The 222,274-nt window shown below is 46.3% G+C and overlaps 4 protein-coding genes and 2 pseudogenes across 10 annotated transcripts; 3 read left to right on the top strand and 3 right to left on the bottom strand.

The window, feature by feature from the left end:
• The first annotated feature begins 19,022 nt into the window (after positions 1-19,022).
• GSN (gelsolin) lies at positions 19,023-74,592 on the top strand. Of its 6 annotated transcripts, none has more exons than XM_062207644.1 (18): positions 19,023-19,100; positions 32,032-32,103; positions 50,324-50,528; positions 51,115-51,269; positions 56,324-56,485; positions 57,976-58,125; positions 59,816-59,905; positions 61,689-61,821; positions 63,184-63,272; positions 63,372-63,587; positions 66,333-66,466; positions 68,425-68,515; positions 70,445-70,615; positions 71,185-71,359; positions 72,192-72,316; positions 72,510-72,587; positions 73,614-73,674; positions 74,189-74,592. In XM_062207644.1, the coding sequence occupies exons 3-18, from the start codon at positions 50,333-50,335 to the stop codon at positions 74,356-74,358; spliced, it is 2,196 nt and encodes a 731-aa protein (XP_062063628.1). In that variant the 5' UTR covers positions 19,023-19,100; positions 32,032-32,103; positions 50,324-50,332; the 3' UTR covers positions 74,359-74,592. The 6 variants fall into 6 exon arrangements, with proteins under 6 accessions (XP_062063628.1, XP_062063625.1, XP_062063627.1 ...); XM_062207641.1 differs by lacking the exon at positions 32,032-32,103 and adding an exon at positions 48,951-49,021 and having other exon boundaries at positions 19,028-19,100; XM_062207642.1 differs by lacking the exon at positions 32,032-32,103 and adding an exon at positions 48,960-49,021 and having other exon boundaries at positions 19,084-19,100.
• A 3,634-nt stretch (positions 74,593-78,226) lies between these two features.
• STOM (stomatin) lies at positions 78,227-114,048 on the bottom strand. 2 transcript variants are annotated; one of them, XM_062207636.1, is made up of 7 exons: positions 113,898-114,048; positions 97,394-97,500; positions 96,104-96,176; positions 94,846-94,928; positions 88,255-88,458; positions 87,004-87,138; positions 78,227-80,147 (listed from the first exon to the last, which is right to left on the bottom strand). In XM_062207636.1, exons 1-7 carry the CDS (start codon positions 113,956-113,958, stop codon positions 79,953-79,955), a joined length of 858 nt encoding a protein of 285 aa, XP_062063620.1. In that variant the 5' UTR covers positions 113,959-114,048; the 3' UTR covers positions 78,227-79,952. The 2 variants fall into 2 exon arrangements, with proteins under 2 accessions (XP_062063620.1, XP_062063621.1); XM_062207637.1 differs by having other exon boundaries at positions 97,394-97,497.
• Positions 114,049-141,788: 27,740 nt separating this feature from the next.
• LOC133770922 (N-acetyllactosaminide alpha-1,3-galactosyltransferase-like 1) lies at positions 141,789-147,495 on the bottom strand. Its single transcript, XM_062206713.1, has 3 exons — positions 147,481-147,495; positions 143,209-143,369; positions 141,789-142,458 (listed from the first exon to the last, which is right to left on the bottom strand). Exons 1-3 carry the CDS (start codon positions 147,493-147,495, stop codon positions 141,789-141,791), a joined length of 846 nt encoding a protein of 281 aa, XP_062062697.1.
• Positions 147,496-175,925: 28,430 nt separating this feature from the next.
• On the top strand, positions 175,926-179,461 carry LOC133771168 (probable ribosome biogenesis protein RLP24; annotated as a pseudogene).
• A 14,657-nt stretch (positions 179,462-194,118) lies between these two features.
• On the bottom strand, positions 194,119-202,429 carry LOC133770921 (N-acetyllactosaminide alpha-1,3-galactosyltransferase-like). The gene is made up of 3 exons (XM_062206712.1): positions 202,425-202,429; positions 202,205-202,339; positions 194,119-194,809 (listed from the first exon to the last, which is right to left on the bottom strand). Exons 1-3 carry the CDS (start codon positions 202,427-202,429, stop codon positions 194,119-194,121), a joined length of 831 nt encoding a protein of 276 aa, XP_062062696.1.
• Positions 202,430-213,388: 10,959 nt separating this feature from the next.
• Positions 213,389-215,871, top strand: LOC133770920 (tumor suppressor candidate 3-like; annotated as a pseudogene).
• The last annotated feature ends 6,403 nt before the right edge of the window (positions 215,872-222,274 follow it).

Genomic DNA, 222,274 nt, shown 5'->3' with positions numbered 1-222,274 from the left:
AAGCTTTGTTTTCAGGTTCCCCTGGTGCCATCTCCAGGCTGGAGACAGGTCTATAGCAGTCCTTGGTAAAGGAGGATTTGTGTCCTGTCTTTAGGGGAATTGGGGTGAGGGATAGAAAGAGGCTGTTCTCTGTTTCCTGCTTCTTAGTTGCTTTTAGCTCAAAAATAGTTATGTGTTCTGTGGTCAGTGCAGCCCCCGGGGATCCAGGATTGAGCCAGGCTTTTGGGCCCAGGGAAAGGCTGGGCCAACACTCAGGGGGCCATTTACTCCCACACTGGGCACCCCTGCCATACGCTTGTCCCACATCCACCCTGCGCTGTTCATTTCTTACAGCTCCATCCGCCCACCCACTTGGCCTACCAGACACGTGCAACGCGAGAGCCGTGGCCTTCCATCTGTGTGGCTTCTAATTTACCCCTGCCTTCTGCTTTGGTTCCTAGGATTGAGACAACCCTGATTCACACAGATAAGTAACTGCAAATGCAAACTGTTTTGTATCATCACCCTTCCCGCTGTCAGGTTCAAGCTGTTCTTCAATTAAACCAGCCCAGAAGCTTGAGGGGGGAGTAGGAAAGTTTTCATTTGTCACGGATAGTAACCAAAGAGTTGTGGGCCTTCTGTTGCTTTCATCTAAATAGAAAAAAAAGAGCACTGGAGATATGAAAGTGGGTACAAAGAGGACCCCGAATAGAATAGGGTTGCCAAATGTACTCAACTGCTCTGGTGGGATCCTAGTGAACCCCAGTGTTAGCCCACCTGAGTCACAAGATCCTGGTAATGAGTCACTGATAAAACCCAGCCAAAGCAGCCCCACCCTCAACCCCACCCGCTGCAGGTGGACTTGCGGTCTCTTTAGTTCAGACAATGTGTGCCACACCACGGCCAATTCGTAATAACAAATGTTTGCATAGAAATGAACACGGTGCTCCCACGTTGCTTTCTTTATTCGATCCCTGTTACACCTGTGAGTTAGGTGGCACAGATGTCATTCTATAAAAGAGCAGTGTCAAAATGTGCCCATGTCGGTCAGTGACACGCGGGAGTCCAGACAAGCGGTGGGGCTTCGAGCCCTTAGCACTTTCCTCCCTTCCTCACTCCCTTCCTTCCATAAGCATGTGGATTCCTTCTGGAGGCCGGGCCGGAGGCTTGGAACTGGGGATTTGATGATGGTGCGATGTGCTGATTCCTCTGGGAGACACAGCAGGGGACACGGCCATGTGCAGGGGTAACAACAAACCTGATAGACCTGGAAGCATCAGCAGGTCAGGTCAGCAGACAGAGATGGAGGCCGGAACGGCTCCCTGAGCAGAGGGAACAGAATGCAAATGCTTTAGAAGACAGGGAAGCATGGACAGCTCGTGGGGTGCAGATGGATGAGCTCTGGCATGGGGGGAAAAACCAGAGCAGGTGAGGCTGGTGCTGGACTAAGGAGGGCCTTGGAGTCTGGGCCAAGAAGTGTGGAAGGTCACGGGGGCCACGGACAAGTCTTCAGCAAGAAAACACAGGACTGGGGCCGGCGCTGTGGTGCAGCGGGTTAACACCCTGGCCTGAAGCGCCGGCATCCCATGTGGGTGCAGGTTCGAGACCAGGCTGCTCCACTTCCGATCAGGCTCTCTGCTATGGCCTGGGAGGGCAGTGGAAGATGGCCCAGGTCCTTGGGTCCCTGCACCTGCATGGGAGACCAGGAAGAAGTTCCTGGCTCCTGGCTTCGGATCGGCGCAGCTCCAGCTGTTGTGGCCAATTGGGGAGTGAACCAGTGAACCAGCGGATGAAGAACCTCTCTCTCTCTCTCTGTCTCTCTTTCTCTCTCTCTGCCTTTCTTCTTTCTATGTAATTCTGACTTTCAAATAAATAAATCTTAAAAAAAAGAAAGAAAACACAGGATTATTAGATTGCAAGAAGGATTTCTCGCAATCTAAGAGGCTGTTGCGCCGGTGCCGTGGCTCAACAGGCTAATCCTCTGCCTAGAGGAGCCGGCACACCGGGTTCTAGTCCCGGTCGGGGCGCCGGATTCTGTCCCAGTTGCCCCTCTTCCAGGCCAGCTCTCTGCTGTGGCCCGGGAGTGCAGTGGAGGATGACCCAAGTACTTGGGCCCTGCACCCCATGGGAGAACAGGAGAAGCACCTGGCTCCAGGCTTTGGATCAGCGCGGTGCGCCGGCCGCAGCACGCCGGACGCAGCTGCCATTGGAGGGTGAACCAATGGCAAAAAGGAAGACCTTTCTCTCTGTCTCTCTCTCTCACTGTCCACTCTGCCTGTCAAAAATAAAAAAATAAAATAAAAAAAAGAGGCTGTTGCCACAGGCCCACCAGGGTGTGCACTAGCAGGACATGAGGCAATGCAGATGGTGAGGAAGGAGCTTTTGCGCAAACGAGGGAGGCCGTAGAGCACTAAGGGCAGCGGAGGGGCGTGCGAGGTGGCACACAGGGAGATGCAAGAGAAGCGCTATGAATGGGTTCCCAGCGCTTCCTTCCTTCCCACCCGCGAGTCCCGAGTCCATACCATCCTGGTTTGCAGAGGACAGACCTGCATTTATGCCCTCTCTCTCGCCGAAGCTGCCTTCTCAGGAAGGGTCCTTCCTCTCGCCGATTTTAATGGGCAGCTATTGCTTTGTCCCCCGATTCCTCTGGATACAAGCTCAGGATGAGACCCAGCCCTGTGTGTACCCAGGGCTTTGCATCCTGGTCACCAGCGATTGAACCAGGCAGGCACCCGAGGCAGCTGAGCCAACCAGAGACCTCCGGGATCTTGGAATTGGGGCCAAAAATATAGCTGTTGCTGTCTTGAAAAGACAGCAAAACTAGGAAGGGAGTGGGTGTGGCTGTTTTCTGAAGGGAAAAAGCTGAGTTTGGGGGTGAGTGTTTGGCCTAATAGTGGAGACACCTGTGTCCCACATTGTAGCACCTGGATTCAGTTTTCCGCTCAGGCCTCCAATTCCAGCTTCTTGCCAACGCAGACCCTGGGAGGCAGCAACAATGGCTCAGGTGATTGGATTCCTGCCAACCGCTTGGGAGACCTGGATGGCATTCCCGGCTCCCAGCTGCAGCTTGGCTCAGCTCCGCCCCAGCCTCTACAGATATTTGGAGAATGAACCATCGGGTAAGAGCCTGTGTGTCTACCTCTTAAATAAATGAAGTGAATGTGAACTGTGAGCTCAGAGGAAAACAGAGCTGTGAGACGAGGGCTCTGTGTGCTCTTTGCAGCCCTGCAGCCCTGGGTCTACCCTATCTTGGGGCCAGGGTGAGACTCACCCCAGTTCCGTGGGGTTTGAGTGTGCTCTTGCCAATATCACTCTAGCCCAAAGGACTTTTCTGTATCTGTCTACAGATGCCATCACGAAACTCGTATACCAATGGTTTTATCCTTCATGAGTGCTGTGGTGTTTGTGAAATTTACTTTAAATAATTCCCTTGGGGGCCAGTGCTGTGGCATAGCAGGTAGAGCTGCCGCTTGTGACACTGGCTGCTCCACTTCAGATCCAGCTCCTTGCTAACCCACCTGGGAAAGCAGCAGAGATCGGCCCCAGGGCTTGGGCCCTAGAACCCCCGTGGGAGACCCGGGAGAAGCTCCTCCTGGCTCCTGGCTTCAGACCAGCCCAGCTCTGGACACTGTGGCCACCTGGGGAGTGAACCAGCAGATGGAAGATCTTTCTCTGTCTCTCCCTCTCTCTCTGTATTTCTGCCTTTCAAATAAATAAATAATTTTTTTTTTTTACTTTTTTTGACAGGCAGATTGGACAATGAGAGAGAGAGACAGAGAGAAAGGTCTTCCTTTTGCCTTTGGTTCACCCTCCAATGGCCGCTGTGGCTGGCGTGCTGCGGCCAGCGCACTGTGCTGGTCCGAAGCCTGGAGCCAGGTGCTTCTCCTGGTCTCCCATGGGGTGCAGGGCCCAAGCACTTGGGCCATCCTCCACTGCACTCCCGGGCCTGGAAGAGGGGCAACTGGGACAGAATCCGGCGCCCCGACCGGGACTAGAACCCAGTGTGCCAGTGCCGCAGGCAGAGGATTAGCCTATTGAGTCATGGCGCTGGCCTCTTATTTGTTTTTAAAAGCAAACTTCTAATTCCAAATATGAGTACATACAGCTGGTGATCACCTTTCTAAAGATTTATTTATTTGAAAGGTAGAATGACAGAGAGAGGACACACACACACTCGCACAGTGAGAGAGAGAGAAAGAGAGAGACAGGTTTTCCATCTGCTGACTCACTTTTCAAATGGCTGCCATAGCAGGGGCCGGGCTAGGCAAAAGCCAGGAGCCAGAAAATCCATCCTGGTCTCCCCCATAGGTGGCAGGGGCTCAAATACTTGGGCCATCTTCCACTGCTTTTCCAGGTACATTAGCAGAGAGCTGGATTGGAAGCAGAGCAGCCGAGACTCAAACTGGCATTCAGATATGGGGTGATGGTGTTGCAAATGGCAGCTTAACCACTCTAGCACGAAGCCAGCTGGCTGGGAATCATTTTTGAAAGATCCATTTGCAATTATTTTTCAATCATTGGTCAAATTATATTTAAGACAAAGTAATCAATTCTCCCTTGAACTTTTACTGGAAAATATCCCAGTGACGGAAGATAGTGAGCAAATAGAGGTAAATAATTTCTAGTCTGCATCACCCAGAGTTCACAGTCCACTGAGGATGGGTGAGTGCGTGTGCAGAAAGACACAGAAATAATTTGAGTGCGGTTTGAAAACATCTAAAGTAGAGGCATTTATTTGGTGTCACCCTGCCAGGCCTTGAAAGATGCCAGGGAGTCAGTCTCACGGAACACAAGAGCTAATGGGAGTATATGGAAAGAGATGCTGCCAAACCAGGAAGGGGTGATTGACTTCCTACCCTGAAGGCTCAGGGATGGAGCAAAGTGGCTCCGGAGCTGGGCTTAGAGGGAGAAGTAGGATTTCTGCAGCTGGAGAAGATAGACAAGGGCGTTTTCTGTTCAGAAGTCAGCATGAGATGGTCAAGCACGCGCGTGGGGCAGGTGGGAGAAGGCTCCTGGGCCAGAGGTGGGGTGTCGGTTCGGGGGGCTCCTGGGGGCAGAGGGCGGCAGGTCTTGAAGGTGGTTGTGACAGAGGTATTTCCTATTCACCAAATACCCATCTTATTTGTGTGTCCGGATGTTTTCGCTGTCGAAGGCAATCAGGTGACTGGTCTCCCCGCTAGACCGTGTGAGAAATAGCCTCACCTGTCCACTCAGAAGATACACTTGGACTGAGGAAGTGCAGTGAAAGTGAGACTTTATTAATGGTCTTGCAAGATCGGGTGTCTGATAGGTAGGCAGGCATACCTGGTGCAGTGTCATCAAGCCATTTATTCCCTAGTACGCAGGCCCCTCCCCCAGTTCCTCATTGGCTGAATACTAGGGGGATACACTCTTCCCAGCATTTGCTTCAGCCCTATGGGCCACTCCTAACATCCTGTTTGCCTAAGAACTTTCCAGTTGCAGGCAAACAGTTGCTGCCAGCTAACTACTTGTAACTTCCCATACATCTGCAAGCCGTTACGCTGCCTGGATGTCTACTCACAGCTAAACACCTTGCTTTGAAATGGAATCAGATGTTTGCTTCTCACAGGCTGTCTGTAGAAGTCACTTACGTCAGTGCTAGTTGAACGCATGAAAGAGCGAGTGTGAGTTGTCCCTCGGGTTTCCTGCCTTGCTATAATGACCAGGGGGCCACAGGGTCCCAAGTGGGACAGTTCTAAATGGTGGCTCCTCCATTAGTCTAGGCTCACAAGTGATGATGTGGAGCACCTGTGTTGAATGTGCACCACAAGCAAGATATGAACTTGTGTTTCAAGAAGCTACAAGGACTTGGGGGTTAACTTGCTACTATGGTATAACCTAGTCTATCCTGACTAATACAACAGGCTAAGTAAGAAATCTGAGGTTTACCCTGGTGGTTGGTATACATAGGCTGGTCTTAGGTTGAGCTACTAGAACAAAGCATCCTAGCCTGGATGGCTTAGGAACAACAGACATTTAGTTCTGTCAATTCTGGAGCTGGGAGTCAGAGATCAGGATGCCAGCGTGGTTGGGTTCTTGTGAGGGCTTTATTCTGGGTCACACACTGCTGACTTCTTGTACCGTTGCAAAGTAGAAAAAGAGCTAGAGAGTTCCACGGCCTCTCCTTTTTAAAAGAAATGTTTATTTATTCATTTGAAAGGCCAAGCAACAGAGAGATAGAGAGGGAAGACAAAGACAGAGAGAGAGAGAGAGAGAGAGAGAGAGAGAGAGAGGGAGAGGGATCTTTCATCCACTGGTTCACTCCTCCAAATGCCTACAACAGCCAGGGCTGACCCAAGCCACAACCAGGAGCCGAGAACTCCATCCAGGTCTCCCAGGTGGGTGGCAGGGACTCTGTACTTTAGCTATCATCTGCTGCCTCCTAGGCACAGTAGCAGCAAACTTGACCAGAAGTGGAAGCAGAGGTGAAACTCAAAGGCAACTCATAAGGGATGTGGGTGTTGCAAGTGGCAGCTTAACCCACTGAGCCAGTTCTTCTTAGAAGGGCACTAATTCCACTCATGAGGGTTCCACCCTCCTGACTGAATCACCTCCTACTGCCATCACTGGGGTTAGATTTTCTCTTTTTGTTCAATTCTTATTTATGTATTTTACTTCTCTGAAAGGCAGAGAGAGAAAAAGATCCACTGGTTCACCTCCCCCCACCAATGCCTGCGGCAGCCAGAGCTAGGTCTCTCCACCTGGACGGCAGGGGACTCGTCCCAGGGTACTCAATAGCAGGGAGCAAGATCAGAAGTGGAGATTTGGACCAGGCATGAAAGAATCCCAAGGAGTAGCTTAACTGTTTTGTACCACAACGCCCACTCCAAGGTTTCAACACAATAGTTTTGGGGAGCATAAACATTGAGTCCATTGTATGACCTTCAACGGGTTTTAAGCAGGTGAGTAGCATTGTCAGATCTGGGAGACCACCGCCATCCAGATTGTCCCTATCCACTTGGAACAGCAGAGCCACTAACCATTGCCCCATCTCAGGGGGCTTTGCACTTGTTCTGGTTAGCTCCCCTTCTCTGATTACTCTTTCCTCACCAAGCATCAAAGCCTCGAACTTTCTTGTCACCACTCCAATGGGTCCAGGGCCCTGTTCCCTTGCTTTTGGCTTCTGGTCTTTGCTCTGGAGCATTATATAGGTGCTTTCTACCTGGAGAAATGCAACAGGTTCTGTTGATATTGGCTGGCAATCATGAATGAGCAATCGTCCAGCGAGGCAGGCAGCCAGTGAGCTAGCAATGCTACAAGGGTGATGCACTCACCTGCTGCCCGAAGAACAATGTGTGTTGTTGGGTTTGGTGCAGGCAACAACAGAAGGTTCTCTCTCTGGTCAAGGCTGAGTGGTTTGTGACAATGACTCATGTCTCATACTGCTTCTTGGTGCTCCATCAATGTCCCTTAAGGTCCTTTGCAAGTTCCATCCACCTGTCTAAAGACAGCCGTGGGCCCTCCCGCTGTTTGTTGAACTGTCCCCGAGCAGATCCCAGGTCGGCAGAGGCCCTCGGGGGTACTCTTCCATCCACTTTCTCTTCCTTCCCCATCCTCTGGCATTCTTAGAGTTTTGAAAAAAAAAAATCTTCCGTTCTCTTTGTTTGGCTCCTTCCATAGTACTTCTTCCTTTCTCTCTCTGTTCCTCTCTAGCTGCTTTGACGGGAGACGTGACGACTCATTAAACCTAGAGTCTGGATCATTGGCAATTAAAACAAGCCAAAAAGGAGAAAAAGATGACTTTTCTCTTCCTCGAGGACGGGTAGGGGGTTCAGCATTCACAGTGCACAACATGCAAGGCAAAACATGTGTAGAGGTAGGCGAAGAAAAGGAGGCAACTCTAGAACAGTGACACTTTGGTACTAACATTGTTGTAGCCTCCACCACCTGCTACATGCACAACAGCAAGACCCTGCTCCCCATAAACAGGATCATTTGCTTCAAAAGCCTTCAGCCTTACACCACGGATGGGAGCTAGCTCAGCCTGGGCCCCATTCCTACTTAGACGTAAGTTGCTTCTCTTTCCTTTTCTTCCTCTCCAGTTCCCAATTGCCCAAGCTTCTGACTCTCTCTGGGTTCTACTCTGGAGAAGCTAAAGGATTATCTAAGGGGCTGGTGTTGTGGTGCAGCAGATTAAGCCACCACCTGCAGTGCCAGCATCCCATATAGATGCCAGTTCGAGTCCTGGCTGCTCCACTTCTCATCCAGCTCCCTGCTAATGTGCCTGGGAAAGCAGCAGATGATGGCACCAAGTGCTTGGGCCTCTGACCCCATGTGGGAGACCAGGATGAAGCTCCTGGCTCCTGGCTTTGGCCTGGCCCAGCTCTGGCTGTTGCGCCCTTTGCCCATTTGGAGAGTGAACCAATGGATGGAAGCTTCTCTCTCTCTCTCTCTCTCTCTGTCTCTGTCTCTTTCTCTCTTTCTCTACCTTTCAAATAAATAAAATAAATCTTAAAAAAGAGAATTATTTAAAATCAAAGTGATGAGACTCCTCCTCCACTTACAAAGGCTTTAACCTTTTCCCTCCAGTCTGGGCTCTGGGCTCTGGGCTCTGGGCTTTGGCTTGGCCAATCAAAAGATTGTTCAGTTTTTCTCCCCAGCTCAAGAACAATTTTCCCCCACAGACAAACTCCTTTTCAATCCCTTGTAGCAACACACATATGTGGCAATATTTTTGTGTGTCCACACATGTTTTATTTACCTTATGGTTAATCTTTTGAATTGATAAAACACATGCATAAGTTTAGAATGCAAAAGCAACAAAAGGATGTACACAGTGACTGGCGTTGTGAGGCAGCACGCTAAGCTGCCACCTGCCAGGCCAGAATCCCATGTTGGAGTCCTGGCTGCTCTGCTTCTGATCCAGCTCCCTGCTTATGTGCATGGGAAAGCAGCAGAGGATGGCCCAAGTACTTAGACCCCTGCCACCTCTGTGGGAGACCCTGATGGAGCTCTAGGCTTCTGGCTTAGGCCTGGACCAACCCCAGCTGTTGCAACCATTTGGGAGAGTGAATCAGTGGATGGAAGTTTCTCTCTCTCTCTCTCTCTCTCTCTCTCTCTGTCTCTCTCTCTCTCTCTGTCTCTCTCTCTCTCTCTCTCTGCCTGTCACTCTTCCCTTCAAATTAATAAAGCTAAAATCTTTTTTTTAAAGCCTATACACACAAAAATCTCCCTTCGGCCCTCATCTGCCAGCCCACTCAGTACTTCCTCAGGAGTGACAGATAATACTGTCTGCTTGTGTGTCTTTCCAAAGTATTTTATGCAAGAATAAACAAATACATATATCTATTCTCTCTCCTCTTGTTTATTTTTACCAAACAGGCTAGTATTCTATACACATTGCTTTATGCCTTGTTTTTCACTTAGATATAACTTGTGGATACCCCCATTTCACTACATTTTGATTACCATGGAATGGTATTGTGGTGAATGCATGTGTTATGATTTATTCAAATAATTACTGGACATTTAGATGATTTCCAATTTTCTCTATTATAAATAAAGTTTGAATAACCTCATAGATATGCTGTTTCTGTATATATTTGAGTCCATTTATAGAAAAAAAATTCCTGGAGGTAAAATTACTGGATATAACAGAATGAAAAGTATTCCAAATTGCCTTTCTGGGGGCTTGTACCAATGTATGCTCTCAGTGGCTATTAGGAGATTCTGTCTTCCCACACAGTGTTCTACATGGCTGTCTAGAAAAATTCTTCTGGGGCCAGTGGGCCTTGGCTGGAGGGAGGGGACCTGGGGACTCCTGGGAGGGATGGTGTTCTGGCTTCAGTGGGGCTGGGAGAGAGTCACTATCTTTTTTAAAAAAAAGATACATTTTTTATTTATTTGAAAGGTAGTGTTACAGAGAGAGAAGGAGATACAGAGATACAGAGAGAGAAAGGGAGAGAGAGAAAGAGAGAGAATCTTCCCTTCATTAGTTCCCAAATGACCACAATGGCTGGAAGTGGGCCAGGCTGAAGCCAGGAGCCCAGAGCTTCTTCTGGGTCTCCCATGTGGGTACAGAGGCCCAAGAATTTGGGCCATCTTACAATGCTTTCTCAGGCACATTAGCAGATCAGAAGTGGGGCAGCTGGGTCTCGAACCAGGCACCCACGTGTCACAGGTGGAATCTTAACCTGCTACACCACAATGCTGGCCCAGAAATTCACTTTCTTTGGGATCCAAAGAGAAGGTTTTCAGGAGGGAAGGATTTTGAGTTGAGTTTTAAAGAGTCCGGAATTCATCAAAGAGCGTCGGGGTGGGAGGTGGGCTTGGGGGCATATGTGGCTGTGCCGGCTCTTCTGGGGCATTTAATCTGAACAAATCATTGTTGAGGAAGAGAAAAATTATATGCCTCAGGATGTACGTTGTAGAATTACCTACATGAGTAAGAAACAGGAAGCAATTTGGTCAAGGTTAAGTAATCACAACAGATGAATTCTATGGAAAAGAACAAAGTAATAGTCATTATAATAATAATAGCAGCAATTATTTATTAAAAGCTACCACGTGTCAGACACTAGGTTAATTGCTACACATGTAGTTTTTTTTTAAAACCTCTGTATAACACGCTGTAATGTTCAGTGTGCAGACAAGAAACCTAAGGATCAAAGTTTAGAGGAACTTGTCTGAGGAAACGTAACAAGGAGTTTGCAGATCTAGGACTCCAAAGAGGTGTGTGGCCCCCAAAGCCTGTTCTCTCGCCCCGTTCCACTCACTGAGGTCGCCCGAGCTCTGGGGCAGGTGTTCTTGGAGCGAAAGAAATCCCAGGTGAGAAAATTGAGACTCAGGAAGTTAAGAGATTGGTTCAGAGGTAATATAAAGAATACATCGCATCGTGGGAAAACATTTGCCGAAGAATGTGCAAAGGAAAGAAAGCAGTGAGTGTAATTGTTTCATTGTGCTGATGGCAGCCATGTAAAAATAGAAATATCTGTGGGTGTGCTGACTCCCCATGCAGAATATTCTAGGGCAGCCCCGGTTCTGAGTTCCTGACTGTTGACAGTCCCGGGTCAGGTGCTGTGCTCCGATTTTAGGGAACCCGGGGAGATACGGCTGCTTTAATTAAAGCTCAATAATGTTTTGAAGCCATTTGAGTAGTGACTGTATTTTTTTAAAATATGAAACTTGGGAAAATGAAGGTGTGATATCTGATACAATTCTAGAAGATGAAAGAAGCAGACGTTTTGAGAAGGTCGCTTAGCCTTACTAATGAGTGTAAATTGATATCCATGTCTTGCCTATTCAGTAAAAGGCTACTCCAGTCATTGGATTTCTGGGATGATGGCGTTTTTAAAGGTTAGCCAGCAGCGCAAGTGAGCGGAATCAAGAGAGGAGCCTTATTTTGTTTCAAATAATGAACGTAACAGGTACCAATTGTTTGTTTCAGAAAGGTTATTTGGAATTCCTTTATTTGATCATTTATTTATTCTTGCTTTCATGTTAGTCCTCCCTCCCTCCCTCCCTCCCTCCCTCCCTTCCTTCCTTCCTTCCATCCATCTGCCATTTGCTAGGCTCTCGTTGTAGACCAAGTTCTGGGAGCACACAGCGGTACAGGAGCGCTAGAGGGTAAGTTACCTGAAATGAGGCTGGGAGGCTAAAGGCAAGCCAAGTCACACGTGGCTGCCACTGCCGGCTGATGGTGATAGAAAGCCGAGCTTACCAACCCACGGCCGTTGGCACTGGAGGCTCCCGGAGCCTTCCGTAGGCCCACTGAAGCCAGACTGTATCACACGTAGTGTATGTCATGGTTAAGCTGCATACTTTAATAGAGATGTCACAGCTGCTTGCTAAAGATTTAGAGATTTTAGCTACTTTTCCTTTTTGGCTCTAGGGGAAAATGAGTTTGAAAGTTCCCTCGAGGTATTTACCTTGAACTGTCTGAAAGTTGCTTTCTCACCCATAATCCAAGACACTAGGGCATCTGGAGAGAAGAAGGAGGGTGACATGTGACTACAAGCCGAATCCCATCAGCTGTCAGTCTTTTGGGGTCTTTTAATTTCTCCAAATTCCACAGGAGGTAACGCATTGCTCACTTGGTTGTTTCAACTCCAAGGCAGAGCGCAGCATCTGAAAAGCCCATTGTCCCTCGCTGTGATAATATAACTCTCTGTAAATGGTGCGGTCCAGTGTACAAAGTACTGTCCCCTGCTCTGCCCTCCCCCCCGCTGGTGACCTGTGGGGACAGCTGAATGCCTTCTGGTGCGTTGAGGCCAGAAGAGCAGGGCTGGCCTTTCAGAAACAGCTGGGCCGATTCATCCAGAACAAAAGCCAGCTCTTCCTGCTAAATCCCTGGCAGGCACTGGCTGAGAGGCAGCGGGTCCCTGTGCCCCTCTGTCTCCTTGATCCAGCTCCCTCAGGGTCGGCATCCTGCGTGAGCGAGCCATCAAAGGCTCCCCACGGCCCAACCCCATGCCCGGCCCGGCATGCTCCCAGCCCCACGTGGAAGGCTGTGGCTTTGCAGGGAAACCAGGGTTCTCGTCCCAGCTCTGCCTTTTCCCAGCCATGCAGGGGGAACCAGTGACTTCACTTTGCAGAGCCTCAGTCTCTCCATCTGTGAATTGGGAGCCAGAGCAGTTTCAGTCTGAGACATCTGTTGTTGGGTTTGAAGGAGCTAATTAACACCCAGAGCAGGCAGCGTGCATGCTGGGGTCCTCCAGTATCATCTTTTTTTCTGTTTTAATATTTATTTATTTGAAAAGCAGAGTGACAGAGAGAAAGGGAGAGAGAAACAGAGATAGAGATCTTCCATCTGCTGGTTGACTCCCCCAGTGGCTGCAACAGGTAAGTCTGAGCGAAGTGGAAGACAGCAGCCTGGAACTCCATCCAGGTCTCCCACATGAGTGATGGAAATCCAAGTTCTTGGGCCATTTTCTGCTGCTTTCCCAAGTGCGTCAGCAGGGTGGTGGATTGGAAGTGGAGCAACCAGAACTCAAACCAGCACTCTGATACGGGATGCCAGTGTCGCAAGCTCGCTCACCTTAAACACCTCTGTACCTTTCTCTGGATCCCCACGCTGATGCCAGCTCCTGTTTACCAGCACTGTCTCTGCCCCGGATCTTGACACGGGTAATTTCACTGAATTCCCCCATAACTCTCTAAGCGGATGCTGTTACCAGATAAAGAAACCAAGGCACAGAAAACTTGAGTGCCATGAGCTGTCCTCTCCTCTAAGACTGCCGAATACAAAAGTGACATCGCCTCGAAGATTTTTTTGTTGGCCAGCGCCGTGGCTCACTAGGCTAATCCTCCGCCTGCAGCGCCGGCACACCGGGTTCTAGTCCTGGTCGGGGCGCCAGATTCTGTCCCGGTTGCTCCTCTTCCTGTCCAGCTCTCTGCTGTGGCCCGGGAGTGCAGTAGAGGATGACCCAAGTGCTTGGGCCCTGCACCTGCATGGGAGACCAGGAGAAGCACCTGGCTCCTGGCTTCGGATCAGCGCAGTGCGCCGGCCGCAGCGGCCATTGGAGGGTGAACCAACGGCAAAAGAAATACCTTTTTCTCTGTCTCTGTCTCTCTCTCACTGTCCACTCTGCCTGTCAAAAATTAAAAAAAAATTTTTTTTGTTGTCTGTGTATGTAAAGGATTTTTATGAAATGCTTTTTATTTCTAAAACAGGGGCTGGCACTGTGGCGCAGTGGGTTCAGCCTCCACCTGTGACAGCAGCATCACACTGAGCACAGGTACAAGTCCCGGCTGCTCCATTTCTGATCCAGCTCCCTGCTAATGCACCTGGGAAAGCAGCAGAAGGTGGCCCATGTGCTTGGGCCCCTGACACCCACATGGGAGATCCAGATCGAGTTCCTGGCTCCTGGCTTTGGCTTGGCCCAGCCATGGCCATTGTGGCTTTTTAGGGAGTGATCCAGGGGACAGAAGAGTCTCTCTCTCTGTAACTCAGCCTTTCAAATAAATGTCTTTAAAAAAATAGCGCTCTACAACCTCTTTTAAAATAGTTCTACACCATCCATGAGAAGAAACCATGAGTTACTACCAGCGGTTATATGAAGGGTGCAGGCAGGGCACTGACACCAGGCCCTGGCATTGTCAAGATGAACTGAAGTAATCCCTGGCCCTGAATAGGAGGTGTGGAAAAGACCTTGCCTTGCCCTTGGCTTCCTCCCACTTTGGCTGTAGAAGGAATCTGGGTGCGATGATTTGGACAGAGTTGGAATGTGTCCCTTGGTCCTCTGTATGGCCGTGTGAAAGGCAGTGGAACCTTTAAGAGGTGGAGTCTGGTGGCAGTTCCTGGGGGCGTTGCCCTCAGAAGGGTTTAACTGACTCTGTGGAACCTGGTTAGTTCTCCAGAGAGGGTTGCTATGAGACAGCAGGACTGGCTCCTCCCCATTCTCCAGCCCCTCCCTCCCTCCCTCCCTCTCTCTCTCTCTCTCTCTCTTTCTCTCTCTTTTAAGATTTATTTAGTTATTTGAAAGGCAGAGTTACAGAGAGGCAGAGAGAGAGAGAGAGGGAGACAGAGAGAGAGGGAGAGGTCTTTCATCTGCTGGTTCACTCCCCAGATGGCTGCTATGACTGGAGCTGCACAGATCCGAAGCCAGGAGCCAGGAGCTTCTTCCTGGTCTCCGACATGGGCACAGGGGCCCAAAGACTTGGGCCATCTTCTACTGCTTTCCCAGGCCATAGCAGAGAGCTGGATCAGAAGTGGAGCAGCCGGGACTTGAACCGGCGCTCATATGGGATGGCGGCACTGCAGGCAGTGACCTTACCTGCTACACCACCAAGCCGGCCCCCAGCATCCTTTCTCATCTGAGATCCCGCCTCTGGCATGAGCTCCTGCCAGGGTGCCACCTGCCATGAGGCCCTCACCAGAGCCAGTGCCTTGCCATTGGGCCTTTCAACCTCCAAAACTCTGAGCTGGATTAACCTCTTTTCTCAGCAAATGATCCAGCCTCGGGTATTTCACTGTAGCAAGGGACACTTGGCTTTAGAGACAGAGCTGGGTTCAAATCCCAGTTCTCATTCACCCCATGATGGAAGAGTACGTGGGTCACTTAACATTTCTGAGCCTGTTTTGTTTTAGTTGTAATATTGAAGGTAGCAATCGCCTCGCTTAGAGGGAGGTGTGAGGCTTCATTGAAGTAGTAAAGTGGGCAGTTCTGGTGGGCACTCAAGCTGCAGTAGTTATAATTACACTTTAGTTGCCATGGTCACAGGGCCAGCTGTGCGTAGCAGGGACGGGCCAGGCAGAAGGAGGAAAAGCATCTAGCACTTTGGGTCTTTCCTTGAAAAATCTACCCTGGGAGACTGGCTGGCTGGGAGAATCTCTGCTGCATAGCAGGTTAGAGGTGGTCTCTGAGGCTCAGGCTGAGCAGCGTCTGACCCCTGGCGGGGCGTGGTGACAACATCATGTGTGCTAGGAACCCACCCATGAGCTGCGGGTCTTAGGACTGGGCTGACTGTATGATGGAACTCAGGTTTTAGGTGCTTTTTAAAATCATGTGGCAAACACATTCCTGCCCAGGGCTTTCAGAAAATGTTTGGGTTGTCAGCATTTGGAATTCTCCTGGTGTGTCCTAGTCACCGTTTGACCAAACTCATGTCATTCACAATGAATTCACTCAATTAAATCTTGCTAAGCATCTATTCTGTGCCAGGCCTTATTTGACCCAGAAAATCGAGCCAACCACACCTTCTCCTGCCAGTGGGCTCTCGTTCTAACGAGGTGATGTCCACGTAGATGATCTGAATGCAGGGGGCTGAACAAGGGGTACCGAGCAGTGGTGTGCTGGCAACCTTCAACAACAGGCTGTCCGGGGAGGGGAACTGGAGCCGCAGTTCGAAGCCTTTGCTGATTTCCTTGGTGTAATTATTCCCCCCACGGCTGATTTCAGACTGCTGGCTCGGCGTCACCGAACCGTGGAGTTGGGATGTGTGGGTTGCACATGGTGCAAGAACACACAATTAGAATATTTCCACCAGCCCCATAAACAGCTAAAATGGCCTTACGAGCAGAAACAGTAGTCAAACACAGGAATTAGGAAGTGCTTTTGCGAATTGATTACCTTCATTGTTAACTTCTTTAATTACGGAAGTTTATAGGAGTTGTCATCGAAGGCGGTGGTTAACAGCTGGCTGTCAGAATTCCTGGGGTTTTAACAACCCGCGCCTGTGCGCCAGTGCGAGCAGAGATGAAAGACTGGGTGAGCTTATTAGCACTATCTGCATTGCCTCTAGGACTCAGGCCCACTTGGGGCTGACCGAGGCCTCGCTTGCTTGCTCGCTCTAGTGTTTCATGGGTGCATGCTCTAGGGTCTCCCAGGAGCGCTCCCGCGTGTCAGCCGTCACATGTAATCCCCATCTCGGGCTCTGCTAGAATGCACCTGATGCTCGCAAATCCTTGTCCTATTAGTTTATTTCTTCTGAAGCTTGCTCCAGGAGAAGTCTGCAGCCGAAAGAGCCCCACTGAGCCGGGAATCTTCCCCGGCCAGCCTTGCCCTCTCCTCTCGGGGTGTCCCATTCCCTCTGGCTTTCTCTGTGAATGTGATGGAGGATGGCCGCCTCAGAAAGACAGCCAGAGCCTCAGACAGCACCGGTAAACCAACCACGACTGTCACACCCCAAGTTCTAATTCCAAACTGCAGTGGTCCAGCTCGGTTCTGGTGTCCACGCCTCACGCTCTGGGAAGAGGGGTAGAGTACAAACGTGGGTGCCCACTGGGGGCCCCGTGGGTGCAGATAGGGGCTCCTGGGGAGGGAGCAGGCCCCCTCAATTGTCTACCGCATGTGGCCTTTGCTTCTTCCCATCTCACTCCGGGAGGAGGGGTCTTCGGGAGTAAGGTTGGGTCATCAGAGGAGACCCCTGGCAGCAAGGCGGAGGTCCTCTGAGGCGAGGATCCAGGGCCAGCGGCACTTGCTGATGCCTGCATCCGCTGGGGACAGAACCGAGCGTGTCCAGAAGGAAGGGGGATGGGACGCTTCTAGGTGCCCATGTGAGGCTGCCTGGACTCTGAAAGGCAGGCTGGGATACATCCTGACTGGCTAGGACATACATTCCAGCTAGGACAGTCTCTAGTTCCTCAGAGACGCAGGTTCAGGGGTCCCGCCCCCTTGTCTGAGAGGAGTTGCTGGGTTGCAAATGATCTGGCAGATAATTCCAGGGCATGCATGTGCTGGGGCCTGTAATCAAAGCACCCAGAGCCAAACCGCCGGCCTTTCTGCCGCTCTCCCCGCCGCTCTCCCCGCTGCTCTCCCCGCCAGCCCTGTAGCGGGCCACAGGCAGCCTCGGGCAACAGCAGAGCACACAGCTCGAAGGTGTGAACCTCCCTGGGGTGTGGACACCTTGCTTCAGCTCTCCGAGAAAGTGGAACTGAGCAGTTTCTCAAGCCAGGAAGGAGGTGCGCTGTGACACAGGACATTGGGCAATGGAGTGGGGCCCAGGACTCAGGCATGGAGGACCCGGTGGTACACTGCTCCTGGGGTGACCTCAGAGAGCTCCAGAACCCTTCCTGTGGCTTGGCCTTGTCACGATAACGCGTACCTTAGGAGGCGAAGGTGAGGAGGTGAGAATAGAAGTCGGTAACACAGGCACAGCCCAGGGCATGGCATGGGGCATTCGAGAAATGGTTCCCATGACCATTGGGCTTGTACAAAGAGGTGGGAGGAGGCAGGGCTGGGTTGGGATTCCCCAGGCCTTGTGGCTTCTCTGGCTCCGACTCAATGGAAAAACCAGGAAGCGAGTGTGGTGCTCTTGGCTTCTCTTGCTGTGATGCCAGCCCCTGGCAGTTACTGCCTTTGTGTTGGGGCCGTGCTCGGCTGCACATGAGGCTGCTGCCTGCACCTAGGCCGGGCATGCCCACCTCGGTTATCCGGCCGAGGTGTGAATCTTCCCAAACTGAGGTCACAGAGCCACTGCAAGAGGGACGCCTGGGACCCACACTTGCACGAGGGTGGCTGGGAGGTTGTCCCCTGCCCAGCTCTCCTAAAGGACTCTCAGATGCATGTGACATGCTGCTGAGCTAGACAAATATTTCATTGTTTAAGAGAGACTTTGCCAGGACTGGCATTGTGGCAATAGAGGGTAAAGCCACTGCCTGCGATGCCGGCAGCTCTTATGGTGCCTGTTCATGTCCTGGCTGCTCCCCTTCCCATTCAGCTCCCTGCTAATGGACTGGGAAAAGCAGCGAAAGATGGCCCACGTGTTTGGGTCCCTGCCACCCAGGGGGAGACCTGGATGACGCTCCTGGCTCTGGGCTTAGGGCTGGCCCAACCCTGGCCTCTGAGGCCATTTGGGGAATGGAAGGAAGATCTCTTTCTCTCCCTCTCTTTCAAATAAATAAATAAATCTTCAAAAAAGAGAGACCTTGCACTCATTTCTCTGACCAATGTGTCGCCTGCGACACCCCTCAGAGCATTCGTTTATGGGGAACCCACAGCACCTGCTCTTGTACTGAGTCACTACATCGTCCCCACCACCCCGGGAAGAGGCAACTAATTGTGTCCACTTCACAGACGAGGAAACTGAGTCTTGGGTACGATAAGTCGCTTGCCCAAAGTTACAGGGTGTGAAAAACAGCAGGAGGTCCAACCAGGCCTTCTGACTCCAAAGCGCCTGCCTGATGCCCTTGGCCTTTCTGCTTGCTCCATGCTGAACGAGGCTGGGGTCTGTCTTCTTTATTCTCTTTGATGGGTCCAGCCGCCTTGCACATCCACCCTGCTTTTGCGGGGAGCCCATATCACCATCTGAGGTCATGGCGTGCTGACGTCCGGCACCCACGTCTGAAATCCTCCCCAGTGGGTGCAGGTCCAGCGTTGCCTGCGACCCAGTCCAGCCTTCGCCCACCCTAGGCGCCCTCACGTCGTCCCTCCGCGCTCCGGGGCTCAGTTTCCTCCTGTGCAAGCCGGGGCGCTGGATGCCAGGCTGCGCGGAGCAGCGAAGGGCGGTGCACAGCGACACGCCGGCACCGGCCAGCCGCGAGCCCGGAGCCAGAGTCGCCGTCCGCGCCGCTGCCCACGGGAGGGGCCGGCGCTCCTCCCCCAACCCCGCCCCGAGGGCGGCCCCCGGCCGCTCGCGCAGCAGCGCCCCCGCCCCGACGCCCGGAACCAGCTGAGCACAGCTGGACCCAGCAGCCGCCGTCGCCAGCGCCGCAGCCGCAGGTAGGGGCGCCCGGGGGTCGCGGGCTGATCTGAGTGCTTCCCTGCGCGCCCGGCCTGGGGGGCCGCCGCTGAGGAAGGGGCTTCCTCGCCCGCCTGGCCCGTCTCGCCGGGGACCGAGGAGAGTGGGTCGGGGGTGTGGCAAGAGGAGAGGGGCCTAGGTGCCGAAGGAGGCCCCCTGAGGCCGCCTTGACCCCGCCCCCGCGGGTGCGCGGCGTGGGCCCGGGTCAGCCTGCACGCAGGGTGTCCGCCCCGCAGGCGGCTCGGGGCGCTGGCTGCGCTGGGAGCTTCCCCGCGGGACACCTTTCCCGCCGCCTCCGGGGATGAGCAGCTGTGGGCTCCTTCCCCTTTGTGGGCCCGGCGCTGTGGCGAGTTCCTCCCGGTGCCGGCCGCCTCCTCCCGGCCCCGCGCTGCGCATTCCCTTCCCTGACTCACGCGGAAACTTCTTTCCGAGCTCAAGTCCGATTGCAACCTCCCTCCCCCCTGGGCGCCCAGCTCTGCCCGCTCGCCCGCCCCCACCTGAGACAGCCGCTTCCCCCTGGTGCAGGGCAGGCTGCTCCTCTGGGCTGCCCAGGGGGGCGGCCCCAATCTCTGGGAGGCTGGGACTGGGTCTGGGGGCGGACAGGAGACCTTGGCTTCCTTTGTAGCCCCTCCTCTGTCCATCGCGGCCTCACACCCTCGCGGGGGCAGACGGGGGTCTTTAAAATCCCCCAGAATACATTTTGGCTGCCCTAGGTTGGTCAAGCGGGCTTTGAGAAGGCGGGGCCTTTGGGGAGGCGCCCTAGGCTTCAGTTTGGCCTCGGGGACTCTATGCACACTTAATCCTGCACGTCCTGTTCTCCCAGGGCCGCAGTGCTGACCGGGCCACAGGACCTGGTGCTGCTGGGCGGTGGTAGTGACCACAGCTTACCGGAGTCCACCACACCCGCCTTGCACAGCTGAACTACTCTAGGGCCTGAGAGCAGGACGGGGCCCGGTTCCAGTCTGCACTGTACCCACTTTTCCTTAATGGGATTTTTGAGTCTGTCTGGGGTGTTGCATTGGCTGAGGGACCAAGCCCCGCCCTGACCCCAGACAGACATCCGGGTGTGCTGGTTGGTGCTGGCTGGTGTCTCTCCCAGCATAGTAAGGGCCTGGAGCGCAGGGGAAGGTGGGAGGGGGCCGTGGGCACCCATCGCCTTTGAACTGCCTTTCCCTTTCTGGGGCCTCGCTATTTATAAATGCCAGGAAAATTGTAAACAGCTGGGGCCGCTTTTGTTGGCCCGTGAGTGAGCTGCACAGCAGCAAAGGTTTCCCTCTGAATCAGGGAAGGGAACTTCACTCTAGAACTTTCCATAGTCTTCTCATGATGGACTGACATGACCCTAGGGAGGCAGCAGCTGCAGGTTTGCCTCTCGTGGCATTTCCCTCCCTCCGTGTTCTGTGCCTTGGCCCATGAGGGACCCGAGTCCTGGAGGAGGAAAAAGCTCTCTGTCCTTAAGACACTTCCCGTTGAAAGTGACACAACCGTGGCAGACTGAGAGTTACTGTAAGAGGGGTGACTAGTGCCTTTGAAATGAGCAACAGTTTACCAGGAGGAAAAGGGATTGGGGGAAGAGTCACCCTGACAACCAGGAACAGCGTGTGCAAAGGCACTGAGGTTTTCTGAGCAGTGCTGGGAGCTGAAGCTGTAAATAAACAAGGAACTGGATTGCAAACTACGGTCTGAAGACAAGGAGAACCTGAGAAAGGCTGGTGACCAAAGCAGTGAGGATGACAACATTACCTGTTGGCTGATGCAGGGGATGGATCGGCAGGGGCAGAACTGGAGGCAGAGAGACCCCGAGGAGGTTGTTGCATGGTCCAAGTGAAAGAGAGGGCAGATCTGATCCGGAGCGGTGGCGGATCCGGAAGCCCCGCTGAAGGTCTCACTTCCAGCCGCTTGTACATTTCATCTAAAAGCAAACAAGAGCTTATAGCTACTGGATACAGCTGCTGAGTTGTTTTGAGTTCTTCAGTGGTGTCATTTTTGCCCCATTTCTTTTGTATTAGTTTTAAAACCAAAAAAAGTTTGTTAAAGTTTCCAAGATTGGGAAGCGTATAGAGACACCCCTCAGCCCACCAAATTCTTTCCCCATAGGGAGCCATGTGAAGAGCAGCGTGCACTTCCATCCCCCGTTACAGCAAGGGCCGTGGGCTGAATGCCTGCCCGCTCCTTGGCCACCCAGGGCCAGTAGGGCCGCTTCTCCCTAGGCATAATGGGAGGTGAGGTCTCCCGTGGCAGGTTACCAGGTCACAGGGAGCCTTCCTGCTTGGCTTCGTAGTTCTTTGCTTCGATCGCCTCTGTCCGCAGTCTCTGAGTGTGTGGACAGCCGGGCCTCGGTATCTGCAGGTTCTGCGTCTGCAGATACAACCAGAAGTACACGTATTTTAAAAATGGCATCCGTGCTGAACGTAGGCAGCCCGTTCTCGTCATTACGCCCAAGCAGAGCTGTGCGACGGTATTTGCGTGGTGCTCACTTCGTGTTAGGTATTCTAAGTGATCTGGGGATGACTTCAGCTCGGCCACAAGATGTGTGTAGGTTCTGTGCACCTACTCTGTTGCTTTGTGGAAGGGACCTGAGCATCCCGTATCTGCAGGCAGTGGGGGCCGGCACTCTGCTTATCAGAGGCCACAGGTGTGAGAGAAGTCAGGGGCACCGACTTAGGAGTAGAGCCCATGTCTTGGCTCTTCTGTGTCCGCCTCTACAAATCCCTGTCTCGCTCCCCTTCGACAGATGAGAAAGCGGAGGTGTAGAGAGGCCGCATGACTCACCGCGGGTCATGTGGCTCTTAGGTGATGGTGTCGGGATTCCGGACGTCTGACCACAGAGCTGCAGCTGTTGATAAATGCACTAAGTTTCCCATAGAGAGCGCTGGCCCTGATGTGCTGAGCAGGGCGGGAGGGAGGGGGCGGAGTTTTGTTGTGGCTGGTAGGAGCGAGGGGGGCTCAGCTCTGCAGCAGGGAGGCTGGGAGGGGTCTCCCAAGGCTGTGCCTGAACTCAAACTTCACAATGCATGGGATCCTACTGCGTAGAGCAGGCGCCCCTGTGTTCGGGAAATCAAGGCTCCAGGACACAGGACTTGGGGGGCGAGGTCATTTGATGAGTTGGGAGCCCAGCCAGCGTCCTCCCTTCTTTTCACCGTTGGAGCCCACGCTCTGGAAATCTAACCTCTTCCCCCCCGTGGTTATTCCTGGAAAAAATGCCAGCAGATGCAGGGAAAAGCAGGTCCCGGGGGTTATGCATTTTTGGGGGGAGTGTGGAGGGGGAAGAGGCCGGGGTTTGGGCAGCAGGGAGATGCTAAGTAAAAATATCTCCTGTCTTTCAACTGAGTGAGCCTGTGTCATATTTCAGCCTCATGTGGTTTGTGAAGTTGGAGACCACAGGCAGGCTGGGTTCCTGCAGCCGGCCGGCTTCCCCTCCCCCAGCCCTCTGCTGCCATGCGCCTGCTGTCCCTGCCCCGCTGGGGACCACATAGCAATGTGAGGATATGGCAGAGAAGAGCCGTGGGTGTGCTGGGCAAGGCTGGGCAGCGAGGGCCTGGGCTGGAGCCCTGGTCTTGCCGCTGACACAGGGCTGCGAGACTCGGGCTCATGTATTCTGCACCATGGGCAGGCAGCATGGTGACAGCCGTGCCCAGTGCTGTTGGCCTCCGAGTCAGAGGCCTTTGTGCGCAGCCCACGCATGCATCTGCTTGCCTGCCACACAGAGCCAGCCCACAGCAGTCATCCGTGTTCAAGCTGAGCTCCTGTTCTTGGGTTTCGTCTTTTCGGACCGAATGGATTGTCCTGTTTTGCAGACAGGGTTGCTGTGGCCTAGGGTTCTCTAAGTGTGCTGTCCCCTATTCTACATTGTCACACAAGCAGTGACAATGGCCGCTGTGTGCATCACACACACTGTGGGCTTCCCTTTCACTTTCACTGTCTTTTTTTTTTTTTTTAACTTTTATTTATTTTCATCAACTCGAAAGGCAGAGAGATTTTTCATCTTCTGGTTGGCTCCCCAAATGGCCACCACAGCCAGGGCTGGCCCACACCAAAGCCAGGAGCTCCATCCCAGCCTTCCGCAAGGGTGACAGAGACCCACACACTTGGGCCATCTTCCACTGCCTGCCCAGGTGCATGACCAGGGAGCTGGATCAGAAGCGGAAGTGCCGGAGCTAGGACTGGCACTCTGATGTGGGCTGCGGGCGTCTGGAGCAGTTGCCTAACCCGCTGAGCCACAACACTTGCCCCTCACTGCCTTTTCCATCGTTTAGCAGCCCTGTGCGGGGGAGATGCTGACTCTGTTTTATGCATGAGGAATCAGGCTGAGCCTGGAGATGAGCCTCTGCACCTCCTGCATTCAATCCAGACACTAAGAGATGAGACCAGCTTTCTTCCTGGTCTATAAAGTATCCCTGAAACCCCTTCTTCCCCAGAGGATCCAGAAAGGCTTGAGCTGCAGAGCCTCGCAGGGAGCCCAGTGAAGGGGCGGTGCCAGTGGGAAGGGTGAGCTGCTTAAGCAAACAGTCTGGTTGTTCTGCAGCCTCAACAAGGACCGTCATCTGGGACTGCCTTACTGACCAGCCAGGGGTCGTGCCATGCGCTTGAGCGTGCCCGGTGGGGCGTGGCTCTTGGTTTCCTGCTGCAGCAGCTGTGGCTGGGCTGGCCTCTTGGTGGCTACTCAGTAAATACAAGTGAAGTCTTTGGGAGTGGCTGCTGGTATGGATGGCACGTGTGCTTTCTTCGCCTCTCCTCTGCGCTCCCCTTCCCCCTCCCCTGTATTATATTAAATGCTTATAATAGAAAGTAAAAAAAGAAAAAAGTCTAAAAAACCAAAATCAACCCACAATTCTGCTGACCTGAGATAACCATGCTAACTTTTGGATTCATTTCCTTCCTGATGTTTTTCAATCTATTTTTATTTTTACCATTCCATGGATAATTTTCTATTCTGGCTTTTTGCTTTTCCTCCACGTTCTAACATAAATACTGGCTTGTGTTTTTAAGGATTCTTTTAAAATGTATTTTCTAAAGCAGTTAAGTTTTTTAAAGATTTTATTAGAGAGAGCCGTACATACAGAGAGAGCTGCCAGGCACTGGTTCACTCCCTCAAATGCCTGCAATGGCCAGGACTACATGGGAAGGCAGGAATTCAGGTCTCCCATGTGGGTGGCAGAGACCCAGATACTTCATTCGTCATCACTGCCTCTCGGGGTGCGCATTAGCAGGAAGCTGGAATCAGGAGCAGAGCTGGGACTTGAACCCAAGCACCCTGATATGGGATGCGGGCATCCCAGCCTAATGTCTTAACCACTAGGCTAAATGCCTGCTCCTATTTAAAGAGTGGTTTTTTAAAGATTTATTTATTTATTTGAAAGGCAGAGTTACATAGAGAGGCAGAGAGAGAGAGAGAGAGAGAGAGAGAGAGAGAGAGAGAGAGAGTTCTATGCATTGGTTCACCTGCCAATGGCCTAGGGCTGGGCCCGGCTGAAGTCAGGGCCAGGAGCTTCTTCCGGGTCTCCTATGTGGGTGTTGGGGCCCAAACACGTGGGCCACCTTCCACTGCGTTCCCAGGCCATAACAGAGAGCTGGATTGGAAGTAGAGCAGCTGGGACCCATATGGGATGCTGGCACTACAGGCAGTGGCTTAGCCTCCTTTGCCATAGCACTGGTCCCTTAAAAGAGGTTTTGAATGCATATGTATTCTAGTTAAACTTTTTCACTCCAATCACACAAAGAATGAAAGAAGTGAAATAATGCATTTTATTTGCAAAAAATAAGTTCCACTTTTTAAATGATGGCAGTGGTACATGCTGACATGACTTTTCATCACTCTCTTCTGTCTTTGGTTTGCATATACCATATTCTCTTACTCTTGTCTTATTAAAGTTGCAACACTGCAGTGAACATCCTAGTACATAGTTTTTGCTCTTCCTTCATTTTTTTCTCTAGAGGAGAGCCCTGGATTTCCCAGTCAAAAAACGATACATTTAACAGCTTTTCCAGAAATTGGTCATCAGAAGTCCAGCTGTCCTGTTCCAGGGTGCAGGGGCCATTTCCCTGCAACATTGAACTTCATTCCTTTGCTCTGCAAGTACTTTTGCACAGTCCAACAGTAAAGGATGAGGAATTAAGATCCCAGGCCGAAGACCAGAGAGCACTTGGAGTTTCTGCTTTGTCCTTGCCCTAAGACCATGAGCCGACCCCCTGGCCGAGCTTCCCTTTCACTCATGCATGCTTGGCAAGTGTAAGCACGCAGGTCTGCATCTCCTCTGATATAAACTGCCCCTGGGGAGGCCAGAGCTGCGGTGTAGCTGGTAAAGACGCCACCTGTGATGCCCGCATCCCATATGGGTGCCGGTTCACGACCCGGCTGCTCCACTTCCAATCCAGCTGTCTGCTAATGCACCTGAGAAAGCCCAAGGAGTTGGATCCCTGGAGACCGGAAGAAGCTCCTGGCTCCTGGCTTCAGCCTGGCCTAGTGCCAGCTGTTGCAGCCGTTTTGGGAGTGAATCAGCGGATGGAAGCTCTCTCTCGCTGTCTCTTCCTCTCTTTGTAACCCTGCCTTTCAAATAAATAAATAAATCTTTAAAACAAAACAAAAAAACAAACACCCCCCCCCCCAAATAAAACCGCAAAACCTGCTCTGGGAAGTGAGCAGGCAGGGACAGATCCTGGGCATGTTCAGACTCCTAGAGGGCCTGGCCTGTATGCTTCAGGGCAGGAAGTGGTAGACCAGTTGAACTGTATCATTCAAGAAGAGGCTGCTTTTGTGTGCTAGCTTGGAGCCCTGTGGCTCTCACACTCCAGTGGTCTTTTTAAAAAGGCCCTAAAATGCGTGTTTGCAGACACTTCCGCTTGCATCTTGACTGGTGCGATGTCACAGTCGGCAAGAAAAGAGGACCTAGAGCATCTCAAACCCACTGAGCACCCAGGTCACCCAGGGGATTTGTGAAGATGCAGATTCTGGTTCAGTAGGACCTGGGTCTCTGCATTTTTTGAAAGATTTATTTATTTTTTTTGAAGGGCAGAGTGATGGGGGAAGAGAGAGAGAGAGAGTCTTCCATCTGCTGGTCCATTCCCCAAATGGCCACAATGGCTATTGCTGATCCAGTCCAAAGCCAGAAGCCTGGAACTCCATCCAGGTCTCGCACTTGGGTTGTAGGGGCCCAAGTACCTGGGCCATCTTCTGCTGCTTTCCCAGGCGCATTAGCAGGAAGCTGGGTCTGAAGCTGAGCAACTGGGACTTACTTGAACTGGTGTTCTGGTATGAGATGCTGGCATTGCAGGTGGTAGCTTAATCCACCGAGTCACAATGCCAGTGCAAGTCTCTGCATTTTTAAAAATTTTTATTCATTTGAAGGTAGAGCTACAGACAGAGAGAGGGACAGAGAGAAAAATCTATCCATCTGCTGGTTCACTCCCCAGATAGCCACAATAGCCGGAGCTGGGCTGACCTGAAGCCAGGAGCTTCTTTGTGGTCTCCTACAGGAGTGTAGGGGCCCCAAGCACTTGGGCCATCTTATACTGCTTTCCCAGGCCACAGCAGAGAGCAGATTAGTAGAAGAGCAGCTGGGACTCGAACTAGCACCCATGTGGGATGCCGGTGCCGCAGGTAGAGGCTATAGCACCAACCCCTAGTCTCTGCATTTTTAACGAACTTCCCAGGTGCTGCTGGTGGCGCTGGCCCAGGGATCTCTAATCTCTAATTAAGAAGTGAGGGACTTAAGAAGTAAGCCCTCGGTAAGGGTTAAAGGTCAGTAAAAGCAATGGGAGCCAGGCTAGAGCCATCTTCCAATGTCTCATCTTCGAGGTTCTCCTGACTATTTAAAGTTTTGTTCCCTTTGCTCTCCCCACGCGGGGTCAGGCTGTCTCGTCCACAGCTCTGAGTGCCTGGAATGTGAACAGCTCTTGAAACACTGTGCTGCCTGACTGCGGAGCGAGGTATGGCTCTTTAGATGTGACTCAGTAGAAAGCCATCCGTCCAAAGGGGAGCCATGTAGCCGAGGGCTGGAGCGCTTGGCTTTGGTGGGCACTTCCACCAGAAGCTTTTGTACTTAAGATTATAAACACGATTCTCTGTGGGCCTGCAGGCTGCAGACTGCATCCCCTTGTCTGTTTTTAATATGCCTCTGAGCTAAGATGGGTTTTAAATTTTAAAGAGCATTATTAAAAAAAAAAAAAAAGAAAAGAAAAGAAAAAAGAAAAACCAAGCAGACAAGGAAGGATCTGGAACAGTGAGGGCAGGTGGCCTGCAAAGTCCGAGATGCTTCCTGTCTGCCCCCCCCCCCCTTTTTTGAGAGAGAGATTTATTTATTTATTTGAGAACAGAGTTATAGACAGAGGGAGGGAGAGACAGAAAGAAAGGTCTTACATCCGCTGGTTCCCTCCCCAAATGGCTGCAATGGCAGGAGCTGGGCTGATCTGAAACCAGGAGCCAGGAGCTTCTTCTTGGTCTCCCATATGGGTGCAGGGACCCAAGGACTTGGGCCATCTTCTGCTGCTTTCCCAGGCTATAGCAGAGAGCTGGATCGGAAGTGGAGCAGCAGGGACTCGAACCAGTGCCCATATGGGATGCCAGGGCCACGGGTGGAGGATTAACCTACTGCACCACAGCGCTGGCCCCACTGTCTGGTCCTTTCTAGAAAACAATTATTGACCCCTGATCTTGATTGACCAAAGCTTTAAGTTTTTTTCCCAGTGAGCGAGAGGTCTGGCTTCACAGCCTGAGCATTACTGAGACCAAGGTCTAGGGGAGGCAGCCTGACTCGGGGGGCGGGGGGCGGCGGGGGGGAGGAAGGCACATGCGTCTTAGCTGTGTGTCTGTTGGCGTGTTGCTGCTCCTCTCTGAACTTGGGTCCTTGCTTCGAAAAACAGGAACGATGATACCTGCCTGGCAAAGTTATTGTGAGGGTGAGACAGTGCTTGTAGGGTTGGTAGGTTGTTATTGGAGGCGGCCCTTAGACCCCTTAAGGGGTCGCTGAACACCATGTTTCGAAGACCTCCCACTGCGCTGGGGGCAAAGAGAAAACCCTGCTCCAGGCTCGGTCCATTCTGCCCAGGGCAGAAAGCTGCTGTTGCGTCGCCTGGACAGGTGGGGTGTGCTGGAAGCTCGCACACCTTCTCTAGCGGCAAGCTCTCTACCCGAAGACTGGCCTTTCGGCCGGGGGACAGCTCTGGTAGGAGGCACCACTGCTCCGCCATGTCCCCGAGGATATCACTCAGCAGACAGGAAGTGAGCAAGAGCGCTGGGCTGGGACCCTGAGTGCTGGAAGGAAACCGGTCTCTGGCTGCATCTGGGGTGCGTGGGCAGGGGACTGGACGCAGTGGAGTGTGGTCCTCATTTTGAAGCCACTGCAGCTTTCAGATCTGGAGGACAGACTGGTGGGGAGTTAGCTGGGGCTAATTCTGAACCCAGACAAAGTTTGGCGACTCTGGGGCCTCCAGTGTCCCCATCTGGGAAAGGGTGTAATGCTTGTCTTGCCCATAGATGGCAGCATCTGTTCTCTTGGCGGGCAGTGTGTGTGTGTGTGTGTGTATGTGTATGTTACACACATTGCATGCAGGTGATCCACTACACTGTTTCTTCTTTTGGTGAATTTTTTTTTAAAGATATTTATTTATCTGAAAGGCAGAGAGACACAGAGAGAGAAGGAGAGACACAAGAGAGAACTTCTTTTCATTGGTTCACTCCCCAATGCCCACAACAACCAGGTCTGGGCCAGGCTGAAGCCAGGAGCCATTAACTCCACCTGAATCTCCCACACAGGTGGCAGGAATCAATCCAAGGACTTGAGCCATCCTCTGCTGCTTTCCCAGGTACATTAGCAGGGAGCTGGACAGGAAGCAGACTAGCTGGGACTCGAACCCAGGCACCCCGATACGCGATGCGTGCATCCCTGGCAGCGGTTTCGTGCACAATGCCCCCCCTTGGGGAATCATAAGTGGGAGAGGCCCCAGCCCAGGCTCTCAGGCTCTGAGTCTGTGGGGGAGGCTGACTTGGCATAGACCATTACGATACCGTGTGACAGGGAAGGTCAGGGGCCAGAGGGACACAGAGGAGAGTCTGTGTGGAGGTGACACAGGGGACTCAGGATCAGTGGGCAATTGCAGCTGGCTGGAGCCCGGCTCGTAGGTAGGAGACAGGAAGTGTGGGGAACTGAGACTCTTGGGGTCCCTGGCAGCGGAACATGAAGTTTGGACATTGAGAAGCTTGTTGAGGATCTTGGGCTTTGTCGGGGGGCACCGGGGAGTCTGAGAGGGGAGTCATGTGTGGGCTTGCCCTAAGGAGCCCGCATCCCAGTTGGGAGCAAGAGGAAGCAGAGGACCGGGACTTTGCATGGCCTCCTAGTGGGTTGCCTGCTTCCTCTCGCCTCCTTTGTAGTCAGGGTGGGGAAGAGGGTGTCTTTGGGAGCCCTCAGGGGTTGACCTGGCAGGACCTGGTGATGCATGGGACATGCGAATGACAGTGGCGGGTGGGGGATGGGGTGCAGTGAGGAGGGCTATGCCCTGGCCCATAGTGTGGGTCGGTGGATGGTGGTGCTGCTGGCTGACATGGGGAGCACTGGGGCAGAGCAGTTGCATCTGCACCCAAAGGTGGCCCCTCAAGTGAGCCTGAGGACGTGGCTTGGGCGGCATGGAGGGCAGGGGTCTGGATTGGAAAGTGGGGAGGTCATCAGTCCATTGCGGAAGTAACAAGACCCAGCACTACTTTGACCCATCCCTGGGAACCATGACGCTTCTGAGGGGTCTTCAAGAAAGACCTTGGCCTTGGACCCCAGATGAACTCCTGCCCTTTGACCCCTCCATTTTTGGGTGCCATGACTCCAGATCCGCTGCTGTGCACCTGCAGCAGTCACGGGGCAGAGGTCACCAGGAACCTCTGGGCCATTTGCTGGCAGCCTGCACACAGTGCTCATTTGTGTCGGTGATCCCAGACCCTCCACTGCCCTCCGGAATTTGGGGTCTCGGACTCTCCTGCGGCCTTGGAGAAGCTGGCTTGGGCAGAGACTCGTTCCAGTCTGGACAAGGGCCAACTTGCTCAGCTGCAGATCTACGTGTAGATGCCCCACATGTGGATGACTGGGTCGCTGCAGGGTGAGGAAGGGTGCAGACCCAGGGGTCTAAAAGGCAGGGTCTGGAGGGCCGAGCTGTGGGATGCTCCTCTGTATGTAGCAGCCCACTGGTCCTGCTGTTTGCCAGGCCAAAGCTTCCGAGGTGAAGAGGACAGAGCCCTTGCCTGCAGGCTCACAGCATGTAGGAGGGAGACCCATCACCCAACACTGATGGCGCAGGCGCACTCAGTCTGATGAGCGATGGAACTAGAGCAGTGCAGAGCTTGGGCACACAGCAGGGAAGGCGGCGCATCAACACCTTGGGTCCCCAAGTGGCTCGGGCCCAGGAGTAGAGGGATACTTCATAGAAGGAATATTTATAGAAACAATACTTAGGAATTTAACCATTAATAATCAGAGTAAACATGTAAAACCCTTTGCCATTCTTTGGAAAGACTTATTTATTTGGGGACTGGCATCGTGGCATGGTGGGTAAAGTTGCCGCCTGTGATGCCGGCATCCTATACGGGCGCTGGTTTGTGTCCCAGCTGCTCTGCTTCTAATCTGGCTCCCTGCTACTGGCCTGGGAAAAGCAGCAGAAAATGGTCTAAGTGCTTGGGCCCCTGATACCCACATGAGAGACCTAGTACAAGCTCCTAACTCCTGGCTTTGGCCTGGCCCAGCCCTGGCTGTGTGGCCATCTGGGGAGTGAATCAGTGGATGGAAAATTTCTCTATATCTCTCTCTCTCTGTCTTTCCCTCTCTTTCTTTGTTCCTCTGCCTTTCAAATAAATACATAAATAAGTCATTAAAAAATAAATATTTATTTATTTGAAAGGCAGAGATAGAGAGAGAGAGAGACAGAGAGAGAGAGAAATCTTCCATCTGCTGATTCACTCCCCAGATGGCCATATGGCTGGAGCTGGGTCAGGCCAAAGCCAGAAGAAACCCAGAGCTCTATCCAGGACTCCCATGTGGGTGCAGGGATCCAAACACTTAAGCCTTCTTCTGCTGCTTTTCCAGGCCATTAGCAGAGAGGAAGAGCGGAAGTGGTGCAACTGGAACTCGAACTGGTGCTCATATGGGATGCCGGCACTGCAGATGATGGCTTAACACACTGTACCACCACGCCAGCCCCATGTGCAATGCTTTATCTCATTTAATACTCACAGTGCCTGGATGACGTGGGTTCTAATAGTTTCCCCCTTGAACATAGAAGGAAACAGACTGGGAGGAATGAGTGAGTTTGCTCAAATTACCCAGTTAAGGGAGGGGCTCCAGGGTCCAGAACCACAGCCCTGGGGTTGACTGTCAGGTGCACTCAGCCATGCAGTGGGCTGCCTTACGTGCTACTGGGATTTTAGGTTGGATTCATAGAGGCATGGTGTCTAGAATGATGGAGGTGATTGGCGTGCTTGCCCTGGCCTGGGTGGAGCTTGTCTGAATGTCTGATTCTGGGTCCTGTGCTGTCAGTGGGGTCAGGGTTCGTCTGGAGCAGACCAGGGAAGGGGCTGTGGGAAGCAGATGCCCTGATGTCAGTAACAGCTGGAGAAAGGGGCATTCACAGCTTGTGGAAGACATGAGAGGCCTTGGATCACCGGCTTCTGGGCCCTAAGAAGCCACTGGGAAGTAGAGGGACAGAGGGCAGAGCCAGGGCCAGCAGGTACAAGGCACAAGGGGAGGGAGATGCGAACACACCCTAGGGGGAATTCTGTTACCAGCCCTGGTGGGAGGTGAGGGCCCCATTGCTGGAGGCATGCAAGTGGGGCTTGTGTGACCCCTGCTGGTGGGGGCAGGAGTTGAACCGGATGACCTGTAAACCACCCCCCCCCCCACCTCCTACTTGCACTGAGAGGCCTGGGCCTTTTGTTTGCAGGTGGTACAGAGTACTCCCTTGGTCACAGCGCCTCCCCAGGGAGCAGCTGGCCTCACTTCGCAGCCCTGTGAGGTAGGTACCGCATCCCAGGCACACACTGCTCTCCTTGGCCCAGCCCTGGCTGCCCAGGGGAGTCTAGAGGGGACTCCAACTGTGGTAGCTGCCTCCTCCCCACCCCTGCACTGGGAGCCACAGTCGATTCTAGGGGAGCCCCTGAGGTTCTCCTGATAAGGCTCAGAGCACCTTTCTTTTACCTCATTTGCTTTTCACTCTTGAGAGGGTGGCCAGGTGAGGCCAGGACCCCTGGCTGTCACCTCAGCTGTGCTGCTTGTCGCCACGTGACTTTGGTGGTGGTGGGGGTTGCCCGCCCTCCCAGGCCTCTGGATAAAGGCAGATTCCCCACGAGGAGCAGGTGCAGGGTTTCTCCCTGTAGGCTTCGGAGAGGGGAGAGAAGCTGAGGTGTGGCTGCCAAGTCCCCAGAGGTCTTGTTGACTGTAGTGGAGCACCTGAGAAGGGTGAGTCACAGGGGAAGGTGGCTGAGTCATAGCCCCCAGGGGCAGCTGGCGGGGTGGGGCCCCTGACTATCAGATTCACAGGTGACCTGCTCCAGGAGGCTGAGAGATCCGGTTCATAGCCCAGCGCAGGCCTCAGTTTCTTCATCTGTAAGATGGGTGCATTCGTCTCCCCAGCCCCAGTTAGATGGTTGCCGTGAGGCCCCAGTGAGCTTGTAGATGCAGAAGGGCTTAGTGTGCTAAGAACCAGGAAGGAGCCTACCAGGGGGCATCCCCAGCTCCCAGGAACAGAAGTGGATTTCTAATAGCAGTTGTGCAAAGACTCTGGAAAACTCCCCTCTGGCTCATGACGTCACTCCGGGTTGCGGAAAGGAGAAGGGGTGGTGTGTACACAGCATGTCCTTGTCCCCGGAGGCTCAGCTGGCTTTTAGGTGGTGGCCCCAGCCGGCCATGGTTGGAACTGTTCCTCTTTCCCAGAGGGCCTTTGGTGGTCTCCAGGCGCTTGTCCTCAAGGCCTGCTGGGCCCAGACAGAGGACTTGCCCTATGTCTGCTGCTGTGGAGAACACTGCTGGCCTCCTAGGAGGAGCTGTGGGCCAAGTCTGGGTTCCAGTCACCTCTGTTTGTCAGCAAACAGGGTTAGGCTCTGTGGATGCTTTTCCTAACAGTGACACAGGGACCTGGTCATCTGCTTGCCCCACTTCTGCAGGCCAGGCAGGGCGAGGCTGGCTGAGGCCCAGCTGAGCGCCCATCTGCCCCGAGGTTGCCTGTGTATCCCCTTCACTCCACTGCCCCCTGCAGTGTGCCTGCCTCACACCACAGCCATGACCTTGGGTCCCACTGGGGAGGCACCAGTGATCAAAGCCGGGCACCCACTCTCAGAAACTCCCTCCTCTTTGCTCTGTTTGGTTTATTTCCTACCCCCCCGACCTTAATCTGGGCTTGGTTTTGGTTTCTAAAATTTTTACTTTTCATTTTATCTGGAAGACTCAGAGACAGAGAGAGGGGCAAACAGGGAGCTGGTTCACCCCTGACATACCCACAACAGCTGGGAATGGGCCAGGCTGAAGACAAGAGCCTGGGACTCCATCTGGGTCTCCCACATGAGTGGCAGGACCCAAGGACTTGAGCCATCATCTGTTGCCTTCCAGAGTGTGCATGAGCCGAGCTGGGATTGGAAGCCGAGCTGGGATTTAAACCCTAAGCACTTTTGATATAGCATGAAGGTGTCCCAAGCGGAGTCTGAACCTTTATGCCAAATGCCTTCCCCAGGGCTCTGTGTTTCTACTTCAGATATTCACCAGGATTCTGACAGTCTTCCTGTCTTGAGTGACAGATAAAGGTTCATTCATTCATTCGGCAGATCCATTGTCAAGTGCCCTCAACTGGGCACTGGAGAATTGGCAAAGAACAAGACTTTCCCCATTCCTCGTGGGTCGTGTGATCTGACAGCTGGTCATACACGGCACACGTAATCCTGCCTTTGGTTAGGGAGGAAACCATGAGTGATGGGAGCGTGTGGGATTAGGTGGGGGCGGGGCTCTTGCAGGGACCTAAAGCAGCAGGCAGCTGGGTGAGCAGGAAGGGGAGGGCCTGGGCACGGCCCTGGGCCAGGACAGTGTGGGGCTGAGAGGAGGCAGGGAGGCCAGCGGGTGGGGACCAGGGACAACTAGGGCGCACAGGTCAGTGAGTCTGGATTTTGTGCCTGGCCACTGGGAGCACGGGAAGTCTCTGGGCCTAGGAGAGACGTGCAGCATCCCTGAAGGGCCATCTCAGGGAGCCCCGGGGGTGCAGTTTTTGGTTCTTCCACACCGGGGTGTCCTGGCGCTGTGCTTTCCTGCAAGGCGTGGCTTGGGCACTTTCCCAGGCTTCTCTCGCTCTGTGCATTGCTTCACTTTCCCTGCGGCCCCTTGCTGGGCTTCTGCACTGGCTAGGGGAGGTGGGGCAGATGCTACCCCGCCCACGCAGGTGATGGCCTGGGAACCTGGGAGGGCTTCTTCTCCCAGTGAGAAAGGGGCATTGGGCGCTCCAGGCGAGTGGGCCTCGTGTGCAAAGGCTTGGCCACACGGAGCAGCCTGCTGTGCCTAGGGCCGAGAGGGCAGAGGATGGGGCCAGAGGCAGGCAGTGGCAGGACACGGCAGGGAGAGCAGGGTTGGGAAAGGTTTTGAGTGCCGGGTCTCGATTCTCTGGGTGCCTGGGAGCCATGGACGGGTCTTGAGCTGAGGAGCACCTTGACCAATGGGATTTCAGGACAACCAGTTGGCGCCAGGCGGAGGGGTCGATTCTGGAAGCGGTTGGAGAATGAGCATCATGCTTGACAGTGACAGCGTCCAACCTTGTCACCCGACCCCCACCCAAACCTCCCGCAGCCACACACCCACAGCAGAATCCTCTGTGCTCCTTTCTGTCCGTGGCCATGTCCAGTAATTCCCCTGTTGGCAGGTCAGCCTGAGCTGGAGTCAGGGCTGCATCACTGTAGCCCCGGGGCGTGGCTCAAGGCTGCGCCCAGAGGCCAGCAGGGCTGAGCCTGAAGCAGCACCCTGGCCCTGACTTTCTGTGTGCCCCTCCACAAACCTTGTGACACCCGTCTGCCTCAGTTTTCTTGTCTGTGAAATGGGGGTAATAGTAGGGTTGTTGAGGATTCAATGATGGGGAAGTAAAGTCTTCAGGGTGTACAGTGGTAGGTAGATTTTATTTGAAAGGCAGAGTTACAGAGAGGGAGGGAGGGAGGGAGAGAGAGAGAGAGAGAGAGAGAGACGTCTTCCATCCGTTGGTTCACTTCTCAAATGGCCACAACAGCTGGAGCTGCACAGATCCCAAGCCCGGAGCTTCTTCCAGGTCTCTCACGCAGGTGCAGGGGCCCAAGGACTTGGGCCATCCTCTATTGCTTCCCCAGGCCACAGCAGAGAGCTGGATTGGAAGTGGAGTAGCTAGGACTCGAACCGATGCCCATATGGGATGCCGGCACTGCAGGTGGTGGCTTTACCCGCTATGCCACAGCGCCGGCCCCAGGGCGTCCTTCTCTTGGGCCATAAATCTGAACTCAGAACCAGAAACCCCAGCAGCCCCGAAGGAGGCCTCTGTGGGATGCCGAGGAGCCTGGAAGTGGCGTTACCTCTGGTGCCTGGCACAGGAGTGGGGCACGGAGGGCTGCACAGGGTCTTGTTTTTCTTTTTCTGGCATCAGCACAAGGCTGGTACAACATGCTGGGCTGGGCTCCTGAAAATACTGAACAAAGAACAGCAACAAAATCGAAAAGAGATCACAGGCCTTAGGCGTCACCCACCAGCACCTTCGTTTTATGGCCCAGGGATCCGGGGTCCAGGGAGGATCAATAAAATGCTGATAATTTTTAAAAAATTCCAAGCTGCCCAGGGAGCAGTGACATTGGGGTGGGCATTAGGGGACACAGGTCTCACCTAGGCAACCCAGAGTCATCCTGGCTAGACGGGCCCCAAGGGCATTGTGTCTAACCTTCCCAGCTTCTGTTTGGGGAAACCAAGGCTCAAAAGGAAGCAGTAGCTCACCCAGAGGTGGGGAGCAGAAAAGGGGCCATGGGGCCTGTCCCCAATAAATCAGCAGTAGGTGGGCGGGGCTCCTCCCCCCAGGCCCTCTGCCTCCTGCCTGAGAAGTGAAGGGCCTGACTGCTTTGCTGGGGGAGGTCTGCTCTGTGACCGTGGACGTGGGGCTGGCGCAGATGTTTTAGTCCGGCTTTGTGGTCCTGTTTATGGGCTGATGTGATTAGGGTGGTGTCCTGCCTTCCTGCTGCCCAGCCCAGCAGCAGTGGAGGAAGAAGCTCCCCCGGGGTTCTGGTGCCTGGGTGAGTTTCGAGGGAACCGAGAAGGGCCTCAGGCCAATGGCCTGTCCATCCCAGCCACCAGCAGGGCCTCTGCAGAGAGGAAGCTCTGAGCCCTGTGCTTAATAATCGCCCCCACCTCAGATCCACCCAGGGCTCCCAGGCAGCCAGGCCCCTCCCACCCCAACACAGCCATTGTCTCAGGTCCATCCACGCCTCCCCCAGCCGGGACTGTCCCTGTGCCGGCCTCACAGCGGGGCCTTTGCTCCTGCTGTCCCCTCGGCCTGGCTTGCCATTCCGTGAGACAGATCTCTGTTCGTTGTTTCTCTCTGCTCAAATGTACCCGCTCTGGGCCTCCATCAGGCCAGGGTACTCCCTGCTCTGCCTCCCACTGCCCACAGCCACCTAGCCATTCCCCGTGTTTCTGGGTGTGTGCCCGTCAGGGCAGGCGTAAGGCGGAGGAAGAAAGAAAGGGGACAAGCATGTGTGATGGCACCTTGCTAGGGACAGACCCCCCCCCCCACATACACACCTGTCTGATGAGATCTACCTGCATGCCACTCGATGCGGCAGGTGTTTTTTAACGGTGTATGGGAGTGACAGCTCCTAGGGTCAGATAGTCCTGGATTCAAACCCTGCTCTGCTTCCTAACTGGGGGGAACCCCTCTGAGCCTCAGTGTCCTCGTCTTTAAAATGGGATGATGCCAGCCACAGATTCTGGGGAGAATTCAACAAGACGGTGCTTACGAAGTACTTGTATCATGTTGCCCTGTCCAGGATGAGCTCCTGTGTGCAGCAGGAGGAGGGGCCTGAGGTCAGAGCAAGCACTCTCAGTGTCCAGGCCACTTCCCACCCCCCTACGACTGTGGCAAGAGGAGAGACCAGACCAGGGCCTGGGAATCCTGGCCTCCGGCTCTGCCCTGTATTCCTGTGCCCTCCCTCTCTCGGTCTCTTGGGCCTCTTCTGTTCCCCAGATCAGGGGAAGCTTTGTTTGGGGATTGTTTTTCCTAAGAAGGTTCCTCTGTGGAGCCACTGGATGACTCAGAGCCCTGAGTCATGGGAGGCTGAGGGCGTGGGAGGGTTAGGAAGGGGGAGGAGGGGGAGGAGGGGGGAAGAGGGGCAGGAAAGGGGCCCCAGTTCCAGCCCTGGCTCTTCCACTGCTTGATCAACACCGTCTGAAGCAGCCCCTCTCCTGCCTGGCCCCAGTTTCCTGCCAAGGAGGATATTGGGCTCGGGTGGGTGGTTCCCCGCGGTGGCTGAGCTTGCAGGGCCCCAGCCCAGTCTTACGGGGCGTGGAGGCTGGGGCGTGGGGCCTGGGAATCAATACCTTTCCTGTGCTCCCCAGGTCAGACTACTGCACACCTGGTCTGCAGAGGCGTGAGGCATGTGGGAGCCACCCGCTGGTGTCCACCGGCCCAAGGGACCCTGGGCTGGGCCTCCCAGGGGTGGCTCAGCCTCTGCTGGGGCACTTGCACTGCTGGGGGCGTGGATGGGAGGGGCATGGCACTTCAAGTACATTTTCACATAATTTGCATATTTTCATGGAGCCAAGGATTTCTGGTCAATTAACAGACTTATGTGAGCATCGCCAGGGTCCTGCTCGCTGGTGCCTGCTTGCCTTTGTGTTTCTTTGAATGCCCAGGCTGTGTTCAGCTCCCTGCTTCACCCATCCTGCTCCTGCAACCCCGTGCCAGTCATTGTCCCTCTCTGAGCCCGAGGGATCGTTATACCTTCCTCGTAGGTGATTGTTTGAGTTTCATGAATGTGCGCCGAGTTCCTAATGGTCCATGGTCCCCAGCAGCAGGGGTTATGGGAGCCTGGCACACGGTACCCGGGACACAGGGCAGCCAGCCAGGCACAGTGGTAATAGTTCCACCTAACATTTTAATGCTGTGCCAGGCACCAGGTTAGAGCCCCTGAAGTGTATGGTCTGTTGTTAAAGCCCCCGACAGCCCTGTTGGGTGTTACTATGATTCCATTTTACAGCTGAAGAAACTGAGGCACTGAGACCGGAAGGGACTTTTACAAGGTGCTATAGGTAACAGCTGGGAGGACTGGGCATTGGCCCCAGAGCCTGCCTGCCTTAACCTTTTCTTGTGTGGCCTTGAAGAAGTTTATGGAAAATACGTATTCTGAAAAAAACTACATGTGGGTTTTGCACCAAGGCAAACTCACTTTTCAATTCAGTCTTCTTCAGGCTTTTTGAAGCCCCTCACCCTGCGTTGTCCCCTGCCTCCCTCCTCATGAATCACAGAGCAAGGGACACAGTCCATGGACTCAGGACAGGCCCCAGGCCGACGCTTTCCAGGGATAGGACCTGGGCTGATGGACATGGGCTTGGCAAGAGTGTGCACACACTGGGCAAGGTACAGGGAACACAGGGCCTGGTGTGCGGCGCAGTCCCATGGTCTAAGTGACCCTGGCCTGGCCTGCAGAGCGTGGGACGAGAGATTTGGCCGTCACGCTGGCTGCCGGGCCCGAGAGCCTCTTCCCTGTGGACTTCCTCACAAGCCCAGCCAGCGGCTGCCAGAGCCGGTTCTGTCCTCCTCACACACGCCTGCCTGTGTTTTTCCTCTCTTTCTCCCTGTCTCTTCAGATGCCAAAGAGTGGGAGTGCCCCCGAGGACCGGTGGCTCCCTGGGTACCCCCCCCATCCCACCAAGTCAGACAGGGGTTAAGGCGTGGGGCCAAGTCCACGGCTCGGGAAGGGCCGCTCTCAGAGCCAGCCAGCCAGCACCTGCGGGGGCTGGAGCCCGGTAATTTTCCTCTAAGCTGGCCTTGCAGGGCAGCATCTAGGGCTTAGGAGGGGGAGTGAGCGCCCGCACCGCTGTGGAGGCTGGGGAAGCCGATTGCTAACAGCTGCGGAGCAGTGGCGGTGATGGTGCAACAGAGGGGCCGTGGATTGCAGGCAAACGTTTCTTGAGCCCTGCTGGCACCTGGCACTCTCCACCTTATCCTGACGCATCTGCGCAAGAGCCCAGGTGCCCTGATGGGGAGACCAACACTAGGAGAGGCCAGGCGCTGGCTCGCCTGGAGAGGCAGTGCCAAGGCTGGCCCCCAGCGCTCCTGGAGGCAGGAAACTGAAAATCAGAAGAAGCAGGATTGGAGGGTGCAGACCATGTTGCGGGAGTTGTGAGCCATCAGGGTACAAGAGGACACCTTTGTGTCAGATCAGAGAGGGCCGAGCATGGGAGTCCCGGCTTCTTTCCGTCTGCCGTGGGAGCCATGGAAGGGCCCTGCACCAGGGATGATGCCATCTCTAGGGCTAATGGGCTATGTGTGGAGAGAGCTTAAGGTAGCAAGGAAGCACGTGCGGTGATTCCAGGGAACAGGTGAGGGGCGGCATGGGGAGCGAGGCTGAGGTGAGTGTAAGGTGTGGATGGGCTGGATTGAGCCTCTCTGTTCTGGTCCCAGCCTTATGCATTGTCATGGCGGGGCGACCTGGGGTGGGTCCTGCCTCCAAGGGTGTCTCAGAGGGTTCTCAGCTCTCAGGGGGACAGGCACCTGGAGGAAGATCCTGGTGATTGGGCAGGTGCCTGGATGGAGATGAGGCAGGAAGCAGGCCCTGGGTTGTATGTGCTGGATCTTGTTGCAATCTCCCAGCTGCTTCTGATCATTCTCTGAGCTGGGGAAGGAAGAAGAGCATTCCAGTACTGTGCCTCCATTCAGGTTAAAGGGCCGAGCGCACTTTTGGGAAAGCCAGCCAGAGGAGTGGGTGCTTGGCGCGGTAGTTACCATGCTGTATGGGATGCCCACACCCCATGCTGGAGTGCCTGGGGTTGAGTACCAGCTCTGCTTCTGAATTCAGCTTCCTGTGACACATACCCTGGGAGGTAAAAGATGATGGCTCGAGTAATTGAGTCCATGCCACCTGTGTGGGAGACGTGGATGGAGTTCCCAGCGCCTGGAGCTGGATGGCCCAGACCTGGCTGCTGTGGGCATTTGGGAGCTGAATCAGTAGATGGAATATTGATATTCTCTCTCTCTCTCTCTCTCTCTCTCTCTCTCTCCCCCCTCCCTCTCCCTCTCCCTCTCTCCCTCTCTCTGTTGTGTGCGTGCATTTGTGTCTGCCTTTTAAATAATAAATAATTTAAACAACCTATCAGAATTAAAATTAGTAGCAGTAAAAACACCTGAATCTGATAATTCTATTGTAGTTAAAAATTCAAGATAAATTCTAAGGTCTCTAAATATGTTATAGTATCTGGGATTTTTCTTTTCCTTTTTAAATGTTACTGTGTATATTTAAGGAACACAACATGCTGTTATGAGATACATATAGATAATAAACAGTATTTCTGTAGTGAAGCAAATTAACATATCCATCATCTCACATGGCTATCCCCCCTTCTTTTATGGTTTTCATGGCCAGAGTGGCTAAAATGTAAATTAGCAGTCCCCTAAATACAGAACAACCTTATTAGCTGTAAGTGGTCCTCACACCGGACACTAGAACTCGAGGTTTCTTTATGCTGCTTAGTACCCTCTGCCCTACATCTGCCCGCTGGAGTTTTTCTGGAACCAGATTTTACTGGGACCAGGTTCTGGCAAGCCTGGGAGAGACTCGGCCTGAGGACACTGACGCTCAGAGAGGTTGAGTCGTGTGCCTCGCGTCACCCAGCCTGTGATTGGAAGGCCTGGCATCCCGAGCCCTCCTTCTTTTGGGTGGGGCAGAGAGGAGGGGGAGTTATGGTAAGGAGCAAGGCTGGCCCTTGGTGGGGGGCATGAGGGCCTCTCCTGAGGCGCTTCCCAGCCCTGGCACAGCCTCTACCCCAGGTCTCCGGGCTTGGCTGTAACCCCAGCTCTCCCTTGCTTTGGATGTGAAGACAGAGGTCGAGGCCAAGGGTGGGTGCCGGGGCCAGGAAGGGTTATATGTGTGTAAGAGCTGGGCTCATGCTGAGGGGTTCACCTTTGGATGCTATGGTTACACCTGCTGTGTGCCAAACACAGTGTTAGGAGCTCCTTCAACCAAAGGCATGGTAGGAGTTGTCAGCTTACTCTACAGAGAGGGCAACTGTGTGCTGCAGAAGGAGCCACTGCTCCAAGTTCAAGGGCAGTGTGGATTTGGGCTCTGTCCCGATTCATCCCTGGACTTTGCTGTGTATTCCCTTGGTCAGAAGGTTACCCGCCCTTTGCCTTCTGGGTCGCTCTTGGTATCTCGAGTTCAGGGGGATTCAGCACACGCTCCTGGATTCTGTTGTCTGTGCCCCTTCCCTGCACTTGTGCCCCTTGTGTCCTTCTTGGGGGAGTTCTGCCTACAGGATGCAAACTGGCATCCAGGGCCTGGGCTCACACTTCCTGCCAGCACAGAGGGCAGCGTGGCTGTGGTTGGCTGTGAGAGGCCAGGGGACCGAGAAGGGCTATGTGGGGTGCCTGCAGTAGGAGAGATGTGGCACCATCCTCAGATGGCCTGCAGCGTTGTTCCCACTGGGATGATGATTGGCCTGGCAGCTTCCACCATCCCGGGTGGAACCCAGGGAGAGATGAACCTGATCCCTGGGCAGGGAGGATGGGACCTTGGCCAGATGCACAAACTGTTGACCTTTTGCCATTTCTTTCAGCATCGTTGAGTCAAAGAGCCTGAGGAGTCCTAGAGATGGGCAGGTCCACGGTCACCTGGGTCCTTTTGGCTGGGCTAACTCTGGGCAGCTCATCATCTCTCAGGATGCCGGGAAGGAAACTAGCACTTCCCCCCAATTATTTTATTGTGCAAACTACACTTAGCATAAAATATACCACCCTAAGTTCCTTCTTAAAGAATATATGTATTTGAAAGGCGGAGACAGAGAGAGAGAGAGAGAGAGAGAGATCTATTTCCTGTTCACTGGTTCACTGTCCAAATGCTTGCATGTGACAGCTGGGCTGAGTTGAAGCTAGGAACCTGGAACTCAATCCAGGTCTCCTGTGTGGGTAGCAGGAACCCACCCACTTGAGCCATTCGGTGCTGCCTCCCAGGGTGCGCATTAGTAGGAAGCTGGAGTGGGGATCCGGAGCCAGAAGTGTAACCCAGGCACCCTAATGTGGGACGTGGGCACCTGTAACCGCTAGGCCCTGAATCTGCCGATAATGGCAGCGGCTTCCTGTATACCTGCTGACCTGTAGGAAGCACTGAGTCCCAGGCACCTTTTCCCTTATGAAATCCTCACAGCGTCCCCAGGTGGGGATGCTGGGGCTCTGAGAGCTCAAGGGACTTGCTCAGAGTCCCACAGCAAGTAGTGGAGTAGGGACGGAGACTTCTGGTGGGAGCCCCGCCCACGCCATCCTGGTGGGAGCCCCGCCCACACCATCCCCCACAAGATTGCTCCCTTTGCTGTTCCTTCCCCTCCTGGGGGACAGCCTTCCCTGGGGAGCAGGCAGCCGCCTCGGGGGCTTCTCCCGCCACTTCCGAGACCTGCTGTGTCCCCGCAGTCACCGTGTGCAGTCAGTGTGTGCAGCCAGGACTCTCTGTCCTGTGCTCACTGTGTTGGGCCTGGGCTCCCCCGGGAGTAGGTTGCAGGCTGCTGGAGGACAGGGATGTTTATAGCTCTGTGCAGCGCCAGCCACTGGCCTCCCAGCCTCCGAGGGCCAGCTCTCTCCCCCAGGAAGGGTGGACAGACTGCTCAAATGACCCTGGCAAGAGGAGCCTCAGGCTCGCATCATGGCTAAGTCTGGCTGCTTCCAGGGCATGGGGTCAGGAAGTGGTAGGGCCAGGCCATTTCCAAATGTCCTGTCCTGGCTCTCAGCACGAGGTGGGGTTGGCTCCGGAAGCTGGGGAGAAGCCAGTGGCTTCAGGCCCTGGGATTATTGGCCTCCTGGAAGTGACTGGAGCCAAGCCCCACTGGCCGTCTCCCAGACAGCTGTCCACACCCGGAATGGCCTGGCCAAGGCAGGGCCCCAGCTGGCTCTGACAGGGAGCTCTGGCATGTCGTGGAGACCCAGGCTTTGGCTCTGGCCCAGTTATGGAGAGAGCAGAGTTCTGGATCTGCTTTGCCAGCCACTAGTGCTGTGGCTCTGACAAGCCCTGCCCTTGTTCTTGGTGCCATTGTCTGTAAAGGACAGGACAGACGGGTGACCACTGCTGGTAAAACGTCCTGCTCTGTGCAGTGCACTCCACAAACTCATTCCTATCCCCGCAGCGGTCCCACAGCCGGGCACCCCATCTCTATTTATGGAAGAGTGATCTGAGGTTCAGAGAGGGACAGTGACTTGCTCCAGGTCACACAGCACCATGCTAGACATAAGCCTCTATACAAAGAAACCATGAAGGAAGACAGCAACTTTGTGAGTGAGATCTTGGCCTCCTCGCTGCTCCCTGGACTAGGAACCATGCTTTTCGTTTCATCGATGTGGAAACAGGCTTGCTCACAGGAGCTAAGTCGCCAGATTCCCAAAGCTGTGTTCCTTCAAGTCCACAGAGCTTGTCCAGGTCCTGTCCAGTTTGATGTGGGTTTCATAACTGGCTTCCCTGTTTTCCATCCCAAATCCCAGGCCACAGGGGCGGGCGTTCCCGCGAGATCCCAGGGAACAGCGAAGAGCTGAGAAGCCAGCAAGCGCAGAGAGACACAGAGCAGCAGAGCCGGGGCGGGGAAGAGAACAGGACAGTGGCTTCCCGGCCCGGCCCACGCCTTTGGTGCCTTGTGGCTGTGGGCAGAGGTGAGCCTGAGGCCAGCTCCTCTGGGCTTCGGCCGCTGTCCCGCAAGGCCCACAGGGAAACAGAGACCACCTGCCATCACAGAGGGCAGGAGAGTGGGCCTGTGTGGGGTCCTGGCTCCAACTAGGGGAGGGAGGAGTTGGCTAGGGTGCCATGGGCTCTCGGGCCCCATCCTGTTGCAGACGCCTACGGTGTGCATGGCTCTGGGCAGGGCGTGGGGAGGCTGTCAGTGGTCAGTGGACCTCCGAGGGACTCAAACGTCCTCCTGTAGCCAGTTGGTGGTGAGCTGCATTGTTCTCACCCAAAGCCACTGTGCCAGGGGCGGGTGTTTGGCACAGTGGTTAGGATGCATCCCATGGCTGAACGCCTACATTCCAGTCCTGGAGCTGCCTGGGAGGGGCAGGTCATGGCTCAAGTAGTTGAGTCCCTGCCACCCACACGGGAGATCCAGACGGACTTGCCGGCTCTCAGCTTTGTCCTGACCAAGCCCTGGCTATTGTGGGCATTCGGGCAGCGACCCCGTGGATGTGAGATCTCTGTATGTCTCCCTGCCTTTCAAATAAATGAACCGAATAAAACTTCAACACAAGAAAGAAACTGGGCCAGACCCGAGTGCTGCGTGGCACAGAGTGTGGGGTGCTGTGGTCTCTGTTCGCACGGGGGTCACCGCCTGGGGGTCCTCCCAGCAGGTGTATGGGAGGCATGGTGGGCACAGCTGCCCCAGAGACCCCTGGCTGCCGGCTGAGCTGGGGTATGACTGGTTTAGCAGCTGCAAGGTAGGTGGTGCCAGGATGGACCTTGTGCTCTGCAGCCCACCGACTCATGTCTGAGTCTCAGCAATGCTGAGTGACCCTGAGCAAGTGACTGACCCACTCCAAGTCCCAGTTCCCCTTGCTGGGCCCAGACGTGAGGGTGCAGGTCATGGGTCCTGGGCAGTTGAGAAGGGCTTGTGGAGGTGACCTAGTCCAATGCCCCCATTTTCTGAATGAGATACTCATGTTCTGGATAAGATCGCACAGCCAGTATCGGGGGTGCTTTGGGCCAGGAATGAGGCTTGGAGTCAGGGCACTGGGGCCTGGCCTGTCTTTTGCATTTGGAAATGCTGAGGCCTGGAGAGCGACAGTGACTTGACTAAAGTCTTCCAAGAAGTCAGCGGCAGGGCCAGCCCTGGCTTGCGGGCCTTTTCCTCCCCACCGAGGGGTCTTTCCCTTGCATTTGATTTCCCCCACTCCCCTGGACACATTCCTCCTCTTCTAGGCAGAGTACAGAGTATGACAGTGTTGCTCCTGTCGAAGTCTCCAAAGCAGATGCCCTGCAGCCAGGGACTTCTGGGCTCTGGGCTCTGGGCTCTGGGCTCTGGGCTCTGGGCTCTGGGTTCACCAGCTCTCCAGTGCCAAGGGCCCAGGCTTCAGAGCTGCGGGGCAGGCAAGGTGCAGGGCCTTTGCGATCATTAACCTGTGGCCAGTGTCCCTGGACTGCTGGTCAGTCACCCCTGGGGCCAAGGCCACGCCACAGCAGCCCTCTGTTAATCACCAACTGGGCGGGCTGGGGCCGCACTGCCCTGGAAGTGGCTGCTCAGCTGGGCCTGCTGCTGGCTTGGGGTCATTCTGGGGGGCTCGGAGGACCAGGAAACCGCTTGCTACTTGTTTGGATTTTCCAGACTGTCTAATGAGCAGGTCTCACCTTAAATCTAGTTTAAAACATTGTTTCTGGGTTGATGTTAAATAAATTAAAAAAAAAAAAAAACTATTGGATATGTATTTGTAAACAGTTTCAAACCCTACAATTCTGTGTGTATCCGTGTGTGTTGGAGAGGCAGAGAGAGCCAGCGAGAACACTCCCTTCGCTGATTCACTCAAATGCTCTCAATAGACAGTACTGGGCTGGGCCAAAGCTGGGAGCCAGAAACTCAATACGAATCTCTTACTGGGTGGCAGGACCCAGTTATGTGAGCCGTCACTGCTGATGCCTCCCAGGGTCTGCATAGACAGCCAGAGTCAGGAGCCAGAGCTGGGTGTCAGCACCCAGGAACTCCGACGGGGGACTCGGGCATCTAAAGTCGCTTCTTAAATGCTAAGCTAAATGCTCACCCTGTGGTGGGGTGTTTTTTTTTCCTCTTAATTTTAAGCACATACGCTGAGATACAATGTTACATACCATAACAGGTCCCCCAGTGTTAAGTATACAGTTCTGTAATCATTCGTAGCTTGAGTCAGTTGTGTAATCATTACCCCGATCCACTACTAGGACATTTCCATCGCCCTAAACATTGCCCAGTGCCGATGACAGAGCTATAGCTACATCTTACAGAGTCGGGCAGCTGGGGCAGTGACTAAAATCCTCCCCCACGTTCCGGAGCACAACACCTTAATAGTTCGGCGTCCACATTCTTTGACTTTGTAAGGGTGTAGGCAGAAATGCGTGTCTCTTTCAGAGGAGGAGAGGAGCCAGACTCTAGTCTCTGCTGGGCCGTTTGCTTCTTGCACCTGGAGATCGCTCCCTGCTGATTGAGTGCCTACTGTGTGCCCGACACAGTCTGGTCCGGCTCATTCTTTTTTCACAACTGCATAGTGATCCATTGTGTGGCGACTCCATAATGTATTTAACCAGGACGTTTGGGTTCCTTCCAGTTTTCTTCAAACAATGCTCCAGTGAACACCCTTGCATTTTTGTGTTCGCCTGTGAGTCGTTCTGTAGGAAATGGAACTGTTGTTGCTTTGTGTGCTTTGACTTTGGAGCGTCAGCTCGCTCTGCAGGGACGTGAAGCCACTCGGTGCCATCGAGAGCCATGGGGTTTCTAATCATGCTACAAATGGCAGTGGGGGAGGAGGAGCTGTCTGGTGGCCCACTGTGGGCTCCGTGGGTCCAGGGGTGCACTCTTCCAGGACACAGAGCCCCAAGAGCTCAGCCATCCCTTGGGGGCTCCCTCGTCCCCTGGGATGGCACTCAGATTCTGCAGACCCTGCACTGTAGACACAGCTGCCACCCTGGGCGGCCTCACCTCCTCTCTGCTGTGCACTGGACCCCTCCTGCTCCCTGGATGGGGCCTGTTTGCCTGCCTTTTGCCACGCTGTTCAGACGCCCTTGCTCTTCAGTCTCTGTTCTTCCTGCCCTTCAAGGCCCAGGTCACAGGTCGCTTTCTCCACTCAGTTTTCTTAAAATCCCCCCAGTCCGGATTGTCTTCTCGCTGTGTGTTCCCTTAGCGTGGTGGGAGAAGGCCAACTCCAGCCTGATTAGAAGGAAGCTGGGCTCCAGGAGGAGCTGGGGTGGGTGACCGGGCTGGGTGTGCGGTGCAGGGAGAGGAGCTCCCACCGGCCTCGAAGCCAGGCCAGCTGTGGCCATCCAGGCTGATTTAATCCTTGGCCCCCATTTATGCGCATTTAGTAGATGAGACCTGCAGAAAGAAAGGAACTTAGGTACAGCGGAGGTGGGTACCCATCCCAGGTCTCCAACCATCTTGTTCTGTTTCCTGTCACCGTACTAGGTTGCAAGAGGGAGGGGACAATTTGGAATGCAAAGAACACTTAGATTGGGAGCAGGTGGGTCTGGCTGAGGGGTGGGGAGTGGGATGGGGGGAGCTGGGAAATACACCAAGGGGAGCCGGAAGAGTGCTTCTCCTAAGCCAGTGTGCCTCGTGTGTGTGTGTGTGTGTGTGTGTCCTAACCCAGTGACCATGCCTCTAGTGGGGTGTGTGTATGTGTCCTAACCCAGTGACCATGCCTCTAGTGGGGTGTGTGTGTGTGTCCTAACCCAGTGACCATGCCATTAGTGGTGTATGTGTGTGTGCCCTAACCCAGTGACCAAGCCTCCAGCGGCAGGAGGAAGGGGAGAAGAGACACAATCCTGGCTTCCCCAGGAGGGCTCCGTAGAAGGTGCCTAAAGTGGACAAAACCCTTCTAGAAGCACGAGGGCCTGTTATCTGGACACGAGAAGGCGAGCCCTGCCTGAGTCATCTGCTAAGGAGGCAGATGGGGAGGCCGGTGCCCCTGGGGAGGAGCAGCGTTGTACAAAGTTGGGACCTTATGTTTTGCTCAAAATGAAAAAAAAATGTTTAAATGTTTATTTAAAAAAACAAAAAATGTTTTTGAAAAGCAGGAAAGAAAGGCCACCTTGAGTAAAGTGGAACCGGCAATCCCAGGGGTTCAGAGCCTGGCCCGCCCCTCTCTGAGCCCTGCCTGCCTCTCCTGGCACGGCTGCCCCGGCTGCTGGCCCTGGCAGGCTGCCCGGGACTGGTTCTACCCAGCCCCAGCCCCAGTCACATTGTGACAGCACTGCTTGTAAGCAAGGTGCTTACCCATTGCACGCTCGGTTTGCCCCTCTATGAAATGGGCTGTTGGCAGCACCCACTCTGTAAAGGAGCCATGGCGGCAGCGTGTGTGTCGCCTGGTGTGTTGGTTTGCTGTGTGTTCCTTCGATGTTAGCTTTCTGCTGGAGATACCAGGAGCAGAGCAGGCAGGGGGCTTGCTGAGGTCATTCGGGAGAAAAAGACTGAGCTGTGCTCCCCACAATTCTTTGGTGTGCCCATTTAGCATGCACTTAGCATCTGCAGTAGTCCAAGCTCTGTGCTAAGTTTCCGCCCCGCAGCTGGGGTGCAGGGGCGGCCGCGCCCAGTCGGGTCGGATTCAGTGGGAACCCAGATGTCTCCAAGAACCCTGACAGATCCCCGCCCCGGGCCCGCTGGGGGCCCAGCCCTGCCCCGCGGCCTCCCTGCGGGGCGGTCCGGGCTTGGGCGGGATGGGCGGGCGGCTACTTAAGGGCTGCGATCCCGGGGCCGGGGCTGCGGGTCCTCTGCTGTCGCCGCCGCCATGGCTCCCCACCGCTCCGCGCGCGCGCTGCTCGGCGCGCTGGTCCTGGCGCTGTGCGCCCTGTCGCCGCCGGCCCTCGCGGCCACCGCGTCGCAGAGGGTGGCTCCGGCACGGACGCCCCAGGCGCGGGTGAGTGCCCGGGGGGCCCCGGGGCTCCCGGAGTAACTCTCTATTGTAAGTTCTTGCAGATACAGCGCTAGGAAAAGGGGAGTAATTCAGGTCTAGAATGGAAAAACTGTTTTGTTGCTTTGTAAGTATCTCTTGCTGCTCCAGGGCTCCGCGGAGGGTGGGAGCCTGGGGACCCTGGCTGCGTCCCTCCCTGAAGGTTAACCTCACCTTGGCCGGAATTCTCCTCCCTCCCGCCTTCTGATTTCTTACCCATCTCTGCCACCTGATTTCTCCTTTCCTTGCCTAAGGTCTCCTTCCCACTGCCTGACTACTTCTTCCGTCTCCCCCTCCTCTGATGGCTCCCGCCCTCCCCGGCATCTCCCTCTGTCTTATGTGTCCTTTGGACCATCACAGGTTCTCGCCTCCCTGCTGTCTCCCCTGCCCTGTTGGGCTTCTCCTCTCCCAGTGCTGTTCCACCTCTTGCCTGAATGCCTCTCTCTGTCTCAATCCTCTGACTTCTCACGTTTTGTTGCTCCCAGATCTCCGGCCGAGGTGACCCGTTCCTGCTGACTGCCACCCCCAGCTCCTGCCTAACCCCGCCGGCTGCCGTCTCTAGCCCCCCACCCCCCCAAGCATGTCTCACAGCCTTTGCCCTTCCTGGGGTACCTTGCCTTCAGCAGGCTCCTGCAGACCCCCAGGGGGGTGTCCTCTCTGCCTTTTCCAAGAAATGGAATTTGGGGGTGGGGTGTTGGGGGGCAGGAGGGAGGAGGCAGACAGCGCAGGAGGCCACTTGGGCTCAGCCGTTCAGACCCTTCCTGGGGGGTGTGAAGTGGATGGAGGGGGCACAGGAAATTGTCCCACGTGGGACAGAGGCTGCAGACGTTGAGCTGTCCCCTCCCCTCTTTGGGCCTCTGTGTGCCTATTTGCACAGTAGGGGTGGATAAGGAGCACTCTGAGAGCCCTTTAATCTTAAGAGCCATGGAGGGTGCTGGAAGGGAGCAAGCTAAGCCCCTAGGGACCCTTGGGTTTACCATTGCCATTTGGGGTGGGGGGCTACCCAACAGCCTGGAGCGTGGAGAAGTCCTTGCTCTGCTGTCACCTGGCCTGGGGTCCCTGTCACAGTCCCTGCTCCTGCCCTGCGCCTCAGTTAACATGGCCAGTGACAGTACCAAGGGGAGGGAGAGGGAGGTAGATCCCTCTGTCCTGTGTCCCGGGAGCCGAGTGGGAGGGCTTGCAAGGCACAGGGTTTGGAGCCGAACCACTGGCCCTGCGCTAGCTCACCGGGACAGAGGCTCCTAGGAGGCAGACTCCCCTCGGGTGTGGAAAGAGCAGTGGCTCAAGTCGGACGCTCTTGGTGCTGGAAACCAGCCTCCCTCGCGCCCGGGGTCTGTCCCTGCCGAGCCGAGCCACGGGCCTGCTCAGGCGCCGCCCCGTCTCTCCCCAGCCCAGCAGCATGGTGGTGGAACACCCCGAGTTCCTCAAGGCAGGGAAGCAGCCTGGCCTGCAGATCTGGCGCGTGGAGAAGTTCGACCTGGTGCCCGTGCCGCCCAACCTCTATGGAGACTTCTTCATGGGCGATGCCTACGTCATCCTGAAGACGGTGCAGCTGCGCAATGGGAACCTGCAGTACGACCTGCACTACTGGCTGGGTGAGGCTGCCTGCCCATCCAGCCCCCGCCCCGGACCCTGGCAGGGCAGCTAGCTGTGGTCTGGAGCTTGCTGCTCTTTATTTAATTTGCAAGGCAGAGAGAGACAGACAGAGAGCTTGTCTTGCAGCTGGTTCATTCTGCAGATGTCCACAATGGCTAGGACTGGGCCAGGCTGCAGCCAGGAGCACGGAACTCCATCCGGGTCTCCCATATGGTTGACAGGGCCCCGAGTACCTGAGGCATCACTATTGCCTCCCAGGGTGCACGGTAGCAGGAAGCTAGAGCCAGAAGCAGAGCCAGGACTTGAACTCAGCACTCTGCTTCGGCGTGTGGGCCTCCCAAGTGGCATCTTAATTGCTGTGCCAAAAGCTCGCCCCTGATTATCATCAAGCAGACCCATCCGTGGCTCCTGTCACCCCCTATACCCATTATATGGAGGGGTTAACCGAGGCTCACAAGAGGCAGGGGCTTGCTGGGCTTCCCCAGCTAGCCCAGGGCCGTGCCGGAGCTTCCTCCCTGGGTGGGGTAGGCGGACGCTGGGACCCCTTTCAGGAAGCCTGGCTCATGCTGCCCTGCCGTCGCCTAGGCAACGAGTGCAGCCAGGACGAGAGTGGGGCGGCCGCCATCTTCACCGTGCAGCTGGATGACTACCTGAACGGCCGGGCTGTGCAGCACCGCGAGACCCAGGGCTTCGAGTCGGCCACCTTCCTTGGCTACTTCAAGTCCGGCCTCAAGTACAAGGTGGGTGGGCCCCCACCTTGCTCGGGATGGGTGCGCTGACAGCAGGGCTCACTCAGGTGCACCTGTCTTTCAGCCATGTGGGGTGATTGCAGAGGTCAGAGGTCAGCTTTGGGGTTTGAATCCTGGGCCTTTCTGAGCTGTGTGACCTTGGACACATCACACTTCTCTGAGCTCGTGGCTCCTTACATTAGAGTCAGGAGCAGAAAACTCCCTGTGGCTTCCTCAGGTGGTCCTCCTATCCCACCTCGTCTCCTGACACCCCTTCATTCCTAGGACCCTGGGTTAGGTCTTTGATAGGGCAATCTTTGTCACATCAAGGATCGACCTTGAACTTAAACTCTTCAGAGTCTGGACCAGATGGAGCTCCTTCTCCAAACTCCCAGCTGGCGGGGGCTGAGCAGAGCCAAGCTGGGAGCCCCAGCCGGCTGCGTCCCAAAACCCGCGGGGCTGCCGTGAGCCAGGTGACTTCCTCGGGCCTCCTCTTCCTCTGCAGTTCCCTGAGAGCCAGTTGTACCTGCCCTACGGGGCTGGGGAGAGGATTCGATGAGGGGCAGCTGAGAAATGCCTTGCCTGGGCTTGGCTCCTCGGAAGGGCTGGTCAGGATGCGCGGGGGACCCCGAGCTGTCACAACCAGATGGGCCTTACTGTTAGGTTCCAAATCTCTCGCTTTCCTGGGGAGGATGGGCGACTAAGGCTCAGACAGGTTAAGCAACTGCTCCAGGGCTGCACAGGGGGCTGGTGCCAGACCTCCTGACTCCCAGCATCTTGCCATCAACTGAACATGCCTTTCGCAACCAGGGTTCTGGGGTCAAGTTCAAGCTTGGTGCTGTGTGGCCCTGGAGAGGTCTGGGCCTCACAAGGTCCCCTGTGGCCATGGGGCAGTCACCCTGTCGGCCTGTGTGAGGCAGCTGGGACTGATGGGACAGTGCCAGTGACACTCAGCCAAGGGCAGGGTGTGTCCTGGGAATGGCCGCCCTGGGCTGGGCGGGGCTGGACTGGATTCCTGGATTCTGCCCAGCCCTCTCTCAGCTGCTTTGCCCTCGCCCTGAGCAGCTCTGCCCAATTCCTGCAGGCCCCGCTGGGCCTCTGGACCTGGAGAGGGAGGTAGAAGGACCTGGTCTTTTTGTGGTCTCTGAAACAGGACATGGGAGAACATTTGATGAGGAGGAGAGACTGGGGTTCGGGGCCGTTCTATGCCTCTGGGCATTTGAGCTCATGTTGCCTGTGCCTCCTTGGTTCAGTAAGCCGCGGGCAAGCCCCTATCCCAGCGGCAAGCCGACCAGGGCTGTGCTGGGGCAGGCACTGCACCAGGAGTGTAGAGGCCACCTCATGTGAGCCCCACGGCCCCCCAGGCCTCAGCGCTCCACTCCACTAGGGAGGGGACGTAACCAGGCACCTGACCAGGAAGTGGCCCAGGTTGCCCTCACGTGCTCAGGCCCTGGGCTGGGGGCTGGGGTGCCTGGGTGGAGAAGTTGGGAGGATGAGGCAGGTGCATGCCCAGGGTGGCAGCCGCTCTCTGCGGGGCTCAGGGTTTGGATGGGTGGGTGGATGCTTGCTCAGCTGTCTTGCCTCTGTCACCTGTTTCTTAGGGACTAGCCTGGCAAGCTAACATGGAGACAGATATGAGAATGCCCATACTCACCAGGACAGCTTTACCAGGCACCCTGGTCACAGGCTCCCCTGGGTGACACCTGTTGCCACAGAATCGCACCTAATTCTCCCATGGCCTTTAGGGTGGATATTCCCATATCACAGATGGGGAGGTTGAGGCCCACAGCTGTGGTCAGCATGCCCAGGTCCACGCAGCCGGCAGAAGGTGCTCCTCGGAACACTTTGGGTGTTGGACACTCCTTTGAGTGCTTTACTCACGCCACGCATTTGACCCTGTGGGTGGTTGCTAGTGTGAGTGCCGCTTTATACACGAGAGACCCAAAGCACAGAGGTGCAAAGCAACTTCTCCAAGGTCACACGGAACTGGAGTGGACTGTCCAGGGTTCCCTGGTCTCCAGTCTTAGCTGGGAGGCTGCTCAGGATCTGTGTCTTTAGCAAACCGTCTCTTCCCCTCCAGCCTGCTACTGGTGATTTTCTGGAATGTTCTTGACCATACTCTGAGGAACGCTCTGGAGGGTGGGGTCACAGCCCAGGCCCAGATTTGGCGCCTCAGTCCTGAAAGGCACCGGCCCCGGTGGAACTGTGAGGTCCGAGGCCCGGCCTGTTTACCGCCGACCCCACGTCCTCAGGCCGCCCCCGCACTTGGCCCGGCCGAGGTTCTTGGCCTGGCGCCCTCATCAATTATACATCGCGGAGGAGCAGGGTTTGTTATGCAAGACTTGTTCCCATGAAAGCCTCTTCCTCAGAGCCAATTCTGTCCTGGGAGTGTGAGAAGGGGCAGGGAGGGGTGGGGAGCGCCCACAAAGGCCTGGCCCCTCTTGTTCTCTGACCACACTGCAAGCCCGTTCCCAATCCCTTGAGCTCCCCCCAAGCTCAGCCAAAGCCCTGGAGACCCCCCTGGGGCTGGGTTCTTTACGACCCTGTGTTTGGAGGGAATCTGGGCTGGACAGAGTCCCTGACCCTAAGAACACAATGGGAAGCCCACTGGAAGCCATTGGAACCTTCTGCGTCCTTCTCAGAAAAGGAATTTAGAGGGGCAGAGGGGACAGGCCCCCATCAACACGGTTTCCTAGGGTTTATCAGCAGCGCAACATTTTTCTCCCTGGATCTCTGTGGTCCTTCCCTCCCACAGTTGTTTTCACTGTAGGCATAAGACGAGCTCATTGTAAAATGTCAAATGTTAAAGAAGTGTAGGCTTCAGAACGTGAGAGTATTTCAAGAAGTTCATGGAAAATGAAATTTAGAAATAAGCTTATTTTGGTGCAAAAAAAAAAAAAAGGAAAACCATGCATAGTTGTTTCATAATATACATTCTGCAGGACTTTTTGTTGTAGCATGCATTTCCAAATTTTTTGCAATGAAATAAACCATCTTTTAATTTTATTTTTTTCATAAAGCTTTTCAAGTGCCTTGCATACCAAATGGTGGTTAATTTCTCTTTATCTCTCTGTATGATATATCATCACCTTAATTTGGAAAATGGCTTTTACACAATATGCTCTATTGAAATAATTTGATGCCAGTCTTTCTCACCTAATGACTTAAACTGTAAGAAGCAGCAGTCCATCCTGGGAACTATAGTAAAAAATAGGAAAAGATCTAAAAAAAAAAAAAAAAAAATCCCGCCCCTTGCTTTTGGTTATCCACAGATGTCTTCTAAGAATTTGCGTTTACTTTTCTTTTTTTGTTACTAATTTTTCCAAGTCCAGCTTCCTAATTAGGATCCTCCTGGCCACAGTCATTAGAAATCAAATGTTGCTTTATTTTATAATTTAATATACAGTAAATTTCTGAGAACCGAGATTTGTGATATAGAGCAAAACTTTTCTTTGTAGAAAGATTTTCTATTTTTAAATAACAGAAATAAAAGGCACGCTTGAACAAGCCAGATAGCAGTGTATAAAGAGCTTGGTTCCCCCCATTTCCTTATCTCTGAGGTATCGGTGGACATGGGCGGGGCCCTCCTGGTGCCCTTTGGGGGAGCTGGTCGGATCCACTCCCAGTGTCCCCAGGCTGGGGCTGCCCACACACCCTCAGGACCTGGCCCACAAGACATGGAAGGGAGGAGCTGGGGGAAAAGCCCCCCTCCGCCGCCCACTAGCTAGGGGCCCTGGCACGGGGCTGAGCCTCGGAACCTCAGCATCCTTGCCTGTGGAGGGGGCCAGTGAGTCCCACCCTCCGGGGCTTCGCAGAGTGAGGGCTGCATTGCTTGCTGGTAAGGCAGGTGTGTAGCCGCGGCTGGAGCTCAGGCTGTGGGGGCCACCGTAAGCCTCGCACCTTCCCTCGTGCTCTCCCTCCCCTCTCCCATCTCTGGGCCTCCCAGTCTCTCCGCGCTTCCTTTGCTCTGCCCACTGACCCCCAGCATCGGTGCCTCCAGTGCTCGGACCTCATCCCCCAGCCTAGAACCCCAGCTCACTCCTCCCTGATGCTGGGAAGGTTGCTGTCTTGCCACTCAGTTATGGGTGGCCAAGTCGGGAGCAGAAACCACGACCCCAGGTCCTGCCCTCCCCCACCCCCACCCCCACCCCCGCCGAGGTCATTCATGAAGAGTGGCCAGCCCCCAGTGTCCTTGAAAGGGCCCTGGAAGCAGGGCAGGAGGGTGGGGAGTCAGCCTGTGAGCATTCTGCTCACCCTGTTGAGCCCGAGGGAGCATTTGCAGGGCCCTGTGGTAATTCCAAGAAGAAACACCAGGCAGCGCTGCAGCTACTCGCAAAAGGAAAACACCTTGCTATTATTCCAAAAGCAGTTGGTTTCTGCTTCCCGTCCTGGGTGACCCATTGAGACAGTGGCTCTAAGAAAACCTGATGTTGGCGAAAGAACATAGGTGTACAGATTCAGACACGCCTGGGTTTGAATCCCGGTACCTCCATCTACAGCGTGGGCTGTTGCCTTCACGTATGGACTCTGCTTTTGGCATCTGTGAAATGGGCATAGTGATGACGCTGTCCCGGGCCATGTGTGCACAGTGCCCATGCGAAACCGAAGGAGGCAGGCGCACTCACCGTAGGAAGTGCCGGAGCCTTCCTCACGGCGCCGTGTGCAGCCTGGGAAGTGTATGGGTGCCGTGGGGGTGGGGAGGGAGTAAGGCGCTCTCCCTGCACGTGGCCAGGAACCTTTTCCTCGGGAAATGCTGGTTCTGAGAAAATAAAGTTCGCAGTTCTGGGCCCCGGGCGTCTGTGTTAGTGGAGTGTGAGATTCGAAGGGCTGGGAGCAAGACAGAGTCGTGAGGCGTCTGTCGCTTCTTAGCTGTGTGCTGGGCAAATGACTTACCTTTTCTGACCCTCAGCTTCTTTTCCTGAAATGCCCCAGCCTCAAGCAAGTCCTGTGCTGACCGACTTCCGTGTTGCTGGCATGCCGCCGGTCCACAGGCCGCCTCAATGGCGCCCCCTTCCTGCACCTTCTCCTCTCTCCCTTGCACTAACCCCGTCTCCTTGGGCCCACAGAAAGGCGGTGTGGCATCGGGGTTCAAGCACGTGGTCCCCAACGAGGTGGTGGTGCAGAGACTCCTCCAGGTCAAAGGGCGGCGCGTGGTCCGGGCCACCGAGGTGCCAGTGTCCTGGGACAGCTTCAACAATGGCGACTGCTTCATCCTGGACCTGGGCAATGTGAGTCCTGCCCAGCCTTTTCCCGGGGCCACTCAGGCGTTGTGGCCTGGCCAGGCCTCGCTCTGGGGAGGTGGATATAGCCATGTGAACAGACGCATAGACCCAGGGAGGGAAAGCCGGGGGGGACCAGCTGGCCCCCGGGAATTGTGTGTGCCACAGAGACCCGTGTACCCGCGTGTCTGCTGTGCAGAGACTCCCATGCGTGGGCGCTCCAGCCCATCATGCACATGTGTGTAGACCTTGAGTGTACACCCATCACACAGTGCGCTTGACATGCAGACTCCCCAGCAGCCCGTGTTCACACGTGCGTGTTGTGTACTTTTGTCCACAGAGCCACACATTGGTAAGTGCGTGGCAGATGTGGGCAGAACCGTAAGCTCTTGCCCACCACCAAGCCTGGACACGGGCATCCTACTGAATGCCCAGACATGTAGACTTGTGTGTGTCATTCAAGGAGCCACATATGTGTGTCACACATGTAGTCACATGTTGCCACACATGCACATTGTCTATGGCAACATGTGTGGGAGGCACTTACCCAGGCCCACCTTGTAGAAACGTGTGATGCTTCGTATACACTTGTCCCATAGATCCATGTGAGCGCAAGCCTGCTGGTGGACATAGCTGGACATTCCTCCCCGAACCTCAGACTTCACGGGCATACAGCATGGGAAAATGCCTTACAAACCAGGCCTGTACCGATTTAGTGCATGCTGCCAGTATGAAAGCACACAGAATAGTGTGTGCATCCTGGGAGAACAGCTCTGTGGGTCTCACACGGTGAACACAGCTGTTGACACTGGACGGGGAGACAGAGCAGCCCGGACCCCCGAGGCCTCTGTTGCCCTCGTCTCATGCCTTCGCCCCCCAAGGGCAGCTGTCATCCTGGACTCTTTCATGAGCATGGATTAGTTTTGCCTGTTTCTGAACTTTATGTTCATGGGAGCTGTTCTTCTACCCCTGACTGCATTTGGTAGCTATACGCCCGTGAGGCTCATGCGTATTATTGTGTCTGATGGAGACTGTTCGTTCTCCTTGCTACCTAAGACTCAGCTGTGTGGGTGTTGACCCTCTGTGTCATCGATAGGCGCCTGGGATGACATGGAGTGCTACTGTGAACATTCTCACAGAGGTCTGTTGGTAAACAGATGAGTCGCCCTTGGAATAGGGTTGCGGGTCATAGGGTCTAGGTTTACTGAGGTTTAGTAGCTGTGCCCGGGTGGTTTTCCCAAGCGAGTGTACCAGCGTACTTTCCTACCCGCAGGTGCGCAGCCTAGATGTAGTTGCACCTGTAGAAAGGCGGGTGTGCCCTGACATGCACCCACATGCCCTGGTGCGCATGTGCTTGTATGATTCACGTGTGTGTCCTCTGCCAGCCCTCAGCCGGGCAAGCACAGGACAAGGTGAGCTTGTGTACACCCCACCATCTCCCCTTGCTGTGTCCTCGTATGAAGCCTGGGGTGCTGACTTCCTGAGTCTCTGTCTTACAGGACATCTATCAGTGGTGCGGTTCCAAAAGCAACAAGTTTGAACGACTGAAAGCCACGCAGGTGTCCAAGGGCATCCGGGACAATGAGCGCAGTGGCCGGGCCCAAGTGCACGTGTCGGAGGAGGGCTCCGAGCCTGAGGGCATGCTCCAGGTACCCCAGTGTGCAGGATGGGTGGGCATGGGGTCAGAGTGAGGAGGGCTCCAGGTACCCCCGGGTGCAGGGCGGGGTGGGCATGGGGACAGAGCGAGGAGGGCTCCAGGTACCCCGGTGTGCAGGGCGGGTTGGGCATGGGGTCAGAGTGAGGAGGGCTCCAGGTACCCCGGTGTGCAGGGCAGGGTGGCCATGGGGACACACTGAGGGCTCCCAGCCCAAGGGCATGCTCCAGGTACCCCAGTGTGCAGGATGGGTGGGCATGGGGTCAGAGTGAGGAGGGCTCCAGGTACCCCGGGTGCAGGGCGGGTTGGGCATGGGGTCAGAGTGAGGAAGGCTCCAGGTACCCCGGTGTGCAGGGCGGGGTGGCCATGGGGACACACTGAGGGCTCCCAGCCCAAGGGCATGCTCCAGGTACCCCAGTGTGCAGGATGGGTGGGCATGGGGTCAGAGTGAGGAGGGCTCCAGGTACCCCGGTGTGCAGGGCGGGGTGGGCATGGGGTCAGAGTGAGGAGGGCTCCAGGTACCCCGGGTGCAGGGCGGGGTGGCCATGGGGTCAGAGTGAGGAGGGCTCCAGGTACCCCAGTGTGCAGGGCGGGGTGGCCATGGGGACACACTGAGGGCTCCCAGCCCAAGGGCATGCTCCAGGTACCCCAGTGTGCAGGATGGGTGGGCATGGGGTCAGAGTGAGGAGGGCTCCAGGTACCCCGGGTGCAGGGCGGGTTGGGCATGGGGTCAGAGTGAGGAAGGCTCCAGGTACCCCGGTGTGCAGGGCGGGGTGGCCATGGGGACACACTGAGGGCTCCCAGCCCAAGGGCATGCTCCAGGTACCCCAGTGTGCAGGATGGGTGGGCATGGGGTCAGAGTGAGGAGGGCTCCAGGTACCCCGGTGTGCAGGGCGGGGTGGGCATGGGGTCAGAGTGAGGAGGGCTCCAGGTACCCCGGGTGCAGGGCGGGGTGGCCATGGGGTCAGAGTGAGGAGGGCTCCAGGTACCCCAGTGTGCAGGGCGGGGTGGGCATGGGGTCAGAGTGAGGAGGGCTCCAGGTACCCCGGGTGCAGGGCGGGGTGGCCATGGGGACAGACTGAGGGCGGCTTCCAGCCCAAGGGCATGCTCCAGGTACTCCAGGGTGAGCAGAGGACAGGTTGTTCATGACTTCCATCCACCCAGGAGGCAACTGGAGGAAGCAGTAAGCCCTCCGACCCCTTAAGACCCTTTGTTTTCCCTGCAAGCCTCCATGCTTTGGGGGGTGGGAAGGATCAGCCTCCCTGGCAGCTCCTGGAACTCCCGGAATCCCCGAACCCAGTGCATGCTGGGATGTGGGCGGGCCCCATCCTTCAGCGGGGAGGGCCCTGTCCTCTGAGGGCTCTGACGAGGAGCTCCCAGTGTCCCCTGGGACAGAAAGAGACTGAGCCACCTCCTCTCTCCCGACCGCTCCTGGTAGTTGATGGCCCATTTAGTCACCTGCATGAAGGATTCCCTTGAGGATCTATTGGTAGAGGCAAGGCTCATCGGGTAAAGGAGGCGGCCATGGTCTGCTCCTGCTCGCCTGGGGGCATCAAGTTCCAGTTTTTGGAAGCAGAGGGCGATTTTAGGAGGCGGAGGCGGAGCCCGGGGAGCCCCCGCGGGGCGGGGGGCGGGGAGCCCAGCCCACCGTGGCCATTCTGTCTCCATCTTTCCCTGTCCTGCAGCTGCTGGGCCCCAGGCCCGCTCTGCCCGAAGGCACTGCCGACACAGCCAAGGAGGACGCAGCCAACCGCAAGCTGGCCAAGCTGTACAAGGTGAGCCCCGGGCGCACTGGGCCTGGACACGGGGTCAGGACAGGGAGGCCAGGAGACCCGGCCGCCGCCAGCGCCAGTGCCCTGGGACCTTGAGCAAAGCCTCGCTCTGGACGGAGGGTGGGGTGGGGGCTCTGCTCTCTCACGTCTCTAATGGATGCTCAAGGACTCCCTGGGCGGAGAGTAAGAGAGTCCAGGGAAGTCCAGACACATCCGAGCCTCCTGCGCGCTGACAGGGGGTGGGAGTCCCCAGGGAGACTAGATGGGAAAGCATCTCTAAGTCTGGTGGGCTTTTTACTTTGGAGTAATCTTTAGGTTTATAGAAAAATTGCACAGACAGTATAGAGAGCTCCCATCCACCCTTTACCCAGGCTCTCCTTGACATCTTAACCAGGTAGATTTGGCAAAACTGAGAAACACGTATTGGTTCAATACTAGTAACTAAGCTATAGAATTTATTCCAGCTTCCCCATCTGAAGTTCCAATCCGGGATACCACATTGCGTTTAGTTCTTTTTAAAATAAGTTTTAAAAAATTTTATTTGAAATGCAGAGCAACAGAGAGAGGAGAGAGAGAGAGAGAGAGAGAGAATGAATCTTCCATCCACTGGTTCACTACCCAGATGGCTGTAACAGCCAAGTCTGGGCCAGGCTGAAGACAGGAGCCAGGAACTCCATCTGGATCTCCTTGGGCCATCTTCTGCTGCTTTTCCATCTGCATTAACAGAGAGCTGGATCAGAAGTGGAACAGCCAGGACTTGAACTTGTGCTCCCATATGGGATGTAGGTACAGCAGGCAGCAAGTTAGCCTGCTGTGCCACAATGCTGGACCCTGGCTCTGTTTACTTAAAAAAAAAAAGATTTGTTTTTATTTATTTGAAAGAGTTACAGAGAGAGGTAGAGACAGAGAGAATGACCCTCCATCCGCTGGTTCACTCCCCACATGGCCGCAACGGCCAGAGCTGCGCTGATCTGAAGCCAGGAGCTTCTTCTGGGTCTCCCACGCGGGTGCAGGGGCCCAAGGAGTTGGGCCATCTTCCACTGCTTTCCCAGGCCATAGCAGAGAGCTGGGTCAGAAGAGGAGCAGCCAGGACTAGAACCAGTGCCCATATGGGACACTGGTGCTTCAGGCCAGGGCTTTAACCCGCGGCGCCACAGCGCCGGCCCTCTGTTTACTTTTATTCTACTTCTTACCGAGAGGTTGAATGTCCATCCAGCAAACTCCTCTACCACCCACGGTCCTGCCTTTTCCCCGGCCTTCCCTTCCCCCTGCAGTTTCCATGTTTCACCTGAGTGCAGGCCGGCAGGTGTGGTCTGAAAAAACAGAGAAGGAGGAGCCGGTGTGGTGTCACGTGGGGTTAAGCCATGGCCTGTGGCGCGGCATCCCATATAAGCGCTGGTTTGAGTACCGGCTGCTCCACTTCTGATCCAGCTCCCTGCTGACACTCCTGGGAAAGCAGCAGAGGATGGCCCAAGTGCTTGGGCCCCTGACACCCATGTGGGAGACCTGGAAGAAGCGCCTGGCTCCTGGCTTGAGTCTGGCCCAGCCCTGGCTATTGTGACCATTTGGTTCTCTCTCTGCTTTCTCCTTTCAAAAAACTCCACCTTTCAAGTAAATAAATCTTAAAAGAAAAAAAAAAAAAAAAGAAGGGAGAAGGAGGCCTACACGTACATCAGAGCTTGAGAGCAGAAGCCCGGGTGTGACTGCAGCGTGCAGGCCCAGGTGCTGGTGGGCTGGGGCGGCTGCAGGCACTCACCCGTCTGGCTCCGTCTCCCTCTGCCCTTAGGTCTCCAACGGCGCAGGCACCATGTCCGTCTCCCTCGTGGCTGACGAGAACCCCTTCGCCCAGGGGGCCCTGAAGTCAGAGGACTGCTTCATTCTGGACCACGGCAGTGATGGGAAAATCTACATCTGGAAAGGTACAGGGGGCAGGGCCCCAGCCGGCCTGGAGGACCCTGGGAGGGAACTTCTGCAGCTTTCAGGACCCAGTCCCGGGAGGGAGGAGGCTGTGATGTGTGGGAATCAGGCGTCTGGGGCTCATGCCCTGGCTTTGCGATGGACTCGCTGTGTGATGGTGGGTGCTTTACTCACCCTCTCTGGGCCTCAGATGCCTTCTTGGGCTAAAATTCGTGTTTCCTGAGCATGTGGTCAAATGCATTTCATGGGCCGCAGTGGAGGAAATCAGTCAGCCAGGTTTGCTGATTGTAGGGCGGCTTTTAAGCTGCTACAACAAGACCGGGATCTGGTTTCTGATCGTAAGAGCCATCTCCAAGCCCATGGGACTCCTTGAGGGATGTCTAAGGCACGGGGAGATGCTGGCCCAGGTGTTTCTGGGACGCCCTGGGACGTTCTGAGAGGACCCACAATGTCCCCCGCCACCCCATGCTGTCAGGCGGGCCCCAGGGAAGGGGATGCAGAGTGAGCCTGTGCACCGGCCGCTCTCACTGCTGCGGCTGCCTGGGCCAGCTGACCTGGGGCCTGAGGCCTGCCGCTAGCTGCCCCGGAGCTCTCCTGGCACTGGCAGCTGCTCAGGGCTGGGACAAACTCCAGAGCGGGGAGTGGGGAGGAGCCCTCGCTGTGGAGGAGCCTGGGGGTGCACTGGGGCAGAGTCTGAATCGAAGCTGTCTCGTTCGCTGGGGCACCGCCGTCACGTCTCTTAGCCTGGCCTCCTTGTGTCTGTGGGAACAAGCAAATGATGACTTTTCTCACATAGAGCTGTCATGTGGGTTACATAAAACAATCTTTTTATAGTCGTCCCTCGATATTCACAGGGGTTGTTTACAGGAACCTCACCAGATACCAAGCCCCATGGATGTTCAAGTCCATTGCATCAAATGCTAAGCCTATGGGCTCCAGCAAACCTGAAGTCACCTGTTTACCTGTAATACCTAACACACCGCTCGTACAACACTTCATTCATGAGCATTCATTATACTAGTTAGCGGGTGGCAAATTACAGTTTTGCTTTTTGGAACTTTCTGGAACCTTCTGGAATTTGAGGTTTTTTTAAAAAAATTTTTCCTGAGTATTTTTTTTTTTTTTAATCTGAGTTTAGTTGAATCCACAGCTGTGGAACCTGCAGATACCCAGGCCCGATGATGCAGTTCTGAGCACAAAATCCATGCTCTGGGAGTGTTCCGCCCTGACTCTGGCCTTGGCTGTCCACAGTTTAAACAAAAGCAGGGAGGGGGTTTGACTGCCCCTTTGCCTGGTCATTGGGCATTCGGCACAGCAGGATCCCAGGCTCCTAACCTTCTCTCGCCTTCCCTGGCTGCTGACAGGCAAGCAGGCCAACATGGAGGAGAGGAAGGCAGCCCTCAAAACAGCCTCCGACTTCATCTCCAAGATGAACTACCCCAAGCAGACCCAGGTAGGGCTGGGAGGGACGGCGGGGGGCCGGTGTCCCCACTCCCTGTGCACTGGGTATCTAAGGCTCTGCCACACCCTGCTCTTCCCCTGCACATCCCAGGTCTCGGTCCTCCCTGATGGCGGGGAGACGCCGCTGTTCAAGCAGTTCTTCAAGAACTGGCGAGACCCAGACCAGACGGACGGCCCGGGCCTGGCGTACCTCTCCAGCCACATCGCGCACGTGGAGCGGGTGCCCTTCGATGCGGCCACCCTGCACACCTCCACCGCCATGGCCGCCCAGCACGGCATGGATGATGACGGCACAGGACAGAAACAGGTACTGTGGCCGAGGGGCCTCTGGGCTAGGTGTGTCCAGGCCCCGCCCTGCTCCCTAGCCAGCACCCGGGGTCCCTGCCTGCCTCTTGCTTCCCAGAAAATGTTGCTCTGTGAGTGAGGGTGAACTCCCTTTGTGTACTCAGTTTTTATAACCGGTGTGTCCTGTGCACCTGCTGCGTTCCAGGCCCTGAGCCAAGTGCCTGGTCTCGGGGAGGGGAGGGGACCCCAGCCACAGTGCACTGCTCAGACCTGTGCAGGTGGAGGTGGGAGGGAGCCCAGGAGACGTGAGAACACAGAGAGGCCAGGGGGGTGGGGTGGCCGGGGCAGCCCTCACAGGGACAGGGACTCTGGGATTGCGTGTCAGAGGAGGGGTGGGAGTTCCTGCCCTAGGGGAAGAGTGGAGAGCAGTGGGCATTCCAGACAGGACAGACTGGGTTTGGGGAGGAAGGAGCTGTCCCCAGAGACTGGTGCTGATTGTATCCTTGGGGAGGGACCTTGAGTGCCAGTTCCAAGGGTGCCGACTTGCTCCTGGAACCAGTGAGTACTCCTAGGGTATCTTCATGTTTCTAATGCAGACACATGACAGCCTCAGTTCTGTGCTTTGGGAAGTCACTGTGGAAATGGGCTTGGACAAGGTGTGGGCAATTGGCCCAGTAGTTGAAGCACCACTCGGGACACCCACATCCCCTATCGGAGCTCCTGGGTTCGAGCCCCAGCTCTGCTCCCAATTCCAGCTTCCTGTTAGTGTGCACCCTGGGAGGCAGCTGGTGAAGACTCAAGTCGCTGGGTCTCTGCCGCCCACAAAGGAGACCTGATGGAGCTCCTGGCTCCCGGATATTTGGGAAGTGAGCTAGTGGGGGGGGGAGTTGCTGTCTCTGTCTGCCTCTCAAATAAGATAGCCTAGTAAAAAAATTTTTTTTCAAAAAGGGAAAACAGGTTGGCTGCAGAAGACTGCAGGGAGAGAGCTGTGAGGCAGTCGTTCCAATGGTTGGGGAGACGTGGTTTTGAGACTAAAGTCACAGTGAGGATGGAGACGTAGAGTGGGGTTCAGAGGTGTTCATGCGTGGGCCTCAGGCAAACGTGGATTGTATTCCTACTGCTGACAGTACAAAAGTGTCCTCTTGTTAATGGTTTTGTCTTTGGTATTTTTCTCATTCATCCATGACTTCTTGGGTGGAGAGGATGCAGTGAGAATATTCAGGGTGGTGTGGACCGAGTTCTGGCAGAACGGCTGTGTGGCCCGGGGCAAGTTACTTAACCTCTTTGGCTCTCATTTCCTCACCTGTGGGATGGGGGTAATTTCACTACATCACCTTCAAGGGTTTCCAGGTGTAGAGAACCATGGAGTTCTGTTTCCTGGGACCTGGAGGACTCTGTCTCCACAGCACCACCAGGTGGCGCTGCAGGGCCTCGTGACCACTAGGAAGAAGTGGTGGCACCAGAGCACAGACACCTGCCAGCAGGGGTCATCCTGAGGTCACCCAGCAAGGATCCTGGGGGCACTCTGAAATCTGGGGAATCCAGTAGCGATAGGAGTAACAGTAGAGTAGCTACGGGGCTGTTGTCTCGTGTGAGATACAGTGCTGGGTTTTCATGAATAAACTTATTTGAGCTTTGCAACAATGCTCTGAAGAAGGTATTGTTAGTTTTTTGGTTGTTTTTTTTTTTTTTTAGGATTTATTTATTTTATTTGAAATGCAGAGACAGAGAGAGAGGGAGAGACAGAAAGAGGAGTCTTTCATCTGTTGGTTCACTGTCCAGGTGGCCTCAACGGCTGGTTCTGGGCCAGGCTGAAGCCAAGAGCTAAGAGCGTCTTCCGGGTCTCCCAAGTGGGTGCAGGGGCCCAAGCACTTGGGTCATCTTCCACTGCTTTCCCAGGTGCATACACAGGGGGCTGGATCAAAGGTGGAGCAGCCGGGACTTGAACTGGTGCCCAAATGGGATGCTGGCACTGCAGGCTTTAAGCCGCTATGCCACAGGGCCAGCCACAGTGCTGTTAGTTGTTAAATTTTGTTTATTTGAGAGGCATAGAGAGGCAGAGGCAGAAAGAGTAAGAGCGACAGAGACAGAGTGAGCGAGTTCCTGTCCACTGCTTGACTCCTCAGATGCAACAGCCAGGGCCAGAATGGAGCCAAAGCTCGATCCAGAGCTGCCCTGTGGGTGGCAGGGACCCAGTTACTTGAGCTGTCACTGTGGCCTGCCTCTCCGGGTCTGCATTAGGAGGAAGCCGGGATCGGGAGATGGAGCCCGGGATCAAACCCAGCCACTCTGCTATGAGAGCCGGGCGTCTTAACCTCTAGGCTCGGTGCTTGCTCTGTAGGGGTTATTATATCCCCATCTTCCCGATGTGGAAACTGAGGCTCGGGGAGGTTCCACGCATTGCCAAGGTCATTCCCTGTGTTGCCAAGGTCATTCGCCATAAGGGGGCGGAGCCTTATTTTGAGTCTGGGTCAGCTGTTACCCCTCACCATGCTGCATTCACTGTGAGTTGCTGGAACGTCCCCTTCCAGGGAGAAGAGCAGGTGAGACAGGGCATGGTGTGAGGATCTGGAGCCGGAAACCTGGGATTCAGTCCCAGCCGCACCTGTTTGGTGGCTGTGTGATTTGGGCAGATGTTGTGACTTTAGCCTGGGCCGGTGTAGAGTCACCAGTAACGAGCTTGTCCCGTCCTATGCTGGGCAGGGGTTCCCCAGCTGGGGGCGGGGCAGGGCAGGGCGGGGGTCTGACCGCAGCTTTGCCCTGGCAGATCTGGAGGATTGAAGGCTCCAACAAAGTGCCTGTGGACCCTGCCACGTACGGGCAGTTCTACGGCGGCGACAGCTACATCATCCTGTACAACTACCGCCACGGCGGCCGCCAGGGCCAGATCATCTACAACTGGTGGGTGTCCAGGGGCGGCACGGGGGATGCCGGCTGGGTCTGAGCGTGGCTGCAAGGGGAGAGTGGGCTGGGGTGGGGGCGGGGGTGTCAGCCACATGAGCTGGGCAAGGCTCTCATCCACAGAGCGTCCCCACTCGTTTCTCCAAACAGCTTTTAAGTGATTCTTATCCAAAGGGTACGTGTCCATGGTTAGGAGAGACGAGCCGGGCTGCTCCCACGAGGCCATGCAACCAACGTACGTGCTGGGGTCTCTCCTCCCACACGGTTTTCTGTGTTAAAATTCTTTCAGACACCAGACAATGCATTCATATGGTTCAAAACTCAAAGGAATAAAAGGGTTGAGAAATCTTCTTCCCACCCCTGTCCCCATGTTCTGCATTCAACAAACCCCACCCGCTCTCGTAATTTCTGGTAATATCTTTCCAGTAATTCTTTATGCAAATATTGGCCACTGTAACTACACGCCCATCCTCGCCCTTCCTCACCCAGCAGGCGGCACACTGTGGACGGTGCCCCGGGCCGAATTCTCCCTGGAGCTCAGCCTGCCAAGAGCAGAGTGGCTGTGCTGTGGCTTTGTTAACACATGTGCTGCCAGGGCGGGTCCAGTCCCGGCTTCAGCCCTCGTGGCCTTGCTGTGATAGTAACCTTAAACAGGGATCATTTTGAATGCATAGAGAGGTTCCTGCAGGAGAAGTGCCCAGAGGGGGATTTTCTGGCCATAGAGGAAACCCTGTTTCCCTTGATGGCGTTTTTAGCAGTTTGCGGTGCCACCAGCAACAAGGGAGAATTCCTGCTTCCCTCTTTCTGTAGCTAGTGCACTGTCAGTCAAACCTTTGGGTGTTTGTCAACCCGGTGGTTTAAAAAATGGTGTCCCCGTGTGGTTTAGCTTGTATTCCTCTTCCTGTGTCATCTCAGACATTTTGTGAATTACTGACTGCATTTCTTTTTTTTTTTTTTTTTTTTAACTTTTATTTTGAAATAGTTTTAGGCTTGCTGAAAAGTTGCAGAAATTGTACAGACCGTTCTAGGTCGCTGCTCGGCTGCCCCTCCCTGTTCACACCTTTTGTACCCTGCCACCAGGAAACTAGCGTTGCTGTGACCCTGTGTACTAATCTCTGCACTGCACCTGACCGGACTGCCAGTGCCCCCTGCTGGTCTAGGGTCCAGCCTGGGAGCCCTCACAGCAGTCACTCGCAAGTCTCCCTTTTCTCCTCGAATCTGTAACAGAGCCTCCGTGTTTCCTTTGTTTTCCCGACTTTGCCACTTTCCAAGAGTTCTCATCCGTTGCCTTGTAGACTGCCTCTCAACTCGACAGCCTCAACCTTTCAAAAGCAGCTTAAGTGTGTGTGTGTGTGTGTGTGTGAACATGTACATAGTGAACAAAACTCCCGGGAAGGCTTTTTTAAAAAACTAGCCATGTTGGTTCACGGATGTATCAGATTGTGTGGCTTCCTCAGATAACAGACGTTGGTTATGGGAAATTCGGTGGTAAAGGAAGGGTGGAGTAGAAAGCCCCGCCTCCCCTAACCCTCCCCTCTCAGAGCAACCGCCAGCCACTTTTGTGAACATCTGTGCAGCCCTCTGCTCATATCCACGTGGGGCTGAATCAACCGATGCCTCGGCCCACAGATGGGCTCATGTGGCACTTGTGGTTGGCTCTCTGAGCTGCCTTTCCACCCAGAGAAGTGTCCTGGCCACCATTTTCCACTTCTCAGGTCTGTCCAGCGTGGATGGCACAGCGGTCCCCTGAGGGCCACATTTAGGTTGTGGTTGAACCTGCGTAAGACAGGAGGGTGCAGAGCTGAGTGGGGAGTGTTGGTTCGGTTCCTGGCTCTCTTGCTTTGAGAGTCTCTTTCCTTCTGTGTCTCGGTTTGGTTACCTGTAATGTGGAGATTTGTGGGTTTCTCAGGTCCAGGGCTGTGTGCAGACCTCAGGCTGAGTCCTGCTTCCTCTTCCAGGCAGGGCGCCCAGTCTACCCAGGATGAGGTGGCTGCCTCTGCCATCCTGACTGCCCAGCTGGACGAGGAGCTGGGAGGTACCCCTGTCCAGGTGAGCCAGCCCACTGCTTCTTGGCCTGCAACCTGGGCCTTTTCCCTCAGGTCACTCATCCCTAATTGTCCGTCCACCCATCCATCTGCTTACCCATGCATCCACTGACCCCTCTGTCCACCTACCCATCCGTCCACCCACACATCCATCTACCTACCCATCCATTCACCTACCGACCCACCCCCATCCATCTATCCACCCATCCATCTACCTATACCCATCCATCCGCCCATCAGTCTACCCACCTATCCATCCATCCATCCATCCATCCACCCACCCACCCATCTACCTACCTATACCCATCCATCTACCCATCCATCATCCACCCACCCACCCGTCCATTTGTCCACCCATCCATCCACCCACCCACACATCCATCCTTCCACCCATCCATCCATCCATCCATCCAACAGATCTTTATTTAGGCGGGGCTTCCATGTGCCTGGCACTGTATCAGCAGCCATGGCACACAGACACTGCCTCTGCCTTGATGGGCTTTATGTTCCAGGGAGAGATCGACACTCAGCAAACACACGCACACTCAAGGACGTATCATCCCGTGCCGTGAAGTGTGCAGCCAGTGGAAATGCTCTCCCCAGTGGGAGAGGGTAGTGAGAGAGGCCATGTGGCAGAGCAGTTAAGAGCTTGGCTGTGAGCCAGCCCACGGGATTTGAGTCCTGACTGCCCTCCAGACAACCTTGGGCAACTCACTGAGCCTGCGCGTGCACCCATGTTCTCCACGTGGAGATGCCGGTGGTACCCCTCTCGGGACTGCTGTGAGGACTGAGGTGACGTCTGGAGAGCATCCAGAGCCACACCTGGCCTAGGAGGCCGGGTCCCTTCCACGGGCCTGGAGAGTAGAGACCTCCATCCAGATGGGATCTCACGTCCTCAGTGAAGGCCATCCCTAAGCAGACAGCCGGGGCCTAACGACGTGTAGGAGGCAGCCGGGCCAAAAATGAAGGAAACGAGGGATGAGGGCGTGCAGTCCCGGAGGTGGGGGGGAGCACTGGGTGCTGAAGCGAGGGAGACGGTACCAAGTGTGAGCTGGAAGGAAGTGCACAGGGGCCGCCATCGGCCTCGTTCCTGAGAAGGACAGGAAGTGGCCGAGTGGCGAAGCTGCCATGACAAGGTTGCCCTGGCTACTGTGCGGCACCCTGGAGGGCAGCAGAGCCACACCACGGAGCAGGATGTGGGGGACACAGACAAGAACTCCGCCTTCTCCATCCTCCCCTTGGGAGTGGGCAGGGCGCTCGGTCTGGGTGTGGGGTCAGTGCCCTGACCTAGGAGGCTGTCTGGGTATCCTGAGTGACAGGATGGCTGGCTTAGCTCACTGCACCCCAGCGATGGCCTTGGAAGGGAGTCACATCCTTGGCCTCATTTTACGGAGGAAGGAGCTATGTGGTTGGGGCACGCGTTTGGGTTCTCGCCACCAGGGTGGGGTTGACCTGAGCTCCCAGTGGAGAAGGCACACGCGCAGGTCAGGAGCAGCTGAGATAGAACTGGGCCTCCTGCCTCCCACTTCCGAGCCCCCTGCCCACAGCTTATGTCCGCGGTGCCCTGGCCGTGCAGGAGGGGTCTCTCTAGATCTGAAAGGTTCTTTTGGCTTCTGCGCCCAAGGCTGGCATCACCATTCTGGAAGAGTGTCCGCCGACAGTCCCGGCACTTCCGCTTAAGGGGATGTTTGCAAACAGCGGCTCTCCTGCTCCTAGGAGCAGACGCAGAGTCAGCAAGACTGGGGTGGGGTGGGGGAGAGGGGTCAGAGCAGCCAAGGCAGTGTCTCCCGCCCTCTGGGCACATCGGCCTCAGGCTCCACGCCACACGCAGGCACAAGCGTGCTGGCCTCCTTGTGGGGACAAGCCAGTGCCACTTAGCGCAGGCGCCCCCCCACCCCAGCTTCTCCGCCACACCTTTTTGTCTCCCTGCCAGAGCCGCGTGGTCCAGGGCAAGGAGCCCGCCCACCTCATGAGCCTGTTCGGCGGGAAGCCCATGATCATCTACAAGGGGGGCACCTCCCGCGAGGGCGGCCAGACAACCCCTGCCAGCACGCGCCTCTTCCAGGTCCGGGCCAGCAGCTCCGGCGCCACGCGAGCCGTCGAGGTAACACTCAGGTCCCAGCCCACAGGAGGCGTTGCGCTCGCTGGGCCTCCACGCTTGATGGGCAGATCCAGGCACAGGACGGGGTGTGCTTGGGTGCTGGGTGAAGCAGAACCGGCAGCGGGCTGGTCTGTCTTAGACTTCCCCCCAGGGCCCCTTGGATACCTTCCACAATGGGCAGATCACTACCTTCCATGCAGACTGTTCTAGACAGCCTGGGCACTGTTCCCGATTGCATTGCTGTTGGCTACAGTCCCTTGCATGGTGGAAGGCATGGACTTGGATCCAATTGTCCAGGATGGCCTGAGAAGCCTAGAGGAGAATGGGACTCTAACCTCCTTTGTTCTGGGCACTCAGCCTCTTATAATATAGCCCAGAATTCTAGGATCTTCTTGGCTGGCCACAGCGTGTTAGTGATTCAAGGGGGTCAGTTAAATCCCCTCAGTGGGCGAAGTCTGCACCCCCAGCTCTGACAGGGCAGGTTTCTCTAAGGCCCCGCCCATGAGCTGGGTCTGCCGCAGGCTCTCTTGTGTTCTGTCTGCTTCCCGATTAATCCAGCGCTGCCCTCCCAGGTCATCCCCAAGGCCGGTGCACTGAACTCCAACGACGCCTTTGTCCTGAAAACCCCATCGGCCGCCTACCTGTGGGTAGGTGCAGGAGCCAGTGAGGCAGAGAAGAAGGGGGCCCAGGAGCTGCTCAGGGTGCTGCAGGCCCAACCTGTGCAGGTGGCTGAAGGCAGCGAGCCAGGTAGGAGCTGGGCTGGGGCTGCCGCTCTCTGGGGCCTGCAGCTGTTGGCTTCCCTCCCTGTTGAGCACTGTTGAACACTGAAGAAGTGCCTGGTAGGAATTCGTGGAGATGAGGAGCAGGACTTTTATTATTATTATTATTATTAAAGATTTATTTACTTATTTGAGAGGGGGAATTACAGAGAGAGAGAGAGAGAGAGATCATCCATCCACTGGTTCACTCCCCAAATGGCTGCAGTGGCTGTGGCTGGGCAGGGCTGAAATAGGAGCTTCACCCACAAGCACTTGAGCCATCTTCCACTGCTTTCCCAGGTGCATTAGCAGGGAGCTGGATTGGAAGTGGAGCAGCAGGGACTTGAACTGGTGCTCATATGGGACGCTAGTGCCGCAGGCAGAGGCTTAACCGGCTGCACCACAGTGCCAGCCTCGGAACAGGACTTTCCATTAGAAAGAATTTAAATTGAAGTAGCCACATGTGGACAGCGCAGAACTAGATTAGGTACAGTGGGAAGAATATGGGAGTCAGACAAGATGTGCATCCTGGTGTTACTACTGACTAGCTGTGTGGCCTTGGGTGAGCTGCTGAACCTCTCTGAGCCCCAGCCGCCTCACTGTTGAGTGGGGATAATCACCCCCATCTGGTGGTGCTTGTTGTTAGCCTCAAGCCGGAAGTCGTCCTGGGTGTGTGTCAGCCCTCCAAGTTCCCCTGGGCCCCTTCTCTGTTGGCCCTGGGGCTTTAAGAAGGAGGTGCGGCCAGGGAGCAGCTGGCTGGGCTGGCGCGAAGGGTGGGGCGGCCAGCATCGCTAGGCAGCTGCTGTGGCCTCCCCTTACAGATGGCTTCTGGGAGGCCCTGGGCGGGAAGGCCGCCTACCGCACGTCCCCACGGCTGAAGGACAAGAAGATGGACGCCCACCCTCCTCGCCTCTTTGCCTGCTCCAACAAGATCGGCCGCTTTGTGGTGAGCCCCTGTGCAGACACCTCGGGAGGCTCAAGGCGGGTGGGCAGCATGGGGCCGGGAGGAGGCACTGGAGGCCCCTGCCGGCTGATCCCGCCCCACCGCTCACTCTGGGGTGGGGTCACACGGAGGATGCCCACCCTGGGAAGGGAGGATGTCTCACTGATGCCCTTCTGCTCACTTCTTTCCTTCCCAGATCGAAGAGGTTCCCGGCGAGCTCATGCAGGAAGACCTGGCTACTGATGACGTCATGCTCCTGGACACCTGGGACCAGGTGAGGGAGGGGGAGGGGAGAGGTAGACCCCCCAGCCCTCTGGGGCAGGTGCAGCAGGTGCTGCTGGGACAACCCCCGAGCCGCTGCAGGCCACTGCCCTTGCGAGCCTCCCTTTCCTCCCCTGTAAAATGGAGTGGTGATGCCCATAGCAATGCTGTGGCTGTGGATTGTCCCACTGGTGACTTAATGCATCAGTTCACATGTCTGCTCATTCACTTGGCCAACATGTATTTGGCACCGCTGGTCGCAGGCAGAGTGCTGAGTGCTGGGAATTCTGTGATGAGCAAAATAGACTCAACCCCTTGCCACAGGGGGGCTTCCTGAGAGCCTTGGAGCCTGGTGGCGGCTGGTCTCTCAGTGACAGGTGCTCTGTTAGATGCCGCAGAACTTGTATACTAAGACCCAAAGTCGTGGTCGTGGGGCTGAGTTGTTTTGAATCCCAAGCCGCAGGACCCATGTTGGCCGAGACACACAAGGACTGGCACTGGTGGACCCTGGATTTATGTTTGTTGGATGAATGAATGAGAATCCATTTTGACCGCTCATTTGTTGAACGAATAAACACCTTGGAAGGGTTAATTCATGAACCGCTAGGGATTTCCAGCTCAGTGCCTGATGGCACCTGGTTGGTGCCGGTCATGGGTGACACAGGCTGGGATGGGGAGACCTAAGGCAGGGTGGGGCCTGAGGCACACTGGCACTGCCCACATAGAGGGGCAGCCGCCAGCCGCCGCTCGGCTTCACCCACGTGAGCAGGACTGTCCAGGGCTGCCGAACCCAGCAGGTTTTCAAGAGAAGCCGTCAATGTGGAGGTTTTCCATGTCAGTGGTGGAAAAGGACAGAGCAGGCCAGCGCAGGGTGGCGGGTGGGTCACGGGTGTGCGGGCCCTGTCCCCCCTCCCAGCCTCGCCGATGGCCCTGCGGCTCTGCCGTCAGCCCTGCCTGGGCTGCCACCTGCTCCCCGTTCTGCCTCCAGTGGCGAAGTTGCTCTGCACCCTCACAGATGTTTCATTTCCCGCACCGCCAGGTCTTTGTCTGGGTTGGAAAGGATTCTCAAGAGGACGAGAAGACGGAAGCCTTGACCTCAGGTGAGGCCCAGGGTGCAGCTCCCGGTGCAGCCTGGGAGGCCGTATCACTGGGCGAGGACTTCCTCGTCCATGGTCAGCCCCTCGTTCACCTGCCTGGGGAGGGAGACAGCCCAGTTCCCTGAGGAAGCCAGGTTATCCCAGGGGAAGGAAGGACGGGGAGAGAAGCTGCACGCAGTGCCCAGCTGCCCCAGGGCTGCGCTTGTCAGGGTCAGAGTTGAAAAGCAGATCCCCATGGCTGCCTAGAGTTGAGTGGGGGTGCTGGGAACCCCTCCAAAGAGGGTTGAGAGCCATGTGAAGCAGGGCGCTAACTGTGGTCCCTGGCCCGTGCTGTCCCTGGGCAGGGTGGCGGAGCACCCACGGGGCGTCACTGCCTCCAGGGGGCGCTGGTGCCCAGGGCAGGGCCGGGGCAGCAGGGTCAGTAGGACCCAGGCGGTTCTCTTTGAGCTGCCCTCCCTGGGGCGAGGGAGAGGCTCTGAGAATCCCCGGGGCTTCTCTTTCCCACGCGTGCCCGCAGCTAAGCGCTACATCGAGACGGACCCTGCGAACCGGGACCGGCGGACTCCCATCACCGTGGTGAAGCAAGGCTTTGAGCCCCCCTCCTTCGTGGGCTGGTTCCTGGGCTGGGATGACAACTACTGGTCTGTGGACCCCTTGGACAGGGCCCTGGCTGAGCTGGCTGCCTGAGGAAGGGCAGGGCCCACCCATGTCACCCGTCAGTGCCTTCTGGAACTGTCCATCTCTCAAAGAGACCTTAGGGTGAGCAGGGCGCCTCTGGGTGTGTGTGTGTGTGTTCCTCTCTCTCTCTTTTTTTTACCGTAGCCAAAATCAACCCTGCAAAAATTCAGGGTCCTTGCAAAATTGTCTCAAGTATCCGTGCTTTGGATATTAAATACAATAAAAGCTTTTTGAAGTGTGTTAGCCTCGGTGGTTTGACTGTTTCCTCACTCGCTTGCTGCCCCTACCCACCTGGGAGTGACAGGCAGCCTGTGTCCTGCCTGGGGGAGTGCCCAGGGAGGTGCCTGTGAGTCTGCACCCCAGCCGCCTCCACCCTGGGTGTGGAATCCCGGGCGCTGGCACAGGGACTGCGTTGGGATGCTCCATGTCTTTGGGGTAGGGGAGGGCCACTCCTGTGTCCCCCTGGGGTCCGTGGGCACTGAACCTCTGCTTCTGTTCAGGATGCTGGAGGGTCCCTCTTGGACATTTCTGTGAACTGCCACAGAGCCATCAAAGCAGCGGAAGGAGCTCGCTAGAGGCCGGGTCCCGTTGCTCCCCTCCATCCTCCTCATCTCTTCTCACCACATTGTCTGCCCTTGTTCCATGCCTGCTCCCTACCCAGTCCCGTCCTAGTTCTGCAGAGAGAACTCCCATGTGTGTGAATCTAGAACCAAAACCAGCACGAGGAGCCTGTGGTGGGCAGGCTGTGTGTGTGTGTGTGTGTATACACGCACGTGCGCATGCGTGCCAAGTGTGTTTATCCTGTGTGTGTTTCCAAAGCTGACTGTTCACCGAAATTGCCCAGGGAACTTTTTAAAAGCCGGATTCCTCAGGGGCCCCACCCCCAGAGACTGCTTCTTCGCAGAAGTGACGAGGGTAGTGGAGGAGGGATTTTCTGGGTGAGGCTTGCGGGGGGGTGGGGGGGGAGTCTCATTGTTCCAGGCAGCAGGGACGGGGCAGGCAGCGCCCATGACAATGATGGGCTCCAGGCCAGGCAGCCAAGGGAGCCTGGAGCAGAAGGTGGAACGCTGGACCCAGAAGCTGGGAGGTGGGCAGGGACCTTGCCCTGCCAGGGGGTTTGGACTTGATCTTGCAGCCCCCAAAGGGTTGCTTTTTGTGATAAAGCAAACACTTGACAAATGGCAAGTCCTGGAACCAACAGCAGAATGTACCACCTGACGCTGCTAGGGCTTTCGCCAGGTACAGGTGGAGGCCTGTCTAGACAAAGCCAGGTTACTTCCTGGAAATGTGTGGAGGTGAAATCACGGGTGGACTTGCCCGTGAATTCTTTACTGGGGAGGTGGCTGTGGCTTCCAGAGAGAGCGCCTGCTGCTAGGTGAGAAGTTGCTTGGAGCAACGGAATTACTGACTTCCTGTTCTTCTCTCACAGACAAAAGACTGGATCAGGAAGTGCATTTCAACTCGTGTTTCCTCTTCCGAACAGTTTCAGGTTGCGTTATGCCCTGCCATGGAGAAGCTGGTGTGAAATACCAGGACGGGTGCACCAAGGGTCATCTTTTAGGAAAAGGTTGGCCTGGGCTTGGCTTCTGTGTTCCATCTTGGGCAATTCAGTTGCAGTGGGCATTGGTTTTGTATTTACTTTGGCCAAGGCATTTGAGATACAGACTTAAAAAAAATTTCTCTGAGCTTCAAATTCCCCACCCTCAAAATGGTAATGATAGGGGCTCGGCAGGGAGTCATTGAAGGATAAAGGAGCCAAAAAATGTCCAGCCATCTCCGTGCCTTAGCCCAGCACTGCTAAAACACTCCCCACTTTCCACACCAATTCGGCACACCTACTTTCCCATGGTGCACCGTGGCCTCCTCCACCAGGAAGACACCGTGATTCCATGTGGAGATGCCACGAATCTGCCCCAGAGATCCTCACATGCACTGAACCCTGCCCAAACTCTGTCCCCTCTGTGTACTCAGTAGGGTGGCACACCCAGCTGACGGAGTGGCCAAGTTGGGTGGGGCCCATTTCTCACCTCACAGGGCTGCCTGCCTTCACTTCCGAGTGTGAGCTGGCGCTTTCATCCCTTTGAATACGTTCTGCTCCCATTCTTGCTCTTCATCTGTGTCTCTGCTTAGAATTCTTCCCTTGCATAGAGACGAGAACTTGGAATAAATCCAGCTGGGGACACCCTTGCCCATAATAATGTATTAATAATATAGGCCGGCGCTGCGGCTCACTAGGCTAATCCTCCGCCTGCAGCGCCGGCACACCGGGTTCTAGTCCTGGTCGGGGCGCCGGATTCTATCCCGGTTGCCCCTCTTCCAGGCCAGCTCTCTGCTATGGCCTGGGAAGGCAGTGGAGGATGGCCCAAGTGCTTGGGCCCTGCGCCCCATGGGAGACCAGGAGAAGCACCTGGCTCCTGACTTCGGATCAGCGCGGTGCGCCGGCCGCAGCGGCCATTGAAGGGTGAACCAACGGCAAAAAGGAAGACCTTTCTTTCTGTCTCTCTTCTCTCACTGTCCACTCTGCCTGTCAAAAAAAGGAAAAAAAAAAAAAAAAGAAAGAAAAAAGAAAAAAGGAGATGGCGCCTAAAAAGGAAGTTTGAAAACCAGTGGGAAGTGGGAAGGGGCTGGACTCACTATTCGCCAGCTGAGTGACGGTGGGAAGACTTGGACTGTGAGGATCACAACACACAACATGGTTTAAAGGGCCACGTAAGCTCAAGGTCCCGGAACCCTGGATTCTCCCCGCAGGCCACTGTGTTGTGACATGCTGCGGTGACAAACGCCCAACTGACTTCCCTCATCCATACTGAACCTGAGCTAGATTTTGTTTAAGGCCTGCTGGAGTTCTGAATGCAAAATCATACGCACTTTGTTAGTCCTGAACACTGTTGCTATACACATAAAATGATCGGGGTTCATGGTGTGCGGATGGGGCTGTGTAGGCAAGCTGTGTGGACAAGGACACATTGAAGAACCTTTGACGTCAGAGGCAGTAGATCCGGGCTTGAACACCAGGTCTGCTCCTTACCCACCGTGTAACATTGGCTAAACCTTAACTGTTGAGCCTCAGTGACCTCAGCTGTAAAATGGGGATGATGAAGTCTCCACCTCAGGTAAGCTGTTTTGAGGCTAAAATGATAGAATGTACGTGCAAGTACGTGCGCACAGGGCCAAGGGACCGGTGCTCCACAAATGGTTGTCATTAAGTCCAGGCGGCTTTTCAAAGGTAGAATGTGGCAGGTAAAACTCATTGCTGGCAGGCGCCGTGGCTCACTAGGCTAATCCTCCGCCTTGCGGTACCGGTACACCGGGTTCTAGTCCCGGTCAGGGCGCCGGATTCTGTCCCGGTTGCCCCTCTTCCAGGCTAGCTCTTTGCTGTGGCCCGGGAGTACAGTAGAGGATGGCCCAGGTCCTTGGGCCCTGCACCCCAGGGGAGACCAGGAGAAGCACCTGGCTCCTGGCTTCGGATCAGTGCAGTGCGCCGGCCGCAGTGGCCATTGGAGGGTGAACCAACGGCAAAGGAAGACCTTTCTCTCTGTCTCTCTCTCTCACTGTCCACTCTGCCTGTCAAAAACAAAACAAAACAAAAACTCATTGCTTTTGTATCAGTTTTCTCTTTCCTATGTAAAGGTTTTTTTCTGTGTGATTAGCTAGGTGGCAGCAAGAAGTGGTTTCTGTCCTGCCAGGGGAAATGCAGGGCCGGTGCCCAGAGGGAGGCTGGACGTGGGACGCAGCAGACGGACTGTTGCAGCCTCCCTTGTTCCTCTCAGAGTACACAGATGAGCCCAAGACTGGGCGACCCGATGCACCACTTCTGAAACAGGAAGTCCACATAGAACAGGTGCAGGCAGAAAGAGACCACCACGCAAAGAAAACATGTGAGCATGCGCACAGTTTATTATGTACCTTGTCAGAAAGGGAGGCCACTGGAAGAAAACTCCTACACTGCCACTATCATCCTACAGCTACTCTCACGCTTCCTCCCTCCCCAGTGAGTTAATTCCAACCTCAGAGTTCACAAGGCAGAAAAGCTCAGATCGCTGGGTGTCTGCAGATACAGAACCCCAAGGAAACAAGAGCTTTGTTACTGAAAGTCTGAAAAGAGACTTGTAGCCAGGAGACGGGGGTTCCTGGTTCGCAGGGGTCAAAGCTGAGCCACGCTGAGAAACAGACAAATGCCACTGGAGTTCCGAAGCGGAATGCTCCATAATGTCTAGAAAGCTCATCTAGGAACCTGGCTTTCTCAAATAAGCTTGGACGCGAGATACAGGGAAGGCGGCGGGGGGAGGGCCCTCAAGCTGGGATTGACAGAGGATTCAGCCAAGAAGAGATAGGAAGGCAGCACAGGGACAGGAAGCTGTTATTCTTAGACTTCTCTAGGTGAACTCAGAGCCTCAAAGAAGAAGTGTTAGAAATGTCACCGGCCAGATATCCGGACAGGACGAAGAATGCCAAATTCTCAGACGGCATTTGTAGAATGGAAGGGGCTTCCTCGCATGACAGCCTAAGGAACCACAGAACACAAGGGCAGAGTACTTCCTCTCTCAGGAAGAGGAATGACCAGGCAAACTGAAAAGTTCTACATCTACGTGGAAATCCCAAGTGTGAGCGTGTCTGCCCAAGCTCATTGAACATTACAATATATCCAATATATTCGGAATTCCTTATACAGCTTAGTGAATGGGCCGGAAACCAAGACACTTTGCCGTGCACAAATGGCTAATGGCATGAAGACGCTAAAACACAACGGTTTTCTGAAGATTATTTTTTATAAACTGTTTTAGTCTTTAAACTATTCAAATGAGCATATAGTAATAATTGTTTATAGAATTTAGAGAAAGTTATATTAAAAATAAGACTATTTAAAACCTGATATATGAAAGTAGGCACAAGTGAGAACACAAGCCCGGTGGTAACAAGTACCTAGCTGGTTTGAAAGGCCACAGAGGAATTGTTTACTCATAAAGAATGCTCAGAGCACTTTATAAAGGCCACATATCGTCTACAAAAAGGATCAGTATCGTAGCGAATTTAGAAGTCCTGGAAGGGTTAGGGTCTTCCTCATTGAGCTTCACTGTTTCCCCTCGTGCTGACAGGAACAGGGAAGAAACGCCCGTACCTCAAGTGAGACTTACCCCGAAACACGGTTTGGGTTGAGACAGTACATGGACATTAGGGAAATGTCTGTGTTGAGGGTCCCGGGAGCTAAGGCACACATGGCCCAGAGAAGACGGCTGTAGCCCAGCCAGCCAGCCAGCCTGCCGGCCGCCCGTTCCCGTTCCCACCTACTTCCCCCTTCTGGGCTGGCTGCTGCCAGAGAGGCTGCGGAATGACTCGGCAGAAGTCAGAAAAAGAGCAATTTCACCTACTTAAACTACAGACTTCAGCAGTTCAAAAAGGAGATTATCTTATGTAATTTACCAAAATCTCTCTCTCTCTCTCTCAATATTTACAAGCTACCAATTCTTGCATCTACGCATTCTACAAACGCTGCATTCAACATCTGGAAAAGGAAAGGCAGGGAGAAGATTCGAGGTCCCCCCCCTCCCCTCCCCCTAGGAGTGAGAGGCTGACTCAGGCTCGAGGGCGGCAGCCTGCAGGGCTCAGTGTTTCACTCCCATCATGCCTTGCAGCATGTCTATGGGCAGTGGGAAGACAATCGTGGAGTTTTTCTCAGCAGCGATGGTGGTGAGCGTCTGAAGGTAGCGGAGCTGCAGGGCTGCGGGGGACTCGGTGATGACCATGGAGGCCTCTTTCAGGGCCCTGGACGCGTTCATTTCTCCCTCAGCTGCAATGACCTACAGAGAAGTGAGAGGAGAGGTCAGACTGCAGGAAGTCCACGTGGTAGCCTGTGGCCAGCCCCACACCTGGGGGGACACGCAACTTTCCAGAACAGTTTTAAGGAAATCAGTTTCTACACGGTTGCTCTGTGTTCTTCTTAAACTGATTGGTCTGAGCATGTGCCTGGGTCAAGACAGTCGCTTTGACTGTTGCCTTTCTTCAGTTTTCCAGGGCACCAAGCAAAGGCACAATAGAAGCTGTGTAGGAGCTGAACAAATGAGTAACTTTACTTCCTGGATAAAAACCCCTTTCAAAGTCAGGTGGGTTTCCAATTCTTTGATTTCTTTCTTTTTTTTTTATTGACAGGCAGAGTGGACAGTGAGAGAGAGAGAAGGAGATAGAGAGAGAGAGAGAGAGAGAGAGAGAGAGAGAGAGAGAGAAAGGTCTTCCTTTTGCCGTTGGTTTACCCCCCAATGGCCACTGCGGCCGGTGCACCGCGCTGATCCAAAGGCAGGAGCCAGGCTCTTCTCCTGGTCTCCCATGTGGGTGCAGGGCCCAAGGAGCTGGGCCATCCTCCACTGCACTCCCGGGCCACAGCAGAGAGCTGGCCTGGAAGAGGGGCAACTGGGACAGAATCCGGCGCCCCAACTGGGACTAGAACCCAGTGTTCTGGCGCCCCAGGCAGAGGATTAGCCTATTGAGCCGTGGCGCTGGCCGCAATTCTTTAATTTCAAAGAAAGGAAAGAGGACCTTATTGAACTGAAAGCTGACGGGTCATTAAAATATTTTTTGATTAAAGATTCCTGAATTTTTTAGTACATAAGTCAGAAGGGACTGCTAAGAGGTCCAGACATTGCTTGAAACAAAATTTCCATTTCCGTCTACATTTTAATGTAAACAAGATTTCTTAGTCATTGTGTTTACAAAAATGAAAAATAGGAATAAGACTGATGCTGAATCCTGTCTCATTCTAGCAAGAGTAGCCACCCCCACACACATGATCTGATTTCTCATTCATTCCATTAAAAGAAGCATTTGTAGTTAAATTCCTGTTTAGGAGAAATTCTGAAACATTTACAGAACTTTCTGTAGACATAAGAAATCTTTAAAAGTTAATTTTGACTTAATTTACTAAATGTGTTACAGTAGGAGGATAAAATAATTCATGAAACTCTATCAACATTGGGGGTGGCATTGTGGTGACGCGGGTAAAGCAGCCTCCAATGCTGGCATCCCATTGGGTGCTGGTGTATGTTCTGGCTGCTCCAGTTCTGATCCAGCTGGGAAAAGCAGTGGAAGATGCCCAAGCATTTGGGCCCCTGACACCCATGTGGGAGACCCAGATGAAGCTCTTGGTTCCTCGCTTTGGCCTGGCTCAGCACTGGCCGTTGTGGCCATCTGGAGAGTGAAGCAGTAGATGGAAGAGCTCTCTTTCTCTCTGTAACTCTGCCTTTGAGAGTTAGAGTTATAGAAAGACAGGGAGAGACAGAGAGAAAGGTCTTCCATCCACTGGTTCACTCCCCAGATGGCCACAATGGCCAAAGCTGGGCCGATCCAAAGCCAGGAGCCAGTAGCTTCTTTCTGGTCATCCACTGGGTACAGGGGCCCAAGGACTTGGGCCATCCTCTACTGCTTTCCCAGGCCATAGCAGAGAGCTGGATTGGAAAGAGAAGCAGCCAGGACTATAATCGGTGCCCATATGAGATGCCGGTACTGCTGGTGGAGGCTTAGCCAACTACATATTTAAAAAAACCATACTCCTTTGAATGTCAGAACTGGAAGTATTGGTCTTGCGCCCAGTGAAATTTCATTCACTTTTCCAGCAAACCTTAGGGGCTTTCTTGGCACTAAGCCCTGTGTGGGAGCTAGGGATGGAGAGTGGAATCCCAGACTCCCTCAGCTCCTGCTCGAGTGGAGAGACAGCCCCGGAAATAGGCCATTTCCTTTTAGTGTGATGAACGCTCACAGACATGGGGAGGCATGGTATGAGCACAGAGAAGGAAGCCATTTTTGCAGAGTGAGGTAGTGAGGTTGTAGAAGTTGAATATTAAAGGCTGAGAAGTTTGCTATTTGGACAGAGATGAAGAGGAACATTTTAATTTTTGATTTGTTTCTCCATGTGAGAGGCAGAGAGACACAGATGGAGACAGCAAGAGCTCCCATCAGCTGGTTCATTCACTAACTGCCTACAACAGCCAAGGCCGGACCATGTTGAAGCTGGGAGCCAGGAACTCAACATAGGAGGCAGAGACCCAAGCACTTGAGCCATCACCTGCTGCCTACCAGGGCCTGCATTATCTGCAAGCCAGAAGTGGTGCTGGGACTTCAACCCAGAGACTCAGATACGGGTTACGCGCATCTTGACTGGCATCTTAACCGGCACGTTCAATGCCTTCCCTGGGAAGCACATCTTAGATAGGACACAGGAAGTGGTACCGTGGTTTTTCAAAGCCTGGCGTATTCCAGAACATTGTAAGTGGCTGAATACTAGGAGGGGGACCAGGGTCTGAGGGCAGTGAAGGTCAAGGTACTCGGCCTTTGTTCTGTAGGTCATGGGAAGCCATGGAAGTCGTCTAGGAGACACGGAGCCTCATCTGATCTGGTCTTGGGAAACACTGCCACGGCCAAGGACAGATGAGCCAAGGTTGACAGCGGCTTCAGAGGAGCCCACTGGTGGTAGACATGGGGGACAACATGGACTGGGGAGCTGTGCAGGAGGGAGAAGCAACAGATCCTAGGCACGTGCAGAGGGGACAAGGCTGAGTCCCAAGCTGCTAGGGCTTGCTTGCATGAATAGTGCCAGTAGCCAGGCAACACAGGATATGGTATTTACTGAAGGGGCCGAGTTTATAGGATCAAAGCCTTATCAAGGCAAACCATCATGTGCTAGCCAGGTCTGTGAGAAGCGGCAAGTGCCAGGGACGCTCAGAGAGAACCACGTCACTGCCGTTACCAAGGCCAGCCCAGCAGAGGATGCATAAACAAACCCTGCTCTGACTTCTTTCCATGTCTTCTCAGATGTCCAATTAGGCGCCTTTTTTTTTTTTTTTTTTTTTTCCGTCTGGCCAGGGATCAGCTGCAAAGATATCTCATTTCCTAACACCAGTCAACACATACTCGCTTGGCTGGGATGCCAGACCCACTGGGTTGGGCACGCATTTTGTTCATAGAAAAGCTGCTCTGAGCAAACTGCCAAAGATGTGAACACAATCCCAGGGCCTCTGTCTAAATCCCAGGCCGGCTACGCTCTGGCGATAGCATCTCAGCAAAGCAGGCTGCCTGTAGCTGTGCAGGGCTTTTGCCAAAGGTACGGTAGCCCTCGGTCAATCAACACTTTGCATCTCAGACCATCCGTTCAATGTCTGGCATTTTGATGTGTGTGAGGGTGTGGCAGCCCGTCCCCCCTGGAGACCACCCCCAGATGCAAGGGCAGAGACAGGTGATCTGTATTTTTGCACTCCGCCCTCTCGGTTCGTAGACCAACAGGCCCAGAGAGAGGAGGCTGAAAGCACGTGGCTGCCTGGCCCTGTGCTGAGAGCCGTGCACAGGCAGGAACAGAAGGTACTATATCTTTCAAGCCGTGACAAGTTGGCTCCAGAACCTTTAAAAGGGTGTTTGGCGGGCACACAGCAAAGCACATGGGAGGATCTGTCCTGGCTCCTGCCTTCTTCCCCTCAAACTGTGTTTGTGGGCACGTACGTGTCCGTCCTCTCTACACATTCCTTCATCCATTAACTAGCGACGGGCCTATGGGTAAATTCCAGTTTGGGGAAATGACAAAGTGCAGCTATGAGCATTTCATCGCCTTTTGGTAAACACACAAGCACATCTCTGTTAGGTCCATGCTAGCTGTGGAGCCATGGGCCATGCGTATACAATGTTTGGTTTGGGCAGATGCTGCCAGGCTGATTTGCAAAGTGAGTTTACCCATTTATATTTCCACCGTCAGAATCTAAGTTCCGGTTTCTCTCATACTCAAACAGATTTCTTTTGTTTTTTCAAGGCTTTCTAGTGGGTATTTAGTGAGGCACCTGCTTACAATTTGAATTTGCATTTCCCTGGTGCCTAATTAACTCAATGAATTTTTCTCTGCAGTCTCTAGGCTGTCCTACCTCCCCACATCTCTCTTTTCTTTGGCAATTTGTTTGCTGAAGAAACTGTGACCCCATTGTTCTCCGTGAGATAAGGTGATGGTGGTAGCAGGGTCACTGTGCGTTCCAGAAGGGCTGGGCTCACTGTGAGTCCGTGAACACGCCAGCCTTGGAGACAGCTGTCCCCACCCAGGGCCATGAGGCTGCTTTCACACTAACCCTACAACCCCATCCAAGCAAGGGCATGGTAGTCACTCAGAGCTGTAGCCAGCTTCCTGATCGTCCCCTATTGCTGGACAGTTAAGACGGGAACTCTTTCCAGACTGATGGCAATGCTGCGCAGGCGCTCTGAGAAGTGGCAGAGGCGGCAGTGGGGAGCACAGGGAAGCTCCAGTTTCCACTGCCATTAATCCACTGTGTGACCTTGAGAACATCACTGCAGGGGCTGGTGCTATGGCACGGCGGGTTAAGCCACCACTTTCAAGGTGGACATCCCTCATAGGAGTGCCACTTTGAGTCCAGGCTGCTCTGCTTCTAATCCAACTTCCTGTGAATCAGCCTGGAAAGCAGTGGATGACAGTCCAACTACTTGGGTCCCTGCCACCCATGTAGGGAAAACCCAGATGGAGTTCTGAGCTCCTGGCTTCAGTCTGGCCCAGCACTGGCCATTGCCGCCAACTGGGGAGTGAACAGGTAGATATCAGATCTCTTTCTCTCTGAGTCTCTGTCTATCTCTCTGTCATTCTGCCTTTCAAATAATTAAATATTTTTTAAAAAAGAAAATCACTTCACTAGACTAAAATTTTTCAGTTGAATAGGGGGATGGCAAACAAGTTTCATTTTGAGGGTCAACTCTAAGCAGCAGAGGTTGTTACCTGGGTAAGTGTTCTGAGGCCAAGTCTCAACCCAGTGAAAAACAGGGCTGTGGTTAATTACTGGCCTGGGAATAGGAGGGTGGAGTGGCAGCATCTGGGCTGGGAATTTGTGACCTTTGGTCGTAATCTCTGAGGATTCTTCAAACTCTGATATTTTATTAGTCTATATACAGTAAATTCTGTTATTCAATACAATATAGAAATAAGCCTTTTGGCTAGTGGCAAATTCTAGAGAAAACCACTCCCTAATTTTCAAAGTAATGAGATTATTGCAGGGCGTAGTTAAGACATTACCATAACTGTAATTTGGCTTTCTAAAAATGATGGTTTTAAAGAAAGGCACTTGAGGCTTCTGTAGTATTACTGGGTTATCATCACAAGCAATTATCACACTGGGAAATTCTGAAACTTCTGGCCAACAGAAAATTCTGTCAAATGAGCTAATATTCTATTTGATGTTGGCTAAGAAATTACAGTGGCCGATTGTGGCTTAAGGATTTCCCAAGACAAGGATAGGGTTCTGTGGTTGGTCAATTATCACCAGCTACCACTATTTTTTTTTTGACAGGCAGAGTGGACAGTGAGAGAGAGAGACAGAGAGAAAGGTCTTCCTTTGCTGTTGGTTCACCCTTCAATGGCCGCCGTGGCCGGCGCACTGCGGCCGGTGCACCGCGCTGATCCGAAGGCAGGAGCCAGGTGCTTCTCCTGGTCTCCCATGGGGTGCAGGGCCCAAGCACTTGGGCCATCCTCCACTGCACTCCCCAGCCATAGCAGAGAGCTGGCCTGGAAGAGGAGCAACCGGGACAGAATCCGGTGCCTCGACCGGGACTAGAACCCGGTGTGCCGGCGCCGCAAGGTGGAGGATTAGTCTGTTGAGCCACGGCGCTGGCCTCAGCTACCACTATTATAACTTTGCTCCTGGTGTCTTGGGAGATATGTGGAGTTCACAGCAACCCTTCCTATGAGAACTGCTCCTCTCCCTCCATCCATTCACAGGCACAGGAGAGTGGGACGATATTAGTATCTGACTCTGCCCTTTAACCAAAGAGAACCAGTCTTCCATGAATGTGGAGTCAGGGCTGGTCTGTCTCCTCTAGTGCTCACCTGGGAAGATGTGTGAACCTGGCAGTCAGCCATTCTCACCACCAGCTACCTACAGTAGGAAGGAGCCCAGGAAAGGGAATGACTGGCTCATTTCAGTCTCGACTGCTCTCTGTGTCCTGGCTCCATTTCTAACGGGGTTTGAGTCTACTTGCTGCTCTTGGGTTTGGTAAGATATCCTTGCATTTGTATACATTATCATCTTCAAAGACCCTCTTTCCTAGGTTAGTTTAACAAATATTTCTTGTGCCATCCATGCAGGGTTAAGCCATAAGCAGGGAGTATGATGAAAAGCAAGGAGGGAGGGGAGTGAAGATGTCCAAGAAAGAGAAGAAAAAGAAGAAGAAAGTGGAGGGGGAGGAAAAGGCAGTTACAAGACGAAGATCCTGCCCAAGGAGAGACAAGGAAAGAGAAGACAAAATAAATAAGGAATGGATGGAGAAAACGGATGAAATCACTCATTTGGTCTTAAGAGCAGATTGAGAGAATAAAGAATAGGGCACACAGTCACAAAGGAATGAGGAAACTCTACATGTCCGAGGATGTCCACGAGCTGCTAAATTAAAAAAAAAAAAAAAAAGCAAGGTTCAAGCCAGGAATCCAACCACCTATTCAAATAAAATCCAAATATATTCAACTGTTATGAGTGGTAGCCTCTAGGGGAATAGGATTTGAAGTGATGGGAGGGCGTTCACTTTTACTAAACATTTCAGGATTATTTCAATTTACAACAAGCACATCTTACTTTTTTTTGTAATTAAAAAAGAAAACTCCATGAGAAAAAGAAACTAGAAAAAAAAAATTACTTTGGCTCGGGCCTCCCGGGAGGCTTCTGCTTCTGCAGCCATCGCTCTCTGGAGCTGCACGGGTAGCTTCACGTCCTTGATTTCCACGCGTTCCACCTTTATTCCCCAGTCGTCAGTGGCATCATCCAGAGTGCACTGTTAGGAAGAGTGAAAGCAGGCGAGAACTGGTCAGCCCCAGCTGCCTACAGATGGCTACAGTGGCTGTATTCATTGGCGTCTGGAGCGGAGAAGGTGCTAGACATCGTTATCCTGCAGTGGAAGGAATGCTCAAGTAGGGCTGGGTCACCAGGGAGCTGATCCTGATTCTGTGACAAATGAACCGGTGTGGGGCTGGCAAATTTCTAAAAGGACTGCACATTGCTGATTTGCACCCTCGGCTGCAACTATTTAACCCTGTGATTGAAGGTCAAAAGCAGCCAAGGTCAACAAATGAATGGCTATATTCCAATAAACCTTTACTCACAAAACAGGTGGTCAGCCTGTAGGCTATAACGGGCTGGCCCCTGGGTCAGTATGACCCCATGCAAGCCATACTACTTACATATAATATACATAGTACATATGTAATTATCCATATTATAATTACATAATGTAGTGGAATGAGAAGGCCATGCCAAGGTGGCCACTGGCAAGCGAGCGTCAGTTAGTCAGGAATGGTTTTGAAACTGCCTGGCGACAGGCTGTGATTGGATGGATTTGAAACTGCCTGGCGAATCCCTTTACAATGACAGGAATGAAACCATACTATCTCCTTCATATGGTTATGAATTTCAAATAAGATTCTCTACCTACAATGAAGTCTATACAAATATTAAGAATACATATCTATAGCATTTTATCTTTTCTGAACAAGCCAAGCTTACTTCAACTTCTATTACTCAAGCTAGGTTAGAAGGCCGAATAATTACAAGGAAATTCTTGGGACTGACACATTTCACAAAGTTTTAACAACAGCTGTTTTATCTTGCAGGGCAGCCTTTCAACTATTACAGTAAACAAACAGGTTAATACTCACCCTGGAAAAGAAAATACACCCTAGAGGGAATTAAAACAACAACGCATGTATCTGAGTGTTGTTAAGCCCAGGAGCTGTTAGTATGAAAAACGTCCCCTACCATCCAGTCTGGAAAACCTTATCACAAAGTTAAAAAAAAAAAGCCCGACTTGGATGAATAAAAGGTTCGCAGCCAATGACTCTCTGCGTCCCTCCTCTTCCACCTCTGCGGGCAGCGGCAGCGGCGCATTGCTCACCTGCATGTTGTGTGCAATCTCTTCTCTGTCCGAGAGGATCTGGGAAAGGTTCTTGGTGCCCAGCACATTCCTCAGAGTAGTTTGTGCCAAAAGTCGGGTGGCAGAGTCGGCATTGGTGATGTTTGCCACGGCCAGGGTTGCATTCTGAACACGGTAGTAGACCACGCCATCCACGCTCACAGTCACCGAATCCTTAGTGAGGATCTACACGACAGGGCAAGCAGTGTTACATCTATCAACTAATGATTCCTTTAATACAGCTATAAGGAATGCTATTCTATAGGACATCTTATCGCACTGGCTGATTTTCTTTAGTGAGACATCAGAGAGTTTGATCTTTAAAAACTTAACCGAATCCATTAGTTTCCTACTCAAGTCCCCTCAACGAGCCAACAGATACTGAGACGTCACTCAGTAGCTGTGCTATAGTTGGTACCAGGGATAAAAGTATGAAATGTTGGTTTCTACTTTCCAAGAGGTTGGAGGATCAAGGAGGCTCTCAGGCACTGGGGGTGGGCAGCTTTGGGTAGCAAGGGCGATACCATCACCGACTCTTGAAGAAAAGAACACAGTTTTCCAGGGTGGGGTGGAACAGTGTTCTAGACAGAGAGAGTGGTGGACAAAAAAGCACAGAAGCGCCTGGAGAGATCCTAGGCTTGCTGAACCAGAAGTAGCGCAGTATTACTGGACCAAAAAGTGCAGATGGCAATGTCAGGGTAAGAAGATATTTTCAGAACACCACATAAAAGTGCTCCACATGACATACTTTTGTTTTCATCTTAATAGTTATCTGAGTGAGAGGCTCCAGGAAAATAGTAATGCAACGTTTACCCTGTCCACGACTCAGCTTCCTCATTTGTGAAGTGGAGATTGTTAACGGTTCTGTGTCACAAAATTGTCGCTAGAGTGAATGAGTTGGTACACTGAAGTGCTTAGAATAGTGCCTGACATACGATGAGAGCCATCTTTATCTTTTTTAAAAATTTTAAATAATGGTGTTAACTTAATGACGGTTTGACTTATGGTTTTTCCACTTTATGATAGTGTGACAGTGATATGCATTCAGCAGAAACTTGACTTTGAATTCTAGATTTTGATCTTTTCCTGGGCTAGTGATATGGGGTCTGATACTCTCAATGCGGAGTGGCAGCAACGAATTGCAGCTCCTAGGCAGCCCCACGATCAACCACGAAGGGGAACAACCTGTACCCAGTAGTGTATGTGCTGCTAAGCTTCAATGACTGCTAGGCCAGGTGGACCAAGTGCATTCTCAAGTTATGATATTTTCTGCTTAGGTTGGTTATTGGGACATGACCCCATTGAAAGTCAAGGAGCACCGACACTTACACATAAAGATTTTTTAGGCCGTCAATCTTAATTACAATCATCCAAGTTAAACGCTTCAGTGGCTTCTTGCCACATTCAAGACAAAATCCTTTGACATCTGGCCCCTGCAATACCTCTCTGGACTTAACTCCCTCCTGCACACACTGTATACCAGGCCACATGTGGGTCCCTGCACGCCCCGTGTTTGTGTCCCTAGGCCTTGATACAGGAACTGTCTCTCATATCAGCACGGCACATTCCTAATCATCATTCTCTGTGTAGCTTCCTTGACTCGCTGGGCAGAGTTAAGCGCTCTTCCTTTGCATGGCCACTGCCTTATTATAGCGCCTAACTTCTCCAGGGACTGTATGTTTCTCAAGGGCCCGTCTCCAGCAGTGGCAGAGTGCTTGATAGTCAAGAAATGAGGGATGGATTAAAACATGGTCCTAAGGATTGACAAGTACAGGAGTGACAGGACCCAAACAGTAGTTCCACCTCGACCCACACCTCTCTGGCTCTCCTCTAACAGGGCACTTGAACCATCTGATCTAGAAATTCCTCATTTGGGAGATGGGGCTAATAATATTGCTCAATTCTCCAATCTCCCTGAAGATTAAACAGGTAGGTATTTGTGTTTGAAACCCTTTTGAAAGTGCAAAGAGTTATGTAAACAAAGGTAACAACAGTAATTGTTGTTACATAGTTGTTTGGCCCTGCCAGTTGTCAAAGCAGTAATCCTTTGAAAAATTAATCTACAAATACTTCTAGCTTAGAAGAGAAGTGGGGAGTATTTCAGAGAATTTCAAAAAGTTCATGGCCGAAAAATGGAATTACAAGTTTAGTTCACTTAAAAAATTTTGATATTGGTCTATTATGCTATGTTACATGTGCGTACATATTGTATGTCCACATGGGGAAATTTTATTAAGAGTTTTATTTTAAATGGCTTTTAGATAAGATTGTCCATAAATTTAAGCTGCTAAAATCAATCAAAGATACATTTTAATTTGTATGACCTGAATCTGTGTATCATATGTTTTAAACTTGTTGGTAGAAAGAAACTAAAAACATTTTAGATGATTGTGCTTAAGTTTACTGGTTAAACAAACTACACCATGTTAGATATTTAAGACGTGTTTTCAAATACATGATTCTTAAAATTTATAGAAGGCATTGGACCTTCTGGTAAATGTTTTATTAAGTTCTTATCTAAGGGTTGAAACGGTTTGCTAAGTATTCATGTAATATTGCTATTGTCAGCAAGTGATCTAGGACTTGCTCCCTCATCTCTCTATTCTAAGCCCAACTTGTTCTTTCACTTCTCTATTCTCTTCAAGGTAGGGAACTAATTCTATTATGAAGGAATCTGTAGGATGCACAATTTAATCTTTAGACCTTATAAGAGATGGCTAACATTTTTCTGTAATAGCATAGCCAAAATAAGAACTTAACTAATAATCTCATAGCTAGATTCACATCGCCATCAGCGAAGTATACAGTAAGTAGAAAAAAAAACCTCCCTTTCAGACCAAAGGGAAAGAAAGTTTTAAAGTGAGAATATAATTTTCCTCATGGGCATTGTCTACCTTAGAAAAACTACTACAGAACATGCCTGTGACTATAGACTTGTAGTTCAGGCCACCAAAGATTAGAGATGGGACACGGGCACTCCCTTGACTTGCATCCTCTGGTCTGCTTTAACACAAACCAGGAGGAAAAGAAAGCTAGGCATCAGAAGCAATGGGTGGCAGGCCTATTAATGGCTGATCTGTACAGTGATCTGCCCTCAAGGAGACCCAACAGGCCAGTCCACTGCAGTGGCTTTCAATGTGGTAAGCCTGGGCTTCAGCAGAAGTCAGCTTGTGAAGAGCCCTGGCAGCTCTGCCAAGAGTTGGATCACTGGAAATGGACCTGCCCTGGAATCGAAGGATGCCCAGGTCAGAGCCACAGATCTTATTGGCTCCAAGCTGAAAAGCCCTTCACTCAGCCCAACTTCCAAAGTGACCACTGCAGTTGAGGGGACAGCCAAGTAGGGTCAGCAACATTGCAGGCAGAACTGTAAATTTCTTGTTAGCGATGCCCCCTGCCTTTACCTGGCCAGCTCTCCTCCCAGGCCAGCCAAGTCATGAAAGTCAACAGAGTGCCTTCCCCTAGGAGGTTCACACCTCCCTTAGGATATACCCCATGTGAAGAGATAGATAGGTCTGGGCCTCTTAACTTACAAGGCCTAAAGCCCAACAGATTATTATCAAGCCCCTTCTATCAGGTTCTATTTGCCTCTCAATCAGAAAAATTACTTGTAGCTTAGACAGCACCTTTCTTAGCTCCTCTAATAATGACTCTGTCCTTTGTTCTAGACCCTGTCTAGTGCACTTGGGCCTCATTCCTTTGTAATCATAACCTCTACTCTACCACCAATGGCTCTACTCCCAACCTGTGTGTACTGATGGTCCTCTTCCCCACTTAATGCTGTATAATTGTTCAGACCTGGTTAAGGCCACTCTTAGGATCATTGGTTACTATCCTCAACCTGTCTTTTATGACCTTGTCTAAATATGATCAGAGTCGGCAAACTTGGAAGGCTTCCATAGCCTTGGCAACTCATGACGACAGCCTAGGGTGGTCACTGGCGCCATAAACTAGAGTGTCAATTTGTTGGGTCAACAACAGGAGCCACTGTGCGCTTGCTCCTGATGTGGGATCTCTGTCCTTAATGTACTGTACATTTTGATTTAATGCTATAACTAGTACTCAAACAGTATGTTTCACTTTGTGTTTCTATGTGGGTGCAAACTGTTGAAGTATTTATACTAAATTGATCTTCTGTATATAAATAGAATTGAAAATGAATCTTGATGTGAATGGAAAGGGAGAGGGAGCGGGAGAGGGGAGGGTTGCGGGTGGGAGGGAAATTATGGGAAGGGGAAGCCATTGTAATCCATAAGGTGTATACTGGAAATTTATATTCATTAAATAAAAGTTAAAAAAAAAATTTTGAAGTCCATAGTTGTTTCAGTAGGCGAGCACAATTTGATGTAGGCAGTCACACAGGATAAAATCAATTAGACTTGTGAGCTGGAAGACCATGCCCCTACCTGATCCCACCTGTATGCCTACCTGCCAATCAGACTATGTAACCACGCCCCCTTTGGGAGTACATAAAAGGCCTGGACCACGGAGGGCCCTTCAGTTGTTGCCCTTGTTGACCTGCGGGCTGGTGGCCGTCGGATGCCTGCTCTCTGCTTTCCTGCCTGCATGCTTGCTGAACGTGGCTTGTGGCCTGCTCTCTGCCTTTGCTTTGCTGCCATGCTAAGCTACCTGTGGCTGCTTCTAACCATACACTTGTTCCATGTGGCTCCTGGCCTGCTTTCCGCCTGGTATGGACCCAACTTAGCTTTAGACCTCTCTTTCTCCCCTAAATAAAGCTCTCACCCTCCTGTGTATTCCTCTCACTGAATACAAAGCTTAAACACTTACCATGTTGCCTGGTCTATTTGAGCCAGGACTCAGAATTCTTCTTTGAATACATGGCAAAATCCCACAAGATTATTAATATTGAAAATTACTAATAAGCTGGCTGATATCAAATCCATAGTTTTTTTTTTTTTACAATACACATTTCCATGAACTTTTTGAAGACCCCATCATAAATATACAGCATATTGCCACTGAGTGTGAAAATGAATTATTTCCCATGATGTGTCAGAAGCTGTAGGTCATTTCCAGGCAAATTCTTGCCACAGTGAACTTTGCCACAGCTGCAGCTTCTTGACTACCGTTTACCATAGACAGTGTTTATCTGCTTTCACAGTAAGTTCACAGTGGGTGGGAAAGAGGAACGCTTGCCAAGTTCCAGTCTGCTGTGAGTTCAGCAGTTTGCAGGAGAGGAGAGAGGAGCTGGAAGGCGATCCTGCCAGATGCCTGCAGTTCGCAGAGAGAAAAAGACCAGAGTTCCCAGCTTCCCCAAAGGCGCTCCTTCTCAGAGTCTGTCTCCCTAAAAGATGGAGAAACACACCGAGAACACAACGGGGCTCCCTGGCTTTTTCTTGAGAGTAAAACACTGCTTAAAACTCTTAATGCCTGTGGATTATAAGGTCTGGCTTCACCTACTGCTTGGATCAGCACCAGCAAGGGAATTCCAAAGCTGGTGTTTGGATTTTGAGACAAAGAATGGCAACATAACAAGGCTTCATCAGCATTCGGTTGCCGGGCCTTTGGCCAAGAAACTGGCAGTATTCCTGCGTCCCTCTCTTCAGTGTGTGGTTAGGTTTTCTGTCTGCAGCACGCGCCCTAAGACACGGGCTCTAGGTGGCCCTTGCTTCTTCGAGGGCCTTGACATAGTTAATGTAACGCATTTAGCTCAGCGTTTTGGAAGAAGCACTGGACGGGGACTCTGAAGAGCTGAATTTTAGTCCTGGTTCTGCCGCTGTCGTCTGGAGACATTCCTTTGTGTGACCATCACCATATACTTTGCTGGGATTCTGCTGTGATTTTGCAACTATGGTAATATTTGTGAAGTGGTTTGGAAAAGCACAAAACAATCACGACTGTGAAATATTACATGCTATATCTAAAAATGTCACATGAGTAGCTTCTAATTCTTCGGCTTCTAACCAATTTATCCAGAATAAGATCTTGTTGCAGAAAATAGGATTTTCTATCTGAAAGCCGTGGAGGAGAAATGTGGTAGTAAGAATGAAGAAGAAGACAACAGGTGCCAGTGTTTAGGACATTAACATGACACTATGCTTTGTAACGCATGTTGAGAATCCTAACTCCAAAAAGTCCAAAATCCAAAGGCTCTGAGATCCCAACTATTTTGAGCACCCATAGGACACTCAAGAAGTTTCGGATTTTGAAGTGCTTAAGTCTGTGTAAATATTCCAAAATCCAAAAAAGTCCAAAATCTGAACCATATTTCTGGTCCCAAGCATTTTGGAAAAGGGATAATTCACCTATAATCATAGTAACAAACACTTAGATAGCACTTACGATTTCTTAGGCGTAGTTCTTAGAGTTTTACCTATAACATGTCATTTATTCCTCACAACAACAACAAAACGTGGGTTCTACCCTAACAACTTCTATTTTAGAGATTAGGGAACTGAGGCAGTGAGAAGACAGAGAACTTGCACAAGGTCACCAAGCTGGAAATGGTGGGCGCACACAGGATGCGGGGCCTCCGCTCTAACTGTGCAGCTCGCTTCTCACCGGACAGCACGTCCACACGCGCCACCTCATGATCACAGCCGAGGAAAACCTTACCTCCTGGGGCGGAATGTCGAATGAGACAGTTCTCATGTCCACTTTGATGAAGCTGTCGGTGCATGGCAGAATGAAAAACAAACCTGCAGCCAAGAAACACAGAAGGTTCCAGAGAGCCATCATCACCCCACCACTTCACTCATGCCCTCAACGCTAGCAGGATCTGCTGGGAGTCACCAGTTCGTCTCTGAGTGAGCCAGCCAGAAGCCACGAACGTTACCCTTGAGCGCTCTTGCTGTCCTCTCATCTCTAACTGCCCCCACTAAGGCCAGCAAGGTTCATTTCCCTCCTCTACCGTGACTGTCATCCTGTTTGGTTATTTATTTTTTTTTAACTTGGATTACTGCAATTTCTTCCCAATCCATCTTTCTATTTCTTGTAGGTTCTTTCCTATGACCCATTTCCTAAGCTGTATGCAGAACCATCTTCCCTAAAATACAAACCTGCCCCACCCATGGTCCTGCCTGGCCCGCATCGGCTCACCTCTTCAGACGCTTTCCCGCCCTTCCCACTCTGCACTCTGGCCTGTCTCAGCTACTTGCAGGTCCTTGAATCTGCAATACTCTGCAACACGGGTTCCTCTTTCTGTTGGGGACAGCGCCCTCAGGCTAACACCTCTTCATGACTCAAGACGCTACAAGACGGCACCTCTAGAGAGCCTGTCCCACTCTTCTCTGGATTTCTCTTTCCTCACAGCAATCTGTACTTGATCAGAAGATGTATCTCATGGGACTACAGCTGTTTCCTTGTTAGTGTCCCACCACCAGTTAGCAAGGACCCTGAGGTTACAGGCCGTGCTGTAGTCTACCTTGACCTCCCAGAACCTGGAACACAGTAGGAGCCAAATGAATGACTCAAAGCCCTCCTTTGGGAGCAATTCTCAGGCTGTTTCTATAGCTGTAGCTATTCCTGCCCTGAGATAATCTTATCAGCTCCAGTGGGAAGGGGAGAGGAAGGGCGGGAAGGAAAGGCTGACGATACTGAAACTGGCTAGCGCTTCTACCGTTATGTGAGGGGGCTTCAAAAAGTTCATGGAAAATGCACATCATGAAAAAAAAAACCTGCAGATTTCCAAATTTTTTCCACTAAAATAAGCTTATCTTCTTATTCCATTTTTCCATGAACTATTTGAAATATCCCTGTATAACTTCTGCTCCATGAACTCTTTTCTAAGTCAACAAAGAGGCCCGCAAAAGGAAATCACATCAATAACGAAAAGAATTTTAGTCCCTGCACAACCCAGAATCCCAGTACTGACCAGGTCCTTTGGCTCCTCCTTGTAGAATGCGACCCAATCTAAAGATGATGGCTCGTTCATACTCATTTATAATCTAGAATAAGAACACAGAAGATACCTTTACATGAGAAACAAAAACGCTTACACATGCAGCTTAATATACACGAGAGTACCTCAAAAAGTTTGTGGAAAGTGAAATTAAAAGCTAAGTTTACTTTGGTGCAAAAATATTTTTTTAAAGATTTTTATTTATTTTTTTGATAGGTAGAGATACAGGCAGAGAGAGAGAGGGAGGGACAGTGAAAAAGGTCTTCCATCTGCTGGTTCACTCCCCAAATGGCTGCAATGGTCTGAGCTGGGCCAATCTGAAGCCAGGAGCCAGGAGCTTCTTCTGGGTCTCCCACTGGGTGCAGGTGCCCAAGCCACTTGCACGGGCCATTTTCTACCACTTTCCCAGGCCATAAGCAGAGAGCTGGCTTGGAAGAGGAACAACCAGGACACGAACCAGCACCCATATGGGATGCTTGTACCGCAGATGATGGCTTAGCCCACTACACCACAGCACCAGCCCCGCAAAAGTATTTTGACCCATATATAGGAGGGATCTTCAAAAAGCTAATAAAAAATACACATTGTTGGGGCTGGAGCTGTGGCACAGTGGGTTAAAGCCCCAGTCTGCAGCACCAGCATCCCATATGGGCGCCAGTTTGAGTCCTGGCTGCTCCACTTCCAATCCAACTCTCTACTATGGCCTGGGAAAGCAGTAGAAGACGGCCCAAGTGCTAGGGCCCCTGTACCCTCATGGGAGACTGGAGGAATCTCCTGGCTCTTGGCTTCAGAGCAGCACAGCTCCCACCATTGCAGCCATCTGGAGAGTGAACCAGCAGATGGAAGACCTCTCTCTCTGCTTCTGTCTCTCTGTAACTCTGCCTTTCAAATAAATGAAATAATTCTTTAAAAAAATGCACATTGTGGAAAAACTTGGCAGTGGAAGATGGCCCTAGTGCTTAGAAGATCTCTTCCTTCCTTCCTTCCTTCCTTCCTTCCTTCCTTCCTTCCTTCCTTTTCTTTCCTTTTCCTCCCTCCCTCCCTCCCTCCCTCCCTCCCTCCCTCCCTCCCTCCCTTCCTTCCTTCCTTCCTTCCTTTCAAGTAAGCAAATAAATAAATGCACTACAGAGTGTGGTAGTGGAGCAAATAAATGAATCATAAAAAGAATTAAAAGCCAGTATGGTGTATGTGTCTTGCACACACAAAGCAGGTTTATGTAGGTTGGAGCTGAGTTTTTCCAGATGTGAGTGAGATATTCTTTACCTTTATACACATCCATATTGATATTGGGAAAGTTATAAGTGTGAATAAGAATGAGGCAGCCACCAAAATCCATCCGCAGGGTCCAAGGCCCTTACTGGGGCTATCTGCTGAAAACAAAAACATACATTGTTGTTAGCATGATCATCACCATCTCCATCCTTATTCATTGAACACCTATGTGCTTTCCAGTACTATTTTTCCTAACCGACTTAACATGATAACATAAGCATTTCTCCACAACATTAATTACTTCATCTGGCAAACATTTATTAAGCACCTACTGTTTATGATGACTTGTACTTTGTGTTGAAGTAATAGAAATGAATAAGACTCAAACCTAGCTTTCAAGAAGGTTAAAGTTTGAGTTATTTATGTGTTTGAAAAGAAAAGAGATATAGAGAGGAGAGGAGAGGAGAGGAGAGGAGAGGAGAGGAGAGGGGAGGAGAGGGGGGAGAGAGAGAGAGAGAGAGAGAGAGAGAGAATCTTTCATCTGTTGGTTCACTTCCCCAAATGGCCACAACAGCCAGGGTTGGGCCACACTCAAGCCAGGAGCCAGGAACTCCATCCTGAACATGAACATGAACATGTGTGACAGGGCCCCAAGCACTTGGGCCATTTTCTGCCGCCTTCCCAGGCACTTTAGTTGTGGAACCAGCACTCTGATATGGAATGTCAGCATCATAAGCCATCGCTTACCCAGCCGTGCCACGATAATCACCCACAAGAAGGTTGACATTTAGTGGGGAAGGTAGACAAACAGATAACTATAATACTAGCTGCTAAGCAGAGAGACAGGGCATTTGTTCAGGACATTGAAAACACAGAATAGGGTAATTCACACATTTTCCACACTGGGATGGAGGTACAGATGGAGCGGAGTGGGTGATTGTGGTTGGGAGTGGTTCCAGGGAGAGGGCTGCTTGGAGGATGTAATAAACACAAACAAAAGGAAGGGGAAGGAAGGAAAAGGACATTTTAGCTGAGAGTACAGCATGATTACAGGCGAAAACCATAGGATAGACGAGTGTAAAGTCATTTAGTCCTTTTTTAGAAATGATGCCTGTAAAATATTCCACTGGGTTTACGCATCTCCATCTATCATTCCTTTCTTGATTATTCGGTTGTTTCTATTTCTTACTATTGTCAACACTGCTTAAATGACTATCTTTGCACACAGTTTTACTCTCATGTTTCTGATTCTCTTTTTGTAGTATGAAATAGCCTTTCTATCTGATTTCAAAGGTAATATATGTCCCACTTCAAAAAAGTTCAGAAAAGTATAAAAAGAGGGAAAATTACCCTAAATCTATAGAGGAAATATTTTTGGTATTTTCTTCTAAATATTTCCCTTTCTATACATTGTTTGAAAAACTAAAAATTAAATTGGTAATCTGCTTTTAAAATTATTTATTTACTTATTTATTTGAAAGACAAAGTGAGATACAGAGAGGTATCCCCTTCTTTGGTTCAGTCCCCAGATGCCCACAACAGCTGGGGCCAGGCCAGGCCAGGCTGGGGCCAGGAGCCAGGAACTCAATCCAAGCTCCCCATGTGGACGGCAGTAAACCATCGGAGCCTTCTGCCTCTCGGAGTGCTCTGGGGCGCACTTAGCAGGAGGTAGAGTTTCGGAGAGCAGCCAGGACTGCAGGACGTGGGCATCCCAAGCAGAGTCTTACTTCCTATCCCAAATGCCCGCCCCTTTGTAACCTAATCTTCTCTGCTCTAGTTCTTTCACTTCCCTTTTCAGCATTTGCAGCTAAGCAATTGTACTTTTCCTGTTTAATTTTTTTTGTCAAAGTTACACTTGCATGACGTTTAAAAAGTCAAACCATTCTACAAAATTATTTAAGAAAAAACAACCAACCAACCAACCAACCTGCAATCCCAGCTCACCGCTCCCAGTTTCTCCCCCTTGAAAAACAACTGCCCTTTGGCATTTACCTCCACATTTCTAAACAACATGCTTGTCTGTTACTTCTTGTCTTCTCAACTTTGATCTACTGGTTTCTACCATGGAGATGATAATGTTCTCTGAGCCTCTCCCCATCCCTACCACCTGCATACAATCATCCTCCCAGTATTACACAGTTCCGGTTAGATCAATAGCCAATTTTATATGACCATGAACATGTAAATGCTACCCAAAGCCAGGCCAGGCACTGAAGTAGCGTTAGTTTTCCTTTCCTTTTTCTGGCATTAGTGTTGTCTTCTCCCTTGGCTTACTTTTCAGTGTACTTCTATTGATCCAACCTCAAACCCCTCAGAAATTGTCTAAACCTCCTCCCAAAAGGATCCGGTTTTGCATCACGTTCATCCCAGAGCCCTGTCGTCCTGTCCAGCGCGCACAGCTGTCAGCCTGTGACCGCCTTTCACCACCATCCTGGGAACTCCTGTCTTCCCCAGGGTGATGTTTCCTATTTTCTGTATCCAGTGTCTTCCCCATCTTTAGTTTGTTCTTCCTCTCTCTGGAGGACATAGGGACCGAGAAGACCAAGGGATTCCACGGATTCTTATCAACCACAGAAGGCTTCTGCTCTATTTATTTTCTAGAGGGAATTGGGCAAGAGGGCAAGAATTACGCCTCGCGTGTGTTCCTGCTCAGAAGAAAGGGCACAATGGCTGTGAAACAAGACTTGGACAAACAAGAGGCCAAGAAATAAGCAGAGAGTTCAGACAGGGAGCATGGGAGAAAAGAAACACATGTCAGCACCAGGTCACGTGCTTGGAAACACAGGGTGGAGAGCCAGAAATCCAGCGAGTACTCTGGATCTACAAGTGTCTCACTTCGCAGTTTTCTGCTCCTGTGTCATGCTGTGAGGTGGCTGTCCTCGTGTGTATACAGAGAAAAGTGATGGAAGTTAATCCTGGCGGTTTCTAAGCTTTAACCCTTGCGGTACAGGAATATTTACTGGATAACTTTGAAAGCAGGGTGGCAGTGCTGCTACGGCAAAAGCTCTGTCAGGTATCATCACAACTAACAACAGTACCAATGGCTGTTTCGGATGGTTTTTGATGCCGTAGGCATTGTGTGACATTACTTTCAACCATACCTCATTTAATTGTTACAACAGCCCTGGAAGCTAAGTATTTTTAATTGAAGCAACTTAACTTTTCCAACGTTGTACAATGGAAAATCTAAAATTCAACTATTGGTTACTTACTCCAAAACCCATGTTTTAAATCAACTCACTCTTTGACCCTTCACCTCTGAATTGAAAAATCCTCATTGGGGATGCTTTCACGTTAAGAGCCCTTTCTGAAGACAGTGTCAAAACTGGGAAGGCATGGTAGGAGTTCGGAAAATGAAATCCGAGTTTCTTAGAGACGAGCCCTCTGAATGCCTGCTGTGCCTATTTATAGGCCAGGCCAAGGTTTCCAGAGAGAAATGGATTCCAAACAAGGCCACAAATACCCATCTGACCACATTTGGTGCTTTCTAAAATATTGCCCCAAGTCTCCCATATTCTAGTGCCCTGAATACAGTAGATTATAAACTCCCTGGGAGCAGGAATGTTTCTTATTCATTTTTATCTTCCTAATGTCCGGTACAGTGTTCTGTGGATATAAAATACTTCTTACCAAGCTTTCCAGCTAGATGCGATGTTCTCTGACTCTGCCTTCTTATAGCACTTTGAAAAAATCTTTAGGCACTTATATTGTACATAATACTTCAATTTCTTGTGCACTTATATAACTTATTTTTAAAAAGATTTATTTATTTGAAAGGCAGAGCATCAGACAAGGAGAGAGGAAGAGCGAGAGAGAAATCTCTATCTGCTCATTCACCCCCCAAATAGCTGGGGTTGGGCCAGGCCAAAGCCAGGAACCCACAACTCCATCAGGGTCTCCCATAATGTGGTGTGGCCCTAAGTACTTGGGCCATCTTCTACTGCCATTAGCAAGAAGCTGGATCAGAAGTGGAGTCGACGGGACTCCAACTACTCTCTGATATGGGATGCTGATGTCGGAAGCAGCCACTTAACCTGCTGTGCCACAACTTTGTGCCCTCGAATAAAATTTTATCCAATCAAAGCTAGAGCCTGAAAATGGATGGAAGCCTGTACATCTAAACTTATGCACTGAAATGCAAACTGGACTTATCTTAGGAAACAATGTAATTTTTCTAAAGCAAGATCATCACCATAAAAATTAGAAATTACAGTTCAGGGGCTGGCATCATGGCATAGTGGGTAATGCTGCTGCCTGAGATGCCAGCAACCCACGTGGACACCAGTTTGAGTCCTGGTTGCTCTACTTCCCATCCAGCTCCCTGCTACTGTGCCCGGGAAAGCAGTGCAGGATGGCCCTTGTACTTGGGCCCCTGCCACCCACATGGGAAACCAGAGGAAGCTACTGGCTCCTGGCTTCCGATTGGCCCAGCCCCAGCCGTTGTGACTATCTGGGGAGTGAACCAACAGATGGAAGATATATCTATCTCTCCCATTCTCTCTGTACACTTTGCCTTTCAAATAAATACACTTTTTAAAAAAAGAAATTATAATTCAAAAAATTGAAAAAAGAAAAATTACATTTTCATTACCTCTAGTGATTAATTTTTTTGTTTTGATATATGTCCTTTCAAACTTTTCTTTTCTTTTTAAAAGATTTATTTATTTATTTGAAAGGCAGGGTTACAGAGGCAGAGGCAGAGGCAGAGAGAGAGAGGTCTTCCATCTGCTGGTTCACTCCCCAGATGGCTGCAATGGCTGGATCTGCCAGTCTCCCATGTGAGTGCAGGAGCCCAAGGACTTGGGCCATCCTTACTGCTTTCCCAGGCCATAGCAGAGAGTGGGATTGGAAGAGGAGCAGCCGGGACTAGAACCGGCACCCAAATGGGATGCCAGCACTGCAGGTGGTAGCTTTACCAGTTAAGCCACAGTGCGGTCCCCTTTCAACCTTATCTATTCTCCTTTTTTCAAAAGTGAAATAATGACACGCATAATGATTTTTTAAAATTTATTTATTTATTTGAGGGTGGAGAGAGAGAGAGTTCCTATCTGCTAGTTCACTCATTGCCTGCAATGGCTGGGGATGGGCTGGGGCTGAAGCTGATAGCTGGGATTGCAATCCAGGTCTTCTACATGGGAGGTAGAAACCCAATTACTTGAGCCATCACTGCCTCCACCCAGGGTCTGCACTGGCAGAAAGGTAGTCAGCAGCCATAACTGGGAAGTGAACCCAGATACTCCAGTGTGGGATGCAGCATGCTAACTGCTGGGCTTCGTGCCTGTCCCTACATAAGGAATTTAAACCTGCTTCCTTCCCTAAACTGTGAACATCTTTTATGTCAGTACATATTTTTTCTCATTACTAATGGTTGTATAATCTATTGTTTCATATGATGAATATTTAGGTTATGTCTAAACTCTTCAGTTAGAAATTTTGCTGAATTTACTTTTAGCAGTTTCCGTATATCTCTATTTATTATGTAATTCAATTTTGCTGAAAAGATGGAATTGTCTAATTCTTAAATCTCATTCTATGGGTATCTGTTATTACTAGTGGTAACTATTATTTATTGAATACCTACTATATGTTAGCTACTGCTAGTTCCTTCCAAACATTATGTGTAATGTTTACAAATACCTGTAAAGTAGATGTAAAAATTCCTCCTGGAGTCTCAAAGCAATAAAGCAAAAGACCCAATGGAAAAACAAAAGAAAATCAAACCAAACCATGAAACAAATGAAGGAAGACAGGTCATACAGCAATTTCTGTTGAGGCAGCGTTAGGAAAAGCAGTAAAACATTCTTCCCAAAATGATAACCCAGATTAATGTCCAGCACAGTGTCTGTTGGTACCAATCCCAGGTCATCTGATTTCCTTTAAAATCTATTGAACTTGGCAACAGTGGAAATCATGTGGAGTAATAAATCCCACTAACCACTGAGATTTAATTACTCTGACATTCATAAGATATTGGATTTCCTGTTGAGAAAGGCCAGAAACATGTCTTACACAATACCTAAAAATATCATTCACAAGCGTTATTGCACACAAGAGGAAAAAGGTGAGCTTAAAGATTACTGAAATAACCCAAGCTGCAACATTAAGGGCAACCTTCCTTCCCTGCCCAGAGTGCAGGTGAAATACTTCATGTTGTAAACTGCTTGCGAGAACACGGTTGTCTGGGTGGGGAAAGATTAGGATGGCTGGGAATCTAATCCCCAAAACACAGTCCATCTCGTTCCAAGAGCCCTTTTCGAAAGGGTAAAGCAAAATAAAAGGACTACACAATTTAAAAAATGTTCTCCTTACAAGCAGATATTTCAGGAAAGCAGTGTTCTTGTGGGACACCACCGTCTTTCATCAGAGATGCTGTGTCAAGATTTGGCGACTGTTTCCTGCAAGAGGACTGGGTACACATCTTAGGCTATGCAGACCATCGTCTGTGGCAAGTACTCAACTCTCCCTGTAGTGCCAAGGCAGCCACAGACAATACACACAAATGAGCATGGCTGCATTCCAATAAAAATTTATGGACACCAAAGTATGAGTTTCATAAAGTTTTCACACATAATCAAATATATCTTTTAACTATTTAAAAACTTTCACAAATAGTAAAAGCTATTCATAGCTTGCAGCCCGTACAAAAGCAGGCAGCCAGGCAGATTTGGTCCATGGGCAGTTACAACCCTTGTTCCTGTTCTGTGTTAAACAACTATTTACGGGAGGAGGAAGAGTTTCATACATTAAATAATACATTAGATCTTCCTTCCAGTCTTTGAAATAGGGGTATGTTTCCCATCTTCCGGTTTCTCTCTCCTTTATTTTGAAACAGGTCTTTTAAGACCTGCAAAATAAACACTTGAAGTGAAAACAGGCACCAGGGCAAGTAAAACATGCGAATTTAAATATGTCTGCCCTAAAGGACAATCTTGTGATAACTATGCTTTTCAAATAACTGGAATTTTAAGAGAAACAAACAGAAGGGATGGAAACAACAGAAGAGAGGAAGACAAGAGCCACAGAAGGAGAAAAGGAGTAAAGAGGAGAGAAACATAAAAACGAAGGCAGCAGGCTATCAAGGGACAGATTCAAGGGCTAGAAGAGTGAGAGGGGCAGCGCGGAGCACACAGGATGGGTTCAGTAACTACATGTTGAAAAGAGGACAGTGTTTGACTGCAAGTCACAACCGGCAGCTCACGGAGCAGAGGATTTCAAAAGCAGGCACATATTATCATTCTTCTTAGAAATGATTTTTTAATTGGGTTCAGTCTACAGTTCTTCAAATATCCTTATCCTTAAAACTCCAGAGAAGAAATTATTCTCTGGCCCACACTGACTATAGCTCGGATGGCATCAAATTAAGAACCATGATTGAAAAATTTAAAATTTCCTTCCTATTATGAACCAGTTATAGCTATAAACCTTAGACCAAAAGCACTGGAATTGATGAAGCAATACGTAACTTAAATTACAAAGCTTAAAAATGTGTTTATCATGAAATACTAAGGAAATCAAATGAACTAATCCTTTTAAGGAGGATTGTTAACAACAGCTAAAATAAAGGGAATCCTTTGCTAGTTTAAACAGAATAAGGAAATTCAATGTGCATAAATATTTCATTTCCCAAGCATTTTGAAGATTTTCTGAGCTTTCCTTCATTCAAATGTTTCAGATGATAAATAGGGAAAATAAGTAAGTAAATAGGGGAAAAATAGATGACAGCAATATGAATACATTTGGACCCTTCAATTCTTGTTTAAAAAAAAGTGTAGCATAATAGGTCCAGAGTTGGTTCTGTCACTTACTGGCTATGGGATCTGGGAAATGTACCTCACCCTTTTGTGCCTCAGTCTGCTCATTTGAAAGTAGGGCTAATAAGAGTACCTCCTCAGAGGGTTGGTGTGATGAATAAATAAACTCACATGGAACATATCTAGTGGAAAACAGTACTCCAAAAAGATTTGCTAAATACTCAGTTGATGGATGAGTTGAGTGGTTCTTCTGTTTCTTTTGAGAAAAACAAATTTCCTACCACATAGGATAAACTGAGACTACACGTCAGCAGACAGGATTTAAGAATCACTCAGAATCATCTTCTGTCCTAACATAGTTGTCAACTGCTTTCATCAAGTGTTTTCTTTTTAAAAAATCTGACCACAGGGACTATGTTGTGGCATAATGGGTTAAGTTGCTGCCTGAGGTGTCGGCATCTAATATGGGCACCGGTTCGAGACCCGGCTGCTCCACTTCCAATCCAGCTCCCTGCTAATGTACCCGGGAAACCAGTGGAAGATGGCCTAAGTACTTGGGACCCTACACCCACATAGGAGACCCAGATGAAGCTCCTGGCTCCTGGCTTTGGCCTGGCCCAACCCTGGCCATTGTGGCCATTTGAAGAGTGAATGAGAAGATGGAATCTCTCTCTCTCTCTCTCTCTCTCTCTCTCTCTCTCTCTCTGTCTCTCCCTGTAATTCTGCTTTCTGCTTTTCAAATAAACAAAGTAAATCTTTAATACAAAAAAAAAAAAAAAAAGACATTTTTCAACTGTGAGGTTAGAGAATTCAGAATGATAGAGGAATAGGCTGAACAAGACCATGTCTGTAAAAATGAAAGTACTAATGTTCAGAAAAATTAGAGAACAATTTCATAATGGGTATTAAGTTAAGCAAACTTAGATGGGGCCTGAAATATGGGGAAACAGAACAAAACAAAACACTTCTATTTTTTCAAGTTTTTTTTTTTTAACCTAGAGCCATATTAAAAATATATATAATAAAGTCTTTCTCATAAAAGTCTTTGGAGGGTAACATCATTTTCACTTAAAAATGGAAAAAGGAAGCATAAGAAAATTGATCACAAGGTTCTAAATTCTTCACTAAGGCAGAAGAACTAAGCAATGGCCAGGAGCTCGAGTTTTAGGGGCCAGATGCCAACTCCGCCACTAAATTTTCTCACAAGAAAAAATGGGATAAATGAACAAAAAACTAGCTCAATTGTTGTTCCAATGATAACATGAGAAAATATGAAAAGGGCCTGACAGGAAGTGTTGAACAAACAGCTGCCATTATTACCATAACTTCAAGGTCATTATTGCTATAGTTTATAGAAATGAGATTTTTACTAAGTGAACTGTCTTCAGGGATCTGCACCCCATGGAGAAATTGATCAAGACTAACAATGTGCTTGGGGACTCCATCTCAGGAGGAGACACAGCCTACATTTGGGGTGCTAAGTCACAGTCTAAACTCTCTGGGATCATCTTGCATACGAATCTTTCAAATTTGCCCCTAAATTTGAATTGACTGCAAAATGACCTGGCTTTCTGAAGAGCAGCTCAAAAACATTCTTTCGGCTTATAGATCCTAGTCATTGTTAACCTTTTTATTCTTTGTTTTAATCCATTAACTAACACCCTAATAATTTACATTTCAAAGTTTCAAAAGTATACTCACATATATGTTGCCACCAGATACTCAAGATTCTGGGAGGCCAACAGGGCAGTAAGATTTCTATCCAACATAAAGATGAGGAGCTGACTCTTTGGAGGCTATGAGACTTGCCCAAGGTGACCTAGGTCGTAAGTGATGGTTACTGAAATCTGAACCCAGATAACTTGGTTCTAAATCCCACTTGTATTTTTTAAAGGTTTATTTTATTTATTTGAAAGAGTTACAGAGAGAAAGAGGGAGAGACAGAGAGAGATCTTCCATCCGCTGGTTCCCTCCCAAGGCGGCCACATTGGCTTGGGCTGGGCCAGACCAAAACCTGGAGTCAGGAGCTTGGGCCATTCCTCTGCTGCTTTCCCAGGCCATTAGCAGGGAGCTGGATTGGAAGTGGAGCAGCTAGCGCTTGAACTGGTGCCCATATGGTTGCTTAACCTGCTATGCCACAGTGCTGGCCTCTCCACTTGTATTTTTACCATACTATACTACCTGACTATAAGAATTCACTCTATTAGACAGCAAGTTTGGTATCATTTTCATTGTCTGATGCTTTAGGACAAATACTTTATATGTTGCATCTTCAAGGCTAATCCACTGAAAGCTCAAGTCAAGGCTTGAGGTTCAAGTTTATCTACTAGTCCTGGAGCATAGACGTGATTAAAAAAAATGCAGGAACAATTGTGTGCCAATAAAGAATTGATACACACTTCCTTCTTTCTACCGACTGGGATCTAACTTCTCTCTTTCCACACTTCTTTGAGCAAGATTCCTTATTAGGTATAATATATTACTTTGGCAATTATAATCCCCTTATTGATATTATAAACCCAGACAAATAGTCTACCTGTAGTAAGACTATGTAATAAGGAGTATGAAGGAACATCTAAAGTCAACAGTTCGGTTAAAACAAACTTAATTAAATAAACTGTAAGCAGACAGTTAAACATCTAACAATGGGATTTAGTAAATATGGAGCTTGATCTCCCTTCTGACTTTTTCTCTTTCTCTTTCAACAAGCATTTTGCACCCATACTATGCACTTGATACCAAACAATTACAACAAGGAATGATGATGCTTTCAAAAGCTCTCATCATTTAGTAAAGGTAGGGAGATAACAGATGACTCAAACTGGTAACTGTAATATGAGGGTATTTTAAAATGTTTGCAGAGAAGAAATTAAAAGATAAGTTTATTTTGGTGCAAAATTTTTTGAAATCTATGCACATGAGGACTCGAAAAAGTTCAGGAAAAGTGTGCATTATGAAAAAACCATGCATAGATTTCGTTTTTTGCACAAAAATAAAATTATCTTTTAACTCCATATCCCATGAGCTTTTTAAAGTACTCAGTAATAACCGTTACAGTAGAAATACACACAGGATGCTAGGCAGACTCAGAAGAGAGGAGTTCACTTTTTTGTGATTACAACAGTTTTCAGGAAAGCATGTTGCCATGCCTTGTTGAAAAATGATTCTGAAATTTATATGTAGTACTTTATACACATCTTAAAGATATTGTTTCTGGGACCAGTGTCGTGGTGCAGTGGGTTAAGCTGCTTCCTTTGGAGATTGGGCTACTCTGCTTCTGATCCAGCTTCATGCTAATGTGTCTGGGAAGGCAGCAGAAGATGGCCCAAGTCCTTGGGTCCCTGCGACCCATGTGGCAGGCTCCTGTTTCAGTCTGGTATAAACCTCGCTGTTGTGGCCATTTAGACAGAGAATCAGCAGATGGAAGATCTCTTTCTGTCTTTCCCTCTTTCCCTGTTACTCTGCCTTTCAAATAAATAAATCTAAAAAATGTTTTCTTCAAAATTGACTAGGGAATCAGGGACTCTGTTTTGCACAGTAAAACATACACAAAAAGGTGGCACCAAGAACCTATTTAATAATAAAAAAATATATATATAAATGCCTGCTTTTGTAGACTTGGTCTGTAGCTTGAGTTAATTTATGACAGCTGGTGGTTTAACTCAGATTAATTATTGAAGAAGTTACAAAGTTCTCTTCAATCTGCTCAGCTGTACTGAAACAAACAAGTCAGCCTCATGATTCTGCTTATTTTCAGACAATCTCCCAAAGGGATTTATTCTGTTGATGCGGCTCTTAATTACAATGATACATTTCTTTGCAATCCACCTGCATTATTTCATACAGAGTGAATGCCCTGGCTGTAAGAAAAATTCGGTTTGCTTCAGGTTTGATCATAGTTATCTGCCTAGGACTAATGACCAGCAAAGACATAATGAGGTAGAGTTCAATCTTTTTAGCATTCCACTGCCTCCCTCTGTCAGAAGCAGCCTGCTGGAGCTGCCCTACACAAGAGGCCTTGACTGAAGTTGGGTTCCTCTGGGGTTTCTTTGTTTTCTGTCTCCTACCTGCAGTCTCCTACCTTCTTGAACCTCACAGGCCGTGTGTGATTTTACCTCTCGGAGCCTCAGTTTCTTCATTGTAAAATGATGAATGATGACATTTTCCTGGTGGTGCTGTTGCAGAACTGCACTTAGGTAATGTCTGCAGAGCCCTTAGGTGGTGTTTACATGGCAACCATTCAATAAATTCTATTTAATACATTCCAATAATAGCTTTCATATTTCAAATTTCCAAGGTTTACATGAAAAAAAGATGACATCGACCAAGCGAAATTTTGTTTGTATGTATAATTTTCCAAGGAGACGGAGCATTAGTTCCCATTAGAGTCTTAGAAGACTTCTGTCTTGGGGCTGGCGCTGTGGTGCAGTAGGTTAAGCCTCTGCCTGTGATGCTGGCATCCCAAATGGGCGCTGGTTCTAGTCCTGGCTTCTCCTCTTCCGATTCAGCTCTCTGCTATGTCCTGGGAAAGCAGTGGAAGATGGCCCAAGTGCTTGGGCCCCTGCACATGCAAGGGAAACCCAAAGGAAGCTCCTGGCTCCTGATCAGCTCAGCTCCAGCTGTTGCAGCCATTTGGGGAGTGAAACAGTGGATAGGAGACCTTTCTTTTTGTCTCTCCCTCTATCTGTCTTTAACTCTACCTCTCAAGTGAATAGATAAAATCTTAAAAAAAAACAAAACAAAACTTTTCTGTCTTTAAAAAAAGTATACAGCCAAGAGAAAGAACTTAGAAATAATAACGGGTCTATGATCACAAAAAAACAACTAAATGAACATGAAATACAAAGACATTTTATTCCCAAAGAACTCCTCTAACCAGGGGGTCAGGATAGGGAATCCAGGAAAATACAACTATCAAAGAGGCAGTGTTGTGCAATTTTTTTCCATTCAACTTTTAGAATCAGTAAATCCATATTTGAAAGATGGCTCCCAGTCCACCCCAAATGGCATCAGCTTTCTATATGGAAAGCCAAGAGACAGGGCAAAGAGTCCCTGACAAAAGCCAGCCTCCACAAAATTCTGACAAGAGCTGGGTGGGTGGAACTGCTCCAGGCAGAAGGGCTCCCAGGTTAGAACCACAGACCCTGCTGGCTCCAAGCTAAAAAAGCCCTTACTCCGTCCAGCTTCCAAGATAACCACCGCTGTTGAGGGAAAGGCCTAGGGTCAGTACAGGAGGACAGCCATCTTCCTTTTAGATATGCCACCTGTTCTACACTAACCTCCTGTGCAAGCCAGCTCTCCTCCCAGGCCAGCTAGGTAATGGAGTCAACAGGGTGTTTTCCCTAAAAAGAGTCGCATCTTCCTTATAATGTCCCTTCTGGTAACCCATGTAAAGAGGTCGATAGGTCTGGGCCTCATGTATAGCTGGCCAGGCCTACATGCCTCTCTCAATGAGAAAACTTCTCCTGGATTGGATAACACATTTCCTAGGTACTCCAATAATGATTCAAGGCCGATGAGAAGCCGGTGGCCTGAAACTGGAGTGCAGCCCAAAGCCAGCAACGCCATACAAGCTGAGCACCTGAAACAAGCAAGCCAGCCCTAAAGAGAGCACCAGGGATTCCAGCTACAGAGGAATTCAGTCACTCCAGAAGCTGACTGATCTGCACACGGCTGAAGCCTGAGGAGTCGGCTGCCTGATAAAATAAATGGACTGTGGAAGACTGTGGATTCGAAAGGCTTCCATGTCAAGAGCCTCAGATGGTCATTGACGTCATACATGAGTGGTAATTGTTAAATTAACAACAGGAGTCACTGTGCACTAACATCCGTGCAGGACTTCTGTCCTCTGAGAATTAACTGTAAAACTTGTGCTCAAATTGTGTGTGTGTGTGCACGCGCACAAATTGTTGAAATCCTTACTTAGTATAGAGTTGGTCTTCTGTGTATAAAGTTAATTGAAAATGAATCTTAATGGAGAATGGGATAGGGAATAGGAGAGAGAGGAGGAGGTGGGTAGGAGTGGGGGCAGGAGGGTAGGTAAGGTGGGAAGAATCACTATATTCCTAAAGTTGTAGTTGTGAAATTTGTATTCATTAAATAAAAGGTTTCTTTGGGGGAAAAAATTAATGGACTCATCCTTTCTCTTTTTGCCTCTCTATATTTGTTTCAAATTTTTAATCTAAGTAACTGTTGTATACAAATAGATAATGAGGACAAGATCATAAAAAATTACTGATCAAATAAAAAAGGTCACCCAAGGGGTAGGGGACACACGCCTTTGGCAGAGCAGTTAATCTACAGCGTGGGACATCTGTGTCCCATATCAGAGTACCTGGTGGAGCTCTGGCTCTGCTCCTGATGTCGGCTTCTTGGGAGACAGCAGGTGATGACTCAAGTAGTTGGGTCCCTGCCACCCACATGGGAGACTCAGATTGAGTTCCTGGCTCCCAGCCTCAGCCTGGCCCAGGTCTGGCTGTTGCAGGCACTTGAGGGAGTGAACCAGCAAATGGGACATCTCTCTGTCCACCTCTCTCTCTGCCTTTCATATAAGTAAAAATAAAAAATAATAGGACTACATTACATGGCCGGCACCGCGGCTCAATAGGCTAATCCTCCACCTTGCGGCGCCGGCACACTGGGTTCTAGTCCTGGTCGGGGTGCCGGATTCTGTCCTGGTTGCCCCTCTTCAAGGACAGCTCTCTGCTGTGGCCCGGGAAGGCAGTGGAGGATGGCCCAAGTGCTTGGGCCCTACACCCCATGGGAGACCAGGATAAGCACCTGGCTCCTGCCTTCGGATCAGCGCGGCAGCCATTGGAGGGTGAACCAACAGCAAAGGAAGACCTTTCTCTCTGTCTCTCTCACTGTCCACTCTGCCTGTCAAAAAAAAAAAAAAACAAAAAAAAAAACGACTACATTACTGATAATCTGTGTGACTTAGTATTCAAAAAAGTGCTTTTAAAGATTATTTATTTGAGGGGCTGTCACTGTGGTGCAGTAGGTTAATCTTCCGCCTGTGGTGCCAGCATCCCATATGGGTGCCGGTTCGATTCCCAGCTGCTCCTCTTCCAATCCATCTCTCTGCTATGGCCTGGGAAAGCAGTAGAAGATGGCCCAAGTGCTTGGGCCCCTGCACCCACGTTGGAGACTAGGAAGAAGCTCCTGGCTTCAGATCGGTGCAGCTCCGGCTATTGCAGTCAATTGGGGAGTGAACCAACAGATGGAAGAACTTTCTCTCTGTCTCTCCTTCTCACTGTCTATAACTCTACCTCTCAAATAAATAAATAAAATCTTTTTTTTTTTTAAAAAAAAAGATTATTTGAGAGGCAGAGTTACAGAGAGGCAGAGAGAGAGAAAGAGGTCTTCCATCCGCTGGCTCACTCCCTAAGTGGCCGCAACAGCCAGAACTGGGCAGATCTGAAGCCAGGAACCAGGAGCTTCCTCCCAGGTCTCCCATATGGGTGCACTTGGGCCATCGTCCACTGCTTTCCCAGGCCATAGCAGAGAGCTGGATCGGAAGTGGAGAACCGGGGCTTGAACCAGCACCCACACTGGATTCTGGCACTACCCGCCGCAGCTTCACCGGCTACACCACAACACCAGCCCCCAAAATACTGTTTTGCTTTGGTTCTCATCAATTCCTTGTTGTTAATTAACTTCAAATTTGGGAAGATAATGCTCCAGAGTGCTTAGGAGAGAAATGCGGGGGACAAAGATTTCTGCAACTCTTCTGGTGCTCCCGGAAAGGAACTAAATAAAGACAGGGCAAGGAGAACGGGACTTAACATCAGAGCGGTACACAAGGCTGGCTTTGCCAGATACCTCCAAAGTGGCGCCTTTTGGGGGGTTCTGGAGAACCGCACCCAGCTCCCCACATTTCTTTCATCATGTCATCCTGTCCGAAATCCCATCTTTAGAGAGAATTCCTTTGGCTCACTGAGAGCTCTCCAGAGGATACTCCTTCTCTTTATTGTTGGACATCCCCGCGCCCCCAAGGAGTTAGTCAACAAGGCGTCCCGCACCTGTTTCTTTACAGGGAGGGGCCTAAGATTTGGGGGGGGGGGCGGTGAGGGTAGAGGAATTTACAGCTGCGGGTAGGGAGCAAAAAGCCGGCAAGGAGGGGTCCCTAAGACACAGGCACTGAAGTGCAAGGGGCACCGGAGGGGCTGGCAAGATGGGGAGGGGGCGTGCTAAAGCCAGATTCTGTTCTCGCAGAACTGCCCTCAGTGCGTCGGGAGGTAGGGGGTCCTGCCCCTTCCCTGGAAGTTGCTCGGGGTCCCGATGCTGGGGCCAGGGGTGCAAGAGGGTGGGCGAAGGCTGCGCAGGGCCTCCATCGGGTGGGGCGAGAAAGAAAGGAGAGTGGGTGAGGTGGAAGACCCCTGGCTCCCGGCCCCCCACTCGCCGGCTGCCAGTTAACTCGTGCGTTTCCCGGGCCGCCTGGATGACACGAGATAACGAAGGGCTGGCACCGAGCCGGGCAGCTGGCGACCGCGGGATAACGTGAGTCCTGGCCAGGGTTCCGAGTACTGGAAACGCCCCTTTGTCCCTGGCGCGCCCACAATGTGCCCGGCACGGGCTGCGTGTGCTCTTTGCACCCCACCACCCCGAAATCGTGACCCCAGCCTGCAGAACAGGGCTCGTTATTCTCACTGGACGAGCGAGGAGAGGAGCGCGCACTGCCCAAGCCGCGGAGACCTGGCTAGAACCCGCGTGTCAGGCTGCACAGCCCGTGGGGATCCGCACCCAGGGGGAGGGTCGGGGGCTGGCAGGGACTCCTCGAGCGTCGCCAGGGGCGCGGGGCTCACCCTTAAAGGAGTCGGGGAGCCGGTGCGCTTGGTTGTCCGTGCCGTGCCGCTTCTCCGCCATGCCGCCTGAGCAGGAGTCGGGCTCTCACGTCGCGTCCCCCTAAGAAGCCAGAGACGCCAGGAATGCCCTCAAGAGCCCAGGAGACGGAGACCCAGGCTGCAACCCCGCCCCTCCTCGCGGTCACGCCCCTCCCTGAGACCTGACCAATCGGCTCTCAAAATAGAAAGGACACGCCCCCCCCCCCCCCCCCGCCAACAGCCTCCGTCACGCCCTCTTGCGCGCGCGCTCCTGCGGCGGGGCCTCAGGGCGGCCGTTTTCCCTGCGGTCTGCAGGCTGAGGGGCGTAGGCCGAGGGACGAGGCCCCACTGAGGTGGGGTTCCGGGCCGAGGGGCGTGGGCTGAGGAGTACTCTGGGGGCGGTCAAGAGACGGCCTGAGGAGAAGGTGTCAATAGGACAAGGCGACCCGCAGGGTACAAGTGTTAGAAGTGAGCGCCTCGTTTGGCCTGAGGAGCTGGAGGGAAGAAAATGGCGCCCTCTCTCGACGGGGCGAGGTCTGAATTGAGGCGAGAGGGTTGGGGACACCTGCGTGGCCCAGGTGCGGGCGCGGAGGCCAGGGGAGGCAGGCCAGGGGACCGTCGCCCGGGGCCGAGGCGAGGAGGTGCGTGTCTCCACCTGAAACTCGTTTAGGGCGTCGGCGGCGCGAGGGTCCAGCATGGTGCCCCCTCGAGGAGTTCCCCTGGCCCCCCAGCTGGAGGGACGGGCGACCAGCAAGCAAGCAGATCACAGCGCAGGGTGAGGCTTTAGCTCAGGGGACAAGGGAAGAGTGGCCTTGAGATGTCGCCAGGAAGATGAGAAGGAGCCCGCCTTGGGGAGGGGGACCAGCGGTTGTTGCAGGAGGATGGGAAGGGTCGCCCAGGCGCAGGGCTCAGGAGAGGCAAAGTCGGTAGTTCCAGTCTGGAGCTTTCTCATAGGTGGTGGTGGAAAGCTTCACTGTTGAAAAAAACCACACTGTGTTTTAGGCTCTGTGATTGGTCCTCAGGCAAAATGTGCAAAGTGTGTTCATGTAACAGAAGGTGTGCTCTAAAAAACATCTTGAAATCAGTGCAGAGTCACAGGCAGTTGGGTAGAACGTGCAGAGAAGTCACAGGTCCCCTGTCTACCCAGCGTCCCCCAGTAGTCACGTCCTACTCGGCTGCAGCACCCAAACCAGGAAATGGACCATGCGTGATGTGTGTGTCTACGGCACACACACACATGCACATAGTGTAGACGTAATGTGGGTAGTCCGTGTTATTGTATCACCGGTATAGGTTCCCGTGACCAGGGCAGTTAAGATGCAGAGCTATTCCGTCACCATACATCTCTCCCTCCTGAGAGGCAATGTTTTCTTTTTTCTAATGTGCTCAGTGTTTGGCTGTGTAACGTGCAGTAGTTTGTGGTGCTTAGATACTATGAGAGGGTAGACTTGGGGATTGTATAGGGCTGGGCAGTTGAGGATGTTAGGACAGAGTGTTAAGGGAGTTGTTAGGATGACTGTTGCTTCAGGGCAAAGGCTCCAAGTGCGGGCATAAAAGCCTGATTCAGAGCTTGTAAATTGACTTCCTGTCAAATTAGCGCAAATGACTGCTCATGTTCCTGGAAAGGTGCATGGCTTGTGCAGTCATTTTGTTTATTAGCCTTCTGGAGAAGATAAGAAGAGGGCTACAGTAATTTAATGATCCCTCCTCTCACAGTCATCCTTGAGAAAGTCCACAGCTTCATATTTTCCATTCTGCAACAAATAAACCCCAGAGGCAGGAACTTCCTGCTTATGCTGTGACTCCCAGAAAAGAGGAGCAAATGCCCCCAAATGAATTAAACCCTTTGGTCGAGACGGCCTTGACTACAGATTGCTTCGTGTGAAGAAGCATGTAGTTTTCATTTTGGCTGGAAAGGAAAATATTTCAAAAAGAATTTAATGTGCGTGTTCTTCCCTGCTACCTTAGCTCTAGTCTCAAGGCAATCCCAACAGCGTCACTTCTGGAGAACTAGAAAAGAAGCCACTCCCTTTGGGACCAAGACTTCAGTAAACACTTGTTGGCTTTGGTTTCTGATTGCATCAGTTCTAGAGCTAATTCCAGGCCCCAACCCAAGAACAGGCTTTGACTTGACTTTTGAATGATTTCAGAGTAGAACAGAGTTTCCAATCTTGGTTAAAATATGCTTTCACTAGCCCATGAAACTGGTACACTCTGACTTTCTCATGAACGTTCTGTATGAACACATTGATTATATATCATCCTTTCTGTTGGGGAGATTTTTAATTCTGACTTTTCTCCCAGGATTGACTAGAAGCTAGGACGTTAGAGTTTTGTTTATTTGTTTAGAACTTTATATTTTGAGGATGGATATTTGGGAACAGGCATTTAGCCTAGCAATTTAGATGCCCACATCCCACTTGGAATACCTGAGTTTGATTTCTGGCTCTGGCTCCTGACTCCGGCTTCCTACTAATTCAGACCCTGAGAGACAGCAGGTGATAGCTCAAGTAATTGGATTCCCGCCATCCAAGTGGGAGGCCTGGATTACAATTTCTTTTTTAAAAACAAGATTAATTTATTTATTTGAAAGGCAAAATTAAAGAGAGGGAGAGACACACAGAGAGAGAGAGAGATCTTCCATCTGCTGATTCACTCCCCAAATGGTCCCAATTGCCTTCCCTGGGTCAGGCCAAAGCCAAGAGCCAGGAGCTTCTTCTAGGTCTTCCACAAGCGTAATAGGAACCCAAGCATTTGGGTCATCTTTTGCTGCTTTTCCCAGGCAAGTAGCAGGAAGCTGAATTGGAAATGGAGCAGCCAGGACATTTACCAGCACCCATATGGGATGGGCGGCTTTACCCGCTATACCACAATGCCGGCCCCTGGATTACAATTTCTGACTCCTGGCTTCTGCCCAGGCTCAACTCTGGCTGTTCTGGGCATTTGGAGAGTAAACCAGCAAATGGGAGCTTGCTTTCTCTGTTTTTCCTCTTGCTGCCTCTCAAACAGAAAGAGATTTATTATATGAAATTAAGAGTCGAATTACTTAGAATCTTTCAACTTCTATCAAAAATGCTATTAAACTTTTGATGAAATTTTCTTCCAGCTGTTATTTATTTAAAAGATATGTTTAGTTAAAGCCTGAATACATATTCTATACAAAGATACCTCAGAAAGTGTGTACATGTATTATGAAATGTGTATTAGGAAAAACCATTACATGTGTTTCAAAAAATTATTGCATTGAATCTTTCAAATTTCTTTTTCCATGGGCTATTTGAAGTAACTTCATATTTATGTCTTATTTTGTTCTTATTTGCCTACCATATTCAGGGTTCCAAATTATGTATTGGTCAGTGGTCATGATGACATTAAGACATGGAGATCTGGTTAAAGACAAACATGCACCATGAATCCATTATTGAATAAGTCAGAGGGAAATTTAGTTAGTCTTTCTCCCATACCCATAAAAAAGCTTTGATAAGAACAACAGGAAAGTCTTTAATTATTTTTTTCCTTTAAATTTGCTAAACCAAGTTCTTTTCAATGCCTTTAGTGAAGCCAGCTAATGAAATACCTTGTGGGAACAGCAGTATTGGCAGTTGCATCTGTTTGTGGCATTTTCCCCAGGATGGAGCTAACAGATTTGACCTGTTTCTCCATATGGATTAATTTACATCTATTACTTTACAGTAAAGTTTTTATCTTTTCTTCAGGAAAATACTTTAGGATTTGAATCATCACAAGAGTGTAACCAGAGGAGTGGCAGCAGACCAAGTACTTCGTAGCACCTGGTAAGATGCTGAGAGTCCAATTCCTTAAGTCTTATGAAAATAAGAAGTTTTGCTATAATATTGGTGATATTTAATAGTTATCTATGGGAACAATCCTATTAATATGATAATTTATTAGCTTGATTAGCTAATATTTATTGCACACTTATGTGCCAAGCATTGTTCTAGGTTTTGGGGATACTTCAGTGAACAAAAAGAGACAAAAATTTTTGTCCCCATGCATGGATCTTCTTGTATTCTTTTTTAAAAAGATTTATTTATTTATTCAAAAGTCAGAGTTACACAGAGAGAGGAGAGGCAGAGAGAAAGAGAGAGAGAGAGAGGTCTTCCATCCAATGGTTCACCTCCCAACTGGCCGCAATGGCCGGAACTGCAGCAATCCAAAGCCAGGAGCCAGGAGCTTCTTCCGGGTCTCCCATGCAGGTGCAGGGGCCCAAGGACTTGGGCCATCTTCTACTGCTATCCCAAGCCATAGCAGAGAGCTGGATCAGAAGTGGAACAGCCGGGACTCGAACCGGCTTCCATATGGGATGCTGGCGCTTCAGGCTAGGATGTTAACCCATGTGCCAAAGCGCTGGCCCCTTGTAGTCTTTTTCATAGTTATTATTTTTCCAGAGTTTACATAACAAAGTGCTACCATAGACTGGGTGGTTTAAACAATAGAAATTGATATTTCTACAGTTCTTGGGGCTAGAAGTCCAAGACCAAGGTGTCAGCAGGGTTGGTTACTTCCAAAGGCCGGGAGGGAAAGACCTGTTGCAAGCCTCTGTTTTTGACTTATAGATAGCCATCTTCTCCCGTGTCTTCACTTTGCCTTCCCTCTGTGCTTGTCTGTATCTAAATTTCCTCCTATTGGGTTAGGGTCTATCCTACAGACCCCATTTTAGCTTAATTACCTTCTTAAGACTGTCTCCAAATACAGTCACATTCTGAGGTACTGTGGATTAGATCTTCAACTTAAGACTTTTTGGGGATCACAGTTCAGCCTAATTTATTAAATTTGACTATGGTAAATCCATATCTTTGTCTCCCTTGTTTTCTCCTATCCACATCCCTGAGATATTAAAAGCCATTTATATTTACTTGCAAGATATGTTCAGGTAACCTGTAATTACAAGTGATTACTTCTCTATACATGACTTATTTTTAAAGAACACTAAAAAGAAGTTAAAAAAAAGGACTACTCTACTTAGAATGTTGTCCATACTCTACTGCTTTAAAAAATTATTATTATTATTATTATTATTATTATTATTATTATTTTGACAGGCAGAATGGATAGTGAGAGAGAGAGAGACAGAGAGAAAGGTCTTCCTTTTTGCCATTGGTACACCCTCTAATGGCCGCTGCGGCCGGCGCATTGTGCTGATCCGAAGCCAGGAGCCAGGTGCTTCTCCTGGTCTCCCATGCGGGTGCAGGGCCCAAGCACTTGGGCCATCCTCCACTGCCTTCCCGGGCCATAGCAGAGAGCTGGCCTGGAAGAGGGGCAACCGGGACAGAATCCGGCACCCCAACCGGGACTAGAACCTGGTGTGCCGGCGCCGCAAGGCGGAGGATTAGCCCGTTAAGCCACAGCGCCGGCCTAAAAAAATTATAAAAATGAATCAAGGGGAACTGTATTAGAAGAGAGGATTCCTATTTACCAGCTTATTAGTCAGAGGGCACCGAGGATGCATGGTAAAATATTTCAAGTACTTTATATGGAATAAGTGCTGGGCTTATATAATAACATTATTTTTCACAATTCAAGTAACATCACCATCATCATTTACCACATTACAGGTTACTATTTATTTTTACTTTAGACTGAGACTGGGTTTAGTCACTTATTTATAGATTGTGAGTGGCAGAGATACCGTTTGCTCCAAATCTATATAACCCCTGAGTTTAAGCTTTTCATCATTCCAAATATATGAAAAGAAATGAAATTATCATTTATTCAGTTAAGAAAACATCTAAGCATATACCTAAATGGGTATTTAACATTTCCTTCAGTATTCATGTATACTTAATTTTATATTGAAATGATACCTTTTGCTCAGTATTTATATCATTGTTAATACACTGCATGAAACTGTTTTCATTTTTTTAAAGATTTATTTATTTATTTGAAAGTCAGAGTTACAGAGAAAGAAGGAGAGGCAGAAGGAGAGAGAGAGGTCTTTCATCCGCTGGTTCACTCCCCAGGACCCAGGAACTTCCTCCAGGTCTTCCCACTTGAGTGCAGGGGCCCAAGGGCTTGGGCCATCCTCCACTGCTTTCCCAGGCCATAAAAGAGAGCTGGATCAGAAGTAGAGCAGCCAGGACTTGAACGGGTACCCATATGGGATGCTGACACTGCAGACGGCAGATTTACCCACAATGCCACAGTGCCGGCACTGTCTGTTTAGCTTAAGTATTGAATTTGTAAAGGTCAAGACAGAATCTACAACCAGATCAATATTTTATAGTTTATTTCATTGTACATATGAAAAAAAATTTTTTTGACAAATAGAGTTACACAGTGAGAGAGACAGAAAGAAAGGTCTTCCTTCCATTGGTTCACCCCCACAAATGGCCACTATGGCCGGAACTATGCTGATCCAAAGCCAGGAGCCAGGTACTTCTTCCTGGTCTCCCACGTGGGTGCAGGCGCCCAAGCACTTGGGCCATCCTTCACTGCCCTCCCGGGCCACAGCAGAGAGCTGGACTGGAAGAGGAGCAACCAGGACTAGAACCCGGCTCCCATATGGGATGCTGGTGCTGCAAGTGGAGGATTAACCAAGTGAGCCATGGCGCCGGCCCCGTACATATCAATTTTAATTGAAAATTTAAACCATGGTTAAAATATTTAGATTTTTTTCCCCTTGTAGTGGTACAGAGTAACTTTTGTTTTCCCATTGTTGAAGTTGAATGAGGCAGCTTACTGCCCGGAAATATCAGGGAAAGCTGATATTAATAGGTATATATATATATATATATATATATATATAATAATGCTGAGGTTAATAGGATAAAATCACTTTAGAAAAGAATGCTTTAGGAATACAAAAAAAGCCATTGTAAATGTATATGAATATGCCAGAGCTTGATATTGTGGGGGAAATTTAAGTAGTAACATATGCAAGAAGTGGTAGTGAGAGATGACAGTGAAGTGAAAGGCATATGTCAAACTTAGAATTCAATTATGAAGTTTCTGAAGGATCTTAAGTAGGGTGGAATGAATGTATTGGACTACTGTGTTTGAATATGGTTCGTATTCCCCAGGGGTCTATTGTGATTAAGGGTATGGAGCAGCTGGGTCTCAAACTAGCACCCATATGGGATGCCACTTTGCTGGTAGTGGCTTTACCCACTACGCTACATTGCTGTCCCCACAATTTCTTACAGAACTAAACATAATCTTAACTTATGATCCAGCAATTGTGATGTTTGGTATTTACTCAATGAGTTGAAAAGTTATAGTCACACAAAAATCTGCACACAGCTTTATTCACAATTGTGAAAATTTGGAAACAATTGAGTTGTCTTTTAGTAAGTGAAAAAAAGTAATGCGTTGTCACGCTATGAAAAGATCTAGATGAACCTTAAATGCATATTACTAAGTGAAGTAAGCCAGTACAAAAATACTGTATACTATATGATTCCAACTATATGACATTCTGGAAAAAGCAAAATTATGAGACAGTACAAGCATCAACGGTGCAAGGGGATGAGGAGGGAGGGATGAACAGAAGTAGCACAGAGGTTTATAGGGCAGTAAAAATACTCTCTTTTACTCTGTTTGATTCCATCGTGGTAGAGACATGTTACACACTTGTCAAAACCTGTAGAATTTGTAAAACCCGCAACACCAAAAGTGATCCCTAACCAGGACTTTGGGTGGCAATAATGCATAAATTTATTGTAATAAAAGGGATGTTAATAGTGGAGAGGCAGGCTTAGTGGCAAGGCTTTAGAAATACCAAAGGGACAGGGGCCATGACAATGTCAGATTCCACCAGCACTGGTACTTTCGGTGAGTCCTAATAACTATAGTACTTTATTGATCAGTTTTTCATTGTTACAGCTGAACTATCTCTGAGAACTTATTAGGAAGGAAGATTTATTTTGGCTTACAGTTTTGGAGGTTTACAGTCTAAGATTGGGTGCTTACATTAGTCTGGCATCTGATGAAGGCAGTGGATGGTGGAATGAGAAGGGAAGATCACATGGTGAGCCAGGAAGCAGCAAGATACAGTGGGGTGTTTGGGACAGAATGCTGTAGAGAAACCCTTGCTAAAGAGTTCTTCAAAAGTACAGGTACAGGCAGAATTGGATTCAGAGACATGCTGGCTTATGAGATTGTAATACTGGTTCTTATTTTTTAAAGATTTATTCATTTATTTGAAAGTCAGAGTTACAGAGAGAGAGAAGTTTTCCATCCACTGGTTCACTCCCCAATTGGCCGCAATGGCTGGAGCTGCGCTGATCCAAAGTCAGGAGCCAGGAGCTTCTTCTGGGTCTCCCACATGGGTACAGGGGCCCAAGCACTTAAGCCATCCTCCACTACCTTCCCTGGCACACTAGCAGGGAGCTGGATTGGAAGTGGAGCAGCTGGAACTTGAACCAGTACCCATGAGGGATACCGGCACTGCAGATGACAGCTTTACCCCCCAACCCCGATACCACAGCGTGGCCCTGACTGTAATTGGGCTTGGTGTGTTCTAGGGAAAAAGTGCTGTGTACCAAATGCAGAAAATGACAAAGAAAGGGTCTTTTTTAGGCAAAGGAAAACTTATTAAGTGACTAGTTTGAAAAGCAGAGAAATGATGGCAGATAACTCAGATTGAAAGAGAAGTTCCACATGTGCTAGTTGATTGCTTGGGGTATTTAGTGACAGTCTTAAGTAAACTAACCTCTGACAGAAGTCAACATTGGATGAATGGTTGAAAGGCCAGGTTTTTGATCTACAAATGAGATCTATCTCTTCATTTATTCAAGTCTTTTCTGCTCCTCAGTGCCATGTAATTTTTTATGGTAAACACTGAGATACAACCAAAGATAAATGAAAAGTTTATTTTCGATAAAATAAACATTCTCTGAAAAGTTAAAATGGTCTAAATATAAGAATTCTTGTAATTTATTATGAATGTAAGGGTTGTGATTACTAGAAATTAGTCAAACCACATATAGGAATTAAATGTGGACCTTCTCAGGGATGACTTAGAGAGGAGAGATCATTAAATTATTGTACTCTCCTCCTTATTCTTTTCCAGGAGGCTAATAAACACAGTGACTGCACAAGCTATACACCTCCCCCAGGAAAATAAACAGTGTTTTGTATGTACGTATCTGATTAGAAGTCAACGTGTGAGCTCTGAATCAGGCTTTTCCCACACTAGAACCTTTGCCTTAAAGCAAGATCATCTTAAGGCCTCTCTTAACATCTATTGATCGATCAGGTGTGCTAAAGACTACCAATTCATATAACCTAAGCACCACTAGGTACTGGGTATTACAGAACCAAACATTGAGCACTGAAAAGAAGTAGAAGTGTACCATAGGAGGGAGAGCTTTGTGGTGAGGGAATAGTTCTCTCTTCTGTATTTGTTGCCATGGTTATGGGAATGAGTGCTTTTTTCTTTCACTTTTAGTTTTGTGCGTGTGTCTGTGTGTGGTGGGGGAGCCAGTTAGAAAGCTAAAAACCAAAGTGACTCTTGTTACCCCATGTTTTTCTCTACACCTTGATTTCTTGATGGAGAATTGGAAATTGTTTCTCATATGTTGGAAAAAAGGTTGAGAACTATTGTGGTTTGTTCTGCTTTTATAGTGGCCAAATATACATCAACTGAAAGGAAAATAAAAATACAAGCTAGGCTAAAATAGCTTATAATCTGCACTTCATAAAATTAAAGGGTGATTTTATTACACATTTCTTCAAAAGTAAAAAAAAATGCTTAATATTCTTCAGATTGATTGAAATTCAGTATAATGTAGCTATCATTTAAAAAAACATAATGTTGAAGTTATCTTTTCATAGATGAAAGTGTTTTGGTTGTGTTGGCAATTTTTCTCCCTGTGAGTAAAGCTTATGAGTTAACGTTATGCTCTAAATGCAGTCATCACATTATTCATAGCTCTATGCTAAGCAATTTAGTCAGATGAAGAAGTTATGACCAGAATTTTCTGAGAATTCGATCTAGGCCTTTGAAGTAGAGGGAAAAAAACAAAGTGAACTATTGTCTCAACAGTACCAGTACAGGCACTGCTTTCCAGAGTCTTGTGACTATCTGGAACACAAGCAGGTCAGTGGTGGTGCTAGTTACAGTTGAGGTTCAAAAGAAGCCTCCTCTCAGCATCACTCCTGCGACCCTTCATTTAAAAATAGGCAAAAGCACAGCACTGACCTGGAGAGCAGAGGGTGAAGTGCAGAAACTAGAGCTGAAGCCGATGTTATCTAAGTCTGGAAGTGATCCTATGCAGTTTTAAAGCTGAAAGGTGTATTTTCTCCTTGGCATCCTTTAATGTTTATCTGCTTCTCTTCTGCTTTATAGTGCCTGCTGTTAATTACCTTAATTATCACATTGTCTCAGCCTATCCTAGCTTGTCTTCCCCTGTCACAGCCCTCTTTGCCAGGCAGGCATTTGGCCTAGGAAGACACCCTTATTCCACATCAGAGTGGCCTGGATTTGACACCTGGTTCTGGCTCCTGACTCCGCTTCCCTGCTAATGCCTCCACACCGTTGGAGGCAGTTGTGGTGACCCAAGTAATTGAATTCCTGCCACCCATGTGGGAGAGCTGGATTGAATTCCTGGCTTTCGCTTCAGTCTAGCACTAACTGTTACAGGTATTTGGGGAGTGAATAGATAGAAGGGAGGTCTCCCTCTCTTTGCCTTTCAAATGAATAAATAATTTTTTAAAAGTATATAACACTTCACAACATATTTTTTAAAAAGCTCTCTTTGTTCTACAATTATCTATAGTCTTCTCTGGTCAATCTGGGATTATAAGGAAAAAAGACAACTTCGTTGGATTTGCCCTAATTAGTGTGTGATTAATAGCCTACCCTTTAACATTTCCAAAGATAATTGCTATTTGTAAGAAAGAATGCCTAATTAACTTAAATTTGAAAGAATTTTTTCATTATAAAGATGTTAAAAGAAATTCAGGCAGTTTTAAAGGGAGGCTTTTTTTGGCTAGAAGTGAAGTAATTTGGTTATCTCTTGGAAGATCAGTTCTGTTTGTACTCAGCAATCTAACCTGTTCCAGCTTTTTCATAGATTTACTTTCCTCTGCAGGTAAGTCTACAAACTCCTTAAGCTCTGTTTTTTTCACAATGTCTCCTTTGATGATGGTGGTAGAATGTTGTTTTCATTCCATGGGTTGTTTAAAGGACAGGTCTTCTATCCCATTGTTACTAGGTATCTTTGTTATTAGGGTCCTGACCTCAAGGAACACATTTGAGGAGGAAATACAGAAGAAGAAATATATATAATAAGCACTAATCATAAAAACAGCAAACAGCTTCCAAGAGGAATTGACATCAAATTTTTTTAAGATTTATCTCTTTGGAGGGGAGAATTACAGAGAGGAGGGAGGGAGGGAGAAAGAGAAAGGGAGGGAGGAAGCGGGGGAGAGAGAGAGAATGAGAGAGAGAGAGAGAGAGAGAGAGAGAGAGAGAGAGAGAGAGAGAGAGAATGAGAATGAGAATGTCTTCCATCCACTGGTTCATTCTCCAAATGGCTACAACAGCCACAGCTGGGCCAGGCTGAAGCCAGGAGCCAGGAGCTTCTTCCCAGTCATGCATGTGGGTGCAGGGCCAAATACTTGGGCCATTTTCCACTGCTTTCCCAGGGACATTAGCAGGGAGCTGGATCAGAAATGGAGCAGCTGGGACTCGAACCAGCTCCTATATGGGATGCCAGTGTTGCAGGCAGTGGCTTTACCCATTATGCCACAATGCTGTCCCTGACATTTAAAATCCATTCAGAATAATATCTACGAGATGCCTACATATGGACCTGGTATTGCGTAAATGCTTGGGATTCAGTGGTTAATAAGATAGATGTGGCCCCTGTCCTCGAGAAGTTTCCAGTCTAGTGGTTCTAGAGAGTGGATTACAGGCAACACATCCTTTGGTGAAATGCTCATTATATAGAAATCAGGCAAAAGGCAGAGAGTTCATATTACATGATGGGAAAAGTAGCATTTGTACCAAGAAATGGTAAAATAACTACTCAAGTTACCTTGTATCATCATGTGGAATTATGTACTCACCAAGAAGGAAGCTCTGGGGAATCAGAGCTGTTGTCATAGGCCAATTTAAAAGGGGAACAGGAGTGATTGAAATGACGATGGGTGCCTTTAATGCCACGGAATAATGTGCAAAGCAAGCAGACCACACTCAGATTGAAAAGCTGACACTGTAAGTGATGGAGTGAAACTCAAAGGCTTTATGGGAGACCAATGTTGTGGTGCGGTGAGAAAAGTTACCACTTGTGGCACCAGCGTTCCATTTTGGAGCTACTCCACTGGCTGCTCCACTTTCCATCCAGCTCACTGTTGATGTACCTGGGAAGGCAGCAGAGGATGGTGTAAGTACTTGGGCCCTTGCCACCTACATGGAAGACCTGGTTGGAGTTCTCAGGCTCTTGGCTTCTGCCTGATCCAATCCCAGCCATTGCATCCATCTGGGGAGTAAACCAGCAGATGATCTCTTTCTGTCTCTGTCACTATGTCAACTAAAATAAAAAACAAAAACTTTTTTTTTAAAATAAAGTCTTTAAGGAACACTGTTTAAAAAGAAACTTTCATAGCTTGTAGTCATATGACTGAGAAAAACAAATGCACAGATTGATTCTGTGTACTAATACATAAATTCACAAATTTTGTACTTTATATGAATATTAGGATAAGTTAGATTATGGAAGAATGCGGTCTTGCCAAATGAAATAGATATATATGGGAGAAAGAGAAATCAGGACTTGGAGAATGCAGAACTCCTAGATTTATCTAAAGTAGAGCTTTCAACTCTGACACTAATAACATTTTATAAGGATAATTTTTGTTGTTGTTGTAGGTCTCCCTGTGTATTATAAGATGTTTAGCAACATCTTTGGCCTCTACCTACCAGATGGCAATAGCACCTCACCCCAGTCATGACAATTAAAAATGTGCCCAGATATGACCAAATGCTCCCCCATGTGGGGAAAGGGAGGAAATTGCCTATGGTTTGGGAAACACCTGTCTATGTCGTTTCCTATTGAACAAACCTTGCTTGAGAAAACTATGTCTCATTACAAGAGAGACCTGAGAAGCAGTTTCATGCCCCTTCTTTTGTTGTTGCTTATCAGGTAAACAAGATGCCAATCTGACATATTGGTCAAAGTGTAGGATCAAAGAGGAGAAAATTAAATGTTATATCCACAAGAAGTATTAGCATTTGTTAATTTATCTTGTAAAAATATGGGGTATATTCTTAGGAATGGGTTTGAGAATGTTTGACTCTGAAAACGGAAATGTAATTCCAGATTAGGCAGAATTTATTAATAAAATTGCTTTTCCTAGAAGTTTCCTTGCTTGGACAGCCATATGTGTTTAATCTAATGTAGAAGAAGTAAAAAAAAGTTAGGGAATACTAGATTAGATTTACCAAGCAATCTGCCTATACCCTCCTATGTCTTTTGATGTGCCCCAGAAGATTTTCAGCTTACTTTTGGCACAAGGAATGAAATAGTGAAGGAAGTTTCAGATTCTTTAAAAAGTGCCTTATTGGTGCCAGCACTGTAGTGTAGCCAGTAAAGCTGCTGCCTGCAGTGCCAGAAGCCCATATGGGCGCCAGTTCAAGTCTCAGCTACTCTACTCCCAATCCAGCTCTCTGGCTCTCTGCTATGGCTTGGGAGGGCAGTAGAGGATGTCCCAAGTTCTTGGGTCCCTCACTTGTGTGGGGGACTCAGAGGAGGTACCTGGCTCCTGGCTTTAGAAAGGCTCACCTCTGGCCATTGTGGCCATTTGGGGGGTGAACCAGAGGATGGAAGACCTCTCTCTCTGCCTCTGCCTCTTTCAAATAAATAAACAAAATCTTTTTTTTTTTTTTAAGTGCTTTATGAGTTTCACTTCTGGGCTGAGAAAGCAGATGAAAAAGACAATTCTAGGAACATGAGACCTAATATCAATGGGTATGGCCCTAAGACAGAAATGGACATGGTTATCAAATAGACAGCAGGGTGAATACGATAATAAGATCTCAAGTAAGTTCTAGCATAGTTAAATTATTAAATTCATTTTAAAAATTCATTTTCCTGGGCTGGTGCTGTGGCATAAAAGGTTAAGCTTCCAGTTACAATGCTGGTATCCCATATGGGTTCTGGTTGGAATCCCAACTGCTCTGCTTCTGATCCAGCTTCCTACTAAAGTGCCTGGGAAAGCAGCAGAAGATGGCACAAGTACTTGGGCCTCTGAACCCTTGTGGGAGACCCGGATGAATCTCCTGTTTATTGGCTTCAGATGGGCCCAGAATTGGTTGTTGTGGCCAGTTAATGAGTGAATCAGCAGATGGAAGATCTCTCTCTCCCTCCTTCTCTTTCTTTATTTGCGCTTTTCAAATAAATAAATAAATCTTTAAAAAGTTCATTTTCCCTAGATTTAAAACATTTAATTGCATATAAAAGTTATATATATTACAGTATATAACATGATTCATATTTTGATTTGTGTCGACATTGTGAAATGATCCAATCTAATTAACAATCATTATCTCACTTTTTTGGTAAAATTTATTTGTAATTGTAGGAGCAATATGAATATTTATTACTAAAAATTCAAACACAATAGATAAAGCAGCTCTACCTGCAAACTCCTCCCCTCTAATCCCTCTTGCTTTCATGAAATACCAGAAATTCTCCATCACAGAAGAAGCCCTTGATAATAAGATGTGTAAATTGGCCCTCTCTGTTGATGCCTGTTCTCTTCTGTCTCCAGGCAGCTCAGTGCTTGTTTAATGGACTTGTTAAGAAAGTGGCTGAGAGGCCAGAGCTGTGGCATAGTGGGGTAAGGCAGCCACCTATGGTACTAGCGTCCCATGTGGACCCTGGTTTGAGTCCCAGCTGCTCCACTTCCAATCTAGCTCTCTGCTATGGCTTGGGAAGGTGGTGGAAGATGGCCCAAGTCCTTGGGCCCCTGCACCCATGTGGGGGACCTGGAAGAAGCTCCTGGCATTGGATTGGCTCAGCTCTGGCCGTTGTGGCCACTTGGGGAATGAATCAGTGGATGGAAGACTTTCACTCTCTCTCTCTCTCTCTCTCTCTCTCTCTGACTCAGCCTCTCTGTAACTCTGCCTTTCAAATAAATAAATACATCTTTAAAAAAAAAAAAAAGGGGAAGTGGCTGAGATGGCAGTGATGAAGGTTATAGCACAGGCTTCAACAACATGGCCTTCCCTTCCCCAAGACTGATCTGATTAGCGCCATTGCTGAGAACTTGATTTGTCAGCAACAGCAACCAATTCTTGAGTCCTGGCCTTGGCAGTAGACCTCCAGGGGTCTGACCAGCTGGCTGTTGTCAGATACATTACACTGGATCCCTTCTATTTTGGGGAATGGGGAGCCTCAATTTTAATCTTTATTTAGGATTTTTCTCTCTCTGCTTCTGTTTCCTGTCCTCTGACCATAATTTTTTAAGTAACTATTCAGTATTTACCTTATAATTGAGTGTTTTCATAGCTGAACAATATGTGTTGAGATAGTAATTTCCTTATTTTTTCTAATTCCAAAAGTTAAAAATTACTTCTTTTAAAAGTTTGCTTATTTTTTCTTTGTGCCTTTTGTTGATTCATATAGCCTTTCAGTACAATTTCATGTGGTCTAGGACAAACACAAACAGAAGTCTACACACCTCATATTTGTACTTCTAAATCTTTTCTCCTGTCTTAACACACTCAGAATTGAAAAGTATGCATCATGTTGTGGTTTTTATGATTGAAAGTCTGTGGGGGTAGGCATGTGGCCCAGTGGATAACATGCTGCTCAGGATACCCGTATTTTATATTGTGAATGATTGGGTTGGCGTCCTGGCTCTGCTTTGTATTCCAGCTTCCTGCTAGTGCCTACTCTTGGGTCCTGCCACTCATGATGGAAGATAGCTCTCTGTCTCTTTCTCTTTGTCTTTCTCTCTGCCTTTCAAATAAAAATGAAAATAAATAAAACTCAAAAAAAAAAGAAAATAAATCTGAAATATCAGACAACCATATTTAATTTTTATTTGTAAATATCTGGATCAGTGATGTTTCGATAAATAGTAAAAGCATGTGGAACTAATAAATTATTAGGCACTTTTTCATACATTTTGTTTTCTTTAATTTTAGCAAAATGATATACTAAAACTGCACACAAATTTTGACTTATTGATAATAATGCCAATTTAGACCTTTCATAAGTCACTGTAGACCTCATCTTTAAACATTCAAAATTACTTATTGAAATTAAGACAAGCTCCTAATTACAGTTAATATAAAAAAATTTAATGCACTATTTAAAGATGGAATTTTAAATTTGTTATTTTGAAAATTTAAATAGTATCACTTTATTAAAATAAAACTGATTATTAATTATAGAATCAGTATCCATGTATAAGAGCAAAATGTCAGTAGCTTGCTTCACATGTGTTACCTCCAAGCCTACATGGATTGTTTACTATAAAATGTCCCCCTGCTGCCAAGGATAGCAATGTCAACCACAATGCTCGGTAGTGATTCTCACTGAACATGTCAACTGGAACCTGAAGAGAAACAGAAAATGGACATTTGACACTCAGAGTTAGGTATCAAAAATTTATTTCACTCATGCTGTCAGAGATGAAATGCCAGAGACCAGCTCCAGGGGTCCCAAGGTGTGAGAGGTGTCAGTGCTCGAAGAAATGAGAGATACTCTCACAGCAATGCTGATGGCATGTCTCTGACTCTTGAGTACCAGACTTTACTTTTATCATAAGTCACATAATGATTCTTTCTTCTTACATTGTGAATATGCTGGTACTAGCATAAGGTGGAGACCCTTCTGTAAACTAAGCCCGTGTTTTTTTCTTCCTGCTTCAACAAGTCATATGGAACTTCCCATGAAACCATTGTCCATTTTCTTAGAACCATTGACCTTGTATTTTATGTTGCCTCTAGATTCTATGTCTACATCTAGTTATAATTTCTTTGACTTTTAAGGGCATATACAGAGCATGGGTTACAATCACAGTCAGGTGTAAGGCAATGATTTTTAAGGGCATATTCAGAGCATGGGTTAAAATCATAGACAGGCACAAGATAACAGGATACCCACACAAGCCAAGGCCTAGGGTGCTGTTGGGCTATGCAGAAATTGGCTACACAAAGCTAGGATATTACTGTCCTAATCTAATCTTTACTAGAAGCCCCAATGTTTAAGCAGGCCCTTTTTAAAATGTATCCCCTCTTTGCAGTTCTTTCTGTAACTCTAATTTCTTTGTTGTACTTATTTAAAGATTCACTTAGATCTATTTTACAATATTGGAGCACTGAAATAAGACCCAGTTCTTCTGCATCTGATCCAGCTTCTTGCTAATGTGACTGGGAAGGCAGCAGAAGGTGGTTCAAGTACTTGGACTGGTCATCCATGTGGGAGATCATGATGGAGTTCCTGGGTCCTGGCTTTGGCATGGGTCAGACTGGGCTGAGAGAGTATTTGAGTGAACTCCCATTCACTGGTTCACTCCTCAAGCTGCTGCATTGGCTGGGGCTGGGGCCAAGCTGAAGCCAGCAGCCAGGTCTCCCACATGGTTGCAGGGGCCCAAGCACTCAGGTCATCTTCCTCTGCTTTCCCAGGAAACATTAGCAGAGAGCTAGATTGTAAGTGGAGCAGCCGGATCTTGAACCGGTGCCCACGCTGGATGCTGATGTTGGGCATCTAACCCACTGTGCCAGAACACCAACCCCTATCCCACTGTTTCATCAGGCCAGCTGCTTCCAGATGATGGTGTATGTGGTGGAAATAGTGATTTCCATGGTTTGTATACCTTAGTCACAGTTCTCTTGTGAGATGTGTTTATGTTCCTTGGTCAGAGCTGTGTTAAGTGGGATACTATGACAGTGAATAAAGAGTTATGTGGGTGGTGCTGACAGAAATATAGTGGGCAGACATGGCAATCCATGCCAGAACAGGCATTGGTTCCAGTGCAGACCAGTGACCTTCCATGAGGGAAGGGGTACAGTATATGCAAACTGCCAACACATGGTTGACCCCCTTGGAAAACGTTGCTGCACTGGATATTCAGTTTGGATGCCACTTTTATAATTTGGGCACTCACCATGCTGATAGCTGGATTAGCTTGATGAGGGGAATTCCCTGTTGTGGGATCTAATCTTCCATCCCTGCCACTTTGGCCATTTGTACACAGTCTCATTAAACACCGGAGTGCAGAAAGATGCCAATGGCCAGCCACAAGACAAGTCAACGTGTTCATTCCTGTTTGTGAGGCATCTTCTGCAGTAGCTATCCTTCCTTCCATGAATATCCTCAGAAATTCCTTCATACTTTGTTCTCATTTTGGAAGACCCACACACGTATCTCTTCTTCAACCATTCCTTTTATCGGTCTTCCTTTTCAAGTTCCTGACACACTGACCTAGGCATTACTCACTGTCCATGAATGAGTACAGGCCTATATAACACAGGCCACTTCTTCCCAGCCAAGGGAACAATGATATTCTGCCCTCTGGCAGGATTTCCTTTTGCCATTCCCCTCTGGTAGCATCCCTGAGTGAATATGCTGGTACTAGCATAAGGTGGAGACCCTTCTGTAATCTAAGCCTGTATTTTTTTCTTCCTGCTTCAACAAGTCATATGGAACTTCCCGTGAAACCATAAGTATGGGTTAAGGGAGAGACCGCAGGCAGCAGAAATAGGTATTGTGGGGGGAGGTCTGAGCTACCTGCTCATAACTTGCTTGTGCCTTCTAAACTTGGTTGAGTCTGATCTTCTATACCCAATTCCCCTTGGATAATGGGTTGCTGCTCAACATGTCCAACCTTAAGACGAGGTGATTGAATAACTCTTATTTATACTGAGCAGCTTTAGAATCCCATGGTTAAACCTTCCTTTCTACCAGGGCAGAGTGGTAAGCTCTGAGCTGCTTCTCTAAAGGGAAAAAACAATATATAAGCAGCAGAGGGCGTAGTTCTGTTCCCAAACCCTAGCTGTCTGTCCTGTAATTTTTCTGTTGAAACTTGCCAAAGGAGCCACTCAGCATTCTTACCACTGACACTTTGAGCACCATTTGATGGTATGTCAGTGTGTTTTGAACCACTACTTGGACTTGCTGCCGAGCCTTCTTCTGCTTCAGGCATCACTAAAAAGCAGCAACTTTACAAGTTGTGTGGTATAAATGGATCAGATCAGAACAGTGCATTGAAATGTGGTTTGTGTTGCCTATGAAATCTAAAGAGGTCCAGAACTGACACACTGTTGATCCTAAGGACTGAATAACTTCACCTATTGATGTAGTGGCCAGATATGAGTTTGCAGTTTTCTCTTCATGTATGGCTGTATATAAAATAATGCATTTTGTTAGGTAGGAACTTTTCTGGACTTGTATTATGGTAAGAAAGGCATATGTGTGTTTTGTCGTCCAAGGGTAGAATAAGATAAACATTTCCTCCCTCCCTCCCTCTCTCCCTCCCTTCCTTCGTTCCCTCCCTCCCTCCCTCCCTTCCTCCCTCTTTCCTGCCTGTCTGCCTACCTGCTTTAGTTTCTTTATTTCTTGTCCACATAACATGCTCTGGGGAAACTTACCCTCTCAATTTAATTGGTGGTGATGACTGGAAATAAGTTACCAGATAGAGAACACAGGGAACATTCTAGAATGTGAGAACTGCAGAAGCAAAGGTCCATAGGCATGGTGCACTTGGAGAGCAGCAATGAGTTCAGTATGAATAGAAAATAGCCCTCAGGGTGAAGAGTACTGAGATTGAAGTGGGGGGAGATACAATTGGAAAGATTGGGTGGGATTCTGTGTAAGGAGCTTTATGTACCATACTAAGTATGTCATCAAAATCCTTTGTGCTGAAGGAAACTAGTGATGATTTTTTATTTTGGGGGAGCTTGTGATATGGTCCAATTAGTGTGAATGTTGTTCTATGCCCACGAGAAAGGAGATTTGGAGGTAGGCAATATTGGGGATAAGAGTATTATTTAAGGTTATTTAGTAATCTTGCTGTAGAGTAATGAGACTTGATCTAAGTAATACAGTGAAAATGTAAAGGAGAAAATGAATTTAACCGATATATGAAGGATAGCATTACAGATTTGGTGATTGACTACATGAGAGAGAGATAAGAACAAGAATTTATATATGTGAGCGCACTGTCTGGCACAATCCTGATTTGAGTTTGAGTGGGGTTCAGATAGACCTGGGCCCATCAACCAACTGTTCTGGTTTGTCCCAGACTAAGGGATTTCCTAGGACATGAGACTTCTAGTGCTAAAGCTGGAAAAGTCCCCAGTAAACCAGGACAAGTTGATCACTCTATCCTGATATGATATGGCAGGTAGATTAGTGACAGCAACTTATCAGCATGAGCACTGAGACGCCTTCTGTGGTAGCATGACCCAGTAAGAGAGCCGTTGGTGGTGCAAGGGAATGGTGTTGCGTAAAACTGCATGGTTATTGCTATTCCAATCCACCCCCCTCAGTTGATCCAGTTTGTGGTTCCAGGGAGAGAAGAGATAAGAGAAGCATATGGAAGAACAGGACTCTCCCCTACCACTATAACCTAGAGGAGATAGATTCTTTCTCACACGGACCACCCCACAGCTCTGGAAACTTGAGGGCTTTAGTGCATTGGTGAATTCAGTTAAAGAGGTTGGGGCAGTTGCCAGGGATGGAAAGGGTGGGAAAGAGGGAGAAAAAGGAACTTGGTAAGCTGCCTGTCACACAGAGGAATGGAAATACTTAGCAGAGCAGAATAAGGTCTATGAAGCTGGGGCGTAAATCAGTGATACTTACTCTAAAATGATCTACTGATTCAGTTTAATCCCAATTAAAATTCCCAACAGTTTTTTTTTTAATAGATATGACAGGCTGTTCACACCAAGGGCGGCATCAACAGACCTTCCTTGAAATAATTAAATTCAGGAGGAAGTAGTGCGTCGATTAGGGTTACTTTCTTTGTTACATTGTGCCATCTAGTGTTAAATCTTATGTACTTCTTAGAGGACTAAAAAGACTGATGAATTAAGATGCTGAAGGCTGTTTCAAAAGTTGTCATTCATTCATTTGTTTGACAAATACTGATTGAGATTGAGTATGTGTACCTTCTATGTGCCAGTTACCGTTCTGTGTTTTTTAAAAAAGATTTATTTATTTAAAAGGCAGAGCTACAGAGAGAGAGGGAGAGACACAGAAAGAGATATTCCACCCCCTGATTTACTCCCCAATTGACTTCAATGGCCAGAGCTGGACCAATCTGAAGCCTGGAGCTAGGAGCCTCCTCCAGGTCTCCCTTGTAGGTGCAGGGGTTCTTGGGCCATCCTCTGCTGCTTTCCCAGGCACATTTGCAGAGAGCTAGGTCAAAAGTGGAGAGCAGCCAGGACTCCTACTAGCGCCCAAATGGGATACCAGCACTGCAGGCAGCAGCTGTACCTGCTACGCCATAGTGCCAGCCTGCTAGTTACTTTTCTAGGCATTGGAGTTACAGCTATAAACAAAATGGACAAAAACACACATTGATGGGAGAAGAGTACACTTCCACTTTTTCCATATGAATATCCTATTTTCACCATTTACTGAAAAGGTATCTTTTTTTTTTTTTTTTTTGGACAGGCAATTAGACAGTGAGAGAGAGAGACACACAGAGAAAGGTCTTCCTTCCATTGGTTCACCCCCCAAATGGCTGCTACAGCTGACGCGCTGCGCTGATCCGAAGCCAGGAGCCAGGTGCTTCCTCCTGGTCTCCCATGCGGGTGCAGGGCCCAGGCACTTGGGCCATCCTCCACTGCCTTCCTGGGTCACAGCAGAGAGCTGGACTGGAAGAGGGGCAACTGGGATAGAATCCAGCACCCCGACCGGGACTAGAACCCCGGGGTGCTGGCGCCGCAGGCTGAGGATTAGCCTAGTGAGCCGCGACGCCAGCCAAAAAGATATCTTTTTAAAAAGATATTTTTTTTGGCCGGCGCCGCGCGGCTCACTAGGCTAATTCTCCGCCTTGCGGCGCCGGCACACCGGGTTCTAGTCCCGGTCGGGGCACCGATCCTGTCCCGGTTGCCCCTCTTCCAGGCCAGCTCTCTGCTGTGGCCAGGGAGTGCAGTGGAGGATGGCCCAAGTCCTTGGGCCCTGCACCCCATGGGAGACCAGGAGAAGCACCTGGCTCCTGCCATCGGATTAGCGCGGTGCGCTGGCCGCAGCGCGCTACCGCGGCAGCCATTGGAGGGTGAACCAACGGCAAAAGGAAGACCTTTCTCTCTGTCTCTCTCTCTCACTGTCCACTCTGCCTGTCAAAAAAAAAAAAAAGATATATTTTTTGTAAATCTGCAGTGCTATTGCTTTCATATACAAAGTGTCCATTTATATGTGGATCATTGCATATCTGGGTTATGTTCTATTGGTTTATCAACTTCCATGGCAATATCATATGCCTTCATTATTATTAAACTTTATAATCAGCTTTAATATTTGGTAGGGCAAGGAGTGTCACATTATTTCAAAAAAATTTCTTTATTTATTTGAAAGGCAGAATTACAGAGAGAGAGAGAGAGAGAGAGAGAGAGAGAGAGAGGACTTCCATCCACTGGTTAACTTACCTGAGAGCTGCAGTGGCCAGGGCTGGGCCAGGCCAAAGCCAGGAGCCAGGAGCTTCATCCAGGTCTCCCACAGGGTAGCAGGAACCCAAACACTTGGGCCGTCTTCTGCTGTATGTGTGTGTGTGTGTGTGTAGATTTATTTATTCAGAAGGCACAATGACAGAGAGAGACAGAGAGACACACACACAGAGAGGAAGAGAATCTCCCATTTGCTGGTTCACTCCTCAAATGGCCTCAGTGGCTGGGGCTGAGTCAAGCCAAAGCCCAGAGCTGGGAACTCCATCCTGGTCTCCCACATGTGTGGTAGTAGCCCAGTAACTTGGGCCAACTTCCATATGTTTAGATTTTTAAGACACTGCCAAGATATTTTTCAGACTAGCTGTGCTTCACTCTGTATTAGTCAGGTCTTCATTACTACAATGTAATACCTGAATAAGCGACTTATGAAAGAAAGAGAAGCTTATTTAATTTACAGTTTTGGAGGCTGGAAGTTGGTGGAGTATATACAGAGAGAGGATCACATGGCAAGCCAGGAAGCAGAGAGAGTAAGTGGGCTCAAACACAGACTTTATAACAACGCACTCAGCAGAACTCAACAAGTCACGTGAGAAGTGCTTTCTAAAGGCACATCTGCCAGTGACCTGCAGGCTTTCCGCAAGTTCCCTCCTCCTGAAGGTTCCAATTTCTTCTCCTTTCTTTCTCCTCCTCCCTCCCCATCCCTCTCCTCTTCCGCCATTTAAAGATTTATTTGTTTATTTGAAAATCAGAGCTATAGAGAGAGGGTGAGACAGAGAGGGAGGGAGAGAGAGAGAGAGAGAATTTTCCATCCGCTGGTTCACTCCTCAAATGGCTACAACAGCTAGAGCTAAGCCAGGCCAAAACCAGGAGCCAGCAGCTTCATATATATCTCCCACATGGGTGGCAGAGGCCCAAGCACTTGGACCTCTGCTGCTGCTTTTCCAGGCCACTAAAAGTGAACTCGATCAGAAGTGGAGCAGCTGGGACATGAACAGCGCCCATATTGGATGCTACCATCACAGGCGGAAGCTTTATCTGCTGTGTCACAACCCCAGTCTCCTAACATCTTCTAATAGTATCACCCTGGGGACCAAGCCTTTCACACATGGGACTTTGGCAACATTCAACATCTAGACCATATGCCTCCGCTATAATGTGGTCATCTCTGCATGTCTGTGTCATTATTTCCCTATTTTAAGGACACCAGTCAGACTAAGCCCTCATTTAAAATAATTGTACCTGAAAAACCCTATTTTCAAATGAGGTCACATTCAGAGGGCATGTGTTTAGAATTTAACACATTTCTTTTGGGGATACAATGAAATCATACCAGTGCCATTCTCATCACATCATGTGAAGGATACATGTTATTCAACATGACTTATCACTGTTGACATTAACCTTGATAATTTGACTGAGATAGTTTGCATTAAGTTTCTCCACTGTAAAGTTACCCTTTTTGTCCCCATTTCTATATTGTTTTCTTTGGAAGGAAACCACTACATATGGCTCACAATAAGTGGGGCATCATTCTCTACTTCTTTGAGGGCAGAATGTTTGCATAAATCATTAGAAATTCTTCAGGCATTCATTTATTCATATCTATGTGAACTAATGAACATTATTTTATACTTTGGATTTGAGTCCAATGCTCCATTATTTATTTTGTTTTAAATTTTTTTTCCATTGGAAACTCTTTAAGTTGGCTTCCATGTCCCTTTGGCATATTCCCATCACTGGATTCTTTTTGAGCACTTCTTTACTTTCTGGAATCAGAATATACTCTAGGCTCATCTTATATTCCCCATTCATGGTCTGGAATCAGCCATTTCTTCAAGGATCCCTGGTTCTTTCTATTTAAGAATTGTATCAGAAACCAAGATCTGGGTACTAGTTCTACTTGTTGCTACTGGAGTGTCATTGTTTCTAAGCCTCTCCCAGTTGACAGAATAAGGGAACGTAGGTATTTCTATTAACCTGTGCATGTGTTTATAAATATTTCTACATATATTCCTTTGTAAGTATATTAAGCTAGACATGATTTCATACTCAAGTCTCCAATTCTCATCCATAAGATGTAGATCAGTTTGGCTTCCTTTCTTGCTTGTCTGTAACTTCACGTAAGACTGAGAAATCTGGCTCCCACCATCTACCATCCATTTACTTAATTGTTTAATTCCAGTATATCCACTGATGCTGATTTCAGAATTGTTAACCTACACCCCATGGGAAACAATATTCGCCAGTTAAAGTCTGGTTCTAAGTGTATATTCTTTTTGTCTTTGATCTTAACGTCTACTTTTTTCTTAAGTTACTTTTCAAAGTTAGATCAACATATTTTCTCTTAACCTCTCCACTGAGATCATTATATACATTTATTTGTCATACAGTTAGATTCTTTTGTCACTGTTTACATTTCATCTGAGGATCTCCTGACCTCCCATATAATTTTAAAAAAATCCTCGTGCATTGGGTGCTGGCGCTGTGGCATAGTGGGAAAAGCCACCACCTACCATACCCACATCCCACATGGGCGCTGGTTTGAGTCCCAGCTGCTACACTTCTAATCTAGCTCTCTCTATGGGCTGGGAAAGCAATAGAAGATGGCCCAGGTCCTTGGGCTCCTGTACCCATGTGGGGGACCTGGAAGAAGCTCCTGGCTCCTGGCTTTGGATTGACTCAGCTGTGGCCATTGCAACATTTGGGGAGTGAACCAGTGGATGGAAGACCTCTCTCTCTCTCTCTCTCTCTCTCTCTCTCTCTCTCTCTCTCTCTCTCTACCTCTGCCTCTCTGTAACTCTGCCTTTCAAATAAATAAACAAATCTTTAAAAAAGTTCTTATGTGTTTAAGGTCCACTCTGAACTGTAGTTCTATGGATTTTGACACATACATAAGGACATGTATCCATCATCACAGTTTCATACAGATATGAAACATCCTGTGCATCAGTTATTTAACCCTCCCTCCCCAAGCCCCTGACAATCACTGATTTGTTTATTATCTCTATAGTTTTGTCTTTTTTAAAGTACCATAAAATGGAATCATCTGTATCATATATGATAGTTAATTTTACGTGTTGATTGAGTTAAGGGACTATATATGCGGGATCTCCATCCTATTGGCTCTGTTTCATTGGAGAACATTGACTAATACAGTACAGTTCCTGGCCTACTCCTTTTGGGATGGCAATCATAGGTTTCAGAGCTGATACAGAACTATTCTGAAATGCTTTGTTTCCCTGCGGCTCTTGCTTGATCCTGCTGATACTGCCTGAAGAAGTGGTGTGTGATTTCTCAGGTCTTGTCCTACTAGGTGGAGCATGGCTTTGCTGAGTCATGGGGCTGTGAAGTGCTTTGCCTTCTGGGCCAGCCAAGGCCAGTGGAGCTTGGCTTAATTCCTCCTTGGGTTATGGGAAGAGGTAGAAGGTGCTTTCCTGAGATCCCCAGTGCCCAGTGCTGCCAGGTGAGGGATGGAGGAGACAGGGCCTATGGGACGGACAGGGCCTATGGGACGGACAATGTTTCCCAGAGCCTGTTCTTGGTGCCCAAGGCTTCTCAATCTCTCCAGTGTATCTGTGTCTCTGGGCTGCCTTCTGCTGATGGTGGTGGAGAGAGAGGATTCTAGTCTGCTTTTTGTTACTGTAATGGAATATCTGAGGCAAACTACTTTTCAGGAAAAGAGGTTTATTTTGATTCATGGTTGGGGTACAAGAGCAAGAGGCTGCAACTGATGATGCCTTCTGGAAAGCAGAGCCCTGAAGTGGTGCAGGCTGTCACTCGACAAGAAAGAAGGATGTGCATACACCTGTGTGTCTCTTCTTGTCTCCCTCTTCTTACCCACAGGAGATCTACTCTAATTTCCTTATCTAATCTTAACCACTTCCCGAAGGCCCTGTCTCTAAACACCATAATCATTAATACTAAGTTTTCATCCTCTTAATACCTGACAATTTAAGAAACTTCTATCATTTCTCAGCCTTTTGGCTAAGATCAAGTGTGAAGATTAAATTTCCACATATGAAACCTTGGAGGACACTCAAGCCATATCCAAACTGTAACAGGAAACACTGAGCATAGGTCACTGTATGGGTCAGGAACTTGGGCCTGGCTTAGCTGCATCTTCTGCCTTGGGGTCTCTCACAAGCCTGTAATCAAGGTGTTGGCTAGCAATGAAGCCTCACCTGAAGACTTGACTGGGTAAAGATCTGCTTCAAAGTGTGCATTTGTGGTGTCAGCTGTGTTCAGTTCCTTGAGGGTGGTTGAACTGACTGAGAGTCTCAGTTCCTTTTTGGCTATTGGATGGAGGTTGCCTTCAGTTCCTTCCTATGAGGACTTCTCTAACATGGCAACTTCCTACGTCAAAGGCAGCAAAGGAAGAAGGTCTGCTAGTGAGACAGAGTACAGTCATATGTAAACTAATCATGAAAATGACTTCTCATTTTCTACTAATTGTAAGGAATTCATCCCAAACTCCAGGTGAAGAGGATCATTAGGTGACATGAATACCAGGAGAAGCGGATCATTAGGGGCCATCACAGAGTATGTCTGCCACAGGCATCATCAATATTCTTCATGATTTTAAATGTTTTAATAAGCAATAATGCATTTCACTTATAGAATACTTACTAAACTGAAGGGGATTAAGATAAAAAGTTCTTGTAACTCTAGTTCTTAATTTTTTAAGATCTTATTTATTTATTTGAGAGGTAGAGTTACAGATAAAGAGGGGAAGAGACTGAGAGAAAGGTCTTCCATCTGCTGGTTCACTCCCCAAATGGCTGCAACAGCCGGAGCTGAGCTGATCTGAAACCAGGAGCCAGGAATTTCTTCTGGGTCTCCCATGCAGGTGCAAAGGCCCAAGGAGTTGACCATCTTCCACTGCTTTCCCAAGCCATAGCAGAGAGCTGGATTGGAAGAGGAGCAGCCAGGACTAGAACCATATGGGATGCTGGCACCACAGGCAGAGGATTAACCTTCTGCACTACAGTAGAGTCTGAGCGTGTTTCTTCACAAAAACTCATTCATAACTCCAAAAGCATTTCTAAATGATTTATAATACACATGTAATATATTATTTATAATACATAACACCATGTTGTTATCATCTATTTATTCTTTATCCAACATAAGTAGAATTAGAAGGCTCAAAATTGCAAGAATAAAATTTTTTTGAAAACTTTACATTTTTCTAAGTTTCTAAGAGTTTGAAAAATTTCATGGGTTTTATATCTGAGGTATTACTCTGCTTCACTTATTAAGCAATAATCCTAGTTATATAATGATCAACTCATTTCTGGCTGCCATGCTATCTTAACTTGCTTAATTTGTGGAGGAGCTTTAAAAGTTGGATCCCAGTTGTATTCTGGTGATAATAGCTTAGTGGGTTTATTGACAAAAAGATACTTGTTTAGGTGCTTTTCATATGTACTATTAAGTTTATTTGTGGCATCATAATTAATTCTTGTTTGATATTCGCTAAGGAATCTTAAAAGCTCATGGGGTTTGCCACCAAAAATTGCACCATGATAATAAAAATCGCCCTGTCCATATGGGATGAAAGCTGCTGATTTATGTCTTCTCTCATAAGGGAAATCATTAACATTCTGAAAATACCACCATGAGTGAAGCTGAGCTACAGTTCTTCCCAGGGTTTCTACTCCAAAGTCATTCTTGAAGATCTGATTTGCAGTCATAGAAAAGAGAAAATTGACTTCAAACTGGATGTAATCTATAATATATGTACTTAAGTTCATCATGTATATGAAATCAGTGTCATTCCATGTATCTTCTTTGTAAGTATAAAATATCTTGAATGTTCGAAGGGGGCCTAATTCTAAAATAGGTGTTTTGGTGATTTTATGATCAATAAGAATATAAAAAATAACATTGTAGCCAACCATAAAGTGCTTATCAGCAGATTGTAGGAACTGTTTCAGTTGCCAATTCGCAAGTCTGTGAAAAATGAAACAAGAAAACAGAAAAAATTATTTTGTAAAAAATTACAGCAGAAAAATGCCATTTAAACATGCTGACTAACGTTAAGTGTCAATGATGATTAGGATAGGGACAGGCATTTGGCCTGGCAGTTAAGACACTTACTGAGGTGTACACATCTCATACAGGGGAGCCTGAATTGATATTCTAAATCCACTCCTTGTTCCAGTTTTCTGCTAACATGCACATCCTGAGAGGCAGCAGGTGATGGGACAGATGACTGATTTCCTACCACCCACATAGAGGACCTGAGTTGAGTTCTTGGCTCCTGGCTTCAGCCTGGCCTAGTCACAGCTATTGTGGGCATTTGGAGAGTGAACCAGCATATGGGAGCTCTGTCTCTGTCTTCTCAATAAATAAATAAATTAATTAATTAAAAACAAGATAAGGAGAGGAAGAAGCTGAACCTACAGCTTCCATTGTATTGGTTAGTGAAATAGACTGCAGTAAATTTGAAGACCTGAGAAGAGCCATAAAATTTGCTGTGGAGAAAGGGAAAGAAAACCTAAGGGAAACTGATGAAGAGATTCCCAGGTAGTGTTAAGGACTCAACCAAGGATGGAGAAAATAACCACTATAAATAGTTATGTAGGCTAGCCAGAAATAATTATTAGGGTTAATTATATCAGTTATGTGGATGTAGAAAGTCCACATGTGCTCATCCTATTTTTTTTCCAAATAAAAATGAAAAATATTAGTAGCACTTACTTTCCATGAGCAAATACAACCAAGCCTATGGTGATATTCAGCCTCTTATAATATTTTTCCAGAACCTTTCTATTATAAGTTCCTTCCCATATGATTGGAGCATTCCAGTCAGTTGTTGTTTTAACATCAGAACGTTTTCTGTTGAACAAACAAGAAATAAGCTAAGCAGATATTGTTTTATTCTGACAGAAGAAGTTGTTGTCCAAGTGATAATAGCTAAATGATTACAAAGTACTTACTATGGGATAGGCACTGTGTTTAATTGCTTACATAATTCAAGTAATCTTTGCCTTGTCCTCTAAAGTGAGCACTAATATTATCCTTATTTTTCAAATGATGAAACTTAGTTACAGACTGAGATAGGAAATCACTTTGTATCACACAGCTACTAAATGTGAAAGTGAGGATTCAGATCCACCCAGTGTGGGTTCTGTCTGTTAGTCATTCTACCATACTGCCTTTTGAGCCTAGGGATTATTTTCTTTGCATTCTGACTACAACTTAAATTAGGTTAACCCAGTGGCTGAACATTTCTGTGATGATTGCCTGAAGTGGACAGCACCACTGCTTCCGAATGTATTATTGGTGTTTCTCCCCTCTTTCTCCTTATTCTTTTTCTCTTTCGTCTTTTCTTGGAAGATCTAGCATATTATTTTTCTTTCTTTCCCTAATGCTTTAGGCTCATAGATGTAACCTGGAAGAAAATAATGAGAGAAAAACATTGAACTTTCTTCTAATAACACCAGAGTGGAAGTAGCAGCATTAGTAGTGATAAATAATTTGGCAGAAGGCAAAGCAGTAAAACTATCAAAGCAAATTAAGAACGTCACTTTGGGGCCTGGTGTTGTGGCTCAATGATTTAAACCTCCACTTGCTATGCCAGCATCCCGCATGAGCACTGGTTGGAATCCTGGCTGCTCCATCTCCAATCCGGCTCCCTGCTAATACACCTGGGAAAGCAGTGGAAGGTGACCCAAGTGTTTGGGCCATATCCCACCATGTGGAATACCCGGATGGAGTTCTAGGCTTCAGACTTCAGCCTGGCCCAGCCCAAGTTGTGGTCATTTACAGAGTAAACCAGCAAATGAAAGGGATTCTCCACCCCCCGCCCCTCACTCTCATTCTCACTCTGCCTTCCAAATAAATAAATCTTAAAAAAAAAAAAAAAAAAAAAAAAAAAGCCACTTGGGGCCGGCGCCGTGGCTCACTTGGTTAATCCTCCGCCTGCGGCACCAGCATCCCATATGGGCGCCAGGTTTTAGTCCCGGTTGCTCCTCTTCCGGTCCAGCTCTCTGCTGTGGCCCAGGAAGGCAGTGGAGGATGGCCCAAGTGCTTGGGGTCCCTGCACCCGCATGGGAGACCAGGGTGAGGCACCTGGCTCCTGGCTTCGGATCAGTGCAGAGCCGGCCTTAGCAGCCATTTAGGGAATGAACTAACAGAGGGGAGACCTTTCTCTCTGTCTCTCTGTCTCTCTCTCACTGTCTATAACTCTATCTGTCAAATAAATTAAAAAAAAAACCACTTAACTTTGGAAGGAATTGACTACAAAATTCGATGTCATTCTGCTATTGGTCATTGTCAATTTAATTTCTTTTCAGAGGAGTGTTTTATTAATGTTTGTATCAGTATTAGATTTTTTATTAATTCATCTTCATTGTATTTAGAAAGAGAGAAATATCTCCCATCCATATTCTGGTCTACTCCTCAAACTCTATCTGGGTCTCCCATGTGGATGGCAAGAACCCAGGTTCTGGAGCTATCCCCTGCATCCCCCAGGGTGTGCATTAACAGGAATCTGGAATTGGAAGCAATGCAGGGACTCCAAGCCAGGCATTCCAGTATAGGATGTGGGCATCCCAAGTGATGCCATAGCCACTGCAGCAAATGCCTGCCCCTGATTATAAGTTTTAATTACAAATTCAAACTGTGAGAAGGATAGGATTTGGAAATCCTTACCAGTATATTAATAATAGTCCTAATAATAATAAAACAAAACCTTCAGAAGAGCTGTTTTAGAGATTCTTTAACTTATACATGTATTTATTTTTATATAATTTTGAATTCTATATTTATACTTTTATTTGATTCGCAAATCTCAAAAATCTACCTTTAAACTGGCTGGATGTATCCTGTCATAATGACAACACTTACAAATGAGGTGAACAATATCTTCTTGAGATTAATGAATTTGAGAATTATCCCTGTTTCCTCATTAGGTCAGATTAAAGGTTTGCTACCAAAATGAAAGAAAAAGTCTCTGAAAGCAGAGGCAATTAAAACCCTGTATTAAGCAATTTTTAAATAAAATATAAAATACAGAAGAATTAGAAGACTTAATTTAGGTTATAGGTGTGAAGTTTTTTTTACCTGTGAGATAAATGCTGGCCAGAGTGTATCCTATACAAAACAGGCTGTCAGTAATCTCATGGCCAAGATGACCGGATTGTCTGGATATGTTAGATAGCTTCCCTGGTCACCTTTCTGCTAACTTAGCGAACCTTACTACAAAGTGGCCCAGGCTACAGGAATGGGGATTGTGCATGGACTCAGTAACATGTGTATCATCATACTAAGGCTGGGCTGTAGTCAGCGCTGAGTGCCCAACCTGTCACAGCAAGGCCCAGCTCTAAGCCTGCAGTGTGCCACTGTTTCCCAAGGAGACCAGCCCAGCCATCTGATACTAGCTGATTGATTATATTGGACTCCATCATAAATGTGGCAGCACCTTTTCCTAGGGGAGATAGTAGAACGTTCTGAGTACAGATTTGTTTCCCTTGTCTACAAATCTACCAGCTTGGTTAACTTGCAGAGTATCTTATCCACTGACTTGGTATCACACACATTGTCTCACCCAGGGTATGCATTTTATCTTGAAAGTAGTATGGAAATTGACTCATTTCTATAAAGTTCTCTGGTCTTGCTATGTGTTGCACTGTCCTAAAACAGTTGGCCTGGTAGAAAGTGGAATGGTGCACAAGCCTCAATTTTAGTGCTAGTTAATAGATATTTTTCTCTGAAATATTGAGGTATTGTCCTATAGTGTTCTACCCGTGCTTTGAATCAGTGATTAATATGAGATGCTATTTCTTCCAAAGCTAAAACACATAGTTCATCAGGCAAGGTGGATGTGGGGATGATCCTGCTCATGAGTATATCTGATAACTCATTTATGAAATTTTGCTTGCCATTGTTATGACCATGGTTTCTGTGAGTTTGGAGTTTCTAGTTCCCAATGAAGGAATCCTTTAGAGGATAAAGTCATGGCTCTATGAAACTAATAACAGGTTATTTGATGTTACTCGTGCTGCTGAACTAGTAGATAGCGATGGTGTTACTGTACTGACTGGGGTGACTGACCCCCATCACCAAAGAGCCATTAGGTCGCAGTTACACAGTGATGACAAGCAGGGCTGCACATAGAGCGGAAGGGACTCTTTGGGGGTATCCTTTAGTATTCCCATTTCCAGTAATAATGATCAATGGGAAATTGAGCCAACTCAAAAAGGTGGGCTCACTAAAGGATACAGAGTCTTCAGGAATGGAGGTTTAAGTCACATGATCATATAAGAAAATTCCCTGGGCCGGTGCCACAGCTCACTTGGCTAATCCTCCGCCTGTGGCACCAGCACCGGCACCCTGGGTTCTAGTCCTGGTTGGGGCGCCGGATTCTGTCCCGGTTGCTCCTTTTCCAGTCCAGCCCTCTGCTGTGGCCTGGGAGTGCAGTGGAGGATGGCCCAAGTGCTTGGGCCCTGCACCCGCATGGGAGACCAGGAGGAAATACCCAGCTCCTGGCTTCGGATCGGCACAGTGCGCTGGCCATGGCAGCCATTTGGGGGGTGAACCAATGGAAGGAAGACCTTTCTCTCTGTCTCTCTCTCACCGTCTAACTCTTCCTGCCAAAATAAAAAATAAAAAAAGAATAGTGTGCATAGGAAGTATGAGCAGAGGATAAGAAAACCATGAAACTGATTATTAATGACTTCTTTTTACTCTCATCCTCCTGAACAGCAACAGAGGTGGGACTGCAGTAGTGAGCTGTTATGTTAGTTATTTTCTCACCTTTCCCTGTTACCTTCTATGAAGAGTGCTGGAGATGGCTAATATTACCGTTTAGGTTCTAAATGGGATTATGACTGAATTCCATATAACTTAAGGCTATTCAGTAGCTGATGGGAATTTGTGTTCCTTCTGTTTTGGGAACATGGCTTTGTCCTTAAGTGAAGGTTAAGGAATGGCGAAAGGGGTGGATTGTGTTTGTTATTCTCCATTTACCTTCTCCCTGTCCATCACCACCCCGCTGTGCCTGGCTGTAAGCTCTGAAAGCAGGCTGATCACCCAAGTGCCTTCATCTGTGGCCTCCAGTGGGTTCTGCTAATGGCAGGCACCAGAATAAGGTAGGGGACAGGAAGATAAAGAGGTTGGGTTATCTTCCTCCTCTCCCTCTAGTTTTGTTGAAACATTGACAGTGGCCAGGCCTTCTAAACCTATAACTTATATTAGGTGGCTTTTCTTTCCTGGTCTCCAGTATTATCATCTTTCCTTTGAGCCTAAGGCAGTTAGTTACAGCTTCCTATTGTAAGCCTCTGGGTATCTCCGTATCCCTTGTTGGATCTCTAAATCTTGCTCAAATCTCTGCAAACAATCCTATGATTAAAGTTACTATATCTCACTTGAGTTGCTTCTTCTATACCCTGACAGATTTGATATGTTACAAGGTTGGATAGCACTGAAAAAGGCCTGAGCAGATGACATTCAGCAAGACACAAGGTGACCTAATCATAAAGTATAATATTTTCCACATAGCTTCACAGGAAGAAGTTTTATATACATATATATATATATTACATATATATATGTGTGTGTGTGTATATATACATATACACATATATATGTGTGTATATATATATATATATATATATATATATATATATATATAAAACAACACTAAGGGTTGGTGTTTGGAGCAGTGGTTAAGATGGCATTTCAGATGTTCACATCCTACACTCGAGTGCCTGGGTTCAAGTTCTGGCTCCACTTCTAGTTCCAGCTTAGTTCTGGTATACACCCTGGGAGGCAGCAAGTGATGGCTCAAATACTTGGGTTTCTGTCACCCCTATAGATTGAGTTCTAGGTTCCTGGCTTTGTCCAGACCCAAATATGGCTATTGAAGGCATTTAGGAAGTGACCTAGCGGGCAGAGATCTCTGTATCTTTCTCTCAGCCTTTCAAATAATTGAAAATAAGTAAATGCATTCAAAAATAAAAATCCACAATTTTTTAAATGTTTGAGTTTTATAGAGTATCGTAGGTGTGGTATAGAAAGAAGCATAATGATAAAGGAGCTAAATAATATATATGGGCTGAGATATCCACATCTTAGTAGAGAAGAGGTATATATTGAAATGAATTTGACTATGGAATACTACACAGCAGTAAAAAATGAAATCTGGTCATTTGTAACAATATGGTTCAATTTAGAAAACTTCATACTTAGTGAAATAAACCAGTCTCAAAGGGACAAATACTATATGTTCTCCCTGATCTGTGAGAACTAATAGTGCACCTAAAACAAAAACTGTAGAAGTGAAATTGACACTTTGAGAAGCAATGACTTGAACAGCCCTCATCTTGCCTATTGCGGAATAGTTTTTTATTTTTTATTATTTTTTTTTCTCTTTTTCATACTATATGTTGAACTCTTTATTTATTTATTTATTTTTATCTGACAGACAGTGAGAGAGAGAGACAGAGAGAAAGGTCTTCCTTTTCCATTGGCTTACCCCCCCCCCCAAAATGGCCGCTATGGCTGGAGCTACACCGATCTGAAGCCAGGAGCCAGGTGCTTCCTCCTGGTCTCCCATGTGGGTGCAGGGGCCCAAGCACTTGGACCATCCTCCACTGCCTTCCTGGGCCACAGCAGAGAGCTGGACTGGAAGAGGAGCAACCGGGACTAGAACCTGGCACCCATATGGGATGCCTGTGCCGCAGGTGGAGGATTAACCAAGTGAGCCACGGCACTTGCCCAAATTCTTTACTTAACATAGAGTTAATCATATGTATATAAAGTCAATTGAAAATAGATCTCAGTAAAAAAAAATAAGAGGGGGAATAAAAGAGGGAGGAGGAAGTTTGTAACTGTAACACTGTATAGTTCTGCATATAGTCCTACAGACTTACTTCTAAGGGTACAATTTAAAAACTTGTCATGGGACTCCAAATCCCATTGAAACTGGTGGTAAAAATGCCATCTTAATTGTTAAAGTGACCATATTAAGTGTTAAAGTGAACATATAGCTAGGATTAAGTGTTAAAGAGATCTTTTAATAGCATCAAGTACCTGGTAATAATAATAGACAGAAATAAAAAGAAGGGAGTGTCCAACATGGGAAACAGTCCACACAGCAGACTCATAGAATGGCAATTTCTTTAAGTAACACTCTGACCTCAGATCAGCCTGTAAGGCATTTGGATGTGGCTGAAGAGCCTATGAGGCGTTTCAGGCATGGAAAGCCAAGACACCGTGGCAACAAAATATCTGATGTGAAGGGTCTCTGTGAGTGAGACCCCAGTGGAAAGCAGGGGCCATCAAAGAAGCATATACTTTTCTCTGAAGAGAGGAGAGAACTCTGCTTTGCTTACGGCCTTGTCTAAATACTGACGGAGTTTGTGGTCACAAAAGGCTTCCATAGCCTTGGCAGCTCATGGCAAGAGCCTCAGGTGATCACTAACATCATAAGTAAGAGTGTTAATTGTTAACTTGACAACAGAAGTCACTGTGCACTTACTCCCTGTGTAGGACCTCTGTCCTTAATGAGTTGTACTATGAGAATTAACTGCAAAAACTTGCCCTCAAACAGTACTTCATACATTGTGTATGTGTGTAGGTGCAAACTGTTGAAATCTTTACTAAGAATAGAGTTGGTCTTCTGTATATAAAATTAATCAAAATGAATCTTAAAGAAGAATGGGATGGCAGAGGGAGTAGGAGTTGGGACGGGAATGGGGGTGGGAGGGTGGGTATGGGGGGAAGAACCACTATATTCCTTGGGTTTTTTTAAACTTTTATTTAGCTAATATAAATTTCCAAAGTACAGCTTATGGATTACAATGGCTTTTTCCCCCCATAACTTCCCTCCCACCTGCAACCCTCCCAACTCCCGCTGCCTCTCCCATTCCATTCACATCAAGATTCATTTTCAATTATCTTTATATACAGAAGATCAATTTAGTATATATTAAGTAAAGATTTCAACAGTTGCACCCACACATAACATAAAGTGTAAAATACGGTTTGAGTACTAGTTATAGCATTAATTCACATTGAACAGCACATTAAGGACAGAGATCCTACATGAGGAGTAAGTGCACAGTGACTCTTGTTGTTGACTTAACAATTTGACACTCTTGTTTATGGCATCAGTAATCTCCCTAGGCTTGTGTCATGAGTTGCCAAGGCTATGGAAGCCTTTTGAATTTGCTGACTTCGATCTTATTTAGACAAGGTCATAGTCAAAGTGGAGGTTCACTCCTCCCTTCAGAGAAAGGCACCTCCTTCTTTGATGGCACATTCTTTCTACTGGGATCTCACTCGCAGAGATCTTTCATTTAGGTGTTTTTTTTTTTTTTTTGCCAGAGTGTCTTGGCTTTCCATGCCTAAAATACTCTCATGGGCTCTTCAGCCAGATCCAAATGCCTTAAGGGCTGATTCTGAGGCGAAAGTACTGTTTAGGACATCTGCCATTCTATGAGTCTGCTGTGTATCCCGCTTCCCATGTTGGATCGTTTTCTCCCTTTTTGATTCTATCAGTATTAGCAGACACTAGTCTTGTTTATGTGATTCCTTTGATTCTTAGACTATCTGTATGATCAATTGTGAACTGAAATCGATCACTTTGACTAGTGAGATGGCATTGGTACATGCCACCTTGATGGGATTGAATTGGAATCCCCTGGCACATTTCTAACTCTACCATTTGGGGCAAGTCAGCTTGAGCATGTCCCAAATTATACATCTCCTTCCTCTCTTATTCCCACTCTTATATTTAACAGAGATCACTTTTCAGTTAAATTTAAACACCTAAGAATAATTATGTGTTAATTGCAGAGTTCAACCAATAGTATTAAGTAGAACAAAAAAAATACTAAAAGGGATAAAGTATTAAGTTGTTCATCAATAGTCAGGACAAGAGCCGATCAAGTCACTCTTTCTCACAGTGTCCATTTCATTTCAACAGGTTTCCTTTTAGAACCACTATATTCCTAAAGATGTACCTATGAAATTTGCATTCATCAAATAAAAGCTTTAAGAAATGAATGTGAGGGGCCAGTGTTGTGGCATAATGGGTTAAGCTGCCTGCAGCACCAGTATCCCATATGGATTCTGATTCTAGTCCCAACTGCTCCACTTCTGACTCAGCTCCCTGCTAATGCACCTGGGAAATCAGTGCCTCTCTGTAATTCTGCCTTTATAAATAAATCTTTTAAAAAGTAAGTATAGGAGATAAAAAACAGATTAATGATAAACATAAAAATATGCTCAAACTAAGAAAGAATGGTATTGCCTGTGCTTCTGGGGTCTTTTCTAGGAAGTCTTTGCCTATGCCAATGTCTTTCAAAGTTTCCCCAATGTTCTCCTCCAGTAATTTGATGGTATCAGGTTGTAGATTGAGATCCTTGATCCATTTTGTGTTGATTTTTGTATAACATATAAGGTAGGGGTCTTGTTTCATACTTCTGCACATGGAGATCCTATTTTCCCAGCACCATTTGTTGAAGACTGTGCTTTTCCAGGGATTAATTTTAGCTCCTTTGTCAAAGATTAGTTTGTTGTAGATGAATGGATTGATTTCTTGGTATTCTTTTCTGTTCCATTTGTCTACTTTTCTATTTTTGTGACAGTACCAGGCTGTTTTGATTATAACTGACCTGTGTTATGTCTTGAAATCTGGTATTGTGTTGCCTCCAGCTTTGTTTTTATTGTATAAGATTGCCTTAGCTATTTTGGATCTCTTCTGTTTCCATATGAATTTTAACATTACCTTTTCTAGATATGAGAAGAATATCCTTAGTATTTTGATTGGGATCACATTGAATCTGTAAATGGCTTTGGGTAGCATGGATATTTTGATAGTAATTCTTCCAGCCCATGAACATGAAAGGTTTTTCCATTTGCTAGTGTCTTCTTCTATTTCTTTCTTTAATGTTTTGTAATTTTCATGGTAGAGATCTTTCACCTCTTTAGTCAAATTAATTCCAAGGTATTTAAAATTTTTTGTAGTTATTATGAATGGGACTAATCTTGGAAGTTCTTCCTCAACCATGGCATTGTCTGTGTATACAAAGGCTATTGATTTTTATCTGTTAATTTTTGCCACTTTACCAAACTCTTGTGAGTTCCACTAGTCTCTCAGTTGAGTTTTTTGGATCCCTATATACAGAATAATGTCATCTGCAAATAGGGATAAATTTAACTTCCTCCTTCCCAATTTGTATCTCTTTGGTTTCTTTTTCTGGACTAATGGCTCTGGCTAAAACTTCCAGGACTATATGGAATAGCAATGGTGGAAGTGGGCATCCTGGTCTGGTTCCAGATCTTAGTAGAAATGCTTCCAAATTTTCCCCCATTCAATATGATGGTGGCTGTGGGTTTGTAATAAATTGCCTTTATTTTGTTGAGAAATGGACCTTCTAAACACAATTTGCTTAAGGTTTTTATCATGGAAGAATGTTGTATTTTATCAAATGCTTTCTCAGCACCCATTGAGATAATCATATGGCTTTAATTCTTCAATTTGTTAATGTGATGTATCACATTTATTGACTTGTGAATGTTGAACCATTCCTACATACCAGTGATAAATCCCACTTGGTCTAAGTAAATGATCTTTCTTTAGGGGAAAAAAAAGATTTATTTATTTGAAAGAGTTACACAGAAAGAGGGAGGGAGGGAGAGAGAGAGAGATCTTTCTTCTACTGGTTCACTCCCCAAATATCTGCAGCAGCTAGGGCTGTCCAGGCCAAAGCCAGGAGTCAGGAGCTTTTTCCAGATCTCTCACCTGGGTCCAGGGGCCCAATCCTTTGTTGCTTTCCCAGGCACATTAGTAGGGGGCAGGATGGGAAGTGGAGCAGCTAGGTCTCAAATGGCAAGTTTACCTACTCTGCCACAGGCTGGCCCCAAATGATCTTTCTGATAGGTTATTTTTTAAAAATATTTTTTTCCATTCTTTGGGTTGTCTTTTTATTTTCTTTTAAGATTTATTATTTATTTGAAAGGTAGAGTTACAGAGAGATAAGGAGAGACAGAAAGAAAGAGATTTTACATCTGCTGTTTCATTCCCCAAATAGCTACAATTACCAGGACTGGTCTTAGCCAAAGCCAGGAGCCAAGAGCTTCACCCAGGTCTCCCACATGGGTGCAGAGGCCCAGGGATCTTGGCCTTCTTCTGCTTTCTCAGTCACATTAAGAGGAAATTGGATTGGAAGAAGAGCAACCAATAATTGAATCAGTGCCCATATGGGATGCTGGCATTGTAGGCGATTGCCTAAAGCACTGCGCTAATTGGAATTAATTAGCTAGTATTTTGTTGAGGATTTCTCATCTATAGTTCTCTTGTATATTTTCTGGTTTTAGATTTAAGGTGATGCTGGCCTCATAGAGGAAGTTTGGGAGGATTCCCTCCCTTTCAATTATTTTGAATAGTTTGAGAAGAATTGGAACAAAGCAAAAATAAACAAATGAGAGTACATCAAGCTAACAAGCTTCTGCACTGCAAAGGAAACACTTAACAAAGTGAAGAGGCAATTGACCTAAAGGGAGAAAATATTTGCAAATCATGCAACTGATAAACGATTAATATCTGGAATCTATAAAGAGCTCAAGAAATTTAACAACAACAAAACAAAAAAAACAGTTAAAAGTGAGCAAAGGACTTGAACGGGCATTTTTCAAGAGAGGAAATTCAGTTGGCCAACAGAGACTTGAAATATTGCTCATGATCACTATTAGAGAAATGAAAATAAAAACCACAATAAGGTTCCTCTCACCCCAGTTAGAATGACTGTCATACAGAAATCTACAAACAATAAATGCTGGTGAGGATGCTGGGATAAAGGTACCTTAATCCACTCTTGGTGGGAATGTAAGCTAGTACAGTCATTGTGGAAGACAGTATGGAGATTCCTCAGAAAGCTGAAAATAGATCTGCCATATGACCCAGCCATCCCACTCCTGGGAATTTAATCAAATGAAATGAAATCATCATATAAAAGAGTTACTTGTACCCCCATATTTACTGCAGCTTAATTCACATTAACTAAGATATAGAATCAGCCCAAATGCCCATCAAATAATGACTGGATAAAGAAAATATGGTATGTGCACACTATGGAATATTTCTCAGCCATAAAAAATGAAATCCTGTCTTTAGCAGCAGAATGAATACAACTAGAAAAATATACTTAGTGAGATAAGTCAGTCCCAAAAAAGACAGATACCATATATTTTCTCTGACCTGTGGTAGTTAATAGAGTACCAAAATGTGTGATTATTTGTATTGCAATCTGCATAAAATTATTCCTGTGCATAAACTGTTGAGAGAAAATGGCTTAAAGCCTGAATGATCTTAATTATTATCTTGTAGCCACACAGGAAATATTTAGATGTTACATTGTCATTGGTTCTATTTCATTGAAAGAAATTATGAATGATTAATTGACAGGAAAACTGTGTATGGGTGAAATGGTCATTTTCCCACTCAATTATTATTTATAGCCATTATGTATACTCTCACTAAACTAGGATCTTTTTGATTTTTACTTGTTAAAACTTATTTGGAGAAATATAAGCCTTTTTACTATAAAGTAAATTTAAAAACTAAAAGAATTTTTTCAAATTCTCAAAAACTAAAAAAAGTTTAGTTTTCTCAAAAACTAAAAAAAGAATTAAAGGTAGAAGGAAGGAGAAGGACAGGCAAGTTTAAAATATCATTAAGTTCTTAGACTTGGGTCTGTAAATCATATTGAATATGTTAAAATTAAAATAAAATTAAAAATGAAATAAAAAAGATAGAATGGAATACTATCAAACCAAAAACATTCTGAATAGCAAAAGAAACGAGAGTGAAGAGACATTCTACAGTATGGGAGAAAATTTTTGCAAGCTATGCTTCTGACAATAGGTTAATAACTCAAATACACAAGGAACTAAAGCAACTTACTAGACAAAAAACAAATAATGCAATTTTAAAACCAGCACTAGATCCAAATATTCAAAGGAAGACATTCAAATAGCCAACAGGGACACAAAGAACTGCTCAACATAACTAATCTTTATGGAAATGCATATCAAAGTCACAGTGAAGGAGTGGGTGTTTGGATTAACAGTTAAGATGCTGGTTAAGGTGTTCAGATCTCACGTCAGAGTGCCTGGGTTTCATATCTTGTTCTGTCTCCTGGATCCAACTTCCTGCTAATGCAGACCCTGGGAGGCAGCAGAGATGCTGCAAGTAATTGAGTTCCTGCCACCTTCATGGCAGACTTGCTTTGATTTCCAAAGCTTCTAGCTTTGTCCAAGCCCATTCCCAGTCATCACAGACATTTGAGGAGTGAATCAGCAGATAGAATCAATCTCTCTCTCTCTCTCATTCTTTGCCTTTCAAATAAATTTTTAAAAAGCACACAGTGACATATAACCTCACTCCAGTTAGACTGGCTATTACCAAAAGATAACAAGTGCTGGCAAGGATATGGAGAAAAGAGAACCCTGCACTCTGTTGACAGGTATGTCAATTAGCATTGCCACTGTGGAAAACAATATGGAGGTTCCATCAGTCCCACCACTAGGTATATGCTCAAGGGAAATGAGATCAGTCTATTGAAGAGAAATCTACACAGCTATGTTTATTGTAGCACTATTCAGAATAGCCAAGAAATAGAAACAGTCTAAGTTTCCATAACTGCTGGATGGGTAAAGAAAATGTGGTACTTATATACCATGGAATACTGTTCAGCATTAGAAGGATGCAGTCCTGTTGCTTAAGACAATATTACTGAAACTGGAGATTAGTGTGTTAAGCAAGATAAGCCAGGCACAGAAAAACAAGTACTTCATAATCTCATTCATATGTGGAATTGAAAAATTTGATCTTATAGAAGTTGAGAGTAAAATGATGGTTACCAGAGGTTGGAAAGAGGAGGGAGGGAGAGATGGGGAAAGGTTAATTAATGGGTACTAAGGTACAGTTAGATAGGAGAAAGAAATTATGATGTTATGATGCACATAGGATGACTATAGTTAATAATAAAATACTGTGTATTTTGAGAGCTAGGAGAAAGGACCATGAATGTTTTCAACATAAAGGAATGATAAATATCTGAAAAGATAGGTATATTTACCCTGATCTGAACATTATACAATGTATACATGTATTGAATCATCACATGGTACCCATAAATATATATGAATTTTGTATCAGTTAAAAACAAAAAAGTTTAAGAAGGAAAAATAAGCTCAAACTCTATAATAAATGCAAATTGAATTGAGATATTTCAACTATTTTGCCAATAACAAAATGTTTTGTATTACTAGACTAATATAGAGTGAATAAATAAAACAAGTAAAATATTACTAACATTTATCCACTGTAGATTAGAAAATGAATGGTACAATTATTAAAGGGCAATTTATCAACTTGCATCAAAATATATATCATTATAACTGATGATTCCACCCAAAGGATTTATCTGACAGATAAATTCATACAATGACATACAAAAATATATATACATGAATGTTCACTGAAACATTTACAATAGCTCCCAAATTGTAAATAATACAAAACCAATAGAGAATTGACTAAACAGATGTGATACATGTTAAAGGAAATATTACAAGACCATTGAGAAGAATGAAGTTTTCCCCGAGTGTTAATGCCAAAATCAAGAGGTGTCATTAGGGGCTGGCATTGGTGCAGCAGGTTAAGCTGCTGCCTGCAACACTGGCATCCCATGTGGACGCCAGTTCAATTCCTGGCTGCTCCACTTCCTATCCAGCTCCCTACTAATGTGACTAGGAAACGAACGAAAGAGGCCCAACTGTTTGGGCCCTACTCCCTGTGTGGGAGACCTGGAGAAAGCTCCTGGTTCCTAGCTTCAGCCTGGCCCAGCCCCCGGCATTATGGCCATCCGGGGAGTAAACTGGCAGATGAAAGATCTCTCTCTCTCTCTCTCTGTAATGCTGACTTTCAAATAAGTAAATCTTTTAAAAAGGTGTCATTAATGGAAATTTCAGATTTTCAGATTGCTTCCAAAGAGATTTTTTTCTTTTCCCCTACTAATACCAGAAGTGTTAAATCAGATAGAGTGCTATAGCTTTCTTATTACAACCCTTAGTTGCCTGATTCTTGATAAAAATAGACCCTATAAAAGACCCAATATAAAAAGCCTTAAAAGTAACAACTTTAAGCCCTAGAGACCTCCCAAGATAGCTACAATTTGATGACAGAAAAGCCAAACATATGCCTTCAAACCGAATTATATCATTGTTATTATATTGTGAGTTGAATTTTTTGTTCATACTTAGAATTAAACCAGGCAGAGAGCTGAGGTTCTTCTGCTTGATCATTCCTAGATACAAAGAAAAAAAATCAAGTTAAAAATAGTCCACTCATTTGGCAAATATTTGCTAAGTCCCTATGACTAAGACATGAGGAACACAATTTGCTGCTTATTCTATAAGTAGGAACATTTGGATTTAGCTCCTTCCCTCTGCTAGGAAGCTAACAGGAAAGACAATGTTCAGTAGACAATTACAGAACAGGGTAATAAGTGCTGATAGGGAGAAGCAAAACTCCCTGCGATCGTGTAAGTGGGGCAGCCAACATAAAGTTGAGGTTAAAGGAAACTCCTTGCTGAAGAAACACGCTAAGCTGGATTGGAAATATAAGGGCTAGTGAAAGAAAGTAGTGTATAGTACAGAGATCATAACCAAAGGTTAGGAAGGCCAGGAGGAGTATGATTTTTGAAGGGGGGAAGGCGTATATGTATATATTCAGATGTATATTCAGATGAAAATGCAGATTTAATTCATTTGTTAATCATTATTGGGATTGGAATAAGAGTCCAAATGTTTGTCTTTGACTTTTTTTCTTTTAAAGACTTTATTTATTTATTTATTTGAGAGATAGAGTTACAGACAATGAGAAAAAGAGAGAGAAAAGTCTTCCATCTGCTAGTTCACTCTCTGATGGCCGCAACGGCAGGGAGATATGCTGAACTGAAGCCAGGAGCCAGGAGCTTCTTCCAGGTCTCCAACGTGGATGCAGGGGCCCAAGGATCTGGACCATCTTCCACTGCTTTCTCAGGCCACAGCAGAAAGCTGGATCAGAAGAGGAGCAGCCGAGACTCAGGTGGAGGATTAACCTACTGAGCCACAGCGCCCACCCCTTGTCTTTGACTTTCATTGAATATCTTTATCCTATCTGGAGGCACTTAAGGTTTTTTTTTGACAGGCAGAGTGGACAGTGAGAGAGAGAGAGAGAGAGAGAGAGAGAGAAAGGTCTTCCTTTTTCCGATGGTTCACCCCCAATGGCCACTACGGCCGGCATGCTGCAGCCGGCGTACCACGCCGATCCGAAGCCAGGAGCCAGGTGCTTCCTCCTGGTCTCCCATGCAGGTGCAGGGCCCAAGGACTTGGGCCATCCTCCACTGCCTTCCTGGGCCACAGCAGAGAGCTGGCCTGGAAGAGGAGAAACCGGACAGAATCCAGCTCCCCAACCAGGACTAGAACCCGGGGTGCCAGGGCCGCAGGCGGGGAGGATTAGCCTAGTGACCAACTTAAGGTTTTTTTAGTTCTTTTAAGTTAATTATTCAACTTACAATGTTGTTATTAGGCAACTTTTCTTTTGCAAACTTGGGATATTTTGCAAAATGAAAAGAATAACTTTAAGCAAGTTGTGCTCTGGAAAGATGGAGTAGTTGTAATTTTCCCTACCTCTTCCACTGAATATAGCTAAAAATCCTAGATGTTATATGCAAAGCATAACACTCTTAAAGGTAGAGAGCAGAAAGAAGATGAGTTAGGGGCCTAGTGACATAACAGTTAACGTGGTGGTGAGTTTCCTGGGTTATTCTGCCATGTGTATCCCAACATGTGTACTAGAGAAGCCAGCGATCCAGAAATGTCAATGCCAGAAGAGCCCTAAGAAAATTCTTCTCTGAACTAAGGACCAAGAAAAGTGCAACCCAGCAAGACAGAAAAATTTTAGACACTAACCAGTCTACACAACCAGATGGCACAGAAAAACTGTGACCTCTACCTCTACTCCCATCAGTAGAGATCAAGTAGAGATTTGCCCTACTGTAATGAGACTCCCATCTCCTCTTAATTGATGTGGAATGAAAGGAGAATAAAAGAGGTTACTTAGAACTTTGATCACTGCTCAGCAATTAAGGCTATCTCCAAATGGTGTCAGTGGATACCAGATGGGGAGCCTGAATTCCTATCTCTACTTGTCAGTAGTTAGGTGTTTCCAGCTCTCAAACTCCTAATCTTGGTTTCAATGGGACAGAGTAGAAAAACAAATTTTGCCATCAACTGACAATGTCATCCCATTTCCCAGCTGAAGCAGTGTCAGAGGACACATGAGAAATTTAATGTCTGGAATCTTGTAATATGAACCTAAAATATCCAAGTTTCATTTATTAATTTTATTTAAAGTATACAACTTTAATGTATTTCATATATACAGATTTGGAACATGGTGATACTTCCAACCCTACCCTATTTCCCGCCCACACTCCAACCCTTCTTCCTCCTCCCTCTTATATTCCCACTCTTAATTTTTAGAAAGATGTTTTCAGATACTTTATAATCATAAGGTTAACCCTACAGTAAAAAGAGTTCAACAAATAGTATGGAAAAAAAATCATTGTTCCTCAACAGTAGAGACAAGAGCTGTAAACAATCATTGAATTTCAAAATATCCATTTTACTCTCTTACATTAAATTTTAGGTACTCTATTATACCCCCAGATCAGGGAAAACATATGATATCTGTCATTTTTGGACTGCCTTATTTCACTAGTATAATGGTTTCCAGTTGTATCCATTTTGTTGCAAAAGACAGGATTTCTTTTTGTTTGTTTGTTTTTGAAGCTGAGTATATACACAGTAATTTATTTATCCAGTCATCAGTTGATAGAAATCTAGGTTGATCCATATCATAGCTATTGTGAACTGACTTACAATAAACATAGAGGTATAGAAAACTCTTTTTTTTAAGATTTATTTTCATTTATTTGAAAGACGGAGTTATATAGAAAGGTAGAACGAGAGAGAGAGAGAGAGAGAGAGAGAGAGAGAGGTCTTCCATCCACTGGTTCACTCCCTAAATGTCTGCAATGGACAGAGCTGAGCTGATCCAAAGCCAGGGTCCAGGAGCTTCCTCCAGGTCTCCCACATGGGTGCAGGGGCCCAAAGACTTGGTCCATTTTCTACTGCTTTCCCAGGTGATAGCAGAGAGCTGGATCAGAAGTGGAAGAGCCGGGACTCAAACTGGTGCCCATATAGGATGCCAGCACTTCAGGTCAAGGCTTTAACCTGCTGTGCCATAGCACCAGCTCCAGAAAACTCTTATATAGGGTTTGGATAAATTCCTAGGAGTTGGTTGGCTGCATCATATGGTAGGCCTATATTCAGATTTCTAAGGTATCTCCATACTGTCTTTCACAATGGCACAAGTTTACATTCATACAAACAGTGGATTAGGGTACCTGTATCCCAACATCTACTCCGGCATTTGTTTGTTGATTTCTGTGTGAGAGCCATTCTGATGAGGTGAAACCTCATTATGGTTTTGATTTGCATTTCCCTGATGGTTAGTGATCCAGATGTTTTTGTATGTGTCTGTTGATCATCTGAATTTTCTTGCTTTACAAATGCCTGTTCAATGGGCTATCAAAGAAGGAGGTACCTTTCTCTGAAGGGAGGAGAGAACTTCCACTTTGACAATGGCCTTATCGAAATAAGATCAAAGACAGCAAGCTCAGGGGGCTTCCATGGCCATGGCAACTCATGACTAGAGCCTGGGAAGATTGCTGACGCCTTAAACAAGAGTGGCAGTTTGTTAAGTCAACAACAGGAGTCACTGTGCACTTACTCCCCATGTAGGATCTCTGTCCTTAATGTGTAGTTCAATGTGAATTAATGATATGACTAGTGCTCAAACAGTATTTGGCACTTTGTGTTCTGTGTGGGGGCAAACTGATGAAATCTTTATTTAATATATACTAAATTGATCTTCTGTATATAAAAATAATTGAAAATGAATCTTGATGTGAATGGAATGGGAGAGGGAGCAGGAGATGGGAGGGTTGCGGGTGGGAGGGAAGTTATGGGGGGAAAAAGCCATTGTAATCCACAAATGGTACTTTGGAAATTTACATCTACTAAATAAAAGTTTAAAAAAATCTGTTGAGGAAGAAATTCTGACTTAATGATTGATCTATCCTAGTTCTATATTCTAATATGAACTAGGAAAAGCAAGTGGATTGATGTCAATGATTTTGTTACACTTATATTTATTTCTGAAGCTTCTTTTTCTTGCCTTTCTCCATAAAAAATATTTTTTTAACCCAAAGAAGCAAAATCATATATGTGTCTATGCTAATGCTGTTAAGTCCATTAAATATGCCACATACAACAATTGGTTTTCTCTTCAAGACTGAAAATTAAAGTGTATGTTGGCTTAAAAAAAAAGCCTGTTCAAGTCCTTTGCCTATTTCTTAACTGGGTTGCTTATTTTGTTGTTGTTGAGTTTCTTGAGCTCTTCATAGATTTAGGATATTAATCCTTTATTAGTTGCATAGTTTGAAGATATTTTCTCCCATTCTGTTGGTTGCCTCTTTGATGAGTGTTTCTTTTTTTAGTGCAGAAGCTTCTCAGCTTGATGCAACCCCATTTGTCAACTTTGGATTTGATTGTCTGTGCTTCTGGGGTATTTTCCAAGAAGTCTTTACCTACACCAATGTGTTGCAGAGTTTCCCCAATGTTTTCTAGTAATTTGATGATATTGGGTCATAGATTTGTATCCTTGACCTATTTTGAGTGGATTTTTGTATAAGGTGTAAGGTAGGGGTCTTCTTTCATACTTCTGCATGCAGAGATCCAGTTTTCCCAGTACCATTTGTTGAAGAGACTGTCCTTGCTCCAGGGATTGATTTTAGCTCCTTGGTCAAATATAACTTGTTTGTAGATGCATGGATTCACTTCTGGAGTTTCTGTTCTGTCCATTGATCTCCACATCTGTTTTTGTGTCAGTATCAGGTTGATTTGATTATAACTGCCCTGTAGGATATTTTGAAATCTGGATTGTAATGCCTCTGGCTTTGTTTTTGTTGTGTAAGATTGCTTTAGCTATTCAGGATCTCTTGTGTTTCCATATGAATTTTAGCATATTTTTTTTCTAGATTTGAGAAGAATGTCATTGGTATCTTCATTGGGACCACAAAAACCTGTAAATGGCCTTCAGTAGTATGGACATTTTGATGATATCAATTCTTCCAATCTGTGAACATGGAAGTTTTTTTCCATTTTCTTCTGTCTTCATTTCTTTTTTAATGTTTTGTAATTTTCATCATAGAGATCTTTAACATCCTTGGTAAAATTTATTCCAAGCTGTTTGATGAATATGATTGATTTTGAAAGTTATTTTTCAGGCATGACATTGTCTATGTATACAAAGGCTATTGATTTTTGTGTTAATTTTAAGTTCAGCCACTTTACCAAACTCTTTTATGAGTTCCACTTAGTCTCTCAGTGGAGCTTTTTGGATCCCTTATATATAGAATCAGGTCATCTGCAAATAGGGATAAATTCAACTTCCTCCTTCCCAATTTGTATCTCTTTGGTTTCTTTTTCTGGACTAATGGCTCTGGCTAAAACTTCCAGGATTCTAGCAATGGTAGAAGTGGGCATCCTGGTCTGGTTCCAGATCCTAGTGGAAATGCTTCCAAATTTTCCCCATTCAATATGATGGTGGCTGTGTATTTGTCATAAATTGCCTTTATTTTGTTGAGAAGTGGTCCTTCTAAACCCAATTTACTTAAGGATTTTATCATGGAAGAATGTTGTATTTTATCAAATGCTTTCTCAGCACCCATCGAGATAAATTATATGGCTTTAATTCTTCAATTTGTTAATGTGATGTATCTCATTTACTGATTTGTGAATGTTGAATCATTCGTGCATACCTGGGGTAAGTCCCAATTGGTCTGGGTGAATGGTCTTTCTGATGTGTTGCTGGAATCAATTAGCTAGTACTTTGTTGTGGATTTTTACATCTAAGTTCATCAGAGATATTGATCTATAGTTCTCTTTGTTGTATCTTTTTCTAGTTTAGGAAATAAGATGATTCTGGCTGCATAGAAGGAGTTTGGGAAGATGTCCTCCCTTTCAATTGTTTTGAATAGCTTGAGAATTGAAATTAGTTCTTTTAATGTCGGGTAGAATACAGCAGTGAAGCCATCTGGTCCTGGGCTTTTCTTTTTTGGGAGGTACTTTTACTAATTCAATTTCTGTCTTGGTAATTGGCCTGTTTATGTTTTCTGTATTCATGACTGAATTGTGGTTGGTTACATGTGTCGAGGAATCTATCCATTTCTTCCAGGTTTGCCAATTTGTTGACATCCAGCTCTTTGTTGTGATGTCTGATGATTCTTTTTATTTCTGTGGTGTCTGTTGTAACATTTCATTTCCTTTTTCGTCTCTGATTTTATTGATTTGGGTCTTTTTTCTATTTTTTTGATTAGTTGGGCCAAAAGTGTGTCAATTTTGTTTATTATTTCAAAAAACCAGCTTTTCATTTGACTGACCTTTTGCTTTTGTTTTTTGTTTCAATTTTGTTTATTCTTTAATTTTAATTACTTATTTTTTTCCTACTAATTTGGGGTTTGGTTTGTTGTTGTTTTTCTAGGTTCTTGAGATGCACTGATAGTTCATTTATTTGGTACTTTTCCAATTTCTTCCTGTAGGCACCAATTGCTGTAAGCTTTCCTCTTAGCATTGCATTGCTGTATCCCATAAGATTTGATATGTTATATTGTCACCTTCATTTGTTTCCAAAAATATTTTGATTTCTCTTTTGATTTCATCTATGACCCACTGTTCACTTAGGAGCATGTTGTTCAGTCTCCAGGTGTTTGCATAAGTTCTAGAGATTCTTGAGTTGTTGATTTCCAGCTTCAACCTATTGTCATCAGAAAAAAATGCATGGTATGAAATTTTTGGATTTGCTGCGACTTGCTTTATAGTCTAGCATGTGGTCTATCCTAGAGAAAGTTCCATGTACTAGTGAGAAGAATGTGTATTCTGTAACTGTGGGATGAAAAGTTCTGCAGAAATCAGTTAGGTCCATTTGGCCATAGTGTCAATTAACTCTGTTGTTTCTTTGTTGATTTTCTGTCTACTTGATTGATGTAAATGGGGTATTGAAGTCTCCCATTACTATTGTATTAGAGTCTATGTCTACCTTTAGATCCATTAACGTTTATTTTAAATAGCCAGGAACCCTGTAATTGGATGCATATACATTTATTATACTCATATCGTTGTGTTGAATTGATCCCTTAATCATTACATAGTGCCCTTGTTTGACTCTTTTAACAATTTTTGTGTTAAAGTCTATTTTGTTTGATAATAGGATGACTATACCTGCCTTTTTTGCTTTCCATTAGCATGGAATATCTTTCCATCCTTTCACTTTCAGTCTGTGGGTATCTTCGTTAGTGAGATGTGTTTCTTGTAGGCAGCAAATACATGGGTTTTGTTTTTTAATCTATCCAGCCAGTTTGTATCTTTTAACTGGAGAGTTGAGGCCATTTACATTCAAGGTAACTATTGATAAGTAATAACTTGGCACTGACATTTTTCTTTTTTTCTTTTCTTTTTTTTTTTTTTTTTTTGGACAGGCAGTTAGACAGTGAGAGAGAAAGAGAGAGAGACAGAAAGAAAGGTCTTTCTTCCATTGGTTCACCCTCCAAATGGCCACTGTGGCTGGCACAGTGCGCCGATCTGAAGCCAGGAGCCAGGTGCTTCCTCCTGGTCTTCCATGGAGGTGCAGACCCAAGCACTTGGGCCATCCTCCACTGCCTTCCCAGGCCATAGCAGAGATCTGGACTGGAAGAGGAGCAACCGGGACAGAATCCAGTGCCCTGACCGGGACTAGAACCCGGGGTGCTGGCGCCACAGGCAGAGGATTAGCCTAATGAGCCATGATGCCACCCTGGCACTGCCATTTTTCCATAAATATTTATATTGTTTACTTTGGATTTCCTTTGTACTTTTACTGGGAGATTTTCTGCCTTCACATTATTTCATAATGGTGACTATCTTTCTGTGTTTCTGTGTGTAACACATCCTAAAGCTTCTTTTGTAAGGCTGTATGAGTGATGACAAATTCTCCCCATTTCTCTTTGTTTTGGAAGGTCTTTATTTCACCTTAATTCATAAATGAGAGCTTTGCAGGATATAGTATTCTGGGTTGACAGTTTTTTTTTCTCTTAAGACTTGGATTATGTCTCTCTATTCTCTCCTAGCCTATAGAGGTTCTGATGAGAAGTCAGCTGTGAGTCTAATTGGAGATCCTCTGAAAGTAATCTGAGATTTCTCTTGTGCACTTTTTAGAATCTTTTCTTTATGCTGACTGTGGGGAGTTTGACTACAAGGTGTCATGGTGAAGATCTTTTCTGGTCATGTCTGTTTGGATTTCTGTATGCTTTCTGTACTTAGATGTCCCTTTTTTCCCAAATTAGTTAAGTTTTCTGTAATTATTTCACTAAAAAACCTTCCAATTCATTCTCTCTTTCCATGCTTCAGAAACTCCTAAGACCAGTATGTTGGGTCATTTGATAGTTATCCCATAAATCTCTGACACTGCTTTTTTAGTTTTCTAATTTCTTCTTCCTTTTTTGGTCTAACTGTAAAATTTTCAGATTTGTCGTCTAACTCAGATATATTCTTTCTTCTGCCTCACGGCATCTGTTCTTCAGGCTTTCCACTATATTTTTATTTGTTCTATTGAATTCTTCATTTCCAATATTTTGTTTTGATTTCCCTTTAAAAACTCAGTTTCATGGGAAAAATTTTCATTCATGTCATGTTTGCATTTTTTAGTTCATGAATTTGCTTCTGATTACTTCTAGATAATCCTATGATTACTTTTTTGAATTTCACTTCTGGCATTTCATCATTCTCTTCATCTTCACATTCTAGTATCAAAGTGTTGTGTTCTTTTGGGGGCATCATACTGTCTTCTTGTTTCTCAAATTGCTGTGTTTATTATTAGGCATTTGTGGTAATACTGGTTTGTGTGTGTGTGTGTGTGTGTGTTTGATAGCTTTTATCTTTGGACTATGCTTCTATGGCCTAGTGGGGTGTCTCCTCTTTCAGTGAAAACCCAGAGGCATATGCTGGGTGTGGTCAGGGAGCTCTGATCAGTGCTCCAGGGTGAGGGGAGTGTCCAAGGTGTTGCCCAAGTTGGGTGTGGTAAATCCTCTTTTTTTTCTTCAAGTCAGAGGGGAGGTTTATCCAGCTCTGTTGGCATAGTCTCACACTCACCTCCACTCCTAAAAGGAGACCCAATTCTTGGGCACTAGCCACAGTGGGTACAATTTTCATCCACACTGTCACAAGAACCACAAAAGGATCCACGCAGTCCTCAGCATGAACACAGATCCTGCAGCAATGACCCTCACCAGGGAATCAGGGAGCCCTGAGCATGGGAGTGACTGCCCAAAGTCCCAGCCAAACCCTGAACCCTCCCACACAGCCACAGTGTTTTCATAGTCCTGACACACAAGGCTCCCACTGTCATGAGTACCCATCCCCCTGTTAATTCTCTCAGCCATACTCAGGCACCTCCTCCTCTCAGCTGGTTACTGGGCTCGTGGACATGAGCTGTTATGTTTTTCCAAAATTGCACCTGCTCTCTCTTGGCTAGTTATAAGACACTGGTCCAAGTGGTCAGGAGAGAGAAACATGCCCCCTCTTTTTTTTCCCTCTAGGTTGGCAGGTGTACTCTTTCCAAAAGGGCTCCAAGCTGGGCCCACACCAGGGTCTTCTCGCAGCTTTATCGCCAGTGGCTTAGGCTGCTGCGGTCTAGTCTCACCTCACTCCAGAGCTGGTGCTGAGGCTCTCAGCTGCTGGGAGCCCAGGCTGTGCACATCCACACCCTATACATAGGTCCACAGTGTCCCCCCAACTTGTGCGGAGTTTCCTCTGCCATTTTCTCCCTAACCCTTCCCTGAAATTGCACTCTCTCTACATTTTTTTAACTATCCTCCCCTAGATTAGAGCCATAAGCTCCCTCCCTATTCTGCCATCTTTTTCATTATCCATTGCATTTTTAAATTTCATTTATTTATTTGATTTCTCTTTAAAATCTCAACTTCATCAGAAGAAGTTTCATTCATATCATCCATGGATTTCTTTACTTCATGCATTTGCTTCTCATTGCTTCTGAGTAATCTTATGATTAATCTTTTGAATTCCATTTCATACATTTCATCAGTCTCTTCATCTTCACATTCTACTATTGAAATGTTGTTATTTTCCTTTGTGGAGGTCATGCTGTCTCCCTTATTGTTTCTTGAATTTCTATTTTTTTAGGCATTTGTGGAGTTACTCATTGATTTTTTTTCTTATGATGGCTCTTTTCTTTGAACTGTGCTATGCCTCTGTGGCTTAGGGAACGTCTGCACTTTCAGTGAATACCCAAAGGTGCATGTGGCGTGTGGTAAGGAGCTCTGGTCAGTGCTCCAGGGTGGGGCAAGTATCCAGGGTGACACCCACGTTGAGCATGGTAGATCTCCTCTTGTTAACAGAAAATGGGGGGTGAGGAACAGTATGGTAACCTCTGTTGGATCCACCTCTCTTCCAAGGTGATCAATGCCTAGGTTTAGCCCTCAGTGGGTGCAATCTCTTGTGTTGTTGTATGAACCACACAAAGAATCTGTGAATCTGTGAATCCTCACTGTGAGTACAGATCCTGCTTCAATGACCCCACACCAGGCAATCAGGAGGCTCTGAGCATATGGAGTTTCACACAGTGATTGCCCAGAGACCCAGCTACACCTGTGCCCTCTCTTGCAGTCAGAGTCCCCACAGTTTCATCACACAAGGCTCCCACAGTCACAGGGTACAGAGGATCTGCTCTGCCCCGCTAGCCTGTCTGGTCCACAGAGAGGCAGACATTCCCAGGGCCAGCTGCCTGTGGGTATTCTGCCTAGGTGGTTTGAGCCCCAGGACCTGTGGTATGTTGGGAGGCTTGGGGCACCTCACATCCCACGTGGGTGTGCAGCTCTCTGTCAGTTCTGCCAGCCAGACTCAAAGTGGAGAACGTATATTTTTCCCTCTGCTAGAGTCTCTGGATCACATGCATACACGAGAGCCACTGGCCGAATGCTGCCTTCTCCCTGCCAGTTTCACCAGAGCTGCCACCACCAGTGCTGCTGAGAGGGTGGCATCTTATCTCTGCCAGTTACTGTGCACATACACAAGGGCGGCCGCAGCTGCCACTTATGCCCAAAATGGTGTCCGCCCTCTCTCAGCCAGTTGCCAGGTGTGGTTTTGGGGGGGTTGGGTGAGAGAAACGTGCCCCTCCTTTTTTTTCACTGGACCAGAGGGTACCCTCTGCCCCTTAGGGTTCCAGTTCAGACTCATGCATGCTCTCCCTCTGGCTGTATCAGCCGTGGCATAGGTTGCTGCAGTCTGATCTCAGCTCAGTCTCCCACTTTCTCCAACTCTCAGCTGCTGGAGTATTTTGTCGTGTATGAGTTTGTGCTGCACGTCCACACCTCGCACGCAGATCCACGATGTTCCTCTTCTTTCCATAGAATTTCTACTGCAGTTTCTCTCTAACTCTCCCCTAAGAATGTACTTCCTACACTTTTGTTTTAAATGCCGTTCCCTATTCCACCATCTTGAAATTTCAATATCCAGGTTTAAAAAAAATTAATCATACCAAGAACCCAGAAATACCCCACCTTAAATGAGAAAAGGTGATCTGTGAATGCCAATTATAGCACAGATAAAGAATTATGAAAATTTTAAAAATACTTCAATAAGCAATTATAAACATATTTGAGATGTATAAAAACATAGAAAGTCACAACAAAGAAATAGAAATACTTACAAAGGTATAGAAGAAATGAGGGGCTAGTGCTATAGTGTAATGGGTAAAGTTGTTGCCTGCAGTGCCAGTATTCCATATGGGCGCCAGTTCAATTCCCAGCTACTCCACTTCCAATCCAGCTCCCTGCTAATGTGCCAGGAAAGGCACTGGAGGATGGCCTGAGTGCTTGGGCCCCTGCACCCATGAAGCTACTGGCTCCTGGCTTCAGATCAGCCCAGCTCTTGCCATTGCAGCCATTTGGGGAGTGAACAAGTGGATGGATGACTTTCTCTCTCTCTCTCTCTCTCTCTCTCTCTCTACCTCTGCCTTTCAAATAAATAAATAAATCTTAAACTTAAAATATAAGAACTAATATTAAAAACTCAGTGGATAGTCTCAACAGAATGGGGAGGACAGAGGAGAGAATTAATGTGCTTGAAGATGGAATAATAGAAATCAATATGAATGACAGAAAAAAAACTTTAAAAAAGAACAAACAAGAGCCTTCATAGAAGAAGAGGAAGAGGGTAGGGCTGAAAAGTATTTTAAAAAATCAATGCTTGGGGGCCGATGCTGTGGCTCAGCAGGTTAAAGCCCCCATCTGCAGTGCCAGCATCTCATATGGACGCCAGTTCGAGTCCCAGCTGCTCCACTTCTGATCCAGCTCCCTGCTGATGGCCTGGAAAAGCTGTAGAAGATGTGCTTGCACCTGCATGGGAGACGTGGAAGAAGCTCCTGGCTCCTGGCTTCAGATCAGTTCAGTTGCAGTCATTGTGACCATTTGGGGAGTAAACCAGTGGATGGAAGACCTCTCTCTTTTTTTCTCTGTCTCTCCCTTTCTCTCTCTGTGGCACTGCTTTTCAAATAAATACATAAATATTTTTAAAAACTTTTTCATTGTCTGCAGGAAAAAGTATCATGAGTAAAATTTGGAAATGTGTGCATATATATACATGTCCATATAAACCCATATACATACACACACACACATATATACACGTGCATGTAACATTTCTGAACTAATACACAAGAAATTTATCAGTGGTTGCCACTAGGGAATTCAGTCTGATTTTTTTTTCTTCTTTCTGCCTAACATCACCATGAGAATCCATTTGACTCCAGCTAGTTTGGCCTCAACTGTTTGTAGAATATTTATAAGACAGATTCTTACCAACAGACATAGATGTTCTGTAGGTGATTCTTCATTCTTTAGATAAATAAGAAGAGTCATTTTAGTCTCAAATTTGAACAAAGGCTGATTGCAATTAGAATAGCAAAAAAAAAAAAACCCTAAAATTAAAATTCATTAAAATTCATTCATTCACTCACTTGTTGACCATATACTTACTAAATGCTCACTATTATGCCAGGCATAATATCACTGTTCTAGAATACCAAATCCAGGCCTGCCATTAGCTTATGGTCTATGTCTTTCCTTTTGAGTAAGATGGACCTTAGTTACCCTCAAAAGGATGAGACGAATACTCTTACAAGTGATTGTAAATGTTTCCCATTAAAGTACAATACCCTGGAGGGCAAATGATCTGTGGAGCTAGATTCCAAAATCACAGGGTTAATGTTAAAAGACATTAACTCTCACAGCATAGCTGATTTCCAAATACTATCCAGCACCATTGCATTGGTGGTAAAGGAGATCATAAAGGAGGATGTGCAGGAAGTAAGAACTTGAATTTTTTTCTATGAGAGAATTTCAGCAGCTTCATAAATTTGACCCCCAGGACAGCCATGTTTCCATAGCAGGTTGCTTTCAGTTTTTGTTTGCATTAGATGAAGCTTTGATGTAGTTTAAAATTTATGTAAAAATATCCTTTTAGTGTGCTTTATCTCATTATATAACATAGGATACTTATTTCTGACATTATATTTTTTTTGTTTATTGTCTCTCCTTTCAACCTAGAGTGTAATGCTACATAAGAGCATTGGTGCTGGATCATTGCTGTTTTTCCAACTCCCAGAACAGAGCCTGGCACCAAAGTGGTCAGTAGGTGTTTATTGAATGTTAATAAAGATGAAATAATTGAAGCTGACATTGTGGCACAATGGATTAAGCTGCCACCTGTGGTGCTGGCATCGGATATGGGTGCTGGTTCAAGTCCTGGCTGCTCTACTTCCAATCCAGGTCCCTACTAATGTGCCTCGGAAAGCAGCAGAAGATGGCCCAAGTTCTTGGGCCCCTGCTACCCAAGTGGGAGACTAGAAGATGCTCCTGGCTTCAGCCTGGCCCAGCCCTGGATGTTGTGGCCATTTAGGGAGTGAACCAGTGCATAGAAAAACTCTGTCTCTCCTCCTCTGTAACCCTGCTTTCAAATAAATAAATCTTTAAAAAATTAAATAATTAGTATATTTGTTCCCCCAAAGAAGAGAGAATTTCTGGCTAATGTAGGAATTGTTATTACTATCTTTTGGACAAAGCTCAGCATTTTAAATCAACTCTGCCAATCATTAAAGGCAATTATTTATTTATTTTTCTTTTTTTAAACTTTTATTTAATGAATATAAATTTCCAAAGTACAGCTTATGGATTACAATGGCTCCCCCCCCCATAACTTTCCTCCCACCCGCAACCCTCCCCTTTCCCACTCCCTCTCCTCTTCCATTCACATCAAGATTCATTTTCAATTCTCTTTATATACAGAAGATCAGTTTAGTATATATTAAGTAAAGATTTCAACAGTTTGCCCCCACATAGCAACACAAAGTGAAAAAATACTGTTGGAGTACTAGTTATAGCATTAAATAACAATGTACAGCACATTAAAGACAGAGATCCTACATGATATTTTTTTAAAAATTAATTAATTTTCTATGCCATTTCCAATTTAACACCAGGTTTCTTATTTTTTTTTTTCATTTTCAATTATCTTTATATACAGAAGATTGATTCAGTATATACTAAGTAAAGATTTCATCAGTTTGCACCCACACAGAGACACAAAGTGTAAAAATACTGTTTTAGTACTAGTTATAGCATTGGACAACACATTAAGGACAAATCCCACATGAGAGATAAGTACACAGTGACTCCTGTTGTTGATTTAACAATTTGACACTCTTGTTTATGGCATCAGTAATCTCCCTAGGCTCTAGTCATGAGTTGCCAAGGCTATGGAAGCCTTTAGGGTTCGCCGACTTTGATCTTATTCTGATAGGGTCATATTTATTAATATTTTATATTTACCTGAAATGATGTTCAAGGTGTATCAGTGATAAAACAGATAGAAGTACTAGGAGTTTTCGTTTAGTACTCATTCTCTCCTAGAAAATGAGGAGAAAAGTTTTTTTTTAAGCTAAAAACTACTTCCTTGCCATTTTCTAATGAAGAACCGAAGTGACTCCATTTTAAAACAATAAAAAAAAGCAGCCTCCGTTTCCCATAGCAGACCCGGGTCCTTGTAAAAGCAGGCATTCAGGCATTCCGGAGATATCAAAGCTCACCAGGGACAGCTAGCTCGGTAGATCAAGGACAGCACAGTATAGATTGCTAAACAAAGTAACTCCCCGTGCCCAAAGCTTCCGTGCTGTAAGCCCCCGCTGTAACTCCCTGTACCCAGAGTATCCATGCTGTATGTAACTCTTTTTTCCTGCTGATGTAGCCCTTTTTTCCTTTAAAAACTCTCCCAAACAAAGACCAGGGCCTCACTCCTTCCTCCGCTGTGCCGGTTGGTTGGATGGGGTCCCTGTCGCGGCTTGTACTCCCAAATAAACCTTGCTTTTGCAGTTCAATGTGATCGACTCTCTGGGGGTCTCTGCGGGGATCTAATGATCTGGGCACAACATATTTTTTGGTGCCCAACACTAACAATAAATTAATTTATGGAAATTGGGCCACCAGTCTAAGGATCTAATTGTAGATCACTCAGCCTTAGGAAAAAGGCATACTTGGGTCAGGGAAACCACCTATACTGTTTAAAGTACCTGAAAATCTCTTAGGATGTCAGCACATCCTTTTATGATCAGGAGCAAAATGTCTATAATGTTTCTTTTGTGTTGCTCTATCAAAGTCCACTCTGATTACATAAAGGAAATTCAGTAAAACTCTCCTATTTCACTTGCATTTCTGTGAAAATTAAATGAGGTAACTCTGAAGATATCTGTATGTGCTGCCCCAAAGTTGATTTATACATATATTATTTTTTATTCACCTATATAGTCAGACCAATGCTTTACTCAAAGACTATAAAACTAATAACCTAAATGATAAGAGCTCTACTAAAGGTATAACTTTTTAAACAGTGACAAAAGTCTAAATTAAAATCATTAAACTCTAGGATGGAAATCTTGACTCCAGTCAATGCATCAAGTTAAGTTGTCTTGAAGATGTTAGATATCTGTTTATGAGCATAAATTGGTTTTTGTTAGGTGTCATCCAAAAGCAAGTTTTACCTTTGGATAATATGTTGAAGTAAAATAGAGGTCCTTGACATTTAATTTTTTAATATTTATTTAATTTGTTTTAGATTTATACCTTCCTATACATATGTGGCTAGTGAGCATGTGACACATTACTAGTCTAAACAGTGGAGCTTGAGACTTATGATGAAAAAAAGAATTTATGATTCCTCATTTATAATTTTTCTATATTGACAACTTATAAAATGAAATTTTATATATAGTGCATTAAATAAATAATTTTAGGAGATTTATTTATTTGAAAGGCAAAGTAACAGAGAGAGAAGGAGAGATGGAGAAAGAGAGGAAAAAGAGATCTTGCTTCTGCTGGTTTATTCTCCAAATGCCTGCAATAGCCAAGGGTAAGCCAGGCTGAAGCCAGGAGCCCAGAACTCAATCCAAATCGCTCACGTGGCTGACAGGGGTCCAAGCATCTGAGCCATTATCTGCTGCCTCCCAACCGCATTCATAGGAAGCTAGATTAGAAGCATGGAGCAGCCAGGACTCTTCCTACACTCTGATATGAGATGCAGTGGCTCAACCTACTGTGCCACAATGGCCACCACAGACAAATTTTTAAATTAATTTTATCCTTTTCTCTTTTACTTTTTGCAATATGATTCTTAGACTATTTATAGTGATTAATGTAACTAGCATAATATTCCTATTAGAAAGTTCTACAGATAATACCAACCTGGGAAGGCTGGGAAGACTTCAGCTAGGCACTGTTTTAGTGTCCCAATAATGTGGTATGACCACCTTTTCAATTCAAGATCATTTGAAAAGACCATATGGAAAAGACTCTGTTTAATCTAGCCAGATTATTTTCTGATGCTGTGCTCTCAATGACATTGTTCTTAAAAGCCAGTAATTTGTTGATGTGTCACATATACTTTTAAGACCCAGGTTTGGGGACCGGCACTGTGGTGTAGTGGGTAAAGCCATTGCCTGCAGTGCGAGCATCCCATATGGGTGCAGGTTCAAGATCTGGCTGCTCCACTTCTGATCCATCTCTCTGCTATGGCCTGGGAAAGCAGTGGAAGATGGCCCAAGTCCTTGGGTCCCTGCACCCACATGGAAAGACCTGGAGGAAGCTGCTGGCTCCTGGCTTCGGATCACTGCAGCTCCGGCCGTTGCGGCCAATTGAGGAGCAAATCAGCAATGGAAGACCCCTCCCCCTCTGCCTCTCCTCTCTCTGGGTAACTCTGACTTTCAAATAAAGAAATAAATCTTAAAAAAAAAAAGACCAAGGTTTGGGGATGATACTTTTCTATGATTTTGCTGTGATCAACCAAACTTTTATCTAGTCCCTTTCTAAGAGCCACTTTACCTTTAGATTTGGTGATATAAAGAGAAGTTCCAGGACAGATGGTTCCCAAGCACTATACTTTTGGGTCTTTGCAAAAAAAAAAAATCAGAGCTTGTATACTACTCTTCTGCTGTTTGACTCTTCTGTTACTGATGATGTCACCAAATTCTTATATGATGAAAGCATTAGAAAGTCATTGTCATAATGACACATTTGGTAGCAAGTTCTTGTTGCTACATAGAACTTTGTCCCATTTGAAAAATTAAGGGTTTTTAAAACTGGTCTGCTTATAGTTTCCTTTTGTGCTTCCTTACTTTTTTGACAACTATGTTACTCATAAAAATATGAGGGGTCTTCAAAAAGTTCATGGGAAAATGGAATTGAAAATTGATGCTTGTTTTCCATCAACTTTTTGAAGAACTCATATATTTCAAATGGTGTTGTGTGTGTATGTATTTGCATGTGTGTGTGTGTGACAGAGAAGAAACTTCAACATCCTTTCTCTTTCATCTTTTTATATATTATGTAATTATTCTACCAGAGTGCCGCGGACCGGCTCTCGCGGAGACACAGACCGAGGGAGAACGAGGGGTGAAGGCTCTTAGGAGAATCAGGAATCGGCGGGGAAATGACAGACAGACACACACGTTATGAGTATGCTGCTGCTGCGATTTATTGTAGTAAGGCTTGGGTTTATATAGTAAAGGACAATGCCACAGGCAAATGTTAAACTTTTATCACAAAGGTTGACAAAATGAGTTAAAACAATGATGTCATATGAGTGGTTTTATGAGGAACATAGTGGGGGCATTGTTTTTAGACAATTTACTGAGAATGAGAATTGACCTTTGGCTTAGTTTTGTTTTATGAATTGTTTAGGGGAATTACTGCCCAAAGTTTTGCTTGCCTTTTAGATACTTGGAGATAACTTTCGAGCAATCTTAACATTTTTCTGTCACTATAATGGGAACCTAATGATATGTTTTGACTTGCATTCCTAGCTCCCTCGTAAACAGCTTTAGTAAACAGAGGGGCAAAGATTGTTTGATATTCTCCATAATCTTATGGGAAACGTTAACTTCTTTTTCTTGATTTTCTTGTTTCTGGTAATTGTGAGAGCAAGAAAGTAAAGTGTAAACACAGCAGGTAGATAATGCATAATGAGATCATCAACAGAGCAGGGACACAGTGTCCCCAAAGTCAGCAAGGACAGTCTTCGGCTTCCCTCATGTGAGTTGGGGGTCATTACAACCGCGGACTGCACAGGAGCCGCCTGAGGCCCCACTCCACAGAGCTCTAACCTCAACCCTGCAGCCTTAGACCCCCAACGCAGCAACATCTTGCTACGCGGGTATCACAGCTGTGGGCGTGGCACCAGAGTTAATCCCTTTCTATTCCTTCTTAGAATGTTTTTAACATATTTACTTTTATGACTATAAAAATAACCCATTGTCACATTGTGAAATTTGTCAAGTGCATAAAAGCACAAAGGAAAAATGATAATTAAATGTAATCACACTATCCTAAGATAATCACTGTTAATTTGAGATTATAACATGCATTTTATTTTTCCTTCAATTTAAATTAAATTCATTTTTCTTATTGAAAATATAAATGTTCACATGAGCACACACATACACACACTCAGAGGACAAAAATTTCTAATGGAAAAAAGGTGATATATGTAATGCAATTTTTCTGCCCCAGCACCTGACTTCTTGTGACCTTAACCACAGTAGCAGCTATTGTTAATAATTTCTTGAGTTTTATTCCATAACAATTCTATGCATATAAAGGCATGTATATTTTTAAGTATATAGTTCTCCCTTTCACACAATGATAAGATACTAAACATACTCTAGTTTCTTCAATGTCTTACCCATCAATGTATTTTGAAGATGATTCCTTTATGCTTCATACAAATCTGAGTTATTTTTTAACTTTTTATTTCAGAATAGTTTTAAATTTACAAAACAAAAATTGTAGCATTGTACAAAGAGTTCCCATATATCCCACACCTAGTTTCCCATATTATTAACATCCTATGTTAATATATTTGTCACAATCCATAAACCATACCCAACTTCTCATTTGTTAACCCAAACTCTCTTGATCCCTCCCACCCCCTTCCCTAGTAATCTACATTCTGTGTTCATGTTGAGTTTTCTTTTGGCTTCCATATACAAGGAATCACATACCACATTGGTCTTTCTGAGTCTGACTAATTTCATTTAACATGATGTCTTCTAGTTCCATTTTGCTGAAAATGACAAATTCATTCTTTTTTTTATGGACACATAGAATCCAGTTGTGTATATATCTTATTTTCTTTATTCATCTGGTGAGGGACACCTTAGTTGATTACACATCTTGACTATTGTGAGTAGTGTTGCAATAAACATGGTGGAGCAGGTATCTCTTTAATACGATAATTTCATGTCTTTCAGATATATACCCAGGAGTGAAATTTCTGGAACATAATGGCACTAGTTCTAGTTTTTAAAGAAATTTCCATAAAATTTTTCATAGTGGCTGTACTGATTTACATTTCTACCAAGAGTTTCCCTTTGTCCCACACCCTTACCAGCATTTCTTACTTTCTGTTTTTTGTAATAGCCATTCTAACAGGGGTGAGGTAATATCTCATGATGATTTTGATTTAAATTTCCCTGATGGCTAGTGATATTGAGCATTTTTTTCATAGATCTCTTGGCCATTTGTATTTCTTCCTTTGAGAACTGTATTCAGTTCCTTTGCCTATTTGTTAACTGAGTTGGTTGAGTTTTTGAGTTCCTGATATATTGTAGATACTAATCTTTTATCAGATAAGTAGCTTGCAAATATTTCCTCCCATTTTGTTGAATATCTCTTCTCTCTATTGACTTTTTCTTTGCTGTAAAGAAGCTTCAAAATTTGATATAATGCCAGTTGTCTAGTTTTGCTTTTATTGCATAAAAAAAATCAACTACACCAATGTCTTGAAATGTTTTCTCTGTTTTCTTCTCGTATTTTCCTTTTTTTTCAAAAAAAAGCTTTTTGTTTATTTGACAGGTAGAGTTAGAGACAGTGAGAGAGAAAGACAGAAATGTCCTCCTTCTGTTGATTCACTTCCCAAATGGCCACCACGGCCAGAGCTACGCCAACCTGAAGCCAGGATCCAGGAGCTTCTTTCCCAGTCTCCCACGTGGGTACAGGCGCCCAAGCACTTGGGCCATCCTCCGCTGCCTCCCGGGCCACAGCAGAGAGCTGGACTTGAAGAACCAGAACCCGGCGTCCATATGGGATGCCAGTGCCGCAGGCAGAGGATCAACCCAGTGCACCAACGTGCTGGCCCCTCTTCTAGTATTTTCATAGTTTCAGATTTAGGTCTTTGATCCATCTTGAGTTTATTTTTTTATTTGCTGAGAGGTAGGGATCTAAATTCATTCTTCTGCATATGTATATCCAGTTTTGCCAGCACTGTTTATTCAAAAGGCTTTCTCCAATGTATGTTCTCTACATCTTTGTCAAAAATCAGTCGACTGTATATGTGTGGATTAATTTCTGAGTTATCTATGCTGTTCTACTGATCTATATATTGGTTTTTATCCCCATTGCTGGGACTAGGGCTGTTGGTCTGCAAGTCCAAGCACCAACCACATTCTCCTATCAATACTTGGGGAAGGTCCCATCTACATCACACAGTCCCAGAGCCACAGATATTGGTGCCAGAAGCCTCAGCATCACTCAAGTTTGCCTGGTGGGACAAGGGAACAGTCTCCTCTCTATCCCTCGGCACCATAAATGAGTCTGCCATCACAAACCCTAGTGTGACTGAAACCCAACTCTCTGGAGACTGAAGATCCACATCCTAGGAAGCCCACATCCACTTCACACCTTTACCTCCATAAACTACAAACTGAAAAACTGTGACCCATATAGAGACTGCTAATATTGATCAAAGCAGTGTTTTGCCCATGGGCACCCACACGAGTTCAATATGCACATTGAAAAGTTATTTGTGTTTGGGGCCCACGCAGCCTGGCCACAGCATGTTATTCATCCACTACAACTGCAAGGTATTCAGATTCTGTAAATCCAAATGTCATAATAACTTTAAAAAGAAGCATAATCCTCACAAGGTCAGGTGAACCCAAGCATTCTGGATAACAGCTGGTAACGAGCTTACAGTGGATAATTCATTTGGATTTGGAAAAATGAAGAACTTTTATAATGAACATATTGAAGAAAAATAAAGAACTACACAAAGTTCAGGACATCAAAGAAGCCAAGCAAAACATTCATCTTATCTGTTGCAGGCAAAGAAACAGCTGGAGGAAAAAATGGTACAGCAGTTACAACAGAATGTGGACATGGAGGGTGTTTCTTAAAAATTTGTGTATTTGAAAATCTCCTTTGGAGACGTAGGACTTGTTAAATTATTAACATTATATTTTACAAAAAGTGACTCAAATGAAAGGTGATTAAAAATAATCTCTCCTGCACTGCTGTCTGAAGGACATCAGATTATGGATATTAGATTGTGTCTCCATGTTAAATCTTCCTTGATAGATGTGTTTCTATAAATCATGAAAACTTTATTTTTAAATACAGAAGTGAACTGTGGATAATGGCACTAGTAATAACTACTTATAAAAATTCTTGAGAAAGGATGTGTAAAATAAAATTTTCTTTGCAGTAAAATATTCCTTTTATTCATTTTTTAAAAAGTGGAGCTACAACACTAACTTCACAATTTATAAGATAATTAATCTCAAATGATATCTTTTGATTTTGATATTTACTGTTTTGGTTTGTTAGCATCTTAGGAGAGTGTAATGATGGCTTTGTATATTGAAGCCTAATCCCACCACACTGCTTTGATCTAGTTTAACAGTTCTGATAGGTAGTTATAGATGTTGGGAGTAAGAGCTGAATGATCTGCCTGGGATGGCACTATATGATTTCCACTTTGGAGATTACAATGATTCCTGGTAGAACAAGCTTTAATTTTATAGCTTTGCAGTAGTATAGAAGAAACATAAATTCTTGTGCCTTTTAAAATTTGCTATGGAGTTTTCTTTTAATAAGTTCCCAATTATTTTTGGAAAATAATGGATATGACATCTGTCCATTATTTGCACATAAAACAAAAGCATTTCTAAAGAAAAAAACAAATAAATCATTCAGAGGTTATGCTTTTGGGCTCACATAGAATCAAAGATAAAGTGACAACCTAGGTGACCACCTGTATTCCATCTAAGCAAAAAAAAATTTTTTTCCAATGAGATTAATCCATAAAGAAAAAAAAACTATTACACTAGATATGCAGATACCAATGCAGGGACATAGGAAACATGAAGAAGCACGGAGCTGTGACATCTCCAAAGAACACAGTAGTCCTCCATAAATAGATCTGAGGAAATCTATTAAATGCCTGAAAAAGAATTCAAAATAATTATCCTAAGGAAACGCAATAAGACTCAACAACATGCAAGAGAATACAGATAAACATTTTAAAGAAATAGATAATATGAATGAGAAATTCAATAAAGAGATAGAAATCATTAAAAAACCCAAATAGAAATTTTGGAGCTGAAAACGTCAATGAAATAAAAGATACAATTGAGAACTTCGGCAGCAGAATAGATCAGGTGGAAGAAAGAATTTTTGATCTGGAGGAAAAGACTTTTGAAATAACCCAGTCAGGGGCCGGTGCTGTGGCACAGCAGGTTAACGCCCTGGCCTGAAGCGCCGGCATCCCATGTGGGAGCTGGTTCAAGACCTGGCTGCTCCATTTCCAATCCAGCTCTCCACTATGACCTGGGAAAGCAGTAGAAGATGGCCCAAGTCCTTGGGCCCCTGCACCTGCGTGGGAGACCCGGAAGAAGATTCTGGCTCCTGGCTTCAGATTGGCGTTGCTGCCAACTGGGGAGTGAACCATCGGATGGAAGACCTCTCTCTCTCTGCCTCTCCTCTCTCTGCGTAACTCTGACTTTCAAATAAATAAATAAGTCTTTAAAAAAATAACCCAGTCAGACAAAAGTAAAGAAAAAAGAATTTAGAGGAATAAAGGAAGCCTATACAACATATGGGATACTATTAAGAGAATAAATATCTGTATTATAGGGTTACCTGAAGAAGGAAAGAAGGAAAAAGGCATTGAAAAGCAAATGAATTGAAATAATAGTTGAAAACTTCCCAAGTCTTTTTTTTTTTATTTTTTTGACAGGCAGAGTGGACAGTGAGAAAGAGAGACAGAGAGAAAGGTCTTCCTTTGCCGTTGGTTCACCCTCCAATGGCTGCCGTGCTGATCCAAAGGCAGGAGCCAGGTGCTTATCCTGGTCTCCCATGGGGTGCAGGGCCCAAGCAGTTGGGCCATCCTCCACTGCACTCCCAGGCCATAGCAGAGAGCTGTCCTGGAAGAGGGGCAACCAGCACAGAATCCGGTGCCCTGAGCGGGACTAGAACCCGGTGTGCCGGTGCCGCTAGGTGGAGAATTAGCCTGTTGAGCCATGGTACCGGCGAAAACTTCCCAAATCTTAAAGCAAATAGGTGCATCCAGATAGAGGAAGCTCAAGGGACTTCAACCAGACTCAACCGAAAAATACTTTCTCTAAGGCATATTAGAGTCAAATCGTCAAAAAGACAAATAGAGAATTGTAAAGAGAGAAAAAAAGTCAAGTTCCATATAAAAGAAAACCCACTAGTCTGACAGCAGACTTCTCAGCAGAAGTTCTTGAAAGAAAAAGAGTTCCAGCTAAGAATATTATATCCAGTGAAGCTATCCTTTACAAGTGAAAGAGAGATAAAGTATTTCTCAAACAAGCGAAACTTAGAATTCAATGCAGTATGGAGACTCCTCTGAATTCAAAACAGTATGGAGATTCCTCAGAAAATTAAAAATAGATCTACCGAATGGCCCAGATATTCCACTCCTGGGAAAATATCCAAAGGAAATGAAATAAATATTTGAGAGAGTTACCTGTACTTCCATGTTTGTAGCAGCTAAATTCACAGAAGCTAAGATATGTAATCAACCTAGTGGTCCATCTGCTGATGATGGACACACACACACACACACACACGATGAAATATTACTCACCCATGAAAAAAATGAAATCCTGACATTTGCAACAAAATGGATGCAACTGGAAACATTATAAGTGAAATAAGCCAGATCCAAAAAGACAAATATTTCATGTTTTCACTTATTTGTGATAACTGAGTATAAAAATTATATGAATGTCATATCATTCATACAGTTATAGTGCTTCACTGAATTATACTACATAAATGACAATATACTCTTATTTCACGTGTTAAGACAAAGAAACTGGGTTAACAATGAGGATTCAGGATATCAGTAATGCTTTGTTCTGAATCTGAGTGTTGTTTATCAGTGTGATCAGATGACAGACAAACTCACTTATCTGTACACTTATGTGCATTTCTTGGTATGTATAATGTAATTCAATAATTAAAAAAAAAAGAAACCCTGAAGGGAGTCTTATATTAGAAGTAACCATATGGCTGGCGCCGTGGCTTAACAGGCTAATCCCGGTCGGGGCACCGGATTCTATCCTGGTTGCCCCTCTTCCAGGCCAGCTCTCTGCTATGGCCCAGGAAGGTAGTGGAGGATGGCCCAAGTCCTTGGGCCCTGCACCTGCATGGGAGACCAGGAGAAGCACCTGGCTCCTGGCTTCAGATCAGCACGATGTGCCGGCTGTAGTGGCCATTGGAGGGTGAACCAACGGCAAAAAGGAAGACCTTTCTCTCTGTCTCTCTTTCTCACTATCCACTCTGCCTGTCAAAAAAAAAAAAAAAAAGTAACCATCATGAAAATACATGGCAGTACAAAATTTACTAACAGAGCAGATACAGTCAGTAAGCAATCAATAAAATTATAGCAGTTAGTTCTTATCTATCAATATTAACATTGAATAGCAGTTGTAAATATATATGCACCTAACACAAGATACCAAGGTATAAAAAGCAAATATTATTAGTCCTAAAGGGAGAAACAGACTCCAATACAATAATAGTAAAGGACTTCAACACCCTGCTGTCATCATTGTAAAGATCATTCAGACAGAAAGTCAACAGAGATAGACCAGAACTGAACCATATTTATAGAACATTTTACTCAGCAGCTACAGAATGCACATTCTTCTCAGGAGCACATGGAATTTTTCTAGGATAGACTATGTATTACACCACAAATAAAGTCTCAGTATATTTTATTTTTTTAAAGATTTTTATTTATATATTTGACAGGTAGAGTTATAGACAGTGAGAGAGAGACAGAGACAGAGACAGAGAGAAAGGTCTTCCTTCCATTGGTTCACTCCCCAAATGGCTGCAACGGCCAAAGCTATGCAGATCCGAAGCCAGGAGCCAGAAATTTCCTCCCGGTCTCCCAAGTGGGTGCAGGGGCCCATGCACTTGGGCCATCCTCCACTGCCTTCCCAGGCCTCATCAGAGAGCTGGACTGGAAGAGGAGCAACCAGGACTAGAACCCGATGCCCATATGGGATGCCGGCACCACAGGCGGAGGATTAACCTAGTGCACCCCCATGCCGGCCCCTCAATATATTTTAAAAAATAGAAATCATATCATGTCTTTATAAAAGGGAGCTTCAGAAAATTCATGGAAAATTGAATTTTAAAGTAACTTCATATTTATGCAAAAAATGTGAAATCCAGGCATACATTTTTTTTCATAATACACATCTCCCATGAACTCTCTGAAGACCCCTCATATGTGTGAGTCTATGTCTGTCTTTATTTTGTTCTTATTTTGTCTTTATTTTGTTCCAATAATTTATTTGCCTATCCTCAAAACAACATGGTCTTGAATATTGTATCTTTAATTTTAAAGTTATGCCAAAAAAATTTACTTTAAAAAATGTAAAGTGAAAGACCTAGTAGCAAATGGACAAAGTCTATGAACTTAACATTTACAGATTATAATGGCTCTTAAACATGTGAAATATCAGTCATCAAAATACAATAAATGTAAATTAATACAATGATGATGAAAGTTAAATTGAAGCAGCTTCTGCAGAATACAGTTTAAGAATATTTACTTATGTTCTAAATGCGCATAACTTTTGACCAAGCAATTTTATTTCTAGGAAAATATCCTGCAATATAAATGCTAGGAACTTACCCTACAATATAGTTCAACATGTGCTCATAGAGCATGTTCAAACATTGCACATTCGCATTTCTTATAGTAGCAAAGACAGTAAACAACCAAAATGTCTTGCAATAGAAAGTTAATTAAATACATTAAGACATATTCATGTATAAAATACAGGTCACCAGTAGAAAAATCCTCCTCAATGTGGAGCCTGTGGATACAGAAGCCCAGCTTCTGTATGTATGAAAATATATTTGACATCATTAGTACTCAGGTAAATGCAAGCTGGAACCAGAGTAATATACCACTACACACGTGTTAGAATGGCTAAAGTTAAGAGAATTAACCATAACAAGGGTTGGTGAGAATGCAAAGAATTGGACCTCTCAAATGCTGTTGTGGGAGTGTCGAATGACATTTCTACTTTAGAAGAGTTTGGCAGTTTCTTAAGCATACAACTACCATACTATCTGGCAATTACATTTATAGGTGAAATTTACCCAAGATAAATGGAAACTTGTTCATTAAAAGACCTGTAAATGGGGACTGGCGTTGTGGTGTCCCAGGTAAAACCACCACCTGTGATGCCAGCACCCCTTATGGGTGCTGATTCAAGTTCCAGTTGCTCCACTTCCCATCCAGCTCCCTGTAAATGTGCTTGGGAATGCAGGGTGGATGGCCCAAGTGTTTGGGCCCCTGCACTTATGTAGGAGACCCAAATGAAACTCCTGGCTCCTGGCTTTGGCCTGGCCCAGCCCTGGTCGTTGTGGCTATTTGGTTAGTGAACTAGCGGATGGAAGATCTCTCTTTCTCTCTCTGTCTCTCCTTCCCTCTCTGTAACTCTGCCTTTCAAATAAATAAATCTTGTTTTAAAAAACCCATGTATAATTATTTATGATAGCTTGATTGATAATAGTAAAAAAGTAAGAATAGCTCAACTATTCATCAATAGGTGAATGAGTGAATGAACAAACTATCATACATGTGGTATGTGAAACATAATGGAATAGTACTGAGTCATAAAAAATAATGAAGTACTGGCACATACTACAACATAAATGAGCCTCAAAGGAATTATACTGTGGGAAGGGCATTGGCCTAATAGTTAAGACGTTGGATAGAATGCCCATGTCCCATATCAAAGTGCCTGGGTTTGTACCCACTTCAGCTTCTGACTCTAGCTTCCTGCTAATGCAGGTTCTTGGCAGTGATGGCTCAAGTAATTGGGTTCCTGCTACTCACATGGAAGACCTGGATTGGGTTCTCAGCTCCTGCGTTCAGCCTAGCCCAGTCCTAGGTATTGGAGAACTGGCGCATGGTAGTATTCATCTCTCTCTCTCTCTCTCTCTCTCTCTCTCTCTCTCTCTCAGCTGTTAAAATACAATTTTGATTTTGAAAAAGAAGCAAGGCAAAACAAGAGCACATATTGTGTAATTATTTGTATATATAATTCTTAAGAATATGAAATACTTAAACTACATAGTACACATTATTAATTTTTGGCTGCTCAGAATCTGAACACGCTTTATTTAAGGAGAATTCTAGGTATGAAAAGAAGCAGTGTCTTTCTGTCCAGTATGGAAACTGAAATAGGCAGAAATTTCCTCTTCCCACCATTAGCACCTAGAACATGGGCACATTACCTAAACTACATGGGACTCTGAACCAGTTTGTAGTTGTTTATAGTGGAATCAAGGAAAACTGTATGACATACGTTTCTAAAGGTATAGAAGGCAGGCCGGCGCTGTGGCTTAACAAGCTAATCCTCCCCCTTGCGGCGCCGGCACACCCGGTTCTAGTCCTGGTTGGGGCTCTGGATTCTATCCTGGTTGCCCCTCTTCCAGGCCAGCTCCCTGCTATGGCCTGGGAAGGCAGTGGAGGATGGCCCAAGTGCTTGGGCCCTGCACCCGCATGGGAGACCAGGAGAAGCACCTGGCTCCTGGCTTCGGATCAGCGCGGTGCGCCGGCCGTAGCGGCCATTGGAGGGTGAACCAACAGCAAAAAGGAAGACCTTTCTCTCTGTCTGTCTCTCTCTCTCACTATCCACTCTGCCTGTCAAAAAAATAAAAAAATAAAGGTATAAGAAGACCTTTCTCTCTGTCTCTCTCTCACTGTCCACTCTGCCTGTCAAATAAATAAATAAATAAATAAATAAATAAAATAAAAAAAATAAAGGTATAGAAGGCAGTAGTGAGAAACTGAATGTCAATGTCAACAGTGATGTGGTCAGAGCTGAGGTCCAAACAGATCGTTCCTAAGATAGGATCTTAACTGTGCATTCCCTCCCTTTGTTCCTTCCTGGACTTTTTTCCCTACAACTACTATGAGTCTCTTCCTACCCTTCTAAAGTAGATATTACTATTCACCACTACTCAGCGCTCCCTTCCTTCCGGGAAGTTGATAGGCTACACTTCTAAGCTTATCACACTTAGGGCCAAGTCTAAGTCTAGGCTGAGGCACTGAGGAGCCCCTGCACAATTCTCCAGTGTCTCTCTTCCCCTGACATGGTGACCAGCAACTTTCTCGATAAGGCAAACTTCATGATCCTGGGCTCCCAGATCACTTGCCTCCAATCCTCATTGGCTATGTAGAATGAGTGAGAAACTTTTCTTGTGTGTGCTAGGCCACTAATGTTGGGAATTAAATTCTCATGCCCAGTGTGCCATTTTTAAATTCTTTGTCTGTTGAGGTGAATCAGAATTGGTTGCAGTGCCTTTGACAGATTCAGGTTTGGGTTCCAAAGAGGGAGCTTTCAGCAGTGTGGACAGAAGGATTCTAGAATTTATTATCAGACTTTGGGTGCTACAGGCAATTTAAAGATCATATTAATATTCAAGGATAGGTATCTAGCAGCATGTAGAATGTAATAGTAAACAACCAACTGAATTATCTGTGGGCTCACATGAATGAGGTGTTCATTGAACCAAAAGGTTTAAGAATAGCTATGGTTACTGCTGTAAAAATGATGATAATTATGATGATGATAGCAAAGATGACAATAGTTATACTCATATAATATTTACTATGTACCAAACACTTTATTTTTTAAAAGTTTTATTTATTTATTTGAAAGTCAGAGTTACACAGAGAGAGGAGAGGCAGAGAGAGAGAGAGAGAGAGAGGTCTTCCATCCAATGGTTTACTCCCAAATTGGCTGCAATGGCAGGAGCTGCGCCGATCTGAAGGCAGGAACCAGGAGCTTCTTCTGGGTCTCCCACATGGGCGCAGGGGCCCAAGGACTTGGGCCATCTTCCACTGCTTTCCCAGGCCATAGCAGAGAGCTGGATCGAAAGTGGAGCAGCTGGAACTCAAACCAGCACCCACATGGGATGCCAGTGCTTCAGGACAAGGTGTTAACCCGCTGTGCCACAGTGCCGGCCCCCAACCAAACACTTTAATGAAATAAATAAGGAAATCAAAGATCAACAGTCAGATTAAATGGCTGAACCTAAAGCACTAGACAGCTTACAGGAAAAGCACAAAGCTGAAGTCAGGGTCTCCTTGATGGTTGTAGCTTCCATCACAACTGCATCCTTTATGGCTGCAGTAGGTTTCAGCTCTCATAGATGGTTCTGGCTTTTGGTTTTCCTGTGGCTCTGTAGCCCTAGGGTGACTGCAGTTTCTTGATTTTCTTCACCATTCTATTTAGCTCCTGAGCAGTTCTGTCATCTCACAACCAATTCTCACATTGAAACACCTCATTGGAAATATCCAGATTTTCCTGATTGGACCCTGACTGATCATTAGAGTAATCTGATATCAGATTTGCAGCATAACAAACCTCTCAAACCCAGGATGAGTTGAAGCAATAATGCTTTAGTTTTACCCATGAGTCTGTGGGTCCTTGTGTGATTCTGTTGATCTGGACCAGGGAGTTTCATGTCTTTACAATTATCTGGTAGGTTGGCTGGGGTCTTGCTGGTCCATATAACATACCTGAATATTGGGCAACGGTCAGTTCGGGGCAATGGAGAAGGCCTGGAATACAGAGAATCTAGGAATCCAGGAATAATTATGGCCATTTAAAATAATAGACTGATTTGAAAGGCAAAGTGACATACAGAATAAGGAAGAGATGGGGAGAGAAAGAGAGATCTTCCATTTGCGGGTTTACTTCCCATGTGTCTGTAACATTGATGTCTGTGTCAAACCAAAGTCAGAAGCCAGGAACTTCATCCTGGTCTCCTGCATGGGTGGCAGGGGTCCAAGTACTTGAGCCATCTTCCTAGGCACATTAGCAGGTAGCTGGATTGGAAGCAGAACAGCTAGTACTCAAACCAGCACTTTGATATGGGATGCTGGCATTGCAAGTGATAGTTTAATTCATTGTGCTACAATTCTGATTCCAATTCTGGACATTTATGCAAACTCTCTACCAAAGGCCCTGAGAAATAGACCTTCACAATAAGGTTCTGGAATTGGTTTGCTCACCTGTTTGAATTAGGCTACCATGAAACTCCTTACAAGTACAGTAGGATTACAAGGAATCTTTGGCATGTGACATAATTCTTTAAACTATCTTATCACCTGTGATTTCTAGGAAGAATGTATCAATTGAGGGAAAGATTTGGGGACACTAAATAGCTGCTATGCTCACTGCAGTTACAATGAGTACAAGATCTGTAGGATGGAATTGCTTCTTCTGAGAGTTCTTGAGAGCTTACATAAAATAAATACAGAAATTTAAATTCTCAGCTCAAGGCATGGACACAGAACCATAAGACTTTTGTGTTACTATTTGTGTGTATGTGTATTCATGTGTGTGTCCATAAGATATACATGACTGAGGACAAGGCCCAAAATATAATTGTATGATATACATAATTAGAATATGTGTTCAACATATAATTTCTTTTTTCCCCAGAGTACAAATTTCATAAGTACAACTTTAGGAATATAGTGATTCTTCCCACCATACTCGCCCTCTCACCCCTACCCCCACCCCCACCTCTCCTCCTCCTCCCTTCTCCCATTCCCAGTCCCATTCTCCATTAAGAAAACAAAAATACTGTTCCTTGACAGTCAAGACAAGGGCTGTTCAAGTCATTGCTTCTCAAAATGTCAATTTCACTCCTATGGATTTCCTTTTAGGTACTCTGTTAGTTATCACAGATCAGGGAGAACATATGGTATTTGTCCCTTTGGGACTGGCTTATTTCACTAAGTATGATCAACATACAGTTTCTAAAAGTCTATTGTGTTAAAATTAGAGACTCTTACATATGGGATGAAAACATTGAATGGATTCAGATGAGTCTTAGAACTTGAAATTTTAAATCACCTTGAGCTTCCCTTGTCAATGGAAATGTCTTTGTATGGAGACTAGTCTTTTCCTGTTTAATAATGCTCTGATGAGCCCATTCAGGACAGCTGGTTTATAAGGTGACACTTCTTATTGTAGACCTAATATCTAGCATCAAATACAGCATGGCTCAAAGAGAGAATTCAAGGTCTGCTCCACTAGGAGACAGCTTCTACATGAAAAGAATTTCAAGTTCTTGTTTATGAAACTAAGGAAACACAAGAGGGGGTGGATTATATGGATGTTAGACCAAGAGTGGAATAGAATTCAATTGAGCAGAAGTTATTGAAACAATTACACTTAACTAAAGTTCTAGATTTCTAATGTTTTCTGTCAGCTGTATCTAAGCATTTTCTTGTTTCTTAAACTAAAATTTGTATTCAGTGATAGCCTATAATTGATGATGTTTAGAAGTCATAATTTTCCTCACATGATATAGAAGAAATCCGAAGGGTGAGGGAGGCAGGAATGTTGGAGTGAATTTATTCTGTTCAGTCCATTCCCTTTCCATTTGTGGGAGGGTGGAGTTAGGAGACATTTTCCTTTGCCATCATTGAGAAACGAATCCATGTGGGGAGATACTGAAGTTGACTATTTGATTTCATAAGAATGATGAATTCTTTATTACTAGAGAAACTCTAGACCTGGAGAGCAGAAATGTGACTGGAGTTGCCACACTAAGAGTGGCCTCACTATGTTCCCACACCTAGGTTAGTTTACAGACACCTTAAGAGCCTTAATTGAAGGGGAGACTTTGTCACCTTCGAAGAGAACCTGGGGTTGTTTACTAGTATGACTGTGTCCTTGGGAGAAATGCAGAGTGGACACCAGCTCTGAGCTGACGACAGTTTCTGTGGGGTGGAAATGCCGTGTGGTCTACTGAACAGAAGGACAACATTTTGCACTAGTTCCTGAACTCACGGTTGGAATATTTATTCACAATTAATATCTAGTAGAGTGTTTACATCAGTCTCTGACACAAAAAGTAAAGGATAATGTGATCTTTGAGCAGAAAAAAGGCAAGAATCCCCAATGTCATGCTAATGCAAATGCCCACCAAGAGGTGAAAGAAAATCTCCACCAAAACGCAGGGACCTGATACACGGGTGACATTTCTGAGGAGCATGTGTGCACCATGAAGCATTGTACAGAATGTGTTACATTTCTTGTACAACGTTGTTTATTTGCCTTTTCTTTCTTTGTAACTTATTTGTAGAAGGTTTCCCCTGCTGTCAAAAAATAAACATATATAGTAATTAGGACTTCATTCCCCAGTGTTCTCTTACTGTCATTCTCCTGAAACTGTATTAGAAACTGAACAAGTAGCATGTTGCATGTGGCTTACTCTGGATATATCTAAGCCCCTCTGCATATCCAAGTTTATGTCCTGGCTGCGCCACTTCCAATCCAGCTCCTTGCTGATGGCCAGGGAACAGCAGCAGCAGTTGGCACAAGTGCTTGGGCTCCTGCCACCCACATGGGGGACCTAGATGAAGCTCTTGGCTCCTGGCTTCAGTCCTGGGGAGTGAACCAGGGGATAGAAGATCTCCCCCCACCCCCTCTGTGTGTGTGTGTGTGTGTCTTCCTGTCTCTGTAACTCTGACTTTCAAATAAATAAATCTATCTTAAAAAAGAAAGAACAATAACTAGTTGCTGCTATACAATAGAGCAATAGAGGCTATCTTTAGAGCTCAAGGTGATCACTGGGAGCCTATTAATACTACCTTATCCAATGGCCCTCATCAAAACTGTAAAAACTTGAAAGCAGTGGTAATCCAATAAAGAAAAAATCCATTAAAAACTCAGATCCTGGGGCCAGCTCTGTGGCATAGTGGGTAAAGCTGCCTCTTGCCACACTGGCATCCCTATGGGCCTGGCATCCCATCTGGGCACTGGTTTGCATCCTGGCTGCTCTACTTCCAATCCAGCTCCCTGATAATGAGCCTAGGAAGCAGTAGGATATGACCCAAGTGCTTGGGCTCCTGCACCCACATGGGAGACCCAGATGAAGTTACTGGCTCCTGGCCTTGGCCTGGCCCCGCCCTGGTGGTTGCAGCCATTTGGGGAATGAACCAGTGGATAGATCTCTCTCTCCTACTTCCCCCCTCTATTTCTGTCTCTCCCTCTCTCTGTAACTCTTTCAAATAAAAATAAATCTTTAGAATAAAATTTTAAAAAAGACTCAGATCCCATAGAGAAAATGTTCATGTTATTTTATCAGGCAAAGAACCCTATACAGCCAAGATTCTAGCAGAAAGTAAGGAATATGGAATTTGGTGATGGAAAAAAAAGAGTAAAAAAATATGAACTTGATCTTGTGACCAGTTGCATAAATGAGAACTGTAGCAGCCATGCATATTTAACTTATTTATTACAAATAGGTATTGTATATATTTTGTGTATACATATGTATCTTTATATGTTAACCAATTATGTGTTTTCCCTTTGCCCATTTTTTTAATGAGTAAGTTGTTCTTTTAATTTAGATCAGAGTTCAGCAAACCACAAAGAACTACAAACACTTCTAATAGAGAGAACCTCATATCATCTGGGGTTACTGGACTTGATGCGGAACACTCGGTTAGATGGTAGTTTGTATTCTTCCTTTTTGGGAAAAAAGGGATTGTTTACACACAAGTTAGTTGAATTCTAGGTGGAGATATGAAGTGATTTGTGGAGTTATATGTGGATGGAAGAGTCAGAATGGGTGCTTTGTGACAAAATGAATAGGCTGTAGTAGCCATCTACTGCTTTATTTTCAAATCTTTCATTCTCTTTATGCTCTGCTCAATGTGGCAGAAGCCTACATTACCCAGACTCCCTTACCCTTTGATTGTTGTATATCACCAAGTAGTGAAAAACACTGACAGAAGAGGGCAGTGTTGGGAAGGGGAGAGGAAAGGCTTGGATTTCCACCCTGCAAACCCCTCCCTACTCCTAGCTTGGTTGGCTTATCTAGCAGTGGCTGGGACTCTTGTTCTAGCTCACAAAGAAACAAAGATTCTAGTTCTTTCTGAACATCTTACATTTTCACCTCCAGCCCTTGGAGTACTATTACCTTCAATAAAAATAAATATGGGGGTCAGCATTGTGGTACAGTGTGTTAAGCCACTGCCTGCAATGCTGGCATCCCATATGGCTGTTCCACTTCTGATCCAGCTCTCTGCTCATACTCTTGGGAAAGCAGCAGCAGATGGCCCAAGCCCTGCACCCATGTGGGAGAAGGGATAGAGTTCCAGGCTCCTGGCTTCAGCCTGACCCAGCCCTGGCTGTTGTGATTATTTGGAGAGTGAACCAGCAGATGGAAGATATCTGTGTATGTGTCTCCCCCATCTCTGTAACTCTGTCTTTCAAACAGATAAATAAATATTTCTTTTTAAAAAATATCTATTTATTTGAAAGGCAGAGTTACAGAGAGGCAGAGGCAGAGAGAGAGAGAGAGAGAGAGAGAGAGAGTGCTCTTCCATCTACTGGTTCACTCCCCAGATGGCCACAATGGCCAGAGCTGTGCCAATATAAAGCCAGAAGACAGGAGCTTCTTCCAGGTCTCCTATGTGGGTACAGGGGCCCAAGGAATTGGGCCATCTTCCTCTGCTTTTCCAGGCCATAGCAAAGAGATGGATTGGAAGTGGAGCATCCAGGACTCGAACCGGTGCCCATATGGGATGCCGGCTCTACAGGTAGCAGCTTTACCATCTATGCCACAGCGCCATCCCCAATAAATATTCTTTTTAAAAAATGTATGAGTTGCCTCATTCTCCCTTTTATGCTGCTCAACTCTTTCATCATCTATAGGTCCAATTCCCTGTATTAAGTTTCCACTATTTGAATACCTAGAATAATAGCTTTTACTTTCCTAACTGGATCCTGACTACTGATAAAATGTGTGTACAGGTATTTGTGTGTAATATAAGTCAATTTGTACAAAACATGCAAATGTGTATATTCATATAATGCAAATATAAAGACACAGAAAAGGAATATGGAGTAATAGGTTTTCAAAGGGAGATTAAAAGAGCTTTAAATTTTCTTCTTAAGTTTTTATTTTCTTTTCATTGCTTTTTATAACAAAAAAAGTTTGTAGTTGTAAACCATATAGCTCTTTTTTAGTGAAACGAAGTTTTCCTAAATAGCTGTGTGCCCATCTGGTGACAGCCTTAATGTCCTCAAAGTTTTATATTCAGGGCACATTAGTATAGTTGCAGGAATCTTCCTTTCCCTGTACCTCCAGACAACTCCTTTTCCTAAGTAATATGAGAAATTCATAACTATTTTTATCATTTAAAATATTTCTGACTTCATCTTCTGGTGGCACAAGCTATTTTGTTCAGTATAATCTAACAAATAGTGATTCTTCAACACTGACAAAATATTAAATTATTATATCTCCAACTGATTTAGATAAACTCAGTCTGCAACTACTGCATGCCACATTATTTGATATAAAATGAATATGAGGAAAAATATGAGTATACTATGTTGGTAAACTTGCCATTTTATCAGCGATATCTTAATATTAAAGTTTGTCAAGTGCTAATTTTCTACTATATAGGCCAAAACAATGTTCTTAAATTCAGAAACATGAAGGAAGGGCTATAAAATTATGGTAGCTCTCTGGTAAGGTTATAATTCTTAAAATTCCAAGTGAGTTTGATAATTTTAATATTAGAATCCTTTTGAAGATTATCCCAGCAGTATTCTGGTGACAAGAGTTTAGTGGGTTTATGAAGAAAGAAATACTTGTTTAAGTGACTTTCATCATGCCACACTGCTTCAATGTTATTTTTCTTGTCCTTCATTATTCCCTTGGCACACTCCCTGACAATATCAAGAACCTGAATGGTAGTGCCCCCAAAAACAGCAGCATGGTAATAAAAATCTCCCTCACCCATAGGTATATAAGCCTTTGATAACTGATTTCTCTCATAAGGTAACTTATCGGGATTTGTCTGATACCAGTAAGTATGTAACTGAGCTACTGACTCTCCCAGAGTCTCCAGTCCGTATTTGTTTTTGAAGAATTGATCCACATCCATGCAGAAGAGGAAGTCAACTTCATATTGGATGTGATCAACAATGTGTTCACTGATGGTCTTCATGCGCATCATGCTGATATCTTGCCATCTCCTCTCTCGTTTAATTTCAAAAACTTTGTAGGTACGGAAGCGACCCAGATGTATCAAAGGCATCTTAGAGAAGTCATCTAACATGACATAAATTATGACTCTCTGGCCAACCATAAAAAACTTATCAGCAGAAGACAAAAATTCGGTCAAATAGAAATCAATATATCTGTAAAGTAAATAAGAAGTTATTAAGTTATATTTTAGTGGGACATATAATGTTTAAATTACATAGACTGTAGCTTATCCAGCAATGCTACTAAGCAATGAAATATTAGATATACTTTTTGAATTATATTTAAGTTGTACAGAAGAATATGAAATTATCTGCCTTTGCTCTCTTGGGTTCTACAGATCATAGAATATAATAAGAGTTCCTCACAAGAAGGAAAAAAACTTGATGAGATCAGTAAACTGAGCAAAGCTGAACCCAAAATGAAAGCCAGCATTAGCAGGGTTATCAGGACAATGGGAACTTGCTCTGTCTAGTGCTGTAGGATTTGAATGTTTGCTGGAGGTGTGTGTTGTCTGTGGCTTGCTTTGTAAGTAGTAAGATCTGCGTATGAAATCAGAGGTGACATAATACTTCACCATTTGCATTGCTTTTCATATTTTACCTTGTGGCCCTTACTATGGTGCTAGAATAGTTAGGCTGAAAAACAAAACTTTCTCATTTCTAGTCTCTCAAGCTAATTAAAGATTTTTAGAGTAACAAATGGCCTCAGGAAAATTCAAGAGAAAAGATAATAACACGTGGCTCAGCTTCAAATTATGCTTATATATTCCTTAAATATAAGTTCTGAATGCTTATCTAAATTTAAGATACATAGCAGATTGGAGGTCAGACAAAAACTTTCTAGTTCATAACATCTAAAATTATTAGGTAAATTATGAAAAATATCACTTAAAATATTCTGAACTGGAGGCTAGCAATTCGAATCCAAAGAAGTCCAATTTGCTTTTGAATCATGTTTCAGAAACCTTTGCCTCATTAAGATAATGAAAACATTCTCCTCATCTTAAAAATTATTATTGCTTTAATTACACATATTTATGGGGTACAGTGTGATAAGTCAACATATATATTCCATGTGTGAAGATCAAATCAGGTTAGTTAGTATTTCCATCTATTGAAAAATTAAACCAAAATACTTTTACTAATAACAATCATACACATAGGGTACAGTGTGACGAGTCAATGAACTTATACACTGTATGCTGATCAAAATTGGGGCATTAACGTTTTCCTCTTTGTCATTGCTTTATAGGTGGAAACTTTGAGTTCTCTCTTTTGTTTGCTCAGAGAATAGATAATAAATAGGTTATTGTGAGCTACAATCAATCTGCTGTGCTGTGTAACATTAGGAACATATTCCTTCCAACTATGATTGGGTACCCATCATCCAACCCCCCTTAGCCCCTTTCATTTCCAGTCTTTCTCAGCCTCTACTAATCAATATTTTATGTTCAGGTCAATGTTTTAAAGAAAAGTTAATTCTTTTCAATTTTGAAAAATCATTTTACTTTGGGATGATAGTGGCTTTACAGAAAAGTTGCAAATATATGATATAGAGTGCCCATATACACTTTAATCAGTTTTCCCTAATGGTCATGTCTTATGCAACCATTGGAAATTTGTCAAAACTAGGAAATTATTAGCAGTGAAATATTATTAACTAAACCACAGTTTTTATTTTACTGGTTATTTATTTTATCATCCCTCCCCCAACACACTATGGCCTTTTTAGTTTCCCTGATCCAATCCAATACATACATTCCCTGTAGTTGCTGTGTCTTCTTGGTCACCTCCAATCCATGTCAATTTCTCTCCTTGTTATACATGATCTTGACAATTTTGAAGAGTCCTGACCAAGTATTCTGTAGACTACCCCTTCAATTTTATTTTTTTCAAAGGTTTGTCAATTTTGCTATCTTTTTCAAAAATCAATTTTTGGTTTTGTTGTTTTAATTTTTTTTCATTTATTAAACTTTTATTTAATGAATATAAATTTCCAAAGTACAGCTTATGGGTTACAATGACTTCCCCCCTCCCATAACTTCCCTCCCGCCCGCAACCCTCCCCTTTCCCGCTCCCTCTCCCCTTCCATTCACATCAAGATTCATTTTCAATTCTCTTTATATACAGAAGATCAGTTTAGTATATATTAAGTAAAGATTTCAACAGTTTGCCCCCACATAGCAACACAAAGTGAAAAAACTACCGTTGGAGTACTAGTTATAGCATTAAATAACAGTGTACAGCACATTAAAGACAGAGATCCTACATGATATTTTTTTAAAAATTAATTAATTTTCTATGCCATTTCCAATTTAACACCAGGTTGTTTTTTTTCATTTCCAATTATCTTTATATACAGAAGATCAATTCAGTATATAATTAGTAAAGACCTCATCAGTTTGTACCCACACAGAAACACAAAGTATAAAAATACTGTTTCAGTACTAGTTATAGCATCACTTCACATTAAACAACACATTAAGGACAGATCCCACATGGGGTGTAAGTACACAGTAACTCCTGTTGCTGACTTAACAATTTGACACTCCTCTTCATGGCATCAGTAATCTCCCTAGGCTCTAGTCATGAGTTGCCAGGGCTATGGAAGCCTTTAGAGTTCACTGACTTCGATCTTATTCCAATAGGGTCATAGTCAAAGTGGAAGTTCTCTCCTCCCTTCGGAGAAAGGTACCTCCTTCTTTGATGGCCCTGTTCTTTCCACTGGGATCTCACTCCCAGAGATCTTTCATTTAGGTCTTTTTTTTTTTTTCCATGGTATCTTGGCTTTCCATGCCTACAATACTCTCATGGGCTCTTCAGCCAGATCCGAATGCCTTAAGGGCTGATTCTGAGGCCAGAGTGTTGTTTAGGACATCTGCCATTCTATGAGTCTGCTGTGTATCCCGCTTCCCATGTTGGATCCTTCTCTCCCTTTTTGATTCTATCAGTTAGTATTAGCAGACACTTGTCTTGTTTGTGTGATCCCTTTGACTCTTAGACCTATCAGAGCCATCAATTGTGAGCTGAAATTGATCACTTGGACTAGTGAGATGGCATTGGTACATGCCACCTTGATGGGATTGTGTTGGAATCCCCTGGCACATTTCTAACTCCACCATTTGCAGCAAGTCCGATTGAGCATGTCCCAAATTGTACATCTCCTCCCTCTCTTTTTCCACTCTTAAATTTAACAGGGATCACTTTTTAGTTAAAATTTAAACACCTAAGAATAATTGTGTGTTAATTACAGAGTTCAACCACTAGTACTAGAACAACAACAACAACAACAAATACTAAAAAGGATAAAGTATTACATTGTACATCTAGAGTCAGGACAAGAGCTAATCAGGTCATTGTTTCTTATAGTGTCCATTTCACTTCAACAGGTTTCCCCTTTGGTGCTCAGTTGTCGCCGATCAGGGAAGACAAATGATATTTGTCTCTTTGGGACTGGCTTAATTCACTCAGCATGATGTTTTCCAGATTGCTCCATCTTGTTGCAAATGACCGGGTTTCATTGTTTCTTACTGCTGTATAGTATTCTATAGAGTACATGTCCCATAATTTCTTTATCCAGTTTACTGTTGATGGGCATTTGGGTTGATTCCAGGTCTTAACTATTGTGAATTGAGCTGCAATAAACATTAATGTGCAGATGGCTTTTTTTATTTGCCAAATTAATTTCCTTTGGGTAAATTCCAAGGAGTGGGATGGCTGGGTTGTATGGTAGGGTTATGTTCAGGTTTCTGAGGAATCTCCAGACTGACTTCCATAGTGGCTTAACCAGTTTGCATTCCCACCAACAGTGGGTTAGTGTCCCTTTTTCCCCACATCCTCTCCAGCATCTGCTGTTGGTAGATTTCTGAATGTGAACCATTCTCACCGGGGTGAGATGGAACCTCATTGTGGTTTTGATTTGCATTTCTCTGATTGCTAGTGATCTTGAACATTTTTTCATGTGTCTGTTGGCCATTTGGATTTCCTCTTTGGAAAAAATGTCTATTGAGGTCCTTGGCCCATCTCTTAAGTGGGTTGTTTGTTTTGTTGTTGTGGATTTTCTTGATTTCTTTGTAGATTCTGGTTATCAACCCTTTATCTGTAGTATAGTTTGCAAATATTTTTTCCCATTCTGTTGGTTGCCTCTTCACTTTCCTGACTGTTTCTTTTGAAGTACAGAAACTTCTCAATTTGATGCAATCCCAAATGTTAATTTTGGTTTTGACTGCCTGTGCTGCTGGAGTATTTTCCAAGAAGTCTTTGCCTGTGCCTATGTCTTGCAGGGTTTCTCCAATGCTCTCTAATAATTTGATTGTTTCAGGTCATAGATTTAAGTCTTTAATCCATGTTGAGTGAATTTTTGTGTAAGGTGATAGTTTTAATTTTTAAATTCTCTATCTCCACTCTAATAATAAGTGCTTCCTTTTTTTTACTTGCTTTGGGTTTAATTTACTGTTATTTATCCAATTCTTCAGGAGTTTAGGTTACTAATATGAGACCTTTTTTTCTTTCTAATGTAGGCATTTTGAGGCTAGACATTTCTTTTATAACACTGCTTTTGCTACATTGCACAAGTTTTTATAAGTTGTGTTTTTTGTTCATTTATCACAAAAGTATTTTCTAATTTTTCTTGTGATTTCTTCTTTGATCCATTGGTTGTTTAAGAATGTGCTGTTGAAGCAGACTCATAGAATGGCAAACGCCCAAAACAGCACTCCTGCCTCAGAATCAACCCTTGGGACATTCGGATCTGGCTAAAAGGTCCATGAGAGTCTCACAGGCATGGAAAGCCATGACACGGTGGCAAAAAAACAATCTAAATGAAAGATCCTGGTGAACAAGACCCCAGCAGAAGGAACAGGCCATCAAGGAGGGAGGCACCTTTCTCTGAAGGGAGGAAGGAACCTCCACTGTGATACGGCCTTGACTAAACAAGTTCAGAGTCGGTGAACTCAAGGGGCTTCCATAGCCTAGACAGCTCATAGCAAGAGTCTCGGGTGATTGCTGACGTCATAAATAAGAGTGCCAATTGTTAAATCAACAACGGGAGTCACTGGGTACATGCTCCCCACATAAGATCTCTGTCCTTAATGTGTTTTACTATGAAACTTAAAAACACTACTAGTCGAACAATACCCTATACCTTGTGCGGTTGTGTGAATGCAGCCTGTTGAAATCCTTGCTTAGTATATACTAAGTTGATCTTCAGTATATGAAGGTAATTGAAAATGAAACTCGATGAAGGGCAGGATGGGAGAGGGAGTGGGAGAGGGGAAGGCCACGGGAGGGAGGGAGGTTGGGGGGGGGAAGCCACAACAATACAAAAGTTGCACTTTGTAAATTCACATTTATTAAATAAAAAAAATAACTATATAACAAAAAAAAAAAGAATGTGCTGTTGAATTTCCACATACAAAGGTACTTCAGAAAGTTTATGGAAAATGGATTTAAAGATAAGTTTATTTTGGTACAAAAATTTTTGAAATTCTTGCAAAGTTTTTCCATAATATACATTTTCCATGAATTTTTTGAAAATTCCTTATATTTTTGAATTTTTCAGATTTACTTCTACAGTTGATTTGAAATTTTCTTTCTAGTGTAGGAATACAGGAAATTTGGCATTTCCATATTAAAAATGTTATTGTGACTTTTGTGGTCTAACTTTGATCTACACCAGATAATATTCCATGTACACTTGAAAAGAATGTGTATTTATTGAGTTGACTGTTGTGTATATTTGTATACAACATAATACAAATAATAGAAAGGAGACTGTGTGAAGGAGAAAAGAGAGTGGCACTGCTAAAACATGATATAATTGAAAAATCAGCTGTTCTTGATCAAAGATAAGTGCTCTAAATAGATTTGTCTCTCCTCAGCACCACCACCAATGTGGGATGGGCTACCTAGCCAACATGGATATGCTTATGATCTAGTTATACCCCTACATCTCAGTACTCTAGACAATGGATTGTCAGCTGAGTTTGCGGAGAACCTTTTTGAGCATTCATTGCGCACTCTGAGGGTTGTAGATTTACATACCCAATTTGATGTCTTCCCCATATTTATAGGATCAGATTTTACACTTGGCAAATAATCTTCAAAATTAAATATCTGGAGTATTTCCTCGTGTCCTTGAACTTAAAGTTTTCTTATTTTTTTTTATCAGTATTTGTTTTCAGAAGACAGGAGATCAATACAATGGCTATATATCCATTCTTTTTTTTTTTTTTTGACAGGCAGAGTTAGACAGTGAGAGAGAGAGAGAGAGAGACAGAAGGAAAGGTCTTTCTTCCGTTGGTTCACCCTCCAAATGGCCACTACGGCCAGTGCGCTGTGGTCGGCGCACTGTGCCGATCCGAAGCCAGAAGCCAGGTGCTTTCTCCTGGTCTCCCACGCGGGTAAAAGGCCATCCTCCACTGCCTTCCCGGGCCACAGCAGAGAGCTGGACTGGAAGAGGGGCAACCGGGACAGAATCCGGCGCCCCAACTGAGACTAGAACTCGGGGTGCCGGCGCTGCAGGCAAAGGATTAGCCAAGTGAGCTGAGGCGCTGGCCATATCCATTCATTTTTAAATGGAAATATTTCATCATAATTTTTTAGGAGTCCACCTTAATGGTTTTATTTTCTATTTGACTAGGTATTAGCTTTTGTTTTAAAATTACTGAAAGATTTTATGTATTCTTGTCATTTTTTTGCATTTTATTGATAGAAAATATAGCGTGTGAAAATTATACTACAGATAATAGCAGTTACCTTGTTGTTGTACATTGAACCACTGTTCCTGTGAGAAGCCACTAAACACCATTTAAGTTTATCTGAAAGTAGTTTGTGACTTGGGGAACCACTAAAGGGGGCAAGTTATTGAGTTGCTCTCTGGTAAGGATAATGGAGAATGGCTATATAACAGAGGCACAAACTTGTTTAGAAACGGAGGATAGTAAAATGATTGGCAATAAACCCAGGCAATTAAGTTAAATTGGAAGAGGGTTGTAAAATAGATAATATAGGCCGGCGCCATGGCTCAGTAGGCTAATCCTCCGCCTTGCGGCGCCGGCACACCGGGTTCTAGTCCCGGTCGGGGCGCCAGATTCTGTCCCTGTTGCCCCTCTTCCAGGCCAGCTCTCTGCTGTGGCCAGGGAGTGCAGTGGAGGATGACCCAAGTGCTTGGGCCCTGCACCCCATGGGAGACCAGGAGAAGCATCTGGCTCCTGCCATCGGATCAGCGTGGTGCGCCGGCCGCAGCGCGCCAGCCGCGGCGGCCATTGGAGGGTGAACCAAAGGCAAAGGAAGACCTTTCTCTCTGTCTCTCTCTCTCTCTCACTGTCCACTCTGCCTGTCAAAAAAAAAAAAAGATAATATAAAAGAAACTGAAGGATTGGGGTATTTTTTGAATGGACCAAGTGGGTGATGATATTTAGAATTATGGCAGGAATTGGCATTGAGAGAATAATTCTAAGTGAAATTATGAGATGCTTCAGCAGATTAACTTCCATTTTCTACAACAAAAAAAGCTTAAAGTAAAGGACATTTGACATCATTACCTACCTTCCCACAGCAAACACTGTCAACCCCACGGTAATTTTATGCTCTGCATAATAATTTTCCAAGGCCGACTCATTGTAAGTGTTGTGCCACACAATTGGAGCTGACCATGTAGTAGTACTCAGGTTCACGTATGTACTGAAATAAAGGCATACATTTTTAAACAAAATGTTATAAAGCAGCAGGAGTTATTACTAATGCATAAAGTCTGATGTCTGATTACGGCATTTTCCTACACTTAAGCCAAATCCTTGATGGCTATGTTAAATTGAAGAGGCAATATATCAGAAATGGAAAGATTATTGCAAAAGGATACTTACAGATTAGTTACATTATGATTCCAGTAGATTTGAGGACACTAAGTTAAATTATCCCAAAATCTGAAGTAGTAATTTCTCTTATACCTAGTCAAAATATCTTGTTCTTGCTTTATTTTGACAATTATCTTTTTGAAAGATTTATTTATTTATTTGAAAGTCAGAGCTACACAGAGAGAGGAGAGGCAGAGAGAGAGAGATGTTTTCCATTCGATGGTTCACTTCCCAATTGGCTGCAACGGCCGGAGCTGTGCCAATCTGAAGCCAGGAGCCAGGAGCTTCCTCCAGGTCTTCCACATGGGTGCATGGGCCCAAGGACTTGGGCCATCTTCTGCTGCTTTCCCAGGCCACAGTAGAGAGCTGGATTGGAAGTGGAGCAGCCAGGAAGTGAACCGGCGCCCATATGGGATGCTGGAGCTTCAGGCCAGGGCTTTAACCCACTGCGCCACAGCGTCGGCCCTGCCGACAATTATTTTGAAACACCATATTTTAAGAAACAGACTTCTCAGTTTTCATGATCTGAAATGATGCCAGTGATAGTTTTGCTATACATTGTCAAAATCAACTTTGTCAAAACTAAGAAAAATGGTCAATGATATAGAGCAATCAGACAAAATTTAAATCAGGAAAAAATGACTCAACATGGTAAAAATAGGAATGCTTTCTGGCTTTTTAATTTAGACTTGCCCCCCAACTCCTTCCTGAGTATGTTAGTGGTATTGAAGAGCATAGATCATATTCCTGGTGTGGATATCTGATTCTGGAAGAAGTAGAGTGAACCTTCTTCCCAAGGAATTATATTTGTCTATTCTACCCTGTCTGGAGGTTCCCCAAAGGACTTACAAATAGCATTTCCTTTGTTTCATCTAATTCAAACCTCTCTAAAATGGAAAAGTGTCTTTGTGAAGGGCACTTCTTGAAGATGTTTTTAAAAAGAAACAAATCCCTGCCACCTTGCAAAAGATTATAGCTGGGGAAAACACTAGAGATACTGACAGCCTGGAAGGAACACTTGAGAAGAGATTTGCTTTGGAAAATAAGCATTTTGATGATCCTCCAGGTATAATAAGGGATTTAGAAATCCACACAAACACCCAGGCCAGGATCCATGCTCAGAAAGCACCTGAAGCGACCATGAGCTTTCACCTCTGGCTGATAGTTACACTCGGCGCAAGCAGGAATTTAAGACTAGGGCAGAGTTGTAAACTGCTGGAGGGTTGGTACTGAAGGGGGGTCCAGAGACAGAGCCAGTGTGTAGACTGAGAGGATTTCTCTTTCTCCCTCTCTCTCCATGTATCTCTTTTCTTTTTCTTCTTTCTGACTCCTCTTCTTTTCCTCCTCCTCCTCCCTCTTCCTCCTCCTCTTTTCTCTTTCCCTCTACCACCTCCCATTCCCAGTTTAATGACATTTCCATCAACCACTAGTTAACTACAATTGAAAGGAAAAGAAATCTCAGAGATCAAAAAGATAATACAGCTTTCAAAAAAAGTTTAGAATAGCACTAAACAAACAAAACTATAATCCACAGAAAGAAGCGAGAATGAATTCTGAGGAGGTAAAAAATCTGATTTTTAAAATAAAAATTTTGAATAAACCTTGCTTTCAAATCCGGAGCAGCAAGATGGCAGAATAGGCAGGGAGCACACTATTAGTCCGGGGGGAGAGAAAGTTTAATATAAGTGGAGATACTGCAGGGTCAAGGAAGAGTAGGGGATGAAACAGCAGAGGAAACTCTTCCGGAACTAGTGATTCACAGTGGACCTGCGTGGAGAGCGTGAGAGCCCAAGTTCGGGACACCAGCAGCAGACTCAACACACCAGCGCTGGAACGCGAGGTGAGCCGAACCTCAATAGCCCGAGACACCAGTGGGCAAACGCAAAGAGGAGACTAGAGGGAACGAGGCTTGAAACTCCGTGGGGAAAAATTCACCAGGCTAACTAGAAGAGAGAGAGGAAAAAAATAAAAAAAGTGACCGATACAGACACAAGTTTCTCTCTCTCCGCTCACCTCTCAAAGGCGAGCAAGACAAAGAGCAGGCGCCATTTTGGACATACGTCATAAGCAGGGCGACCTCAGGTCTGCACCGGCCCTGAGCCTAGCAGAAAAACCTGACTCTGAGGGGAGGGGTGAAATAACAGGAGATTAGCATCTAACTTGGCAACCCAGTGGGAGACTGCAGGAGAATTGGAGCCCACAATGAGGGCAGCAGAGATTCACTGTGTGGTCCTTGGGAAAGAGCTTCCAATCTCTGGCTCCTGTGGGTATATCATTTGCCTGCTAACTACCTCCAATTACGTTCAGCTGTGCGGAATTACTTCCCTTTTAAATAAAAAAAAGAAAGAGAGATTTACCACACCTAACCTGGGAGTGTCATCTTTGACACACCCTCAACCCTGAGGAACCAAACCCAGCTCTCAGTCCACACTCATCTCAAGCCTCTAAGGCTCCACCGAAAGCAGACAGTCCACTTAATATAGAGCCATAGTGTAACAAGAAAAAACACCACAGTGAAGAAACCAAATATCTCCAAAATGCCAAACAACAAACGCAAAAACCAAGCTAACAAGAACAAGGAAGACACTATGATGCCCCCAAATGAAAAAGACACCCCAATTCAAGATTATGAAGATGATGAGATCGAAGAAATGCAAGAAGCGGATCTCAAAAAATTGATAAGAACATTAAGAAGTTCTCAAAAACAAATTCTTGAACTACAGAAATCCTTAATGGACAAGATAGAAAATCTCTCTCGTGAAAATGAAATATTAAGGAGGAATCAAAATGAAATGAAACAACTAGTGGAACAAGAAACTCTGATAGTGACGAGAAATCATAATGAAATGAAGAATTCAATAGATCAAATGACAAACACATTAGAGAGCCTTAAAAACAGAATGGGCGAAGCAGAAGAGAGAATATCAGACTTAGAAGACACAGAACAGGAAAGGAAACAGGCAAACCAAAGAAAAGAAGAAGAAATTAGAAATCTAAAAAATATTGTCGGGAATCTACAGGATACTATTAAAAAACCCAACATTCGGGTTCTAGGAGTTCCTGAAGGCATGGAGAGGGAGAAAGGATTAGAAGGCATTTTCAGTGAGATACTAGCAGAAAATTTCCCAGGTTTGGAGAAGGACAGAGGCATCTTAGTACAGGAAGCTTATAGAACCCCTAATAAACATGACCAAAAGAGATCCTCACCACGACACATTGTAATCAAACTCACCACAGTGAAACATAAAGAAAAGATTCTAAAATGTGCAAGAGAGAAACGTCAGATTACTCTTAGAGGATCTCCAATTAGACTCACAGCAGACTTCTCATCAGAAACCCTACAAGCTAGAAGGGAATGGCGAGACATAGCCCAGGTACTAAGAGAGAAAAACTGCCAGCCCAGAATACTATATCCTGCAAAGCTCTCATTTGTGAATGAAGGTGAAATTAAGACTTTTCATAGCAAACAGAAACTGAAAGAATTTGTTGCCACTCATCCTGCCCTGCAAAAGATGCTTAAAGATGTGTTACACACAGAAACACAGAAACATGGTCACCAATATGAAAGAAGGTAAAGGAAGGAAACCTCACAGCAAAAGATCACAGGAAGCTCAATTTCTCTTTGACATAGAATTAAACTCTGATGCTCTGTTAAAGTAATGTGTTAAAGTAATCTATTATGTTCTCTTGATGTCTGTTAAATTCTAATTGTTCAAAAACAGCTGAATTTTTATTAAGAGCTATGGGTTATTTAAATATGTGCTTTTTTCAAAAATTTGAATAATCACCTTGTAACAATGATCAAATTTGTTCTATGTTATGTCATGATTTTAAGGAATCTTATTTCAACCAGATATTTTGGATTTTGAGCCTTCTTGGCATTCTTGACAGGCATTCAAAAAATCAAAGTTTCAAACAATCTGGTCTCTAAAATTTCCAGTAAATCCTGGACTTTGGTTTTTCCAGTTTGGGCCCAACTGAAAAAATCGAAGGACCTATGTCTCTTATCTTATAGAGACACCAACTAATCAGGCTATTTGGAGTATATTAGAAGGACTGTCAAGATGTGATGTGGTACCAGACTTTAAGTTTCTATAATGGAAAATGCTATTAATACAAATGTTTGAGAATTAAAAAGTCTAATGATCTGTGTTACTAGACATGATAGTTATCTTAATGAGAGAGCCCCAGAGGCCTAAAGGGTTAAATACTTGTAAAATCCTACAGGTGCTTTCAAAAATATTGTGAAGTAAGCAAGTGCCTCTTGTTGGTTGATGAGTTTATAATTTTAAACATGGCGACTTAAAGTCTTTTGTCATCCACAGTTATATATGATGTGCTGCTCATAAAACTAAAGCGTTGTTGGTTCTGTGTTTAGCTGTCCTCCTATAGGTTCCTATGACTTTTTCCAGCCACTTTTATTGTATTCAGTACTTTGGGATGGCTCTGTAAACAGATGAAGCCAATAATGTATTAACAGTACCAACTGAGAGAAAGTATGGTTAACTGAGGTTACTAAAAACAAAAAGCAATTCAAATCAATTGGCAATCTAAAAAAAGTTAAAGATTTTAAAAGCTATTATTAAAATTGCTATATTGGTCTATTATGCTATGTTATATGTGTGTACATATTGTATGTCCACATAGGAAATTTTATTAAGAGTTTTATTTTAAATGGCTTATAGATAAGATTGTCCATAAATTTAAGCTGCTAAAATCAATCAAAGATACATTTTAATTTGTGGGACCTGAATCTGTGCATCATATGTTTTAGACTTGTTGGTAGAAAGAAACTAAAAACATTTTAGATGGTTGTGCTTAAGTTTACTGGCTAAACAAACTACACCATGTTAGATATTTAAGAGGTGTTTTCAAATACATGATTCTTAAAATTTATAGAAGGCATTGGACCTTCTGATAAATGTTTTCTTAAGTTGTTATCTAATGGTTGAAACGGTTTGCTAAGTATTCATGTGATATTGCTATTGTCAGCAAGCGATCTAGGACTTGCTCCCTCATTTCTCTATTCTAAGCCCAACTTATTCTTTCATTTCTCTATTCTCTTCAAGGTAGGAAACTAATTCTATTATGAAGGAATCTGTAGGATGCACAATTTAATCTTTAGACCTTATAAAAGAGATGGCTAACATTTTTCTAAAATAGCATAGCCAAAATAAGAACTTAAATAATAATCTCATAGCTAGATTCACTTCGCCATCAGCGAAGTATACAGTAAGTAGAAAAAACCTCCCTTTCAGACAAAAGGGAAAGAAAGTTTTAAAGTGAGAATAAAATTTTCCTCATGGGCATTGTCTACCTTAGAAAAACTACTACAGAACATGCCTGTGACTATAGACTTGTAGTTCAGGCCACCGAAGATTAGAGATGGGACTTGGGCGCTCCCTTGACTTGCATCCTCTGGTCTGCTTTAACACAAACCAGGAGGAAAAGAAAGCTAGGCATCAGAAGCAATGGGTGGCAGGCCTATTAATGGCTAATCTGTACAGTGATCTGCCCTCAAGGAGACCCAACAGGCCAGTCCACTGCAGTGGCTTTCAATGTGGTAAGCCTGGGCTTCAGCAGAAGTCAGCTTGTGAAGAGCCCTGGCAGCTCTGCCAAGAGTTGGATCACTGGAAATGGGCCTGCCCTGGAGTCGAAGGATGCCCAGGTCAGAGCCACAGATCTTATTGGCTCTAAGCTGAAAAGCCCTTCACTCAGCCCAACTTCCAAAGTGACCACTGCAGCTGAGGGTATGGTCAAGTAGGGTCAGCAACATTGCAGGCAGAACTGTAAATTTCTTGTTAGAGATGCCACCTGCCTTTACCTGGCCAGCTCTCCTCCCAGGCCAGCCAAGTAATGAAAGTCAACAGAGTGCCTTCCCCTAGGAGGTTCACACCTCCCTTAGGATATACCCCATGTGAAGAGATAGATAGGTCTGGGCCTCTTAACTTACAAGGCCTAAAGCCCACCAGATTATTATCAAGCCCCTTCTATCAGGTTCTATTTGCCTCTCAATCAGAAAAATTACTTGTAGCTTAGACAGCACCTTTCTTAGCTCCTCTAATAATGACTCTGTCCTTTGTTCTAGACCCTGTCTAGCGCACTTGGGCCTCATTCCTTTGTAATCATAACCTCTACTCTACCACCAATGGCTCTACTCCCAACCTGTGTGTACTGATGGTCCTCTTCCCCACTTAATGCTGTATAATTGTTCAAACCTGATAAATGCCACTCTTAGGATCATTGGTTACTATCCTTACTCTGTCTTTTATGACCTTGTCTAAATATGATCAGTCGGTAAACTTGGAAGGCCTCCATAGCCTTGGCAACTCATGACGACAGCCTAGGATGGTTACTGGCGCCATAAACTAGAGTGTCAATTTGTTGGGTCAACAACAGGAGCCACTGTGCACTTGCTCCTCATGTGGGATCTCTGTCCTTAATGTGCTGTACATTGTGATTTAATGCTATAACTAGTACTCAAACAGTATGTTTCACTTTGTGTTACTATGTGGGTGCAAACTGTTGAAATCTTTATACTAAATTGATCTTCTGTATATAAAGAGAATTGAAAATGAATCTTGATGCAAATGGAAGGGGAGAGGGAGCGGGAGAGGGGAGGGTTGCGGGTGGGAGGGAAGTTATGGGGGGGGAAGCCATTGTAATCCATAAGCTGTACACTGGAAATTTATATTCATTAAATAAAAGTTAAAAAAAAAAAGAAAATAAAAAATAAATAAATAAAATAAAAATTTTAAAAAGAATTGGATTCACAGAGTGGTCACATTGTAACAGTCAAAATGTTTTATTTATTTTTTTAATTTTTTAATTTTTATTTTATTTATTTATTTATTTTTGACAGGCAGAGTGGACAGTGAGAGAGAGAGACAGAGAGAAAGGTCTTCCTTTGCCATTGGTTCACCCTCCAATGGCTGCCGTGGTTGGCGCGCTGAGGCTGGCGCACCAAGCTGATCCGATGGCAGGAGCCAGGTGCTTCTCCTGGTCTCCCATGGGGTGCAGGGCCCAAGCACTTGGGCCATCCTCCACTGCACTCCCTGGCCACAGCAGAGAGCTGGCCTTGAAGAGGGGCAACCGGGACAGGATTGGTGCCCCGACCAGGACTAGAACCTGGTGTGCCGGCGCCGCAAGGCAGAGGATTAGCCTAGTGAGCTGTGGCGCCGGCCGAAATGTTTTATTTTTTAAAGATATGTTTATTTAAAAGGCAGAGTTACAGAGACACAGAGAGACAGAGACAGAGAGAGAGAAAGAGATATTTTATCTGCTGGTTCACTCCCCAAATGGCCACAATGGCTATGACTGGTCTAGGCCAAAGTCAGGTCTCTCATATGGTTGCCAGGGCCCCCAGATACTTGGGCCATCCTCTGCTACATTACCAGGGAGCTGGTTCAGAAACCAAGAAGCCAGGACTTGAACCAGTGCTCATATGGGATGTTGGTGTTGCAGATGGCAGTTTACTATATTGTGCCACAATATCAGCCCCCAAATGTTTTTCAACAAAAAGTTATGAAGCATGAAAAATACGGCTCATTCACAGGAAAAAAATGAACAGAAAGTGTCCTAGGAAAGGCCAGACCTTGTATGTCCTAGACAAGGACTTTAAATTATTTAGGGGCCAACGCTGCAGTGTAGAGGGTAAAGGTGCTGCCTGCAGCACGGGCATCCCATGTAGGTCCTGGTTCAAGTCCCCACTGCTCCATTTGCAATCCAGCTCCTGCTAACAAGCTTGAGAAAACAGCAGAAGATGGCCCAAATGCTTGGGCCCCTGCACCCACATCCTGGCTCCTGGCTTCTAAATGACCCAGCTCCAGCTGTTGTAGCCATTTGGGGAATGAGCCAGCAGATGGAAGCTCTCTCTCTCTCTCTCTTTCTCTCTCTCCCTTTCTCTCTCTGTAACTCTGCCTTTCAAATAAATAATTAAATCTTTTAAAATAAATAAATAAACTGTTTAAAACAACTGTAAAGAACTAAATGAAGAATGGAAGAATTAAAAAAAAAACAGGAAAACAGTATCTCAACAAATAGATAACATCAATAAAGAGAGAGAAATGAAAAGAAGCTAAGAAGGCTGATAACTGAAATGACAACTCATTATAGGGCTTCTTTTTTTAAAGATTTATTTATTTATTTGAGGCAGAGGTACAGATACAGAGAGAGATTGCCAAGGCTGGGCCAGGCCGAAGCCAGAAGCCAGGAGCCAGGAGCCAGTAGCCAGTAGCTTCTTCCGAGTCTCCCACATGTGTGCAGGGGCCCAAGCACTTGGGTCATCCTCTGCTGCTTTCCCAGGCACATTAGCAGGGAGCTGGATTGGAAGCAGAGCAGGTGTGACTTCTCCTGGCACCCATATAGGATACCAGCACTGCAGGTGGAGGCTTAACAGTCTACACCACAGCACCGAGATCTCATTATAGGGTTTCAACAGATTTGAGCAGAAAAAAAAGAATCAGATATACACAGAACACATTACACATTTTTCTCAGATAAACATGGGACATTCTATAGGATAGATCATTTGTTAGGCTATAAAACAAATCTCAATGAATTTAAAAAGATTAGAAGCAAACCAAGTATCTTCATCATTGTAGAATGAAATTAAACATCAATGACAAGAGAATCTGGAAAATGTGGAAATCAAACCAATGAGTCAAAAAAATCACATAGAAATTAGAAAATATATTGAAATGAATATAAATGAAAACACAACATGCCAAAAGTTATGGGATACAATGAAAAGTAGATAGATAGAAGAAAGATATAGTTATATGAATACCCACATTAAAAAAGATCTCTCATCAATAACCTAATTTATCACCTTAAGAAACTAGGGTTGGGAGGGTAGATAGCAAACTAAATACAAAGCAAACAGAAAGAAGGAAACAGTAAAAACTGAATCAGAGACTACTAAAAGGGAGAAAAAAAGCTAAAGAGAACCATGAAATCAGAAGTTGGTTCTTTGAAAAGAACAACAGAATTGTTAAAGTTTACCTGAACTGACCCAGAGAAAAAGAGGGGTATCTCAAATTATTAGGAATGGAAGGGGAACATACTACAGAACCTTACAGAAATAAAAAGGATTGTAAAGGAATCATATAAATAATTATACATTAATAAACTAGATGACCTGAATGAAATGGAAAAATTTGTATAATTGAAGAAATTATCAAAACCGGCTCAAGAAGAAATAGGAAATATAAAACAAGAAATGTAATTCATAACAGAATGTCAAAAAAAAGCACAGAAACTGATGGCTTCACTGGTGAGTTCTACCAAACATTTAAAGAATAATTAATACCACTCATTCTCACAGTCTTCGAAAGACCATAATAGGCAGAAGTACTTTCTGACTCATTGAGACAAATATTTTTGTGATATGGATGAGTTGAGCCTAAAATTCTAAGGAATTGCAATCAACCCTGAAGAGCCCAAACAATCTTGAGCAAGAATAAAATTGGCGGCCAGCACCGTGGCTTAACAGGCTAATCCTCCGCCTTGCGGCGCCGGCACACTGGGTTCTAGTCCCGGTTGGGGCACCAGATTCTATCCCAGTTGCCCCTCTTCCAGGCCAGCTCTCTGCTGTGGCCCAGGAAGGCAGTGGAGGATGGCCCAGGTCCTTGGGCCCTGCACCCGCATGGGAGACCAGGAGAAGCACCTGGCTCCTGGCTTTGGATCAGCGCGATCCGCAGCAGCCATTGGAGGGTGAACCAGCAGCAAAAAGGAAGACCTTTCTCTCTGTCTCTCTCTCTCACTATCCTCTGCCTCTCAAAAAAAAAAAAAAAAAAAAAAAAAAAAAAAAAAAAAAGAAAAAAAGAATAAAATTGGCATACTTGTACTTTCTGATTTCAAACCTTACTAAAAAGAGACTGTAATGGAAATAGAATTCATAGCTACATTGTCAGTATTTCAATTCTGTGGATAAAGTTAGACATATAGATCAATTAAATAGAATTGAAAATCTGTAAATAGACCCATAATATCTGATCAATTAATTTTCAACAAGGGAGCCAAAGGCCATTTATTGGGGGAAATGATTTGTCAGGCCCCCATGAATAGTCTTTCCAACAAGTTGTTCTAGGACAACTGGAGAGCCACATGAAAAAGAATTAAGTTGCATTTTTATCTGTCACCATACAAAAACCAACTCAAGTGTCATGCATTTGTCTCAGGGATTAAAGCACCACTTGGATGCCATGCCCTGTATCAGAGCCCCTTCATACACTATTGGTAGGAATGTAAAATGAGGTAGCTGCTGTGGAAAATAGTTTGATGGGCCCTCAAAAAGTTTAGGCTCTACTAATGTGCCTGGGAGACAGCAGATGGGGATTCAAATACTTGAGTTCCTGCCATTGACCTGAATAGGGTTCCTGGATCCTGGCAGCTTGGCCCAGCCACAGCTGTTGCAGGCATTTGTGGAGTGAATGAACAGATGGAAGATTCTCTCTCTCTCTCTCTCTCTCTCTCTCTCTTTCTTTTCCTCTCTTCCTCTCTTCCTTTGCCATTTGAATAAACAAACTGTTTTTCCCTTGAGTTAGTCTCTTTCTGTTTTGCCAAGTGATCTTTCCTCTTGCCTGCTCTCTCACCTGTGATGCCATACACCTTAGTATCATGCAGCTGGAGCTTAGTATCATGCTAGGCTGTTTGGACTTTCTGCCTCCAAAACTAATATTTTAGCTGAAAAAAGTAAAACAACTGATGGAATGGAGTTCCAGGCTCTCAATTTTTCAAATTAATGACAATAGAATCTGAAAATTTCTGAAGGTACCATTAATGAGTATTAGGTTTTTTGCTCTTCAGTCTCAATGGCAGTGTTGTGTGTGCAGGAAGACTAATGAAGAATATTAATACTGGCTAACTCTTGCATATGGTTGACTATGATGAAGAGATAGAAATTTTCAAGAGCTCAGCCTGATCTCTACTCCTACATTCATGGATTCCCCCCACACACACACCCTCAGAGAGCAGAATCCAAAAAGCTGATACTTTGACCATCAAATAATTGGATGTACAACTGAACCCTAGAAAAGTGGATTGCTGACAGAAAAGACATTCACGTTTGGGTTTTCAGGCTACCCAACTACTCGGGCACCGTTGCTTTCACCCTTTAATTGTCACTTGTTGGTGGGTTGCTTTGTAGAAGAACAACTTGGAGTTCATTTAAAGTAAGACTAGTTAGGCCATTGCATCTCTATGTATAGTCTTGCCATGTATCTCTATGTATAGTCTTGCCATGACTTGTGGCCAGATGCGGAATCCTATCCATGGACCTCCATGTGCTCATAAGAACCCACACAATGGCAAGTGAACACATTCATGGGAGTAGCCAGGCATAATTCATGGTAGAGTTACACACTATCCTGGTACTGAGTGCTGTGTCATCATGGAGATGGTTTTTCCACATGAAGCAGCAACTTCCAAAGGAGATGCTAGAAAAGGAGATAATTTGCATGGTAGGATTAGGCCTGGTGTTCTTCAGTTTTTACTTTCAAGTTCCCATCTATCCTTATCACTTTTTAATTAAAGGAAGCCAAGTGGGATTTACAGAAAGTGAATATTTACCATGGAGACAAATTTTGTTCCTGACCTTATAATATTTCGAATACTTAAGTTCATGTCTTTGTTTCTTACAATAAGCTAGCTTATTATTATATACTTTAAAAAAAACTGTGGGATTTCCTAGTAAATTCAATTCATAGAAATGGATGGTAACATGTAACAATCTACAAAGGAAACATTGAAGTATTTTTCAAACATTTTATATTCAGTATGTGCCACAGAATTGAAAGACTGACAATGTAACTATGAATTCATGTTTTAGAAGGTTGCACTCATTAGTAAAGGAAATCACAATGGTATTAAAGGAAATGTATTGTTAAAGAGCTCCTAGCATTGTACAGGAATAGAGCATATGCATGAAAATGTGACATGTACTGAATATTATACTTATTATAGTTTAAGCTATATGTTTAAAAGTTCAACAGAGTTATCATGTGACCCAGCAATTCCATCTATAGTCATTCCACTGATATGCCCAAGAGAATAAAAAATAGATGTCAAATAAAAACTTTTACCTGAATATTTATAGCAACATTATTTGTAATAGCCAGTAAGTGGCAATGACCTAATGCCCATTCACTGATGAATAGGGTATGTAGAATGTCCATATCATGGAATATTATTCAGTTATAAAAAGGAATGGAGTGCAGATACATGCCATTGCATGTGTAAGCCTTACACATATGCTGAGTGTATTGTATTCTATTCATATGAAATATCCAGAGTAAGCAAATTCATGAAGAAACAAAGCAGACCAGTGTTTGCCATTGGCTGGGCAAAGAGAGGACTTGAGACTTACTCCTCGATGAGTACAAGATCTCTTTTTCTTTTTTGGTATGATAAAGATATTCTGGGGGCCAGTACTGTGGTACAGCAGGTTAAACCACAGCCTGCAGTGCCAGCATCCCAATTGGGTGTCAGATCAAGTCCCGGGAGCTCCATCTCTGATTCAGCCCTCTCAAAATATGCCTGGGAATGCAGCAGAAGATGGCCCAAGTCCCTGGGCCCCTGTACCCATATGGGAGACCCAGAGGAAGCTCCTGGGTCCTGGCTCCTGGCTTCAACCTGGTACAGTCCTTGCCGTTGCAGCCATTTGGAGGGTGAACCAGCAGATGCAAGATTGCTTTCTCTCTCTGTAGCTCTCTACCTTTCAAATAAATAAATAAATCTTTTTTTAAAAAAAATGTTCTGGAGTTAGATTGTGATGATAGTTGCACAACATTGTGAATATATTAAAAACCACTTAATTGTATATTTTTAAATGGCTAATATGGTGAATTTGATGTTATATGAATTCTACCCCAATAAAAAATTTGTGAACTGCAGAGCAAATATTCCATAAAATATAGCTTACAATGGAATTGTACCTAAAATACCCAAAACCTCCTTTAAGTCTAAAGATGAGGAAAGACAATCCAATAGGAAGGAAAAAAAGAGAAAAGAGATTTGAACTGGCACTTTACAAAAGTGAGTGTATAAGTGGCCAATATTTTCTTGTGAAAAGGTGTACAAGCATTAAAGAAAAAATGCAGTGGGAATTTAATTATATTAGTAGCCTACTTGGAATCTATTTAGATGATTATATAGTTTTCTCCTTTGTCCAATTGTTATGAAGAATTATCACCTGAGTAATCAGGATATACTTTGCTTGTCTTGTGAGATGATGTGCCAGTTATTAAGCTGTTATATGTCTTTCATGAGTAAACCTGTAACACTAGACTGTGCTTTCTTAGCTTGGGGTTGAGACTGCAAATCATAACCCTTCTCCTTTGCCAGCTGGTGCTCTGCTAGGCTCCGTTTCCTTCACGGGAGGAACATTACAAGGCTGGCGGAAGAGGAAGACATTTGCTCTTCTCCGTTCTCTGTAGGCCTCTTGTGTGCTTCCTGTGCCTGCAAGTCCTATCTCAGCAATACTGCTTCACTCCCAATAACATCAATAACATTCTTCCCAGAGCAACAGTTGAATCCAAATTTTAGTTTTTCTAACACTTTCAAGATCGGCTTCATTGTACCTCTCTTTAGAGATCTGGTTCCCAGCCCTAAGAGGCCTCCACAGAGATCAGAGACACCAGCACCAATTGAGAGCAGCAGCAGAGTTTAAGTTCAGTGAGCTTCCGCTCTAGGTTTCTAAGGTTGAACAATTCCAGCTTCCTCAATTTATTCTTCGACCTTAGGGGAGCTAGCTCCTGTAGTTGCTTACCTCCATGATATCTTCTGAGTTCTCTTCAGTCTTTTCTTTACCTTGTTAATGACCATCTACCACAGCCATGTGCAATATATGTGACGGTAGTCTCACATATCCCCTAGTGACATCATAGTCATCTAGTTTGTGCAAAAAGCACATTGAGCTGTTCCCACAATGACAGATCATCTAACAAGGCAGTTAGTTTTCAGATACATTTCAGAATGTATCCAATAGGCAATACATGAGGGTAATGAATAATTCTTACGTTAAATCTGTTTAAATAATTGGTGTGCTTTCTGTGCCCTGATTAGGCTTTGACAAATGTTATGATGTTATGAAAGGATGTGGCATCAGCTCTTCTTGAATAATGATCTTAACCTGGATGTCTACTTTCAAAGTTTTAATGAGGGAAATTCGTTAAAGCTGTGGCATGAGGGTGACCGATGGGTAAATGGAGGAAGCAGGTGGAAGTCGAGGGGCCAGAGGAAGGCTGTGGTTAGAAGTGTGAAGTACATACTCAGCCCACCTGCCTCCTTTGGGCTCTGGCTCTCTCATTAGTGAAACAAAGAGAACCGACCAAATAATCTCAAATACACCCTCACACTTTGGGCCTGTCAATTTTCTAGAACCTTTGAGTTTATGTAATTTAAACTCTCAGGGAGGATGTGGGTCCCAATGTCCAGTCCCAGTGGGTTAGTCATTGCCTATTTTTTAAAATGTTATAATCAAAGATCCATCTATTCTCCAATATTTAGAATGCCAGCAGTGGTATTGTTGCCATCTATTCACCTCTGTGGATTAACTTCAGATGTATAAGATTTGGATTCTTACATGGGATGGAACCAGTCTGATAGCTGTAATTTTGGTTGATTTTTCAGAGACCTAGAAGGAAAAATAATACAAAGAATTATGCTGTATTTACTAGAGCTTGAGTTTGAGATAATTGAGTGTCTATCAAATCATATAATGATTTGCATGGCCAAAATGAAAAATGAGGGTGAAACAATAAGAAAAACTATGGTAGCATGGAAAAATCATAGTTTCTAACTTTAACAAAACTCTGTGCTGCACAGAAATCTTTGTTTTTCCCTGGTTCTCATTCTTCTAATTCACAGAGAAAATAGCAGTCATCAGAGGGAAGCTCCCTCAACTTTCTGCCATTGCATCTCTAAATTTACCCATGGCACTGAACTTTTCCCTTTCTTTTACAATGGAAATTCATCACTACTTTCTAAGGTTAGCCTTAAATATCCTATTTTCTCAGGAGTCTTGATTTGACAATTATTTCTCAGAAATATTTCTCCTAGTCCTCTATTTTGTCATGTGATACTAACCTCTGGCACTTTTCTGTGGCTTCAGATTTTTACACACAACTTAGATTTCTCCTGTGAACTTAAGACTTAGACATCCAACTGTGTTCTTAAGTCCTCTGCTTGAATATTGCACAGAAGATATTTAATGTTAAAGTCATTATCTCTTGCCCAGAGTATTGCCTTTTCATGTGTTGCTTTATCTCATGGATCTATCAGTGTTGACAAGACAAAAACAAGAGAACCATTCCACACTCAGAGCACTCCTTAAATCTCCACATCAACTCCACCAGTAAGCCATTCTGTTTTACTTCCAAAACATCTCTGAAATCCAGCACTTGTCTCCATTCCCTGCCACCACAAGACTTTAATTCACTGTCATCTCTCGGGAGGGTTATTGCAGTAGTCCCCTGATTGGTCTCACTGTTTGTAAACTCTGAAAGAAGACTCTGTAGTAACTCCAACTGGTGCTCATATGGGATGCTGGCATCACAGGCAGGGGCTTAACCTGCTGCGCTATAATGCTGGCCCCCCAAACTGCAGTCTTCAACTAAGAGTTCTTAACACTAAAACTGTGCTGTTAACCACAACATCTTTTATTTTCTCCTGTTTCACCCCACCCCTTCCATACCCCAGGAAAGTGCTTCTCTTTTCTAATCTCCCACTCCTCCCTGAAGTAACTTCCACTGGGCTCTTTAGTACTCTTTGATAGGCAATGACCAAAATAAATGCCCTATATCCTAAAAGAAGAAGAAGAGGAGGAAGAAGAAGGAGAAGGAGGAAGAGGGGAGTAAAATGCCGAGGATATACAGATACAAAGACAGTAATATATTGAACCTCTATATTCCTGTCCTCTAGAATTAACAAGGTGCCATCCTCTTTACCTGCCATTGCATTGCCCTTTCCAACTCATTTTCCATATTTCCACCCTGCTTCCAATATCATGTTTTCAAAGCTTGAGTTTTACCATGTCACTATTCTGTTTGACAGTGTTCAGTGGCTTCCCGTTGTCCTAAGGTTCTTGTCTGTATTTCTTTGTCTGTATTCTTATATTACTACGTTTTCTTGCATGACCCGGCCTTTGATGCTGTACCAAGCCCTTGTTATTATAAATTTCCAGGCTCACTGGCCTTTATGTATATCCTTAAACATGCCACAGCCTCACTTAGCTAATTCTCCCATACCCATCAGGTATCATTTTAAATATCCTCGCCTAAGGGAAATGTTCCCTGATTTGCTAGATGAGGTCAAATCACTCTCAAGAATAGCTGATACTTATGAATTCTTTCCTCAGTACTACCTAATTTAATTTACCCAGCACCTATATGAGACAGGTACTACCACAACCATTATCATTATTCCCAATTACAAGATAAGGAAATTGAGGCACACAGAACTTTCATTATCATGTCCAGAGTCACATAGTAAGTGGAAAGAAGCAGTTTTGCCTGTATCCTCCCTCTCTCTTTACTCTACACTCTAATGGCATCCTGGCTATAAGACACTTCTGGGCGGAGTTAATGAAGGAACTGGGCAGTTATGGATATTGTCTTTGTCCCTGTGTACACAGGAGTGACTACAATGTCAAGAATGTGGCTGAAATATGGCATCTGGCCTAATGATTAAAACGCCAGTTAAGAGGCCCACATTCATATTGTAGTGCCTGAATTCAATACCTGTCCCCAGTTCCTGACACCAGCTTCCTGCTAATACAGACCCTAGGATGCAGTAGTGATGACTCAAGTAACTGATTTCCTGACACTCATATAGGAGATCTGAATTGAGTTCCCACTGCTGTCTGGCTGCACCTCCCCCTCTGCCCACCTTCCTGCTGTTGTAGATGAGAGCTCTGTTTAACTCTCTCCCTTTCCCTCCCCCACCCCCCGTCTCTCTCCCTCCCCTCTCCCTCTCCCTCTCCCTCTCCCTTTCCCTTTCTCTTCCTCTCCCCTCCCCCTATGCCTCTCAAATAATTTTTTAAATGGATTTTTTTAACAAAAGTTATGGCATAACATAACACCCACTACCTTTAACAGCTATGTTTTGGGTAATGAGTACTAGTATATTGAGGCTATAGAATCCTGATACTAAGGAAAATTCATATTCATAATAGAGAGAACTACTGTTAGAATGTTTTGCATTAAATGCATTCGCCAGAAATCATTTTCATCTGTTCCTTCTCCCAGCCTCTGCTACAGCAGACTTTTCCTTGAATATCCCCATCTTTGCTTTAGAGTTTTCCTATTGTTTTCAGATGGTAGAAATTTACTGTCCCCTGTTAACCATGGCAATATTTAGGGGAAATATACCTTCTTAATACATTACTTTCATGTGTGGCACAGCTCATCCAGGTGTCTAGTCATGGTCTTAAGAGGGGATGTTGTGGGGCCAGCATTGTGGCATAGCAATGCTGTCATCCTATATGGGTGCAGGTTCATGTCCCTACTGCTCCATCTGCAATCCAGCTCCCTGCTAATGCACCTGGGAAAGCAGCAGAAGATGCCCCAAGTCCTTGGGCTCCTGCTACCCATGTGAGACACCTGGATGAAGCTCTTGGCTCCTGGTTTTTTCTGGTCCAACCCTGGATGTTGTGGTCATTTAGGAAATGAGCCAGTAAATGGAAGACTCTCTCTCTCTTTCTCTCTCTCTCTCTCTCTCTCTCTGTAACTCTTTTTTTAAATATTTTATGTATTTATTTGAGAGGTAGAGTTACAGACAGTGAGAGGGAGAGACATAGAGAAAGATCTTCCTTCCGTTGGTTCACCCCCCAAATGGCTGCTACGGCTGGCGCCCTGCGCTGATCCTAAGCCAGGGGCCAGGTGCTTCCTCCTGGTCTCCCATGCGGGTGCAGGGCCCAAGCACTTGGGCCATCCTCTGCTGCCTTCCCGGGCCAGCAACTTGGACAGAATCCAGCCCCCCAAATTGGGACTAGAACCCGGTGCCTAGCACTTTCAAAGACTCAAGATTACTGGGTTCTGGCTCCTGGTAATGTTTGCCGTAACTACTTCTCACCCCTCTATCAGAGACTGAACTCTGCCAGTCTGCTCTTTCTTTGGTTCCTAGCATTCTGACCTTAATTATCTCCAACATGTGTTTGTAAGATTGCTTTGATTTACCCTGTCTATAGGAATTAAGTACCCAATGGCACTCCATTGCCCAACAACCAGTTTTACCCTACAAGAAGAGGTCATAAGATATTGTAGATAAAGACTCACCAGCACTGATACACCCTCTGTAGTTTCTTTGTGCTTAGGACAAATGAAAAGCATTATGTTACTTTTAAATGTATATAAAAGGTTTTCAGATATAAAATAACAAGAGCAAGAATCCATCAGTCCATTTATTTTAGTACTTAATATTAGCAAAGATGTACTGAACATAACTATGTGCCAGATCCATTATTGATTGCAGACAAATAATAATGAACATGATAAAAATAATTACAGTTAAGGACCTCATATGTTATAGCTTTAAAAAGCAACAGAATCCACAAACTAATACTTTGAAACACAAATAAAAGAGAAAGTAACCTACTATCATTGGAACAATGGAACTTACTGATTTCCAATGAAATCTTTCTACTTGTCTCAAAGTTTTTGTTTTTTTTTTTTTAATTTTTTTTTATTTTTGACAGGCAGAGTGGACAGTGAGGGAGAGACAGAGAGAAAGGTCTTCCTTTTGCCGTTGATTCACCCTCCAATGGCCGCCGCGGTAGCGCGCTGCGGCCAGCACACCGCGCTGTTCCGATGGCAGGAGCCAGGTGCTTCTCCTGGTCTCCCATGGGGTGCAGAGCCCAAACACTTGGGCCATCCTCCACTGCACTCCCTGGCCACAGCAGAGAGCTGGCCTGGAAGAGGGGCAACCGGGACAGGATCGGTGCCCCGACCGGGACTAGAACCCGGTGTGCCGGTGCCGCAAGGCGGAGGATTAGCCTGTTGAGCCACGGCGCCGGCTGTCTCAAAGTTTTGGGGAGCAAATACCACATGTAGTGCCTGAAGTCACCAACACTAATGATGTTTCTTAAAGAAACATGCACAACACCTCGGATGCAAGTGGTTTCTATAAGCTGGCACTGAGGTCCCCTGGAGAAGCCACCTCCTGCTGGAGCCCTGTCCTGACTGCCTTTCCCAGCGATGCCCCTTTTCAGCATGAAGCATCCAGGGCAGTCATTGCCCAGTTGCTCTAACAGAAATTAGGGTCCATTTTTCTGGAGGGGCAGCCGGAATGTGAGGAGTCCGATGGGGCAGTGGGCAGTCGGATGGTCCTGGTGGAGATTTAGGGTGCAAAATTCTTGCTTTCCCCAGAGGTTGTCTTTAGCAAGGTCAAAAATACCTGCCTGCTTCTTCCTTGGAAGATCCCAGTCTTATTGTGAGAATAGCAAGGGAGTGTCGGTTCCCTCTGAGCTCCCAGTTTACTGTAAAGCAAATTAGTATCCCACCCTTCTGATGGTGCCTTTTATTTTACCATGAGCAAGCCAGACAGCGTGAAAGATTGCAAATCTATGATGGGTTTTGTGCCTGCCTTGTAACTGAATGTCGAGGTTTTTTTTTTTTTTTTTTTCTTCCCCAAAATTGTGCTTAAAAACCCCAGTACCACCAGCCCCTTTGGGTATTTCCCTCTCTTGGAAGCCCTCCTCCATGCCACTCTGGCTGGTGGTCTCTAACTAAGAAATCTTGCTTTTAATTAAAAAAAAAAAAGCCAC

This window comes from Lepus europaeus, chromosome 12 (assembly GCF_033115175.1).
Source record: "Lepus europaeus isolate LE1 chromosome 12, mLepTim1.pri, whole genome shotgun sequence".
NCBI classification, from domain to species: Eukaryota; Metazoa; Chordata; class Mammalia; order Lagomorpha; family Leporidae; genus Lepus; species Lepus europaeus.
Note: the sequence above shows the minus strand (reverse complement) of the source record. Positions and strands in the feature narration are given on the sequence as shown.

Excerpts from the sequence above, each read along its gene's own strand:
- GSN (XM_062207638.1), top strand. The coding sequence starts at position 48,772 with ATGGCTCCCCACCGCTCCGCGCGCGCGCTGCTCGGCGCGCTGGTCCTG. Across the intron at positions 50,529-51,114 it reads CGACCTGCACTACTGGCTGG|GCAACGAGTGCAGCCAGGAC; the intron begins GTGAGGCTGCCT and ends GCCGTCGCCTAG. Across the intron at positions 63,588-66,332 it reads ACGGCACAGGACAGAAACAG|ATCTGGAGGATTGAAGGCTC; the intron begins GTACTGTGGCCG and ends TTGCCCTGGCAG.
- STOM (XM_062207636.1), bottom strand. The coding sequence starts at position 113,958 with ATGGCGGAGAAGCGGCACGGCACGGACAACCAAGCGCACCGGCTCCCC. Across the intron at positions 97,501-113,897 it reads GCTCCCCGACTCCTTTAAGG|CAGATAGCCCCAGTAAGGGC; the intron begins GTGAGCCCCGCG and ends TTTTGTTTTCAG. Across the intron at positions 80,148-87,003 it reads CCCGGGAGGCCCGAGCCAAA|GTCATTGCAGCTGAGGGAGA; the intron begins GTAATTTTTTTT and ends ACTTCTCTGTAG.
- LOC133770922 (XM_062206713.1), bottom strand. Across the intron at positions 142,459-143,208 it reads GTTGTATTTGCTCATGGAAA|ACTTGCGAATTGGCAACTGA; the intron begins GTAAGTGCTACT and ends CATTTTTCACAG.
- LOC133770921 (XM_062206712.1), bottom strand. Across the intron at positions 194,810-202,204 it reads ACAGTGTTTGCTGTGGGAAG|ATATATTGATTTCTATTTGA; the intron begins GTAGGTAATGAT and ends TTTACTTTACAG.